This window comes from Nannobrachium achirus (genome assembly GCF_963921795.1).
Source record: "Nannobrachium achirus genome assembly, chromosome: 2".
In the NCBI taxonomy this organism is placed as follows: Eukaryota; Metazoa; Chordata; class Actinopteri; order Myctophiformes; family Myctophidae; genus Nannobrachium; species Nannobrachium achirus.
In genome coordinates, this window is record NC_137811.1 from 29,137,451 (window position 1) to 29,398,636 (window position 261,186).

Below are 261,186 nucleotides of genomic sequence, written 5' to 3' on the forward strand. Positions count from 1 at the left end.
GCTCACAATGTGTTGCGATGCGACATGCTGTGCGCTTGTTGATCAGCTATTTTTGGCCGAGGACACCATCGTACGAACATGTGTAAATCAGGCTTTTGTTAATTCACAGGCCGAATAACGGACGTGCAAATAGCAGTGCCTTCGAAACCTGCTATAGAAGGTCAGTCATATCAGCTGACATGTAATGTGACAGATGGATCTGTTGACATGTATGTTCACTGGAATAAGAACGATGAGAGGCTGCACGGGAACAACAGAACTGTCTTCTCTGTGGACAACAAGACAGTCACTCTCAACCCAGTTGAGAATAACGATAAGGGACAGTACGAGTGCGTTGCAGCCAATCCTGTGAGCAATATGACCAGCAATCCCTATTTCCTCATTGTTAACTGTGAGTATTGCAAAACATGGAACTGACCAAACCTTTATTCACCGAGTGCAGCAGGTGAACAGGAACCTGGCTTGATGGCAATGGCGCTGGGCATACTGTATCAACATTCATTCATTACTCACTCGTATTCTTATTGACATAAGTATATACAGTACAGTACTTCCAATAGGAACTCACGTTCAGTGGGAGGTCATATACTGCGTGTTGTGATGATGTGCATTAGATTTAAATGTTCCTGATGAACAGAGTCAAATTATTACACGGTGGAAAGATTAGTATTTGAGGCAACACCACTCATACACAGTAATGATGACATGATGAATGGCCGACTAGGTGGCAAATGTACCATGATATGTTGCGTTTAAAGGACAGCTTTGGTTTTTTACAACCTGGGTTAATATTTTAGATTGTAATTGGAGAAAAGAAAAAGTGAGTGTTAAAATGTTTTCATTTGCTTAGTTCTATTGTTTTATCGCATTTACTGTGCTAAAATGTGCGGCATGCGTACACATGGGGGCATGCGCACAAGTGGCTAAATATGTCTTTTAAGACACAATAAGCTAGCAGTTTCTTTATTGCTATTTACAGTAACACTTCTAGCCCCTATAAGTCACATCCAACCATGAAAGGTTGCGTTGTATCTTGGGAATGGGCTTATTCTGTGTAAAATGACATATTTAGCCACTTGTACGCATGCCCCCAACCACTGAAATAAGAATCTCTAAAACAATAGAAAGAAGTAAATGAAATAATTTTAACACTCATCTTTTATATTCTTTAATTGCAATCTAAAATATGAACCCTTGTTGTTAAAAACTAAAGTTGTCCTTTAAACTGATTTCCATGTACTGTATCCAGTTGGCCCGCGGAACACATCTATAATGGGACCAACAATAGCAGGCACAGGACAAAATATCATCTTTAAATGTGCGGCATCCTCATACCCTCCTAGCCATTTCAAATGGTTCTTCAATGATTCCCTGGTGGCCAATACGTCTGAGTATGTAATTGGACCTCTCACCCCAGACATGGGTGGGAAATACACCTGCACGGCTTACAACAACATTGCTGGCCAAAACAGCACAACCACGCTCACTGTAGTTGGTGTGTATACTGCATGACTCCTTTTGCCTGTTTCTGTGCATGCTTTAATTCTTTCCATTTTGTAAAGATACTGCATGCCAGGTCACCACCTGAGTCACTGTCAAGGGGTTACACCCCACCACTCCGACATGTCTCCTTTCCGACATGTCTCCATTCCGACACTAACCCTATCTCTAACCCTAACCCTAAACTTAACCTCTATGGAATTCACAGGCCGAATAACGGACGTGCAAATAGCAGTGCCTTCGAAACCTGCTATAGAAGGTCAGTCATATCAGCTGACATGTAATGTGACAGATGGATCTGTTGACATGTATGTTCACTGGAATAAGAACGATGAGAGGCTGCACGGGAACAACAGAACTGTCTTCTCTGTGGACAACAAGACAGTCACTCTCAACCCAGTTGAGAATAACGATAAGGGACATTACGAGTGCGTTGCAGCCAATCCTGCGAGCAATATGACCAGCAATTCCTATTTCCTCGTTGTTAACTGTGAGTATTGCATAACATGGAACTGACCAAACCTTTATTCACCGAGTGCAGCAGGTGAACAGGAACCTGGCTTGATGGCAATGGCGCTGGGCATACTGTATCAACATTCATTCATCACTCACTTGTATTCTTATTGACATAAGTATATATACAGTACAGTACTTACAATAGGACAATAGGACCTCACGTTCAGTGGGAGGTCATATACTATATACCGCTGGAAGGCCCGATTATGTCCCTATTCAATGGTGGCCCATTTGAAAGGAACAATGTCATGCATTTGTGGTAAGAGAAGCTCAGCATGAGTAGGCGGGGTTTTGTGGACCTTAAAATTTGACAAATCATTTTAAAACTGTTTATTCTGCATGTTCTTTCTGCAAGCTCCTGGGGTACCCTGATCATTAAGGGGCCATTCCACTCTCTCCTATCCTAGGGGCAGTCCTTCATTATCCCTGCTGGCCCAAGTCCCTCTGTTCTTATGGAGGGTTTGAGAGGCAGTGGTGCTAGGTACATTTACTGAAGTACAATGTTTTTTTTTGTTATCAATTATTTTTATTTTCCATAACATGAAATTAGAGACATACATATGAATAGAACAAGAAAAAGTAAAACATTAATCAAAAGAAAAATGCAATTAACAGACAAACACAAACAATAGCAAAACAAGAAAAGGAAAAGAAAACCCACCCACCCCCTTTCCCCGGACCAACACGGAATGTACAATAGTGCATGCCTGTGCTAGGCTGTTACCACTATATAGTGATTTCTTGAATCATAGCCTTAAGCTTATCTGCAATGTCCGACCACATATTAATGTTTTCTTCTTTTGCTCCGTGTAACCTTGCTATCGACTGCTCTAAATATACTATATCTAGAAAGGTTAAGGCCCACTGGCGAAACGTTAACGTATGAGGAGGTTTCCACCGCGTAGCTACCATCTTCTTCGCCGCCGTTAATCCAGCAAAGAAGATGCGCTTGCGTATATTGTTTAGTTGCAACTGTGAGACGTCATTTAATAAAAATAAAGAAGGAGAAGATATGATATTAATACTAAAAATAGTTGAAAGTTTTGAGGCAACCATATTCCAGAATGACGACACATTTGGGCATTCCCAAACCATGTGAAGGAAGGTACCAATACTATTTGAGGCGCAGAGAGTGCAGTTGGGATTATTCAAAATCCTCATAGCACATAGTCTGCGGGGAGTTAAATAAGTCCGATGAACAAAATTTAAATGAATTTGTTGATGGTCTGGATTTCTAGAAGATAGCCTAATGTTAGACCACACTGTGTCCCAACAAAAGTCAGGGTCCAAATTTGGTACATCATTCCTCCAAACAGTATCAACAGATAGGGGCCCATAACTACAGTCTAATAAAAAACCATAGAGGGTGGAAACCAAACCTCTTGTTCTGTTACCATCACAGATAAACTCATGGAAGGGGTGCAATCTAAGGGGAGCTTGCCATGGGACCCCATAGGTCCTCATGGACGTTCTCAGTTGGAAGTAGAAAAAAAGGGTATTTCCAGGCAGATTGAAGATGTCACACAAATCTCGAAAAGGTCGTAAACCATTTCTATCAAATAAGTCCCCTAATGTACGAATCCCCTTAGCCCTCCACCTTGGAAAGCGAATGGGGCGATCCTCGATTAAATGTCTTTGATTATTGAACACTGGGGAAAATAAGTTCCATTTACAATCAATCTTACACATCTTTTCAGCTGCTCTCCATACTGCCACTAAATGAGAAATGATAGGTCCAAAGCGAACTTTGCATTGATGTGTAGTTATGTTTGAATAGATAAGATCTCTCAATTCAACAGGCTGCACTAAACTCTCCTCAAGCTCTCTCCAAGAAACCTTATTTGCTGGGTTAAACCAATTTAAAAGGGGGCGGAGCGTGAAGGCCCAATAATAAAATTTAAAGTTGGGCAATGAAAGGCCGCCATCATCTCTAGCACGTTGTAATAGAGAAAGTTTAAGACGAGGGCGTTTCCCTTTCCACACAAACTTAGATATCGAAGAGTGAAGCTTATTCCAGTATTGCGGCGGTGGTGGCAAAGGGAGCATAGAGCTTACAAAGTTAACCCTAGGAAGAACATTCATCTTTATGATTGAAACTCGAGCTTGGAGAGAGTTGGGCAAAGATGACCATCTATCTAAATCAAGACAAATCTTATTTAGAGTGTCACCATAGTTGTTCTTAACAATAGCCTGAAGAGAGGGGAAAATATCTATGCCAAGATATTTGAATTGGCTTACTACTGGGATTATGGGCGGCAGGATAGCAGATCTCATCTGATCATTTAGAGGTAGAAGGGCTGACTTCGTCCAATTAATTTTGTAGCCGGAAATGGAACTGAACTGATCAAAGATTTGAAGGACGTGAGTAATTGACTGTGGTGCATTCTCAATGAACAGTAGAATATCGTCAGCATATAGGGAAATGCGATGCTGTGTGTTGTTAATCGAAACAGGAATAATATCTGCAGACTGACGCACTGTCTGAGCCAAGGGTTCGAGTGAAAGTGCGAAAAGGAGAGGACTAAGGGGACAACCCTGCCTCGAAGATCTGCCAATCGTGAATAGCGGCGAACAGATCTTACCGGTTAGGACCATCGCTGACGGATTAGAATAAAGTACTTTAACAAAATGTATGAATGAAGCACCAAATCCCATTTTATCTAGTACAGCCCACAGGTAAGACCATTCCAGACGATCAAATGCCTTCAACGCATCGAGCGACAACACTGCGGCGGGGGTCCTCAGCTCCTTAGCCCTATCGATGATATGCAATAGTCGTCTAGTATTATCAGAGGCTAGTCTAGTTCCTATGAAACCTGTCTGATCACAGTGTACTAAGGTGGTCATAAAACCCTGCAAGCGACGCGCAAGCACCTTAGCAAAAACTTTTAGATCAGAATTCAAAAGTGAAAGCGGTCTATAGCTTGCGCAATCTGTGGGATCCTTGTTCTTCTTCAACAATAATGATATAATAGCTACATTCACATCCCTGGAGAAAGAGCCACTTTCAATTGCATATCGAAACATGTCTAGCATCAGCTGACCTAGATCTTCCCAAAAGATGGCATAAAGTTCAGGGGGTATCCCATCCAAACCAGGCGACTTGCCCCTACGCATTGCGAGCACAGCTTCCTGTAATTCCGCCAGATGGAGCGGTTTATCTAAGGCTTCCGCATCCGCCTCGCTAAGGGTTGGTAACTGTATGTTGGATAAAAAATTATTGCATACTGCATCATCGTGAATGACCTCGGAGGTGTAGAGCTCATCATAAAAAGCACGAAACGTGGCATTGACCTCTTTGGGTTCTGTAACCATGGCTCCCGTTGTTGATTTGACACTAACAATATCAGCAAAATGCTCATTGGATCTAAGACGTAAAGCCAGTAAGTGACTGGGTCTTGCACTATTAAAATAGTAGTTTTGCCTTGTGCGTTTCATTTGAAATTCTGAGCGGCGCTTGAGAATGGAGTTAATTTCTTTCTTAACTAGCTCCCTCTGAGTTGCTGTACTAACATCAAAGTTATTTTGGAGAGAATTATCCAAAGTAGAAAACCGAGATTCCAATTCCACCAGTTTGGCTGACCTTAATTTTCTCTGAGTGGACGCATAGAGGGTTGTATTACTCCTGATAAAGCCTTTAATTGCATCCCAAAGAATTCTGGGATCCTCAACTGAGCCTGTATTGATATTTATAAATTCACGCAAACCAGTTTGAAACTGAGCTACAAATGCCGCATCGCGCAGCAGTGTGGTGTTAAACCGCCATCTAGGAGCTCTATCTATAACCTGTTTCAGTGAAGCAACACACAGCACCGCCTTGTGATCCGAGAGTGACATTGGGAGCAACTCTACCTTGGCAATTTTATGAAACAAGCTAACAGGGGCAAAAACGTAATCGATCCTAGAGAATGAAGCATGCCTACCCGACAGAAAAGAAAAATCTCTAACCGTTGGGTTCATTAAACGCCAGATGTCGAGTAAGCCAGTTGAGTTTGCCCAAGCACGTAGTTCTGCAGACGCTAGTGCTTGTTCTCTGCTTTCTACCCCAGTGGATCTATCTAGGTTATGTTGCCATGTTGCATTGAAGTCAGCACCAACAATGATTTTGAAATCCGTCAGTTCCAATAAGGTTTTAGTTAGTAATTTGTAAAACTCTTTGTCTAAAACATTTGGAGCATACACAGAGACTAGTGCTAGCATTTTACCCTCCAAGCGGATTTTAGCAACAGCTATCCTCCCGTCACTGTCAGACCAATCACCCAAAAAATCCAACCTAAGGTTACGTCTAGCCAATATGGCTACTCCCTTGGTTTTGGAAGAAGCAGCTGAAAAGGCTAAAACACGATAATGTTTATTAGCCAATCGGTTGGAATGCTCTTTTAAAAGATGAGACTCCTGTATAAATGCAAAGTCAATTGATTTAGATCGCAAAACCCCCAAAATGCTGGTTCGCTTATGCGGTATATTCGCTCCCCTTACATTGAAACTTAGAAATTTATATTCTGTCATAATTGTGGTTCAAACCATACGCACAGCAAGCACAGTAGAACATTTTAGAATTTCCTAGTTGGTCCCTCACAACAAACCTTCCCAACAGAAAAACAAAACAACCCCAAAAGGAACAGAAAGGAAAAAGCAACATCAAACGAACATAAAAAAACACATAACATTGAAGCTTGAGGGGGAAAACCCCATTAGCACTGAAGTACAATGTTGAGGTATTTGTATACCTCAGATCCAAACATTGTACTTTTACTCCATTACAATTATATGAAAGCTTGAGTTACTAGTTACTTTGTAGATTTTGATTATTATTACAAAACAAACATTAAATCAGCCCTATATATATTTTAAAATAGCCGATATACAAGCTCTCAATGCGTCGCAAGTAACTTAGCGTTCCACCACTGAAGAGAGAGAAGAGGGGAACAACATATTTGGTAATTGGCCTAGGAAACTAAGAAAAGGCAATGTGTGATGCTTAATTGTGTTTTTATGATTAATAAACAGTGAGAGACAGAGCCTACTGTAGCCTCTGTCTCTCCCATAGGATCCCACTCTAACAGACCGGGGGACCCCAGGTACCATGGTGTAGGAAGCAGAATAAGCTGTATGGCATTGGTAGAGAGGATTTGTCAAATTGTTCATGGACAGGACCGACATACTCAGCTGTGGTGCTTATGCCCTTGTGCCCGTATGTGCCCTTAGTTATGCATGTTCCTTACTAATGGGGCACCATTTAAAAGGCCAATAAACAGGCTTTCCAGCGGTGTAAAGGTTGCCGACAACAGTGAAATAATCTACCAAACACACATTTCTGAACTGTTTGTTTTATGCGTATATATACACGTTGTATACTGTATACACAGTGTGTGTGTGTGTGTGTGTGTGTGTGTGTGTGTGTGTGTGTGTGTGTGTGTGTGTGTGTGTGTGTGTGTGTGTGTGTGTGTGTGTGTGTGTGTGTGAGAGAGAGAGTGTGTGTGTAAGTGAGTGTGTGCGTGCGTGCGTGCGTGCATGTGTGTTTTCCATCTTGCATTTAATAGTGGCTTACATCGCCACCCAATTACAATAGCCATTAGCCATCCCTGTAATGACTGTGTATTAGTGGTGTTTCCTCAAATGCTATGTACTTTCCACTATTTGATATCTGACTCAGTTCATCATGAACACGGACATGTAATCTCATGTAACACATCATCACAGCACAACTGTTTTCTCCAATGAGAGAAAAGAGCACTAACAGATTCATTTCTGCTTTTAAAGGTCAAAGATCATAAGTAGAATTCACTAAAGTCACTAAATGTTCATAATCTTAAATGCAACGTTTCAAGTTGTGTGTAGATGTACAGTATGTGCATGATTAATTAGCCTTGTAAAAATTGTGATAGATGATGCTTCACTTTTTTTATCTATTCATTTCATCTATATGGATGGTCGTTTGATGAATTATAAGTAAGTAGCCCTTGATAAGTTCTCACATGCACTAAGCAGCATGCACCCACAATCCTGTGTTCTTTCAGTTGGACCAGACAAGCCTGTCATCTCTGGACCATCTCTTGCTGAGACGGGTCAGGAAGTGGTTCTCCTCTGTTCTGCCAAGTCAGAACCTCCCAGCCAGTTCAGCTGGTATTTCAATGGTTCCCTTAAGGCCAACACCTCCATGTTTACCATCCCCTATATGACTTTGAACATGAGCGGCGAATACCTCTGCATGGCCCACAACAATGTGACGGGGAAAAACAGCACTACCACAAAAATGATCAAGGTCGTTGGTAAGTTAGCACTTCACATTATTACAGCTGGAAACAGCTGTCTAATTACATTTGAGCGGAGGCAAAACTACAATACCATTAGACCATTATAGGTAATACAGATACATCATTTGGTCATAATATATATAGATTTTTTAATAACTTTTATCTCACAATTTTGTAACCCATTTAGGCCAATTGCCTAAACTGTAATCCTGGCCTTTGCTCTCCCTCTGCCACGCCTGTTGAGGGCCCCGGCTGGCCAAGGAGAGGCAGTATAGAGACCAGGATTACTGCATGTTTTTGTGAGGGTATCTACCCTAGGAGACACGCGGAGAACATGCAAACTCCACACAGGAAGGCCCATTTGGTCATAATATTGAATGAACTTTGGTGTGTCAGATGCGAGCGTGTCATAGATGTATTGTGTATGCCCTGGGCTCTCCTCCCTGGTTTTGTGATTTGTGTGTATTGCCTCTGCTGTGTGTATTGATCACCGCCTCTCCAATCCCCATAACAATTGCATAAAGAACTGGAAGGCTACAGGAGGCGGGGCATAAACATCCCACCGAGATACAGTAAGCACCTTAAAGTGCTCAGGTAACTCCCCCCCATTATGTTTGCGTGTGTGTGTGTGTGTGTGTGTGTGTGTGTGTGTGTGTGTGTGTGTGTGTGTGTGTGTGTGTGTGTGTGTGTGTGTGTGTGTGTGTGTGTGTGTGCGCGTGCATGTGTGCGTGCATGTGTGCGTGCGTGCATGCAAGCCCAATTCACGCAATGGAGAGAGTTACTTGAGCACTATAAGGTGCTTATCTCTGTACAAATTAGTTTCTGCTCTGTCCCCGACTCCTGTTGCCTCCCCTTTCTTTCAACAATTGTCATGGGGATTGGAAGGGATCAATTAAGCTTGTGAGGTTCTAAAATTGAACCCCAGGTCTCATCTTACCTCCGCCCACTTCAGTAGCCTGGGATGGCTAAGAGTGGAGGAGAGAGTATCTCAGTGCTTTGTGCCTGGTCTTCAGGATCTTACCTGCCCAGAGTGAGGGATGCTCACAGGTACTAAACCAGGGGAAGTTGATATGATCTTGTTCCCCCTGGTTTCGGGACGCTTATTGACGCAGTCGCTAGTACTCAGTGGAACACCCTCCCTTCAGCCCTGAAGTCCCAAAATCCCCTAGCAAGATTTAAGAATGACCTCAAACAATGGCTCCTTCTTAACACTAATAGTTAGTTACCCCAGATAGCCCACTCTGCATTGGATTCTTATCTTGGGGTACCTCTTGTCCTATATGTATTGCTCCCAACTTTATATATAAGGATTTATTTGTATTTGTTTCATGCTTGTTTATAGCTTGTTGTGTGCTGTTCTGTCTCAGGTGGACCACATTGGAAAGCTTTGGCTTTTTTGTGTATAATCCACGTTGGCGTGTTTCTAAATAGTGACATTGTTGTGATTTAGTTTTTAAACTGGGAATTAAGTGTTGTATCTACAATTAAACTGACGCGATATACACCCACATCGCAAAACCGAGGACATGCGAGCCCAGGACATGCATGCACCTGATACATCCATGACAAACACACCGACGCATGTGTTGCACTTGATGCACGTGACACACCATAACTCATTCATTATTTCAATCAAATGTTTATATTATGTTACTTATAGGCTAATGGTCTAATGGTGCCTATTGTAGGTGTGTTCCAGTTTAAATTTCAATACTTCAGCTTCATCATTTATGATTATTATTATTATGAATGATGATTGGCTAAGTGCATTTTGGTGCCCCTTCTGGGGACGTGATGATCTATGGCCTACACACCCACAGTAATGCACATGTGTGTGTGTGGGTGTGTGTGTAGCGGTGATGATACTGGCAGACAATGTCAAATGATTTGAAGAAGAGGGCACACCGGCTTGGACACCAGATGCGGTGCCATCTTTAATGTAGTTTGGACATTGTTTTTATTTACCTCTGGATAGTAGCTTCAACAAGGTGCTGCGCTGTGGTCATATTCAAATTGATGATGCTCTTAACCTGACTAATAGCATTTCTTTCCATCTCTAGAGGGTATAACGTCTGTGATGGTTAAAGCAGACACAATACCAATAGCTTCCCACAACCTAACTCTGACCTGTGAGGTAACTGAGGTTACTGGGCTCTATGACTCTCTTTCTATCTACTGGATGAAGAATGGCACACGTCTTGACAACAACTGCTCCTCCGTCGACTCAAACATGTCTTACTGCATCATGAACGACTCACTGCACTTCAATCCGGTCACCGTATCCGAAGATGGGAACTATGCCTGTGTTGCTACCAATACCATCCGCCCACATGTGAGCCCTGAATACATGCTGCTCGTGAACTGTGAGTAAATATGTGCTGTGTTGATGCTACTGTATATGTGAATGAGAATGAATGACATTGATTTGATATAGGCCTATAGCCTACTTAGGAATGGGTGTATGTAATTATCCAAGGGACGTTTTCACAGTGATCTAAAGTCATTAGATATGTTCTAATTATGTAAAGCAGCTGCATGATTGCAACCTCTATGTTACCGTCTATGTCTCTCAGTGATTGAATATTCTATTAAATGTTTATAGGAGAATTGCCCAGTTTGTGATTGCAACTTTACAATGCAATATTTGACTGAAGTGTGTCTCTACAGATGGCCCTCTAAATGTGACAATCACAGGACCAGATTCTGCGGAACAGGGCAAAGTGGCCTCTGTGTACCTGAATTGCCATGCTGACTCTCGTCCAGATTGCGATTACCAGTGGTTCTTCAACAGCCAACAATCAGTGCTTGATATTACCGCGACTATAAAAATAATGGCCACAAAACCGAATGAAGGGAACTACATATGCAAGGCAAAGAACCCCGTGACCAACATCACAATGTCCCAGACAAAACAATTGCTTATCAGTAAGTGACCAGCCCTTGGGCCTTTTTTCCCCCATGTTGCTTGTTAACACATTGAAATAGGAGGTAAAACATTACGAATGCCATTCCAGTTATTCCTCACCTTTTGCTCTCTCTCTCTGACTCTCTTAGATCACGCATCTGCCCGACCGCTCCAGTCCCTAGGTGGTGTGATGTTGGTGGCCCTGCTTGCTCTGTCTCTGCCTGTCATCAGTGAGCGACTGACCCACTGAGTTTTCTACACAGTGAAATCCACAGAGGATTTTACTGTGTGCAGAGAATTCCTATAGGTTTGCAAGTCAATATGATCCCTCTGTCTTTATTACTATTAGCCTTCAACAAACTTGAACATGACCGAAGGCATTTGAGATTATGTTCTCAAGTGATGCCATATTTTCAAATCATGTCAATTAAGGGCTTGCCAAACATTATGTTTTCATATTTTGTCATAGTAATCGTTTTCAACTGTACTTGTGTCAACATGTTTTTACTGTTCTTAATATACAACACAAAATATTATTTAATATATTGAGTGAAAGGGTCATGTCCCTTCTACTATTGCACTGCCCACGTCTTATCATTCTTTTGTAGTGTAATGTTTGTATTGGTATAGTTTTCAGATTTGATGCCTGTTTAAACCAGATGTATGCCTCATAATCTCATATTATGTAAATTATCTTTGTAATAGGATGTGTCATGTCATTTCTAGTAATTATTTTCATAAATCAAATGTTAAAAAAGCTATTTTTCATTGAGACTTTATTGTGGTAATACATCACTCTCTACTAATCAAATCATGCACTCTATATTATGCAAATCATGGTTATAGAATGTTGGATACTGAGTAATATGAAGTTCTTTTACTGTTACAACAAAAATGCATTTGTGAAAACAAGTGATAATCATCTTTGGAAAAGGTAGTTATACAAACAGAGTTTTTGTCACACAATTGCAATCACCATGACTAATGTTAAGAGCAATGTAGAACATTAATATTGGACTGTAGAAATGTTAGGTATCACATATCTGAGGAGACATGTATCCTCTATGCATGAAAGGCACTACGCTTGCAGTTCAGATGGGGACGCTGGGAGTGTTTCTCTGGTTAACGCCCCTCTTCATTCCTGAGAACCTGCGGCATATCCTCTTGTTCTCATATTTCCTTGTCAGACACTTTTTTGCCCCTTCACGGGTGTGTCGGTAGTGAATGGTACCATGGGATAAGAGAAAAAGCACACTAATGAATACTTAAGGTTAATAATTCGATTTTGTGTTATCAAGATGTTCACATTATCAAGGATGGAGGTACTTCACATACACAATCCCTATATGGAGATTTATTGACATTTATTACATAAAGCACTATGCTTCTTCTCATTATTATCTTTGTTTCAATGCCTATTGGTAACTCACATTTGCGGGAACGTTTGCCATTTTGGTGACATCTGCAGTTGGCATTCATCCCCTCTCTTCTCTGCCCTGAATTGGACAAAGATAAGCATAGTCAGTGATAAACCTGTATGCAGATATTGATTGAATATTTGAAGCTAGTATATTGAATTGAATTATACTCAGTCACTAAGTCAAACCTGGACCGTATTTATTCTGGTGTCACTAACCTTTACAGACACACAGTCTGCTCTGCTCTCTGGGGGCGCCGGGCTGATCCTCAGTTCCACGAGTCACTTCAGTGTTCAAACCTGGAACATTGCTCACTAAACATATTGAAAAAGGTCAAGCACACTGAACTGGCACAGTTCTGAATACTTAAGTTATAATTACCATTAGTTTAGTTGGCCTCATGGGATTGTACTTGATCGGACTATGTATATTATTATTTTAATAGTTGTATTTAGCAGACGTAAAAACACACATCTCACAACAACATCAACCCAGTCAGTTTGCCAGACAAATTATTGTTGCACTTTACTCTTACAAAGAATTGTTTACAGATACAATTACCATGTAAGCCTCCCATGACTTTCTGAGGTTGCCCTCTTTGAAGCCATCAAATGTTACAAGGTGTCGTCCCAGCAAATGTTTGCTTGACTCCAGAGGTTTGTCGATTTGTGGCTGTTGTGGTGGCTCAGCCCAAAGCATAAGCACAGAACCATCCGCACCATATTTGTAACCTTTGTTGCATGCACTTTAAAAGTACTAAAGGGAGGGCAATGCAAGAGGAACGAAAGATTACATGGTACATACCATCTGTCACAGTGGTGACACTCATGGCCTGTTCATCGTTTTTAGGAATTCCTATGGAGAAAAGCAATTAATTTAATTCAGATATAACTATATGAATATGTACAGGTATACATATTTCCATTTCAAATCTCATGCAAAATCTCATGCCACCTAAATAAAATGTATAAATAAATACCTTGGCCTTCATCAATGAGTGGTACCAGTATCAAAACTAGAAGCAAAACCTTTGATTCCATGCTGTGTCTTGTCACAAAGTGGCCTCCAATAACATGGGGTCCTACTGAAGAAATGAAACATTTGCTTGTTGGGGGCCTTTTTAAAGCTTTGTTTTGAATTTGCTCAGAATGATGTCTCATTCAATGACTGTCATATTTTCACGAAGCATGTCTCTACTCCACCCATACCTGTCATGGGGGTTTGTTAGGACTCAGTGGAAAGAGTATATTTTTGCCAAAAGAAAATATTGTTGAGTCAAGGCTGTTGAATAATGGCTCAAAGGCATGTGGGACCCACATGATACTGACCTACAGTATAGCAGCAGACAATACAAACTAAACAGGGAAAAATGGGCTCTCATTTTCTGTCTGAACAGTAAAATGAACAATATGTGAATAATGCTTCAGGTATGGTTTTGTCAATTCAGTCTATTATGTTTTGAAATGTGATTATTTAACAATAACACTAATCTCTCAACCACCAAATGTGATGAGATATCATATTCTAGTGATAGGACATACTGTAGCTGTCCTCTTTACTTACCAAGCACTTAGTGCAAGGGGAGAATGGTGTGGTTGTGTAATATGTATTGTGAAATTGGACATTTGAGTATCAAAGATTAATGTTCAGCAGCATAAATACTTCATGCAAGACAGATATTCCTGCAATCAGTCACAGCTGAGTACTTATTCTTACGGCGCTGTCATAACTGGCACACTGAATACCCAAAAGTCACTCTCCCGCATGTAAATACACACCTAAAAGGAAATTTGATCTGGGCAGAGAAGAAATCTCTTCATCTAGCCCTTTTAATGCCTTGACGAGAACTTGGGAGTTTCCATTTATGGACCGATACTATATGGAAGAGGTTTGGGAAAGTGCACTCAATCACAATTATCAGCCAATTGTTCAAACTATTTTCTTATATAATACCCAAAACCAGTCACCCAAAGGCAATAACTCACTTGTACTGTACATGCACTACACGTGGGATTGTCAGCAATCAATGAAGAACGCCCAAAATGTGCCTTGGTTTTGCATTTAATGCATTCTGACATCACAGAATCAGCCATCCCTGAAACATCATTCAAGTTCAGTAACAGTCCTTGTCCAAATATCTTCATGAGCCGTAGTGAAGCGGTAACGTGAAACCTTGCAAAGGGAGTCAAATAGGCCTTTATTTCTTAAGGGCACGGTAACACAGCACTTTTATTCTACCTATGAGGGCGGATTCTGACAATGCACTTCAATTGGGAATGGAGGGGTTTGCTGCCATTTACTGACCATTTCCATTGAAATGCATTGGCAGAATCCACCCTCATAGGTAGAATAAAAGTGCAGTGTGACCGTGGCCTTAGAGGAGATTGAAGCACAAGCATGTACGCATATATACCCATACAACAGCTTAACAATCTACTCAAATACATACAATATCTCTGCAGCCAAGCAAAACCTGTGATAAACATTGCTTTAAACATGTGTGACAAATTGTAAACAGGGGCCAATGGTGGAATGGCAATTATAATATTACAACATATAGCATAACGATCAAATAGTAGAGTGGATAGATGTATTTTGCCATTGATTGATTACAGTTACAAAAAAAGAAGAAAAAAACAAATCTTGTCACCTGAATGCATACATACAAATGAAGCCACATCAAAGAGAAAAGATGAGAAAAACATATATTGAGCCTGACAAACTAAATACATTATTCAAAGCAAATTTTCATTACTTAAGAAGTGAGGGCAGTTCTAATCTTTATTTACTCCGTTTTCACCAGATATCCTGGCATATTGCAGCACATTTAACTTGCAAATGCAGCATAAACACAAAGGAGTTTATGGTCCCATTAATAGTGACAGTGGTCACCAACCCTGGCCATGGAGAGAACTTACACAAACTACTCTTCTATCTTAAACGTGCCACTATTTGATCCGCACATTGATTAAGGTATTAATAAGGTAACAACAGTGTGAAGCCTGATTTATGCTTATGCGACATGTCGCACGGCAGAAATAATATTTCTGTTTCTGCGTTATTTTTGTCGAGTGACACGTCACTATACTTTGTCGCCAAGGCATAAATTGGGCTTGGTGCTCTCCATAAACAGAGACAGGGAACACTGCGGTAGTGTCGGTCTGTGATCCAGTCAGTGTTGTGGGTAACTGGTTGGCTCCTCATTGTTCGGCTGGCTTCTCTAGCATGGACTTAAGGTGGGCGTGTATGGGTTGGCACACGGCCTGGTAGGCCTGTGGAGTCAGATGGAGGTAGTCATACATGTCCTGGTGATTGATGGCGCCATCGGAGTGGACAAAGCCAGGGTCCACATCCAGGAGGGAGGCGTGGGGGAGAGAGGACACAGCCTCCTTGACCAGCCGGTTAACCTGAGCGTTACGTTCCCGTAGCGGGTTGGGCATCCTACCCCTGGGCAATACCCCCTGGAAAACAGCAAAGATTATGTGTAACTGAGAGCTCTAACACCTATAAAGGCCATTTATTTTGTATTATCTTATTATACTAGAGGTGTCAGTATGTACACTGGTTTGTAAATAAGGGTGCAAGTATATTTTTGGTAAAGCAAAACAGAAGGAAATTGGCAGTAATGTAGCCAACCTCTTTGGAACAATGCAGACACAGTCTTAATTTTGTTAAACCATGACTTTCTCTAATTTTACTGAAGGTCATCAGGAAACCATACCATATTGTCCCCAAACAATGGATTTACTGCATCTTCTATCTCAGTCTTCTTGTGTGTATTATTTACCAAGCTGGGCAAAGTTGTATCTTGCTATGACAGAGGTTGGGTAAATGGGCTGAGATACCAGCACATGGCACTTTCTAAGGGAAATGTCCTCTAGTGGAACTCAAAGGTCCAATTGCACCAAGAGAGATTAAATAAATCTTAGTTTAGGCTTAATCAAGGGTTTGTTGATCTAGGATTTATTTTAAATCGAGGTGCGTTGCACCACTTAAATTTAAGCATTGCTTAACAAATCTGTGATTAAACCCTTAACCTGTGATTAAAACTATAACCTGTGATTAAAACTATAACCTGCGATTAATTCATGGATTAAATGCCCCCCATCTTGGATTTGCGATGTAAACACACTGGAATAAACTATTCTCTTGAGCCTAATATCATTAACGTTACTTTTATATTTACTTCGGGGGGAATGTGGGCATGCCTATCACCTTCTATGTTAACTCTTTGCGTGCCAGCGCCCTCTAGGGGCCAAAGAATGCCAGCGCATCTCTCATAGGCGAGCGCTTTAGCTTCCAGGACTTCAGCTTCCAGGACCTGACGTGCTCACGTTGATGCACGGCATGGGAATGTCCCGGATGAAGATGCTAACAGAATGGCTATTCCCATTTTGTCATCTAAAAGATCATTTTTGGGCGATTTCGCCGTAAATAAACCTCGCGCCGCTTTCCTAAAACACAAAAAAGAGATATAAGCCTTTAAAGATGCGGTCTTTCATTGGATTAGGCGGAGATTGGCGATTGCGTTAGCAAATTACGGCCGGCTGGGACGTTGTTAGCTTTCGGCTAGTAGCTACAAAAATCAAGCCAGGCTTCAGAAGGCCTCTTATCATTTTATTCATTTAATTAAATAAAGCCGAACTACTTCGGGATCGGCACACTCGTGTACTCATCGGAAGCGGCGCCGAACATCGGGTGAACATTGGGGAGCTCAAAAATCTATTTTAAACCATTTTTAATGGAATATATCGTCGGACAGAGTAGAACGGCTAGCTGGCTAGCGGCTAGCGAGCCAGGACCACCCACGACTCTACAAGCAGCTCGGGGTAAGTGAATTAATAAAAAAAAGATTGTATTGGATTGAAATAAAGCCGAACTAGTTCGGGATCGGCACCAGATGAGTTAACTCATTAAAAGCCAACCCTGCGATGTCGCGGGAAAAGTAATAGAGTATCTATAGTGCCATCCACGCGATGTCGCGGGAAAAGTAATATATTACTGTAACGGCGAGTAAAAATACCTAGTACAATGGCCGACGCTCCGGAGACGAAATCCGCGCTGATTTGTCATCATCACGGCTCCACGAGCACACAATAGTCATCCCATAACATTGAGGTGGACGGGCCGCCTCATCTTTAATGTCCATTATCTCAAAACTACACTTTAGAAGCGAAGATGGAGGCAGATGCTCGCTTATAAAACACATGTATAAACGCTACGAGCCGATCCAGCATGGCTCCACATAAACAATGATCGGTTCAGTCGAAGGATCCGATGACGTCAGACCGGAAGTACTTCCGGTGGCCTTCAAAATAAGACAAAATAAGAGAACGGCCGTGAATGGGGGGGGGTGGGAGGCACTCTGGATATTATAATCCGTTAATGTCTGAGGCTTTTAATGAGTTAAGAAGAGCGCCTGCAGCCAAAAAATATTTAATTTTATAACGCTCCGTCATACTACGGTGACGCTCGCTACAGCGCGGCGATGCGCGGCTATAGGAAGCAAAGAAAGACACCACCGTTTGATAGTTTTGTCAATTATGAAGCGATTTCAAAAATTAAAACTCCATATTGGTTGGGAAGTCCACTTCCATGACAACTGACTGTATTATATCCCTGTAAACATTTAAATGTTCGCTATTTTAAAATAGCCGATGTACAAGGATGTATTGAAGACAACAATATGATGAGATTTTTGTTTTCAGCTGTGAAACGCTGTCCGCAGCTTTCAGTTGCAAGCCTGCAGGGCTTGCTGTGAGGCTTCCCTCACAGGAGGGGGACCCCCATTCATGTCAATGGCATGTTTGCATTTAAACCACCTCTACAGCAAGTTTAAAATTAATCCCTTATTGATGTTAAATCGAAGTTTAAAGTAGTGGTGCAACAGGATTAACATTAATCCAGGTTTAGAATGAAAAGTAAAACCAAGATTAAAAGGATGGTTTAAAACTAAACCTGATTAATGAAAACTAGGTTTAAAGTTTGGTGCAACTGGATTAAAAGATAAACCTTGATTTAAACCAGGTTAAGGCTTAATCTGTGTTGGTGCAAGCCGCCCTTTAGTTCTAATTGTAAGATTGCATGCAAGACTGCGTTTGTTCGGTTCATAGTGTTCCTCATGGGACAAGCATTTACAAAACAGCTCTGCGTGAAAGCATATAGGGTTACAACACATTGTTGACGTTTTACTGAATACAGTACATGAGCATAGGACAAGATCAAGTAGTCTACTACTAGCTGCGTGAAAATCTGCTGCAGGTTATATCATACCTCATGGATGGTCATGAGACAAGTAAGGGCTGATTCATACTCCACTTTTAGAGACAAATTTATTTCGGTTTGGTTCGGGGAGTCACAAAATATGGGTGGCACCGAACAGCCACATTAATGATGGTACCCCCCTGAACCTCTGAATGACGTCATATTGTAGTTTGGACAGAGCCCAACTGAAATAAGTTTGGCTCTAAAAGTGGAGTATGAATCGGCCCTAACAGCCACATACGCTTGGGAATTTCAACTATTTTCAATAGCAATCTAAAATCTATAAAAAGATAAGGAACAGACAAGTTCAGAAACACCTACAAGTACAAGGGTATGGGCATGGCGGAGCTTGTTCTTGATGACTTGGACAATGGCCATGATGCCGCCACAGATCTGTTCTGCTGTTTGACCGTGATTATTGGTGCCCACCCACAGCACAACAACCTGGACAGAGACAAGAATATACGTAAATAATTAAGACAACTTGATTAACATATTTAGTTAGAGATCTTGACTCTCAGAGTCATCTTGTGTGTGTTTTATGTTATGTAGCAGTAAGATAGAAGCTTTCAAGTGTGTTGTTCCATCTGATGGCTATGATAACATTTGTAAAAAGTTAAATGAACAACAGTATTTTATCCTATACACAGTATATGGGATACTGTTGCTGTGTAGCATCTTTGTGAAGACAAGAACTGCACTGATTTTAACATAATACCTTTGGGCTGATGTGATCCAATTCTCCATTGCTCAGTCTCCATAGTACATGCTGTGTTGCATCGCCACCTACTCCAAAGTTGAGGGCATGGAGGGGAGAAAAGAGCTCTCGCCAAACCTGCACACAAAACCATAACATAACATAGCCTACACTGCAGTATGTGCGATCCCTTGTTGAGCTGTATGCTCACAGAGTTACAAGCAAGTCATCCCGTCAAAAGCAATGTCATGCTATAAAGACAAATGCAATCATGCATATTATGTAGCGCTAAGCGCGCACGCACACACACACACACACACACACACACACACACACACACACACACACACACACACACACACACACACACACACACACACATCTCTGAACAAGGCTTACCGCAAATTGGTGCATGAGCTGAACAAGAGAGTCTCCAACAAAGAGGACATCTGGTTCCTTGTCTTTGCTGTCAGACACAAAGCGGTTGTGCTATATAGAAAGATAAAGCAAAAACATATAGATAGGCATTACCTTATTATACAAGAAGCATATGGCAAAATATGATGTACTGTACTGTATACTACTCTGCTGATATCAAGCATACAGTAGGAGTAAGCAACAGCACCCTAAATAGGCCTAAATGTTAAATAAGCAACTGTGAACTGGAATTAAGGCCAAGTGAAATGATTTAAGCACTGTAATGTGTAGGCATCAAACAGCTGGACCAACTGAGAACAATGAATTATGTCTCTCGCACAACATCCATCTTGGTTTTGAAAACTTGTCTTTAGGGGACATTGCACTGGCTTACATTAATTCTATTTCCAATTAGCCAAACCTTTAGCCATACCCAATCCAAACCTATCCATGACCTCACCCAAACAGATACCTAGCTTAGGCTAAATGAACATGCAGTACATTGGGAACAATTTGACATGACATCCCGGCCTGTACAAGTAGTCTGATGTCCAAAATGTGGACATCAAAATCAGAACATCACACATACACAACGCACGCACGCACGCACGCACGCACGCGCGCACACACACACACACACACACACACACACACACCAAAGACATCCATCGTCCGTCTCCTTGGCTGTCCTCACAAGGAGTGGGTGTGGCGGCGGGGTTTGAGTCTTCTGCACTCATTACTTCTCTATCTGCGATTGGAAAACACAGTCACAATCACGTTATCGATTTCGCAACCAATGCAAATCAGATCAATGTGAGATTAATCCGCAAACGTTCCTCTGTGCTGAATCATGACTGAGGAGCGGTCAGTAAAATGCTTGCAGAACAATAACGTAAAAGATAGTTGTGTCACGCACGGAAAAGGCAACAACCAGCATGCAATTCTATGACACAGTTGCTCGTTGTGGACGTTAAAACGTCGTAGTTTTAATCACGCACGAACAAATCATAACAAAAACAAAAAACAGGGAAAATACCGTTTTGTATATGCTTTCCTAATTCAGTTCCTGGAAGTAAAAAATGCACTCCATCCGAACCTACCATTGCGCACCACGGTGGGTGAACATAGCTGGTCCATAGCGTTAGAAGGAGTTCTCCTTAACGCTATGTCACCGATGGTCCCTTGAGCTCACAACCGCGGTAGCCCAGGCTGCTCAGCCTCTCGTCTGTAGTAAAAATATAAAATGCACTTTTGCCACTCACCAAACAAAGACGGTTATAAGACGCTGAAATCCCACTTTCCTTAGTGGGAAGACCCGGAGTCCCCCACCTCACGTCTAAAATACACTTTTTGTCCAGAAAAGAAAATATTTTACCGGAAGTTTTGGCTACTCCACACCGCCCTCTACAGATCTTGTCAATAGAAATGTCCATTGAACAGATTTTGCCTTCCGGTGAAATGTTTTATTTTCTGGCAGAAAAAGGTGTATTTTAGACGTGAGGTGGGGTGCTCATAGTGTTCCCACTAAGGAAAGTAGGCTTTCAACTCCTTAAAACCGCCTTTGTTTTGGTGAGTAGCAAAACTATATATTTTATTTTTAATACAGACGAGAGGTTGCGCAGGCGTTCCTGTGGCGCAAGGGCTCATTGGTGACATAGAGTTATGGACCAGAGCTAGGGTGAACATAGCGTCGTGTGTTCGTTCGTTTCAGATGTGGTCTCTGACTGGCGTTAGCATTAATTAACGCCACTCGATAACCTTACAGTAAGGACTGACTACGGTCGGAAATCACGTTGAATGAAAAGCAAAGTGTGTTATTTTAGACGCAGACAGTACAAAGCAGTAGAGCCCACTCCCCCCTTCTGGGATGAAAGTGGACTCGTCCAACGGTGTGCGTTCGTGAGGGTCGAAGCTGCGTGGAGAGAGAGCAGAGACACCGGCACGTTGCCCCAGCAACGTCCTTTCAAACGTGAACTGTCTGATATTTGGGCAAGTAATCCGTTTTATAAGTGCTTTGTAAGTATTGTGTTTACCGTTGGTGATTTATGCTACTTTTTAAGATGGCTGTGTCATGCTGGAGGACTTTTAACTGCATTTAAATCTGCACTGAATGAATGTTGCTTCGGGGTCGAGGTGCACCTGGTGGTCAACGTTACCTGGCTGTAACGTTCATCTTTTAGATGCTTTAATTAAGACCCGAGGCCGATTCTAAAATGTCTTCTAAATCGTTCTATGGTTTTTGAATGGTTTCACTGATCAGTGGTTTTCTAACTTTTTCATGTCAAGGACAAGGACCCCCAAAATAGTATGTATTTGGCCGTGGACCCCATCTCAAAATATGTTGTTCCAGGCCTCAGGGACCCTCGATCAGAAGCAAAGATTTGTGTTACAAATATATATAGTCTACATTCAAAGATTTGTGCAAAGATTTCCAAAATAGCAGATCTACAAGCTCATAGTGCGGCTATGAGCTTGTATATCTGGTAGTTTCTAATAGCTAAGTATTAAAATAATGGTGGTTAAAATCTAAGTGACACAGATGCGTTCCAGGTCTAAATTAGCTCAATTGCTAGCTACTGAGCTCACCATTAACTAGCATAAGTTGCATAATCATATGCTTCTTGACCACTTTAACCGTATCATTGCATCATTAATTTCAAGACCGAGATCTGTAATATATATTATAGGACAACATTGATCTACAAGCTCAGGAGTCTCAGTGATGCAACCCACTATGAGCTTGTAGATCAGCTATTTTAGGAAAAAGACAGTCGCCTCAGAGAAGTATTTCTTGTGTTGGATTTTCCACTGTAAATAAATTATTGTTATCTCTTCATAGCCACCTACTTCAGCATGAGCCATTCATCAGGCAGAGCCTTGCCAGGGGGGAAACATAACCAACACCTTAAGATAACTGAAGAAAGCTGGAACCCAGTAAACCCAACCTCTACAAACTGCAAGTCTTTTAGCCATTGTGATAACACTGATGGATACAACAGCTATGAACATAAAATGAAACGACTGAAGACACGCAAGCAGAGAAGCAAAGAAAGGAGACATGTGCAAGGAGGTCATGGGATAGGTGCTCCAGCACCAAGGAGCAAATCATATCACCACAAAATTAAAGATATGACACATTTCAATAACTGCTGCCAACATAGACCCCACTGTCCTCCAAAACGAGATGCAGTGTTTGCGCAAGTCTTTCCTGCAGCCCAGGAGCCCAGCATCATCACAGATTGTCGTCTGATAGGGCATCGAGGTCTTTTCAACCATGAGGTGAAATCCATTGATATTGAGCGCCTGCTAAGTGAACAGAGGAAAAAAGAAAAGGTCACACTGAAACAGAAAACGAACATGACAACTTTACATTTTCCAACATCTTGCCTTACTTCTCCTGGCTCAAGTAATGATGTTGATGCCATTCTCTCTGTTGAGGGAGTTGAGAATGAGGAAGTCTCTGCTGTATGTAGAGATAGCCTTCAGAATGAAAAAAATACCTGTCACTCCAACAGCCAGGGATCTGACATCACACCAGGACAGAGAGTGTCACACCAATTTGACCCTTCTTTTGAAAGTGAAAACCCCATCTTCTCCTTTGCAAATAGTTCAACAAATGCTTTGCCAACTAACATCAAAAAGTCCAAGACAATTTTGCCTGAGTCGGCAAGAAAGCCGCTGCTGACTCCTAGTGGAGACAAAGAGAATATTGGGTCCTTGAAAAAAAAGTCAAAGAGAACTTCAAACTCAAGTGCACTTGATGCCCCCAATAATCAAGAACCCCAGCATTACCAAGTACAGCTTTGTGTATCTAGCCCAATCCCTGTTGAGCTCTCCAGCTCACCTGCAGCTGGAACCAGTGATACATTTGACCCCCAGCAGCAGCAGCAGCAGGGAAGTGGTCCCGATAGCATGTCGACCTCTATTAGCACAATGGCAGCACGTTTGTGCGATTCTCTACAGTTGCCAATTCTGAAGAGAAGAAACTTGTTGGCAGAGAGCAGGGAGATGCTGTTGCAGACTCTGCATGAAAGACATGGACCCCAGTTGCAGGAGAACCTCCTCAGGGTGAAGCAGTGCCTCAGCTTCACCACCAGTCCCAGCAGTGTAGACAAGGTAGAGGATAAGGTACCATCCACTACTGACACAGATGCGGCCTGGCCTACAGGTAAGCAAGGCCTATAGGATACTTTAATGTATACATCCCGGTGGTTTGATTAACCACATGTGCACTAGCAGGCACCCCTTCTCTTTTTACTTCTTAAAGTGGTTAAATACAACGCACAAGTACTCTTAGTATCGGTACATTATATTATTTGCATTGCAAAACGATTCGATAAAAATGTTTTCATTGCAAAATGATTCGTTACAATACAAAGTCAAACAATATATTTGAGTGTTTACATAATGGATAGCAGATTGTTACAAATTAAAATCGATGCAATTACTGTATTGTTACAGTTAAAGTGTTTAAAGGTTATAGTTATTAAACAACATATTAATGGTTGGATAGGATGATGTAAAGCAATATCAATAGATAATGTCCTTTTAAGGGAATGCTTCATTGTGTGATATTACAGCATTCCTTTTAGTAATTCTCTCCATGAGATCTTATTGTAGCTATTGACCATTTGAAGATAAAAGGTAAAAGAGATTATGTCTCAATGTGTTTTTATCTGGTTAAATAAAGGTTAAAAAATAAAATAATAATAAATACATATTCTATTGATTTTAGGCCAACAAAGCTGATTAGTATCAATGTATAAATGCTTTATGTTCTTGTCTCTTTAATTTAATAATTATTTTTGCAGAGTATTGCAGTTGAAGTACATATCTCAGGTTTATTCTTATAACTGTCACCTAACAGATACAGCGTTTCGAGTAAGCTGTGTTAAAGAGTCACATTTAGACACCCAGAGAACATCACTCAAAGGGAGGAGGAAGCAGCGATGTTCCAACTGGAGGTCTCCACCACAGCCACAGAAGAGACGGGAACAGGTGAGACATTAACATTTAGAAATGAAGTTGGCAAATGTAGCAATTTAGTATCTAGTACACAAACATAAGAAAGCAATTGTAATTATTATAGTGGTCACTTCAGAATTGGTTATTCTAAAGGTTAAGAAAAATACAATAAAAAAATACTAGGGCTGACCCAAAAAATTCGAATATTCGAAGCTTCGTTCGAAGGCACGGTATTCGAATTTGAAAAATAAATTCGAATAATCGGCCGCGGCCGTTTGTCCTTTGGGGGGGCCGCGTGCCTTAGCTTGCATGCGCCTCGCTCCACTCTAGCATGATAGCGTCACCCCCTTCTCACACACGTGTTAAAGAAAAAAAAGAAAAAACAGCGCGCTGTCACATATACACCGACATCCGTTTGGCACCGAAATGTGTAACACCAATGTCTGAGTAACATCATCACCCAATGCAACTATGCGATGCAGTCACACATTTCGTTACCAAACCATTGTCGGTGTAACATCCATGCACACTTCCACACGCTGACAGACACACAACTCAACGCATGGAAACAAACAGCGACAATTGGATTTTACAAATCGGACCCCGTCAGCGTCGATCCCGTTTTAAAGAGGACAAAAGAGCTTAAAAACAACTTGCTATAGGGTTACATTGTCGTGGTGTTGATGATTACAAGTTTATATCGGATCTGCAAGCTCACTAGTTGCGCCCGCATAGAGAACTACGTTGTCTGAGCCTGACCGTCAGCTTTCGGCTGATGAGTGGAACGCTAAATCAGACACACTGCAGTGCAATTATTTACTATAAAATATACTATTACATTTGCGTGTACAGTACACCTTGGGACTTGGGAGTTAATCTGTTTGTTATATAGGGCTCTTGAGTCGCGCTGCTGCTGTTTGCTGTTGCAGCCACGGTGTGTTACATTACAGACGTGATGTGATTATGTCAATCCTACTGTAGTGCAAAAACACTTTTCTTTAATATAGAAAACATTCGTATCTTCTTCTTCCTCGTTGTATTGTCGTACTATTTAATGAAAATAAGGAGCTTTATTACGAGGAAAAAACTGGTGTGTTTTCCCTTTTAAAATTGTGTAAATCGCGCATTTTTAAACACATTTCCTTAACGGTTATCACTTATGTAACCGATAAACTTTTGCTTCCCCCCCCCCCCCCGTCGCCGTCATCGAAGCTTCGAAGTTCGAAAGAAAGCTTCGAAGGAGCTTCGATTATGAAAAAAGTATTCGAAGGTCAGCCCTAAAAAATACACATTTACACATTTTCAAAAAATGCACTACATCTAAGAGCATATTCTTGACGCTTATGTTCATCCATTAACTTGTATTAATTTAAATTATGTTAGTGATTTTTCTTTTCTCCCTCTGTTATAAATAGCTCTATATTCCAATAGCAATTATTGCTATAGTATAGAGTGGTGCCAGCAGACCTGGCAACACACTGGCACACAGAGAAAAACTATGTTCTTTCAGCCAACTAGAGTTTGTGCTTGGTCTGTACCAACTAAATGCCACAGACTGCCAGTCTGAACGATTTGGAAAGAGTATCATGTAGTGGTGTAGAGCCATCTTTAGTAATCAGCAAATACATTTTCAAGTAGGGTTTCTTTAAATAAGGTGAGATGACTAATACAGGCCAAGGCACAAGATAAACAAGGGAAATAGGCAGTGATGAAGCAAATAAATCATCAGACAAAATTAGAACTGGAACACAAGCTGACAAATAATATTTGTGGGGTTCTCTCTCTTGACTATGAGAATATAGAGCTTTTAACCTTTTAACAATACACTGTTTATTTTGAGTATGAACAAACAGAACAAAATATGTGGTTTCTATCTTTGAAGGCAGCAGAATGCGTGGCCAGGCCCAGTGTGGAGAAGGTCGGGAATCTTTTTGATGAGCTGCTGAAACCTTGTTCCTCCTCTTCGTTCAGCATTGATTTCCTTCCCTTTGAGACGTCATCACCCCATCCCACATTTGATATTCCAACTGTGTCCAACTGGGAAGTTCAAGTGTCACCTCCTCAGCTTTGGGATAATAGAGTAAATAATGTAAGAAAGAGAGAGTCTGCTAAGGAAGGTTGTTTTAAAAACTCCTTTCTGAATGACGCCAGAGAAATGAGAGAAATGAGTTGTGGTCCTCAACAAAGTGTTAGCAGCAGGCACTCCTCCCTGCATTATTCAGAAGGACGGTCAGATAGACCCCCATCCACCTTCAGGCACCTACCACAGCCACAAGATCCGTTTGAATATGACAGGTACTCTCTTGCTACTTGCCCTCAAGTATGCTATCCTCAGGAGACGAACCATCTACATTCTTTCTATAATTTCAATCACCCCCAAACCAGCTCGTTCCTCCGCTCCAATTACAGTAATGTGACGCATTACCCTCCATCTCACATGCTTGATAAACCCATGCTTCCTTCCCTCCCAAGTCCTGAGCACTGTTTCTTTCCACCAATGAGACTTTACTAATGCACATTGAGGCCCTGCATAGATACAGTATAGATTTGTTGGAACTAATCATCTCAGTTCAATCTATCAAAGTGGCAAATGTAACATTTCTGTCCTCATGTTTTTATTTTGTAACATTTGAACCAGTGTTATATGACAAAGAATACACAATTATGTATTGTCTTGCATCAGCACTTTTTTATATTGATGCCATCAGGAAATGCTGTTGCACATTGGTTTTTGCAGTTTTGTTTTGTGAGCTTATACAGTGAAATGCATAGCAAATGCTCAACACTGAATAAAACTGAGTACAGGAACATTGTCTCTTTGTTATCTTTTGTTAATGTGTTACTGCTATGTGCTACTACAAAGTTGACTTGGAGCCAAAACCAAGGCATTGTACAGTCATGTATTTAAAAAGAAACCACAAGAAAGAAACCACAAGAAAAGTAATTATACTGCAACTAATAACTATTATCTTATTGTATTAATAGTGTCCAAATAACTAGATACTGTATAGTATTTCTGACTTAGCATATGTTTCGCACTCTAAAGTGATCTCTTGTGTCCTTTATTAGAGCAGTGGTTCTCAAAGTGGGGTCTGGTGACCCCTGGGGGTAGCTAAATTAGTTAATATAGTGTCAAAATCAGTTTAACCACTTTAACCCTATCTGAATTTTTGGAAAATAGCTGATCTACGAGCTTGCATGATGACGCGGTGTGGACTTCTGCAATTTTAAAAAGATCTTGGGGAAAAAAAGTTAAACATTTGGAATATTTCTGTAACATTTTAACAACACATCTTGTATGGGGTCCCTGGCACAAAATATTATCACATGGGGGTCCATGGCCAAGTACATTATCAATTTGGGGGTCCTTGACATAGAACAAGTTTGAGAACCGCTGCTCTAATGATTGCTCAATTTTATAATTCAATGGACCCTTTTCATGGACGTGACAGGCTAACAGGTTGTTCAATATATTTGTTCAAAGGTCCTTGCATTGGCTTAATTGTTTAAATACATTTTCAGTTCAGGCAGAAGGTTGGTGTACAGATCTACCTAGGCTATAGACTACAGAAAGAGGATATAGGTGGAGAACGGAAATCACAAGGTGTTCCATATATAAGACAGTAATACATGAGACCAGAACATGGGTATACCAAAAGGGGTTTATTGAAATAATGTTGTTCGTATGATTAATCAAATTAAAATATATTAAATACTCATATAGAAATAACAAATATTATTAACCAAAATAAATAAAAAAATCCTAAAATACACAGACAACAAAGTTAATGTTACTGATATCTACTGTATATCTGTTGGCATTTCCTTCGCCATGGCAATGCGATGCCTCAATTTCACTTTTATTAAACATAGTTGTTGATTTGTTACTGATTTGTTTCATATGTTCCAGCCAACTAGACAAAATGAATATATAGGATATATGTATTAGGACTATATATGTATAGGACTGATTAACGTTGAATTCCCCACAAAGGAATTGATCAAAATCAATAACTGACCCACTTCCTTGACAGTAGGAAGTGGGAAATACTGAGTTCCAACGCAGGATAACTCCTCCCTTTGATTGATCATCCCCTACTCTTCTGCTCTCGTGCCAGCTGACACAATCCACACAATGGCAGGCAGGCCATGACCACCCAGTCATCACACACAGAACCCTGAGGAGAAGCAGAAATATTTTCACTGGTGAGCAAGCCTGTCAATTTGGCACAATATGGGGTAATGCAAAACAAAATGATGAAAGCACAGAGAGATTTGATTCAATGTATAGCAATATTATAGTATGATTTAATTTAATTGTAATGCTATGGATAGTTCACCACAAAATGACCTTTTCTATCGATTACTCATCCCATGGAAACTTGAATTTACAGATATTCTTTTGTTTTTGTTGTTCCTAAGCCAATAATGTGTGGAGATTCTTTATGTCTCCATAGGGAACCACTGCTGGTCATCAAATGATTGGCTTGGGAATGTGAAAAAAAAAACTAAAAGGTATCCATGAATTCAAGTCTCCATGGGGTGAGTAATCGATAAAAAAAAAGTCTTTCTATGGGTGAACTATCCCTTTAAGTAATGTATATAAAAAAGTGAAATAGAAATCAAAGGCATTTTACAAAGATCCTAGCTCCCAAGGGGGAAAAAAAGAATCACAATCGTACAAGAATATGTAATGGCATCAAAATAATTATCACTGCCAAAACCTGTCATACATTAATTCAAACTGGTTAATTGGCAATCAGTCATCTTTCATTGATGCCCATATAAGGAAAAGCCTAAAGTGTGCATACAGGGTGGGGTTTCCTATTCTGGAGTATGAAGTAAAAAAGCTAAGTGGCTTCTATATGAATGTGGTCTATTGCGTTTGTTGGAGCGCCCGCCCAAACTAGAGGCCTCTGCGTCAGTGAGTGATTGATAGACCTGTATGCCAGAGATAAACAAACTATTTCAGCAATGACTCAGAAATGCAGGAGGGAGAAATCAGCCCTCAGGAATATAGATCCATGATTAACCAAGTGTAGTATTCATTCATGAATGGGCAATTACTTGTTTGGCAACTGATAATGCAAACAACATGCTTTGGGCAGAAAAATGTTTAAAAGTGAACATTTACTTGGCTCAGACACTGTACATATCTCCCACACGGCCACAACCCAAGTATGGGTTCCAACCCATTGTTTGCTCTTTGACACGCCACATTTCAGTAAATATTGATTAAGGATTATTGGGCATGTGTATTATTTTATTTATACACATTTATCCCAAACTGAATATTATTTCATGGCATTCAAATCTTCATAATCTGCATCAGTGTCATTATAGTCACCTTTAGCTATTACATTTCATTAATGGAGGAGCTCACTCACGTTGATTCGGTATCTATGGCGGATGCTTGTCCTCAGAGCAATCATGGCCCCAGGAAGGAAGGGAACACAGCAGCTGTCGCCATTGTCCTGAGCCACTTTGCAGGCCAGGATACAGGGAACAAATGATGCACAGAGACCTGGGCAGGAGAGGCAAAAAGTTATTTCATTGGATTCAAGACACAGGGTTATTGCTTACCCACACACACTTGTGTCATGTGTAAATGGGCTCACACATCATACTTCATAGTTCATACACAAATTATTGAACACATACAGATGCCGCAGTCTTCACAGCAGTCGCACACATTCGAACTCCAGTCTGATGAGCCAGATGATACACTGTAGCTTGTGACAGAGACCTGAGGCTGTGAGTTGATCGCGTTTGCCTGGAATGCCATGGCTATGAACAGATGAGGATGGAGGAACAAACATAAAAGTGTTTATGAATGAAGCATGAGTGAGAGAAAGGAGATTTGATGACGAGGTACAAGGATTAGGCTTTTAGTTAAAAAATACACAACCCACTACACACAAGTTGAGTTAAGTTATTGTTAGAGATTAACATTATTGTTTTCCCCAGATTTCTTACCTGCGGACGTTAGACTTTTGGTTCCAAAAGCTGGTAAGATGTTTTCTGAAAATCTGCAAATGGGAGTGCACGGCCCCAGTGTTCCGCTCTTATACCCAGTGTGACATCATAGGGATACTGGTGCATTGTTTTCCTCTGCTGTTATGGTGCGCCGAGCATTTTCAATATCCGCCTGTCCATTTGGGGCCATATGAATGCCTTGTACTGGCAAAAGTCAAATGTTTGAGTTTGGGGCGTACTAGGCGTAGGGGCCTTTTCAGATCTTTCAAAAGAGTGCACACCTACCATGACGTGGTGCTGTTATCGCCAGAGTGGACAAGAACAAAGTCGGCATGTTGTGCATTATTTGTGCAACCTTGTGCTTATTAGGCTTCACCCTTAGGTGTAGGGTGGGTGTGTGTGTAATGTGTATGCAGACCTAATGTATGGAAGTAGGCAAATAAGTATTATGTGCAAGGAGCATAAAGCATGTGAACTGCCTAATAGGGATCGGAACCCTCTTATAACCCTCTATATGAGTATGTCATTGTACTCAACCTCGTAGGTGGATCCCTTACTGGTTTTACGAGCATCTATGAATTTATTTGCTTTAAGAATGTTTACAACATTTACCACATCACAAAATGAACTGTCCCTTATAGTGTGTATAGTTTTACAGAATAAACAAAAGCTACCCAGTGGAAGTATAGGCTGGTCTTTTTGAAACACAAACATTGTATTATGACAAGAAAGGATTCTTACATTTATGTTCACATACTGAGACCCAGATTCTTTAAAATGTCACTATATGACACAGGTGAGGGCCGCCGAACCTCTGGTATATTTGAAAGTGCTGTAAGTCAAAGTATTTTGTTAAAAGGTTAAAGCTCTAGGTATTCTAATAGTAGCCTAATCATGAAGTGTTTGTTCAGTAAAAAGAAAGTCATTTTATCCCTTCAAAGCCTATGTTCCAGTTCCAATTTTGTCTGCTCATTAATTTGTTTAATCACTTCCAGTTTCACTTGTATCGTACTGCATACTGTATACTGACTTCTCTCTCCTCATTGGATAAAGTTGGTATCCTGACCTGAAAATGTATTTTTTCCTAAAGATCTGGAGAGGCGGGGAGACACTGTTACTGAACAAACACTCCATGGCAATTATTACTAGTAAGACGCCTCAGGACTCAGGGCGACAAGCGACCTCGCTCTGTCTTGGCCATCTGGCCAGTGATGTACTGTATATCGGACCAGTTACCCATATATGGAGATCTGTGTACCGTATATGGAGATATGCTGTAAGAGCCCAAACATGCTTACTCAGTTATTCGTTGTATGAAAATCCTATGACGTCTATGACATCTGACATCACATACAATCCCTTTTATGCCCATACATGGAGATGTCTGTAGAACCAGGCACACAGATATGGGCTGTCTTGGCCATATACCGGTATGTATTCTGTTAGTGTGGTATGTGGCCGATGTGGCCTCCATATATGGGCATTCCCATATGAAGTCCTGTTAGATGGTCTTAATATTGATGACATTAGGGAACTCCATATATGGGCATAAATAATAAAAGGGATTATGTTAGTGTGGTTCCCCTGACATCACGGTGAAGTCAGAGCGTGATGTCAGAGCGGCAAACCCATTCTGTTAGAGTGGTTCTCCTGACATCACAGTGACGTCAGAGCATGATGTCAGAGCGGAAAACCCATAGACCTTACAAAAGTGTGCATGTCCGGACGGACATATGGACAAGCTGTGACGGTTCTGATAGTAAACTTCGACCTACGGTCGCAACTATGGGAAAATATAGCTATTTAACATTTATTTTAACAAGAATGGCGAAAATATCACTGCACCTTTAACAGGGAGATTGCAGGATGAACCCAGCTGATTATGGTGAGATTGTGGGTCTCAAAGGATAATGCCTTGGTCTGTCTGGGTGTAAGGCGTAGCACAGCCTCTAGGGGCTGTTAGTGGGCCATGTAGTCACATTTGACCATACATTTGACCACTGTAGAAATAAACAAAACTACAACTTAAATTGTGCAAAAGAAAAAAAAAATCTTCTGACATCTTAATCAACTGAGAGCAGATGATTCTTCCAAATAAATTATACTTGCACAATATAAGAAACCAACTAGAGTTGTGTACTGGACATGGTGCTTATTGTTTTTGCACGCTCCCCTAGGTGTGTCCTCTTAATGGTTTCTATTCATACTCTCTCCAATTCCATATCCTTCCCTTTCTACAAATCCTGCATGTTAATTTAACTCAGATGGTAAACACAGATAGCCTGACACTCAGCCTGAATTGACATTTCGTTTCACTCCATTATTCAAAACAAAAATGTAAAGGGGTGTGGCTAGCGATTCAGGGTCTGGAACTAGGCTAAAACACAGATCCAAAATGGACCCATTTGGGTCCATCTTTACACACCAGTAACAATCAGGATTTATTGTGTACATACATTCCCTAGTCCAACACAAGCTAAGAAAACACAGGGCCAACATGAATGGGATGAATGATTAATGAATGGTATTATTTGCATGTAATTCATGTGCCTGACAGTCATTCACGCATGGGTCGTAAGCACTCAATTCAATTCAATTTCAATTCAAAGGAGCTTTATTGGCATGAGAAAACCGTACATACATTACATTGCCAAAGCAAGTGTCACAAATAAAATAAAAACTATTGAAAATGGGGGACTTAAAGAGTTGGAGGGGGTACAGCATTGTGTGAACAGAGCTATGTCACATTGTGACATTTTATATATCAAAGCACTCAAAGCCACAGCTCAACGTCTCTTCCTTTCAGAAACTAATTTCCCAACAAGACAGCATAATTATTATTATTATTATTATTACCCCTAGTAGTAGTAGTAGTAGTAGTAGTAGTTATTTGTTTATATCTTTCATTTTATTGGTTTTGGGCACTAGGGGCACACCTCACAGAGATATAATCCATAATTTAAAGTTTAATTCATGCCTCTGTCTTGCTCTGTTGCATTACAATACCATAAAGAAAGAGAGAGGCACAGATTGAACTATGTTAGTTTAATTATGGGATTCGGGACAATGAACTTTCTTCTGCCTGCAATTTTTTTTTTACAAAGTTGAAATTTGATTCTTGACACAAAATGCCTACACTTTTAGAGCACAAATATGTTCAGAAATAAAAGTGTTTTGTTAAAGGGAAGTCATCTATATCAGTCTGCCGGTACTTAACCCTTAAGTTCTGTTCAGGTCATTTTGACCCGTTTTAAATTTTCATTTTAAAGGAAAGGTAGAAGTTTAAATGTTTCCACCAGAAACTCACTGGCCTTAAAGATTCCTCTGTGATTAACATGTAATAAAAATATTGTTGCACTACACCAATGCTACACAAAAAAACAATACTAATATACATTTTTACTTAACAAATCATCATCATACATTGTCTTGTCTAAATTCCAAACAATTCATATGATATATACAGTATTATGGTCAAATAAACAGTGAACTGAGTGAGTTAAGCATCTGGCAAGATCGAAAGCACTTTCAGTGAAGACAGGAAGACACAGACTGCTTGCAGGAGGTGCAAGAAGCTCATATGTGCCACATGCAGTCCGTGTTTGTGAAGCATGCGCTTCCTAGTGTATACTTGAGACAAAGTAAATGTACATTTTTGTGTGAGGGCATAGGCCCTCACACAAAAACATGCAGTAGTCCTGGTTTCTATACTACCTCCCCCTAGCCAGCCGGGTGCTCCCCAATGTCCCCTGGCGCGGCAGGGGGAGAGCGGAAACCAGGACTACAGGTTAGGTAATCACCGGGTGAGAAAAATGGGTTGCAAAAACCGTGGGATAAAAAATATTAAAAAAAAAAACAAGTGTAACTTCATATGTCAGCTATCAAGAAACGCCTTGCTCTTTCAGTGTTTAATGTGATATACAGTAGCAAAGTATAAATGCAAACATTTACCATATATATCATATGAATTGTTTGGAATTGAGACAAAGTAAATGTATGATGATGATTTGTTAGGTTAAAATCTATATTAGTATTGTTTTTTTTTAAACCAAATATCCCACGGGTCAAAATGACCTGCGAACAGTACCAAGGTGAAGTGAATCCGAACAGAACTTAAGGGTTAAAGAAATACTTCTTTCTTGTAATCTTTTATAAACATGGCAGTAATACTGATAAGGAGACAAATTAAATGGAGACATGGGAGAAAAGGTTCCTGCAAGATGCAAATCCTTATACAAATACGACTGGCCATCACAAGAAGAGATTTTCTCATGATGTGACTTTTTCTTTTACCAACATTATACCGGTGTGGTTTATGCACGTACAGATCAATGGTTTTCAACCCTTTTATCAAGATCCATTATTTATTTGAGCCATTAACCACCATTTGATGAGATTTAGCTTCTCAGACCCAAAACTTTGAATATTTCATTATCGTTGGATATGATTCTGTCCACAATTCCATGCTGTATTGATGTGGTGCCATAGGAGAGATAACAGGCAAACATTGACCATATTAACAATTGTACTACATTCTCTAATTGTGTAGACTTCTTATAAAATTAAGTAATGCAGATGTTTAACAGTAATTTAACTCTTGAGAGTGCAAAATGAAACCACATTGACCCTTAAGGGTCCACTCCATATGGTTTCATTTTAAACTCTCAAGGGTTAAAGATATGTAAGAGTCCATTTGGTTACCAACTCTCCATCATTTAGCTGAGGACCTTCAAGGACCACTGGTGTTCCTCGAACCACTGCTTGAAAACAACAGTACAGACAATGAAACCAAAGTGGACCAGCAGAAGGAAGTGCAGCGTTCCAGTTTCACAATAACAGAATTTTCAAGACCCTCAGCGCCAAACCACAAGAACAAGAAGTTCCTCTGCACAAATCATAATGCAGACAATTCTCACATCTTTTTTTTAAAGGAAATAGTACACTTGTTTTGTGTCTGATCCCAATAAACATAGGTAGGCAGACTCATTTAAAGCTATAAATGTTTCAAGAGTTTGACCCATATACCGTAGCTGTTTTAAGAGCCTGAATTTACAGAGAAAATCTTATGTTTTGAGAGAATTTGTCATTATATCAGAGCAGTTATTCTTACTTGCCATCAAAATATCTGCACAGGAAATGTGATAAAAGTAAGAAATAGGACTGTAAGGAATATAATCCATTTGCGCAATGTGTATATTCTGCCCTAAATTAATTCATGTCATCATTATTTATCTAGCACATTTATGCAAAGAGAGATAGAAAAACAATATGTTTTTAATACTTTTTATTACTTTTACTTATACTTATTGCTTAATCTATTACTGACCTACTTTATTTACCTTAACTGTGTCCATTTTGTTTTTTAAATAGAAAGAAATGTAATCAAAATTGAAAAAGAAAGAACACGCTTAAAACACAACACAGCTTAAATAATTTATTCTACCACAGCAACAACAGTTTCCCAATCTTCCAGGATGTTTACTTTACGCAGTAACATCTGAGAGTGTACAAACATACATGAAACTATCCCCAGCACTCACTGAAAGTATAGGCTCTTTGGCAATGCAGCTCATCCTCATGCGTAATGAATGTAACCAAATGGACCCTTAAGGGTCCATTTGGTTACATCTGTACACTATCAGTGAGAGAGGGCGAGATCATTTAGCGACCTACAACTGGGTTGCAACCTGGTCGTAGTTCGCTAAATGATCTCGCCCCTACTGGTATCAGTTACAAATGAAAGTCCTTTATAGACTCTTTGGTGCTGCAGCAAAGGTACAGTACGTTTTGGCTGGAGCCTTCCTCAGCGTAATGAATGCAACCAAATGGACCCTTAAGGGTCCATCTGGTTACATCTGTCTACACTCAGTTGCAAATGCATGAACTAACACTGAGGATTTTACTGTGTGCAAGCGTCTAGGGCAGGGGTGTCGAACTCATTTTGGGGTGAGGGCCGCATTGGATGAAAGGCGACTTGATGAGGGCCGCAAGTTGCGCAACCAGTCGCGGATCGGATGGCATGCACACTCGCGCACATGTTCGCTCTGTTTTTCTACCTGTCGTCTCAGCCACTGCTATATATCTAGCAGTATAACAGTATATCATTTTACAAATTGTGTTCATTATTAAGTAAAATAGCTACTTTCATTATTGGTATTACAGTTGCAGTTAGGTACGAGAGATGCTATTTGTTTAAAGGAGTAGTTCATCCCCAAAATGACTTTTTTTTTCTTTGATTACTCACGCCATGGAAACTTGAGTTCAATAATATATATATATATATATATATATATATATATATTCTTTTTTTTTTTTCTTTTTTTTTTTTTTCGCATTACTAAGACAAAAGTTTGATAATAGTACACTTCCCCCCATTGATTCCGGTTGGGTCCCCATCCGGAATCAATAGGCATGCATTTATTGTAATCAAATTACTGTTTTAAGAATGAGTCTACATTGGCTCCATGGCATTTTGGGGGTGAACTACTCCTTTAAGAAGTGCAAATAAGAATAAACCATTTGATAATAGAATAATTCAATTCCTGATAGACTCTGCTATAATTTGTAAATGGCTAAAAAAATATATATTATTGATGCAGGACAATAATTATTTTTATTGTATTTTATAATAAAAAGATTAAAAGTAATGAACAATAATGGCATATTCTGAAAATATCTCAATAATAAAACTTTTACATTTTATTATTATTATATTTTTTAAATAAGTTATTTTCTTAACAACATTAATTTCCATGTCTAATATGTGTAATCTTTGAGTACAGTTCGAATATTGTAGGTATGTTCAGGTATTATTCATAGCCAGAGTATTCATAGCCCCATTCCTAGCAATGCTGTCATCTTCAGAGAGAGAGAGCTGACCACTTAACATTCCAATCAATCAATTCAATTGCCGGCACCTGGTGGCTGATTGAGGGGAGAGAAACCTACTGCAGAGAGCATTAGTATGTTACTTCTTTTAAAAAAATCATAACTCTTGACAGGAATGGGCTAGAGACTTACTTTTTTTCCTAAATGCTCAGAAATGTATGCTCTACAAGCCTGGGGCCGGATTGAATCATCTCGCGGGCCGGATCTGGCCCGCGGGCCGTATGTTTGACATCCCTGGTCTAGGGCCTGCATAAGGAAACAAGGTTTGAGATAATTTTCACACCTACAGTATACCCCCACACTACTAACGGCCACAGCACCTTATGGAAACCGTGGCGTAATTTCCTTTATTGTTCTTGATACATGTAGACCTTTCGTTTCGGTCCTAATTTGCTGATAGTTTACTTTGGTTGAAACCAGCTCTTACCACCACTCACCAGAGACTGCAGAGAGCTGGTTCAAAAGACAGAAGGTAGGTCTCACTGTATTTTACATACCGTGTGTGTATATATATATATATATATATATATATATATACATATATATATTAAGGCTGGGACTTTAACTGATTAATTGCGATTAATTAATAACAGAAAATTAACGCGATTAAAAGAATTAACGCATTCTAATCGCACTTAGTTTTTGCACCACAGAACCTTCAGTTTCGGGCATACCGATCATAGTGATGCACCAACCAAGAAGAGACAACAAACGCAAAGGGAGAAGTAGCCGATCAGAACGCTTTGCTTGGCCCAGTGGATGCGAAATTTTGATTTAAAAAACTCACTTGTTGATTCACTCGTACAACAAAATGTGTCTTACTTGAAAAAAAATGCTTCTCAGGTCAAATATCGACGTGTGATTAAAATGCGATTAATTGCGATTAATTAATCACAGAGCCTGTAATTAATTAGATTAAAGGTTTTAATCGCATCCCAGCCCTAATATATATATATATATATATATATATATATATATATATATATATATATTTTTTTTTTTTGGGGGGACTTTTCCATGGAGATAGAGATAGAGACATTTAAAGAGAAAGAGCAGGTGAGTGACATGCAGCTGTCTCCAGCCAGAACCCTCACACTACATTTTTCTAGGTTTGCTGACCAAAATATCTAACTGCTGCAAAACAAGCACTTTCACTTCTCTACCATAAAACAAAGCAAAGAGAGAGATAGAAAACATTGTCTGGGGCGCCTGCTGGCCTTACGGTCCACAGGTCCAATACCACATAGGCTCTAATGCCTGGCAGCGCGTTGTTGGTTCGGGTCCCATTCCCGACGACCTTTGCTGCGTGTCTCTCCATGTGTGTCTCTCTCTCTCTCTTTCCTCTATCTTCACTTGATCTATCAATAAAGGCAGAAAGGCTAAATACATGACATAGGATATTCATTCAAAAGAATAGGCTAATTCATAGGACTGGCCTAATATCATAATCATCATAAGGCTGTTAGGTCACAAGCGCCAAGTACAGTTACTTAGGTACACCTTTGAGGTGTTTGTACTTTACTTGAGTATTTCCAATTTCTTAAATCCAAATTGTTTCCATATTTTTACTCCACTACATTTATTTGAAAATATTAGTTACTAGTTACTTTGCAGATATACAGTAAATTAGGCTTTAATTTTATAAAATATACATAAACCACTTTAAGCCTATTTTATACCGTGGCTATTTGAAGTACATTTTGATGGCAAAACGTTCATACTTTTACTCACACACCCACAGACACCTGACTGTGGAATATTAGTTATTTTTTAACTGCTGAAAAGTGTGACACTGAGGTATTCACAATCCCTCTCTTAATTTAATAGATGGGTCTGTGAGAGACGGAGCAGAATTGATGTGTGCCAGAATAGGGGAAGATGAGAGCTTGTTCAAGTTTAAAATCGATTCTAAACTAAACTGAGACCATAATATGTGTAAAGAACCATGCATAATTCTCCATCTTCAACTTACTTAAGGGTCATGGGACAAAAATGAAAGAGCAAAGTAACACTGGGTTACTCGAAGTATACATTCCTCTGGTAAATAAAATACCCAAAACATCAGCTTAATTGGGATGGCCTATACTATAGGTCACTTTTTAAGCTGTTGTTTGGCCGGATGTGTCCATGTTTGTATTATTAACAAGAATTAGGCAAATTTGTCAGATGATGGGTGTTGATATATGGTGCAGGGCTGCTCCCTTATTGCTAACCACAATGAGCCAGCTGGAGTTTAACTACGTATTAAACAGGTTGCAGAAACAGAGGAGAGAGACACACAAAAACCAGGGTGTTTTTAATGTAGAATATTGGTGAGACAAACAAGCTTTTAAAGAAAACTAATCTGACCCTATTTGTATTTGTGCTCTACTGATAATGAATCTGTGGGTAAATTACCATATTGTTATAACTTCAGGATTTTTACATGCAATATGAACTCCACAAATAAGTCTAGCACCTCGTTTTTAAAACCAAAAAGGCTGAATTAGTTTTCCCCTAATTCGAGGTCAAAGACGGCCCTGGTGCTTCTCAATCTTTGTGTCTGGGCCGAGTCCAGAGTAGGAGGGCAGGATCACATTTTATGAGTCAAACCTGACAAATAGTGTACAGTGCCTGAAAGGAATTCTATAGGAGGAAGCCATTAAGGAGGAGCACACTTTTCTAGTTTTGTTTTCCACTCCTGATAAGTGATTGATTGATTGATTGATTGATTGATTGATTGATTGATTGATTGATTGAAGACTTTATTAGAAGTTTGCGTAGAAAAAGGTACAGTTTCATGACGGTACAGTTCACTGGTACACGGTCAACTAAAAGGAGATCCTAGAAAGCACTTGCTTATTTACACAGGAAACCACTTAAGCATCTCATATAACATTGAATGACAGACGGATAGAACACAGTACTATAAAAATAAAAAAAATAAAAACAGTGCAGAAAAATATATACAGTAGATATTTACAATAGAAGGGTCAGGGGGAGGGTAAGGCTGGGATAGCTTTGTTTTTACCAGTTACGAGTGGCTGCCGCCTGTAAGTGGTTTTTCAGGGCGATCCTCTGTAGGAAGCGAGTTCGTTGGTAGATGTTTTTAATTACCTTTGAAGTCATCTTTTCGCTGGAAAGATTAGCTTCAAGGATACATCCTAATTAGGAAATTTCGTTTTTTCGTGTTATAACCTTGTCACCCACTTTGATTGTGAAGTTATCAACCTTTTTGAGGTTATGATTTGATGGATTCAGTTTTGCCCAGGTGAATTGATAATTTATTGTCATAAAGCCATGTGCAGATCTTACTTAGTTCAGGGTTAAGGGTCTTTTCAACCTGCAAGTGGTCCTTGCCCGAGACTAGGAGAGCAGAGTCATCTGTGAACAGGAACAGGTTGCAGTCGCAGGGAGATGCTATGTCGTTTACATATGAACAACAGAGGTCAAAACATCACTTACACAATAAAATCCTCATGGTTAATTTAACTATAGAAAAATGTACCCTTAAATTAACCTTTTGCAAAGTAATAACAAGGGAGCTTTGCAACCTGCTAACTCCCTGTTTTCACACACTCCAAGAGATATATGAGACACATTTAGGTTGTATTCATCAGTCATGTGATGTCTGTCTGTGTGTGTGTCTGTCTTTCTGTTTGAGAAGTTACGCATCTGGCCACAGACATTTTTTATAGTATTTCACAATTTCCATCAGTCATACATAATGTTTGTTAGCTGTATGTTCCAAAAAAATACGAGAAGTTTCAGTTCCTGACACACAACTTCTCCTTTCCTTGTCTGAATGGTCAAACGTGATTGGGATTGATAGAAGAGGTGCTGAGAGTGTGTATGAACAGGGTGTGCACTCTGAATTTCTGAGGATTGCAGGTGTTTCATCATGCCCTTGACTACTATGGACCCGGTCATGTCGACTACCAGTATGGACCCAGTCATGTCGACCACAGCAGACTACTGGGACATTGACTACCTGGTGAGTGGCCTTTTCTTTTTCACCGTCTTACATGTGAATCTCTGCACACAAGCAAAAACATGTATGGAGGTCCTGCAACTAAAACAATACAAACAACCTGGTTACCTGCCTATTTATTTGGAACAAGGACGATAGTTAAATAATAGTCTACATTATTTGATTGCTCACGTCCATAGAAAAGATGTCTTAATTTGCCGGATTGGGCAAAAACCAGTGGGTAGATAGATTAGTCTGCATCATTGTTCAAATGCACAGGATACAATTATTAATCTTGGCAAAGGCCCATGTGATTGAAACTTAAATTATGTAAAGTGATTTGGGCTTTATAAACATTTGAGCAAGTGTGTGGCCTTTTTTTTTTTACAGCATGGCTCTGCAAGGGCCTAGCTTTCTATACAAGGATTGTGTGTGCGTGCGTGCGTGCGTGCGTGCGTGCGTGCGTGCGTGCGTGCGTGCAACGTGCGTACGTGTGTCTTTGTTTGTTTGCGTGTCCAGAGATAGTGTCACAACAATCCGGTGCCACATTTCTTGTACAAAGTGCCAGTTAGGCCAAAGCCAAAGCACCTCCACATTGTTTTAACGCTACATGCTTTATACTTGCCACATGAGATACTTTATGTATTGTTTAATTTATATTATAATGTATTAGTGAATTAATTTTCTCCATTGACTTGAATGGGAAAATGCAAACATTTAACATTTCCCAAATATGGAGATGACTGACATCATAGATATCTGTCGTCATAGACCACACGAGACTGACACAGTATGTCCATATATGAGCATTCCAAGATATGGGCTTAATATTGATGACATCAGGGATCTCCATTTATGGGCATAAAGGGACAAGGACGGAATGTTTAACACCGCTCAAATAGGGACAAGGACTGACAGATACAGAGATATCCATATATGGGCATGAAAGGGACAAATGGTAAGATGGAATACATTTCCCAACGGATTCCTCGTGACTCGCATCAGGGCAACCACACTTGTAATCTCCCAGAAGAATTGCATCTTTCGAGATAGTGTGGTTGCCAGTAGGGCAACCAGACTATTGTTCCACTCCGGAACAAACATAGCGTAAACATAGCCAATCAGGAAGCAGCAAAAAAACAAACATAGCGTAAACATAGCCAATCAGGAAGCAGAAAAAAAAACATAGCGTAAACATAGCCAATCAGGAAGCAGCATTCTCGGTGACTTGACCATTATATAGAGTAAGTCTGATTGGTGTGGTTAGTGTTGAGTTCTATGGGGGTGCTATGGGGAGTGGTGACGTTCTGGCTACACAGGCAATAAATATGCAATAATGCAACCACACTTGTAATTTCCAATTGCATCTTTTCTAGTTAAGTAATGTTATTGTACTGTATAAAGGCAAAGACATCAATTAAATAACAATTTCTCTATATCTTGACAGTTTGACTACGAAGACAATGGCACAAGTGTCCACGCGTCTCCATGCCCCCAGGAGGACATCTATGGCTTTACTCGTAGCTACTCTCCCGTGGTGTACAGCCTGGTGTTTGTCCTGGCCATGGTGGGAAACGTAATGGTGCTCTGCGTAATTCGCCGCTACCGAAGCTCCAAGAGCGGTGGAGCCTGTACCTTCTCCTTGACTGACACGTTCCTCCTCCACCTCGCCATCTCTGACCTGTTGCTGGCCCTCACCTTGCCCCTGTTCGCCGTCCAGTGGGCGGACCAGTGGGTGTTTGGCCTGGCCGTCTGCAAGATCTCTGGTGCCCTCTTCTCCCTGAACCGCTACAGTGGAATTCTCTTCTTGGCTTGCATTAGTTTCGACCGCTATCTGGCAGTCGTCCATGCTGTCAGCTCTGGGTGGAAGCGGAACTCCTGCCATGCCCAAGTTGCCAGCGGCATCATCTGGACGGTGTGCTTGGGGCTGAGCAGTGTGGACATGGTCTTCAAGCAGGTAAGCAGTCTGGATCAGGATCAGGGCCGGCTGGTGTGCCAGGCCTCGTTCACCGAGCACTCCAAGCATTGGCAGGTTGGTCTGCAGTTAGTCAACTTTGTTCTGGGCTTTGGGATCCCCCTGCTGATCATGCTCTATTGCTACATCCGGATCTTCAGGTCCCTGTGCAACGCCACGCGCCGGCAGAAACGCAAGTCCCTCCGCCTCATCATCTCCCTGGTGTCTGTCTTCATTCTCTGCTGGGCACCCTACAACTGCTTCCAGCTGGCTGACAGTCTGCACAAACTGGGTGTGATCAGTGGGGGGTGCCAGTTTGGCAGCACAGTGGACATTGGGACCTTGATCTCAGAGAGCATGGGGCTGTCTCACTGTGCACTCAACCCCCTGCTGTATGGCTTTGTAGGGGTGAAGTTCAGGAGGGAGCTGGTCAGGATGTGTAAAGGGCTGCTGGGCCGGAGGGGATGGGTGGGGATGGAGGGATGGGGACCGATGAGGTCAAGGAGATCCGTGGCATCATGCAGCTCAGCGGAGAGCGAGAACACTTCATTCTCCGTCATGGTGTGAGCCCTCAAATGAAGACAAAAGCATTCAAAAGTGTCTATGTGTGTGAATGCACAAATCCATTTGTGTGTAGCTTTATGAAAGATGGTGTGAGGGAGAAGGAGAAAGACAAAGAAATCCAATCCTTTAACACAGGGGTCTTCAACAGGGTGTCCGGGACCCCTAAGGGGTCCTCAGAGTTACTACAGGGGGTCCTCCAAACGCCTCGCAGGGGGCGAGGCGTTTGGAGCTTGTAGATCAGCTATTTTCGGCAAAGAGCAGACTAAGTACAGAGTGAAAGGTCAAGTTTATTAAGTATTGACATTTCAAGAGGTTAATTATCTGAAATCACAAATCGACAGGAATCCAAAATGCACTGATGATCGTGCTGTCAAACTGGAATGGAATCTATGAAAAAGTTGTGGGGGGTCCCTGCTTCATCTCTCTCTCAACTAAGGGGTCCTTGGCCTAAAAACATTGAAGACCCCTGCTTTAACATGAAATATGATCCGGGTGTAGCAGACCTAACCTGGTATATAATGCAGCTCATTTCATGTTGTCCATTTTGTGTAATCTATGCTTTTGTGATTTATACAAAATGCTAACCTATTGATTCATGTTGTATGTCCTATAAATACTACTAATATTAAAGTATTTACAGTAAATTAAAATGAGTGGCATTAGGTTTTGATGTTAACAAACAGATGGTCTTTCAAATCTGCAAAGTAAGCAACTTTCATTTCTCTAAAACATATTTTGTGATGTGCCATAATTTCAACACTTCTATACAATATTGCAGGGGTTTGGCAGGGGTTTAGTGGTTTGATTCATTCTTCATCAATTGCCTCTTTGTTTTTCCTTGCGTTTTCTCTTTATGTGTATACAATTTGCAGCTCACTGAATTTGGATGTTTATTTTGTAAGAAGAGGTTAGTGTGAAGTCCGATAGGCCCTACATTCTAGTGCCTATATGTTATAGTATATCTGTGTATAAAAGTTTGAATATATATCCTCTTGTGTCATCATTATTGATTGATTGTTTGGTGTATTGGATTGATTGATTGATTGATTGATTGATTGATTGATTGAATACTAAAAGGCTAACACAAAGGGCTCTGGGGACTTGTTTCCATTGTGCTCCTATGTATTCAATTCATCAAGATATATAAAGACATACAATTCTGTACAAGAAATAACCAATACAAGTATATTTACAGAAAAACAGTGTGTGTGTGTGTGTGTGTGTGTGTGTGTGTGTGTGTGTGTGTGTGTGTGTGTGTGTGTGTGTGTGTGTGTGTGTGTGTGTGTGTGTGTGTGTGTGTGTGTGTGTGTGTGTGTGTGTGTGTGTAACCCTAACTCTAAACTGTCTAGGTTAGAGTTCTCAAATTCTGCCCGAACCCTGCCCAGTTAGGGCCGGGCCTTAATTTTCAGGCTGGTTGATAACTCTAGTCTAGGTCCAGTTGAAAACTACAGACGATTCTCACCCTAGTCAAGTGAAGTAGTTTGACAGGTACATGAGCACTGGTCCCTTATATTAGCCATAATACACAGCAAGTTTATTTATACCACATTTCAAGTGCATTACAAAACACATTAAGACTGTAGTGATATAACAACAAATAAAACACTTCACACCTCTCACACCCACACACATGACTCAAAAATAATTTGGGGAATCTGCTTCTGTGCATTATGTTAAGTGTTACTTACTCACTCTGAAGATGTTTGAGTTTAGCATGTCAGTTCCTTGTTTCTTGTCCAAGGTCGAACCAGACGTATCAGGAGGGGAAACTAATTTGAAAGACAGGAGGGTGGACAGCAACTGTGATTCAGCAATGTATAAAGGGTTAGGCAGGTGCTTTGACTCTATAATGGCTCCTATATGTGCACGTGCAGAACAGTCTGTGTGGACTGTCTGAACAACATGATACTGAACACTTGTGCCTGACAGTCACATATGCAAAAGACACTGACAAACACAAACACACATGTTGAAAGATCAGCATCTCATCCAATACAAAAATCTGTGTAAAATTACATAGAGGCTATAGTCTGGCTGCCAACAGGCCTTTAGTGTGACAATAGGTTTTTTTTATTATTATTATTATTATTGGCCTAAAATGTATATTGGCCTAAAATGTTAAAAGTTTGGGCCCACTCACTTACTATACAATCTGCTTTAAGTAGCATGTGAGGGGTCAAACTAGGGGGTTTTAATTCTTCTGAATCCATTGCAAGCATTGGTTTTGCATGAAAAACATTCCTTGGGCTAAAAATGCACCCCACAACATTGTGAAAAGTGATGAATCATCACTAATCCATAGTTTTCTGGGGCTGGTGAGGGGTATGATGTTGCGAGACCCGAAACCCGATGAGCTTGGGCTACATCACTGAGGATACGTCCCAGGTGCATCCATGCGATGTTTTTTCGTTATATATATATATATATATATATACCAGATTTCATACCCCACCGCAGGGGCAGCCGGACTACTAGGCTGGCCCAAAATATAAGTCTTCTTATCATCATAATTATTTTAGTAATACATTACTAGTGACATATACTGAATTTTTCATACTCTGCAATTAATGTACTGTAATATAATAGTATAAGTATAATATAATAGCTATCGAGTAATAACCTATAGGCCTACTACCTCTCTAGTCCAGACTATTAATAATAAGGTAACTGGAATGAATAATATACTGGATTTAGAGTTATTTCATTCCTTGACAGAGGGGTTGGTTGTGTTTTTCATCAATACTTCTTTAGGGTAGGGTTGGGTAGGGTAGGGGCCAAAGAGCTCAGGGGGGGCCTATAAGCCAGAGCCTCTGCATGAAGTTGCTCCTCTTAACTTTGGCCAGGGTGTATTTTGGGCTGCTACACCTGGACCCAAACATACAGAAATAGGCCTACATTTACAGTCTTTAAAAGCCAATCTAAAAGTTGCAATGCAATGCATTGTGAGCTTGTAGATCTTGTACATCTGTTTTTCCACAAAAAAATGACTTTTTACCTACAGTCTATGCTTTTTACACACAGCAAATCAATATCAATCATGATTGCTCAACCGTTTTGCTTTGGCACAAACATCATCATACTGCCATCTAGTGGACAATGGCCGTCTGTGCTCGCTATTGTTCCTACTCGGCTGCTTTTTGTGTCACTTTGTGTGCAGCTGAGCGTGTGGAGGAGACAGCGGCGGCCGCTCATTTGTTATTCTAATGAAGTGATGTATTGAGTCCATAGGGTTGAGTCACATTGACATGTGATCTTGTAGCGAAAGAATCCAGCTGGTTGCCCGACACACACATGGGCCATGACAACATGTGTTGTGTTGTATTGCAGCATGTAGTGAAGGCGGAGCGAATGTTACACCTGAATGTATTAACTAGAGATTTGTGCAACTCTAGGGGTCGTTGTTTTTCAATTAACGACCTACACCTTCATGTTTACACCTTCATGTTTACGCAGCCTTCAAATCCCGTCCGCTCTGATCAGAGCAATGAACCGAGTTATGTCCATTTGAAATGTAAATGCTGCTGCAGACAGTGGCCCATCATGTGTGTGTGCAATTTAGTTTTATTTTTTGTTACTGCGACTATTGTTTGTCATCAACCATGGGCTTGCAAAGTGCAGACCCCAGCCCAGAACAGCATTTGTGCCATGTTTGGTGAAAATTGGAGCAGCAACTACTTCAAATGAGCTTTATTGGCATGAGAAACAAACATACGTTTACACATTGCCAAAGCAAGTGTCAAAATAAATAAAAACATGGGTGAAACGAGAGAGACCGCCAGACAGCGACACGTGGAGTCACACAATTCGATAGGTCACCGCTCTCAGCGCACCACCTCGGACCGTGGAGTTGGCAGCGAAAACTCATCCCACATCCCAGTTGGTCCTGACCTGGGACAAGACTCTGCTTGTTGTGGTGGTGGCGTGGTGATCATCTTGAAACCTGTGACCACTGACGCGGGCTTGCTCTGCTCTGCGGTGTGGTTTTGGTTTCATGGCTTCATGGGTGTGTGCGGCTGTGAGTGTGCACACAAGGAGAGGAAGCTTCTCTGAGGAGCGATTTCTTTTGTGTGAAAGACAGTAGAGTCGACAGAACCGACCTGACCTGACTCTGCTTACAGAATCTAGAAGCAGCTGCGGAAAGACCTCAACAAGTGGACGTTCTTCTTCCCACGAACGTCCCATTGGGTGAAAGTCGGTTTGGTTTTCCATCTCTATAAATAGTGTGTCAGCACAGCAGCAGGCAGCGATCACACGCTCTGGCTATTTAGAAGTACAAGAAGGAGGACAACATGACTAACATCAACATTGTAAGTGACTGTCTTATTCATTCCAGTAGCAGCTAGCCTACCATCTGTAGAAAACAGTATGAAACTTTTAATAATCTCTGTTGTTGTCGGTGTGTGTGTGTGTGTGTGTGTGTGTGTGTGTGTGTGTGTGTGTGTGTGTGTGTGTGTGTGTGTGTGCGTGTGTGTGCGTGTGCGCGCTCGCGGGATATCATTGCCTATGCTTGCTTATCATTGCCATATACGGGTCTTCATCTTGTATCCTACCGTTTCTGGTATTAGTTTAAAAGTAGCCTATTATTATTAGGGTTAGGGTTACATTTATTATTATTTTTTTATTTTTTATTTTTTTTGTTATTGAATACACAAGGCACCAATGGAGCAAGTTAAACAAAGTTGTGGTGGGGAACTTGGCTGTCACATGATGACAGCCAATGATATTAAATTAAAGTGTCATTTCATGGGTCATCAACTGACATGATGACATCTGTTAATAAATGAACTGTAGGCCAGGGACCTCTACTCCAGAATTGCTTCATCTGTTGACATCAGCAGCACCATGTGAGATATGTGGGGGGTTCTCTCTCTGTGTTTATAAAAGCCTGATAGAGTAAAGATTCTCAGTGCAGCATACTTAACAGAGCTCAACAACAGGCTCAGTTTTAGAACTGAAAGCACCACACAATGACAAGACAGGGCCTTATCTGTATATGAGCTGCTACTATTGGCATTAGTATTTATTATAGCCATAGATAGAGAGAAATCATCAGAAGCACTATATAGCATTTTTAATTTTAAACATAACCTTTATTGCAGACCAAGATGGATCTGGACCGCCGAGGGATATTTGAAAACAACGACACTTATGATTATAGCGACTACATTTATGACGATGAGTGCAAGCCAAAGGAGTATCGTTTCGAGGACATTTTCATTCCGTTTCTGTACACTCTGGCCATGATAGTTGGTCTGCTGGGGAACGGGCTGCTGTTGGCGGTACTGTTTCACAAGAGACGGGCCTGGAGTGTGACAGACACCTTCGTGCTCCACCTGGGTATAGCAGATAGCCTGCTGCTGGTGACACTGCCCCTCTGGGCAGATCAGGCCACAAAGAGTCAGGGATGGAGCTTTGGGACCCCCCTGTGTAAGATCAGCGGAGCCATCTTCACGGTAATGACTCAACCACATACTGTCTGATATGATAATTAAGACAAGACTGCCTTACTAAATCTCTCTGTTTACAAGTCGTACCAGTGGTATGCAGTATTGGTCTTTTTTATTTTCTTCCTTTTTTCTTTTTTCTTTTTGTTGGTATTAAAACATATTGAAATTCCTTAAATTGTTAACTGTTAAAATCATTATACCCACAGGTTGAGAACCACAGGTATAATGAATATGAAACCTGCTCCCTTTTGCAAACTAATGCAAACTCACAGGAGCCACATTTATTCAAACCCATTTAGACCTGTTATTAGTATTACCATATACCTTTCAAGCTGGGAACGCCTGTGTCCATTTAAATTGTTGCTATATAATAATATAAAAAATTGTCGGTCAGAAATCTCCATATTCTAACTTGTGTTTTTCTTTTTACTTAAATCAACGCCATACTTGATCAGACTACAGCGTCACACAACAACATCAAAAGTTGTGGATCTGCTTCTTTTATTTTTATTTTTATTCGAATCCTGAAAAGTAACAGTTTTGGACATAATTAGGATTTTTTTGGGGGGGAATGGTTTGAATACTGGATGGTGAATTGAGCATGCAGGGTGTGGGAAAGGAAACGGCTGTCAAGTTACTTTCACTTCAGCATTAAGGGAGGAAAGTGCTGGAGCGGTAAGCTATCACTTCCTGTCAAATCAAGACACGTTAAGGCAGTAATGCTCATGTACCATAATTACCTCAAACCTAAATAGACGATGAGAAGCACTGTCTTTGGTGATAATAATAACGTGTCTCACTCTCACTTTCTCTTTTCATTTTTTTGTATTACTTTGTCTCATCTATTACTTATGGTAACTCTTTTTGTAACCTCCCCCTCCCCAAACATTTCTTACCTTGTTATTGTTAGCACAGTCTGTGGAGCATGTTCTGCACATACCTGTATGAGTGTATGACAAATACCCTTGTCTCTCCCCAGATCAACTTCTACTGTGGGATCTTCCTGCTGGTCTGTATCAGCGTGGACCGCTACCTGTCCATCGTCCACGCTGCCCAGATGTTCTCCCGCAGGAGGGCCTTGTTCGTTCGTTACGGCTGCCTGTCAGTCTGGCTCCTCTCCCTGCTCCTCAGCATCCCTGACTGGGTCTTCCTGGAGGCTGTGAAACGCGATGAACAAGAAAAGACGGAGTGCTTTCACAGCTACCCGCTCTTCTCTCAGCGTCTGGGCTCCCGTCTGCTCTACCACATCGTGGGCTTCCTGCTACCATCTGCCGTCCTGATCTTCTGCTACACCAGAATCCTGCTCCAGAAGCAGAGGGCTATCAGGGTCATCCTTGCTCTGGTAGTGGTCTTCTTTCTTTGCTGGTCGCCGTACAACATCACCCTCATGGTGGATACTATCTTTAGCGTACCAAACATACCGCAAGAACCTGCCCCTGAAGCTGGCGGTTGTCAGAAGACGAGGAGCTGCTTGGAGACGGGTCTGTTGGTCACATATGCTCTGGCCTGCTTCCACAGCTGCCTGAACCCTCTGCTCTATTTCGGCTTGTGCAGGAACTTCAGGGAACGCGCAATTGAGATGCTGAGGTGCGCAGCTGGGCAGGAGGTTGCCTCCAGCCTGTCTCTGTGGGAGCTAGGTCTGGGTGAGGAACTTCTGCCTTGCCAGCCTTCAGAGAAGGTTGTATTAAATGAGAAAAACACTCAGGAACAGACGCAGTCAACTCAGAGTTGAGAAGGGGACAGATTCTCTCAAGTGGCCTGTCTGCCACTCTGTTTGTCCCAAAGAGAGAAGTTAATGTGTGGGTCATGAGGTTGGAAGAGTGGCGGTCCACTCATTGTGTCATAACGGAATATGGAAACTGTGAAGAAAGATCCCAGCATTTGCTTTTTCAACAGAGTTTCCCTTGCAATGCACCTCAAAGACCCTAGATCATAAAACTCTATGTTTCTGTTATGTTATTTCTTATTTATTGCGCATTACGTGACATAATATGTCACCAAAAAAAAGGTAGTCATGGTATATACGTATATATAGAACTCTGGATGAATTAATGTTCAGGGCATACTTTTAATTTGTGGTCCAGTTGAATTATTGTATTGCGTTTTTATGTCCCACACCTATTTACATAAAATATAACTGCAGGGATGTGTCTAAGGTTTCTAAAGAGGAAGGTTTTAGTGCAAAGTCATGATGAGCTAGTAGGTATTTTTCACAGCAGCTATATTGACACGGTGACAAAAATACGCTAAAAGAGTGGGTGCCAAATTATATTTATAATTATTATTTTTGTAAGTAGTTGGAAGTAATGTTACTTTTACTCCTTCACAATTATTACAAATTATACTAATTTAGGTTGCTATCTATTTAGGTCAAATGGGAGTGAGGGTGCTGCTATTGGGCATGTTGGCTCACTGGAATGATTCTGCTACACTAAATGGTACAGATTCAGAGCCTTAATTAGTATCACCTAGTGACTGAGGAAGTAAAATTACAACTATATTATGTCAATATCTCTCAAAAAGGTCACCTTTCACCTTGACACAACTTAAACGGATTAATCTGCCATATATAATTTACCCCATTGTAAATATATTTGCGGATGACATGAATCATTGTGTTTGCAATTGACATATATTTTATATACTGCCTAAATAATGTGTTAAGAAATAGTTTAATGAATTATGGAATGAACTCATCCACTGTAAGGCAAGGGAAGGACTGTTTGGATGAGTGTCAGTTGGTATATCATGTTCATTGTTTGTCATAAAACTAACTGCTGTCGTTACATTTGGAATGGTCAGGAATATAAGCTGGTACTTGTCAGTGAGTGTGTTACTGTGACTTTAATTAATGTGCAGTCTTGGTGTTCTCAAATGTGTTACTGATAATGGCTGGATGTCTTTCACTTTTCATTCACCATATTGACATAGCTTTACTTTCCTGGATGTTGGAGCTTTAGGAAACACTGGGGGAAATCCCATTCCCCTTTATACATGACACCATTGTGTACTGTAGCTGGCAGGGAATGATAGCTAAACAGAGTGAGTTGTTTTTAGTTTTTAGTTTTTTTACTTCATTACTTCACAACATCGTGCTTGTCCCATGGCAGGCAGGATGACTCCAACAGGCAAAAAAAACAGGGGGTGATGACATCAGTCAGGTGACTTTCTTCATATTTGTGCAGTGCCCTTTTAAGAGCTTTGTGTTTGTGTGTATTCACGGTGTCTGGTGTCTGCACAGTGAACACTCCTCTGTTGTGTAGACACAGAGACTGTGGTGTGCTTTGTGCACCAGGCCCTGCGGTGGGAGCTGCAGACGGCAGAGGGTGCAGAAGAAAAGGAGAAGGGGGCGGAGGTGAAGAAATGACAGAGGGGAAAGACGCAGATCGTGGCGTAACAATATCTGAAGATCACGTGGTGCACTTGCCACTAATCGCTTTGTTTTCATTCACATGTCGCCAGTGACATCTGACATGATGACATCTTTTTCCTTTCTATTTTTTTTTTCTTTTTTACCTTTGAAAAGCAATCATGTGAGTGGGAGGAAATGTCTTTTAAACATGTAGTTTTACCTTTTTTTTTATTTTTATATTTTTTTATATTTTTTAGGAGTTTAGGCGCGCACACACACACACACACACATGTAGGCACATAACAAGCTTATTCAGCAATACATGGAGTGACAACCTTCCATCATCAATATCAATATAGGATACAGTTTTCTTGCACTACTTAACACATCCAAGTTTTTGTTTCCTTCCTCTTTGACGATAACTACTTTCAGTGTTTGTTGCATCTTGAGTACGCTTCCTGTTGCTCCTACGTTAGTATGATTAGCATCAAGTCAGTGGTTACTTTGTATCTGTAAGAGTTTAAATATAGCCTACAGATACAGGCTGGTACGCAAGTCAGTGTTGTCTGTGGAGAGGCAAATCTATGTGAATAAGATTGCCACGAATCTCATTTGTTAATCAAATTATCAAAGGACCCCCTGAAGAGATGTGTGTAAAACGAAAATAAAAAATATTCAACATTTTCCAATACTTTCAAGATTTTAAAAACAATGTTAAAAAATAGATGTACAAGCTTGCAGTGCGCTGTGAGATGCTAATGTTGCTGGGGACCCACTGGGGGTCCCCATACCACACTTTGAGAACCACTGGCTCAGTGTTAAGAAATGCAATTATCTTTACTTGCATCTTGGGAAAGAAAATGCAATGTGCTAAAAAAGCATAGAAATTACACTGTACAGGTGTGGGTAAATAATGCTTTTTGTCTTCACTGATGCTGTGGTATAATTAAAAACAACATGTTATAATTCAAACGTCAGTGGAGTCACAAAGTGTTATGAGTGCATAATTCAGTTCATGCAGGAAGAGATGTTTGAAAATCTCAGGTCAATAAATATCTTTCCATTATGTGATGAAAGACATACTATAGATAGAGGTTTATTGTGATCATGTACAGATAAATTACCATTATTAGCACTAGACCTCGATTCCGGTATTGCAGTATTACAATATGACTATCACTATGTTGCCTGTTTCAGAGTTTCACTGAAACAACTGTAGGCGTGTGCATATTTAAAAGTGGGGCTAATTTGTGCTCTCTGAGCTATTCTGTAGTTAGATGGTTTCAGTTCAGGTAATGCATTCCTTTAAATACAAATGAGAAGAAAGTGTGGATCTTTGCACCTGAAATTGTGGTTATTTTCCTTACACTGACTGAACTGCAAATGATGTGTGTAAATATATTTTGTATTGAATAGCAGAAACAACCCTGAGAATAAAAACATGTTTCATAAATAAAGTGAATGGTCCGTTTGATATTCCTTCAGAACAATGAATAATAATAACAATAATAATGGATAATGAATGAGCCACACCTCCTCTTAACCACTGGAACTGACTTTAAATGTTTTGTGTAAAGCACCTAGAAGTCATTGTTCAAATAAACTTCTGATCACAATTGATCAAAGGAAACAAAACATTTTATTGAACCATTTGAAAATGTATGTTCTGATAGTTCAGATAAACAACTCAATAACAATCAAATGATGAACTCTACCTCTAAGCCATAAAGACTGGTAAAAGTCTTTGATATCAAACTTTGATATCAATCCCCTGTTTGATAATCAAACGGGACTGATTAAACGTAGCCTTTACGATATATATGGCTCTTGCATAATTTTCAGTTGTACATGATTTCAAAGAAAATGAAAGCCGATCAAATGAAAGACCTCCGATAACTAAGATATGCAATGCATGCATCTCACTATTGAAGCAATAAAGATTTGGCTGCAGATGCTTGTTTAAAACAGTCTACATACTGGTCAGACATGTCAGGACTCTGAACAGATTTGCATGTTGCTGCAGGTTTGACTGTTGTGTTGTCCAGTGAGGAACCCTGCCCAGCCTCCGTCCTTGTGTGCAGGCCTGCAGGGCCTTTCACAGTGCCAAGTCACTTGAGCCTTTAGGAATGGCAGATGTGACTCAGGGGGTGGGGGTTGTCCAAACCATTAAGAATGCTCTCAGGTATGGTTATAGACTTATAGTGCCTTTTTATTAGCCTTGTAAACCGCCTCCTCCTGCAGCTACATTCTAATTTGCTCACTAGCAATCGAATCAGAATCGCAGGAAGAGGCAGGTTTACGAGGCTACCTTTTTATACCCAGTACTTACCATGAACAAACATTGCTCCAAAGTCACACTCCAGTCCCGCCTCCTCTGAACCAGAACCCCCAGGAGCAGTCTGTTCCCCAGCATACCAACTACCAGAGCTATTGAGGGCAGAACTGGGATGAACACTGCCACAAGATGGTCTCATTACTTTCACTTATTGGGCCCCTCATTGATTACGGAATCCTGGTATTGCCATGCCCCAATTGCCTTAAAGTTAAAGCTCCAAACAGCGCAGAACAAACTGATTAGGTTCGTGCTTGGTCTTCCTCCTGTGGCCCACCTTACCGATTATCACCAAAAAAGCATGGGGTGGCTCAAAGTAGCTGACAGAGTACAGCATCTTGCAATGGGCCTGGCGTACAAGATATACTACACCTCTACACAAGATATACTACACCTACTACACAAGATACCCAGGTACCCACCTACTTCCTAAAGGTCAAGGATGTCCACGATCACAACACCAGAGGCAGCTCCACTAATCATGTTCAACCTAGATTTAACTTCCAATCGAGAAGAAAAGAAAGCTGCATATGCCTACATTTTCAGGCACTGTTTGCTAACTATTGACAAAGATATAAGCTCTGTGACCTCTAACCTTACAGTAAAGGAATATGATACAAAATAAGATTCTCCTTGCAGCCTATTCCAAGACTTCACAGGGTTAGTAATTGATAGAAAAAATGTTATATGAAACATTCTTTTAGTTTTCCATCAGCCACATGGTGGCACTGTATGCTCACTGTTGACAAAATATCCTGAGGCTGTGAGGATAAAAAGTAAAAGAAAAGTAAAGCTATCTGAAAATCTACTAAAATAGATGTCATTGGTCATGTTTTGTAGTAGGTGGTTTGTTTTCCTTCACATACATCACTCACATTTAACAAGAAATTCTTGAACACAAACTATGGTAGATGCACAAACTTGGGAAGCTCAACAACAATATTTCATGGTATAGATCATGGGTACAGGAAGCATCACCTCCTCCATATATGGCGACTGCCAATTATCACAGACACTGAAGAGAACTTTGCCAATGCCTTAGATTTTGGCTTGGGCATTCCGCAATCTGCAGGCCTCTCACAACAACTGATTTATGGACATTACCGAAGCTTCTAAATATGAACACAGGCAGTTTACATTTGTAACCAAGCTGTATAATAGCATCCTTAAGATGTTGGTACTTAAGCACCTTGGTAAGGAATGCCTCGCCCTCTTCCAGACTGTGGTCAAATGTACATGCCTCTTCCAAAATGGTCACTTCTCTACTGTCCTCATCAACAACAACAAGGCAAGGCATCATTTTCATAATTGTGCATGTGCATTTCCTTATATAGCTACATAGCAGCCATTCAGAATATGTGACAGACTTTCAGTAACTGGATTGTGGTCATGGTGCAGACCATGTTTACCAGGCTAGACCATGACCACAACTGTCTGCACCACACGCGCACATGTGCACGCACGTTGCACGCACGCGCGCACACACACACACACACACACACACACACACACACACACACACACGCACACACAAAACTGAAACCAGACTTCACCGTGACAAGTGTCTGGGATGTATTCTGCTGCTGTGCATTATCTAAAATATTGCATAATAGGGCGATTGGATGCATATTTGCATAATACTGTAGTTCTAAACACAGCAATGCATAAAACAAAGGCAAAAAGCAGATGACACTCAACTGTTTTTGTCCTTCCCCCCCTTTACTTCTTCCCCCCTTCTGCCATCCAGGTGGAAGAGTGCATTGCTGCATGTCTGGCTGACATCTCAGCCCACCACCTCAAACCCAGACAAGACAGAGCTTCTCTTCTTCCTAGCTTAGCCGTGCCCCATGTGGGATCTCACTATTTCCATAGACAACACCCTGGTGACTTCGGTTCCAACTGCTAAGAACCTTGGTGTCGTCCTGGACAGCCAGCTCTTATTCAAGGCACAAATTGCATCAGTCACTCGATCCTTTAGGTTCACACTCTATAACATCCATAGGATCAGGCCCTTCCTTACCCAGGAGTCAGCCCAGCTTCTCATCCAGACATCAGTCATATCAATACTCGACTACTGCAACTCTCTCCTCACTGGCCTCCTGGCATGTGCACTTAACCACCCTTTTAACTGTGTTATAATACAATATAAATTTGTATTACAACTATCCTAATTATAATACACTACAATGGATTATAACTGTGATTAAAATACTCTTTAAATGTATTACTATGATAACTACAGTATATTAATACTGGTTATAACACAATAGATTCTATTATCGGCCTAGCTCAGACCTACTCTGGAGTGGATACTTTTTAGTACCACATTTAGTACCACTTTCACACCACTCTACCCAACTCCTTGTAGTGGAAAACCTGGCACAAGTGGGCGGTGTACTGTGGAGTGGTGGTGTTGGGCCATGTCAGTGGAAAAGGGGCTTTAGACCCTCTATAAAACAAACCTGATTTGCTCTGTACTCTACAAGCTCACAACACGTCACAACGTGACACGTTGTGAGCTTGTAGATCGGCAATTTTTGGTGAACCTTCCCCACAGAATAGGGATGCTGGGGATCAAGTGGTTTAAGCCGACATCATAGTCGCCTGGGCGGTGGAAGGCTTTACACCGCGGTGTAGTCTTTTCGAGTCTTTTTGAGTCATGAAACTACAACGTTACGTCATTCCTCGCGGTGGAGAGCTTTACACCGCAAGTCCCAACACATCTCTCTGTTTTTACTATCAGACAGACAGGCTCTACACCTCGTTCACTGATTGGTCGACCTGGTCGGAGTTTGCGTCTGAACCAGAGGGAGGCGGGGGAGGACTTCACCGTGGGCCCCGTGACTATGATGTCCTGCACTTATTTTCTGACTTGCGGTGGAAAGCTCTCCACCGGTGGATAGCTCTCCACCGTACACTCTGATACGGCCTTAAGCCTCTCCAAAATGCCGCAGCATGATTGGTCTTCAACCAGCCAAAAGGGTGAGATACAGTGAGATACTTGTTGCACTAACTAGCATTGACTGCTATGGTCACTTTTGATTTGGACACTGTACTATTTTGATAGTTGTGCTTAAGGACACTTTATGTATATATATATTTATATTATTTGTTCCCTCTCTTGATGTACCTTGCTCTTTACTGTACTCTGTTCTAGTTTTTTTTACTTCTCTGTAACTTTGTAAATAAACTTACTGCTGTGCTGCCTCTGGGCAACTGATTTTCCCCTTGGGATAATAAAGGTATCTATCAATCTATCTATCTAAGGGACATTGCGACCGTCAGGTGGCATTTACTATCAAAACCTCGACCAGCTGTCCGTCCGTCCGTCAGTCAGTCAGTCAGTCAGTCAGTCAGTCAGTCAGTCAGTCAGTCAGTCAGTCTGTCTGTCTGTCTGTAACACCTCACATGTCACACTTTTCCCCTGCTCATATCTCCGCAACCGTTGCCCCGATCCATGCCAAATTTTGCACACACTCTCCTTGCCTCAATTCTCACATGACCCTCTTCTAGCGCCACCATGAGGTCCACATTTATGGACACAGCTCCTACAATTTTTGGCCAGAAATCACGCAAATCGGTACACAGTATGTCTACACTCATGTCATCAACATGGATCTGTCCCATTTAGCGCCACCTTCAGGTCGATTTAAAAAAAAGAATTGGACACTACTCCTACAGATTTTGCCCTAAAATCACGCAAATCGCTACACAGTAGAGGGACAGCGAATGCATTTTCCGGCATGTCTACACTCATGTCATCAACATGGATCTGTCCCATATAGCGCCACCATCAGGCCGATTTTTTCAAACACATTTTTGGACACTGCTCCTACACATTTTGCCCTAAAATCACGCTGCGACCTGATGGTCGCTTATCTCCCGATTAGGGAGTCTTACTGGTATTTCCCCCCTTCTCCGCTCCTTCCACTGGCTCCCGGTTGCTGCCCGCACAGAATTAGAGTTCTCAACGGGCCTGAAAATTAAGGCCCGGCCCTAACTGGGCCCTAACTGGGCCGGCCCGAGGCCCTACCCGGCCCGACTAGTTGGCATACATTTTAGGCCCTACCCTACCCTAAATGTCGGGTCGGGTTCGGGTATGGTCGGGTTTTCATTACTCTATCACAGAGTAATAGTAATAAAATAAAATAAAATATATATGTTATTTTTTCATTGAGCCCGAGGCCCTACCTGGCCCAACTAATTAGCATACATTTTAGGCCCTACCCTACCCTAAATGTCGGGTCGGGTTCAGGTATGGTCGGGTTCGGAAGAATTTGAGAACTCTACACAGAATACAAAACACTGATGCTGGCCTTCAAAGCCACTAAAGGTATGGCACCTCCATACCTTCAAAGCCTGATTGAACCCTACAACCCCACCCGTGGCGTGCATTTAGATCAGCCAACACAGGGATGCTGACAAAACCTTTGCTAAAAAAAACTCAGGACATCGATCCACTCGCCTTAGACTCTTCGCCCTCCTGGCCCCCAAACTGTGGAATAAACTCCCAGTTGCACTTAGAAGTTAGAACTGCAGACTCACACTCCCTAGCTTCTGCCGTGGTCTGAAGACTCACCTCTTCAGACTCCACCTTAGCCCATAGCACTTACCGTAGCACTTGCCTACCCTCAAATGACCATTCATGTAATTTAGATAGCATTCTTGATTTGTTATGTTATAATTTGTTATGACATCTTTACTTAATAGGTGCTTGGTCTACCTGTTTTTCTTAGATTTGCCTACTATTTATTTCCATTTGATGTATTGATGTTGATGTACAGTACTGATGTATTACCTTGCTTATTGTAAATTGCTCTGGATTAAGAGCATCTGCTAAATGCTTAAATTGTAAAGGGGCCAAAAGAGGAAGGCTAGGCCTGGTGTATAATTGGCTGCACTGATTAACTAATACTTCTTTGTCAGGCAAAATATCTATAATTTTACACAACAAACTAAATAGTTTTAGCCATTGCTTGTACAATCTTGCAACACATAGGAGGAGTGGGCCACTAACTCTGTTTCAATATAAAACCAATTGCAAAGACGGCTACAATGAAATTAAGGAAGTGAAGACTGTGTTTCTTGAGTAGAGACTCCAAAACGAGCAGGCTTTTGCAACCAAAAAATGTTGTAAACAAAAAGAGGAACAGGCCAGCAGTAATATTCTTTCCATTCTCGGTTTTGTCTCACCGAGTGAGGCAGACAAAACCGAGAATGGAAATGAGCACTGGCCTGTTTCCCTTTTCTTGAAAAGGGGTGTACGTACCTCCATTGGACCGCACACATGACCACCTGCCTCTCAATATTCTCCAGGCACATAGCCTATAGCATCAATCAACCAGTTTGAGAGACAGAGGAGATTGAGGAAGATCCTGAACCAGGTGCAAGTATATTGAAAATATACAATATAAATAAACTGGTAACATTTAGAGATGGCAACCATCCGCAGTGTGACAAATCTCTATGCAGCATCACTGTCTGCACAAAGCCACAGTCACATGGGCTCAGTACTGAAGAGCATACATATATCAAATGCCACAAACATCCACTTAATCTCAGATGGGGCAGCATCTCAATATGGTAATAAAATCAGCTTTTACCTAACCCCAACTGTTTGCACAAGGATTCATTGCATGGAATTTCACAGAAGTGTCCCATGGAAAGGGTGGTTCTGAAGGAGTGGGAGTGGGTGATGCCCAGAAAAAGCTAGCTGTGGGACCATCATATGCTGAAACTCTCTGTGAGCATGCAGCTTCATTTGTTAGGCTCTTCAAAACTTAAAGACTTTACTTTTTTTGATGTTTGATCATTTAACATTGCCTATAATGACATGCCCACACTAGGTTGAAAGTGCCTATCTTGTCAGAGGCAGAGAGCCGAGGCCCAGACATCACACCTGCTATCTCGCCCAGCTCAGACCTACTCTGTATTGGATACTTTTTAGTACCACGTTTAGTACCACTTTTACAACACTCTACCCAGGTCCTTGTAGTGGAAAACCTGGCACAAGTGGGCAGTGTTGAGTGGTGTGGTGTTGGGCCATGTCAGTGGAAAAGGGTCTTTTGTTTGATATTTGCTTAATTGTGTTCTTTGCACATGCTTCTCTCTGTGCAAATTCTACATACAGAATATGATGTTCTTGTTACTAGCACTTACTGTAGGACTTTGTTTCCTTCCTCTTTAATGATAACATCAGTGTTTCCTACTACTGGCGCTTGTACCGCTTCCTCTCTGCGTTAGTATATGATTAAAGGTTACTTTACTTTGTATCTGTCAGAGTTGCTATATAGCCTACATGTTTGACATTTTACATTTGTTAACAAAATGCATATAAGCATATATTTGTACATATCTGTCAAAAGGACAAAAAACAATACCTAAAGCTTGAGAGCTTATTTCCACTGCGGTCCTTTGAGTGTAATAATTACACAATTATGTTTGAGTGGCTGGCGCCTCTGCCTGAAGACCTAAAGCTTAATAACTATATTGAAAATGAAAGAGGTAGTTGGTGTATAATTTCTGCTATTACAGTTTCCCAAACACTGCCTAATTATGTTTGAGGCATTCACAGATTTTATCTTGATTTCATGGAAGTTATACTGTAGTTCATGCACTGACACTACTGTAGGCGTGTGCATATTTAAAATTATATTCTATAATCAGATGTTTTCATTTCAGATGCCCGGCAAATGCATTCCTTTAACCCATTAAAACCGGGAAAGCATCTGTGTCATTTTATACGTTTGCGTTGGCAAGACCTATTAAAAAATTGCAGACATACAAGCTCACAGTGCGTCACTCCGTGCTGCGCTGCAAGCTTGTACATCTGCAATTAGGATCAGTTGATAGGCAAGGAATAATGACAATTATCCTGTATATTCATGACGATAATCAGATTTGCTGTCACACCACAGGCTTAGGTATAAAGAAGGTGAAAATCTTTAATTTATTTCCAACCAATCTCCATCATCAGGGAAGAATAGGGAAAGAAAAGAATAGTACAGTACAGTGTTTTTTATTTTTATTTTTTTGTTGTTGCTGTTTTTTACATAAATGCATAACATAAAAATGATAATAATAAAAATAAAACAGCAGTAGTACATGTAAATAAACAATGGCAGGTGCAGATATATACAACTTTTAATAAAGAAATCAACAGTTTGACAAAAGTGTAACAACAAAGAAGGTTTTATGTATTTTAAAAGGTTTTAATCTCTTCCACTAAAGAAAATAGTCCACATTCTACAGTTGTCACTATAGCAATGAGCCACAGTGTAGTAATGAGGTAATACCTCCTTGAATAATATCAAGTAATATGAAAAAGAACAGTCTGCTGGGTATCTAGAAATAACAGCCCACAGAATATTGTGACTGAGAACAGAAATAGACGAACAGAATCGAACATAGACATATGGTTCTCAACTCTGTCCTGGGATCAGAGTAGGCTAGGCTACTAGTAGTTTGCATTTAAAGGAGTAGTTCACCCCAAAATGACTTTTTTCTATTGATTACTCACACCATGGAGACTTGAGTTCATTTGGAAATGAAACTACCTGGTATGGTAACAGAACTATAGCTGCTGTCAGGATCCCTGGAGTCAATTCAATTCAATTTTTCAATTCAATTTTATTAAAGTGTCAAATCATAACAAGTTATCTCAAGACACTTTACAAAGGCTAAAGAGCGCTGTGAGAGAGAGAGAGGGGAGGGGGAGGTAGAAGGGGAGAGAGGGAGAGACAAGGGAAATGGGGGAGGGAGGGAGAGACAAGGGAAGGTAGGGGAGGCAGGAGGGGGGTAATACATTTTATTTGTAGCGCACTTTATGTTTGTGACAAATCTCAAAGTGCTACATTCAAAAGGTCAGAGAAACAAAGCTAAACATCAAGAGTTGAGAACCAATGTGTGTATAGAACCTCCCAAACATTCTCTTGTTCTATATATACTCACAACCCTCCTAGCCCTGTGACAATCTGGAGTCATATTAGATCATTTACCATTGACAAGGCTCACGCCATGAGAACAAAAACATTGCCTGCTTCATTTAGAAGATTTCAGTGCCTGGGATGTGCTCTTGCATGAGAACACTGGAGGGGCAGGTGCTCAATGTTCACAAAGGGCACATCGAACAATATTTTATAACACCATACACCATAACCTGTTGAATTATAGCGCACGTGGTGTGTGTGACCGGGTTTGTTTCGATGTGTCATTAGTCCGAGTGCGTTGGTCCTACTCTCCCCATTGACTAACACTGTCTCTAACCCTAACCCTAACCCTAAGGTTGTCTCATTTGCTTGGATAAGCAGACCCTTGTTGTCCCTGTCTTTCTTTCTGTGTGCACATCTGTTTGTCTCCGTCTTGCTGTCTGTCCATGTGTCAACAGCTGCCTGTCCCTCCACAGTTTCAGATAGCGATGGAGTTGGAGGTGTCCCCAGACTCAGACCAGACAGAGCTTTTCCTCCTTCCGGCAGTAGACTGGAATGTGACACTACTCTTCAGCCTGCAGCCCAGGGACCTCAGGATGCCCAGTAGCTGACGACGGAACTTCACGCCCACAAAGGCGTAGAGCACGGGGTTGAGGCTGCAGTGGATGTAACCCAGGGTGGAGGTGACAGTCATGGCTTTCTCCAGAGACGTCCTGCTGCTGCAGGTCAAGTTGCTGTCACCGGACAAGGAGATGTTGGACTGAATCGTGTCCACCATGAGGGTGATGTTGTATGGTGTCCAGCAGATGAAGAAGACCACCACCAGGGCCAGGATGACCCTGACAGCCCTCTGCTTCTGGAGGCCCTGGGAGCCTCGCTGCAGTTGCAGAATAATGCTGGAGTAGCAGAAGATCAGGACAGCTGATGGCAACAGGAAGCCCACAATGTGATAGAGCAGACGAGAGCCCAGACGCCATTCAGTCATTGACTGGGAGAAGAGTAGGTAGTCGCGAATGCACTCCGTCTTGCCATCTCGTCTCTCATCTTTCACGGCCTGCAGGAAGATCCAGTCAGGGATGCTGAGGAGCAGGGAGAGGAGCCAGACTGACAGGCAGCTGGAATGAACCAACCAGGCCTTCTTGCGGGAGAACATCTGGGCAGCGTGGACGATGGACAGGTAGCGGTCCAGACTGATACAGGCCAGAAGGAAGATCCCACAGTAGAAGTTGACCTGGGGAGAGACAACGTGAAAAAGAGAAAGACCAGAGGAACAAATACATTATGGAGTGTTTCCAAACCAGAGCGCATGTAGGCTCAAGTCATCTGCAAGCCTTTTGTTTTTCTCAGAAATGTGCACAGCAGGAAATATTGGTGCGCACTTAACAGGTTACAGTCAGTTGTAAATGGTGCATTTATATAGCTCCTTTATCCAAGGCGCCTTATGATGATTGTGCATTACATTCACCCTACTCACACAAACACAGACAGAGGAAATCATGCAAGGCACCGACGTTAGCAATTGGATGTTCGGTGTCTCGCTCAAGGACACTTTGACAGTAACTCTGCGGGAGCCTGGGAATGTTCCCAAGCCGTCGCTCTACTTCCTGAGCAACCAGTACAAAGTGCATCGACCTTGATCTACTTTCTTTTGATTTGACAAGAAATAATAACAACTCTCCCAAATAGCTAAACAAAAATGAGACCGATATACTTTCAAGGGTGATGCCGTGCCTGTTTCCCGATATTTTAAACAAAGTGAAAAAAGCTTTAACCGTGCTCTCAGGTCTGTCCTTGACTAGTACCTCATTCCTGTCATATACAGCAATCATTACCGTGAATATTGCTCCGATGATCTTGCACAGGGGGGTCCCAAAGCTCCACCCCTGTTTCTGAGCTGACTGTGCAGCCCAGAAGGGAAGGGTCACCAGCAGCAGGGTATCAGCCACACCCAGGTGGAGGATGAAGGTGTCCGTCACACTCCAGTCCCGCCTCTTCTGAACCAGAACCCACAGGAGCAGTCCGTTCCCCAGCAGACCGACTACCAGAGCCAGGGAGTACAGGACTGGGATGAACACCGCCTCGAAATCCATGGTCTCATAACTGTCACATACCAACCCACAGTCTTGGGGATCACATGTCACCATATAATCAGTGCTGTTCTCGTCATATTCTTCAAGTCCCTCAAAGAAGCCCTCGACAACTTCCTACAAAAACAAATCCAAAAGGAAACAAAGCAGCAGGTTAATTTTCCCTGTGTGAAATCTGTGTGTTTTCGTTCAGCCAGATGTTAGCACAGTTTGCCCCCCGTTGACAAGATAGCCTGGCCCTGGCCCTGTGGCCTCTAACCTCTAACAGGTCCCCAGGACTTTTTTTGTGTTGTCCTATTAGTCTTAATGTCTTACTGTACCACGTGCTGTTTACACATTTTCTATCTAAGTAATCAATCAATCAATCAATCAATCAATCAATCAACCAATCAATCAATCAATCAATCAATCAATCAATCAATCAATCAATCAATCAATCAGTCAATCAACCAACCAATCAATCAATCAATCAATCCCAGCCAACTGTAATATAAAGGAATCTGATACAAAAGAAAAGGATCCTTATATTTAAGCCATCATGGGGTAAATAATGGATAGAAAATATGATGAAACATATTGTTCCTTTAATCTGCCTTAAGCCACATGGTGGCACTGTAGGCTCACAGTTGACAAGATAGGGTAAAGATTGATTGATTGATTGATTGATTGATTGATTGAAGAGTTTATTAGCAGTTTGCAATATAAAAAAGTACAGTTTCATGACAGCACAAATCACTGGTACAAGGTCAACTAAAAGGAGATCCTATAAGCTTTATGGCTTATTTACACAGGAACCACTTCATGTATCTCATATAACATTGAAAGAAAGACGGATAGAACATACTGACGTACAGAGACAGTGCCAAACCAATAAATAAAAATAACCAAAACATGTGTGCAGTATGTGGAAAGATATGTGTATGCCTATGATGCACAATATCCTAACAATACATAGGATAACATCAATTACAAAAGCAGAGAAATGGGGAGAAAAAAGGGGGGGGGGGGGGGGGCAAAAGAACCAACAAAAAGAGAAAAGCTCAAGTTCATCTGGACATCCACTAAAATATAGCTATCAGTGATGAGGGGGCTATTTTAGAATTAATACAGTAGTAGTGTTTTAAACAGCGTATGAATCGATTGCATGGGGTTATTGGGGTAAGTACTAGAAAATCTACTTCTCCATCTTAATTACCACTGGTAAAGGTACCACTGGTACCATTAAAGGTTTTACACATAGTTATACTTTAATTAAATTAAATATAAAATAACATTTTGCATATTCATTCACTATTTTAGGCATTTTATCATGTTATAAACTGTGTGATATGTTGTTACGTATCACACAAATGTGGCTCATTTCACAACTGTTAACTTAATAAATGTACATTGCTTCGATCTTCATCATAGCTTTAAAATTATAGTATTGAACAAGGTTTCCCTAATGTATACCTTTATACTGGTTTAACTGAAAACCCCATGTGCACATTTTTCTTTACATTTATTTTCAGCATGTATATATACACATATTAAGTATTAATTTATATTGTTGTAACTAGATAGGCCTATATATGTTGACATCAACTAGCAGTTTCACCAACTAGTCGACACCATTGGCAGGATAGTCAACTAGGACGTGTTTTTTTTTTTTAGATGTTCAAGGTCAAAATATCATTAATATAGGCCTATTAAATTACAGTCACCACTGTGCATCTTCCCTTTTAAAATCTATTACAAACAGAACATGCATATCTTCATGAAAAGTGCTTATTTTGTTCTTCAATAACCAAACTATCTATTTTCTTTTTAAATGTTATATGTCTGTAAACGGCCCTATAGTGAGACAAAAAAACAATTGTTAGTGTGAGGTCACTTTAGCTATTTTGTAAAAGTTGCACAACTTTAAAAAAACCTGTAGTTGTGAAACCACTACCACCAACATGTTATGGGAAATTGCATAGAAAAAAAAACATACAGAGAAAAACATAAATTAAAATGTCAAAATGCATGACCAAATTCTATTGATAACATTGTAATGGACAGTATATGACAGTTTCAGTTACCGTAGCCATGGTGTAGAGATCAACAGCGAAGCAAAGCCCTAAGAGGAAATGAGCTTTAAGATGCTTTCACACATATGACACTTATGGAACATTTGTATGTGCTTTTGTGGTGGAGCGAACAGGGTAGATCCATAAGGCAGGAAATTGGCTAAGGGGATTATTTGGTGTTTTCGTTTTTTGTTGTTGTTCTTTTAAGTGCAACTGTTCGTTCATTCAATACAATGTATACAATATACAAAGATTATATATGCACATGTACATTCTTTTCTTTTTTTTTCTTTTGCAGTCTCTTTCTTTTCTTTAAATTTAGTTTTTGCTTTCTGAAGGAAGCCAAACAAATGTAACCAGAAAGTAGGCCTACAACCTTAAACCTCAAACCTCAATGTTAATTGAACCATTACTGTCTCTATTTTGTGTGTACTAGTGTTGGGTGTGTGTACTAATAGTGTTGGGTGTGAATTGTTCTGCAGCCTATAGCAGTGGTTCCCTAACTGATTGAGGAGGTCCCCAAAGGATTTTGAGGGGTCAACCAGCTTAAAGTGCAACATTGTTTTCTCACTCAACAGTAGAGGAAGAAGGGATGATGGTGAATGGTTTGGGGATGACTTGGGCAGCCTGTGAAGAGATGATAACCAGGATATCAGAGAAAACAGCACAGGTGTTCATGGAAGCAGGCATGCCCATGCAGGGGATGAGAGACAGGTCTTGTCAGTGTTTGTCGGGTGCGGACGTAGCCTGGCAGTGGGGACTAATCACTATGTTGGCGTGCAGGCACTTACCTATGCACTTCTTTTCCCATTCACATTCATGTTGATTGTTGCACTATAATTGTATTAATTTGTGGCAGCCGGTATGTCTAAGACAAATATTGCTAAGGGACAAATAAAATAACCTTGAAACTTGAACCTTAAGATTGTGGTTGGTGCATGTCTATGTTCCAAGGGTCCTACATTTAAAAGGTCCTATCATGTTTCCAGGGTCCACAGTTGGGTTCAATTTGTTGTTATGAAAAACTGTAACCAGCGCCATCTGGGGGCCTTCTGGGGTCCTCAAAAGTTGATTGTTGATTGATTTTTTTTAACCTTTATTTAACCAGCACACTGAGACACAGTCTCTTTTACAAGTGTGAACTGGCCAAGAGGCAGAAATAAAATTACACAATCTATGCTATACATACAATACAAACAGCAAACAACAAAATAGGACATCCATGATACACCACAGATTATTGATTGATTGATTGATTGATTGATTGATTGAACAACTTCATTAACATGTAGGACAGAGTATGGTACTGCCAAGGTGGTCAAAGGTGTAAAAATGTAACATTTATACATAGATACATAAATATAGACAGAATAAATAGGTTGAGAGACTGAACTTTGCATCCCTAAAATATATTGCACACCTTCCATCCCTTGAATCCTGTGCCTCCCTTCTGTTAGTAGTCAGTACCTGCACCTTGGATTCAATGAGGATTTGATAGGCTAATATGTATTATTTCCAATTTTCAATACTTTTACCTCTACTCCACTATAATCTCAGGATTCATATAGGCCTATATTGTACTTTCACTTTACTACAATTACCGGTATTTGAAAACTTTATTAACTAGTTACTTTGTAGATCTTGATTATTATTACAAAACATTGATTGATTGATTGAAGACTTTATTAGAAGAAGTTTGCATAGGAAAAAGTACAGTTTCATGACGGTACAGTTCACTGGTACAAGGTCTACTAAAAGGAGATCCTAGAAAAGACTACGCTTATTTCCATAGGAAACCATTTAAGTATCTCGTATAACATTGAATGACAGACGGATAGAACACAGTACTATGCAGTAGATATAGTCAGGAAAAAAGGGGGAAACAATTTAAAAATAAAAAACATCATACAGTAGGTAAATACAAAGAGGGGTCACGGGAGGGTAGGGCTGGGCTATGTTTGTTTTTACCAGTTGCGAACTGCTGCTGCCTGTAAGTGTTTTTTCAGGTTTTTCAGGCGATTTTAAAGGATGCTAGTCATCCAGACTCCTTTAATGCCTTCGGTAAGGCGTTCCACATTTTTGTGGTATAGCAGAAGAACGAGTTTGACCCTTTCTTTGAGGTGACTGAGTTGAACGTGATCTGTGGCGCTGCCTCTGGTGTTGTAATTATGGACATCCTTACCTTTATAAAGTATTTTGCCAGGTACATGGGTATCTTAGTGGTGTAGTGTATCTTGTACACCAGGCCCATTGCAAGTTGCTGTACTCTGTCATCTATTCTGAGCCACCCCACTCTTAACTGGTGAGTAGCGGTGAGGTGAGTCTGGTAGGGAAGGTTAAGCAGGACCCTAATTAGTTTGTTTTGGGCTGTTTGGAGCTTAGTTTTTAGGGCTTGTGGGGCATCCCGATACCATACGTGGACTCCGTTGTCAAAGAGGGGCTGGACTATTGCACCTGCTGGTCTTCAGTGTGTTGAAATTGACCATCGGGGCGATCCTCTGTAGGAAACAAGTTTGTTGGTTGATTTTACTTTAGAAGTCATCTTTTCGCTGGAAAGATTAGCTTTAAGGATACATCCTAAGTAGGAGATTTCGTTTTTACGTGTTATGACCTTGTCACCCACTTTGATTGTGAAGTTATCGGCTTTTTTGAGGTTATGATTTGATCCAAAGAGGATGGATTCGGTTTTTCCCAGGTGAATTGATAATTTGTTGTCGTTAAGCCATGTGCAGATCTTACTTAGTTCAGAGTTAAGTGTCATTTCAACCTGCAAGTGGTCCTTGCCCGAGACTAGGAGAGCTGAGTCATCCACGAACAGGAACAGGTTGCAGTCGCAAGCAGAGGCCATGTCATATATTAGGAACAACAGAGGCCCCAGTATGCTACCTTGAGGAACACCACAGTCTACTGGGAGGGGGGGACAGGATACCGTTCACCTCCACCACCTGTTCCCTCCCCACCAGGTAAGACTGCATCCAACTAACTGCTGCGCAGTCAAGACCGATAGCTTTTAGTTTCTCAATCAGAATAGAGTGATTTACGGTACACACATTAACCACTTCAACCCTATGTACATTTCGGCCATTTGAAAATAGCCAATCTACAAGCTCACAATGCGTTCTATTTTAAAAGGATTTGTATACATTTTATACATTGAAACACCTGTGAGATGTGACATTCTATTATGAGTACTTCCTACTTTTGGTACTTTAGTTACTTATTGGTACTTTGTAGGCCTATATTTTGATTCCAATACTTTTGTAACAAAGTATTTCTACATTGAAGTATTTATACTAACAGTAATATATATATATATATTTATGTGTGTGTATATTGTATATATATATATACTTTTCCCACTACTGCTTACTGGCTTCAGTGTGCAGAAAGAGATCAGAGATGAGATCTTTGATCATCTTGCTATGCTTGAGACCAAAGAGGGAACAAGACCTGCATTGTCATTGTTTCTACAATGACAATGTCGTATTTCAACTTCTTAACCTCTTGAACCCCATTGGGGGCAAAGGGTGTTGACCTCTGAACAGCTATCAATAAATGTCAATAAATCTATATAGACCAAATCTTTGTTGATTATTGTTACAGTGGGCCTATACAGCATAGTAATCAGCTGCCATTGTACTTTTCATCCATACATTACTCATATTACAGTATTATTACAACTTATTGTGACTTGTTTTTATCATTTTTCACCCTATACTTTAAAGTGATCCCTGGCTAATACGACAAATATGCCTTAATACATTATAATTGTCCTCTATAACTACAATGTAAAATTAAAAACATCTCAAATATTTTATTTCTTCTAGAAATAGCTAATCTTTCAGTCAATAGGGGAAATGCCTGTCGCAAGTTGATGATGTCATAAATGTTATGCGTGGTCTAATTTATGGCATGCATGTGCAAAATAAACCACAAACACATTTGAAATATTGATTTGATGCTCATATTAACCATAGGAAGTATTACATTTGTTTTTATTTGCACATGCATTCCATAAATTCCATAGGGATAGATCACAAATTACCTTTATGACATCATCAACTTGCGACAGGCATTTCCCCTATAGAGTGAAAGATAAGCTACCGGTATTTCTAGAAGAAATAAAATATTTAAGGTGTTTTTAATTTTACATTGTAATTATAGAGGACAATTATAATGTATTAAGGCATATTTGTCGTATTAGTCAGGGATCACTTTAACATTACTAATATTACAGCACTACTCTCACTAAAACCTCTGTAGAGTTTACATAGTTTGGAATTTTTTCATACAATTTTGCCTATCAATTGATGACACCTTGGTGAACAATTTCTCTATTCACTATATATGTTTTCAATTAGGTCTTGAGGCTCATTCTCTATTCAGAAGGCAAAATGTCCATAGGCGGAGGTCTTTTTCAATCATCTTTTCCTAGGTAAATGATCACACCAGGACAATTTGGTAAGAGAAATGTGATGTTTTACACTGCATTTGTGAATTTTCAGGATCTGTCCCATATAGCGCCACCATCAGGCCGATTTTTTCAAACACATTTTTGGACACTGCTCCTACCGATTTTTCCCTAAAATCACGCAAATCGGTACACAGTATGTCTATACACTCATGTCATCAACATGGATCTGTCCCATATAGCGCCACCATCTGGCCGATTTTTTCAAACACATTTTTAGACACTGCTCCTACAGATTTTGCCCTAAAATCACGCAAATCGGTACACAGTATGTCTACACTCATGTCATCAACATAGATCTGTCCCATATAGCGCAACCATCTGGCCGATTTTTTAAAACACATTTTTGGACACTGCTCCTACACATTTTGCCCTAAAATCACGCTGCGACCTGACGGTCGCTTATCTCCCGATTAGGGAGTCTTACTGGTATTATACTTTTCCCACGCTGCTTACTGGCTTCAGTGTGCAGAGAGATATCATCGTGCTATGCTTAAGACTAGAGGGAACTCGACCTGCATTGTCATTGTTTCTACATACAGGGGAAACGCATGTTTCTTTACCAATTTTAAGAGATGAAGATGAATTTAGTAAATTGTTTTGGTAGTTTTTCACATGTTTACTGCACACGTTTGTCTCTGCACAAATTAATCTATATAGTTAACAATCGATGTTCAGAATTAAGGCACTTTAAGCCTTAAAGACTTTTTCGTGTTATCCTTTAATTTAAGCCCATATGTCTGAGTGACTGTACATTTCTCTCTAATAAAGTATCAATAAAATAGACAGCTTTTTTTCAACAACACTACAACACATCTCACATTTTGTTTCCTTCCTTTAATGATACCATCAGTGTTTGTATTACCACCTCCTCTAGCTACTTACCACTTCCTCTCACTGCATTAGTTGACATTTGACATAATTATTAACTCAATGCATGTAAACATATATTTGTATATATCTGTAAAAAGGATAAAACATTCCTTAAGTGTACATGTGAACTCCTCCGGTCAGTAATTCAATAATACAATCCCATATCGATGAAAGAGGTAATTGGAGTTTTATTGCAATCATGTGCAGACATGTTACTATTGTTAGCAGTTAACCTGGATCCGGTATTATTACAAAACCTAACACTATTTTGCCTAGGCCCTTTAAAACATGGGTTTGAGGCATAGAAAGATTTTATCTTAATTTCCTGCCAGAATGACATGGTGGAAAATATAGTTCCACAGAAACCACCGTAGGCGTGTGCATATTCTAAAATAGAGTTGATTTTTGCTGTAATTTAACACTTGAATGAAAGGTGTGCGCAAGTAAACATATTATGTATTATTGCAGCAATTAAACATCTTTAAAATAATAAGATAACATGTTTCATGAATAAATGGTCGGGTAGGCTACGGACTGTGAGCTCCACCTGCTCCTCATGGACCCCTCTTATATGCCTGTGTGTACCGGTATATCAGTAGAAAGGCCTACTGTAGAAGTGTGCATAGATTATAGACCGGCGGTTCTCAACTCTGGGCCTGGAATCACAGGATACAACTGGTTTGCGAACCAGCGGAAATTGCTGTAGGTGTGGGGGGAAAATAACTTAAACAATACTTTGTACTTAACTAAAATAAAACAAAAATATCCATTTAGTTTTTGTCATCAATTTGGTCAAAATTGTCAACACAACAAGTATGAGGAGGCATTATTACCCATTGTAGCGTATTTCTATTGAGACTGGGATTATACATGACTGAGATCTGCCTTCAAAGTGTATTTTTATTTTATTAACTTCTGAACTTCTTACATTTTGCCCCTGACACATAGGCCTACTACCTCACATAAAAATAACTAAAACTAATACCGAAACCAATCTAAACTGAAATGAGAACGCCTACTCTGGAAACGAACTAATACAGTACTAGACTGAACTGAACAAAAACTATAATACCCTAACTCTGCTCCACTCAAGCGAGGATAACGTTTCGCCTGGAAATGCAAATAACTACAGAAACCTAGTAGCAGTCTGGATCTGTGGAGTCAGAGTTGAGAACCACAGCATGCGGAAATACCAATCATAGCTTAAAAAACTCAGAAACAATCTCTTCAAACAACCATCCTCTATAATATCTTTTTATTTCAGAAAACAAATTACAGTAGTCAGTAATCAGTAATAAAATGCACATTCCTTACACTACTTAACAATGTTCTTATCGCCATTCACAGGTAAATACATAAAAATCAGCCAGCCAGCTAGCCCCATCTCTTCCATCCACCCTATACACATATGTAAATAAATGAAAAATAAAAAAAACATATAACAAAATAAAACAGACAACTTGAGAACTGTTTGTATTCCCTACAGCTACACCTTCACAGATATCTCTCACATACCAAAAAGGCATGCCAACCCCTTTCAAATTGTATTCAGGGTACCGTAGCATTCAGGATTTTCTTTAAATTGATGTAATGAAGATTAAAGGGACCTGAACCCAAATCCCACTGCTCCACTGTGTGGAGACCACTCATCCAGTGCGAAAAGAGACACTTTATGCACCCCACGCAGTTCTCTGCAAGATGCGGAAACGCCCACAGGATAGATAGATGAATAGAATAGAATAGAATAGAATAGAATAGAATAGAATAGATACCTTTATTATCCTGTGGGGGAAATTCAGTCGCACAGAGGTGGCACAACACTCAAGGTTACTAGCCTGGTTCCAGACCCTGAATCGCTAGCCACGCCCCTTTAAAAAATTTTGTCAGGCTATAAGGTTACAGGTAAAGAGTAAAATTCCCTGAGTAAAATTAAAAAGTACCTTACTGTACAATACAAGGCAAAAACACAAACAAAAACAAGAAGCATCAACAATACAGAGGTAAAAACAAATACAGCATCCATTGCAGTCAGTGCTTCATAAGACCGAATTATCAGTGCAATGCCATTCAAAAAAAGTGTCCATACGGTCAGTTCAAAAGCGTGAGAAGTAAAAGTGCTCAATGAAGCCAAGTGCATCGACCCACACCCCTGCACTATGTGTGTGATGATGACACAAAGTGCAGTGCAGTGATATCCCTGCACCCCTCAGAAACACATGAAAGACACATGGCTCCCTTCGCCACACCATTTACATTATCCCCCCACACCAACAATGGTGAGTTGTGGTCTAATCAGATAGCGATGGAGTTGGAGGTGTCCCCAGACTCAGACCAGACAGAGCTTCTCCTCCTTCCGGCAGTAGACTGGAACGTGACACCCCCCTGCAGCTTGCATCCCAGGGACTTCAGGATGCCCAGCAGCTGACGACGGAACTTCACACCCACAAAGGCGTAGAGCACGGGGTTGAGGCTGCAGTGGATGTAACCCAGGGTGGAGGTGACAGTCATGGTTTTCTCCAGAGACATCCTGCTGCTGCAGGTCAATGTGTTGACACTGGACAAGGCCATCTCGGACTGAAGAGTGTCCACCATGAGGGTGATGTTGTACGGTGTCCAGCAGATGAAGAAGACCACCACCAGGGCCAGGATGACCCTGACAGCCCTCTGCTTCTGGAGGCCCTGGGAGCCTCGCTGCAGTTGCAGCAGGATTCTGGAGTAGCAGAAGATCAGGACAGCTGATGGCAACAGGAAGCCCACGATGTGGTAGAGCAGACGGGAGCCCAGACGCCATCCAGTCGTTGACTGGGAGAAGAGCAGGTAGTTGCGAATGCACTCCGCCTTGCCTCCTCGTCTCTCATCTTTCACGGCCTGCAGGAAGATCCAGTCAGGGATGCTGAGGAGCAGGGAGAGGAGCCAGACCGACAGGCAGCTGGAATGAACCAACCAGGCCTTCTTGCGGGAGAACATCTGGGCAGCGTGGACGATGGACAGGTAGCGGTCCAGACTGATGCAGGCCAGAAGGAAGATCCCACAGTAGAAGTTGATCTGGGGAGAGACAAGTGAAGAAGAGAAAGTGAAATTATATAAAGAGACATATATTTCTGAATTCCTTCTCCTTTTTGTCGAAATGTTGAAATGTCAGGAAAGATATTCATCTTTGCAGTGGTCTACACTGTATGGAGTGCATTGACCCTGGGCTGGTCTACTGTTTGTCTTGTGATTTGACAGGAAATAATAGCAAGTTTGGAAACTGAGGCCGTCGGGGGTTTGGGGCGCATTGGATGATTATCTATTCTAAACCGTTGAACAATGCTCTCAAGCAGTCTGTCATATAGTGCCATAGTCATTCCTGTCATATACAGCAGTCATTACCGTGAACATTGCTCCGATGATCTTGCACAGGGGGGTCCCAAAGCTCCACCCCTGTTCCTGAGCTGACTGTGCAGCCCAGAAGGGAAGGGTCACCAGCAGCAGGGTATCAGCCACACCCAGGTGGAGGATGAAGGTGTCCGTCACACTCCAGTCCCTCCTCCTCTGAGCCAACACACCCAGGAGCAGTCCGTTCCCCAGCAGACCGACTACCAGAGCCAGGGAGTACAGGACTGGGATGAACACCGCCTCGAAATCCATGGTCTCATTACTGTCACATGCCATCCCAAGGTCGCCATAATTTTGCGTCGTTGTGTCATTATAATTAAAAGTACTGCTCCCAATATAATCTTCCCAATCGGCCAAGAAGTCCTCGTCCACTGTATGCTTTCCATCACTCTACAAAAACAAATCCAAAAGAAAACAAAGCTGCAAATTAATGTTCCCTCTTGTTTCCCTCTTCCCTCCGCATGTTTTTGTTCAGCCACATGTTGAACGAATTCCGCCCACTTCAAACCTGTGATGTGACAATAAAGCTGATTCTGATGATGGTAAAGTCTACTTTAAGTAATAATTATAAAAGGCACTTTTTTTTGTTGTTCTTGCATTTATAGTCACTTAAAATCACACTACATTGCATTGTAACAGTGATTATAATGCATTTTAAATGTATTGTGGCCTGGGCAGAAAGTATTAACTATGAGAATTATACTACTGTAATACACTGACTATGATCCTCATTATATAAGTAAATATAATGATGTGTTATTATTCTTGTTATAAAGCTTTATGAATATTTGCTAAAAGCATATAAGCATTTCTTCATTCCATTTCATTTATACTTTTATACTATACATCATATATTAGGCTAAAGTTACTTATTATCCTGCCAAATCAAATAGCATACTGCAAAAATAACAAATACAAATATCATCAACAACAACAAAAAGGCCACATTTCTGACCAAATGCTACTACTCAAACTAATGGATGATAAGGCCGCCAGCCAATCAAAGTTTTAAAAGTGTTGATTTACCATGGTGTTGCAGGTGTTCTCTTCGCAGATGATTTGAGGCTGGGAATGAGGCTAAGCTGCACAGCACTGAAGTTCATGACAGATGTAAATAGCAGAACGAAACCCCAAAAGGAAATGCGTGTGAGCTTCACACACAACAACTCTCAACTAATAAATCCCCTTCCCTGCTTGAAATGCCCCCCCCCCCCAGCTATTAATCTAATGTACACTTGAAACAACGGGCACGACACTACTACATTTTCACAAACAACCACATATTATCTACATTGCAAAGCAGAATACTTTTCAAGTAGAATGCTTTTCATTTCTGTTCAACAAGTTGACAACTGTAAACATGCTTTCTTGTTTAAAACCTAGTGCTACTAGGTGCTACATCACACTAGTGATGGCCAACCTGGCTTTGATGCTATCGTTAGAGTAGATGTCGACCTTATTGACAGTGCACACACAATTGCCTTCTTTGATGCTTTAACGATGCTCAACGAGGATCAGGTGGGTCGCAGACACACACACTCCACTCTGCTGCAGTGCTCTGGCTGGAGTCACTTCACTTGAATATGATGGATTACTGTGATTATGGTAAGATGATGCTCACGTTTCATATCGCGCAAACTATACCTATAACGTTCATTAGCCTCCACAAAAAACGATTTGGGATTTTTTTTTTTTTTAATTGCTCCAGGGGCCACAAGGAAGGTCCCCGTGGGCCGCATTTGGCCCGCGGGCCGCCAGTTGAATACCCATGTTATAGACCCTGGTGGCTCTATAATAGGCAAATGTGAAAAGGGTGGCATTTGTTCCTTGACCTATCGGGAATGTGCATGCATAATTGCATGGAAATCGCAAGCTGCGCTTATGATTTGCGGCAATTTGTTCAAAACGGACCAATCCTGCATACTTTGGAAGCCAATGTAAGCCAATTATGAAATATCGGACAGATCAGTCTTGATCACATGACTAGAGATACTGTGTACTGATTTGCGTGATTTTTCAAACTAATCTGAAGGAGTAGGCTGATATTAAAAAAAAATGTTTTACATAAGTCGGCCTCTGGTGGCACTATAAAAAGCAGATCTGAAAAATGCAGGGCAAAGGATTTTCCTTGTCCTCATGGGAGTGCACATAAAAAGTTTTACACTGATCAGTGGAGTTATTGGTAAAAACACAAATCGGCCTGTTATAGTGCCACCATGAGGCCAATTTGAATATTTTGGAGTGTCATTTATTTATTTCCTTCTTGATGCTCTGACATCACGCTCTGTAATCACTGATGTCATGGGAACCCAATCCCTTTTATGCCCATATATGGAGATCCCTGATGTCATCAATATTCAGCCCATAATTATCTGTGAATGCCAATATATAATCACTGTGATGTCAGGGGAACCAAATCCCTTTGGCCAGATGGCCAAGACATGGGGCGACAATCGCCCAAGGTTTGTCGAGGTCGCTTTTCGCCCTTAGGCGTCTTACTGGTCATAATAGTGGAGTTTCCCCATCTCAGCACATCTGGATATCACTCTCACCCATAGGGGGTGAAACAATTGCTTCAAATGTCTCTGTTTGTTGTAGAAACCTGATTTTGTGAATGATATTAAGCATAAATAGACTCATGAGTCTATTGTGACAATGATGACAAACAGGGTAAACAGACTAAACTAAAGATCATGGTTTCGGTAGCAAACCTTTACGTTTGTGCAGTGTAAGTGACATTTCTTTCGGCTCTTTGTTTTTAGATGCCCCTCGATGTGGGACCCAAATTTGTGATAGATTAGACATTGTGTTCATTTGTGGCATTTTATTGTAGAACCTCAGATCACTTTCTCTGTCTTTTCTTCCGCATCAGAGCCTGTGTGGTATGTACCTGGCAGGCTGGCACGCTAGGGCAGCGGGCACCCCCGATCACTTTCTCTGACTCAACCACACACACGCACACACACACACACACACACACACACACACACACACATGCACATGCACACCAAAACTTCACACCTGCTTGTTTTTAACACTGTTTTTCAAACATCTGTTTATAACTATTATGTCTTCACACCTTTTTTTTTCTGTCTCTGCAGCGTCCGGTGCAGATGCAGTCTGTGGCGAGGGCGAGAACCCACTGATGCACATGATGTTCTTATAGACTGTAACCTGCAAAAAACCACGGCACGCAAGCAAAACAATGTTTTTCAAGCAATGTAAAGCTGATTTGATTTCATGATTTTATAGGTGCAGTAGGTGTGGAGGAACTCCCCAATGAGGTGCTTAAATCTTAAATATGTTGACTGTATTGCACTCTCTTTGTCAAACTTGTTTAAATTCTGGCATTACACATGTTCGCTTTTTATGTAAATGATTTAGCTCAGAAAACCAAACAGGCCAATTTGGGTTTATCAATTGAAAATATAAATTTTAGTTTTCTTTTATATGCTGATGATATTGCTCTGATGGCCGAAAATGAGTCAAATCTTCAAAAGATGTTGAATACAATTGTGTGCTTGTGGTGCAGTAAATGGAGACTTGCCATCAACAGAGAGAAAACACAGATTATACACTTCAGAAGGAAAGCTGAACAGCAGAGTAACCACAATTTTGTGTTTGGGTCAATGTCTTTGAGTTATGTCCCCTCATATAAATATTTGGGTTTTGTTTTTCATGAATTTATGAGTTTTTCTGCGGGGAGGAAGGTATTGGCTGACTCAGCTGGAAGAGCATTAGGTGCCATACCCAATGCCAAGTGCCAAAATGGCTCCAAGGTAGATGTGCCACGATTTTGTATGTTTTTCTTTACTATGCAATGAAAAAAAATGTTTTTTTTTTTATATTTTTTTCCCCCCACAGAAACAGACACAGTTGTTGTGATTTAGTGGCAAAAAGAATTTTGTCAATCAGACAAATGGTTCCAGAGATAGAGCTGTTTGAATGAAAAAAAGTGTCCATCCACTAGAATGGACACACATTTTCTCAATCAGCTAAACGAGGGAGCCAACACACAAACAGAGAAAACCATCTCTCTGATCTCAGGTCATTTTGACATCTTTTTTTTTTTTTTTAAATGAAAAAAAAAAAAAAAAAAATCTATACAAAAAACACAAAAGACGTCAAAGACGTAATTGGCACCCAAGACCTTTGAAAAAAAGACGTCAAGAGAACTGTGCCCTGATTTAGGTTTTGCTACATTTACCAAGCTTTATGATTCTATGGTTTCTTCTATTTTATTTTATGCAGCAGGTGTATGGGGCTTTGAGGAGGCCACCAAATGTAAAAACAGTCAGAGTAGATCATTGAGGTGTTTTCTCGAGGTGCATAAGTATACCACTAAGTTGGCCATTGAAGGTGACACAGGTTGGGAAAGCTGCCTTACAAAGCAAAGGTGTGAAATGGTTAGACTGTGGAACCGCCTTACCCAACTGCCAGAAGGGAGGCTTCCAAACATTATATTTAATTGGAATAGAACAGGTAACTATCCATGGATAAGAGAAGTTTCTTTATTTTTTTCAATTTCTGACTTAAATTTATATTTCATGAATATCTCCAATGTAATATAAATACGGTTAAATATAAATTGTCAATACTACACCAGGAGCAATGGAGGGTGGACAAGCAAAGTTAAGAAATTATATCCAATTTAAAGATGATTATATAACGGAATCTTATGTTTTATTTAACTTAAAGAGAGGACAGAGGTCCCTCTGTGCCCAGTTAAGAACTGGCGCATTACCTCTGGCAGTTGAGGTGGGGAGATATACTGGTATTCCTGAGGAGCAGCGTTTGTCTGTTCTTTGTGATTTAGGAGTTGTGGAGGATGAGTTTCATTTTGTTTTTCACTGTCCACTGTATCATGACCTAAGAAATTCCTTATTCGAATGGCCAATAAAGCTCATTTGGATTGAATTGAACTCAAGAAATACAACAATACAAATACAAAATACAAGAAAGCCATCATTGTGCGCAGGGGCGTCACAAGGAGTGGGGAAGTGGGAATGAGTTACCAGGGCCCAAGGTGGAGGGGGCCCCCTCACCCATATGAAGAACATTCACTGGGGGCTCACAGTGAATCCTTGTCCCTAGGGCCTAGAATTTTTTGTGACACCCCTGATTGTGCGAATACAAAGTAGTAGAAAAGACACTCACAGAACACGCACGCACGCACGCACACACGCACACGCGCACACACACACACACACCTACCGGTATGTTCATACACGGCACACATTTCCTGAACATTGTTTGCAATATCATGCACGAAGTGTTAAAACCACAAGCAGCCTTCATACGCCTCCACCTAGATGTCAGCCCACTGAGTGAAACTCTTTTTTTTTCAACTGTGTTAAGACATACTTTTGATCTTCCTGCTATTTTCCATTAACAATGTGTGATTGGGCGTATATATACGTATGAACAAAGGTGTGTGTGTGCGTGCATGCATGCGTGCGTGAGCGTGTGTTGCATGTACCTGTATGTGCCCAGCTGCTTGCATGTGAGCCACTTCCTTGTCGATTCCCCTCACATACCTATACTTTTACTGGTAGTTGGCAATGACCTCACAATGGACTTCCGTTCACATTGTAAATATCTTCTCTACACATTTCCCCTGTCTGAATAGTTATTCACATATAATTCCTCATCCATCTTTCTGCCTTTTTTTTTATTAATGCATATGTAGCACCCAGCCATGAACCAGCGACAACAGCCCTGCTAATCGGGCTCAGCCCTATTAGCACGACTGGTTGTGCGTTGGACTGGCGAGTGGGAGTCCCGGGTTCAATCCCCGCTTCCGCGTATCACTACATCTGCCGTTGTCGGCAGGATGAGGAGCGTGATGTCCTCGCGTGAGGGAACAGTGCCACGTCGTGTGCGGCGGTCCGCGGCGTGATGTGTGAAGCGCGAGGGCGCGCTCCAAAAGACCAGGGGGGTGAATGTAGCACCCAACCATGAACCAGCGACAACAGCCCTGCTAATCGGGCTCAGCCCCATTAGCACGACTGGTTGTGCGTTGGACTGGCGAGTGGGAGTCCCGGGTTCAATCCCCGCTTCTGCGTATCACTACACATACATGGCCAAGGCACCAACGTAGATGTGCCATTCTATATAGATGTAATCCTGGTCTAATCTTTTAATTCAAAATAAAAATGAAATAATTGTATATTTTAATTTGAGTCTTTCACTGTCATCTTCAGAAGTAATTCTTTGTTCTGGTGTATTAATACAAAATGTACATACCGTAATTAGTAAGCTTTGGCAGTGTGAAAAACCTAAGTTGGCATTAGTCATCTGCTGCTGCTGCTGTGGTTTTCAGAGGTTTAGAAAGTTTTGGAAAGTGAAGGCAGCCATGATGCTCTAGGATACTCTGTGTATTCATGTTTGATTCGACAAAAGAACAATGGAAATTAAGATTTTATGCTCTTCCATGGTCAGGTATAGGACTATTATAGGCTATTGTTATTCTTTCCCTCATTTATTTTCTTTTTTTTAACAGCAGCAACATTATGTCATACTGTAGGTCACGTGTTTTATGTCACCATAGCTACTACGGCGTTTCACACAAGCCAATTATACTTTTTGGGAACCTCTTGTTCTCCAATTTTCATGGTGAAGTGAAACAACCAAACATCCTATTCTAATCAGTAATGATTGTGATTCACAGAAGAAGTCATGGCAACAAATTTCTTTGGACCACTCCTTTGGGCTATTTTAGTTTGCAGCACAAAGCAAAAGCACACAAAGGGAGTGGTGTGCTCTAGTTACGCCACAGTAACCCCTCTCACTTGAATTGTTTGGTGAAAACACGTATCTAAATAGTAACATAGGGTTAGGGTTATAGGGTTAGGGTTAGGGTTAGCCTTTAGCGGTGCGTTTTAAAAGCGTACAACAGCAGGCGACGGTCCGACGGACGCAATAAATAGTGTCTGTCCGTAGGAGATCTGTGGTTTGCCGTGGCTTGTGATTGGCTGAACCGGATGTGGAGGTGTTGTATACCAGGGTTTTGGTACCATTTCTGTTGTTTCTGGGGAATAGCTCCTATTAGACTTCTTGATTAGACTGAATTAGACTGAAATACCTAAAGGTCCAGGAGGGACTTGAGAGGAAAGATGAATGAAAGCAGCAGAGTTGTTCAGTTGTTCCTGGTCCATTTATTGACAGAGTATTGGTAATGCATTTCTGCTGAAGCCAGAGCTACCAGCCTTTCCGACAGTCCTCCGCCGTTCGCGGGCCTCTCTCCTCTACTAACTAAGATACATTTTGCAGTCCCATTTTATACATCTTACACAAGCATTGGGGGAAAAGCAGAGGAGGGGTCAAAGACTCCTATGTCACAGGTCATCAGCTAATCTGAAACACACACAGACAACTGTCTCCGTCTCTCTCCCTGCTTACGAATAGAATCGGGTGTCGGTGCCCTGTAGTTTTCCGCTGCCTGTGGGCATGGGGGGCAGGCACAGTTTATGACCTATTCCTTGGTTCACTATTTTTAACTCCAAGCAAATGTAATGTAAATGTCTCTTAACATAATGTCTACTTTAATATTCAATGTGTATATGTCTCACGTATATAAACCAAAACCCTTAAACATGTGTTTGCATCTGACAATGTAAAGAGTGTAAACCTTAAATGCTAAAGGTACTACAGTTTAAGAATTACTGTATGTCAAGAAGACAAGATCAGCATGTAGTCTCTTCTTGAATGTCACAGAATCAGCACAGATAGGATATGATTAACTCAACTATGTGTTTAACCACATTTCACCAACTTATCGATTATTTAACTAGTATAAGGTTACCCTGTATTTTAAAATGTTTTCCCAGATAAGACAAGAAAAGCTTTTAACAGCTGCTCTGTTGACGCCCTTATCAACATATATCCTGGGGTCTCACTGTCTTTTATGACTTTAGGGTCCACAGGTGGCCATTTAAACAAAGAGCAGGATTTAAATAGAGTGAAACACAAATACCCTTAAAGTTTGAGGGGCGGCAGCCAGCCCTGTGTTGGTCTGACTGGTCAACTTACGCTTAGATTGTAATAATTGATATTATTATGAATTATCATGCATTATTGTCTGATCAGATATACTTCACATCCCCTCTTCATAATATGACTACATATTATGACAACCAACTGATCAGACATACATGGTAACTACACGGGTCAACATACACATTACAGCTTAAAGTTACATTGTTCCAAAAAAACGATTCCCTCCATCCATCCGTGTTAAACTCCAGATTAATCTGATTGTAACACAATTCACTGTCTCTGTGAGCAGTAACAAACTGTAGAACAATTAGACTATCATGATTACTTAACTAAACCCAAACAAAATATTGAATAAAAACATGATCATCATCTCAAGTATCATCTTAATAATACCTAATAGGATAGTCAAATTGTATCCTAGTTGACTGTCCCCTCTGGGCAGTGAAACAACTACAACACAATTTAGAACATCAAACGTATTCGGACAACCTAAATAAAACCAACTGATACAATCAACTATATTGGCCTAATGTATTGGAACTATGGGAGTCCATAAATTAACAGAAACATAATAATCCAATGTAGTTTGGATCATCGCCTGTAGTAGGATGCCGATGAATAATACGTTCATGAATGCAAAAGTAAGCCAGACATGGTAAAATTCATACACACCGAACTAGAAACAAGTATTCCTATCCACCTTTTTTTGGGCATGGCCAAAATGTTATCTGCCATGATTGTAGGGGATTTACGGAATTGTATCTGTAAAATCATAGACACACACTTCATAAGTTTCTTTTCCTGAGACTCAACGCAACATGAATGTCTTTTCTTAAACTTAAAAAAAGGAAAAACGCGAAAAATGTAGATCTTCTTCTTTGTCTTCATGTACAAAATGCACACAAAAAATATGCGCTTTACTTTGGCCATACTGACTGAGCAAAAGATAGAAAGAAAGAGTTAGAAATTAGATAGAGCATAGGGATAGAGTGTGAAGGACACACGTGCCACAGGATAGCACTGAAAGGGGGTTATAGTTGTGTCAAAAGTGACACTGGGGGCGGGGCAAGGGAACTGTCATCTTTCTTCTTTCAGGAAAAAGGGGGTGTGGCACTTCTTCTGACAGGGGCATAGAGTGCTCCTCTCATCTTCACTTGTCCCAGGGATAATAGTCATCCTCTCCATAATCAACTTCCCTCCAGTTGTTTGAATTCTGTCGGTAAAATAAACCCATTTGATGATGGCCAGCTGTTGGCTCCATCCTCTCCTGCTGGTGGCTCGTGCGTCTCCAAGATAGATGCTGTGGTCCCTCTCTTTGGTTGCACTGTCTCCAAAAATGCGTTCTCTTTTGACAGATATAACAGGGTGCTTTCAATTTCCCTCGTCGTCTCTGCTGCTGTGGGAATGAGGGACTTGCAGCTACACAATCTCTTGTGAAATGGGTCATCGCTCCACAAGTGTAGCATCCGGCATAATACGATGGGATCTGTTGTAGCCTCTGGAACTGGTTTGTTCGATAAGCATCATACTCCGGAACTGGTGCATACTGCGGCACCACTTGTTCTGTGTGCTGGTAGCTGACAGTCGGCTCAGCACATTGCAATGGCTGACTTCCTTCTTGTAGTCGTCGTTTCTCCATGATCTCTGCCAGTTGGGCCTCGTTCAACTTCCTTTTTATGGCTAAAGCCTGCGACTTCTCGTCGGCCTCTCTCTTACGGACTAAATTCACAACGTGTGTCACTCGTTTCGTGTAGGACTTAATGTTCATTGCAGAAAGTTCCGGTACAAGCTCAAGCTCAGATGTCATCGCTTCTGGTAGTCCCTGCATGATTTTTGATCTAACCAGGGCTTCATCAATGTCACTCCGGGTAGCATTTCTTCCTGTCAAATCTGCCCACTGCTCGTACACTCTGGAAATGTAGTTATTTGGGTCTTCCTCCTCTCGTAGTGGGTCAATAACTACAGAATCAAATGTTTTATTCCAAGGGTAATGGACACTAAGAGCGCGGCCCAGCACACCCCTGTGCTCGGCGAAAGGGACTGCGTCGTACTCTCCATTTTCAATAAATTGAGTAAGTCCTGCTTCGGTCAAGATGTCAGTCAACACCTGTTCTCCAGTGGGTCCAGTAGCACGTGTAACTAGCCTCTTAAAATCACCCATCGCTAATGGAATATCCAAGACAAGCTTCTCCAACTTGTTAAGCCATCCGCAAGCTCCTTCTTCAAGATTTGGCAAATGACGCTCAAGGTGTAGAACCTCCATGCTTGACAATGGCTTATAGTCCAGAATCTGGTCTCTGAGGAACACTGGTGCTTGTTTCACAGCGTATTGAGACCTCCTTTCATCCTCCTGTCTCGGTTCAGGACTCCTGCTCTGTGGTGTGCTGGCTCTTCTGATGACACGCTTGGTAGTTTGACAGTGGTCGTCATCTGTTCTTCTGCGCTTCCTCGTCTCCTGAGGGTTCATTAGGTTTTGACTCTGCTCAGCCATACTTCTTCGGTGAACACCTGACTTCTTAATCTTCCTCAAAATGTCATCAAAAGTCATTGTTAGCTCAGCTTCTGTCGCTGAAAGCTGCCTCAATTGCTTAGTCAAGCGGGCACAAGCTTTCTGGTGTCTCTTCAACTTTTTGCCAATGGCGATCAAAGTCTCAAAAAGGTTTCTCTTCTCCTCATCATTGCTGTCACTGTCACTGTCCACTCTAGACTCCGTAGAATCTTCCTCTGCTGGGCTGGTGTCGTCCGGCAGACAGGAACGTTCTGTGCACTTCCTGCCAACATGGCGGGCACGCCAATGTCCTCTGTCGCATTCACGGCGGTGAGCGCTCTCCTCACTGTGGCGTCTGCTGTCTTCACTGTGTCGGCTGTCCTTGCTGCGGCGGTCAGCAGCTCCTCTCGCTGTAGTCATCATCACCTTTCTCTTGTGCAGGCTGCGGCCTGTTCTGCTTGGTTCCGGTAGATCTGCTGGTGTCATCGCTGACTCCTTCTCTCCATGATTCGTCCTGGTGCTCAGTCCAAAAGGTACTGCTGCAGCTGCTGTGGTCGTAGCTGGCTGCTTCTCCTCTCCTAATGGAGACTCTTCTCGTGCTGCCAGTGTCAATGTCTCTATACAGGGAGGCGGCCTGCTCTCTGCCCTCTGTGGCTGTGATAAGCATGGCAGAGGCTTCGGTTGAAAAAAGTAAGGATGCATGGGTGGAAAAGGTGGTGGCTCTTCACATGCTGACAGATGTGATGTCACATGTTGTTGAGCTGGTTCGCATACTGTAGCAGAGCTAATCAGCCGCTTTGCCTCTCTAAAAAACAGATCCAGCACGGCAAGTTCCAGCTGTCTTTTCTTCTTTCTTTTCTCTGTTTTTTGTTCTGCTCTAAATGTACAGACTAATACCTGCATCGTCTTAATAAGTTTCATATCAAAACTCCCTTGCTCTGGCCATGCAGGTTCTATGTCACTCCACCTTATTGACCACTTTCTTGTGACATCAAATATACCTAATGGACTGGATTCTTGTATGACCTCTGCCGGCGTCATAACTTTCTCAGAATCCATCTTAAAAACTAAATGATTAAAAATAAACAAAGACAAAAAAAGTGATGGTGTCTTGTTTACAAAAGTAATAAAAGTAGAGAAAGTGAAAGATAAAGAGAGAGAGAGAATCAATCACACTCATTCAAATCTCACTCACACCCAGCTGTCACCCACAGGTCGGGGGTCAGCAGTCACTCACAGTATGTCCCCTGCAGGCACACACTCACTCACACTCATTTGCATTGGGGGCCAATGTCTTCAACCACACACACACTCATTTGCATACAGGCCTAATGTAACAGGCTGTCTCTTACTGCTTAACTTCTTACAAGACTTTCACACAAAGAAGAAAATGAAGGAAGAGATTACAGAACAGCCTAGTCTCAAAGATTAAAAGGACCCTAACATTACTCACTTCACACTCAACTCATTCACTAACCCTCTCACTCATACAACATATTGACCATTTGTCCCCAATGTAATTACTCCTACTTTTAATCTGAAAGTTAACCCTTTAAATTTGAAATCCCAATAAAATTATCAAACTAGATATCCTAGTCTACTGTCTGTTACTTTTAGTTACCTACTGAATAATTACTTCTGTTAAAGTGTAACCTTTGTCTTCAAAATGTTTATCCCACATTAAAACCCCATTACATTAATTATGTTACGTCCATTACAACCCCAATAAATGAATGATATTGTTATGATATTAGTCTATGCCTATACCCTCCCCTCTTCGAGATATCAACCAATATATCTCGACAACTTAAATCAATACTCCAAATAAACCATAATTCACCCCAAAATGTAGCCTATAGCCAAGCCCAAAGATAAGGCTGACCTGCAGAAACCCCTGATTACTGTACGCAGCCATGTTCGCTGTGGCCCTTTGTTCCTTCTCACACACACATTCCTACAAAGAGAATACCCCTCTTCATCCTCTTCATACTAGACATAAAGAATAAACCCCCATCATACATACCAAGCCCAATAACAGACAACCGACACACACACAAGAAAAAGAAGGGAAAAGGATTGTTCAATGAAAAAGTTTCAAATTATTCTAGCCGAAACGGAACTGCTGAAAATAGGTAAATTCACAGAAAAGACAACCAAAATTGCCTCACTGATAAATTAGGAGTTAGCAGGCCTCAGTCCCGCTTAACAAAAATCAGAAACTAAAACATTGAACAAAGAGAATGAATGAAAAAGGAGAATAAAGGAGAAAAATGGAAAATACCCTCCAAAACCCCCAATTAAAAAAATGGCTAAACCCTACGCTAACAACTGGCTAACACAGGAGTGACTAGACAAAACGTAGGTCTAATACAGAGTAACTAGAACAATTATCACCAGAGTGACCAAGAAAACATCTCGACAAAAAATGACCGAGGCCTCTCCAACACTGACTGTCCTCTGCTCACGCCAATATACTCACAGCCAAAAAAGGTCCAAAAGGAACAAAACAACCGAACGCCATCACATCAAAGTCCTCCTCGCGTCCTCCCGAAGTTCTTTTGTGTGGAGTCCCAAAAAAACCCCATCAATAAGGGTTTCGGCATCATTCTGTTGTATACCAGGGTTTTGGTACCATTTCTGTTGTTTCTGGGGAATAGCTCCTATTAGACTTCTTGATTAGACTGAATTAGACTGAAATACCTAAAGGTCCAGGAGGGACTTGAGAGGAAAGATGAATGAAAGCAGCAGAGTTGTTCAGTTGTTCCTGGTCCATTTATTGACAGAGTATTGGTAATGCATTTCTGCTGAAGCCAGAGCTACCAGCCTTTCCGACAGTCCTCCGCCGTTCGCGGGCCTCTCTCCTCTACTAACTAAGATACATTTTGCAGTCCCATTTTATACATCTTACACAAGCATTGGGGGAAAAGCAGAGGAGGGGTCAAAGACTCCTATGTCACAGGTCATCAGCTAATCTGAAACACACACAGACAACTGTCTCCGTCTCTCTCCCTGCTTACGAATAGAATCGGGTGTCGGTGCCCTGTAGTTTTCCGCTGCCTGTGGGCATGGGGGGCAGGCACAGTTTATGACCTATTCCTTGGTTCACTATTTTTAACTCCAAGCAAATGTAATGTAAATGTCTCTTAACATAATGTCTACTTTAATATTCAATGTGTATATGTCTCACGTATATAAACCAAAACCCTTAAACATGTGTTTGCATCTGACAATGTAAAGAGTGTAAACCTTAAATGCTAAAGGTACTACAGTTTAAGAATTACTGTATGTCAAGAAGACAAGATCAGCATGTAGTCTCTTCTTGAATGTCACAGAATCAGCACAGATAGGATATGATTAACTCAACTATGTGTTTAACCACATTTCACCAACTTATCGATTATTTAACTAGTATAAGGTTACCCTGTATTTTAAAATGTTTTCCCAGATAAGACAAGAAAAGCTTTTAACAGCTGCTCTGTTGACGCCCTTATCAACATATATCCTGGGGTCTCACTGTCTTTTATGACTTTAGGGTCCACAGGTGGCCATTTAAACAAAGAGCAGGATTTAAATAGAGTGAAACACAAATACCCTTAAAGTTTGAGGGGCGGCAGCCAGCCCTGTGTTGGTCTGACTGGTCAACTTACGCTTAGATTGTAATAATTGATATTATTATGAATTATCATGCATTATTGTCTGATCAGATATACTTCAGAGGTGCCAAAAGTCGGGGGGGGGGGGGGGGGGGGGCGAAGATTTACTATTCTGGCCCCCTGGCTTACAACTTCTAACGCCGCTGAGTCGGCTCAAGCGGACTTCACAATGTTCGACACGGCGACTCGCTAGCTTTAGGATCAAGTCCGCTTGAGACGGCGGGCCTCCGTCATCATCACCAAAAACAAGCGTGCATTATTTGTCAATGGGACCAGGCAACTACTGGCGATAGTGGAAAACGTCACCCAAAAACATGAAAATATTATCTTTTGGACAACATCTCCATGCAGAGTCGCCGGCTGTTGCCCGCTGTTAAAACGGTGCCAGGACTCAATGGCTAATGGGGCCGTCCGTAAGCTTAAGGTTGCGATCACTATGCGAATTGTGTTTTTCCTTTGTTTTCGAGTATTTGCCGGTTTCACTGATGGGTCCAGGAGGTTTGTGTGATGGTTCTGGGCCCCAGCTGCACCCCCCCCCCCGTAGATGGTCGACCAATGCTGAACAGGCAGAGAGGCTGTCAGGTAATCAGAAGGTTGCCGATTCATCCCCCAGTCCATCCAATCTATGGGACAAATTGTCCCAGACACTTGGCTGCCGTATTCACTACTGTAAGACTGGGATTATCCTTTGATCTTTCAAGATCGGATGTGTGAACATGAGCAAATACACAGCTTAAAACAACCTTCAAACCAGTGCATTCTTGGTATGTTTTGTTCTGACTGCAGAATGCGTGGCATTACACCACACACCACACCATGGAGGTGATGGGGTTATAAACCCAAGCACTGGGTTCAGCATGACACACTGACACAATTGTTCACAGCTGAAATCAAACACATGCACAACTCAATGTAGAGATTAAGAGGTATGTCATCATTATCTCACTGGAATGTGTACGTGCATGAGTAAGAGACTCATTCTGATTCTCTTGTGTTGGTGTGGATTATAAACAATGAAACTGTGAAGAACACATTTCTAATCACAGCAAACCTCAAGTACGAATGTCATATTCTTCCCCAATATTTTGAAAATACAGATAATAATCCACTTACCTGCTACTTGTATTAGAATAAACCTCTTGAACCCCAGCACCCATATTCTGGGGGGAACGTGCCAAAAATAGTAGAACTTCATACTCACATGTCACAATGTTGTGCGCTGTGAGCTTGTAGATTGGCTAGTTTGGCTTTATGACTTTATTTTAATGCCAACAATTCTTTTGCACATGAGGTGCAACTCAAAATCATGTTATTTTGGAGTGCAACACTACTGTCATATCATATGTCTGATTTGTACAATTCTCTTTAAACTATGAATGAGCAGTTGTTTTATACACATCTCAAAATTAGAAAGAGAAACGTTCAAAGATTCATTAGCAGTCAAATGATTTGAAAATACAGTATGAATCATAATCATGCAACTAAGTTGCATTTGGTAAGTCAAGTTGAACTTGGCACACCAATGCCTGTAAAAGGGATCAATGTACAACCCCCCCCCCCCCCACCACCACCACCTTGCACCTTTGTGGGTTTCCTGTCTGTTTTTCCTGTCACATTTTCACATCACCATTAACCATTTGCACCTTAGCAGCATGCAACATTTAAAAGTTTATTTCACCTCAGAACATCAGTGTCATAGCACGAAACGTTTGCTACTATTTGGCACCCCTCACTATGAGAACAGAGCTCTTTATGAGTATGTTAAAATAAAATAAATACAATATTCTTAGTCTCTATCTAAGGAGTCTTAATGCAGAGTCTTTTTCTGCCAGTTCACCTCAGAACAGACAGTACTACAAATTTAAATGTGCTACAGATGTACATGAAAATTATATTAAAAAAATATATAATTGCGCCCTGCTCACCTTATAATGAGAACTGTATGTGATTTTTGTTTTGTTTTAATGAATGCCATGACAGTACATCTTCAGGATGCACTTGGTACAGTGCATCCACAATGTGAATGATTATACAAAATAACCGTCCTTTTTGCTCAGCTATGGAGAAAAAGAGAAAAAGAACCACACTGAAAGTGCTACCCACTATGAGGTTTCGGTTATGTTTTTAAAATGAATCACATAAGCATAACTGAGACTCTTAAGATCCCAGTCAAGAAGTGCATTTTATATTGGCCAGACACATTGGGGCATCTATAATATAAGGGATTGAACATTTAAAATGCCACGGACAGGGAGGAGACATTATGATCCCTTATTCTGGGGCACATATTCAGCAAAGATAGCAGATACTGTATACAGGCTCACAAAGTGCCGTGCTGTGACGCCTTTTAAGCTTGTGGATCTTTTTAGTATGTGTGGGTTCTATGGTTTCCTTTTGATCATATACACCTTGATAAGTGATCTGCATATCTTTTATTTTTGTGAATGGAAATTCATTTTCATGTTTTACAACACTAATAGATGTTCATAGTCATTAATAGACTATAGGCCTACATACATTCATTGCGACCGAAGGTCGCAGTTTACCATGAGAAACGTCACAGCTTGTCCGCGTGTAGACGTCCGTCGTCCGTGTACACATTTTTACGCTCGCTTGTTGCCCTGAGGAGTCTTACTAGTTCATGTACCTCTCCTGTGTTTCATTCTACTGCGTGTTGCTCATATGACCTCCTATGCTTTGCATGCACGAATGGATTTTGTTTTGCTCTTCCTTGGCCTAGCACCAATTTCTTCAAAAATGTTTCCGTCTTAGGGGTGGTTAGTATGTTTAACCCTTCATTCTTTGTCGCTGCACTGACAACTGACTACCCTATATGATGGTCAGGGCTCCTGTTTAATAGGGTGTGTAACTAGGAGGAGTAATATGTTTCGCTGCATGCGTTATATTCTCCTGGTGAAAATTAATCCTCACAGTCAGTTGAAAGATAATTCCATCCAACTCTGTAGTCTTACTCTTTTTCTCCGTACCCCTATTGATTCCATTTGGGTCCCCATCCGGAATCAATGGGGGTAAATGTACTATAATCAGTTTTTTTGTCTTAGGAATGCGACAAAAAACAAAAACTATTATAGAACTGAAGTCTCCATGGCGTGAGTAATCAATAGAAAGAAAGTCATTTTGGGGTTGAACTACTCCTTTAAGGTGACAGTGTGGGTACACATTGTCGCAAACAGTGAATTTTCCCCTAGGTAAAAGGTCACAAATTCATTTCTTTCCATTGGTACAACCACACATTTCTCTAGAATTTGTTTCATCTTGAACAGCAAAAACCTCACATACAAGATTGACATCACAGTACACTCTTGGGCAGGGACGTGCAGAGAAAGTTAGAGAGGCAGGGACTGAAATTTCTAAAAGGACCTTTTGGTGAAAATATCGAAAATAGCAGCTTGGAGGTCCACTATTCTCAGTGCTTGATACTGACTTAACTAAGCATAATCAAGTCAATACTGGAGATGCGGCTTAAGGCATGGATTTCTACACAGAGAGTGCACTTCTTTCGTGCAAAATTTGGCGCTTTTAGACTGATTTGCAAAAAAATACAATTTTCTCCCCTTAACACATGGGAAGCCAAGGTTTCTAACATTTCTAGCTGTTGCTGCTGCCGCCGTTCACTCACGCTTTATTTTGAAGAGCCTCGGAAGCTTCGTGCGTGTGCACGTGAGTGTCCACTGACGCTCGCAAAACTAAAATCCAAACCGGGGCCGACCATCGCGGTAAAGTGTCGCCGTGAAAACAATCAGATCTCTGCTTCCCTGGCGTTCTTTGCACCTCATTCATAGATAAAGCCCTTTTTATGTTTCAGCCTAGAATGGAAATCAATGCAGCCTAGTCGCGCCATTTTCTCTCTCTACGAACCACGGTGTGACGTATGGACTAGGGTCATTCACAGGGAACACAACAAGCGCGCAGCACGCTGCATGGACAGTTAACCCTTTGTTGTCTCGTTGAGGAACGAGACAACTCCTTTTGGCAGAGCGACCCCTAGTGGCCTTATCTCGTTACTGAACGAGTTTGGCCCCTTGGGTGTTAAGGCCCCCGACTAGTGACTAGTGAAAACTGCATTCATGGTCTGAAGAGGGCACTTTTTAACAGACAGTTAAAAGGGCAGGGGCTCCTGCCCCTTTGATGTCTATGTGTGCATGTACCTGCTCTTGGGGAACATGACATGTGATGTCTACCAGTAGTCTGGTTATACTGTACTGTAAGTCTCCACCCAGTCCTGTTCCTGGAGGTGGGGATGGTGTGGTGGGTTCCTGGAAGGCCTCACGCCACACTGGCCCAGAACGCTGCTCTGGCTCCCTCTGCTGTCCGAATCAATGTGTGGCATCTGGATGGTTATGTGCTGCTATAATCTTGTAGAGCAGGTGTCTGTGACCCCTAGGGGTCCCTCTGAGTTACTACAGGGGGGCCACCAAAATTGTGTGTAACACAATTGAACCCTTGAACCACTTGAACCCTACCATCCCTAAATATAGCCAAAAATACCAGATCTACAAGCTAGACATTGTGAGCTTGTAGATCATCTTGTCGAGGTTTGGAATGCCTTACCAAAGGCTTTAAAGGAGTGCCAATCCCTAACATCCTTTAAAACCGCCCTGAAAAACCACTTACAGGCGGAAGCGGCTCGAAACTGGTCAAAATAAACCTAGCCTAGCCTTACCCTCCAATGGACCCTTCCATGGTAAACATCTCACATCTTTGCACTGTTTCTTTTTCTGACGATATAGCCTACTACTGCATAGTACTGTGTTCTATCCGTCTGTCATTGAATGCTATATAAGATACATAAAGGTTTCCTGTGTAAATAAGCCGAAAAGCTTACTAGGATCTCCTTTTAGTTGACCTTGTACCAGTGAACTGTACTGTCATGAAACTGTATTATGCAAACTTCTAATAAAGTCTTCAATCAATCAATCAATGGTGTAAGGAAAAAGGAGAAAACCAAGTACAGAGCCAAATGTAAAGTTTACTAACTATTGAGGGTTAGGGTTAGGGTTAGGGGGGGGGGGGGGGAAAGTACACACAATGTAGTGGGGATCCCTGCTTCATCTGACTCAGCTGTGGCGTGACTGTTGTAGAAGGAAGCTGTGCGGTTGTAGCATGGATAATGCATTAATTATTTCAGTATTCAGTATTTTTTGTGTTGACACATTAGTTCCTACCTGCCTAGGTGCATAGTGGGACAGGTAAAGGGGTCACCGGTCACGCAGTTCCGTGTTGTTGGTTAACCCACATGTGTTCAAATACTGCTGCTGTGTTGGTTTGAGATGAATAAAGAAGATATTATTGTTCCTACAAAAAAAACTTGTGTTGCTTAGTTATGTTGATTGTTATTGTTAACTGTTGTTTATTGATGCTATGGTGTTATTGATTGCATCATGTACTTTCTCAGGAAATGTTGGTTGAAATGAGGAGATTTCTACTTGTAGTAGGGGAAGACTGTAGTGTAGCATGGATAATGCATTCATTATTTCAGTATTCAGTATTTTTTGTGTTGACACATTAGTTCCTACCTGCCTAGGTGCATAGTGGGACAGGTAAAGGGGTTACACAGGGGTTCCGTGTTGTTGGTTAACCCACATGTGTTCAAGTACTGCTGCTGTGTTGGTTCGAGCTGAATAAAGAAGATATTATTGTTCCTACAATTGTAGCCCGTTCATTCCCACCAACCTAGAAGGACTGGAGAACGCTAGCTATTTGTTAAAAATAAGGGTTACACGGTTGGTGAAAAGGGCCTTTCTGTGTGGAGTTTGCATGTTCTCCCCGTATCTCCTAGGGTAGATATACCCTCACAAAAACATGCATCCTGCATCCTGGTCTCTATAATGCCTCCCCCTGGCCAGCCGGGGCGCCTATTGGAGGGGAAAGGAACTGGTTGGAATAACGTGTTCCTTCCACACGCTACGTCCAAACCAGGGAAATCCCCCCTGTCAGGTGAAAAGAAGCAACTTGGACTCCTCATGCATAGAAGGAAGCATGAGGTCAGTCCGTTGTCTCCCCAGGCTTGGAGGAGAGCAGAGCAGAGCCCATGAGCAATGGGTTACAGAATCGTGGGATAAAAATTAGAAAAAAATGAAATAAAAAATGAAAAAGAAGGAAGCTGTTAATTCAGAGCCTGCTTTGATTGACAGAATTGTTTATCCTAACCTAACCAGGCTTTCCGTGCAGGTTTTGACCAAGGATGACGTCACAGCTATAGGCTTGCGATGCAGAAGGTAGGCGAAGGGAGACATCTTGTGTAAAATAAAATAATAACACTTCTTTGTTATTATGAAAATGTTGCTTCACTAAAAACGCAATTAATACAATGATAACGAAGCCTATCCTTACCAAATATAATTATTTTTGCAGTGTTTTTTACGAGATTAATTTATTTTGCATTGTGTTTTACGACTACGAGTTTGTCTTCTTTTTCTGCATAGTACTGTTATGAAAATAGTGTTAATTTTTTTTTAATGTATTTATTTACGTGTTGCCCGCTTCTATACAAAACACAGTACTATACAGAAAAAGAAGACAAACTCATCTCTGGTGACCGGTTTGGTCACCAGAGATCTAAAACGATTTAAGGGTACAGGGAACAAGGGACTGGTTCCAGATCAGTCTTTTGACCACCGGCCGGCCGATCTCCTCAAGGACATTTCCGTGAAGTTGGCAGGCACCCCATATGATGAAAGCAATATAGGTATAATAAGTTATAGGCCTACCTATATCTTTTCATCATATGGGGTGCCACTGCCAACTTCACGGAGGTCTCACTCTCAAGGACCCCTGGGGCCTGGGGGTCTTTGCTATGGGCCCGGACCACACTTTGAGAACCACTGGGATTCGTTAAAATAACACAAAACAATCACAAAAATAACACCTTTAACATTCTCCCAATACATTTCCTGTGGGCTGGCAAACAAATAACAATAACACAAAATATCATATTATTATCATATCTTCCTGTACATCACCATAGGTAATCACGCGTGGGACCGGTCTGACCAATAGCAGCGCACAGAAGCGGAGAGATCGCGAGATTGCTCAGCTCACTTTTTGACTTGAGACGGTTTGGAGTTTAAGGAACTCGGACTGAGCCGCGGTTCAACTTCGTGCGCCTCGCCCCTGCGTCTACTCTTAAAAAGAGGGTTTGTTTGTAGAAAACCCGTTTAGATTTGGCGAGCACAAGCTGAAGAACATCGATCTCCGTGACATTCTGAAGGAAACCAAGGTCCTCGGGCTCGTTTGCCATTCATTCAATTTCTTGCTTTGTCAAAAGCGAAAGTAAAAACACGCACTTCCTGGAAGAACCAAGAAGGGCCCGCCGCGCACAGTCATGGCCGGGAGCAAGATGGACACGACTCCGGTGTTCCTGGAGGACAGCGTGAGTCTCCTGCAGGAGGACCTGACCTGTCCCATCTGCCAGGGGATCTTTCGGGGTCCCGTGCTGCTGTCGTGCACCCACAGCTTCTGCCGAGACTGCCTGCTCAAGTGCTGGGAGCAGAACAAGCGGTGCCCCGTGTGCAGGAAGGAGGGCGGGGACGAGCCGCTCATCCCCAACCGGGCGCTCAACAGCGCCTGCGAGACCTTCCTGAAGGAGCGCGGCTGGCGGCCGCCCAACACCCCGCTGACGGAGAACCACTGTCCCCTGCACCGCCTGGAGCTCAACCTCTTCTGCCTGAAGGACGAGGCGCCGATCTGCGTCGAGTGTGTGACTCTCCACCGCGGACACGGGCTGCTGACGATCGGCGAGGGGTCGCCCTACTGCAAGGTGAGGATTTGGTTCAATGTATACACTGTCAAAAGTTACAGGCTTGTAAGGGTCAATTTAGACCCATATAAGGGACCCAAAGAGTCCCTGAAATCCACTTTGAGAAACCACTGAATTAGAGGAAAAACCCTAAACCTATGTGTGTAATGTTTTGCTTTGTAATACTGTTTGTTCTCCCCACCCTCACTCTGTGTTTTCATTTACACTGCAGAATGAGTTGGAGTTTAAAGTCGAGATCTTCGAAGCCAAAGTGAAGTCCTTCTTGAACACGAAAAAACACTTCACCAACACAGTGGAGTTCATAAAGGTAAGTAATATCGTATGTTGATGGGTTGTCTTGTAAACCAGTAAACTTCCTTCCTGTAGGCTAGCTCAACCTCATGCCTCCAGGCTTTACCCAGCAGGCTGTGTGCAAAGCCAGATCTAGTTACTGCTCAGTGCTCAGAGCTCACCTACTGTATCCGGTAATTTGCACACACAAACTGTGCATGCATGCACCATCTCTGTATCCGCTCTCGTCAGAGACCCAGACTGGAACAGCAAGCTGCAAAGCGAATTGATCCCACTCTACTCACCGTGTAGAGCCTACAGGGAGGAAGGACTAAGTGGTTTGCCGCCCACACAGTCATGTCTATGTCAGGAATGTATTTGAAATGTGTGCTGGAGAAACAAGGTGGTGCACACACGGATGAATGTGTGTGTCATAATCTTAGCCTCGGGATCCAGGCATTTCAAAGAGAAAAGCCTGGGCTAGCGCCCCTGTAACTGTGGCTCACATCATTTTAATTGTATATAAAATATATGTAGCCGTTCAGATATCTTATTTTACATCAGTATTGTTCATGTGAACTGGTTTGTTTAGGCTTATCCATTATAATTATAAAATCGCTATGATTTATCAGTCGTTTTCCACCGTGGATCACTTCCTCATTTACTGAAAGCGGACAGCAGCAGGAGTCATGTCCCCCTCTGCGTCATTTCGAGACGCCGGAGGAGCCGGTGAGATCTGCCGGGGGCATAGAATGTCCGTGTTAGGTTAGACTATCATAATCTGAATCCTTGGTTTATTCACTCACTTTGTCTGCATCCCTGTCATTCTCTCTATCCTCCTATGGCAGCACCAGGCCAGCCAGGCAGAGAAGATGATTAAGGCAGAGTTCGAGAGACTCCACAAGGTGCTCGTCACAGAGGAGGTCCTCCGTCTCAGGGTCCTGGCTGACGAGGAGCAGGAGAAGCTCTCCACCATGGAGCGCATGATAAACCACTTAAGTGCTGACATCAACTTTCTGTCTGAGGAAATCATCACATTCAAGAGGCAAATGGGAGACGAGGATCTGTCCTTCTTGAAAGTAAATTCAGTTTGCATTCCAGATTTGTATTTCCCATATACAAGCTTAATAGTTAATAGAAACTAGAAAGGACGTATTACGGAGTAATCCACTGTGAAATGAATTCCGTCTTACCATTTATATTATACAGTATATTGTGATGTCAAGTGAAGCATGACCAATCCTGTCTGATTGGACATTATATTGTCCAAGATATCCAGCCTTACAAGCTGGATAACATCAGTCAAAAGGCTAACAAAAAGCAGGTTCACTTGCTTTTTGGCAATTTTAATAATCAAGATAATAATAACAAAGGTTTTAGAATGTTTACAACATTGAAGAAAAATGTACAATAAGCTGTGGTGGTCATTATAAACTAAAGGAACAACTAACGGTTAACTAATTAAGTAGCAGCAGCTTTTAAAAGGTAGCTTCATACAATTATCAACACAATTATTAGAAGCAACTTTATCCAGATCTCTATGTTTGAGAACCATTGTTCTATCACATACCTGGTCTGGTGTATAGTCAACTGACTACACATACCTACACAAATACTCTACCTACACTTTCATTTTCACATTCTGTTCAATACCTTTTTGCTTCCTAAATTTATTTATTTCCAGAAATTGACATGTAAAACTCGTTTTCTATTCTGCTACCCTACAGTAACTTTTAATTATGTTTGTTTTTTCAGAAATTTCGAGATTTAAAAAGAAGGTAAGTTCAAGCACAACGCATTACGATGTGAAACATTGTGAGCATGCAGATCTGCTATTGTAAATGTCTGTACAATTTAAATATTCACTGTGCTTCAGTTTCAATTGCAGAGTGGTGTTAAATAAAAATGCCACAATGGTGGTAACGTCCTCCTAGTGCACGTCTAAAGACATTGGCCGGGTTTCCTAAAGCGATTTTAGCCCTTCGTAGCTCACACATGGTCGTAGAAACGGAGCCCTGACCGTCATGTTCCTGGGTTTATGCGGGTTCGGGCAGAGCGACTCATTTAGCCCCTTACAACTACACCAACATTCAGATTTCACTTGTGTGAAGTGCTTAATAAAGTCTCACACCTCTCTAAATACGGTAAGGCATTCTAAAATTACCCGTATCCTCGTTCTTTAATAAGAAGCCTTTTTACACATCGTTCTGTGTTTCCTTGTATTTCCTGGTCTTCCCCATGCGCACCAACTCCCATCTATGGACACTGAGATGTGGGTGTGGCCTTGCAAAAATGGGTCCGGAAATACATGGGAAAACAGAAAACGATAGGATAAAAAGGCTTCTTATTAAAGAACACAGAGGATATGGGTAATTATAGAATGCTGTACTGTATTTATACAGGTGTGAGACTTTATTAAGCACTTTGTTTGTGAAATCTGAATGTTGGTGTAGTTGTAGGGGGCTAAATAAGTCGCTCTGCCCGAACCCATGTAAACCCGGGAAGATGGGGCGGTCAGGCCTCGGTCTCTACGACCATGCGTGAGCTACGAAGGGCTAAAATTGCATTGGGAAACCCGGCCAATATTACTGACTGCAAAATAAAGAAGTTGTCATAAAAGCTGACAATTATGAATACAGTAATTGCATTTAGTGTATGCACTGTAGCATCCAGAAGGCATTCTTTAAACTGTCATCCATTGGCATTCATCTTTCTCACTATGCCTAGCATTCCTATTCTGGGCATGTCATAATCGAACATTCTGCAAAAATGGCTGATCTACAAGCTTGCTGCACCGTGCAGGATGTTGGCTCGTAAATCAGCATTTCGTGCCTGGCTTACACTAGTAATCTTATATCTCCCCAACTTGACTGCAGTTTGTTTTGTTGCCACTTTTCATTAGGGCCCAGTGGACAGCGGATGACCCAGAACTCCCCAACGGCATTCTCCTGAACATGGGAAAACATGTTGGCTCTCTGGGCTTCAAGATATGGACGAAAATGCAGAAGGATATCAAATATAGTGAGTGTGTAATCCCTTGTCATTTAGTACGTGGTTGAAGTGAACCTTATAAATAATGTGCACCTTTTTAATACACGGTTCTCTTCCCCTCTACCCATTCGTCTCTTCGTCTCTCTTCCTATTTCTCCAATAAACTTTGACTCCAGACCCAGTGATATTCGACCCCAACTCGGCTTCTCCCTGGTTGTCTCTGTCCCAAGACCTGACTAGCATCAAAGAAAGCCAGGAGAGGCAGGTGGCACCTGGTAACCCTGAGCGATTTGATCCCTGCGTCTTCATCCTGGGTCACGAGGGTTACACTACTGGCAGGCACAAATGGGATATAATTGTCGGTGACAATCCCAAGTGGATCCTGGGCGTGTGCGAAGAGTCACTGATCAGAAAGAAGAAGTTTACCGTTTCCACAAAGCGTGGCGTTTGGGCGATCAGCCTGAGCAAGGGGGTCTACAACGTCATGACCCCGGAGCGTATGGAACTAAAGCCAGAGAGGCGTCCAGAGCGCATCAGGATCAAGCTAGATATGGATAAGGGAGAGGTGTCATTTTGGGACGGTGGGACGGCAAAGCATCTGTGTTCCTTGACTAGCTTGACCAATCGCTTTGATGACAAAATATTCCCACTGTTTGGCCCAGGGCTCCATAGCACACCCATGGTTCTGGCACCAGGAAAGATGCATGTCCACACCTCAGGTGTCGGAAAAGGAAGCGATTGAGCCAGAGATAAGATAAATTAAGATGAAAAGATGTAAATATTCTTGGTGCTATAGAATTTATTGTGGAAAGAGACCGGTTTCTTTGACTCTCTTAGGCTATGTGTATGTACACGTAGAGCGAGAGAGTCAAATGTTTTTGTGAAATAATAAATCTATTTCCAAAAGCATAGGTTTAAAATCATAGGCTTCCCTATGTTTCTCCTAAATGGGGGGGGGGGGCATATTCATTTTGTTTGTTTTCAAGATCAACAGCATTGTTGATTTGACCTAGTATCAGGAAAGGTTATAACCCCAAACATGCAGTACATATAGATATCAACATACTGTATAACCTTGAACACAAGTTCTGCTTGATTTATGAAAAGAAAACAGCTGGTCACTCAAAAACTAAATGCTGAGGATATCGAGGGTCTTGAAATGTTCTAGATTAAATAATCCCTTAAAAGTATGCTCTGATATCATCAAACAAGAAATCACTCAATGCCGTCAAACTTGCGAGAGGTACAAGTAGCCTAGCTGCATCATGTAAGAGGCTACAAATAAACAATGCCAACAATTATGTTGCTTTTCTTTAGATAAATAAAATGCTAAATACCTTTTTGAACAAATCTTTATATAAGTCTGGCATAAAGGGAAACCACTTTAAACTTTAGGTATACATATAAGGTCATTGTTTAGACTTTTCTTTTCTCACTTTGATGATTTTGACTTTTCAAAAAAGAAATGGTCCTCTGAAATGTTTAATTTCTGGAAGATTGTCTTATATGTGTTTTGAAATAAAGCTCAATGAGTTATATATGGCATTGACTGGTGTTTTGGTATATTTATTTATATTCCTTGTTTGGTGAACTTTCTACCATAACCCAAATATTAGTACCAGCATTTTTAAATGGTGTGTTTATATAGCACCTTTATCCAAGGCGCTTTACAACGATTATTACATTTTCCCATTCATACACAGATGGTGGAGGAAACCATGCAAGGCACCAACCTGCTCAACCTGCTCATCAGGAAAAATTAGGGGTTCAGTGTCATGCTCAAGGACACTTCAACAGTAACTCTGAGGGCACCTGGGATGGAATTGGGAACCTTCCGGTTGCCAAGCAACCACTGCTGCCCTGCCACTTTCTATTAAAACCCAAATATTAGTATTGTGACAGCAAGTCTTTGTCCTCTTCCCAGCAATAACCATGGTTATCATTAACCACGGTCTGCTTTAGATAGGAAACCGGTCAGGATTTTATAGGCTACTAAACACTTAGGATTGTAGCAGGACAGGTTCAAAATCTTTGATGGAGGGATATCCTATATTGTTTTACCATTGCAACCACTGGTAGGTACATGTTTGAACTTGACTTTGCATGCCATGGCTGCCGTGCAAAGTTTAAGGTGACATTTCATACTTCGCTGCAATCCATAACTTTCATGCCACTTTCTGCCGCTTGTCCAAGGGGATATACTGTATTATCGAGCTAAGCACTCCAAGGCATCATGTCCAAACCATTGGTTCCCAAAAACATGTGGGTTTAGGCAATTTTTATGGGTCACGACTTGAGATTTTTTATATAGGATATACATTTTTAAAAATGTATAAATAAAAAATAATAATGAATAAGTAGTGAAAATTGCTTTGTGTCTGACATTGATTGGACCCTCTCTGAGAGATGTATGGGGAGGCGGGACTTTGACTTCCCCTAAACCAATCACTAGAGATCAGCGGATCAGCCTACATGTGACGTCTTTTTCATGCGACACTGTGCTTGTCAACAAGAGCAGATTTGGAGGGATTTTTGAGAGGAGCGAGTCTAAACAATAAATATAGGCCTATAAGTTAAGTTTATCAAACAATACGATGTCTACTGACTCCACTAGTATAGACACGACTTGCCGTCTTTGCAAAGACAGTTTGTTAACTGAAAAGAATCACATACATCATTCAAAAGTGTTGTTTTGTGCGAAAGAACCGAGACCTTTAAGTGAACGTTTCAGAAATATCGGCGTCACTGTCCCGTGTAAACCCGGTGTATATTCCGGGAGGATTTGCCTGAAATGTTTCAGACAACTTGAAAATGTAGAAAAATGGCAAGCTATCGTAAAGAAGTGGCAGTCTGACCTACTCAATGAGTCTGACTCTCATGTGAAGGAGGAAGCAGACGACGGAGGCTCGATGAGAGAGAAGAGGGAACGTTCTCCTCCACCCACAGAGACACCTCCGAAAAAGAAGCTTCTTCAGCGTGTTAACCCAGGATCCCGTGTCAGTTTGACTGAGGTAAACGACATAAGAACACACTGTTACGTTGAAACGTGTCTACAAGGCAACAAAATATTATACTGTTGTTATGGTAGCATTTATTAGCACCCATCCTCCCACCCATGTCCTTCAAGGGTGTGTGTGTGTGTGTGTGTGTGTGTGTGTGTGTGTGTGTGTGTGTGTGTGTGTGTGTGTGTGTGTGTGTCTGTGTCTGTGTCTGTGTCTGTAGGTCTATTAGTTATTCTATCTATCTATCTATCTATCTATATTTCAATCATAGATAGAATAACTACATTTAAATCATGTCTGCCATGACCCTTGAATATGTATTTGTGTGTATATTACTAAAATTGTTATTCCTCTGAATGCTTTTAAGAGCCAGTGAGATTTTTTGTTTGATAATTAAAAATAGATAAGATGGTTAAGCTGAGTTTCCACTTAAAGGGCCTCACAGATGAGAGGCCGATGTTGGGTCAGATCAGATCTCGTGCCCGGGGTTTATCGGTGTTCATTTCAAACGACAGCGATCCTCTGTCTTGCGACCGGGCCCGGTATATCCCGCTGTGCCAAGTGAAATATCTCAGACCATTACAAATGAGACCGACGTCTCGCGATTCTAGCCACCCACGATCTCGGGGGGGTGGTGCCATGAGAAACGTGACTAGATGAAGATTCCGCCCCCTCAAGAGGGATAAAATCAAGAGTGTTTTTCTCTCTCTCTCTTCACGTCAGTTTAATTGCCATTTGTTTAATGTTTTGACAATGAGGGTGTTCCAGGTGATCCCCAGCTTAATGATGGAGACCAAATGGTAACCAAAAGGACTATTATTTATACTAAAGGGAATCTTTCTCCAAAATAATCAATTAGGCCTACCGCATGCCAGCAAAGTCAACGAGCCAACGACCCAATTAGCGCAGAAGTCCTGCAGCTGCGGTGTTCTGACTCGCTATGCTCCAAAATCCATTTTATTACCTAATTAAATATTAAAACAGCGAAATTAAACAAATATATTCGCTATAGTCTATAACAAAGAGTCTCTCTCTCTCTCTCTCTCTGTCTGTGCCATATTTGTAGCTAATAATGCAGTATACTTTTTTTACTTAAGTAAAGAATGGGAGTATACTTTTTCCATCACTGCGCAAATTAGACTACAGAGGCGCACATGGGTATGGTATAACGTACCTTGATTACAGGAGAAAATAATAAAATGTAGGCCTACTTCTTAAAATGAATTCATCATGCTTGTGCTTGTTGCTAAAAAGTAGGTATTGGCAACATGACTAGTGTATTGCATGCATGCCTTCACACAACAGCCAAGACAACAGACAACAGCCATGTTACCATACCTTAGCATTTGCAGAACTGACGCTGCTGGCAGCCGGAGGAGGAGGACATTATGAGCGAGTGTGCAGGCCTATTCGTGGACTCTTTTTATTCTGACTTTGGTTGGTGTTATTACTGTTATGTTGATATGATTGATCTGAACCAAGCTGGACCCAGTGGATTATGTAGTCTACAAGGAAGCACGTTGGCTGTCTCACCCTGTCTGTCTGTCACAGCAATGGATTAATTGGTAGAAGTTGGTGTTACATTCTTCTTTCGTGTATCATCGTCCTTTGCACACAAGTGATAACTGCGCCATCATGACAAAACATTATAAAAACAAAGGTAGGTTGGTAGTCTTCTAGGTAGGCTACTGTGCGCACACTGGCCGCTGCTCACTTTATAGATATTATAATTATATATTCAGTTATGTTTTTGGCAAGCGAGACGCGAGATGTGATGCGCATCCAGCAAGACACGGCTGAGAGTGTCGCATCTCCAATATCATTGATTGACCAGTGTCCACTCCTAAAAAGCATCAACCAGCATTTTAACGGCAACCAGCCAGACATTAAACAGACATGAGCTTAATCAGCTAATAGCAATTATGAATGTCCAAACCTCGCCGTTTTGGGCGTGCAGTCGCAGGAAAAAAAAAAAGTTTAACCTCTCGCTTTTTTTTTTTTTTACTGTCCCACCAACATCCAAGCATATAGAATAGGGACAGGCCTAGGTTCCTCAATATCATTTAGCTGGGGACCCCCTGGAACTCCCCAAGGACTGGCGGTCCTCTTTGAGGACCAATGAACAAACTGACAGAACGAGAGGCGCAATGATGCATGCCTGCAGCCCGCGCGTAAAAGTAAAAAATGCAATGGAATGTCTCTGACTTTGAGTATTACATTATATGAATAGGATATTATATATAGGGTGTCTGTCTGTCAAGTTGCACAAGGTCAATTTAGAGCCCTTATAATATACACGGATAGAACAGCACTGCCCTAGCCAAATCTGCGCAGCAAAAAAAAAGACACTGCCTTGTTGCCAAATGACTGCGCAGAAGAAGAAAAAAGAAGAAAGAACGCTATAGGCTATAACGTTTTTGAACAAGTGATTACAACAAGGGAGAGAGTAGGCTAAAGTAAAAAGTAAGTAGGCTAATAATAATAATAAAAGTGTAGGCTGTGACAGAATAGCCTACACTCTGCGCAGCCTAAAAAAAGGAGGAGCTGGCTTCATATAATCTGATGCAATCCCGTGAGCTCATTCAGACGACAATAATTGTAAAGGATTCCTACCCGATGACCCGAAAATATCAAGCTTTTTTGATATTATCGTGAGTGCTCCCGACGAGTCCCGAGGTCATAAAAAAGCTAATTAACATAATCCGATCGTGTCGGGGTACTGTTCAAGCCCAAAACCGATTCCGGGGCCGACCAAACGATTTTCCCGGGGGGTCCTCCCGAAATCTGGTCGGGGATCCTCGGCCCCGGGATCGGCTCAATGTGAACGGGCCCTAAGTTGAAAGAACACACACACACACACACACACACACACACACACACACACACACATATATATACTAGAAAAAAGCCCCCTGCGGGGCCTGGTCCCTTTCCTATGTTAAAGTCCCCTGTACCCGGAGATGTCTACAGTCCAGTGGGCAGCTAAGCAATACAAATTTAGGATAGCTCAATATTAAATATGCATTTTCTTTCCAAAATGCAAAATAGTGTGAAATGGGGGGGTTAAAATAAAAAATAAATACATTTCTGTAACTGTGGAGAACAAACAGCATATTTGGTGTAGGCAATTTTATTTCAGTTCTAAAAAGGTGTAATAGTTGTGAGTGACATGGACATGAACAGTGATATAAGTAGCATCAGTAATTAGGCACGCACACACACACACACACACGCTTTTCCTTACTTACGTGCCGTCCGCGGGACTGGGAGAGAGACAGTAAGCTTTCCCCATTGAGTACAATTATAAGCAGTGCACGCGTGCGCGCGCGCACACACACACACACACACACACACACACGCTCTCTAAAGGCACAAATGCAACACTTACACGAATGACACACACACACACAGAGTAAAAGTAACAGCACGCCACGCTCACACGTGCGTGCACATTGTTTCTCGTTGTCTCACTGTTTCTGCCAAGCAGGATTTAGAAGCACGACACAGTATACACACGTGTGGTCGGCGCGCGTGCGTGCGTGCACAGTCATACAAATGAGTGAATAAAGCAAAAATAAACATCACAATCTGTCAGCAAGTATTGAAAGAAAGTGAACAAAATTAAGTAAATAATCACCTGTTGTTGATGCTGCTGCTGTTGCTGCTGCTGCTGCTGCTGCTTTAACCACGCGTAAATAGTGTTTGCGTTTATGACGGCCAAGGGATGTCTTTTTTTTCGTCCCATGTTTTTACACGGGAGGTGTAAAAGGAAGATCTGTCCCTATAAAGGCGATGTCGTTTCTTGAATTTGACTTCGAGAGATTGCATCGCCGACGCTGAACTGAGCGAACAGTGTGTTTACTTTTAAATGTATGTCGTGCACTTCAGGCCTTACGGCCTGGGCATAAATAGAACGGTTTCCATCCATCTTTCCCAGTGGGATCCATAATCAGGCGAGCAGTAGTGCTATGAGTACGTGACGCGAAGAGTACAACAGCTGTTGGCACATGCGCAGTTGGGTGGGCCTAGCGGGCATTGGGCAAAATAGCTGGCTAAAAAGCGCCTGAATAATTTCGTTTTATATTAACTGTACGCCAATGTAAGTACATTGATGGTGGCAAATGTGCCTATAACGTTGGCAGAGTACTGATCAGTACATATGCCAAGTGTGGAACCTCTAGGATTAGTGGTTTGCTGGGAATAGTCAGCATACGCCATTTGGCACTCCATGTACTATTTGGGGGCACTCCATGGACCCGTTCTCCAATTACTATATGTAAGATATATATATATATATATATCTTACATATAGTAATTGGAGAACGGGTCCCTGACACCGCAGTAGGCCGCGGTATACCGCGATACGGCGGTACGGCGGTTACCGAACCCAGCCCTAGTGGTCAAGGTGCTCCACTAATAATCTCCCATTCATTTTCCCCATAGACTTTTACAAAAAATTATCCAGGATTTCAGTGAATCACGACCACAAAACCTTTGATCCTAATATAAAAACACATTTTAAAATTTAATTATTTGATATACTACATTTAATGAATACCCTTTTTTAAGTGATTTTTAAAATGTTCTTTTCATAGAAACAAATGTTTCGTGTTTGTGATTCACTGTCATCCTGGATGGCTTGGTTCTAGGCTTAACATAATTGTTATAAATATTTTCGTGAAAGTCTGAGGAAATGAACGGGAGATTTTTTTAGTGGAACCAGTAAACCACACCCACTGCGATGCTCTATAATGTTTCTGTTAATGACAATTCTGTGTTATGTCATCCTTTTTAGGTGTACATCACTTACCCCAGTAAACCCAAACCAGAGAGGTATAGATGTAACGCTGGCATCAGTGGAGTCATTAACAATCTGGCAAAAGGCAATTTCACAACAGCAGCCAGACTGATGGTGCAGCATGATGATCTAATGGCGGATCTCAAACCTGTCATAGAAGCAGTTATTGACGAGGAGTGCCAACATCTGTGTCGTCGAAGGGAGGGCTTCATGTTGTGGAAGAGTTCCCCCGAAGAGTTAAAGAATTTCTCCTTGGACAACCTCAGGAAGGATTTGGAGAGAATGGCGCCATTCATGTTCTCTTTGTTCTGCACCATATCTGGAATGAAAACCAATCATGCCTGTGCAGCAGCTGCCATTGCCCTTCGAGGAAGAGAAAGCCATCTTTCAGCATTTGCATACTACGTCAACACTGTACTGAAGTACGGTGGTGCTAAGAAAGCAGCCTTCGAATGTCTGAGCAAGCTGGGAATCACCACCACACATGGAAATTGTGTCCTCAAGCAACATGCCCTGTCAGAACTCTGTGGAGCACAGGTCCATAAGCTAAACGCTCACATAGAAAATGGCTGCACTTTAGAGGAGAGCATAGGAGAGCCGTCTACTCCACATGCCAGTATTGAGATTGAGGTAGACATCTCTGAATCCGAGGAGTCAGACCTGGGTTTAGATTAGCTAGAAATCAGGTCACCAACCCTCCCATTGTCTCCTCTAACGGGCCATTTATATTTACGTATGGTTGATTTTGTGTACGTTTGGGGGTGAGAGAGAACGTACGGTAATTGCGTCAATATGCATTGTTCCTTACGGTCTCTGTGTTACAGTACATACGGTTCAATAAAGCCTATGTACATATTGTATCCACTAGATGGCCCCCAAATGCATCTTCCCAAAGAGCAAATGCTACATAGCGCCTACATTGTTGACAGAGAGGTTTATAGGCACCCTTGGATACACTCGGATTGAACGACCTGCAGAAAACACTCTCCCATCGGCGCTAGTCACTGTGCTGTCTGGGTTAGAGGTCTTCGGACCTGCCCGAGATCCGAAATTACCCGGGGTCCGACCCGCCCCAAGCCGGGTAACGGGGACATTTATGCGCGTTGAGGTCGGGGCCGGTTCGGAGCCGCCGCCGTATGTCCCGGGTCCTGGGTATTTGATAGTGAAATCGTCGGTTCCTGATACCCGAGTCAGCCGAGATTGAAAAAAGATGCACTACAACGATTTCGCCACAAGATGGCCCTAAATGATACAGCATGTAATCTTAAGCCTAGATAGTGAAATAAAGTTGTTTAGAACTCAGCCTCAGGAGGAGGACACTGTCTGCTGTGTCTGGGGCAGTTATATTATTTATTATTATCAAAGATTTGATATTAACGTAACGTGTTGGTTAGTGGTTCACAATGGAGTTGTCATCGCGTTTTGTCATGCTCTGCAAAGCATAATGGAAACGTCAAAGCAGACTATAATCAACAACATGTGACAGAAAATGATAGCATTAGCCTTGGCCGCATTGGCTAGCCAAAGAAGAAGGAATAAAAAAAACATGGATTTATTTGTATTTACAAACTGTCCGCATTGATTGACTTACTGGTCTGGGAAAAGATCATGTTGTGACGAGAGACGCAGCGCCGCTGACAGCAGCAGCAGCTGCAACCATGGCGACGTTAGGTAAGAAAGAAGTCTCATAATACTCTTAATAATAACTTTGGCATTCCGTCATTTCGGGGCCACAGGTTCGGGTCTCGGACCTCTAGTTCTGCGCGGGTATCGGATCTAATTTGCCTAATAACAGTACGGGGCCGTCGGATCGGGTCCGTCACGTTTCGGGGCTCTCCGGGTAACGGTTCTGAAATTCCAAATTATAGACGGGGCCAAATGGGTCCGGCTCCATTTCCCCCGGGTCCCTTTGGGTTCGGGTAGTTAAAATTGGACCCGTGAAGACCTCTAGTCTGGGTATAATAATAATAATAAAAAGACTGGAGAATGGATGAGCGTGGACACGCAGTGCCGTTGCTTTAAGGTATAAGCGGTATAAGCGAACGCCTAGAGCGCAATCTCAAAGGGGGGCGCCGCCGACAGTTAATGAGCCACCCAAACCGACCCAATACCGACTAAAAACACCCCTAAACCCGCAAAAAAACGCATGCGCAGGAGTGGAGAGAGAACGCATTCGAGAGAGCTGGCAGAGAGCATTCGAGAGAGCTGGCAGAGAGCGCTGATTAGGCTGGCAACGGGTCTGCGTCCTGGCCTGTTCACTGTTCAGCGTGTTGGTTACTTTGTGATGTATTTCTTTCTTTCTTCCCACTCCCACTCCACCTGCTGTCTGTGTAGAGGGCAACACAGCTACACCAACCCTTCCATCGTCTATCCACCTGTATCCGTGGGAATGTACTGTAGAATTATGTGTGGGACACATTCGGATATTCTGGGACCGTCAATGATGGTCAGGATTACGTTCACGTCACATTCGGCTGGGCTCGGCTCGACGACGCAGCTGCAAGCCGGAAATGCTGCCCACCTTCTGCGCAATGCACAAGGGGATGCTGGAAACTTGTAAAAAACTGATTAAAGGGTACCGTGTACCAAACCTTTCTCAGTTGATTCCTATATATTTCTTCCTGTAGAATCCACTTTATGCAATGTACATTTTTGTGCATAATTAATGAGATAATTAGCTCATTAACTCAAGTAATGGAGAAATAACTAAGTATTATTTTACCCTGACCCATCTCCTCTAGTACCAGAGGCACAAGTTGGTAAATTAGACTTCCCAAATCCAGTGGGGTGAACGCAAAATATGTCTAATCTTTTGAATACAGGCGAGTGTTATTCGGATTTCAAAGTTATTTTGACTTTTAACGATTTTGAACAGCATCGATAGCAGCATCTATATCTGTTGTGGCAGCCGTTGTTGTTTCTCCTCTACTCTCCTCGTGAGAACCTGTCGCACTGAGGATGACGCTTGAAAACGGGCCACCGGCACGGATTGGTTATTCGTTAGACCCACCCCCACCCCCTGCGCTCATTGGAGCAATGCCATTTTTACGGAATAAACTGCAGATTTTGAACACAACGACAGACCAGAGAAGCAGTCTGCTCAAAGAGTGGGCTGGAGCCAGGCTATCATTACGCATTACTGACAACATTGTTTATAGGGGGCAGAGGATGCGGCCGGTGTGGGTTAGTTCATTGAAATTAATGGGTCTGTATGTTTTGACGTGTCGCCTCCACGTCCCGTGTGTGTTTCCCTTTTATTAGCCAAAGATAAACAGCCTTTTTTACATTAAAAATGTTACTCTGCTGTTACCACTGCTATAGACACTTTGCAGACTATGATACTATTGTGCCTACCTCACACACTTTGCATTTGCTACTACTGGATGCATAGCCTACTGACAAATGACATTCGTTCTTCAATAGATCTTTGCTATTTCCCCCCTGAAACAACATCTAATTACTGCTTCATTGTTAACACATGGGATGCCCAACACGTCCACACACGACTCTCCCTGTGGAGAGCCACGGCCGTTATCACGTTCAGACGTGTTAACTGGTTACCATGGTAACTGGCGAAAGCCCCCTGGATTGAGCGAAAAAAACTCGGTTTCCCATGATTCCTCCAAAACTATGGGGGTGCAAGGCTCAGCAAACCTATAACTTAAAATATCTCAAAAATGATACCAGCACTGTGCAGCACAATTCATCGCAAATCCAGCAGTAAAGAATGAGACAATCTTTATTCATGTTTTCATCATATGGGGTGCCAACTTCACAGGTTTTTTTATTTGACTATTCGAAAATCTGTGCTACAAAACATGTATCACCGTTTTTCCACTGTAAATATCTCCCTTTTAATTTTTTGTTTTCCCTTTTGTTTATTGATGATCTCCTATGCAAAGTATTGTGTTCTATCCGTCTGTCTTTCAATGTTACGAGATAGATAAAGTGGTTCCTGTGTAAATAAGCAGAAAAGCTTACTAGGATCTCCTTTTAGTACACGTGATTTGTCTTGAAACTACTTTTTCCTATGCAACCTTCTATAAATTCTTCAATCAATCAAACAAACCATTACAACACGTTAGATGTTGTAGCTACTATTTTCAATACAATTTGAAAATGTAAAAAAAGAAGACACAAATCTTGTCACACGTTTTCGGAGGGCTTTGACATGAAAAAGTTTGAGAACAGAGCCTTATATGGAAGTCCAACCCAGAGCCTCTGGACTGGTGTTTTTGGTGTTTCTCGTTTGTCTCGATTTTCAAAACTCTTCCGGGAACCGCCTCACGTGACTTGTTTCCCCTTCCTAAGTTCCTATATGCGTTCCTGTGCGAGTGTAGTAGTAGTGACTAGTGAGTGCTAGCAACGTAGCTCCAAAACAAAACGTTGAACAATAGTTTCCATTTTGCAATAAGAAAAACAAAAACACATTTAGGTTGGTTGTCCTGACAAGGAGCAGAGAGGCAAGGAAAGCGCCGACAAATCGACAGAGACCGGGGGTGCGTATGTTTGCCACAGTTTTTGTGAAATAATAAATTATTTCCAAAAGCATAGGTTTAAAATCATAGGCTTCCCTATGTTTCTCCTAAATAAGATAGGAAAAAGGCATATTAATTTTGTTTGTTTTCAAGATCAACAGCATTGTTGATTTGACCTAGTATCAGGTTGTAACCCCAAACATGCAGTACATTTAGATATCAACATACTGTATAACCTTGAACACAAATTCTGCTTGATTTATGAAAAGAAAACATCTGGTCACTCAAAAACTAAATGCTGAGGATATCGAGGGTCTTGAAATGTTCTAGATTAAATAATCCCATAAAGGTATGCTCTGATGTCATCAAACAAGAAATCACTCGATGCCGTCAAACTTGCGAGAGGTACAAGTAGCCTAGCTGCATGCTAAAAACCCTTTTGAACAAATCTTTATATAAGTCTGGCATAAAGGGAAACCACTTTAAACTTTAGGTATACATATAAGGTGATTGTTTAGACTTTTCTTTTCTCACTTTGATGATTTTGACTTTTCAAAAAAAATGGTTCTCTGAAATGTTTAATTTCTGGAAGATTGTCTTATATGTGTTTTGAAATAAAGCTCAATGAGTTATATATGGCATTGACTGGTGTTTTGGTATATGTATTTCAATTCCTTGTTTGGTGAACTTTCTACCAAAACCCAAATATTAGTACCAGCATTTTTTAATTATCCAAGGCGCTTTACAACGATTATTACATTTGCCCATTCATACACAGATGGTGGAGGAAACCACGCAAGGCACCAACCTGCTCAACCTGCTCATCAGGAACAATTAGGGGTTCAGTGTCATGGACACTTCAACAGTAACTCTGAGGGCACCTGGGATCGAATTGGGAAATGGGAACCTTCCGGTTGCCAAGCAACCACTGCTGCCCTGCCACTTTCTATTAAAACCCAAATATTAGTATTGTGACAGCAAGTCTTTGTCCTCTTCCCAGCAATAACCATGGTTATCATTAACCACGGTCTGATTTAGATAGGAAACCGGTCAAGATTGTAAATGGTAAAAATGGTAAATGGTGCATTTATATAGCGCTTTTGATCCAAAGCGCTTTACAGAGATTGTGCATTACATTCACCCATTCACACACACATTCATACACCGGTGGCGGAGGAAACCATGCAAGGCACCAACCAGCTCACCGGGAGCAATGTGGGGTTCAGAGTCTTGCCCAAGGACCCTTCGACATTAACTCAGGGGGAGCCCGGATTCGAACTGGGAACCCTTCGTGCTCTAATAACGGTTTCTCTACCCCGGGCCCTGAGCTATGCCGCCCCGTGTATAGGCTACTTAACACTTAGGATTGTAGCAGGTTCAAAATCTTTGATGGAGGGATATCCTACCTATATATTGTTTTACCATTGCAACCACTGGTAGGTACATGTTTGAACTTGACTTTGCATGCCATGGCTGCGGTGCAAAGTTTAAGGTGACATTTCATTGTTACTTAGCTGCAATCCATAACTTTCATGCCACTACATTTCTGCCGCTTGTCCAATACAGTATGTATTATCGAGCTATAAGCACTCCAAGGCATCATGTCCAAACCATTGGTTCCCAAACATGTGGGTTAGACAATTTTTATGGGTCACGACTTGAGTAAAATCCAGATTTGTTATATAGGCTATACATTTTTAAAAATGTATAAATAAAAAATAATGAATAAGTAGTGAAAATTGCTTTGTGTCTGACATTGATTGGACCCTCTCTGAGAGATTTATGGGGAGGGGGGAGGGACTTTGACTTCCCCTAAACCAGAGTTGTAGAAGAGAGAGTTACGTCACTTACGTCGACTCCCATAGTAAGCGTGGAAAGCCTATTTACTCTATGGTGGGAAGCTAACTTAGCCTAGCTTACTTGGAGCCTGTTCTCATTCTTAGTGAGCCTCTGCCCCGTCCGCCCCCATTCATTTTTCACTCGCTGGTAAGTAGACTAAATCACGTCTTTTTCACTCTTTTAATAATGTTATCTACCTTAGAGAGGCCCGTGAATGCGTTACAATGGTGAAAAAGACGTGATTTGGTCTACTTCCAGCGAGTTTTAATGCCTCGGCTAGAATGGGGGCGGAAGGGGCAGAGGCTCGCTAGGAATGAGAACGGCTCCATGCGAAGCCACTTCCGGTCTGCGGCGAGTTCAAAGCGTGACGCCACTCTCTTATATATCGCTCTGCCCTAAACCAATCACTATAAATGATGTATTTTCTAAGCTACCAGCAGATATTGGCAGGTCACTGTTTGCAGACGATGGGGCATTGTGGAAAAGAGGAAGGAATATTAATCATATAATAGGTAAAGTACAGAAAGCAATTGATGAAGTGACAGAATGGGGGTATGACTGGGGATGTAGATTTTCTGTGGAAAAGACGCAAACAGTATTTTTCACCAGGAAAAGAATTGAGGAAGGGATGCAATTAAGGATGTATGGGAAAGGTTTGGAAAGAGTGGGTACTTTTAAATATTTGGGGGTGCATTTTGACTCTAGATTAACATGGGCAGACCATATTAAGAAAGTTGAAGATAAGTGCAAGAAAGTTATTAATGTGATGAGATGTCTGAGTGGTAGGGAATGGGGGGCAAGTTGCTCTGCATTAAAGACCATTTATGTGGCAATGATCAAAGCCATAATAGATTATGGTAGTATAGTATATGGGTCAGCAGCTGTTTCTTTGTTAAAGAAGCTGGATGTGATTCAGGCTAAGGCGTTAAGGGTATGTAGTGGGGCTTTTAAATCATCTCCAGTGTCTGCTGTACAAGTGGAATTGGGAGAGATGCCTCTGTTAATGAGAAGAAAACAGCTACAGGCAAATTATTGGGCTAACTTGCAAGGTCATAGTGATTCCCATCCTACAAAAATAGTATTGCAGGAATGCTGGGATTATGGAAAGTTCAAACGGGACCATTTTGGTAGGGTGGGAAATGATATAGCAAAAGAGTTTGGAGTGTTTGGAAGGAAAGTGAGCCCAACAGTGGCGTACCCGGCGATGCCGCCTTGGAGGATGGTGTGGCCAGAGGTGGATTGGTACTTGATGGAACTTAAAAGGAGTGAGGGGGTAGACCTGGTTTGTGCTTGTAGTAATCATTTAAGTAATGAGTATAGTGAGTGTGTACAAATATATACAGATGGTGCAAAACAACCCGAGACAGGAGTGACAGGATTTGGGGTGGTAGTTCCTGATAAAAGAATTTGTATTAATAGGCGAACATCGGATAATTTAGGGGTGTACACTGTGGAGATGCTGGGGGTGCTGGTAGCATTAAAGTGGGTGGAGAGAGAAAGAGTTGAGAAGGTAGTGGTATGTTCAGATTCAGCTTCAGTCCTGGCTAGTCTAAGGTCATTCCATTCAAGCAGTCGTCAAGGGCTGCTTTATGAAGTTCTGCAGTCGATCACAAGAATAGAAAAGCAGGGTGGCAAGACCAAATTTCTTTGGGTGCCAGCACATGTAGGGGTGAAGGGGAATGAGGAAGCAGATGAGATGGCTAAGAAAGCGTTAGTGAAGGAGTCAATAGAAATGCATGTTAGTATAAGTAAAGCAGAGGTTAAGAGTGTAGTGTGGGAGAGGATAAATCAATTGTGGCAAGAAAGGTGGGATAGTGAGGAGAAAGGGAGACATTTGTATGATGTCCAAAAGTGTGTTAAAGTAAATAGGGTTGGAAGTGGACAAAGAAGAGAGGAAATTATATTGACGAGATTAAGATTAGGGCATAGTGGATTAAATAAAACATTGAAAATAATAGGGAAGCATCCGACAGGATTATGTGAGGTTTGTCAGGAAGAGGAGTCAGTGGAACATGTTATAATGGATTGTAGGGGGTATGGGAGAGAGAGGGAGACAATGAGGAATCAGCTGAGGGAATTAGGGGTGAAGGAATTTACACTAAAGGTTATGTTAAATATGGGGAAAAGAGCACATGTTAGGGTATTGTTAGGTTTTTTGAGGGAAACAGGAGTCTATGATAGGATATAGATATAGTGTGAATGAGTGAGTGAATGTGAATAGGATTTAGGTGTCGATCCACACGCCGGATCAAAAGGAGGCGGTAATGCACCATAAAATTGGTTGCCAACCGCCGTAAAACAAGAGAAAGAAGAAGAAGAAGAAACCAATCACTAGAGATCAGCGGATCAGCCTACATGTGACGTCTTTTTCATCCGACACTGTGCTTGTCAACAAGAGCAGATTTGGAGGGATTTTTGAGAGGAGCGAGTCTAAACAATAAATATAGGCCTATAAGTTAAGTTTATCAAACAATACGATGTGTGCTGACTCTACTAGTATAGACAAAACCTGTCGTTTCTGTAAAGAAAACGTTTTTGTGAATGGGCGATTTTGCAACGTACGGTCTATTTTTGGACGGCCAGCAACAGCCTCTGAAAAGAGTTTGTCGGAACGTTTTCTGGATGTTGGCATAACCCTTGCACAAATTCCCGGTTACTCTGGAAGAATCTGTGGCAAATGTTTTCGGAAATTTAGAGGGGTGGAGGATGCTTTGGCTCTGTTGAACACATGGAAAGAAGACCACCACAACCACACATCTGATCCATCAACTAATGACGGAAAGAAGAGACTGCGGGATACGCCAGTCAAACCAAGAACTCCTCCACCCATAGAGACTCCTCCGAAAAAGAAGCTTCTTTGTCAGCGTGTTAACCCAGGATCCCGTGTCAGTTTGACAGAGGTAAACATAACACACTGTCACGTTGAAACGTGTTGACAAGCCAACAAAGTATTACTGTTGTTAGCAGCATTTAGCACCCATCCTCCCACCCATGTATTTGATTAAAGGCGGTGTGTGTGTGTGTGTGTGTTTGTGTGTGTGTGTGTGTGTGTCTCTAGTTATACTACCAGATCTGTCTGTCGATCTAATAGTTATTCTATCTACATTTCAATCATAGATAGAATAACTACATTTAAATCATGTCTGCCATGCCCCTTGATTATGTATTTGTGTGTATACTAGTAAGACACCTCAGGGTGACATGCGGGGGCGAGGTTGCGCCAATGCTGGGAATGACCATATGGACTTTTTTATTTTATTTATCCTGTATTAATAATAACTAGCCCTTACCCGTTCAAAGATATGAGCTCCGAAATGATGTGCAGTGTGTGGATTATGGGATGTGCACTGTGCACACAGTATATGAGGGATGGAAAGTAACTTTAACTGGTGCTTGCATGCTAATATGTAGGAGCATCAATGTAAGAAATACCTGTTCCATTTAACGGCTACAGAGATACTGTGTACCGATCTGCATGATTTTGGACAACATCTGTAACAGGGCCAGAACCACCCCCCCCCCCGCCCGCCCGCCTGCCTGCCCGCCTGCACACACACACCCCCCCCCCCCCCCCCCCCCCCCCCGTGTGTGTGTGTGGGTTTGTGTGTGATTGTGCATGGCCTGAACAACAGCGCCCCTCCCTTAACATGTGTGGTCACAAAAGGTACTGTAGGCTAAATAGATATAGATACACCATAAAAATGCAATTATACAGCATACGATTTGTGAAAGTGACAAACGGGCTTCACAGTTATGTCAGGTGTGTTCATATGCTGATGGTGATGCGATTTCAGATCAATTGCTCCAGCCACTGAGGAGAAACGCGGTTTCAGACAGACAATCCATATACATACAATATACTATATAGCCTATGCCCATACATGGAGATGGGCATAAAAGAAAACGTACGTTAATTAGTAATGCCAAGCAGGGCCTTGGTGAGTTAGGGCCTTGGTTTGATGCCTGTGGATCTCCATATATGGGCCATAATAATGTTCTTAATATTGACAATATAGGAATCTCCATATATGGGCATAAAACGTAGGGCCTTGGTTTGATGCCTGTGGATCTCCATATATGGGCATAAGGCGGTACCCTAACATTCTCATTTACGGCCTCCATTTTCTGTACAATGTCACGTGACATCCCTTTATGCCCATATATGAGTAATTCTGTAGCACATCACTGTGATCAACTTTCGCTTTGCCATGCAATCAACTTCAGAGCAGTGATGTCGCACAGAGTGACAGTGAGTCACAGTGATGTGGTACAGAATGACTCATATATGGGCATAAAAGTGATGTCACGTGACCTCACTTCCTGTACTGAAAAACACGTGATATCACACTGACCTCACTTCCTGTACGGACGGACAGAAGGTCAGACAAGCGACAAGGGTTTTCGCAATTATTACTAAAATGGTTATTCCTCTGAATGCTTTTAAGAGCCAGTGAGATTTTTTGTTTAATAATTGAAAATAGATAAGATAGTTAAAGGAGCTATAGTCAACTTTTTCATTGTAGGGCCGACACTTTGTTTACATCCTAGTCTATAGACTAGAATGTAAACAAAGTGTCGGTCTGACAATGGCCAACATTATTATTTTACGCTTTTTGTGGTCATTTTTGAATAGAAACACATGTATGAAGCTTATTTTTTTATAAAATATTTTCGAAACATTATTTTTATTTTAGCATCCGTTTTTCAAGAAAAAGTTGACTATAGCTCCTTTAAGCTGAGTTTCCACTTAATGAAGTTGAAAGAAAAACACACACACACACACACACACACACACACACACACATATATATATATATATATATATATATATATATATATATATATATATATATATATATATATATATAATATTATTATATTATTATTATAATTTTTTTTGTGTGGAATTAGCTGCCTCCCTCCCTCTATATCCAGACAGTGCCTTATATATAATATGTACTTATCCTCTAGCCTTACATTAAGACGCATTCTGCCGAGACTTTAGCATTGTGACGTTGGGGCGACGGCAGAAGCGTCTTACCAACTTGTCAGACAGGTCGGGGGCATGGTCGGGAAAACTGCAATTGAGGCTCTACACATGCACAAATGCGAAATATAGCTTCCGGAGAAGTTCTGCAGGATGTATGCGACTTGTCCGGAAGCCTTGTTGATGTATTAGTCCGTATTTTTAAATAAAATTCGTTTTTACCAAGTGTACTGCTTTTCCTCGTTTGCTACAATGTTAGCTGCAACAGCGCCCGTTGGTGGCTGGAAGCATTATTGTGCATTCTTCCGTACTCCGTACACATACGTCATGTCCTTGTATGAGCGAATGGGGGAATGGATGAACGTCACGTTCATCCATTCTTATATGAGATACTTAAATGGTTTCCTGTGGAAATAAGCTTAGTCTTTTCATGGATCTCCTTTTAGTAGACCTTGTACCAGTGAACTGTACCGTCATGAAACTGTACCTTTTCCTATGCAAACTTCTAATAAAGTCTTCAATCAATCAATCAAACGTGATAAGTGCAGCCATGTTTAACCAAACCAGTGATGCTCGATTTGGAATTGACACACACTTGGTAAAAACTCATTTTATTTAAAAATACGGACTAAAACATCAAACAAGGCTTCCTGACAAGTCGCATACATCTCGCAGAACTTGTCCGGTGTGCTATATTTCGCATTTGTGCATGTGTAGAGCCGCAATAGCAGTTTTGCAGACCATGCCCCCGACCTGTTCTGCCGTCGCCCCAACGTCACAATGCCAAAGTCTTGGCAGAAAGCGTCTTAATGTAAGGTTACTTATCCTCCAGCCCTCTCCAATTCTGTTATAACTATTATACAAAACCTGTAACTGCACTATAGTCATTATTGTCATTAGTATTGGGCCAGGCTGACTTAATTGATAGACAATCGATGAGTAATCTGTAAGCTTCATCAAGGTGTGTGGTCAAGGTGCTCCACTAATAATCTCCCATTCATTTTCCCCATAGACTTTTACAAAAATGATTTATAACAATTAATTTAAGCCATCCAGGATTTCAGTGAATCACGACCATAAAACCTTTGATCCTATAAACATATTTTAATATTGAATTATTTGATATACTACATTTAATAAATACCCTTTGTTTAGTGATTGTTAAAATGTTCTTTTCATAGAAACAAAGGTTTCATGTTTGTGATTCACTGTCATCCTGGATGGCTTGGTTCTAGGCTTAACATAATTGTTATAAATATTTTCGCGAAAGTCTGAGGAAATGAACGGGAGATTTTTTTTAGTGGAACCAGTAAACCACACCCACTGCGATGCTCTATAATGTTTCTGTTAATGACAATTCTGTGTTATGTCATCCTTTTTAGGTGTATATCACTTACCCCAGTAAACCCAAACCAGAGAGGTATAGATGTGACGCTGGCATCAGTGGAGTCATTAACCATCTGGCAAAAGGCAATTTCACAACAGCAGCCAGACTGATGGTGCAGCATGATGATCTAATGGCGGATCTCAAACATGTCATAGAAGCAGTTATTGACGAGGAGTGCCAACATCTGTGTCGTCGAAGGGAGGGCTTCATGTTGTGGAAGAGTTCCCCTGAAGAGTTAAAGAATTTCTCCTTGGACAACCTCAGGGAGGATTTGGAGAGAATGGCGCCATTCATGTTCTCTTTGTTCTGCACCATATCTGGAATGAAAACCAATCACGCCTGTGCAGCAGCTGCCATTGCCCTTCGAGGAAGAGAAAACCATCTTTCAGCATTTGCATACTACGTCAACACTGTACTGAAGTACGGTGGTGCTAAGAAAGCAGCCTTCGAATGTCTGAGCAAGCTGGGAATCACCACCACACATGGAAATAGTGTCCTCAAGCAACATGCTCTGTCAGAACTCTGTGGAGCACAGGTCCATAAGCTAAACGCTCACATAGAAAATGGCTGCACTTTAGAGGAGAGCATAGGAGAGCCGTCTACTCCATATGCCAGTATTGAGATTGAGGTAGACATCTCTGAATCCGAGGAGTCAGACCTGGGTTTAGATTAGCTAGAAATCAGGTCACCAACCCTCCCTGCTGTCTGTGTGGAGGGCAACACAGCAGCACCGACCCTACTGTCCACTCCTCCACATCCCACTCCACCTGCTGTCTGTGTAGAGGGCAACACAACTACACCAACCCTTCCATCGTCTATCCACCTGTTTCCACGGGAATGTACTGTAGAATTATGTGTGGGACACATTCGGATATTCTGGGACCGTCAATGATGGTCAGGATTACGTTCACGTCACATTCGGCTCGGCTCGACTACGACGCAGCTGCAAGCCGGAAATGCCGCCCACCTTCTGCGCAATGCACAATGGGATGCTGGAAACTTGTAAAAAACTGATTAAAGGGTACCGTGTACCAAACCTTTCTCAGTTGATTCCTATGTATTTATTCCTGTAGAATCCACTTTATGCAATGTACATTTTTGTGTTAATTAATGAGATAATTAGCTCATTAACTCAAGTAATGGAGAAATAACTATAAGTATTATTTCACCCTGACCCATCTCCTCTAGTACCAGAGGCACAAGTTGAGAACTTAGTTAAATGACTGAAATAATATATATATATATATATTCAACAGATGGTTCCGGTCATTTCTTCTTGTTTTAATTGTTGGCCATGGCCAGTTGCTCCATCGCCTCCTTCTTCCTGATGGCGAAGTATTGGTTTGAACCCTGAAGACAGAAAACATCCACTTTAGTATTTATATTAACCCTGCAATAGCCAGTGATGCTTTTTGGCAACATTTATATTTTATCAAAAAAAGAGTTTAAATAATTTGTTTTCCTGTTCTGTTTTCACCTAAACATCACCATTGGATCCTATTGTTCAGTATTTACAATGCCATTGTCCACAATATTTGCAAAAGAAAAAGAATAAACATTACATTTTCCTCTCCAAAGTACTCCTACAACACCCTCTGAATTCTGAAAGGTTGAAAAATGAAAGTAGAAATTAATTTGGGTCTTGAAGAGTTGTTGAACTAAAAATACTTTCTTTAAATTCTTAATCATATATGATATTATAAAAGAACATGGCCTGCTGTTACTAAATGTATCCGGGCATCGTAGATCAGCTCATCAGCCATACACTCTGCAATGGCCTTGGATGTTTCTGAATGCAGCCTCCCTTACTCCTGTACAGAGCAGATAGAGGGCCTGAGAAACAGAATAACAGAATTAGATGGTGGAATCAAAGCTATAGATGAAATAAAATGTTTCTGAGTTTGTTTTGTTTCAGTAATTTAGCCAAATGAATAAACAAAGAGCTTTTCTCTGTGAGCACTAGGGCTGACCCCAAAAAAATTACATAAGCATAAAAAAATGTTATGCTTATGTAACCGACAAGCGCTTGCTCCCGACAACATATATATTTAAACATTTTGACTGGGTTAAATACCCTGGGGGGGGGGGGGGGTACATCCACAGCCTGGATCCTGACTGTTCCGGCATGACGGATCCTGGTCACGTCCGCACGTGGGGCACTCTTTATGATGGCATCGGCAGAGGGAGCAATAGGAAATACATCAGATGGTCATCAATTTCAATTTACAATTTAGGCACCCCACTGGATTTGGGACTTCCAAAATCCAGTGGGGTGAACGCAAATACGTCTAATCTTTTTAATAAAGGCCTTCAAAGCAGAGTGTTATTCGGATTTCAAAGTTACAGCATCGATAGCAGCATCTATATCTGTTGTGGTAGCCGTTGTTGTTTCTCCTCTATTCAATTCAATTTTCAATTTTATTAAAGTGTCAAATCATAACAAGTTATCTCAAGACACTTTACAAAGGCTAAAGAGCCGTGGGAGAGAGGGAGGAGGAGAGAGGAACTCTCCTCGTGAGAACCAGTCGCACTGAGGATGACGCTTGAAAACGGGCCGCCAGCACGGATTGGTTATTCGTTAGACCCACCCCCACCCCCTGCGCTCATTGGAGCAATGCCATTTCTTACGGGATAAACTGCAGATTTTGAACAAAACACCAAACCAGAGAAGCAATCTGCTCAGAGAGTGGGCTGGAGCCAGGCTATCATTACGCATTACTGACAACATTGTTTATAGGGGGCAGAGGATGCGGCCGTTGTGGGTTAGTTAGTACATTGAAAATAATGGGTCTGTATGTTTTGACGTGCCGCCTCCGCGTCTGCGCTGCCTCCACGTCCGGTGTGTCGTGTGTGTTTCCCTTTTATTAGCCAAAGATAAACAGCCTTTTTTTACATTAAAAATGTTACTCTGCTGTTACTACTGCTATAGACACTTTGCAGACTATGATACTATTGTGCCTACCAAAACATGTACCACTGTTCCACTGTAAATATTTCCCTTTTCATTTTTTTGTTTTCCCTTTTGTTTATTGATGATATCCTATGCAAAGTATTGTGTTCTATCTGTCTGTCTTTCAATGTTATGAGACAGATAAAGTGGTTCCTGTGTAAACTAGAAGCAGGTCTCCACCAGGCCAGGCGTCCTGGTGGCGCTATAGTAGGCCAATGTATAAAGGGTGGCATGTGTTCTTCGCCAATCTTCGACCTTTCATGGCAATCGGACGCTGCATATATGATTTAAGGCATTGTGTTCCAAAAATGTGTTTTGCTAAAGTCTACCTGCTGGTGGCGCTATAACAGTCCAATGTGAAAAGGGTAGCATTTGTTCCTTGACCTAGTGGGAATATATGTGGCAAATTTCACGGTAATCGCAAACTGTGTTGATTTGACACATTTTGTTCAAAAACTGAGCAATCCTGCAAACTTTACAAGCCAATATTAGCCAATTAGGATGGAATATGAAATATCAGACGGATCGCTCTTGATCACTATCCACAACTTTCCAACATCCCATCGTGCATTGCGCAGAAGTTGCACGGAGCTTCCGGCGCCGCAGCCGAGTGTGATCTACAAGCTCACAACGGTTGCATCTGCGACGCAACGTTAGCTTGTATGTCTGCTGTTAACCGGAAGTGTGGTGCAAAAGATTCTCCAGTAAATTCGCGCGGAAAGAGGTGGATAGAGATACTGTGTACTGATTTGCGTGATTGTTGGAGAAAATCTGATGGAGTAATAGCAAAGAATGTGTTTTACATAAGTTGTCCTCCTGGTGGCGCTATAACATGCAAATGTGAAAAATGCAGGGCAAAGGTTTATCCTTAGCCTCTAGGGAGCGTGCATACAAAGTTTTCCACTTATCTGTGGAGTTAAAAGTAAAAACACAAATTGGCCTGTTATAGCGCCACCATGAGGCTGATTTGAGAAATTTGAAGTGGCATTTCTTCCTCTGCCTAGTGGGAATGTGTGAGCCCAATTTCACCTAGATTGCACGGTGTGTTCATGATTTGAGTAATTTTGTTTGAAACAGAGCAATCTTGCAAACTGGGAGCCAACTCCTAGAGCCAAAATCTCTAGGAGTAGTGTACAGAAATGTGTTTTGTAAACATCTGCCTCATGGTGGCGCTAGAACCTCAACCTGGCCATGTGAAAAATGTGGGGCAGAGGTTCTGAATTGGCATCCAGGGAGTGTGTGTGCTCAGTTTGGGAGTGACCGGGGCAACGGCGTCGGAGATTAGCTGGTAACACACTGACTGGAGGGACGCACGGACGGAGGGGAAAACATACTCTCTGGAGAGAGTCTGGAGACAATAAAAGCTTCTTTTAGTACACGTGATTTGTCATGAAACTACTTTTTCCTATGCAACCTATAAATTATTCACTCAATCAAACAAACCATTACAACAAACAACACGTTAGATATTGTAGCTTGTAGATCTGCTATTTTCAAAACAATTTGAAAATGTAAAAAAAGAAGAGAAGATACAAATCTTGTCAAGTTTTCGGAGGGGTTTCTTTGACATGAAAATGTTTGAGAACTGAGAACAGAGCCTTATATGGAAGTCCAACCCAGAGCCTCTCTGAGTCTGGACCCTTATATTCTATGGTCTGGAGGACTGATGTTTCTCGGTGTTTCCTGTGTGTTTCTCGTTTGTCTCGATTTTCAAAACTCTTCCGGGAACCGCCTCACGTGACTTGTTTCCCCTTCCTAAGTTCCTATGCGTTCATGTTTGAGTGTGGAGTGGAGTGTAGTGTAGTAGTAGTGACTAGTGAGTGCTAGCAACGTAGCTCTCCAAAACAAAACGTTGAACAATAGTTTCCATTTTGCAATAAGAAAAACAAAAACACATTTAGGTTGGTTGTCCTGACAAGGAGCAGAGAGGCAAGGAAAGCGCCGACAAATCGACAGAGACCGGGGGTGCGTATGTTTGCCGCAGTTTGCTGTTCGAAAACGAGAAGTTAGCCATCTTGCTAAGAGAGAGCGAAAGTAAACAGGCAGTATCTGACGCTAGATCAGAGCCATCATGGCTCAGATGGACACTTCTGATTTCGACGAGGAGGAATCCTTTCCGCTCCAGGAGGACTTGACTTGTCCCATATGCACGGGGATCTTTACGGATCCGGTGCTGCTGCCTTGCAGTCACAGCTTCTGCCGAGGATGTCTGTTGAGATGCCTGGCGGAGACCAAGAGGTGTCCCGTATGCAGGGTGGAGTGCAGAGAAGAGCAACAGATCACCAACAGGTAGGGGTGGGCGATATGGTGATTAATATCGTTGAGGTGATACAACATCTCTAGCCATAAATTATAACTCCTGTAGAGAACTAGACATAATCTACAGTAGGCCTATACTGTGTTCTATCTGTCTGTCATTCAATGTTATATGACTAGATAATGGTTTCCTGTGGAAATAAGCTCAGTCTTTTCTAGGATCTCTTAGTAGACATTGTACCAGTGAACTGTACCGTCATGAAACTTTACCCTAAACTTATGATAAAGTCTTCAATTAATCATAAAATTGCCCTGAAAAACCACTTGCAGGCAGCAGCCGTTCGCAACTGGTAAAAAAAAAATCACACTTGTGTGAACTGAGCGGTGGTGTGTGTGTGTGTGTGTGTGTGTGTGTGTGTGTGTGTGCGCGCGCAACAGCGCCCCTCCCAGAATTCATTAACCACTTAAACCCCAGCATTCGTATTCTGAGGAAAACCTTTGCAGGAAATAGCAGATCCACAAGCTTACAATGCCTCACGTTGCATTGCAATGTAAGCTTGTAGACTGTAGATGGATTATTTTCTGCAAAGGTTTTCAGCTATATTCACTCTGTAATGCAGAGTGAAAACAACCCGAAGTAGCCTACTCTGCCTACAGAGTATTTTGGTTTAAAAATGGTCTATTACTGTACGTTTCTTCTAGTTTTTGTTACCTTGTAGTTGGTTGTACTCACTGTTAAGTAACTTGAAAAATAGCCATACAAAGCTACATAAAAAAGCTGTGATACTGCTTGAAAAGGTGATATTATGATATGATGTATTTTTCATATCACCCACTCTACCAACAGGGCGCTCAACTATGCCTGTGAGTCCTTTGTGAAGGAGAAGGAGGTCTTGAGACCAGCCAAACCAGTCAAACCGCCTCCGGTCGACCAGTGTCCCCAGCACCACCTGGAGCTCACACTCTTCTGTAATAATGACGAGAATCCCATCTGTGTGGAATGCGTGCCGCAGCATGTCTCACACGATCTGCTGCCGATCACTAGGGCCGCGTCCCACTGTAAGGTGAGACATGTTATTATGATACAGTGGTTCTCAAACTTTCATTTCAAGGAGGACCCCCAAATTAGTATTTGGCCTGTGAGGCATGGAGTGGACCCCCATCTGAAATTAGTTTGTGCCAGCCAGGGCCTCCCATACAAAATGTGTGTTGTTTTCCATGGAACCCGGACCCCACTTTGAGAACCACTAGGTTTATGAACTTTATGTTACTAATAGAAATGATTTTAACGTTTGTTTTGCGCAATTTATTTTGCAATCCTTTTTGATTACTGTTTTATTCTACTTTCCAGGAGGAGCTGGGATATAATGTCCAGGTTTCTGAAAGCAAAATGGACACTTTTGTGAAAACCAGAAATAACTTCTGTAAAACAATAGAATGCATCAAGGTAATGTTGTCTTGTCAAATTTTGTATTTATTTAATGTATTTAATTAGCAGGCTCTACAGGTAATGCTATTTTGGCTCACTGTAAGCCATTTTAAAGGAGCTATAGTCAACCTTTTGTAGAAGATCCGCTGCTAAAATAAATGTTAAGAAAATATTTTATAAAAAAGATTAAGCTTCATATACTTATGTGTTTCTATTTAAAAATGACCACAAAAAGTGTAAAATTATGATAAAATAGTCGTTTTGGCCATTGTCAGGCCGACTTTGTTTATATCCCTCTTCTATTCTTTTATATGGATTGATTGGAAGAGATGTAAACAAAGTCGGCCTGACAATAGAAAGACATATATAAAATACTTTCGTAACATTATTTTTATTTTAGCGTCAGTCTTTCAAGAAAAAGTGACTACAGCACCTTTAATGTAGCAGATAAGTTATAAGAAGGCAGTGAAGAATGAAACAAATGCCAAGTCTCAATTCTATTGGCATTGTTTTAATGGCAGGTTCAGTAATTGTACAGAGATAAGTTTTGCAGATGCCTGTACAGACAACAGCTTGCTGCTGTGGAAAGCACAAGCAAACAACATCTCGACATTGCATGATAACAACACGCAGGGTCAAAATGTTATTTGCTTTTTGTTTGATTTTTGCTGCTGCACTTTTTTAATGAATGAAAAAATCAAATGTCACCAAATGTATGTACAGTAATTGCTGTATTTTATACAAATACAACATTTGCTCTTATGTATTCATTCTTTTCTTGTCTTTCTCTCTACCCCCCCCTACAGCACCAGACCATGGAGGCAGAAAAGATGATCAAGGCAGAGTTTGAGAGACTCCATAAAGTCCTTGAGACAGCAGAGGCCGCCCGTCTAAAGGTCCTGGCTGACGAGGAGAGGCAGAAGATCTTGGCCATGGATAATATGATAGCAAAAATAAGCAATGACATCCAGGCTATGTCAGATAACATCGACACCATCAAGAAGGAAATGGAGGATAAGGACGTACCGTTCTTAATGGTAAATTTCATGAAAATGGCAAGAATAAGACAGTGTGCAGTTCTGCATACTTATTCTAGACTTGAGAGAGACTATCGATCTTTATTTGTTAGAGAACATTTTCCATACATAAAATAAATACTTGTAGTAGTGGCCTTACATGCCCAAACATTCAATGGGCACGGAATTCGCACTATTAGTATTATCCATTTAATACACACCAAACTTAAGCGTGATTTATGATGTCAAAGAAAATGGGACTCTCCTGCTTGCAGGGGCAGTTGGACAATGTAACAGTGACATAGTGAACTTGTAACATTTAAACTAAATCACTCCCCCAAAATGCAATACCTTTATTTATTATGAAGCAGCAAGAGCCATTAGATGCGTATATATTATTAATAACTGAATAATTAGTGGCATACAATGTTACTCAAACAGAATACGAGAGGATTGTTTTGGTTTATCATTTCAATGTAAAACATTCTTTGTTTTCTTCTTCTACCTTATACTAACTTAAATTGTGTGTCTGTATTTCAGAAATTTTCGGATTTAACTATGAGGTAAGCAGTTAGAAAAATGTACAATTTAACTCCAAAAGGCCCTGTACAGTTGTGCAGTTGGTATAGACTAGAGACCTCAGAAATACAAACCTTTATACTACTGGATGGGCATGAGAAACATTAGCCCCATTTGGAACCTCTCCCTCTGCTACACAGCTCAGAGCTGAAGTTACACTCAGAATCATGCATTGTGGCCAATATTCTCATGTATAAATCATGAATAAAAGCCTGCAACCCTGCTATGGTGGCAAATAAAAGACATATTACAAATACTACAAATGTAACAAGACATAGGAGCCAGAAGGACAGAGACACACTTTGCACACAGGCGCGTTTATCCGCACGGATAAAACGGACAATTTAATTTTTTTAAAAGAAAACAATGATTCTCTACGACCTCATGCACACCGGATCGGAATTAGCTGTGCGACGAGTGGCTGCGGCCGTGCGTTTCTTTCTCGGTCGAACGCAGTTCGATTTGTGCGTCTTGTCGCATGCGGTAAAAAACTCATCACTCCTTTTATGACTCCTTTTGGGATCCGCAGCGCCGATTCCGCACAGCATTGCACACCAAATCCAATGCGTTTTATTCATACAGCAAACGGAAGAAACGCAACTGTCCTGTGTGCAAAGGGCTTTACTGTAGATACTTTATTGACACAGAAGGAAATTCCAGAAACATTGCACTTTGTGAGTTATAAAATAAAATACAATAGTGTGTGCATTAAAAGGAATGTGTGCATGCATTTGCATACTCTCCCCATCTTTGCTAAAAGTTTCACTGTTTACATCTTGCATTAGGGTCCGCTTAATGTGGGAAAACCCACAGCACCCTAAGGACGCTCTCCTGGACATGGCAAAACATGTTGGCTCTCTGGGCTTCAAGATCTGGAAGGACATGCAGGCCGATATCAATTATAGTGAGTATAGTCCTTTGTTTTGAGTTTGTTTCCCCAAAACATAAGGCTAATTTGACCTTTGACCCCAAACATAACTCTTCATCCAAAAATGTAGTTACTGTCTTTACTTGGGAATCTCAGTGGACAAGGATAGTTCCTTTACTGGCACCTGCGTGGAATTTAAAGATTACCCTGTACTGGGCATAGTTCTTGTCGAGTGTCCCAAGTTTACCATTTTTATCTAGGGGGTGTTGGGTATTTCTCTTCCTCTCTTGGTAAATGGTGCATTCATGCCTTTTTATACAAAGTCCATTACATTCACCCATTCACACTCATGTCATGAAACCATGCAAGGTACCAACATGTAGGGCTGTCACGATTATGACATTTTACATGATGATTAATTGTCACTCAAATAAAGCGATTAACGATTTAAAGGAGTCATCCAGACCAAAACACATATAGGGTTAAATCTGTCTTTTATCATACCCCTTTATACCTGCTTTAGTCAATTTTTTTCATAGCTGCCCCTGTTGCTAGATTTCGGCTGCCCCTGTTGCTAGATTTTGCGGGCCCTCTCATAACTAACAGAGTAGATAGACTTTATACTAGTGCGGTTATTTCTTCAGCTTCAAAGTTAGTATTTTTTTATTGGATTGTGTTTACACAACGTCCTGAGACCAACCAAACCGCTGTTTTGACCTCACAGGCACCCTTACTTGTCAAACGGCTTCTGCTCTGCACCAGAGCAGGGAGAGGAGAGGCTAGAAAGGGAGGGGAGGGAGGGGTTGGTTTGACAAGTAAGGGTGCCTGTGAGGTCAAAACAGCGGTGTGGTTGGTCTCAGGTCGTTGTGTAAACACAATCCAATAAAAAAATACTAACTTTGAAGCTGAAGAAATAACCGCACTAGTATAAAGTCTATCTACTCTGTTAGTTATAAGAGGGCCTGCGAAATCTAGCAACAGGGTAGCCGAAATCTAGCAACAGGGGCAGCTATGAAAAAAATGGACTAAAGCAGGTATAAAGGGGTATGATAAAAGGCAGATTTAACCCTATATGTGTTTTGGTCTGGATGACTCCTTTAATTGTGTTTCTGTTATTGACAATGACTAAAAGTAAAAATACAAAGTAATTACTTACATATTTGACAACTTTATACTTGAAAAAGAACATTGATAGTGGAAATAGCTGATCTACAAGCTGTGAGCTTGTAGATCTTCTATTTCCACTATTTTTGAAAATATGAACACTTTTCAACATGCAAACGATTCTGACAAAATAATTGCGATTATGTAAAATAATTGCGATTAGACGATTATGTAATAATTGTGACAGCCCTACCAACATGCTCATCATACCTTTTTTCTTTCTTTATAGACCCAGTGGTGTTCGACCCTAACACAACTTCTGCCTGGTTGGCTTTGGACCCTACCCTGACTAGCCTCAAAGGAATCCAGGAGAAAGAGATGGCAGTGGCACCCGCCAACCCTGAACGCTTTGATCCCACAGTGTTTGTCATGGGTAGCGAGGGCTTCACTGTCGGCAGCGGCAGGCACAAATGGGATGTGATTGTGGGCGACATTCCCAAGTGGATCTTGGGTGTGTGCAATGAGTCTGTGATCAGAAAGAAGACCTTCACAGTGTCCACAAAGCGTGGCGTGTGGGCCATCAGCCACAGCGAGGGGGTTTACACCGTCATGACCCCAGAGCGCAAGGAACTGAAGCTAGAGAAGCCGCCAGCGCGCATCCGGATCAGTTTGAACATGGATAAGAACGAGGTGTCATTTTGGGACGGTGAAGTGTCGAAGCATCTGTGCACCTTGACGTGTCAGTTCAAAGAAAAAATATTCCCTCTGTTTGGCCCTGGGATCCATAGCACACCTATGGTTCTGGCACCAGGAAAGATATCTATCCATACCTCATGAGGAGGAAACTTCATGTTTAGTGTTTGTTGGGCCTGAGCCAGATATTGATGTGAGCATTATGAATATACTGTATACTAACTATTACATAATGCTCTTGTCGCTATGTAATATTATTGCAGTAGATTGTTTTATCTCATCTCTTGGCATTGAACATATTCATAAATATTAGATTTCTGGGTACCTTTTAGGCTTTGGAAACTAAAATTGCAGTGGGCAAATATGACAAACAACTTAAAATATACAAACGCCTATGAAATGACTTGCAATGACTATAGGAAAAAATAGTACTATGGCCATAACAGGTATATTGTATACTTTAATAAAAAGCTGATATAGAAGCTCACAACAGACCATGATAGCCAATGACGTGAAAATAACGAAGAAAATATTACATTTCTGTTCTTTCAATCCAACTGTCTAGGCTATAAAGATAAATGGAAATCGATTGTAAAGATTACGCAAAATAATTGCAATTAGCTCAATTCCAATCAGGCAATTACTGCATGTAATAATTGTGACAGGCCTGTGTACGTTTTTTGTAACAACCAGACTTGACTTGTGCCTTTCTTTAGTGCCTATGAATTGACAATGCTCTGTTTTCAACATTTTGAGTGTTTGGGTTATATTTGTGGTAGCCGGGGAGCCACTGTGCCAAAATGAGAGAAGACCTGTGATGTCATGACATACTCCAAATTTTAGTTTTTCCTATTAATTTGGTCAATACAGAATGAGAGGCCTGCTCTGTCGGAAACACTGCAAAAAAAGGTTTCCCATTGACTTCATTGAAACACACCAAAAAAAGTAGCATGTGAGGGGTCAAACTAAGGGTTCTTCATGATTCTGAATCCAATGCAAGCATTTGTTTTGCATGAAAAACATTCCTTGGGCTAGATTTCAGCCTCTCAAACCTGTGAAAAGTGATGAGTCATCACTGTTATTTTGGTCCGTTTTCTAGCCCTCGGAATGTTTTTCATGCAAAACAAATACTTGCAATGGATTCAGAATCATGAAGAACCCCTAGTTTGACCCCTCACATGCTACTTAAAGCATATTTATTTTGGTGTGTTTTTCCTGTATATTGAAGTCGATGGAGTGAATATACAAATGGCCATAACTTATTTTCGCAGAGTTTCCGGCAGAGCAGGCCTCTCATTCTGTGTACCTTAATGACCAAATGAATAGAAAAAACAAAAATAAAAAGTATGTCATGACGTCACAGGTAAAACCCTATTCTTTGAGCTTTTGGGCCTGTGGCTCCCCGGCTATGGGGTACTTTTATTTTTTATAATTGGACCATGTTTGTATAATTCTGCAAATGTTTTATTGTTTGTGCTACTTTATTATTAATTTTGACTATTTCTTGAGGACTAGCCATGTGTAGTGATTCGGTGAACATACATACACATACCTTTTACTTTCTTTTGGAAATTCTGAGACTGCATTATATGGCAAACTACGCTATACAACCTATCTCAGGACATTAAACCATGTTAGGATGACTGACCAGGACGATATTAACAATTGGGATAACTGACATCTGATTGTATCCAGACATCAAATCTAAGCTTTGATCTGTATTTAATCTTCAAAACACAACATGATAGAATTAGAATCAGTTTCTATTACCTTTGCTGTATCTTTTTGTTGACTGGTGATTTTGCCTCTGATTGCTGTGATTATTTTGTGCACATTAATATATGCATATGGTGACCCTTTATTTTTTTAAATAAAAGTTATTAAATTATTTTGTTATCACAGAGCTCTAATCTTTTTGGTAGTGCCAGACAATCAGCAAACATGGCACTATAAAGCTCTATTACGGCCTTTAACTTTATAGGCCTAGTGAATAAACTGTTATACAATATAACTTATACTGTCTCCCTGCTATTTGAGACATTTGGATCCTGTGCCTAGGTTGGACAGAACCTTAGACGAAACAATCCTGTTTATGTTTTTGTTCAGCGCTTGCACAGACCTGGGCTCAAAGCAGTAAAGTTGCATCTTTAAATTAGTTTTAAAACTATATTTTGTTTCCAGTAGCCACTACACATGATAGGTCAACTCGGGACACAACAGTGCTGCCTGAGATCTAAACACATTTCCACATCACTACTGTTCCAGCAGCACACTATGCAGGCCTAAAACCTGTCTTTGGAGACATTTCTCTCTCCCAGACCCTCAAAAAGAGACTCCTGTCTGAGACCAGTGCACCTGGCCGTTGTTTGTTCTCTAATTACCGGCAATATATAAAAATAAACCTAGCTCATTACTCATCAGATGGAGATGTATTCCTGGCATTCCTGGTTAATTCAGCAAACATGAGTGTACTCATGTAGGCTCAAAGGTTATCAGTACAGGCTGGACTATTTGAATGTGTGTAGGTGTTATCTGTTGTGATCAGGGCCAGTATAGCCTGATTTCAGACTCATTTGAAGCTTGAGTCCTTTCTCTGTCTGTTCCCTGTCTGAACGATTTACAGGTGGAAGGACTTTGACTTCCCCTAAACCAGCGCTATTCAAGCTGCGGCATGTCTATGCGGCCCGTCATGGTAATACCAATATAAATATATTTGTCTACTTTCAGTGTGGACAAATCATTTCTGATGGAATTTTTCATTTTCTCTCCAAAACCACTAGGAACTGATTTGTCTTGTTTTATACAATACATTTTTTGTTTGTTGCTTATTTTGCTTATTCCAAAAGAAGAAACTTCATCATTTCATCATTCCATGCCAATCTTTTTGTTCATTGAGGATTGGCCTTATAGATGGAGATATGGCTGTTTTCTGTGTGTTTCCTTAACTTTTAGACTACGCATGTAGTGTGTTACAAAATCATTGTCTTAACGTCCAAAATAGGAGCCTGTCATTTTTAGCTTGTGGCCCTTGGACTTTTGGTGTTTTGCAGTTGAGTAGCCCTGCCCTAAAACAATCACTAGAGATCAGTGGATCTGCCTACTTGTAAACAGTCCGCTCAGAGAGTGGGCGGGTCTATGGGCTGGAACCAGGCTAGGGCCAGTACATAAAGGTTTTTGGAACTGTCATCTGGCCAGTGTCTCCCTGGGGCCATAGTGTGGACACTGACACGGAAAATAACGTGACCAATATGGAAAATTGCAGCCGTAACACACTTTGTTTGCTGTATTTTGCTTTCTTTCCTTCGCTCTCTTTCTGTCTCTCATATCCTGTCCCATGTTCAGACTGGACCACGGGCCCCCACTGTGAGCACTGTCGTCCTGGTAGTTTTGGTTCGGCTCTGGCTGGCGGTGGCGGCTGTGTGCCCTGTGAGTGTAACGGCCACGGTGACCCACTGCAGGGCTACTGCCACAACCAGACGGGCCAGTGCTACTGCACACACAACACCCAGGGAACTCACTGCGAGTCCTGCCTGCCTGGATACTACGGAGACCCCAGGTGAGAAAAAACACCTTACAGATACTGTTTGATTGTCAGTGCGATTTTGTATTCGTTTTGAAGATATTCAAATAAAAATACAATCTCGAAATCTTTCAGTGTTTTACGATATTATCACGGTTTGTCTCATAGCGCCCCTGTGCTTTATCGTTGTAAAGTAAAAACCTAACAACACAAGTCTAAGGATATAGCTCTCTCCATCAAAGCTGACACGCAGTATCTTATCTCCTCTCTGTCCTTCTCTCTCTGTCTCCTTCAGCAACAACGGCACATGCTTCCGCCAGTGTCAAGGACGGTCCATACTGCTCTCCACCACCTCCAGCTCCCCCCTGCCTCTGTCCTCTTCCCTGGGGTGGCGAGGAGGCATCGGGGGAAAGGGAGGCCTGTCCCACTGCCTGTGGGTTCTGTCTGTGACCGAGAACCTGGCTCCATGTCTCCCTGGTCAGCTGTGTCCCCCTGTGGCCCTGACGCTGCACCCAGACTCCCACACACAGTGTGCTGTGAGTACTGACTGGACGTGGGCTGGAATTTCACTCCCAACATTAATATTGATACCAGCTTCTACAAAATGATTGCTTGACATCAAAGCACATTCATTGAGCCATATCAACTAAGACCTCTTATCTGTCTTTTGAATTGTCTCTCTCTCTCTCTCTCTCTCTCTCTCTCTCTCTCTCTCTCTCTCTCTCTCACACACACACACACACACACACACACACACACACACACACACACACACACACACACACACACACACACACACACTCAATGTAATGTAATGATTGTAATCTATCAGAATTCCAACAACACATTGCCATACATTTCCTGTTTGTCTCTCAGAGCTCCTACATCTATGTTTTTGATGGCCTTCCTCGCTTCCTGGGCAACGGAGTGGTGCATTCAGACCACAATCTGATTGGGGCGTTTTGTGGGACCACCAGGACCCAGCCAATCACAGTGGAGGCCACCTCGGGTAACAACTGCTACCTGCTGCTTGTATTTATTGCACAGGTTTGTTCATTTTATAGTTTTAATTGGAAAAGGTAATGGTAACTAAACGTTATTTATTTTACCCCCAGGTGTGATCTCGGTCTACTTTGAGGCCAACGTGTCCTCAGACAGACCCCAGGGCTTCAACGCTTCCTACTGGGTGCGGCGCTGTTGCCAGAGTGCCGACGGCGGTGAGGACGGCTCACCGGTGTGCCAGGGAGACGCTCAGTGCCAAGGAGGCCTCTGCCAGTGTCCCCAGGGTCACGGTGGGCCGCACTGCGACCGGACAGTCTGCCCCCAGGAATGTGGACTCGCAGAGGGAAGAGGATCTTGCAATATAGTAAGCGCTGTGAGGCTTTTTGAGACTGCTGATTTGCATTTAGTCAGTATCAATATGTATACCCAAGTTCCTTGTGAAGAGCTAATTGATTGCTAATTGATATCTTTGCCCGTGTCAGTCGCTGGGAGTGTGTGTGTGCTCCGATGGATGGGGTGGCTCCGATTGCTCTGTTCCCGTGGACTCCAGTAGCTTGGTGTGGGAAACACTATTGAACACACAATTCACAGTAAGGCTTAATAAGGCTACACTGTCTACACACTGTCATGCACTCAATTTACACAAGTCATTGAATCTCCCTTGCTCAGTAGGTCGCAAGACATTGTAAACAATCCCTATATTCTCCTATAATGGCATAACAACAATATTGAAATGTTATCACATGTTGTGTGTGTGAATAGTATTAATGCGGGAATGTTTAATTTGAACAGATACTGGCAGTAAATGAAAATTGCCTAAATATTAGTTTAATAAAAACAAATATATATATATAGTTTTCTCCAACATATTATCTAAAATATATAGCAAGCGTGTTGTAATCACAACTGCATTTTAAACTCTCTAAACTGACATTCCAGTTGTTTGTTTGACTCTTCTTGCCCCACAGAACCAAGCTCACAGGTTCCTCCAGAGGATGGGTCACTCTCTGCTCTCTGGACCCCAGGGGAACCTCTGGATGTACGGGGGGCTCTCTCTCTCAGAGGGCATCCTGGGAAACGTCTACAGGTGAACAATGATCATCTTATTTTGACAAAGATCCCTTATTTAAAAATGGACTATCCAGTGTTATTGATTTGCCATATTAAAGCCAGTTTGAGGTTGTAAATTCAAACTTTGTATATCCATCACTGAATGAATGAGTGACATGCATGTTTGCTGCCTGTTTCAGATATTCAGTGTCGGAGCACCGTTGGACTCAGATGCTGACCAGCTCGGCAGATGAAGGCTCCACCCCCATCCCTCGCTACCACCACGCCTCTGCCATGTTGACCAATCATGAGCCTCTCCCTGGCAGCAAGGGAGCCAATCACAACTTCATGTTGGTGGTGGGTGGGGTCACCGAGAAGGGTGTTGTCATGGACACCTGGAGTCTCAACCTCAGTAGTTTAGTGTGGAGAGAGTACAAGGTGAGAACTATCTCATCTCATAGTGATAGAAAATGGAGTTTCATTCAGAAATGGGATACACACATACAGTACATGTCTTATACTACATTTCTTTTATTCTTATATTTGTATCCCACGGTTCTGCAACCCATTTTCTCACCCAGTGCCAACTACCTAACCTGTAGTCCTGGTTTCCGCTCTCCCCCTGCCGCGCCAGGGGAATTGGGGAGCACCTGGTTGGCTAGGGGGAGGTAGTATAGAAACCAGGACTACTGCATGTTTTTGTGAGGGCATCTACCCTTGGAGACACTGGGGGAACATGCAAACTCCACACAGAAAGGCTCTATCGCCAACCCCACCTAGGGTGTGGGCGCCGATGACGCGGAGGGAGGAACACGCCCCCAGCGTCTTATACTACATTATTGCTAAAATGATATAGAACATTTTTAAATGAAACTATTTCTGGATGGGAATATAGAGACTGACCTTGATCTCCTCTCCCACCCCTTAGAGCTCAGTGCTGCCCCCAGTGTCTGGCCACACTCTAACGGTGCGCAGAGACACCTCAGCGCTGCTGATTGGAGGTTACTCTCCTGAGAACGGCTTCAACCACCACCTGCTGGAGTTCAGTCTCCTGTCTGGGAACTGGACCATCGCCCCTCACACTGGGACACCTCCTACTGGTCTGGAGGAGCTCTAACAGTCTGCTGTCTATAATAGGCTGCTGCCTTTTAATCACTTGATATGATATCATATGATATAATACTTAATTGTCCGTTCACTCAGAATTTTGTCTTGTCACACAGCAGCCAAGTATGCAAAACATATAGGCCTATACTATAGGCTACACTCATAACACAAGGAACAAAACAGGATTACATGCATAAGGACATAACATAAGCATTGTCCACTGCCTAGCCTACCACTGGCCAAACTCCTCATTAAGCCTTAAAGTCCACTGTACATGACAGTGCTTTATGATAATAAAGTCTCATACAGATACTCATTAGGATTCACTCTGACTGACCACTGAACTGTCTTTGAATCTTCCTTCAGGTCTGTATGGCCATTCAGCAGTGTACCACGAGCAGACCGATGCCGTCTATGTGTTTGGAGGCTACCGCTTCCATGTGGAGACCGTGGAGCCTTCTGGAGAACTGTACAGCCTGTACTACCCCAACCTCACCTGGTCTCTGCTGGTCCCCTCACAGGGAAACAAGGTACTGTAGTGTAGTGTAGTGTAGGTAGTGTGGTACAGTAGTACCTGCATGGTAGGGAAATACCTGGCGTATCAGTGATATCACAGTACACTTTGTACACACGTGAAATGTGTGCTCTGCATTGAACCCATTCAAACTGTTTGGAGCAGTGGGAAATATTAATACAGAGCCCATAGAGGAGGTAGGGGTTAAGTGTCATGCTTATGGACTCCTCCATTAACCTCGCGTCACCACTCACCAGGCTTTCTCGGGGGAAAGCCTGGTGCTCGTTTACTAAACAGATAGTTTGATCCAGTCTAGACCGGATGGCATCCTAGTTTGTCCGTTCTGACTACAAAATGACGTAGGACGCCATCCGCTCCCGACCGGATCAAAAGCCCGAAATTGGAAGCGATCCCAGGCTATCGACACATAGACCGAGGCCGGAGGGTGAACTGGGGACCTTCTGATTCTTTTCATATACAGCAGGAGTTGAATAAATATCCATCATTTATGTTTTAAATGTTTTCAAATAGAATCTTTAATGAAATCTCAGTTTTTCAGATATTGAATATTCTTTTTAAAAATGTAAGATTTAGCCGATTTGTCTTTACAAAATAACAGTTAAAAGATCAGTTATTATCGCCCTTTCGTGGAAAAAGACAGGGAAACCTAGCATCGCTCAGTGTTTTAAGGAACTATCTTTATGCCTTCCTTTAGAAAGAATTACGTACACTCTCAAAAACAAACAAGAGCTATTTGAGAAAATATGGGGACGTTTTATTCAGTATGTTAAGGGAAACGACCTTTCCTATCTGATGGAGGAACCAGGAGTGGGGTAGTTGTTTCTTTGTTTTGTTTTCTCTCTACGGTCATTTGTCTGGCCTTGTGGCTTATGAATCGAGATGTTCATGTGATGTGCGTGCTCTTTGTGTCATGATTATTTTGTATTTTTTGTATTTTGTGGGGTTTTTTGTTTGTTTATTTTGTCTGATCTATGCTTTTGTTGTGTTGCTTTGTATTTAAAAAAAAAAAGGAAAATAAACATATTGTTAAAAAAAAAAAAAGATCAGTTATTGGTGGTCCAGGACTTGGATACAAAAATCGGCTCTATCCTTTACATTTTAATGTGAGCAGGTGTTGTTTTATGAGACAATGTAGAGAAGAGTCTTACGTGTGATATGTGCTTCCCTATACAGCTCGTGCCTCGTTTCTTCCATGCGGCGGCCCTGATCAAAGACACCATGGTCATTGTTGGAGGGAGGACAGAAGCAGAGGACTATAGTAACTCGGTGTCTCTACCAGATCAACTGTAACACCTGGATACAGCCAGGTAATTCACTTGACTTTGTTTACTTATTATTGTAAATTATAAACAAAGTGAGTAAAATCATTTTTTAAATCATTGTAAAATAGTAACTCATTTGGTACAGGTCAGATCGGTAGACTTAATTAAAAAAAAGACATCTCACCAAACTAAGAGTGCTATTCTGTGGCCTCCATTACAGCCAGGGCAGGTCTATCAAATGTTCGCAACATGCTATGCAGGTGTAGTGATACGCGGAAGCGGGGATTGAACCCGGGACTCCCACTCGCCAGTCCAACGCACAACCAGTCGTGCTAATAGGGCTGAGCCCGATTAGCAGGGCTGTTGTCGCTGGTTCATGGCTGATACTAACTGTGGGGTGCTACATTCACCCCCCAGGTCTTTTGGAGCGCGCCCTCGCGCTTCACACATCACGCCGCGGACCACCGCACACGATGTGGCACTGTTCCTCCTCACGAGGGCATACGCTCCTCATCCTGCCGACAACGCCAGATGTAGCGATACGCGGAAGCGGGGATTGGGACTCCCACTCGCCAGTCCAACGCACAACCAGTCGTGCTAATAGGGCTGAGCCCGATTAGCAGGGCTGTTGTCGCTGGTTCATGGCTGATACTAACTGTGGGGTGCTACACAGGCATTGATGACACTAAGGCTTGCCCACCTGCCCCCGGCAGGTAAATAAAACTTTGGGGCAGGTAAAGTTTGCTTTCAGGTTGCCCGACCAGGCAAGTGCTCATTTGAGAGGGAACGCAAACGTCTATAAATACAACACCAGATATCTGTCTAAACACCTGACGTGGCCAGAGCGCTCTGTCTTCTGGTCTGTGGAATGTAAAATAAGGCACTGTTTACCTATAATGTGCTGCTTTCACTGTTGCAACACTTAAACATGTAAAATTACAAAACCATAGACATATTCAGTCATAGCTATTTAGGAATTTGGATTTAGAATTATTGAGGTACATTTTGTATCGCACAGCCCCAGAAAGTAAAGAAATAAGTGTTACATTGAGCAGTATTTAAAATCTTACCTATCATTTTATAATGTATGATTTACTTTTCGGGCAAGTGGGCATGACCTTTGGGCAAGTAGAAGATGGCCTGTACTTGCCCGACGGGCAAGTGCCTCTGAGACCTTAGTGCCAATCCCTGTGCTATGGCAATCTTAATCCCCTTTACTCTCTGTGGCTGCGTTTTAGGATCAAGCCATTCTTGATCTCCTTTATTTTTACCTTCTCCCCTCTCTCCCTCTGTCAGCCTCAGCAGTGGGTGAGCCAGTCAACCGGTCAGTGTCTCTGGCCATGACCAGCTGGGACGGACGACTCATCCTGTCGGGAGGTTTCAACGGGGTCACGCTGGGACGCCTGCTCACGCTGACCGTGCCCTCTGATCCCTGTGCCCTGCTGCCCACGCCAGAGACCTGTAACTCCACCACAGGCAGCTGTATCTGGTGTAGGGGTGTGTGTGCCTCATCAGATACTGCTGAAAGGTACGACATACATGCAAACAATATGAATAACTGCGTAGCATGGTACTGAGACAGAGGAATTACATTGGTCATATTATTCCACTCACAGTGAACATTGGTCAATTTTACTTATATGCGCCTGCAGGACTTTTAGATTGCTCTGTTGTGGAGCTAGCAAGATCCTAACTGGTGTGTATACATACACACCAGCAGCAATACACTAAACGTGTCTGGAGTCTTTTATTACCAGTGAGACGAGGAGAGACAGTAGGAAAAATAACAACCACATACAATGATCAAGTCCCTGCCAGTGTAAGCCTAGCATAATGCTCCTAACATAAACAGGAGGAGACACAGAGATAATTCATTTACATCTCACTGATAAAGCTCAATAAGGCTTTCTGTCCTCAGAGTGCACAGAGCTGTGGAGAATAGTCTAAACAGAGCCTTTCTATCTTTCATTTTCTCCTTCTAGGAAACAGAGCAGCTCACAGCCCAGCTGTGCTCCAAACTAGTTGCCATGCTTTTTGTGGGCTCTTTCTGACAGATTGGCTTAAATTAGATTTTCAATACACTCTGAAAGTGTCCGACAATTAACAGTAAAGAAAGTGTATATATATATACTAGCCCTTACCCGTTCAAATATATGAGCTCCGAAATGATGTGCAGTGTGTGGGTTATGGGATGTGTGCACCCGTTTCGTTTAATGGCTACAGAGATACTGTGTTCCCCGCCCGCCCGCCCGCCCGCCCACCCGCCTGCACACACCCGCCTGCCTGCACACACACACACACACACACACACACACACACACACACACACACACAGAGCTGGTTAAACATGTTGCCTCATGCTAGATGCAGAATAGATATGCCTCATGCTAGATGCAGAATAGATAGTAGATACACCATAAAATGCTAATATACAGCATATGATTTGTGAAAGTGACAAACGGGCTTCACAGTTATGTTAGGTGTGTTCATATGCTAATGGTGATGCGATTTCAGATCAATTGCTCCAGCCACTGAGGAGAAACGTTGTTTCAGACAGACAGACAGACAGACAGACAGACACTCACTCAGACATTCGGAAAATTATGTTTGATATATATATATATATATATATATATATATATATATATATATATATATATATATATATATATATAGTATATACTGTGCACTTAATTTCAAAAGGGGAGGCACAAATAACTTTCCATCTTTTTTTCTTTAACATTACATTTTTCACAATGAAATATCATTTGATTGTGAAATATCAGGTCATTTGTTGAGCTATCACAGAGGGCACATGGTCTAACAAGCCAAACAAACTATCTCTTCCACATCTCTGAATGCTACTGCTACACAGCCTGTAATTCTTCACCGTATAAATATGTAGAACGGGAAGCTCTTCAGGTATTCAACCAATCACAATGTGTGAACGAAAATGTATTTTAAAATTTCGTATTCGTTGCTGGTCATCTTGTACTATTTTCCAGTTTTGCATAAGATTGGGATGTCTGTTTAGTTTTGTTATTTGCAATTAATTTGAGTCCATACAGTATTTGGTGAATCTACAGTATTAACAGCATACTGTTGTCCTTGATTAATAAAGAGAATAAGACCGTTTTCTAAAATCTTCCCTTCCTTCTCTGACAGAATGGGTTGTTCCACTGGTCTCTCTCCATGCTCCCCCACACCTCGACAACCAGACCAGTGTCGCAGACTGAAAACCTGCAGTGAATGTCTGGCCAGACACCCCAGAACCTTCTCCAGTCCAGCTCAGGTAGCACAGTCAGTCACACCACAGTATAGCCCTTTATTTATAACGTAACTTCTAAAATGTTACAGGGGAAAGCCAATGCTTTAAATGTGTTTGTTGTATGAAATGTTAATTCTTACTTGCAAACTGGGTTGTCATATTTTGCACCGTTGGTGGTAGTCAAGCATTAATAGCTTGTAGATCAGCTATTTTTGCTATTTTAAAATGAAAGTTAAAATGGTTAAGGGTTAGTCTAGTGTTTCTGTATTTTCTTTTTATTTAAATAAATATCTAACCAATGAAAAGTATTAACACAAGCTTGTGACTAAATAATAACTACATTGGATCCATTGGAACACAGGTTCCATCTTACAGCTATGATATTTCTGATGAAACTGAATAAAGTGTTGCTGTTTGTTGTGGTTGTTCTTTACTGTCTTGGATCTCCCAGCCTGCCTTGCAGTGCAAGTGGTGCACCAACTGTCCAGAGGGGGCCTGTATCAGCAGCTCAGTCAGCTGTACGTCAGAACACGACTGTCGCATGAACCAGAGAGAGATCTTCCTGTCCAGCAACTGTACTGAGACCAGCTGTGAAGCCTCAGACTGCCCCAAATGCACCGCCTCAGGAAAATGCATGTGGACTCGCCAGTTCAAACGCACAGGTACATCAAGTGTTGCAGAGACACTTATGAATTAAAACTATCTGGCTAGTGATGTATATCAGACCAGTTACCATAATGGAGACCCCTGGTACCCAAATATGGAGATCCATGTACTGTATATGGAGATATGCTGTGAGAGCCCAAACATGCTTACTCAGTATTCGTTATGTGAAAGTCCTGTGATGTCTATGACATCATACATACAATCCCTTTTATGCCCAGACATGGAGTTCCCTATCTGTAGAACCAGCCACACAGATAGGGGCTGTCTTGACAATATATGGATTCTGTTAGTGTGGTATGTATCCAATGTGGCCTCCATATATGGGCATTCCCATATGAAGTCCTGTTAGATATGGGCTTAATATTGATGACATCAGGGATCTCCATTAGTATGGGCATAACAGGGACTCTGTTAGTGTGGTTCTGACATCACATGAAGTCAGAGTGTGATGTCAGAGCGGCAAACCCATTCTGTTAAGAGTGGTTCCCCTGACATCACTGTAGGCCATCACTGTAGGCCATTCGCTTGTTTTGTCTCATGGGAAGCTAATGAAGGTCCAGATGTGGAATGTTTGTTGTTGTTCACTGTAGTTCAAACTGACAGTGATGGAGGAAGTACTCACATGTTTTACTTAAATAAAAGTATCAAAAATGCAATGTAGGAAAAGTACATTTCCAATGTTTCTGAGTTTTATGGCTACGTCAGGGGTAGAAGGACCCATCCTTTCTCTTCATCACTCTAGTGTGATTTGCCTTTCATGGTAATGTGAACTAGAAGTTCCCAGCACTTGGGGCCGCTCACATCTAGACATATGGCCATATATGGATATCTGTATCTGTATCTGATCGGACCCTCTCTGATTAATGCAGGACATCCGTTTCATGGGCAGGATTTATGTTGGTTGAAATCAGGTGATATTCTGGCCAGATCTGACTAGTCATGGTTTGACTTGAACTGGCCCCAATCGAGACATCACTGATTGGTCCAGGTCCTGGCTGTGCTTTCTGGGTAGTTGCTTGCCAGAGTTCTGAGAAGTAAATTTGCCAAGCGGGGAACCGGTAGGTGTACTGATCTGCTTTGAATAGCGGTACGAAGGCGGGTGGCACTTCATGGACCCCTTCACTAATTACATGATAGGATATGTATTTATTTATTACTAGAGCAGTGGTTCTCAACCTTTTTAATTTCAAGGACCCCCATAGAGTTGTGTAAGGGTCCATTTGGAAACCGGCAACCACACTTGTCACATATCTTTCTAGTTACACACTGGTATTGGATGGGTTCTCAGTACCAATACGCTAATTTTAGGTGTCGGTAAAGGGAAGGAAAACATTGTATGTAGTACATCTCTATTTATGTCCAGAGTAGCTTACAATGACTCTCAGCTGTTAACTCCTTGACTGTACATCCTGCTTACATCCAGGTGAGACCAGGCGCATCCTGCATGTGAACCCCATCTACGACTGGACGTGTTTCAGCTACGCCTTGCTCAACGTATCCCCAATGCAGGTGGAATCATCCCCACCTCTGCCGTGCCCTCCCCCCTGCCACAGCCTCCACAACTGCAGCCTCTGCCTGGGCTCCCGAGGCTCTGATGGGGGCTGGCAGCATTGTGTGTGGAGCATGGCTTTGCAGCAGGTATGACTGGCTATTTTGTACACATCTCTTTAACAGATCATTTCCTTTTCTATTTAATAATGCTATTAATTTGACCCGAGCCATCCTTTGGGGTATTTGTCACTGTGTATTTCCACACACGGTGAAATAGGCGCTCTGCATTTAACCCATCCTAAGTATCAAGAAAGAGCATTTGGGGTGTTCAGTGGGTGCGGTTGTAGGGTTTGATAATGAGTGCAACAGAAAATCCATATGTTGAATTGATAATAGAAGGTTTAGTTATGTAAGATTAGGTTCAATTACAGTACATGGTGTTTGGATGAAGAGGGTAGTGCACACACTTCCGTGGCCTGTGTGCAAGACAAGCAAAGATATCTTGAAAAGGAATAGTCTGCACACTGGTGATGCTGAAGAAGCTCTGCTGTGTTTTTATTGCATCGTCACCGTTTGATGATGCGAAACGTTGACAATGCAATAAAAACACAGCAGAGCTTTTTCAGCATCACCAGTGTGCAGACTCGATTCCTTTTCACGTTTGGATAATTCATCTCTCCTGGATCTCTCCTGTGTGTTCTAGTGTATGAGTCCGTCCTTCGTGCCGCTGCGTTGTGAGGCAGGCCAGTGTGGGCGCTTGCTCTCTGGCGGCGACTCCTGCTCCCCACAGTGCTCCCAGCTCACCCAGTGCTCCCAGTGCATCGGCAGGCCCCAGTGCGGCTGGTGCGCCGCCCGCGGAGGCAACGGGGCCGGGCGCTGCCTGCAGGGAGGACTCGACGGTGGGTAAAAAATAAGCCAAAAGTCCCGAGATTTGATCTGACTGAAGTACGGGTTGAGGAATAGAGCAGTGGTCCTCAACCTGTGGGTTGGGAAACATGATTTTGGAGGGGACCCCAGATGATAGTAACGTGACAATTTAAGGACTTTTAAGTGCTAAATGAAAAAAGACCATGCATCAAAAGTAATCAACAAACAACAAAAAAATTCAAATAATATAAGAAAGAAAAATAATAATAAAAGAAAAGAACTGATCTCGCATTGCGAGGATTTGTGAGCTTGTAGATCATCTATTTTCATAATATTTATCTGTGGAACGGAGTCAAGCTAAGCTCAAATATGATCATTTTGGGGACTCGCGGCCTGAAAAGGTTGAGAACCACTGGAATAGAGGACACTGTAATTGAAGTTGTTCTCATTTCCAGGCGTGAGTGATGGAGTGTGTCCTCTGAGGAACAGCAGCTGGTCTTTCCTCCACTGTCCAGAGGAAGACGAGTGTGCCAACGGCCACCACCACTGCAACAGCACCCAGGACTGTCATGACCTGCCCCAGGGCTACCACTGTACCTGCAAACAGGGCTACATACTCAGCATGTAAAGCTCAGCGCCTCAAAGTCACAATCGCTTTATTCACCAAGTGCAATGAATTCTTTCTGTATTGGGACTCGTCATCCTTACACATGATGATCGTGACATGCTAAATCTGGCCCATCTTCCCGTGACTTTCTGCAGGTTCTATTCTTATTACAAGGCTTTGTATTGATGGCGACAGAGGATTTCCTGTGCTCTCCCTAAGACCACATTTTAGGTGCTGGAAGTGACAAGGGACTAGAATACACAGGTGGTCAGGAATTGGCAAAGCAATTAAATTGAGCAAAGGACAAAAATAAATGTTAAAAAAAAAAAAAGGTTTTAATCATAGTACCCCCAATCGTCTGGCATGAGACTAGAAACTAACATACCATTATTTTTGCAGAAGCTTGTAAGCTATTAAATATTTTTTTTAAATCAATATCTGTAGTACTGCATGTGTATCATAAGCCGGTTGAAATGCCACTCATCATGACAAAATAAAGTGTAACAGGTGATGCACGTTAGCGTCTGGCATCACTCCTATTATGTTATGCTGCGTTCACACTGATGGATACCAGTAAGACGCCCTAAGGGCGAGAAGAATATGGGTGCGAGCACATGGGCGCTTAGGCATGTACTGTAGACTGTGTACTCTTCTGCTGAGCTGGTCGAGTCATCACTGTGATGTCAGAACAGGTCAGCTATAGACATTGAGGCGTTACGGACGGATTGACGGACACACTATTCATTTTCAATGAAAGCGAGCGATATGAAGATACAAATGTACCTTACATCCAGCGTGTGTAGTTGCTACAAAAGCTACAATGGCTACAAAGCTACAAAAATGTTGAGTTCGGCTACAAAGATAGAAACTGCTACAAATATGCTGTGTAGCTTTGTATCTTTTGTATCTGCCAATGTGAACGTACGTAGCATTAGGCTTTATTTTGCGATGATGATCTACTTGTCACAATACCTGGACAATATTTTCCACCTCACTTCCCTCCGTCCAGTACGTCGGGACAGTGTGAGCCGGTGTGTGCTCAGGGCTGTGTGAACGGCACGTGCGTCTCCCCGGGGGTGTGTCAGTGTCACTTTGGCTTCGTCGGGGAGAACTGTTCTTCTCAGTGCAGCTGCAACAAACACAGCAACTGTGCCGGGGTCAACAAGCCAGACGTCTGCCTGGAGTGTCACAACAACACTATTGTGAGTAGAGGGATCTATTGATTACACACGGCAACAGTGTGTTTGTTATGGAATTATGTATCGGCTCGATTTTCACTATCAGTCATTTGGTATTAATTTCAAGCATATCATGGTGTGTTATTGCTTTTGTACTTGGCTGTCAGCCCTGTTTTTGTTAGTCTTTCCTGCCTTCCCTTTTAGTTTGTTTTGAAATTAAATGTCTTCATGTCGTTTCTTGTCCCTCTTAACTTTTCTTTAAATGTTGTTATTACTTAGTTGGAATCTGGGTTTATCATTAAGGGAATACGTGAACTATGCACACACACACACAAACACCTAGACCATATATTAACAGACCCCTAGTCTGACTCATGCTGTCCTTCCCTCTCTGTTCCAGGGTAAACACTGTGAGAAATGTAAGCCTCTGTTTGTGGGCTCTGCCAAGGGCGGGGGCACATGTCGTCCCTGTCGGGAGTTTTGCAGAGGGAACAGTGGCATATGTCTGTCCCGGGACGAGCATAAGAAAGCCTTGGATAAACTAAACCTCTACCCCCTGGACCCCATAAGTGTCAGTGTCTTGCCTCTTCATATTTACCATGTCTACCCTCTGTCTCTGGGACCAAGTTTGACACACACACACAAGAACCTCCTGCTTTTAATATTCTTATCTGCTAATAACTCATCTAGACATCCCTGTGCTTGTTCTGGCTCCGCTCGGCTTGATATCATATGCACAGCACGGAGTAAACCTCCACTTGTGAATATTGGATATTAATCTCTCAAGACAGATTCAGAGCTCCGCAGCTGAATCTGTCGTGTAGAGCAGTGGTTCTCAACCTTTTCAGGCTGCGACCCCCAAAATAATCACATTTTAACTGGGGACCCCCCACCCTGACGAGCATTAAGAGTTGAGGCTTTACATTTTGTATATCACGGTTCTATTGTGAAAATAGCAGATCTACATGCTCACAATTTCTGCCTCTAAGATTTGACAATTTGGCCAATGTTTAATTTGCCATTTTAGAGGTATTAAAAAGTCCTCAAATTGTCACTTTAGAAATGTGCAGATACCCGCTACACACTTAAACCTTATGTCGGTTTGTTTACTGTTGAGTGAAAAAACAACATTGCACATTAAGTTAATCATCTGGGGTCCCCCCAAAATAATTTGGGGACCCAGGTTGAGAACCACTGGTGTAGAGTTAGGAATGTAAACAAAGAGACGAGAGAGCGGAAGTGGAGCGCTAACGGAGAGTGAACGGCTGACATCCGGTCTCTCCAAGTGGAAGCAGGCGGTGCCCCAGAGGCAAATTTAAAGGGGGAAATATTTTTTTTTTTTCTTTTTGCCGATGGGTTCCCAGATTGATTGATTGCTGACTTATGGTTTTGGTTATGATTGTACGTTTCTCATATATTTTTCTAAGATCCAAAACTGGGTGTCGGAGGGTCCCACAGAAGAAAACGCTGTGTGTGTGAGTTGCCAGAACAACAGTGTAGGAGACAAGTGTGAGAGCTGCCTCAGCGGCTACTTCCTGCTGCAGGGGAAATGTGACAAGTGAGTGTTGCTTTCTGCTTGGGAAGAAAGAGACATTAGAGATAGCTTTGTTGAAAAACTAAAAGAGGTGAATGGCTGCCGCCAAGACTGCTACTCCCCCCACTCAGTAAACAAAGACTCAACAGTCGCTTAATTAAAAGGAAAACGATTGTTGTAATCATTATTAGCCAGTAATTCCAAATCTGTATCCACGTTAACCTTTTATTTCAGGACAATACTGGTTCTCAACAATAGAGTTTTATGAAGTTTCAGTGAAGTACAGAGGAAGTGAAAATTGAGGGAAATGTAAATAGAATAGAATTAGCGGGGGCTCTTGTTCAATGCAATTTTGATTATGCCCAAAAATCCTATATAAGTCACACACACACACACACACACACACACACACACACACACACACACACACACACACCTCAATTGGCACAATTCAATTCAAAGGAGCTTTATTGGTATGAGAAAACCTACGTTCACATTGCCAAAGCAAGTTTCATAATCGTAAAAACAGTTGAAAAAAGGGGAACACATATACAGTTGGAGGGGGTACAACATTGTGTAAACAGTGCTATGTCACATTTCGTTGTTATATACTACTAGCCCTTACCCGTTATATGAGCTCCGAAATGATGTGCAGTGTGTGGGTTATGGGGTGTGCACTGTGCACACAGTATATGAGGGATAGAAAGTAACTTTAACTGGTGCTTGCATGATAATATGTAGGAGCATCAATGTAAGAAATACCCGTTTCATTTAATGGCTACAGACATACTGTGTACCGATCTGCATGATTTTTGGACAACATCTGTAACAGGGCCAGACAACAACACACACACACACACACACACACACACACACACACACACACATACACATAAGCTCTCCAGCTTTTATCCTTTTGACAGATATGCAAAAATACATGGTCATGTTTATGAATTTTTGTCAGTAAAAACATCAATCTAAAGCCTCTTTGTTCCCCCTGCCTCCAGGTGTCAGTGTAACGGCCATGCGGACACATGTAATGAATATGACGGTACTGGCTGTCCCTGCCAGAACAACACAGAGACGTCCTCCTTCTGTAGGAAGTACAGGAAGGACTGCTACAGACAACAGGTATCCACTTAAAACAAACATCCGTACATGCACTGTTTCTGTCCTAAAACAAAATTAACAATGAAATTAAGTAAAGCTAAATATGTTTTATAAGGTATGGGCCATCCTCACTTTGACGGTAATCCTTGTTTATTTTACTGGTTTCTTGAATGAAAATAGTCTTTCAACCTTAAAGGTCATATGACATCAATATTATTATTGTTGTTATTTTAATTTTAGCATCATCGTCCAGGGGAGGGTGTGGTTGTATCACCTTTGCTGTATCACCGGAGCTTTTTAACATCACATCACTGCACCATACATACAATGAGGGGAGGTGAGGGGTGAACAGAAAGTGTTAAAATTATGTTTTTATGTGGCAACACCCACCAGTTCATTAAGTATGCCTGGTTGTCAGGTGGGTGGTGACCCGGCTGAAGTTAGCCAGTAGCCACACCCACAGTTTAGGGTGTATGGTTTTCAACTTTCAGGAAGTAACCAAAAATAGACACACAATAGGCAACAAAGGGAAGGTAAATTTGCACATTATAACCCCACCCGGTGGTCTATTAAAGTAATGTTAACTCCATAGACACATACAAAAAAGAAAAAGTACAAAACTATGGCACCACCTCTTTAAATTGGGAGCATGTCATTTCCTTTTCTTTTTTTAACTAACAACAATCATATATTACATACTTTGCTCCATCTCGTTCTCAAATTCCCAAATCTAGTGTGCCAAGTGCAAAGACTCCTTCAACGGCACACCTGTTAACGGGTGTCAGTGCCACCGCCAGTTCAACGTAGACAACGAATGCTGCTTCGACCCGACGTCCCAAACCAACTGCTTCCACAACCCGACCATCCGCAATCTGCCCAAGGGACGCACCGTCTTCTTCTCCGCCCATCCCAAGTTCACCAACGTGGACACCCGCATCACCATCAACGTGACCTTCGGGGAAGTGGAGGTGTACGTGTCGAACTCTCATGACACCTTCATCGTGGACGTCGACCGCCAGTCGGGCGTTCACACCATCAAGATCGAAGACGAGTCACAGGAGGTGCGGGAGGAGCGAGCTGAGGGTCTCATCTCCTACATCACGGTGTGGAAACCCCAAACAGTGCTCATTGTCCGTGGCGTCAGGGACCGCGTGGTCATCACCTTTCCCCATGAGGTCCACTCGCTGAAGTCCAGTCGCTTCTACATCGCCTTGAGAGGGGTGGGCACCGTCGAGGCACAGGGGGAGTCCCAGGGTCTGCTGTTCCTGCGCCAGGACCCGGGCTACAATATCAGTATGACAGGCTTCCTAAATGAGATCGTGTTTCTCCTAAATAAGATACGAAACTTATTTTTTTTTAATCTACTCAATTGGTCTTATAAAATATTTAATTTCTGGAAGATTAATGTCTTATTTGTGTTTTGAAATAAAACGCAATGAGTTATATATGGCATTGACTGGTGTTTTGGTATATTTCCATTTCTTGTTTGGCAAAACATTCTGTCAAAACCCATATATTAGTACTGTAAATGGTGTGTTTATATAGCGCCTTTATCAATTATTGTGCATTACATTCGCCCATTCACACACATTAATATGTCTGACTCTCGTCACCGATGGGCATGGCTGCCCAAAGCCAAAGCTGTTAAGTGTGCGAGCTCTCTGTGCATGTGTCTGTTTGTATATCTGTATGCATGTATTTATGTACATACGCATGTAACTGTATGCGGTGGTCGAGCACTGGGCTTTGATTATAACAGCAGCTAAATTACCATTCTGTTTTGAAACATGTCTGTGTTTGGTGTGTATGTTTGTTTGTTTGTTTTGACTGACAGCCTCACAGGTTTTGTGAGTGGTACATCAGGGAGGGGGGAGGGGAGCGTGTCGCTGTTACTACATGTCATCTTTTCGACACCCGACTCTAACCCTCACCCTAACCTTAACCTCCGTGGAGTGAGTCGCTAACCCTCCGGTCGAAATGATCGATGGGCGTTCGCAAAAGAGAGATTTCCCCGGGGGGAGGGTGAAACCATGTTTAAACCGTGTTTCTGGTGCTCTTCCACTATTTTGTTCTGTCACTCAGAAATGGCCGGGCAATCTCCCAAGCGCTCCCTCGCTGCTGTCTTTTATTTTCAAACTCTCCTCAGTGTCACTCTCTTTTAGGCTTTTGTATTTATTTTTGCATCGCCTCAATCTGGCTGCCCGACCTTCCTCTCCCACTCTTTCCATCTCTTCTCCCCTCAGATGAAGAGTGGCAGTCATCCAACACAACCCTCTGCCCCCTAAGTCTAAGCCCTGATAACGCCAACGTCTCTGTTATTTTGGGCCGCGGCCACACTAACCAGCCCGTCCCCGTCTGTGACATCGGTCCCCCCGGCCACAGGTGGCTCTTCCTCTGCGATGTCCATGGTGAACAGGGAGGCGTTCTCCGCCGAGGTGGTGGCCCCGCCGCCAGTGCGCTCCAGCTTGCACGGCTCAGAGGGCGGCGTGGCGTCGTCCTGGGTGAAGACGGCGCGGATGCGGCCCACGCAGACGTCAGCCGCCTCCCGCGCCTCCTTGGAGAGCTGCGACAGACAGAGGAAGCCGTGCGGAAGGTCGTCCACCACGCACAGCGTGACGGGCTGCCCGGTGCCCCGCAGGCGCTTGGCGAACATGACGGAGTCGTCCAGCATGGGGTCCAGTGCGCATGCCTGAGGGAGGAGGAGGGAGAGAACAAAAAGGAGGAATGAGCGAATTAGAGCTCCGCCAAGTCGCGGCGAGAATCTACACTACAGCCCCCACCCTCCTCTCCCATGCATCTCTATAACTCTCAACAGTTTTCCGAACCCCAATGTTTCTCCCCTTCTTTATCTCCTATTTCTATTTCCTTTTTCTTTTAAAGAGGACTAAACAACCCACTTTGAAAAATATGCATGTGATGTGAATATGCCCGCACTCACATTGGGTGAGCTGGACACCCGGTACTGTCACTTGATGTGTGCAGAACAGCAAAGGCAGAGTATTGCAACAATGAAGCATAAATCATGCAAGTACTTCCTCCATCACTTCCATCACCTTCTACTGCCTCCTTCCCTCCCATCCTCCTTACCACTATGTGTACAGGTGGCAGGCCTTTCAGCATGCTATCCTTACCACTATGTGTACAGGTGGCAGGCCTTTCAGCATGCTATCCTTACCACTATGTGTACAGGTGGCAGGCCTTTCAGCATGCTATCCTTACCACTATGTGTAAAGGTGGCAGGCCTTTCAGCATGCTATCCTTACCACTATGTGTACAGGTGAATGCTATCCTTACCACTATGTGTACAGGTGAATGCTATCCTTACCACTATGTGTACAGGTGAATGCTATCCTTACCACTATGTGTACAGGTGGCAGGCCTTTCAGCATGCTATCCTTACCACTATGTGTACAGGTGAATGCTATCCTTACCACTATGTGTAAAGGTGGCAGGCCTTTAAGCATGCTATCCTTACCACTATGTGTACAGGTGAATGCTATCCTTACCACTATGTGTAAAGGTGGCAGGCCTTTAAGCATGCTATCCTTACCACTATGTGTACAGGTGAATGCTATCCTTACCACTATGTGTACAGGTGGCAGGCCTTTCAGCATGCTATCGGGGGCCAGCAGTGGGGAGCAGTAGGGGTCCTTGACCACCGGTGAGGTCTGCATCGTCATGTCAGCCAGCTGCTTGCTGCGCAGTGGCTCAAAGCCCAGGGGAAACTCCCTGGGCCGCTCTGACCCCTCATCGCCTGCAGGGGGTGGTATGGCCACTGAAGACATCGCGCTGGACACCATGGGGCCCTCTTCTTCGTTGGAGATGAAGAAATTCACCTCTGCTGGCGGCTACATACAGGAAGACAGAATTAAATGGTTTCACTGTAAAATTATACGAGTCTCTGTTGATAAGCCAAGGTGTAAAAAGGATGCTTAACTTTCACATCAACCCTAAAGTGGTTATTTTCACACCAACCATCATTATGAATTAGGTGTTCTTTTGTGATTCATGTGAGGATTCATGTGAGGATTTTGCCAGGGACAAAGAGGCTCTGAATGAAAGTAATGAGAGGTCCAGCTTATACAAACAAGGTTGGTCATGTACATAACACTATGACCTTTGGAAAATCTCACTTCCTCTGAAAATCTTAGGCTGAACGATCCACATTTTGAAAGCAGTTGAGAGAGAGATACACAAAGACAAAGAGAACAGCAGTGCTTCACTAATCCAGTCGGGCCTGTGTGAAATCACACGGCGGGGATAATCTCTGGCACCTTGCTGCTACGCACTGAACCAGAAGGTTATGTATTCAGTCAGCATCCTTTAACTGAGGCTCTTTACGAAGCAAGGGTGTCATGAAGCTCCATGGTGTTTGGTGAGGTGAAACGTTGTGCAAGTTGGAGTTTTGACACATGTGCATACCAGAATTACAATGAGCTAATTCTAGTACTTTTTTTTGATGGATCTGTACAGTATAGGCCTGGCCTATATGTTCTTATGCTGCATTATGCATTCAGCCCATCACATTACAAGCTAATGACCAGAACTAAGTCTGTACCTACAATAAGTCTTTCTGTCCTTATGACAAGTGATGATAATTGGAATCAAGATAAGAGGTAATTCTCGCTGGAACTTGTGCTATGATGGTATGGTGCTGTACTCATAAAATTGTACTGCTATGGTTGCGCTACCCTCACTTTGAAGTGGGCATTAGAACATAAAGGTACCTAAGTTTGCTTAGATGAAGGTTAGTTATTATGGTATGCTCATACTGTAAGGAAACACTGCCCCTTGCTGGACAGGGTAGTTAATAAAAAGGCAGCATCTTATATTTACAATTGAGTAAAAGCCGCATCCCACTTCAACTCAACGGTAGGGAGAACGTACAGAATAATACCGCCCATAACTCTATGCCGTCCGCTCATTCGCTAGAGAGCAAGAGAGAGAGAGAGAGTCTCAGGTTACAAGAGGGAAGGGGGGGGGGTCAGCTGCACAGGGGGAGAGAGAGAGAGAGAGAGAGAGTGAGTCTCAGGTTACAAGAGGGAAGGGGGGGGGTCAGCTGCACAGGGGGAGAGAGAGAGAGAGAGAGGGGTCAGCTGCACAGGGGGAGAGAGAGAGAGAGAGATAGAGGTACTGTACAGTAAGGTACAGTAGAGTACATCTATACATACATTTTAGAACTGCAGCCAGCGGTATTTAATCGGTAGACACGACCAAATGCAGCACTCCAATTGGCTAGGACTGATCACGTGGCACACGGAGTTCTTAACCGGAAGTGCGTCCGGCGGTCAAATATGTCCGACCGGAAACGTGCTGCGGCACAATAGTTCCGCCACAATAGTTCCCCCCCAAAAAAACTTTTTTTTTTTAAAATTTCTTTTTTTTTTTTTTTTTTTTTAAACCTTTTTTTTTTTTTGAAAAAAAAAGTTTTTTAGTAAAGAAGCGGGCGTGGACTCTAGATGTGAGCGGCCCGAAGGGCCGCGTACCTCTAGTATTAGTACACTGCTTCTGCCCTGGATACTATTTGCTTGTACTGTAAGTGTAATTTTCATGTGTGGTCAATGAAGTACTAGAGAAAACTGCAAGTGCTGCTGTCAGTTGTGCAGAGAACCCATATTGCTTTGTTACACGGGCCATGGGATTATTCCAAGATCAGGTTTTTAGGTACGCGTCGAGCATTGGAGAAAAAAAAGTGCAAATGTCATAATAAGAATAGTAGCCGTAAGATGGCCTTCTGTACATGTGTGTTTGTCCCTCTGCAAAATTAAACATAGTGTCCATCAATGTGTGTCAGTATGGTCCTGTCAGTATCTTCTTGGAGGCACAAAGTCTAGCGAAGTCGCCCCAGGAAATGACAAGAAGCGTCAGTACAAAACGATTGAAAAAATTTAAATGTTACATGTGAAAATGTAAATGAAGTATATAATCAATAATAGTAAATAAATACATGTAAAGTTGGCACGTTTGAAAAATGCAGAGCAAACGCTGCCGCTCATGTTACCTACAGTATGTGGCAGATCGTTGGCGCAGGAGGGGTTGGAGGTGGGGTGGAGAGCTCCGCCCACTACCCCCAGGTCCTGGCTCTTTAGGGACTCTCTCCTGGTGGAGAACTGGCTGGGCTCCTGGGCCACAGGAGGGTCTGAGTGAGGAGAGGTGAAGGATGCCTCTGAAATGCTCTTCCTTACCGCGTCTGAGAGGGCAGGAGGTAGGAGGAGGAGAGGGGAGGGAGGGGAGTGGATCGACAGAGGGGGAAAGAGAGGGGAGGGTCAGATAGATACAGCAGGCCTTCTCAAAGTGGGTGCACTGACTGTCCAGGGCTGCCACAGAATACTTCGCTTCAGTTTAACCACAATCTGCACCAGGGAGGGTTCCCCAATTAGATTACCCCAAGGGCCAAATTATGTCTAGGGTACCAAGCCGAGGGCCACAACATTGAAAAGTATGTATCTGTAGAACACCAGCCAGTGAAAAAAAAAGCTTTGGAGCGCCCGCTGGCCTACTGGTCCAGGCGAATACCACTACCAATACTCGCTTATCCTAGTCCTATTACACACACACACACACACACACACACACGTGTGCACTTACAGTACATACACCATCACCCACACATATCCATTATCCACCCATAACCACACAGACACAAAAATACACCACTCCACCTAAATGCTTACCATGCCCCTTAAAAACCCCATCTGCATCCGCCCGCATGCACACACACACACACACACACACACACAAACGTACCGGCAGCAGCTCCAGCCGGGAGGGGCTCTGCAGTGGCGGTGTCGTCGTTGCTGTTGGAGGAGGAAGAGGGTGGTGTTGATGATGAAGCTTGTTTGGAGTCCAGTAGGGAATGGATCCAGTTGGAGGCTCCCTGTCTGAAGTCTTTCAGCATCAGGGCGGTGTCTCTCCTCACCGGGCTCATCGTGCTCGTCTTCTCCACCTGCTTCTCCACCTGAGGTGAGCCTGAAGAGGAGGGTGGAGGGATGCAGGTAGAAGACAATGGAAATATCAATGTGGTGAAAGTAGGTGAAGGTGGCGAAAATATATTCAACTAGAAAAGGGTGCTCCTTGGAGCACAGGTCTCCACCAGGCTAGGCTGCCTACCCCAGAGCCCGCAAGCTTTGATCATAGCCACTTGGAATGGGATCGGAAATATCTAACTTATACATCTTGATCTCATGACATTGGATAAAATCTGTAGGAGTAATATAAAAAATGTGTGTAACAAAATGTTCCGTCAATGTGAAAGATTTGGGGCAGAGGTTCTGCTCTGGCCTCCAGGGAGAGTGAGTTTTACAGCAAACAGTCCAACAGTGCCGGAGACAGACGGATGGACGAACACACACACACACACACACAGGGGCGAAAACATAGTCTCGGCCACGCCCAATCATATTTTTATGTATCAAATACATAAAAAAATATAGGATACAACACACTCCTTCATGCTGACATTTACAGCTAAAGAGAACCGCCTTCACATTACATAAAAGTACATTAAATAAAACTTCAGATCCCATCCTTGAGAGGAGACCCGGTTGTTACGGCAACCAGTGGCACCGTAAAGATAGCAGATTGCCCGAAAAAAAGAAGGGACATTGTCCCCCTAATAAAAGTAAACAAATACTCTCCAAAGGAGGAGTGGGAACAAAGGAGAAGGACAGGGGGCAGACAGAGAAAAGAAATACTACAAAAAGAGAGTGAGGAGCATACCGGTATCTGCCCTGTGCAACTTATTTGTTTACAAAGCCAAAAAGCCACACAATTAAATTGTTAATCGCAATTATCTGTATGACAATTAATCGTCATAATCATGACAACCTTACACATACCTGCGTAGGCGCTGAGACACCTGGTCGCAACGCTCAGGGGGACCAGGGGGTCCATGAGTGTCAGCAGGCGGGAGGGCGAGGCGGAGGCGGTGAGCAGGGTGGGCGGGTAGACCGCCACGATGCCGTCCGGCTTGCGCACGCCGTGGGCCACCGCTCGCATGGACGTGGTCACTGATAGGTTGCCCCCGGCGCTGTCACCGGCCAGACACACACACTCCCCTGTCCAGCCTGGAGGAGGAGGGGTGGACAGCGAGAGGAAGACCAGACGGAGACAAGGAGACGAGAGAGAGACGTGGGGAGAATGAAGAGGACGAGAAAGGTGACAAGAAGAACGGCAGAGGGATGGACAGAATAAAGAGTTGAAAGAGTCGAGGAGAAGAGAAGAGAAGAGAAGAGAAGAGAAGAGAAGAGAAGAGAAGAGAAGAGAAGAGAAGAGAAGAGGGGAGAGGAGGGGAGGGGAGGGGGGGGAGGTATGGAGGTGTTGCTTGCTACACAGTAAAATCAATGTTAATTTGAAAAATGTAATAACAAAATATATATTTTGAAGTACTGTATTTGATTAACATTTTTTTCTTTTTACCCCTAATGATTTTTCCATTTATACACTCTGAGCTGAATTAATGCTAAGGATTTTTACTGTGTGTGCCAAATTCACCAGGGGGACAAAACACAGCAGTGGGTGGTGACTCATTCTGCCACCAACAAACATATACAGTACAGCTCACATGTGGGTACTGTGAGGGGGGCGCTTATCCGTTCTGTGTGGCTCATACCCACTCTGCCATCTTGTTCCATACCACCGGCACCACTGCACTACACTAGAGATACTGCTCAACTGACACAGTGGGCTTCAGTGGAGAGACTTACACAAGAGTAAGCAGCTGTCTCGTGTTTATCGCCAAAACATTGGATGAAATGACGCCAAAGGAGTCTGCATCTACGGCAATGTTGCAGAACAATGACCACACTGTGGGACAATGTGTTGCACTCTATCAGGGAAGATTACTTTCAAAGTGATGAATGAATCCTCTCTAAGCGGACTAGGACCCGGAGTGGATTTGCAGAAATAGTCTACTACACAATTTTGCCTCGAGAAAAGTGCATTTTTCTTCTTTTGCTGTGGGCTACACTCTGGCGTCAGCAAATTTGGCCTTTGTTGCAAGACTGTGTTGTATGACAAAAATGCTGTTATTTTCAACTGAAAAGTGAATGCGTATTTATGACTTTCTCTTAAACCACCTAACGCAAGTGGCCCCTCTACTTATTGTACATTCCCATGATCTTAAGACAACAGAATGCACACAGTGGTGATCGTAAACAACAATGCAGTATGAAGACAGGATGCTATTAGCCCGTACTATGACTAACAGCTCACTGGCGCTGTGCATTCTGTGCAACACAGTCTAAGTTTGCCAGACTAATTGCCCCCCAAACTCTCCAAAACAAAAAGACCATGACAAGTGTAATGCTAAACAAAGCAACATCAATACATTATTGTGGTGAGTGTGTACCTAGTAAACGATGGTTCTTGAGGGCCCAGCAGTAGGCATAGAAGCACTCCTCCAGGGCCCTGGGGAATGGGGCCTCAGGGGCCAGAGAGTAGTCCACTGACAGGATGGGGACCCCAAGGTCCTGAGACCAACTCTTCAGGTAAGGCTGGACAACAACAAAAAAAATATGCTTTTTAGCTCAAATCTAAAATTACAGAGTTGGTGGCACTACAATATGCAAATGAGTGTCTAGTGAGATATGCCATAGATGTGTGTGTGCCCCCACATGTGTGAAATTCAGGTGGGATAATACGAGGGAGACTGCATGTTCGCCTCTTTGCATATCATTGCTGTTGGGCAACCATCTATACTACAAGCTCAATGTGTCACACAGCAACGTCCTGCGAGCTTGCAGATCAGCTATTTTCACTATTACACTGATTATGTTTTCCATAGCCCTAAAAAGTAACTGTTTTGGATATACAAGTATCCACCTGACAGCAACAATATTATATTAAAGATGATATGCATACGTCTTATGTATGTACTGTATGTGTTTTTTCTGTGTATCCATGCCACTGTTGAGAGTTTGTCAGATACAGTGTCAGTGCTAAGGACCAACTATGACAGTTACATATAACATAACATATATCATCGTCTTGCACAGAGAAAGCGAGAGCTAAGGAATGGGAGATAGAAAAACACACTCTAAATTAAAAATATTTCCTGCCACTTTATTATAGCACATTTAATAAACTAAATGTATAATTATAAATTCGTTTTAGTCATCGTAGCTAAGTTTTTATTTTATTTTTGTCAGTGAAAAAATGTAATCGGTGAACATTCTTTGTCATAGTTTTAGTCAACAAAATGATCACTGACGCTGAAGCCCAGCAATCCACACTCTCCTCTCCTCAACTCTCCATCAGGAGAACTGCTGTTCGGTGCTGCAGAGAACCGAAATAAATTCAACTCTAAAAGTGGAGTATGCATCGGCCCTAAGCCGTTCCCTTTTTGGGGAATCCAGTTGTTTTGATTATATATTTCCAACTACCTGGAAATATTTGAAGCATTTCCATACCAAGTTGTCATTCTTTCTATTAGTAGATTTTAAGAATGAGAGCCTTTTTCAGCTTTTCCAAAGGAGAAGAAATGTGCTGCAGTTTAAACAAAGCTCTTGTTCTTTCAGGTTGTTGGAAATATAATGCAAATATTGGATTGAGATATTATATACGCTAATTTAGGGCATGTAGATGTGCTATTTTACCTTTTTTAATGCAAATATTTAGATGTTATTAAGTCAGGGGAGTGTCAAGGAGGGGTACAAAAAAGGCAGGGCATTACAGTTGGACTGTGCAAAAACATGACAGCAGGAGCAAGCAAAGGTGAACAGAGGACATGAAGTGCAAAGAAAAGGAAATTGTCGTGTTAATAGAAAGAGGAAAAAGGAGAGAAAAAAAACTATGGACAATGTGCACGAGGATGGACAGAGGAAGAGAGGGAGAGAGAGAGAAACACTAAGGCAAGGGCCTTCAACATGGACCCCTAGGGGTCCTCAGAGTTACTACAGGGAGTCCTCCAAATCTTTGTAATAGAAGCTTTTTTTTCCTCCTTTTTTATATTAACCACTTGAACCCTAGCGTCCATATTCTGAGAACTTTAGCCAAAAATAGCAGAGCTACAAGCTCGTAGAGGGGAAAAAGAGCAAAACACCACTTACTGTATATACTCTATGGTCTTACCTCATGAGACTTCGAGGACATGGCTATAAAGCCTCCACCATGGAAATGGACCACGAGGTAGGGAGATGGGGGGCTGCGCTTGGTCTTCATTCCCAGAGACAGGGAGAGAGAGCCCCCCTCAGCACGGGTCAGAGACAGCAGAGCTTCACTGTCCTGGAGACAGACAGAGAGAGAGAGACAAAAGAGAGAAAGAACAGATGCCATGACTTTGTGGACAAAGTTATTTCTACCATTTTAAACTTCCTACGGGCTCAGAGGACCAGCAAACACTGAATCACAGTGTTTGTTTGCTAAACTCTATTGAATGTCTGCAGTCTGTGCACACACTGCGAACAAAGGCCCTGTTTTCAATGTCCAACTAACTGTCTGACAGTGTGTTCTTGCTTTAGCAATGCGGCTCCCTTCGAGAGTGGGGAGAAAAGCTAAGCTACACTGCACTGCAGCAACTTGCTACTAGCCTAGGGTGACCATATTTTCAGCCGCTCAAACCGGGACGCGAACCCTGTTGCCTAAAACCGGGACCCTCAAAGCAATGCGCATGTTACAGGCAGTGAGTGATTGACAAACAGACTCAGCGCTGACTTCAGACACGCAATGAATTTGCTCATGTTTTCTGATTGTTTAGGTTAGCATGTTTACATGAAAAGAATATGTTAAATACTTATGCAAGTGCTGAAAACAGCTACTACTACTATTATTTTAATTCTGGCGAAAACCGGGACAATTTTGTAGTGATTGTTGAAAACCGGGACATGTTTTAGAGATATTTGTCGGGACACCAGGACACACAGCTTGAAAACGGGACAGTCCCGGCCAAACCGGGACGTCTGGTCACCCTATACTAGCCATCACCACAGAGAATCACTAATATCCATTTATGAACAAAAACAAGGTGGGATGGAGGGAGAGGAAGAGAAGAAGAGAAGAGGAGAAGAAGGACGGGAGGGAGAGGTAAGTAAGAATGTTTAGGAATCAAATGATATTTAGATGGAGAGCAAGGGAGAGAAGGAAAAGGGAATGAAGAAGAGTGGGAGGGATTTTGAGGAAGGTACGTGTGAGGTGAGAGGGGGCAGCAAGGGGAGGCCAGAATGGAGGGATGGAGGGAGAGATAAGGGTGTCTGGGGAAATGCAGGCTTGTATTTTGAAACAATAAAAAGGATGCCGTTGTTTAGTTGGAGCGAGATCAGTGACTCAAAGTTTTTGCTGATAGTATATCTGGTTCGGTGCCAGGATACAGAGCAAGAGGGAGGACATGGAGAGAGAGACAAAAGAGGAGGAAGGCATAAAGAGAGATCTCCCTCCCTATAGGGAATGGTGTTATAGATGCTTACCTGAGAGTTAGAAAGAGAGAGAGACACACTCACAGAGAAAGACAGAGAGTTGATAGAGAAGCAGAGGCACATAAAGACAGCGAGTAGATTAAATGTAAAATGGATGAGGAGGGTTTGTCATTGATAAGCAGACAGAGGCAGTCGGACAGGGAAAACCTTAAGATTATTAATTAGGGAAACAATTATCCTTAAGAGGACATCAGTCTTTGTGACGGCTATGTGTGGTGGGTCGTAAAGAGACTAATGAGGAAAGCTGTCGTAAACTTAGGGCAGGTCAGACGCCAGGCATTTAAACACAAACTACAAAAAGGACTCAAGCTGACCTTGGCTCAAGTCCCATCAGTATCTTCCCCATGGGAGCAGGATACGGAATAGACGCATACTAGCTGAGCTCCCAGAACTTTTCGATAAAAACGTTCCTAAATAAGGCAAATCCGTCTAATTCCACTCTAAATTGATGTTATGAGCATCATTATTCGTCTGAGAAAAATCACACCCGTGTGAACTGAGCGGTGGTTTACCCCCCCCCCCCCTTCCCCCCTGTGTGTGTGTGTGTGTGTGTGTGTGTGTGTGTGCGTGTGTGTGTGTGTGTGTGCCTGGTCTGGCCTGGCCTGAACAACAGCGCCCCTCCCTTAACATGTGTGGTCATAAAAGGTACTGCAGGCCTGCAGGCTACATTACAGACACACACACACGGACGGACGGACGCATACACACACGGCCACGTATAGGAGACGGTGTAACCACCGCTCAAAAACTAGCCTGGTGAATATAGCCTACATGATGCAGAGAGGGAAGGGACCCAGAACACGCTTGCATTATACAATGGGGAATAGTATGGCATTTAAACGTGTGATTTCACTGTAGTGTGAACTGGATTAAACAGATTCCAGGTTTACCTGTCCTTCGCGCAAGTCATAGGAGATGAGCCTCATCTGGACGGGGGCGGGGCCGATGTGTGCCGACGGTGCTGGTATGGTTACGTACACGGTGGGGTTGGACACCGTTGGCAGGTCAAAGGGCATTGAGGGGACGGAGAGCGCACGGTTCACTTTGACCTGGGTGGACGTCATACTGACCAGACCCTGGAGAGAGACAGAGAGAGAGGAGGAGGGAGAGACAGAAAGCGAGAGATAGATTAAACTAAGGATAAAGTTATAGAATGCATAGCCAAGAGACACAATTGTGTGTGTGTGTGTGTGTGTGTGTGTGTGTGTGTGTGTGTGTGTGTGTGTGTGCGTGTGCGTGCGTGCGTGCGTGTGTGCGTGTGTGTGTGTGTCAGGCCCAGACTAACCATTGGACTAACCTGTGCTTAAGCGCCAGGGCCCGCCGCCTGGAAGGCCCGGTGTAAATCAAATAAAACATATTTTTTCGCATCGTTATTTCTATGAAGACGTCTATGAAGACGTGGTGAATCACAGTGAGCGTTATGCACCACACACTCTCTCTCTCATTATGGTTCATGCTCTCTCTCTCCCTTTCTCTCTCCCCGATGCGGGGGGTTGCGGTCGGTCGGGTCGGGTCGGGTCGGGTCGGGCGGCGGTGGCGGGGGCGCCCTTTGATTTGGAGTGCATTCTTAAATCGTCACTGGTGTCTGTGTGTGTGTGTGTGTGCGTGCGTGCGTGCGTGCGTGCATGCGTGCGTGCGTCACTCAAGTCCGACTCAGTGGCGACTCACCGACAGGACCTCGGTCTCTGTGATGTTCCAGAAAGTCTTCCAGAAATGCACGTCCAGGTTCTGTGTGACGCGTTCGTACTCTGCGCCCCTCAGCTCAGGGTCGATGGCGTACTTCCCAGAGTTGAAGAGGGAATTCGCCGCTACGCCTGAGAGAGGAGTGAGAGGGCAGGGGACAGACGGAGGAGGGACGGTGGGTCAGAAGGCGAGTAGATGAGCGGGAATGAGTGGAAGCAGAGTTGAGGAGAAGAGCAGAGTTTGTAAAAAGGGAAAGTGAAACCACGCGCGGGGAGTAGTGATGAGGAAAAGAGATTGCAAGGTCAAATTAGCAGAGGGGATTAGATAAAACGGGAGGATAGAGTAATGAATTGTCAAAGACAAGGGACAAGACAGAAGGAAAAAAGCGGACATTGGAAGGTGGAATTAGAGGGAGAATTAGAGAAAGTTGGGAGTGAATGACAGAAGTGCTGGCACATTCAAATTAAAACATCACAACACATCAACTCACTGAGACAGGAATGGAAAGAGGGAAAAGAACAGAGAGATGAAGAGAGAGTTTATAAGGAGTGATTAAAAGTGACCACCTTTGGTTTATTTAATGTCTGAGAGCATGTTAGCTCATTGGCTTTTAAGTTTAATTCACAGCAACTTTATGTTTTGTTTCAAAGATGAGGTCAGCAAGCGGCCAGCTATGTCGAATAGTGCCACAATAACAGAGAATTTTGCCCGCTCACTGTATACAGATTAGGCAATTTCCACTAGGCCATCTGGTAAACAACACACATTTTCAAAAATTGATTCTTCCATCAAAAGAGTAAAGAAATGCCGACCTATTTGCCCATAAGATAAGCTCTACGTTAAACAGGAATTAAACGTCCAAATCTACAGTGGTAGGTGCCGTGTTGAAACAAAAAAGCTTTTGTAAGATATATGCAGACACACACACACGACCAGCAGGAATGTGGATGAGTGAGATGAGATGAGGGAGAACTGTCTATAACTCGGTGCCATAGCTACCAGGCGGTCACTATACCGGTATCTCCGCCCATGAATGTGTGTGTGTGTGTGTGTGTGTGTGTGTGTGTGTGTGTGTGTGTGTGTGTGTGTGTGTGTGTGTGTGTGTGTGTGTTGTTGACCAGACACAAACCTATTCCTGACTCGTGGCGTTTGTAGTTGTCTCCGAAGGCCACCAGGCCAATGGCAATAGTCTGCAGACAGGGCCGAATGCCTGGGGTGAACTAGAGCAGAGGAGAAAACAAAAAGAAAAAAAGGATTGGGATTACAGAGAATATGAGAATGGGGTCGTAGGGAGGAGAGATGAATGGATGGTTGGGGGAGTGTGTGTGTGCGTGTGTGGGGGGGGGGCTGTTACCTGGGTACAGTAGATGATGGGAGCCCTGTACTCCCCCTTCTTCACCCCTTTTTACGCAATATGCAAATTCCCCTTAGGTTTGGCCTTGACTAGGGAGGGTGTAGAGTAGACAACCATGTGTCCTCCAATATATCTGATGCCTTCATCAGGGCAAAGAATTAGGTACAAAGTGCTTGTACAATAAAAAGAACAACATGCTCATTTTAGACAGAAGTAGATGCACTACTAAACATGCTGCTGACTTAGGGAGATAGGGGCTTTTATCACCATGTTCCAGATGTACTTGGCGTTCCAACTGTGCATGAAAAACATAACGCTTAGAATGATGCAAAAATATATAATCCGGCATGCACTTAAGCTTCAAAGTTCAGTGTTTGTGAGGTTTGAAGCCGTGCCACCTCTGGGCAACTGAATTTCCCCGCAGGATAATAAAGGTAGGTAGGTATCTATCTCTCTATCTATCTATCTATCTATCTATCTATCTATCTATCTATCTATCTATCTCTCTATCTATCTATCTATCTATCTATCTATCTATCTATCTATCTATGGTAGGTATCTATCCATCCATCCATCCATCCATCCATCCATCCCCAAGTTGTGTTAAGTATCCACCTGTTTCCGTGGGAGTTTACTGGAGATTATTTGGACCACACTTCCGGTTTAACAGCAGACATACAAGCTCACATCGCGCCGCAGATGCAACACGTTGTGAGCTTGTAAATCACACTCGGCTGCGGCGCCGGAAGCTCGGTACAACGTCTGCGCAATGCACTATGGGGCGTTGGAAACCCGTGGATAGACAATCGTCAAAGCCAGGATTCGAACCCCCAGTCTCCTCTGTGGTGGGCAGCTGCCTTTACCACTGCACCCAGGAGTGCCACACAGTACCTCCAATTCCCTTCCCATCCCATCTCTCCATCCCCACCCTCCTCACCTGGAAGCCGAGGCAGTGGCCATAGAAGCAGCCCTTGTACATGGAGCAGTATTCGCGGGCTAAGCTCTGGCTGAGGCCGCTCTCCTCTTGGAGGAAGAGGTTCCCGTGGCTATTGTCGTGCAGGAGGCCCTGGGCCACGTAGAGGAGGGCACGGAGCTGGCACAGCGCACTGCAGTACGCCTCCATCTCCTCGGCATTGTGCGCCGCCCAGAAGAAGATGCTGTGGCGGTTGGCGGTGATATAGCGCCCCTTGTGGATGATGTGGAGGATGCAGCATCGTACCACCTGGGGAGACATGCCAAACAATGATTAAAGATGTTTTTTTTACGCCATGGGTATCTTCTATGCCATGGGGCCCATGTGTGTGTCTGTCTGGTTGCGAATCAAAGGCTAATCTCACAAACTACTGGATCGATCGGTGATTTCCTTGTCCTAAAAGCAGTGAGTACCCAACCTACTCAGATTGGTCTGTTGGCTGGGCAATAAGGATTACCTCAATATCAATAAGACATACCGGTCGCCAATACCGACCGCTATGCCCATATATGGGCATGCCATACATATACCGAGGACGCCTGGCCTAATCTCAACAGGCCAGGCGGGGAATGTCGTTTGGTTGAGTGGTTGAGTGGTATAGACATTTAGTCTCATGGACTCTCTTGTAATCCCTTTACTGTATGTAAAGCACTTTTACGAGCATTTCTACAAACGTAGTCTCATTCACGATTGTTGTTATGAATTTGTTCCTTGGTATGAACATACTGTATCTCCAGTATATGCTTTTAGACTTTGCTTTTTAGAAACAGCAAAGACAGCACTTAGAATGCTTATTATTCTAAGAGAATAAGAAAAGGGCCTGTTCAACTAATTGCTTGGTTTTGAAGTAAGGACGTATAACTGGGTGTAAAGAGGCAAATGCAACCAAATTTAAGTTTTTTAGTTGAAAGTTCATTCAGAACTTAACATAATGATGTCCCTTGGTGCATTTAAATGCAGGACAGCGGCAGACACTGCCTCTCCCCATGGTGGATAGATTAGTGGGCAAGATATCCCTCTTTTAATTGCAGTCCTTGAAGCAGGACTCAGGAGGCTCTCCTGGACCGTTTGACTCATTTAAGATTAGTGTGGTAGGCTCTCAGAAGGAAAGGGTTAAGTTAAGAGAGGGGCATGTTTTAATCACTTTCTGGACATGAGCAGTACGTGGAAATCTCACCACTTCACTCAGGCAGGGTGTTAACGCATTAGACCAACCATGGGGACAAAAAGGGATTAAAAGGGGAGGGGGGAGAGCGGGGAAAAGGGACAAGAAGAGGGGAAACAGACGAGTACTCATTTTCTTTGTCTGCTTGATTTGTTCGATAGCAGTGGGCGGCAGCAAGGAAGGGAAGTATAGTGATGTTTCATCAATAACAGTGGGGAGAGAAAGAACAGTACAGTACGTACAGTGGCGGTGAGGGGTGATACTGCGCAGCAGAAGGAATTTATCTATCCTGATTCCCTGACATAAAATCAATCTGTAAAACAACTGGGCTGACCTTGAGACAAAGAGAGATATCAAGGCAGAGAATGGATGGTTGGGCAGCTCCTCGTGGGAAGGAGAGAATACCAATAAGATTAACGTATCTTGCGGGCTTGATCAGTCTTCAGGAAGGTGGTGATGGTGGAAGGTTCACTCCCACAGACATAATCTGAGAAGCGATTGCTAAAACGCTGCACCTCCTCCACATGCAACAGATGAACAAAATAGCTTGATGCCTGTCCACCTTCCAAAAAGTGAGTGTAGACATTCCAGGAAATGAGTGTAGGAAACGCATGCACACATACCGTGACTGTCCACACATGTAAGGAGGACTAAGTCAAGTGCTGGTTGAAAGACGTATAGCATACAGACAACCCTAACACAGTAGTACCTTAAAGGAGCGAGAAACCCTGCCTCTTTATTTGTTTTATCAGAATTCAGAATATGAAAAGAAATCTAAAATGTAGGAGTGGTTTCTATAATGTAGGAGTGGTTGCTCCTGCAGTTGTATATATAAAAGAAACATTAATATTCATTAGATAAGCCACGTCACGCCGAACTAATGGTACGCCCAGAGCAAATATGTAATGAGTGGCACCAATATTTATTTTCTACCAACTGGAACACAGAAATAGCTACTAGACAGCAGAAAGCTCTGACTCCACAAGACTATGGGCAAATTGAACCATATCATTGCTCCCTATCACAAGTGACTCATTTATATAATATATATTTATAGAAAAAGTGATTTTGGTTTTCATGACTCTTTAACCTTGGCAAGTAAGATGTTGTTGTGGAGTGTGGGCAGGTATAATATACTGTATGTGGGTTAAAGTTATAGTTCATGGGTTAGGGTTTTGTTCAATAGTTTAATCACAGTTATTAATCACTATTGGTAATGATGATTTTTGGAGGAAGAATGTGTTTTTTATCATTTTCTAAGTGCCTTTTTTGGATAATCGTGCTCATCAGTGCCATATCTTTGATGAAATGCTCTGTAATGACCTCTTTGACTACACTGCTCTTCTGTCAGCATGATGGATGTGGAGATGGGATGTACAAGGTTCTTCTTATTAAACCCTGTGTAATCATCACCCTGTGTAATCATCAGCCGTTGGTTTCACAATGCATTCATAATTGTGAAACATAAAATCAATATTTTAGATTATTAGCAATTATTTTTCAGCCCTAAGTCGAATGTACACCGATAGGATTTCCAATGTTAGTGGTCACATAAAGTCATCAATATCAGTAGTTATTTAACGACAAGATATTAAGTTTGAACTAGGGCAGTCACAATTTGTTCATTAACTTGGGACAATTAACTTATGTAATTAATGCAATGAAATGTTGTACATTATTTTAATCAACTTCTCGTGTCAGGTACGACTCTTCTAGCATTTGAGTGTACTGATAACAGAGCAGCTGCCTTACTATAACTGCAGACAATGAGACACACACATACTCAGCATCCACTGCTCTCTTCCATTCACACTACTGTGAGCAGGTTTCTTACTAAACCTCACCATTATCCCCCTTTCATTCAGTAGCACAACCAAGGGTGCACACTTAGTTTTTATTTGTCATAATAAACACATGTAATATGTTCCATTTGTCATGATAAACAAATGTAATATGTATTTATCATAACAAATAAGGCTTACTAAAATAGTATAAATCCGCCGCAATTTATCTTTACATTCCCACAACAATGAATATACAGAGAAAATATTGCATATTTTGGGCAAATTTACAAATGGTGATGAATCATATTTAATCACAGCTAAACTGTGATGTTAGAAAATGTAAAGCTATTCTAACGACGACATTTTTAATTTTTGTCCCCTTCCATCCATTGGTTTGGACTTGCACACTTTGATATTAAGCCCCCCACCCCCGTAAAAGTCAGCGACAGACGTCATACCTTGACCAGGGAACGGTAGCCATTGGCAGGTATGTGCGGATCGAAGTCGAAGTGGTGGTAGATGGCGGCGAAACCAGTGACGACCGGCTCCAAGCTATGTCCATGCTCCTGGATCAACGTCATGCACTCCACCAGACGTCTAGCCGGTTCCCCCTGGGAGTCCTTGGCACCCCCCGAGAAGAACGCCACATTCTCCTCGCACACACCGTAGAGGGCCGCAAACACCGCCTTGGTGTCCATCACTAGGAAAGAGGGAGAGGGGAAGGGGGGGGGGGGGGGGTTGGGGAGAGGTTGTTGTGAGAGACAAAAATTAGTTATTGGTCTGTGCGAGCCCAAGAAAAAGATTAAAAGGACAATGTCAATTTTGAACGTAAATCACATTTTTCTACAGATCATACAGGTGTGTCAAACAACAACCTTAGAAATTAGTTTTTAGAGATTCCAAAATGTGGACATATCCGTGCGACGATGTCATAATGCATACAGTATATCATAATGGATATCATCTTGTTCTTTTTGTTTTGTTTGTTTTTTGCAACACCACACACACAATTTCCTCCCATCATACCAATGGGAGTTCGGTACAAAACCGGCAACGTGTCCATGGGTAGACTAGAAAGATGTGCATCCAGGTCATTGTTCTTAGGGGAGAGCGGGATAAACTGAGACACCAGGTAAACTGAGACACCCCCTGTATCTAGGTATTGGAACACATTTGTGGTCATGTGACCATTATATTTTCAAGACCTTTGAATTCCCACCTTGCCATGAAGGAGAGGACCTGATAGTGCTGTTGAAAACATGCTTTTTTCACAAAAATATGTTTTTTGCATGTAAAAGTAAATGTTCTTGCTGTCAACATAATCAGCTGTTGTGTCAAAGCAAATTGAATCGTGGAGAACATTTTACATCATACATGTTGATGAACTACCAACTTATAAATCCATGTGATAGATGCTAGCTAAAGATTACCCTGAATTGATAAGAGATGTCCTTTTCCCCAAAATGTGGCTGTGGGGTAAAGTGAGACAATTGCTTCGGAGTAAAGTGAGACACTATCTCAAATTACCCCAACATGATAGACCGGGAGAAAGCTGTACAAACCTGATTAAAGGATGTACCAAACTTTTCTCAATTAATTCCTATGTATTTTCCCCTGTAGAATCCGTTTCTGCAAAGTGTATTGTTGTATTGTGCATAATTAATTAGACAATTAGCATATTTGACTAAATCAGAGCCTCTGTTCACCTCTTCATCCAGGACTTTGTGTCAGGTGAGTGGGTTTTACTGTGGGCAGTAGAACCCCTCAGGTGGAGGCTGGTAGCATTCTGGACACTTAGTGGCTTCTGAGACTTCCCAGCACAACACATACGCACACACGCACAGGCAGGCAGGCAGGCAGGCAGGCACGTGGCAGTGACAGTATAGACTAGAGACTGCTGGTTTTGAAGAGAGTGTTGAGGACAGGAGGAGATCAGATTCAACCAGCTAAACTAGTTTTCTTTTTGGCAAGGAAGCTAATAGTTGTGAGACAGGTATTCTGTTGATGAGGAAGTCTTGGAACATTATTGTGATTCCATTCTAGTTAAGTAATGGAACATCGGAGGAAGAAACTTGAACACTGATTAAAATGACTGTCGTGTCATGGCATGTAATGCAATGTCACAACTACTTTCATGTTTATCCTGATGCAACACAACAGTATCATGCTACAAAAAGAAATCATTCAAAAAAGAAAAGAATAAAGAAATATAACGCACTCACATTACCCCAACATTATAGACAGGGAGAAAGCTGTAAAACCTGATTAAAGGGTGTACCAAACTTTTCTCAATTGACTGCAACCTGTTCCTGTTCGCGGATGACTCGGCTCTCCTAGTCTCGGGCAAGGACCACTTGCAGGTTGAAAAGACACTTAACTCTGAACTGAGTAAGATCTGCACATGGCTTAACGACAACAAATTATCAATTCACCTGGGCAAAACCGAGTCCATCCTCTTTGGATCAAATCATAACCTAAAAAAGGTAGAGAACTTCACAATCAAAGTGGGTGACAAGGTCATAACACGAAAAAACGAAATCTCCTACTTAGGATGTATCCTTGAAGCTAATCTTTCCAGCGAAAAGATGACTTCAAAAGTAATACAAAAAATCAACCAACGAACTCGTTTCCTACAGAGGATCGCCCCAATGGTCAACTTCAACACACTGAAGACCATAGCTGGTGCAATAATCCAGCCCCTCTTTGACTATGGAGTCCACGTATGGTATCGTGACGCCCCACAAGCCCTAAAAACTAAACTCCAAACAGCCCAAAATAAACTAATTAGGGTCCTGCTTAACCTTCCCAATCAGACTCACCTCACCGCTACTCACCAGTTAAGAGTGGGGTGGCTCAGAGTAGATGACAGAGTACAGCAACTTGCAATGGGCCTGGTGTACAAGATACACTACACCACTATGATACCCAAGTACCTGTCAAAATACTTTATAAACGTTAAGGATGTCCATAATTACAACACCAGAGGCAGTGCCACAGATCACGTTCAACCCAGAGTCAACTCAAAGAAAGGGTCGAACTCGTTCTTCTGCTACACCACAAAAATGTGGAATGCCTTACCGAAGGCCATAAAGGAGTGTGGATCACTAGCATCCTTTAAAATTGCCCTAAAAAACCACTTACAGGCAGCAGCCGTTCACAACTGGTAAAAACCTAGCCCAACCCTACCCTCCCTGCCCCTTCCTTGTATATACTGTACATACTGATTGTTTAGACTTACTGTTACCTGCCCCTTCCTTGTATATATTGTATATACTGTACTTACTGATTGTATAGACCTACTGTTTTCTTTTTTTCTTTACATATCTACTGCATAGTACTGTGTTCTATTTGTCTGTCATTCAATGTTATATGAGATACTTTAATGGTTTCCTGTTGAAATAAGCTTAGTCTTTTCATGGATCTCCTTTTAGTAGACCTTGTACCAGTGAACTGTACCGTCATGAATCTGTACATTTTCCTATGCAAACTTCTAATAAAGCCTTCAATCAATCAATCAATTCCTATGTATTTTTCCCTGTGGAATCTGCAAAGTATAATGTTGTATTGTTCAGAGATAATTAGCATATTTATATATTATGCCCCCTGATGCATACCACATTCTGCAAATGAGAACAGTTGGGCAAAATGCTCATCGAATGATTACAGGCACACATGGCACAACGACCGTCAACCCTGCATGTCGCACCGTTTAGGCTCCAACAAACCACTTCAGGGCTTTTAAGACAAATGTAAATGACTCAAAATAGCCGTTCTACAAGTTCACAACAGATCTATTCTCAAAGTTTCTGCACAACACTGTTGTGTTGTGTGTGTTACAAAACTCTTCAGTGGTTAATCGATTTGTTGATATACTGTACAGTGAGTGTATAATAATCAATATTTTCAGTCCTAAACCATTTGGTAACGACTGTGCCACACTGAGCAGAGAGAGGCTAGCCTAGAAGGCACTGTGGGCTGTGGCTGGGATGTCACACATATTAGGACCACAATTTAAGTCCACATGTTCAAACTGTGATTAGGGCCTCCTCTCAAAAGTGCCAACAGTTACTGTACACTAAGCAAGTTTATTTAAAGCATCATGGCATCTGTAGGCCCAAAAATGGCCCACAACAGAGTCCAGACGACACAAACCTTAACCTACAGTAGTCTCTCTCTGTACATTAAACATAGATGAAGGCGGCTACTAGCCTAGTTCCAGACCCTGAATCGCTAGCCACACCCCTTTAATTTTTTTGTTTGGCGATTGAAACTAAATGTTAATTCAGGCTGAGTGTCAGGCTAGGCGGCTACATCAATAAATCCACAACTACATGCCACACATACCACTACAACTGTCACTGGCAGCACGACAGACATAATGACTCCTGCCTTGACACATGACATTGTGTGTGTGTGTGTGTGTGTGTGTGTGTGTGTGTGTGTGTGTGTGTGTGTGTGTGTGTGTGTGTGTGTGTGTGTGTGTGTGTGTGTGTGTGTGTGTGTGTGTGTTTCTACAAGAACTGTGTTGGCAAGAAACTGGTGATGTGATTCATATCCCGATGCACAGGTTACAACTCAATAATATAGCAATACTGAAAGCATAGGCGATATGAATATATTGTGATTTATTTTAAATCAGGGCCCAATTTTAGGTAAACATGTCAGTATACACAACACACATAAATTCAGAACAGTGGGATCAGCATGTTTTCGTATTCATCACAGTCCCTGTGAGATCCATCATCATAGTACTACATTTTGTTGAATCTGATTCTTAACAAAAAGTATTAACATTTGCTTAAAAGAAAAATATCAATACAGTATCACAAAACAATTGCGATACACAAGTTTTACACTCTAAATGCCCATCCCCACTGGGCCAGATAACAGATACAAAAATCTTTCTCCAGATATTTTTCCATTCAAGTGGATGGTAAGATACAGATAAAAAAAATATCTGTCTCAGATTAAAAAAAAATATCTGTGACAGATATTTTTTTTATCTGTATCTACCATCCACTTGAATGGAAAAAATATCTGTTAATTTATCTGTTATCTGGCCCAGTGGGAATGGGCCTTACAGTCTACAAACTAAAAGAATGCAGAAAATTTGCATTTTACCAGCATCTGAGTTCATGTCTCTGTCCTCGTCTGTCTCCTCACTTCCCAGACAGCAATGAAAGCATGGAGAAAAAGAGACACAGAATGAGAGAGAGAGAGAGCGGGGAAGATGGGGAGGGAGGGAGGAGGAGGAGAGCGGGACGGGGTCAGGTGTTGCACATGTGTCCTCTAGCTTGCTATGGCTCCCTCGTCTTTCACATGGAAACTCCACCGTTGTGTGTTGCGGCTTTGGGTCGGCCTTGTTGTCACACCATGTCCCACTCAGAGGCAACGTGTTCCCCTCTACTCTTCCTTTATAAAGGCCACTGGAGCCTTTGGGCCACACACCATCTACTCTGAATACTGGTCGACTCGCCAAATCAACTTGCAAGGACACCTCGCCAATGAGATTGAGCGTGGACTGTCGCCCAAGGGGTTAAGACGCCTCGCCAAATGCTCCAAAGTCATGTCGCCAACCAGCGTGGAGCCGTGGACTACCCGCCCCTAAACCGTGGACTGGAGTTTAGAATAGATGTAATTAGTGAAGGCTGTTAGTTCAGAAGATGTAATAATCCTTTGTCTCCCTCTAGCGAGCAATTGAAATGCAACTTCCAAAAATGTCCAAGTAAATTAAATTAAACTGAAAATGTCCAAAAATAGAGATTCAATAAATAATAGGGGAGAGCGGGGTAAACTGAGACACTTTTTACATTTGCTCCCCTCTAGGCGAACTAAAAGATATATCAGTAAAAATTGACACATTTCCCAGTAATTTGGGATGTTTCCTATCATCAATGGAAGGTATCAGAATGAATTCAAGACAAAAGGCAGTGAAAATATGATTGTTTAAAAAAAAAAAAAAAGTGGTCTTCTCAGTTTACCCCTGCACCGGGGTAAACTGAGACAGACCAGAGAAATCTGATTGATTGATTGATTGAAGAATTTATTAGAAGTTTGCAATAGAAAAAAGTACAGTTTCATGACAGTACAAATCACTGGTACAAGGTCAACTAAAAGGAGATCCTAGAAAGCCGAGGCTTATTTCCACAGACCACAGGAACCACACTTTAAAGGCCCACTTCACCTCTGGGACAACCCTATCTTATTTTATTGTTGTTTTGGACACGATCAACACAATCCTGAGTTATTTTTTGTGTTAAATCTGTGTTTTTAGATATTTTGGTATTTCAGCATGTACTTGTGATGCATTTTGCATCATCAGTGATGCGTTTTGCATCATATGATGCAAAATACATCACTAGTAGACTACATGCTGAAATACTAAAATATCTAAAAAAAAAACAGATTGAACACAACAAATAACTCAGGATTGTGTTGATCGTGTCCCAAACAACAATAAAATAAGATTGGGTTGTCCCAGAGGTGAAGTGGCCCTTTAAGTATCTCATATAGACAGACGGATAGAACATAGTACTTTATCTAGGATAATATCAGTTTCAAAAGCATAACATCAAATACAAAGGCAGAAAAAAGAAAAGGGGGGGAGCATGGGGGCTTAGTCTATTTACAAGTCACGGGTAGCAGCTGTCTGAAGGTGACTTTTCATACCAATCAACGGGGTAAAGTGATCCACTCACTTTTTTCACTTAAAAACTACCATAAAAACACAAAAACCTGGTTAACCAGGTTAAATATGCACAATACAAAAATGTACATAGCAGACATTCTTTTAATAGGGGTTGTCCTGTCATTTCCAGCCATGTGTCAAATAATGTGACACATGGGCAGAAAGAAAAAACTAAAAACCCTATAAAAGAATTGATAGAAGGGTTTACCAAACTTTCCTCAGTTGATACCTAGTAATTTTTTCCTGTAGAATGTATTTCTGCAAAGTATATTGATGTATTGTGCATAACTAATGAGATAATTATCATATTATGTCAAATTTTGTCAAATATGCTAATTATCTCATTAATTATGATTATCTCATTAATTAAATACAAAAAATATATATCAGAAATGCACATATTTTAAATAGTGAATAAAATGTTCATCTATCTTTTGTTTCCAGTAGCCACTTCTGAGACCACCTGTTTGTTCTCTAATTAATATACCGGTAATAAACCTAGCTGATTACTCATCAGATGGAGACCTATTCTTGGCCCTGTTAATTCAGCAAACATGAGTGTAGTGGTTCAGTGTAGTGGTTCAGTGGTTCCCAAACGTTTTAGTTCGAGACCCAAACGAGTAATGAGAAATGTAGAGGTTTGCCCGGGACCCAAACTAGTGAAAACAGCAGATCTATCGACTATTTTCACTAATTATGAAACATGTTTTGTTTGTTTGTTTTTACTTTATTAATTAAATTACTTAGAAAAATAATTGCATTTTCTGGGGGGGGGGGGTGTTTTGAAATAATAATTAAAAACAAAATGTAGAAAACAGAAAAATAAGGGACCCATGAAAATGTGGGGGGGCAGACCAAAAATGTGTCCTATCCACTGTGCCATAAGGCTGTAGGCTGTAGGCCTACCACCGCATAATAAACGGTGCACTACACAGAGCTGCGACCAGATGTGGGAAAACATGGTTACTAGAGAAGTCCGGTAGGTGGCGGTGTGGAACCACAATAGTTAAAGGTCTGCCTTTTGTGTGTGTTAGCAACGACTGGACGACCGCATCACCAAAACAACAGAACACACAAGCATCTATTATGATCCCCAGAGATGGATGGACCGCAGGGGTTGTGTTGCTGCTACTGTACTGTTACTGATCGCATAGCATAGTGCACAATGTCGTGGCACATAACTGAACCCTCACAACATTAAGAATTACCCTTTTATCAACGAGAAGACTTAAATAATAACACTATGGCGTTTCCTGCACCGGTTTAACGTTGCTGCCTTTTGCGCATCTGGATCTAGCAAAGCTGGCTAACGACGGTGGCTAACTGGCTAGCAAAACAGGCTGCTGCTGCTGCTGCTGCTGCTGTGAACCCAAATTGACTCCCAACAGACAACCCGTCACCGCCAGCTAGTAGCAGCATTAGCTGCTAACCTGCAGAACGGACTTGTTGTTGGCTTCGGCGGCGTGAAGCTCCTCGTAGAAAATGTAAATCTACAAAACAATGAGCCCGAAGAGACGGGGACTGGTGAGTAATGTTGTGGCTATAGCAGTCCGTTGATTAGTAGCGACCGTTAGTTAGCTAATAGCCTCTCAAGAGGAGTCCCTGTTGTTGTGATATCCTGCGGGCCATCTGTTTTTAGCTGGCTCGCTGTAGCCACAACATGCAAATTGCAATCATCTTAAACCCTATGTCTATTTATGCGTATAGCCTTGTTTGCAGTGATTGCGTAGTAAATGGACTGTTTAAGTTGTCTAGAAAGCTACCCATGCATGATGTGCTGCAAGTCTATATGCAGTGGATGAGGTTTACTACTATTACTACTACTATACTAACCAGGTGAATAGACAACAGTCAAGGGGTGTAAATGGTGGCATTTACTACTAGTATATTACAGCGCGTATCTCTAGTAGCAACCGCATAGCTTTTCACCCTCCTGGCTGTAGTCAGTGCAAGAGACAGCAGCCTGCAGGCATCCATTTTTCTCCAACGTTACACATCATTTATTACATGATTATTGTACGTTCCTGCAAGAGCAGCATCCCTGCATGCATGTTCAGTTGTTCATGCTGTACTTGCTTTAAATGCATTTCTATGAGAGACTGAGGACTGTTAACCTGTGAAATGTCAGAATGTTCCATTTTAGTTCCATTAAGCTTGTATCAGCCTTCCTGGCAGCCAGGCCTGTAGTGTAATAAACCCTGCTGTTAGCTGTGGTCGGATCACATTTGCTCTTGGATCAGTATGAAACATGAGAGTCACTGTCACGGGTCCAAAACAAAGTCATCCCAGATCCCACTCTACTGGTGCTGATAAGATAATTAGATACTGTATATAATCGGATTCGGACCTGCCATACCATACCCTCTGATGGCTTTATTGCACACCAGGCCCCATTATTCAACCTGTAAACATGTCATTTTGTTTACTGAGGTCTACATTTTTGCTGCATGTTATTACTGCCTTGTACTTGCTGAACAGAACATTTGATTTGAATACTCTGAATATTTATTATTGCAATATTGGTATTTGGCTGCCATCACGTCATGCAACTGCAAACTCATCTAGTTGATAATAATTGTAGACTGATGCTAGCTAGGTTATTGGTTTACTCGTGATCCCGGTTTACTAAGCCACTACACTGTCTCTCTCTGCATTTGATGTATGTGTGTACCATGCTTGTTGTAAGTGGCCCTGTTTAAGAGCGTCTGCTAAATGCCTAAATTGTAAATTGTAGTTATTGCTTGCTTCCAAAAGGTGGTGGTGAGGATGGCCTCCCTCCTTCCTGTGTCCCTGCTGCCACTGGTCCTGCTGCTAGCGGGGGCCCCTGGGTGCTGGGCAGGGGACTGTAAGGGCCACCGGCAGGTGCTGAGGGGACCCCCAGGCTACGTCACAGATGGGCCAGGGAACTACTCTGTCAATGGGAACTGCGAGTGGCTCATCAAAGGTAAATTGATAAGCAACTCATTTCATATAAGGCAGTGGTTCTCAAAGTTGAGGGGTTTCCAGTGGGTCCCCAGCAAAAAAAATATTAGTATAACATCAAAACCAGTTTAACCACTTTAAGCATATTTGAAGCTTTGACTATTCAGAAATGGCATTTTGATCTAAATGTTACCGCAAAATGTTCTTTTAACTGTCATAACATGTCAGTGCTCATTTGAAACTGCCTGTTGGCTAATGTTACACAATTAATATAACACTTCTAGCTTATAGATGTGTAATAGAACGCTAGTGTGAGACAAAGAGCACTGACATTTCCCTGCCATTCTTCGTATCTCTATTCTCTAGCTCCAACCAACAATCACCGCATCGTCCTGAACTTCACCTTCATGGACACAGAGTGTACCTATGACTACCTATTTGTGTACGATGGAGACTCATACCAAAGCCCTCTCCTGGCCAGCCTGAGTGGCAACACTCTGCCGCAGCCCATGGAAGCCAAGTCTGGCAAGGTGATAATAACAACCATTTTAAATCTTTCCTTCGAATGGTCTAGACTAGACGCGACCGAGTATTTCCCGGTGAATCTGTGCGCAACGGTGGGGGCTTGGGAGTGTGGGGGACACGCACCACTGACTATTGCTGATGATGGAGAGGTGATAGCTTAGCTTTTATGTATCATGTTATGTAATGTAATCTTGCCGACGTTATTTGGGGCCATGATGATATCCTTTTCTTCCCACAACTAGACTAAGGATTTATATTGTCTGTGTTATTGTTTACAACCACAATTATTCACGTGATCGCGGTTCACTAGTTTTTAGTAGGCTATTAGTGTAGGCTTAAAAGCCTTTATCCTCATCTAATCTTGCGCTAATGCACACAACTGTTTTTGCCATGTTTTAAGGCCGTGTAGGCTTTTCAGAAGTTAATTTAATGTTTTCCATTAAATGATTTCCTTTATCGTCATCTTCCGCTAATGCACGCAACTGTTTTCGCCAGGTTTTAAGGTCTTATTTTAGTTGTTTCTCATAAGCTCGCAACCCTCCTTGCCCATCGGCCCCCACCTTTGCGCACAGATTCACCGGGAAATACTCGGTCGCAGACTAGACTAGAGACTATACAGTAGTATTATAGACCACTTGACATGATTTAGAATACGATTGTGCAACAATGGTTTCCTTGTGAATGTCACATTTTCTCTCTGGCCAGCAGATACCGGTATATAGGGTGAGACTGAAAATACATACAATGGTTGTATAGATTGTTGTGGTTTGATTCTTTGAGTTATAAAAGAACGTGTGTAAATAATGTTGATTTTGTCCTCATGAATGAATGTTGAACAATACTATTCCCTTTCTCTCTCCTTATCAGATGCTACTCCACCTCTTCAGCGATGCTAATTACAACCTCTTGGGCTTCAATGCCACCTACACCTTCTCTTTGTGTCCCGGAGCCTGTGGGGGCCATGGCCGCTGCGATTCAGCCACTTCCCAGTGCCAGTGCCACCAGGGCTGGGGAGGTGTGGACTGTACCAGCCCTCTCTGTTCCCCCCAGGCTTGCGCCCAGCACGGCCAGTGTGACAAGGTCAGAGAAGATAAAAGTACAGAAATGTACATCAAGCTCATTTCTGTAATAAGCTATTATTACAGAAATGTGCTTATTATATTTTTAATGTTATTTTGTGATGCATAATGTATTAAGCTTATTGGTTTTAAATACTGCTTTATAATTTTTATTATTATTATTATAGCAATGCCATTATGAAATGGACTCTTGGAAGAATTGCCTAAATGGGCAAAAAAATATACTATTTTAGGCTTATTTAATTTCCAACGGTTATATGTGGACATAATGGACACCACAGTCTGTAGAGATGTCTCTGAATGAGGTTCCTGTGAGCCTCTTTAATTGGGCATTAGATTTGTTTGAAGAACTCGTCTTTTGCTTCTGTAAAATTGCTTTTGACATTGGCTTGGTTTTTGCCACTCGGCTGTACTCTCTCGCTCTCTTTCAGAAAGGAGAGCGCTGTCTGTGTAGCTCGGGCTTCCTGGGTCAGAGCTGCCAACTGGGCCTCCGTGACGACAGCGGAGGGGGGCAGTGGTGGAGCGTGAGTGAAGGTGACCCCTACATGCCCCCAAGGACAGGATCTGCTGGAGTCTACCTTTCCTCTACTGGAGCAATGTATATGTTTGGAGGTGAGACGCCTACTGTACAGTACTTACTTGAGGAAAACATTTAATTTAATTTGTTTAATTTATGATTTTGTGATGAACAAGTGACCTGTCTTTTTACACAGTCAGAGCCGCAATGTATTCGCTTAACATCATTTTCTTATGTGATATGTTTCAGGCTTTGATCTGAACAGAGCTCTAGGCGACCTGGTCAAATACAACTTCACTTCCAACCAGTGGGAGAACAGGTCCTACGGTCACTCTCCTGTAAGTACATGTTGCATGCTGAAAATACATTTTCATTCAACCTTTTATTGAAAACTTTGCGGAGAGATCATTGAGGGAGACCCTCATTTACAATGATGCAGAGATTACAAATATATACAGTAAATAACATAAGAACAACAAAGGCAATATGTTGACAATTATCAGGTAAAACAGTTGCATGTTGACAGCAATCAGTGAAACGGTTTGCATAGGTAGTGAACGGTTATTGAGTAAATTCTAAAAATGGCCAATAGATACTAGAGTATTTAGTTTTAGATCTTATTTCAACGTGTTCCAAAAACCAAGTGCACCAATACATTGGTCTTTCCCAGTTCAGATTTGGCAAAAGATCCACTACAGGATCTTCCATAAAAGCCCAATAAAGGACTATTTCATGAAGGCAAAGATAAAAACATGAGTTTGATACTACAATAATAATACAACAATAAAACAAAAACATAATTTTACATATTGTAATAACGGTTTAGGAAAACGAGCGCTAGTGTTACACGGGCTCCTTTCATGCTGTTTTCACAAATTGCAGATTAGGACTGCCTAACAAAACGTTTCAGTCCGTGAGACTTGTTTTGCTTTAATCCCTGCACTCTGAACACAATTGCACTCATTCATGATGATCACCATAATGTACTTCTTCTCATTCTCCTCCTGGCTCTCTGCCCGCCCCTCCTCTGGCCCAGGCTGCCCGTCACTCCCACACAGCAGTGGAGTGGAAGGGGAATATGGTTATCTTCGGAGGCGAGCTAGCCGACGGCACTCTAGCCAGCGATGTCTGGATGTACCGCCCTGCCCAGGATGACTGGCAGCAGCTTGGCCTATCAAATTCGCCCGGAGCTCCTAAGCTGGCCAATCACGCGGCAGCTGTGGTGGACTACCATCTCTATGTATTTGGAGGTATAGTCACCGACCTGTGTGTGTGTGTGTGTGTGTGTGTGTGTGTGTGTGTGTGTGTGTGTGTGTGTGTGTGTGTGTGTGTGTGTGTGTGTGTGTGTGTGTGTGTGTGTGTGTGTGTGTGTGTGTGTGTGTGTGTGTGTGTGAGAGTGTGAGTGAGTGAACACTTGTTGGGAGACATGGAGTATGTACACCTGAGATACATGGCTTAAAGTTCTAAATCACCACGACTGATTTCTGTCATTTGGATTCCATAGAAGCCAGCATGTTGCTCTCAAGCTCTTGTAGATTGGCTAGATCTTATAAAATGCTCAGTTATTATTTTAAGATTAGAGCATTTGAAGTGGTCAAACTAACAATATGTTCAGAAACATCGTCTAGTCTCAGGATATTCCATGCAAAAGCAAAGGTGTGATTTCATAAATGTATATATTGTGTTAATTGTTAAGGCAACAGCGGTAGTGCTCCTTTCACACTGATTAACAAATAGCACATAATGACTCGGTCATGAGATTTTATTTTTGCTTTAAACCATCCATGGGGAGAATAAAGATCAACTTGGAGTTTGTACTTTTCACAGGGCGCACTGAGGAGGATATGTTCTCGTCGTCTCTGTACCGGTTCAATCTGTTGGGCATGGGGCTGTGGGAGACCGTTCAGTCCACAGGGGGGAAGCCCCCCGCCACCGCCGGACACTCCATGGTGTTCCACAGCCCCTCCAGAACTCTGCTGGTCTATGGGGGCCACAGGCCCACCACTGCCAGGTACACATACACACACACACACACACACACACACACACACACACACACACACACACACACACACACACACACACACACACACACACACACACACACACACATACACACCAAAGGCACCTAGTTAAAGTGGCAGATGGTGAGATCTGTTTACATAAGTACACAGGGGGGTGTTTTTCTTACTGGTTGTTAATGATGTAGACAACAGGTTGCTGTGTAATTATGGGATGTGTGTGTGGGCGAAACACATGCACTGTTGGCTGTGTATCACAGTGTATGTGTATAGCTAAGAATGAAAGTAATCGTGAACAAGGGTATATCACAGTTTGTTTTCCATAATGAGTTGGCATATTGTTAATATGAAATCTTTTTCATATAAAAAAGAGTGCAATAAAATAAGTAAGCTCCTACAGTCACTGATACTCGTAAATATTTATCATTGTCACAGTTTCTAGGGTTAAGGTTTTTTCTATTTGGGTCCCCATTTTGGGTCCCCATCCGGAATCTGTAAATTTACTATAATATTTTTTCTTTTGTCTTAGCAATGCAACAAATACAAAAAAATATTATTGAACTCAAGTCTCCATGGTGTGAGTAATCAATAGGAAAAAAAAACATTTTGGTGGTGAACTACTCCTTTAAAGTTACAAAAAACAATTTAGGGGGTGAACTACTACTTTAAAGTTGCCTGAGACATGTGAAAACCTCCTGTTCTCCCTCTGCCCTATCCAAGGTTCAGCGTGAGGGTGAACAACACTGACGCGTTCCACGTTGACCAGCGCTTCTGGACAGCATTTCGTTCCCGTTTCCCGGCCACAGGTCCCAGAGAGAGGGCCTTCCACTCGGCCGTCGTCATCGGCAACTACATGGTGGTCTACGGTGAGTGTGGTGACAGAGAGTCAGGGGTGCAGGCTGGCAGACAGACTGATATCTAATATCTTGTGGTTAGATCCAGTGTGTCGACGACAGGGCAGGATTTCCCTGTTTTGACTGCAGGGTGGGTGCCTGGTAAACCACCCTGGTCAGGGGTGGTTTACCAGGCTGGTGGTTTACCAGGCTAGGTGATGTTGCATGCACAGCATCCACAGCAATTAAATGCATCACTCTATATTGGTAATGTTAGTAATTATTTAACTGTTTAACCATTACCCAGCAATAAGAATCGTGACCCATTAATTACCTATCCACTTCATGCCTTGTAAGGCCTTCATGGAGCGCTTTCACTTGTCCCGGTCAGCTGCTGCAGTCCTCACTTCAGAGTTCAGACCATGATGTCCATCTTGCCTCTCGACAGTACGCCTTCAGGTGGACTTTGGTCTTCCTTTTCTTCTTCTCCCTTCTGGTGCCCATGTCATTGCTATGTTGCAGTCGCTGTTGTGGTCCTGCCGTAGTATGTGTCCTATGTATCATCTTCCATCTGCGTAGCTTCACTTCTTCACTCAGCGGCTTCATCTCAGCTCTTTCTAGCAGGTTTTCAGTTCTGACGTGATCTTGCCAATGTATACGGAGTATCCGACGTAGGCATCTATTATGGAATACATCAACTGCTTTGTTGTCTCCTTTGTTCATTTTCCATGTTTCACATCCGTAGCAAGACTGGCACCACTAGTGTCTTGTACAGTCTTAGTTTTGTACTTCTTGTGATGCTGTTGGAGCTCTAAGATGAATGCACCTTTTGCTGGGGGGAGGGGTGGGGTTGGGGGGTTTCATTTTTAACCTTTCTTTCCCAAACCTGATACATTGAGGCAGCCAGCCTTTGACCGTACTACCTGTATTGTTAACGATCCTGCTAATAAAGTATTCAATCAATCGTTTAACGGTTAATGACTGTCAAAGTTGGTCGGTTATCGATCACAGTTTAATTATTATTATTTTATTGGCATATTATGTATACATTTACACCCACGACACGTGAGTAGATATCGGACAGTAGGGTTCTTCTGCTGACTGATCTTAATCTTTCCTTGTTTATCCATTTCTTTCCATGCAACCTGTTATTCTCAGGGGGGAATGTGCATATCCATTACCAAGAGGAGAAGTGCTACGATGAGGAAATCTTCTTTTACCACCTAGGATGTCACCAGTGGGTTTCTGCTGGGGAGAGTCTGCTACACAGTGAGTCCCAGTAGACAAAGTCTCAATGTACCTTACACTCTCTCACTTGCACACATTAACATGTACAATCACAAACGCTGCACATCGTGTACAGTTTTTAACCACATTCAACCTGGCATCCCTATTATCATCTTAAACATTTCCCAAAAACCATAGATCGGCTATTTTCACTATCACTACGATATCTTCTCGACGTCAAGTATCAATAATGGCTTAAAAGACAACTTTGATGACCATTGACTGGAACGCTACACAGTATACTGTGTAGGGCTCGAGCCTATTGTCAGGTCACCTCCCGCTTTCCCAAGATGCCTCACAGACATTCGTGGAATATTGTGACTTATTGGGAGCTAGTAAGCCTACAGTAAATATTAATAAAGAAATCGACGGCTTATTGTGTTTAAAAATACAGAATTAGTCAGTTGTATGCATGCACACTCAAATATAAATAGCTAAAATCTCTAAAACGATAGAAAGAACAAAGAAGTAAAAAAACAAGTTTAAAAAACGTAAGTTGTCCCTTAAATGGTCAACACCACATACTGTATAAATGCGAGTGTCTTGCTTTCTCATAGGAGGTGGGGCCGTGAGAGGGCGGTACTCTCACGTCGCTGCGGTGATGGAGGGCCAGGTACTGCTGGTTGCCGGGGGTTACAGCGGCGTCGCCCGTGGAGACCTTGTGGCTTACAAAGTTCCGCTGTTCATCAGCAGTGATCCACGACGCAGGGTGAGTGAATGCACTGGAAGTTGGGTCATGAAGGAGACTGGCCAACTGGTTGTGTAAGAAGTCAAGGCTGAAGGGGATGTGGCAGTGATGAAGATTACATCAGATGAAGTGTTTGTTAGTGCACTTTGTGATGCTTGCTGTGCCTTGTACATTCTTCAGGATGCTGTGTGTGCTGAGGCGCCTGACGAGAGCATGTGTTTGAAGAATCCAGAATGCAGCTGGTGTGAAGGTCGCTGTCGGGAGTACCAGCCCGCCAACCCAGTAAGTCCCACCACCCCATTGCACCCCGTCTTCAATGTGGAATGAACCTTTTTTCTAATATGTGCAAGCTGTAAATCAATGCATTGCGTTGACTATAGACAGAAGCTCTAAACTCTAATCAAATTGTTCTACTGTAATATATAGCAATTAATCCCATATGATTGTATATCCCATAGCTCCAATAAAACAACTACCCCTATTCTCCAGTTAACCTCAACATTTGTACTGTGCTACAGTTACTGAGGTTATCGTGAATTTAGCAGCATTAACATCTGTCATGCTTGGTTGTCTTTGTCATGGGTAACCTAACCGACCACCACTTGTGTCGTCCACAGTGTGGCAGCACCGGTTGCCTGGGTCTCGCCCGCTTCCTGTCCGACTGCCAGTCCTGCCTGGTGTTCAGTGGCACCCCGCCCTCCCTGGCTCACGCCCCTGGAGACTTCGGCTGGTGTGTCCAGAACGAGTCTTGCCTACCGGTGTCAGGTGAGATGCAGGGAGGGAGGAAGGAGGGAAGAAAAGGAAAGAGGGGAGGGGTTTGTTCTGTTGTGCTCTGACGAAAAGGTTGGGAGGTGACATGGGAGATGATTCCCACTGAGACTCTTTTTTTGGGGGGGGGCACGCGTCAATAGATGAAGCGAGATGACCCGACTGCGCTCGCTTGACAAGCAATGGGCAACTCCGACAGCAATCCGAGTTGCCTCTCCTGCTGCAAACGTGCTTGGGCACAGTCAGGTCACCTCGTTTCTCACCCTTTTTTTGTGAACGCACCACCCAAACGAGATGCATTGACAGCACTGGTTTCAGTCCATTTGACAGTACTGGTTTCAGTCCAGTAAATGCATCGTATGAAAACTGTCTTTTTTCTTTTAAAACAAAATACATGATATAATCTCATAAAGAGGTCAAGTGTGTCTTCTGTTGTGTGCTGACCTCTCCCTCTCGGTCTCGCAGAGCGAAGTGCGTGCCGCGTGGACCAGATCTCTGGGGCGTACGGCTGGTGGGGGGAGCGTACCCGTTTCTTAACCTCCCTCCACTCCTGTCGCACCGAGAACTATGTCCCGGGACTGCACCTGCTCACCTTCCAGCACCCCCGCAACGACTCCCAGCCTGACAAGGTACGGAGTCCCAAATCTTAAATCCTGTTGCTATGTAACTACTACAGCACTAACCCCCCTACTCCTCCTCTTCCTCTGCTTCTACTTAACCCTCCAAGTCTGCTTTGACACTGCAACCCCCTAATTTAACCACATGAGCCTTTAGCATCCCTATTCTGGGCATGTTATAGGTGAACATTCAGAGAAAATAGCAGATCTACAAGCTCACAACGTGTCACGCTGTGATGTGCTGTGAGCTTGTAGATATGCTATTTTCACTATATTTTTTGTAATATACAGTATATGCATTTTTTAATCTTGTAAAATGGCTATTTTCGCTATTTGAGATATATGGTGGTTAAACTTAAATGTCACAATGTCTTTTATTGTTCTAATTCTCTTTTATTTCCATTCTCCCCTGCTGCTTTTTGCCACATGCTCATAGAGAGGCGTACTCTATGTCATAAGTAGACTGTGTGCAGCAGCCAGTAGACAATAGTGCCTCTGTTGATGGGTGTCCACATCCTCCTCCATCTATCCATCCATCCATCCTCCACCTTCCTCCATCCATTCTCACCCCACCTCCCCCAGGTATCCATCCTCCGAAGCACCAACATCATCCTGAGCCCCACCACGGAGATGGACGTGGCTCTGCAGTTCCGCGGCTTCATCCACCCTCTGTGGGGAGCGCCTCCGCCCGTCCCCCCACCCAGCGAGACCGTCTCCATGTGGGCTCGCATCCAGAGGCTCCACTTTGAGGCCCGCATGGCCCCGGGCTCCAACTCCAACCAACTGGTGAGAGGCATCCGTTCCCAAATGACACTATAGGGTGCTGTTTCCCAAACACTGGGTCGGGAACCATTTGTGGGTCACAGACAGATTGTTGTGGGTCCCTTAGTGTTTTGTTTCCTACAGTTAGTTTTTAATTATTATCCAAAATATTTCATGAATTAAAAACAAAATTCAATGATTGTTTTTCAGTAATTACATGAAGAAATCAATGAAAAATCGAAGAAATTCCAAAAATTAGAAGACAAATGTTTAAGAAGTCGTGAAAATAGCCAATCTACAAGCTCACAACGCTGCTCGAAGCGACGCATTGTGAGCTTGTAGATTGGCTTTTTTCACTACTGTGGGGGACCCGGGGCAAACGTCTAATTTCTCTTTTGGGTTTAGAGCTTAAAAGTTTGGGAACCGCTGCACTAGGGAATCTTAAAGTTGCAATGCGGGAACTTATTTTAATGAATACTTTATTTTAATCTTTGTCATTACAACAAAATAATCGTTATGGTATAACTAGACATCTGCAGTGGTCTAGGTGGTCTCTCCCTACATTGATACATTTAAACCTGGGTGTTGGTACGACACCTAGTGGTTGATATCGGCACATCCTGAAGCTCCTAATGCCTTATTGGCAGAGTGGTAGAAAGTTGGTCTCTCATGCAGGGAGAGCTGGACTTTAATACCATTAGAACATGGAAGTTATGGATTACAGCTTTCACTTCTGTTCTGACAAATAGACAAAAGAAGGCTGGATGTTGGTAAGGTTCATTGAACATCTGCTGGTTTTATTTTGTATTCATTTTTTCAAATGATATTGTTAATGGATACTGAGAGCTGGTTTTGTCAGTACAAATGTCAAATAATGACACATTACGGTGAAAGAGCTACATTTTGTAATTGCTATTTTATTATGCCCTTCTCCAACCTTCTTTACCTCTGTCCTACTCCTAACCTCCCCGCCCTCCCTTCTCCTTCTCCTCCTCTCCCTGGGTTGCGGTGAGAAGGAGGTGGTCGGTCGCTGGGCAGCTCAGCAGGAGAAGGAGCTGAAGCTGCTGACCCGTCCGGACGGCAGTCGTCTTTTCCCCAACCTCACCCGGGGGAACCGCTACCTGGTGCAGGCCGAGGGCTACCTCAACAACTCTGGCTCTGGACAAACCAGCGAGATGGCCCTCATCTGGAACAGGACGGCACTGCCGGGAGGAAGTGTGAGTGCCAAGTCCGAATTACATATCGTCGTTGTCGGGTGGAAACCTCGTATCTCCAAGTTTCAAATGTGTACGTTCTTTCGCAAAGTAATGCCCTGCTTCATCATACAAGGCCGTCGCGCCAAAGTAGTGAAAACAGCAGATCTACAAGCACACAACGCCTCGCACCGCGAGGCGTTGTGTGATTGTAGATCGGCTGTTTTCACTAGTTTAAATCATTTTTAAAATGATAAATGCAAAACGAACGGTTTTGGACATACAAGGTTTCCACCTGACAGCGACGATATGTATATAGCAGGAAGTTGTCGTGGTGACAAAAATTAAGCGTCGCATTTGCGATGTGGTGTGAGCTTGTAGATGGGCTGTTTATGCTTTAAGTACATTGGGTTGGATGTAGGGCAGAAAACAAAAACAAGCACTCTCAGTCTGTATATAACGCTGTCTGTATATAAAGCAGTTTTGTACACAGCTCACAAAGATTCACTGTGAGAAAGAAATGTAGCCAGCACACCGAACTTTTAATTCATCTGGGCATGGACAGTCACGGCATGGACAGTCACGGCATACACAAACGCGTTTCGGTGTCAAGCCTTCCTCAGCGCGTATCAAACACTCTCTAAGTATGTAGGGCTTCAGCTGATAGCCATAGGGCCTGACTTCTAGCACAGTGGAACAGTGTAGTGTATGGAATATTGAATCATTGTGCAGCTGCACACGAGAGGGGTCCAGTAATATGAGTGAAACAGAAGTATGTATTTTAACCACTTTAACCATCATTCTATTCTTTAGCTATTCAAAGATGGCAGATATACAAGCACTCTGTGCCGCGCTATGAGCTTTTAGATCTGCTATTTTTGAAAAAGTGTGTTTTAAGCAAACATTTTAACTCAAATCTTTTCTTCTGGGGTGTCCCTGCTACATAATATTTTGAGACGGGGTCCGCGGCCAGATACATACGAAAGATCTTCTTCCTGCTTCCCTAGTCGCTTAGTCTTGTTTAATTTCTTTCTAGGAGATCTCCTTCCTGTTCTTGGAGCCGTACCGCTCGGGGTTCTGTTCGGGGTACATGTCCTGCCTGGCCTGTCTGTCGGACCAGTCGTGCGGCTGGTGTCCGTCCCTGGCCCGCTGCCTCCTGCGGGCCAACCAGGAGGAGGAGCCCTGCCCCGAGGAGCACGGAGCCACCCAGCGCCATCTGCTGTTGGCTCCGCAGCACTGCACGCTGTGCGAGGAATACAGGGACTGCTCAGCATGCACTCAGGTGACCGTGTTCAGTTTTGCGATGGGAAATATACAGTACAGTATATCAGTGGTTCTCAACCTTTTCAGGCTGCGACCCCCAAAATAATCTTATTTTAACCGGGACCCCTCCTCCACCCCACCCTGACGAGCACTAAGAATTGAGCCATTGCATTTTTTATAATATGGTTCTAACGCGAGGCGTTGTGAGCATGTAGATCGGCTGTTTTCAAAATTTCTGTCTCTAATATTTGACAATTTGGCCAATGTTTAATTTCTCGTTTTAGAGGTATTATTTAAAAGTCCTTAAATTGTCACTTTAGAAATGCGCTGATACCCTCTATACACTTAAACTTTATGTTGGTTTCTTTACTGTTGAGTGAGAAAACAAAGTTGCACATTAAGTTAATCATCTGGGGACCCCCCCAAAATTATTTGGGGACCTGCCTGGGGGTCCCGACCCACAGGTTGAGAACCACTGCTGTATATGATGGACGTTTGTTTGTCACTGTGCTGCTGTTGCCATTCTATGATGGGTTCCAGTGCAAAATGACATATCGGATGTTGATGCGATGGGTTAAACTCACAATGTTATGTTATTAGTTATTTTATCTAGTTGACTGAATGTTGTTGAGGGCAATGATTGAAAATGAAGTCTAACCTGCAGGACCCATACTGCGAGTGGCAAATCAACTTCAGTAAGAAAGGCGACTACCAGTGCAGCCGGCGGGGAAGACTAGAGGGTTCCATCCGTGACCCAGTGGGGTGTCCTAAAGTCTGCAATCAGTGAGTACTATCTCTGCATCCTCTGACTCAGTTGGCTCAAAACAAACTCACATGGCAATGACATTTTGCCCCAAGGGAAAGGGTAGAGATAATGCATTGGCTGGGAATTGAACCCAGGTCAGCTGCATGGCAAGCAGCTATGCTACCACTATACCACCAATGCTTGAATCGCACCTCAGGGTGAAATGTTACACACTTTCACTTACAATGGTCAGTCAATCATTACAGGTGCGAGTTCCAAACCAAACAGACATTGAAAGTGGAAATTATACTCAGCGAGTCAGCTACTTGTTTATTTTTCACAATATTAACACATAAACAAAATATTAATTGCAGACAGTTGTAAAATGGTAAAAGCAAACAATAAAACAGTGTACGGAATTAATTTGTCCCGTTGAAATCAAATAAATCCTCAAAAGCAAAAAGGAGATTATATGACAAGGCTTTTTCCTCTGTTCATCTACCTTAGGAGGAAGACATGCGGGGAGTGTCTGTCTAACTCAAGCCAGTGTGCGTGGTGTGAGTCTGCCCAGGCCTGCTTCTACTTCGCTGCCTACCTCACCAAGTATCCTTACGGAGAATGCAGAGACTGGTATGACAGGTAAGCGCTGCAACGAGGTCCATGTTTGAGTTTTCCTTGTTTTAACACTTGAGTCACCACTGTTAAAAAAAAAAAAAAAAAAAAAAAAAAAAACATTTTTTTGTTGCTTAAATTTTGTTTGTTAAACTCAAATTACCTTCACAGCATAAAAAAGCACAATATTGTTATAGCTATGCCTTATTCTGTATAGCAGTGGTTCTCAACCTTTTCAGGCCCGGACCCCCCAAAATGATCATATTTGAACTGGGGACCCCCACCCTGACAAGCACTAGGAATGTAGGAATTGAGGCATTATGTTATTTTATATAATGTTAAAATAGCATATCAGCTATTTTCAAAATGTTTGCCTCTTACTTACATTATTTGACAACTTGGCCAATGCTTGAACCAGTTTTTGTAGTATAGTTTGTTGATTACTTTTGATGCAGTAATGCTTTTTTGTTGTTGTGGTATTAAATAAGTCTTAAGAGTCCTTCAATTGTCACATTAATGTCATCTGGGGACCCCCCATAAATCATGTGGGAACCCCCCTGGGGGTCCTGAATCACTAGAGTAGAAAATGGCATTCTATGTACATTTCAGTCAGTGTTGTATAATTCACTGTTTGTATTTCCTCTACGTCCCAGCGTCCACTCGGTGCCCCAGTGTAAGCAGTGCTCAGCTTTGAGTACTTGCACAGACTGCCTGCGAACATTCCAGTGTGGCTGGTGTGGTGACTACAACAACCCTACGATTGGAAAGTAAGAATTGGCAAACATGGGATTTAATGTGCAGAGACCCGACACAGATAAAACTGGCTTCCAAAATGTCAGAATTGCATTATAGGCAGAAATTCTAAAAAAAGAAAAATAATAGTGTATATTATATTCTTAATTTATGATGTGGTACGGAGGTGAAGAACGGCAACAATAGCCAATCTACAAGATTGTAGATCGTCTATTTTGACCGCACAACAACGTCATGCGATGTAGTATACATCAGGCTTAAGAGGCTGAATACCAGCAGGGTGTTTTTATCTCCCCTTTCCCATGTCTGCTCTACTTTATTGTTATATTCAGCATTGTTGGCACCTAACTCCCATTCTTTCACAAAGGGCAATTACTGAGTACGAATGAGTGCCCTTGATTGTCGCTGTGTTTTTCTTTACCATTCCTTACCTGTCTGTACGCAGATGTCTGAGAGGAGACTGGGCAGGGATGGATGACCCCTCTGTCTACAACTGCAGTGTGGCTGTGGCTGAAGCCAGGGCTGCCAAGTAAGAAACCTGAAACCCTATTACATTGTGCACAAGGTTTCCTACTACTGTATACTACTGTCACACTGTGAAAGTGTTAGCAATCAATGTCAGTTTACATTCTCAGGCAGTCAGTGCAATATAATGATTTCAATATTGTGAATCATGATACACAATTGTCTTCTAAATGGACATTTCTAAGCCATTACTAAGTCAGGTGATTGGACTTTCTAGTACCATGCAGTCTAATTTCATGAACACCAACTAGACTTTTTCATGTGATTTTCCATATACTGTAGATTTTACATCGGAAGCAGTCTGTTTTATTGTTTTCCCTCATATTACCCATCTCTTCAGTGGCATACTGACTTACAGTATCAGTACAATAGGAATGCAGTGACAATGGCTACTGTTGTTAGACTTGATACTGCTGTTATTGTACGATGACTTTAAACAACCAAAAACGGATTAACTCCTTGCTAATTTTGCAAGCGCAAGGAAAAAGAAAAGACTGCAGCAGAAAGGGTTGTATGCTGTTAGCTCTTTATTGCAAACACAGACAAATGCAATGCAGTCTAATCTCACAGACTTCTAACACCAGCAATTAGGCTACACAGGGGAGACATCCTCACAAAGAGATGCTACAAAATGCATATATAAAACTGTAAACGTTCAGCCCGTTTCACACTTAATCTTGTCTCTTGTCCTTCAGCCCAGACCCCCAGACGTTGGCCCCGCCGCGGCCCATTGAAATGGACATGGACATCGAACTGGAACGCCTGGAGCTCCTGGATGAGGGAGACTGGGATGCAGTCTGGTCCTATCCTTCCTGTCCCGACGTGGAGGAGTGCAGGCTGGGGCTCCACAATTGCCACCCCTTTGCCACATGCGTCAACACCCCCACCTCCTACGAGTGCCACTGTGAGAGGGGATACACGGGGGACGGCACTCTGCACTGCAACCAGACGTAGGGAGCCACCATTTTACTTACTTATGCTATTCACTCCCTGTGGTGCACAAGGCATCGATAATGTTTCTCCACCAAAGACCGTGCCACCATCTTACCTTGTGTTAACACCTGTCCTGTTTGAGTCACTTCCCCTGCCTGTCAGACTTGTAAATACATGTTAAATGTGACATTACATTTTGAACTAGCATGATTTAATTCTGACACTTTTCACTCCTTTATTGTATCCTTTATTGTATTTATTGTATCATTAATGTTCATGTGTATAGTGGTGTTAAGTTTGTCTACTATAGTGATTATTGTTTATTGTCATACCTCCAGACAAGGTCCCCCATTGGGATATCAGCGCCATCTGGCGCTGCAACAGAGTAAAACTCATAAGCTCCCGTACGAGAAATATCATTTGTCGGTAGGGCTGTCAATCACAAACGAGGGCACCGCCCCCGAGTGTATATAAGCCCTGCGGGCTATCATAACTTCCTCTTCCGCACCTCTGCTTACCTGCAACTAGTGTCGCGAACTCAGCCATATAAGTATAATTTTCTTTAAAGTTTAGCCTAAGCGTTGACTAGGAAAGTCGGCCACTGGCCTTTAGAGATTATTCTCCTGTACGTTCTAATTCTATTCTTCCTAACAGTTCGGTCTCTTTTCTTCACTTTCGCTTTGAGTCTTTACTTCTTCTCTGTACGTTCTGCCACGTGTCTCCCTGCCTTAGCTTAGCTTCGCTTAGCTTCGGTTAGCTCACGATGGCAGCTCGTCGACCTACAGTTAGCAGCCTGCTAGCTAGGGTACCGAAGAAGTGCGGCCTTCCCAGCTGCAAAGGCCTCATCGCCAATGAAGATACACATCTGTTCTGCATTGTCTGCATGGGGGTAGGACACGCCTTGGCCTCTCTGTCCCCTCCGGCCCCGGCCACGGGGGTGAACTGTGCTGAATGCCTCCAGTACGATGTTCCAGCCCTCGAGGCACGATGCGAGATCGCTGCCGCAGGCTACGGCCTTCACACCACGGTCTCCGCCGGAACCCTCCCAGACACCTCTCCTCGTGTGCCGGACAGCGCTGAACGCCACAGCGCTGCTTCTCGCCACGTGGTTAGGCCTCCAGCGGCCTCGCCCTCTGCTAGCTTCGGTAGCCCCGTTGCTAGCGGGTCTGCGGCCCCTGTTTCCACTGCTGTTTCTCCGACGGGCTCGACTGGTGCCGTGCCCAAGAAGAGAACATGCAAGACCGCCCACGTTGTTTCTCCGCCAGCTACAACGTGGATCGTCCCCCCCAAGGAATTCCACCCTCTAGTCGTCGGGGACATTCCTCTCTCCTTCTCCGTCCCCCAGCTACGGGCTATGCGGCCACCTAGCCCCGTCTCCTGGCATGCTAGCGACGGAGACGAACCGGAGCTAGAGGACTACGACATGGAGGAGGTGGACACGGAGGGTGAGTACTCGGAGGAGGACGAGTCCTCTTTCCCCTCCGGACAGGGCGGAGGCGCGGCCAGGGTGGTTCCTCATGCCGAGGCTTCCATCTCCGCCGCGTCCTCCCAAGCCCCTTCTGCCTCTCTCCCCCCTTCCATGCCGGCTGGGGCGAGAGGGGCAGCGGCGCAAGACCCAGACTCCATCCCCATGGACGAGCTCTCGGTGCTGGAACGCGCCGCCATCCGGTGTGGCCTGGAGCTGCCACTCGGAGATGCGCCACTCGGACCACGGGCTAGGATTCCTCTCCTGGGCCAGGATTTGGAGTCCTCCCCCCCGCGTCGGATGGAAAAGCTACCACTAGTCCCAGGCTTTGCAGAGGCCCTGCATTCAACCTGGACTACACACAAGGACCCCCCCAAGCTCCCCTTCCTGGTCGATTACCGCGACTCAGAGAAGGCGGGAATCCCCTTGTGCCCTCCCATGGACAAGCTGATGGCCCAGTCCCTGATAGGGAGCATCAAGCCCAACCATGAGCGGACCGGTCCTGGAGGCCGGCCTCCCCTCAATCTGGCCGTGGGTAAGAAGCCTCCTGGGTTTGCCATCCCCTTTGACGACAAGCAGTCTTCAAGGGTGAGGAACTCTTACAGATCGTCCGCGCTGGCAGCCAGGACGATGAACGCCACCCAGCTGCTGCTTTCCTCCACCAGGCGCCTCCTCAGCGAGATGCGGGAGGTGCCTGACGTGCTGGTGGTGGAAATGGACAAGTCGCTGCGCATGCTGATGGACTTGAATGTCCACGCGATCGAGTGGCTTGGACATGGCATGGATTATTGCATCCAGGCGGAACGTGCCAGGTGGCTAGACAAGGTACAGTGTCCTGGCAGTTCTGGAGAGGAGACCGGGAAGATCCTGCAAGACCTTCCCGGCCACCCTACCTTCCTCATGGGCGGTGGACTGGAGCTTCTCCGCCAGGAGGTGGCGGATAAGAAGATCACTCTGGAGCTCCTGGGAGCCACGACGGACCCCCAGGTACCCAGAAAGGAAAAGAGACAGGGACGGAGCAAGGCCCCTGGTCAGGCTGACAGGGGGCGCTCTTCCTCCAAGCAGGGGAAACAGAACAATCCCCCTAGGACCCCCTCTTCTTCCTCCGCGGGACCCCCTCGCACTGCAGCGGGGGCTCAAGCCCGCTCTCAATCCCGCCACCCTCCCAGGCACGGGATACCGGCCAGCTCCCACAAAGCCCGTGGGAAGCCGCCGCGAAAGTGACACTGGACTCTGGCGGGGTCCCCCTGAAAATTCAGGGGACCCCCCCTTGCAAGCGCAGACGTTTGGACAATATGAACAATTTTTCTTATGCAAAGAATTCAATGTTTATTCCTCCTCTGTGCTCTCCTCCAGTGCCTGTAATAAAAAGTGTGTTGATGAAACAATGCCTGTTTATTTCAAACCCACCTGCTTTACTACAGACGACCCCATTTTGCATGAATTTAACCAGTGTAGAGAAGTCCAGGCTGGAATTTCTTTCCACTCAGATAATATCGCTTCCTCCAGTCATGCAGACAGGTTACAAGCAGAATATTTCTCTTTGCAAAATGTTCCCAGACAAGCTAATTCCTATTCACAGTGGTATAGTCTCTCTAGTGTGCAATACCCCTCTGTCTCCACCGAGCGGCACTGTTATGCCGACTCTAGTTCAGGACAGGAGTTTGGTCTTAGCGTCAGGGAAGAAGCCAACACATATCACCCAGGGTCGGCCTCGTCTTCCCGCAAGGAAGCATATAAAGGCCTTAGCACAGGTTATAAACGTAAATACAATTCCCCGAGCCGGGGATTATGTTACTTATGCGATGAACCCTGTCCCCCGGGCTCCACGTTGTGTGTCGCATGTATTATTAACAAGCGAGGCTTCTTGGAGGTCACGTGTTCGTCCCCCACCGGATACGGAAATAAGCGTACCGGAAACGGAAACGCTCTTTCCGCCGGTGACTCCGCGCCTTCCGGCCCGGAGGTCACGTGTTCGTTCCCCACCGGATACGGAAACAAGCGTACCGGAAACGGAAACGCTCTTTCCGCCGGTGACTCCGCGCCTTCCGGCTCGGCGTCTAGCGGATACGGATACGTGCCCGGATATGGAACCTTTCCCTCCCGGCCCAGTAGTTCCGCTCAGGCGGTACAACCCCAAGGCTTCTCCGTTGCTCAGCAACACGTTAGCACAGTGTGCAGAGCAATGGAAACGTTGCAATCCGAATCACTGGGTGTTTCGGACGGTGACGCGGGGTTACAGACTACAGTTCGCGAAAAAACCCTCCCTATCCAGCAAGGTTATTTATACTCGAGCCCGCGGCTTGAAGGCCGATGCCTTGAGGGAGGAGATAAGCTCACTATTGCGCAAGGGCGCTATAGTGGAGTTATCACGTGACCAGAGCCGTTTAGGCTTCTGGAGCCGTTATTTTCTGGTTCAGAAAAAAGGAGGGGGGCTGCGTCCGATTATGGACTTACGTGCTCTGAACAAGCACTTGAAAAAGTTCAAATTCAGGATGTTGACGTCAGAGTCACTGATGAAATCAGTGAGACAGGGGGATTTCCACTGTTCAGTGGACCTGAAGGACGCTTATCAGCACATCCTCATTTATCCCCCACACAGGAAGTTCCTGCGGTTCGCCTTCGAGGGGCGCCTGTACGAGTACACGGTCCTCCCTTTCGGTCTTTCTCTGAGCCCTCGGGTTTTCGTGAAAGTGACCGAGGCAGCCATTGCTCCACTGAGGCATCAGGGAGTCAGGCTGGCGAACTACATAGACGATTGGATGATTTCCGCCGCCTCCTGCTCAGAAGCGGCGCGCCATACCAATCTGGTGTTGTCACACCTGAAGGCCTTGGGTTTCAACGTCAACTTTGGCAAAAGTATGTTGTTACCCTCCCAGCAGATTTCCTTTATAGGAATATCTCTGGACTCGGCCACCATGTCCGCTCGCCTCTCCCCGGAGAGGGTGGACAGGTTTCTGGCTTGTCTGGGCTCCTTCCGACTGAACCAGGTGGTCAGGTACAAGGAGTGCATGAAGTTGACTGGGCTGATGGCTTCAGCAGTGCAACTTCTGCGTCTGGGCAGGTTTCATATGAGACCTTTCCAGCGGTGGTCACTGGCGCTCAGGATTCCTTCCCTGCAAGGGTACAGGAAGGTGTCAGTCAGCCAGGTCTGCATGGACGCTCTGGTCCCATGGAGGGACCAGGCGTTGTTGACAAGTGGGGTCTCCATGGGCGAAGTGGTGTCACGCAAGGTGATCACCACAGACGCCAGCCGCTCGGGGTGGGGCGCCACCCACGAGGGGCGCTCAGCCAGGGGTCTTTGGACCCAGGCCATGTTGGAGTACCACATCAACTATCTGGAATTAATGGCGATCTACTTGGCGCTCAAGCATTTCGAACCATTTCTCCGGGGTTGCCATGTCCTGGTCAGGACGGACAACACGGCGGCCCTGTATTATCTCAACAAACAGGGCGGCCTCTCCTCGCGGACGCTGGATCAGCTGGCGCGCGAGATGACCCTCTGGTGCTTGCCTCGGTTGAGGTCCATCAGAGCCTCCCATGTCCCGGGCCTTCAGAACGGCGGCGCCGATCTGTTGTCCAGGGGGGAGCCTCGTTACGAGGATTGGTCTCTCCACCCTGCGGTGGTGAGGCAGATTTTCTCCAGGTTCGGTCGACCGCGAGTCGATCTCTTTGCCTCCCAGGAGAACGCGAAGTGCCCCCTTTACTTTTCAGTGAGGGGACCTTCTCCTCTGGGGATGGACGCGTTTGCTTACGAATGGCCACAAGGTCTTCTCTACGCGTTTCCACCCCTGGAACTGATTCTTCCCACTCTGGAGAGGATCAGATGTTCCAACCAGGAGGTTCTTCTGGTGACACCATCCAGGGGAGTGTGGAGGTCTCTGATCACCCCACTGCTCTCTCAACCCCCTTGGCGGCTTCCCTTGCTCAGGGATCTGCTGCGCCAGGCAGGGGACGAGATCTTCCATCCAGACCCACGGGGCCTAGACCTGTGGGTTTGGCCCGTGAGAGGGAGAACCTGCTTGCAGCAGGCTTCTCACCGATGGTTGTAGCCACTATTCAGAGTGCTAGAGCCCCCTCTACTAGGGCTGTGTATGATGGAAGATGGAATGCCTTTTTGGACTGGTGTGAGCTACAGGAGCCACCTGTGGTGGCTCATATAGCTTCGGCCCAGAAGGTGTTAGATTTCCTGCAGGACCGCCTGGACCTTGGTCTGGCGTTCTCTACACTGAGGGGTTATTTAGCGGCTATTGATGCCTGCCACCTGGGGGTGGCAGGCAAAGGCCTTTCTAAAATCCCTGAGGTGGTCCAGTTCATGCATGGTGTGGACCATTTGAGACCTGTGACCAGAGCCTTGTTTCCTGTTTGGGATCTACAAGTGGTTCTTGTGGGCCTTTGCAAGGCACCTTTTGAACCGATTGGGAGGACCTCTTTGAAACATTTAAGTTTCAAAACAGCTCTTTTGCTTGCCTTGTCTACGGCTAAGCGGGTGAGCGACCTTCATGCGCTCTCTGTGAGCCCTGATTGTATGAGGTTTCTCAATAATGACTCCAAGGTTCTTCTTAAACCTCATTTGAGTTTTATTCCTAAGAACCGAGTGGTCCCGAAGGAACCTGTTGTTTTGACGGCTTTCCATCCTCCTCCGTTTGCATCAGAGGAGGATAGGCGTCTTCATTGTCTTTGTCCAGTTAGGGCCCTGAAGGCCTACTGTGATAGGACGGTGGACAGCAGGTCTACTTCTCAGCTTTTCGTGGTCATGAATGCCCGTCAACGGAAAGCGGTGTCCAAACCCACTCTGTCGAGATGGCTTGTGGATGCTATTAGGTTGGCTTACACCCGGTCTGGGTCTGAAGTGCCGGAAGCACTTAAGGCCCACAGTACTAGGGGTGTGTCTACCTCTTGGGCTTTGTCCAAAGGTGTCTCCATTGAGGAGATTTGTGCAGCGGCGAATTGGTCTTCGCCGTCCACCTTTGCGACCTACTATCACCTGGACGTTGCGCCTTCTGCGATGGCGCATACGGTTCTGGGTGCTGCTGCCCTTCCTACTATGTAGTGGGGCGGCTCTCTCCCCTTCCTGAGATAGCATGTTGCTGTCTCTAGAATACGTGGGGGGACCCTGAGTTTTTCCCTTATATGATTGCAATTTTATAAGGTGAACCTGTGTCTGCCCTTAGTGCATAAGGCAGGCCTCGGTCTGTCAGGGTCTTTTTCTGTCTGAACACGCCCAGGCCCTGTGGGTCTGGGTTGGATCAGTCCTGAAAGGGGTCACGTCGGTTGACAGGACCTCCTTTCCGGGTGTGGTCGGTGTGCACGACAGTCTTGTCGGTTCATGACTTCTCGGGGAGTATATGAGTCCCAATGGGGGACCTTGTCTGGAGGTATGACAATAAACGTATAGGTTCCGAACGGAACCATGTTTATTTAATACCGGAGGACAAGGTCCCCCAGAATAAAGCCCCTCGGTTCGCTAGTTGCGGGCGCAGAGGTGCGGCTTTAGAGGAAGTTATGATAGCCCGCAGGGCTTATATACACTCGGGGGCGGTGCCCTCGTTTGTGATTGACAGCCCTACCGACAAATGATATTTCTCGTACGGGAGCTTATGAGTTTTACTCTGTTGCAGCGCCAGATGGCGCTGATATCCCAATGGGGGACCTTGTCCTCCGGTATTAAATAAACATGGTTCCGTTCGGAACCTATACGTTCTATTGCATTCAATTGATTTATACATTTCTCATGTTTATCAACATTAATACTTTCTGAACCCTGCTGCCAAGGACTTGGTAAAATTAAGTGCATATAAATTCTGACATTTTATTCTCTCCCCCCAGTTGTTACAATGAGTGTCGCAAGGGCCAGTGCAGCGGCAGCCCACGGTTCGAGTGTGAATGCTCCCTTGGCTGGACATCCGACCCTGCTACCCTGGTGCTAAGCGGGGTAGAATGTGACGTCGACTGTGGCTGCAACTTCCACTCCACTTGCATCACTGCCCCAGGGATCTGCGACCAGTGCCAGGGTGAGACATGACAGATGGCTGGGCCTAGCTAACCTTTAGTGGTGTCTGTCCTGTTTGTGTACATAGACAATACTATATAAATGTCTTTGATTTGATTGGTCTCTTGTTCAGCCTATCTTCCTTTGGCTTGCTTTTTAGTCAGTTTATATTTAGTTCGTTTTTGTCTTTTCTTTCCTTCGCTCTTTTTCTGTGTTTCTCTTTCTGTCTCTCATATCCTGTCTTCTCTGCCACCCACGTTCAGACTGGACCACGGGCCCCAACTGTGAGCACTGTCGTCCCGGGAGTTTTGGTTCGGCTCTGGCTGGCGGTGGCGGCTGTGTGCCCTGTGAGTGTAACGGCCACGGTGACCCACTGCAGGGCTACTGCCACAACCAGACGGGCCAGTGCTACTGCACACACAACACCCAGGGAACACACTGCGAGTCCTGCCTGCCTGGATACTACGGAGACCCCAGGTGAGAAAACACCTTACAGATTCCTACATCGGTTCTGTTTTTGATTGCCAGTGTGAATATATTCTTTTTATTACATTTTGTATTCGTTTTGAAGCAAGATATTAAAATGAAAAACAATCTCTTAAACTCTGTGTTTTCCACATCACTGTCTGTCTCATAATCGCCCTGTGCAAGTAAAAACCTAACAACACAAGTCTAAGGCTTAGCTCTCTCCATCAAAGCTGACACGCAGTATCTTATCTCCTCTCTGTCCTTCTCTCTCTCTCTCCTTCAGCAACAACGGCACATGCTTCCGCCAGTGTCAAGGACGGTCCATACTGCTCTCCACCACCTCCAGCTCCCCCCTGCCTCTGTCCTCTTCCCTGGGGTGGCGAGGAGGCATCGGGGGAAAGGGAGGCCTGTCCCACTGCCTGTGGGTTCTGTCTGTGACCGAGAACCTGGCTCCATGTCTCCCTGGTCAGCTGTGTCCCCCTGTGGCCCTGACGCTGCACCCCGACTCCCACACACAGTGTGCTGTGAGTACTGACTGGACGTGGTGCAAAGAATTTCACTCCCAATTAATATTGATACCAGCTTCTATAAAATGATTGCTTGACATCAAAGCACATTGTGGACGAGTCATTGAGCCATATCAACTAAAGAGACACACACACCGGGTGTACCCCTTTAGTTGTTGCGGAAGCAGCAACTAAAGCCTTAAATCTCCTGTTTGCAGGGTTCCCACGGTCATGACATTCCTGGAAATATTTTGAAATTAGAAAAATATTTTTCCAGTTTTGGAATTGATCAAGGGTCCTGGAAGGTCCTGGAAAAAATAGCTATGCATTGTCTTTGGTTATTGATTTTGTTAATACCTCTGAAATGACAAATTAAACATTGGTCAAATTGTCAAATATTAGAGGCAGAAATTGTGAAAATTGCAGATCTACAATGCTCACAACGCCTCGTGTTGCGAGGCGTTGTGAGCATGTAGATCGGCTATTTTCACAATAAAACCGTGTTATACAAAATTACTCTACTCTTAGTGCTCGTCAGCGTGGGGGGTCACCAGTTCAAATATGATTATTTTGGGGATCACAGCCTGAAAAGGTTGAGAACCACTGGCATACTGAGTGTTATTGAGCTGAATTATTGTTATATAGTCCTGGAAATCGGGTTAAATATTCTGGAAAGGTTTTGGAAATGAATTGGTAAAGATGTGTGGGAACCCTGTGTTTGTCTCTCAGAGCTCCTACATCTATGTTTTTGATGGCCTTCCTCGCTTCCTGGGCAACGGAGTGGTGCATTCAGACCACAATCTGATTGGGGCGTTTTGTGGGACCACCAGGACCCAGCCAATCACAGTGGAGGCCACCTCGGGTAACAACAGCTACATGCTGCTTGTATTTATTGCACAGATGTGTTCATTCTATAGTTTTAATTGGAAAATGTAATGGTTACTTAACTCATAACTAATCTTTATTTCTTTTACCCTCAGGTGTGATCTCGGTCTACTTTGAGGCCAACGTGTCCTCAGACAGACCCCAGGGCTTCAACGCTTCCTACTGGGTGCGGCGCTGTCGCCAGAGTGCCGACGGCGGTGAGGACGGCTCACCGGTGTGCCAGGGAGACGCTCAGTGCCAAGGAGGCCTCTGCCAGTGTCCCCAGGGCCACGGCGGGCCACACTGTGACCGGCCAATCTGCCCACAGGAATGTGGACTCGGAGAGGGAAGAGGATCTTGTAATATAGTAAGCACTGTGATGCTGCTTTGCAATTAGTCTACTAATATATATATATATATATATACCTAAGTTCCTTGTGAAGAGCTAATTGATTGCTAATTGATATCTTTGCCTGTGTCAGTCTCTGGGAGTGTGTGTGTGCTCCGATGGATGGGGTGGCTCTGATTGCTCTGTTCCCGTGGACTCCAGTAGCTTGGTGTGGGAAACACTATTGAACACACAGTTCACAGTGGTGAGTGACCTAAAATGGCTACACATGCACTCAAACTACACATGTACAGTAATTAAAGCTTCTCTCTTTTGCATTCACCTTTCTAGTCTAGTTTTCTTAATCTCCGGTGCTTTCTTTCCCTATTAGCCTTTATGTATGGTAGGTGCAAGACAAGGTCACGTAGTAAATTATTCCCTAGAATCTTCCTTTAATGGCATAACACCAATATTGAAACCTGTTAGCACATCTATAATACAATACAACACATTATTGATTTCCATAATGAAAATGGTCTAAATATTAGTTTAATAAATACATTGTTTTCCAATGTATTATATCATCTAAAATATATAGCAAGTAAGCACGTTGTTATTACAACTGCATTTTAAGCTCTCTAAACTGACATGGATAACATTCCAGTTGTTTGTTTGACTCTTCTTGCCCCACAGAACCAAGCTCACAGGTTCCTCCAGAGGATGGGTCACTCTCTGCTCTCTGGACCCCAGGGGAACCTCTGGATGTACGGGGGGCTCTCTCTCTCAGAGGGCATCCTGGGAAATGTCTACAGGTGAACAATCATCATCTTATTTGACAAAGATCCCTTATTTAAAAAAGGGAGTCTCCAGTATTATTGATTTGCCATATTAACCCATTAAAACAAGGAAAGCATGTATAGGATTTGAGATTTGAGATAGAAAAGCATTATTGTATACTTTGGCTTTTCAAAAATAGCAGATATACAAGTTCACTTCGTGCCTTTTTTTATCTTGAAAAGTTGTGCAAATCTTTGAATACATACCGGTATATATAAAAAACATTGCCTCTGAGGGTCCCTGGAACAACATATTTTTGATAGGGGTCGGCGGCCAAATACATATAAATTTTGAGGATCCTTGACATGAAAAAGTTTGAACGCCAGTGATATAGAAACATACATTTTTCCAAAAAACTGTTAGGATTTGGAAGGCATTTGTAGAATCTACCTTCGGTCTTGGATTAAAGCCACAGTTTGAGGTTGTAAATTCAAACTTTGTATGTCCATCACTGAATGAATGAGTGACATACATGTTTGCTGCTTGGTTCAGATATTCAGTGTCGGAGCACCGTTGGACTCAGATGCTGACCAGCTCGGCAGATGAAGGCTCCACCCCCATCCCTCGCTACCACCACGCCTCTGCCCTGTTGACCAATCATGAGCCTCTCCCTGGCGGCAAGGGAGCCAATCACAACTTCATGTTGGTGGTGGGCGGGGTCACCGAGAAGGGTGTTGCCATGGACACCTGGAGTCTCAACCTCAGTAGTTTAGTGTGGAGAGAGTACAAGGTGAGTACTATGTCAGGGATTGACATTAACTTTTTGAGGCAGTTGTCCTTTGGACAAGTACATTTCCCATTCACTTGTCCGGGCACAATAGTCACTTGTCTGGATAAAAATGTGACATTTCACATCCATTTCTTCCTTAAATGCATGCATAGGAGTCAGACATTGAAATAGAATAACAAAAGAAAAAATAGTAACGACCCCCTTGCTCCCTCCACCCTCCACTCCATAGTATGGGCAGTCTGCATACAGCGCAAAGCTGTCCAACAGACAAGTACATTTTTAATGAACTTGTCCAGAAGGATTTATTACTTGTCCTGGACAACAGGACAAGACTTAATGTTGAGCATTTTGAAATTAAACTAAGACTGACCTCGATCTCCTCTCCCACCCCTTAGAGCTCAGTGCTGCCCCCGTTGGCTGGCCACACGCTAACGGTGCGCAGAGACACCTCAGCGCTGCTGATTGGAGGTTACTCTCCTGAGAACGGCTTCAACCACCACCTGCTGGAGTTCAGTCTCCTGTCTGGGAACTGGACCATCGCCCCTCACACTGGGACACCTCCTACTGGTCTGGATAGTCTGCTGTCTCCTGTTTTTTAATAATTGTCCCATAGTTCTGAGTCTGACTTGACCTATCCTGTAACTGGTATATTAAACCAAACGTGCGATATGTTTGACATCACTCTTGTGCGGGCACACAGCTCTTTTTGTGTTGAAAGCTGTAATATAGTGTTTTACCTAGCTTGTAATTAACTGGCATATATTCATGATAATAAAGTCTCATACAGAGACTCATTAGGATTCACTCTGACTGACCACTGAACTGTCTTTGAATCTTCCTTCAGGTCTGTATGGCCATTCAGCAGTGTACCACGAGCAGACCGATGCCGTCTATGTGTTTGGAGGCTACCGCTTCCATGTGGAGACCGTGGAGCCTTCTGGAGAACTGTACAGCCTGTACTACCCCAACCTCACCTGGTCTCTGCTGGTCCCCTCACAGGGAAACAAGGTACTGTAGTGTAGGTAGTGTGGTACAGTAGTACCTGGCAATGTAGCGAAAGAGGGGGTTTCTATCACCGTATACTTGTACACATGTGAAATGTGGGCTCTGCATTTAACCCATCCAAACTGTTAGGAGCAGGGGGTGTTATTAATAAAGTGCCCAGGGAGGATGTAGTTAAGAGCCATGCTTATGGACTCCTCGACACATATACCGAGGCCAGGGTGAACCAGGGACCTTCTGATTTCCCAGATGGCCTCACTACCGATTCAGCTATGTATAGCTCAATGGATAGTATGGTTGACCAACCTCATGCTGGTGGCTGTTGAATAAAGAAACAAGTAATACTATAGTATCAAATATTTACATATAAATGTTACATGTCAATATTTCAAAGCAAACATTTTTTACTCAAATCTTACTTAAACAAAATATTTTGAGATGGGGGTCTGAGGTCAAATAAATATCATTTTCGGGGTCCTTGACATGAAAAGGTTTGAGCAGGTTCTCAGAAAACTATAGGCTTAAGAAGACATTTTGTAGAATCGGGTCCTCAAGTCTTAATGGGTTAAATGTAATATGTGCTTCCCTACACAGCCCCTGTCTCGTTTCTTCCATGCGGCGGCCCTGATCAAAGATACCATGGTCATTGTTGGAGGGAGGACAGAAGCAGAGGACTATAGTAACTCGGTGTCTCTCTACCAGATCAACTGTAACACTTGGATACAGCCAGGTAAATTCACTTGACTATAATGTAAATTATAAACAAAGTGAGTAAAACTAAAATAGTAACTCATTTGGTACAGGTCAGATATGACTTTTAAGAACATCTCCGCAAACTTCATTGGCAAGAGTGCTATTCTTATCATCTTCCCTCCCTCTATCAGCTTCAGCTGTGGGTGAGCCAGTCAACCGGTCAGTGTCTCTGGCCATGACCAGCTGGGACGGACGTCTCTTCCTGTCGGGAGGTTTCAACGGGGTCACGCTGGGACGCCTGCTCACGCTGACCGTGCCCTCTGATCCCTGTGCCCTGCTGCCCACGCCAGAGACCTGTAACTCCACCACAGGCAGCTGTATCTGGTGTAGGGGTGTGTGTGCCTCATCAGACACTGCTGAAAGGTACAACATACATGCAAACAATCTGAATAACTGCGTAGCATGGTCCTGAGTTAGAGGTCTCATTCCACTCACAGTGGGGCTGTGAACATTGGCCAATTTTACTTATATGCGCATGCAGGACTTTTTAGATTGCTCTTTTGTGGAGCTGCTGTGTATGCATACACACCAGCAGCAATACACTAAAAGTGTCTGGAGTCTTTTATTTCCAGTGAGTTCTGAGACGAGGAGAGACAGTGGGCAAAATAACAACCACATACAATGATCAAGTCCCTGCCAGTGTAAGCCTAGCATAATGCTCCTAACATAAACAGGAGGAGACACAGAGAGAATTCATTTACATCTCACTGATGAAGCTCAATAAGGCGTTCTGTCCTCAGTGTGCACAGAGCTGTGGAGAATAGTCTAAACAGAGCCTTTCATTTTCTTCTAGGAAACAGAGCAGCCCATCTGCCCTCCAAACTAGTTGCCATGCTTTTGTTTGATTGTTGTCTCTTTTCAGCTGGACGAATTGGCTTGAATTAGATTTTCAATACACTATGAAAGTGTACTGAAAAATGTAATTTTTCCCTTTTTACATTTTGAATATGAAGCCAAACTATCTCTTCCACATCTCTAAATGCTACAGCTACACAGTCTGCAATTCTGCACTGTAAAAATGTAGAGCAGGAAACTATCATCCACTCTTCAGACTGGAAGGGTATTCATTTCAACCAAACACAATGCGGTGTCCACAAAAATGTATTTTTGTATTGGGAGGTCTGTTCAGTTTTGTTATTTGCAATTAATTTGTCTGAGTCCATGTACAGTATATAGTCAATCTAGTTATTAACATCATACTGTTGGCCTTTCTAAAATCTTACTCATCTTCTCTGACAGAATGGGTTGTTCCACTGGTCTCTCTCCATGCTCCCCCACACCTCGACAACCAGACCAGTGTCGCAGACTGAAAACCTGCAGTGAATGTCTGGCCAGACACCCCAGGACCTTTTCCAGTCCAGCTCAGGTAGCACAGTCAGTCACAACGCTGTATATCCTTTTTTCATAACATATCTTCTAAAAGGTTACAGGGGAAAGCCAATGCTTTAGATTTGTTTGTTGTATGAAATGTTAATTCTTACTTGGAAATTGGCTTGTCATATTTTTGCACCGTTGGTGGTAGTCAGGAATTAGCCAATAGACTCTATTGGATCCATTGGGAGCCACAGACTACTTAAGGACAGGCAGCTATAAACTGAAAACTGAATAGATGTTGCTGTTTGTCTTGGATCTCCCAGCCTGCCTTGCAGTGCAAGTGGTGCACCAATTGTCCAGAGGGGGCCTGTATCAGCAGCTCAGTCAGCTGTACGTCAGAACACGACTGTCGCATCAACCAGAGAGAGATCTTCCTGTCCAGCAACTGTACTGAGACCAGCTGTGAAGCCTCAGACTGCCCCAAATGCACCGCCTCAGGAAAATGCATGTGGACTCGCCAGTTCAAACGCACAGGTACATCAAGTGTTGAAGAGACACTTATTAACTGTTCTGCTGCCGTTGACAGTCCTCACCGTCATTGAAAGGGTTAATACCATGGCGCCGTTGACGGTGAGGACTGTGAATCTTACTGTATATACAGTAAAGATATTATTACTTACTTAATGTCGCTCCGGTCCCGCCCGCATCGGTAATGTCGGCGATTTGTTTACAACGCACGTTGGGCGTGCACGCGAAGTGAAGCTCCTCAATGTTAAGTCAATGGAGAGGCCCATAAAGAAACTTCATTTAAACAAAATAGCCATTTTGAGACATTTTGCAGCAGATCTAAATGTAAACAAGGCACAAGGCAGGGCGCAGCCATCTTCCTCTTCTTGTCCCACACTGTCATGTGACTAGATGACGTAATCGTTGCCGTCAAGTGATAATCCAAAAAAACAAAAACAACCCCCTTCCAGCCCTTCAAAATAATAGCGGCGGCCTATGGAGGAAACTGCGTGGCACCGAGGCACCAAGCAACCTTCAGATTAAGAGGCACTAATTGTGTTAATTAAAACTAATCTGGAATGAATGTAAATAAAATAAGTTACAACTAAGATCAAATGTACCCGTAACAGAACATTCTTTGAGTGCATCAACTCTTTCTTATGCCAAAAGTTGTTCTAATACCGATAACAGTATCGGAAAAACTGCAGATAAAATGCTGTTATCTGCAAGTATGCCAGTCTGTGCCATTCGTTTTATCACATGAAATTTCATTTACAGTAATATTTTGAATGCTTCAGTTCATCTTGCACAACTGTTTTATTCTTTTACTGTACTATAATAATCTATGTATTTATTACTAGAACAGTGGTTCTCAAACTTTTTAATTTCAAGGGCCCCCATAGAGTCACAGGCCTGCAAGGGTCCATTTGGAACCCCTTCAGCACCTGGACCCCATTTTGAGAACCACTGTTGTAGATTTTTTTTTTGAATTACACACTGGTATCGGATCAGTTTTCAATATTAACCAATACGCTAGTTGTAGTTATGATTTTGTATGTAGTACATCTCTATTTATGGCCAGAGCAGCTTACAATGACTCTCAGCTGACTCTCAACTCTCCTTGACTGTATTTGCTTACATCCAGGTGAGACCAGGCGCATCCTGAGTGTGAACCCCACCTACGACTGGACGTGTTTCAGCTACGCCTTGCTCAACGTCTCCCCGATGCAGGTGGAATCATCCCCACCTCTGCCTTGCCCTCCGCCCTGCCACAGCCTCCACAACTGCAGCCTCTGCCTGGGCTCCCGAGGCTCTGATGGGGGCTGGCAGCACTGTGTGTGGAGCATGGCTTTGCAGCAGGTATGACTGGCTATTTTGTACAGTACACATTTACAGATCATTTCCTTTTCTATTTAATAATACAAATAATTTGGCCCCCTCTCCTTTTGGGGTATTTGTCTCTGTGTATTTTCACAGTGAAATGTGTTGTATCAAGAGCATTTGAGGTATTCAGTCTGTGCCGTTGTAGGGCTTGAGTGCAACAGCAAAATAACTATATGTCAAATTGATAATGGAAGATTCGGTTGAATTACGTAAATGATATGTTTGAAGAATGACCTTGTATCTCTCCTGTGTGTTCTAGTGTATGAGTCCGTCCTTCGTGCCGCTGCGTTGTGAGGCAGGCCAGTGTGGGCGCTTGCTCTCTGGCGGCGACTCCTGCTCACCACAGTGCTCCCAGCTCACCCAGTGCTCCCAGTGCATCGGCAGGCCCCAGTGCGGCTGGTGCGCCGCCCGCGGAGGCAACGGGGCCGGGCGCTGCCTGCAGGGAGGACTCGACGGTGGGTAGAAATATGCCACAAGTCCTGAAATTTTACTTATGGGTTGATGAATAGAACAGGAACACTGTATTTGAAGTTGTTCTCATTTCCAGGCGTGAGTGATGGAGTGTGTCCTCTGAGGAACAGCAGCTGGTCTTTCCTCCACTGTCCAGAGGAAGACGAGTGTGCCAACGGCCACCACCACTGCAACAGCACCCAGGACTGTCATGACCTGCCCCAGGGCTACCACTGTACCTGCAAACAGGGCTACATACTCAGCAGGTAGTTCACGCCTCAGCGCCTTGTAGTCACACAATCACTTTATTCACCAAGTACAATGGAATCCCCAGCTCTCTTGTCATTAATCAGTGAACATTCTTTCTATAAAGAGAATAATTCAGATAAAAAAAGAGACTATAATTAATAGAATCTAACATATCTTTTCCACCCCACTTCCCTCCGTCCACAGTACGTCGGGACAGTGTGAGCCCGTGTGTGCTCAGGGCTGTGTGAACGGCACGTGCGTCTCTCCGGGCGTGTGTCAGTGTCACTTTGGCTTCGTCGGGGAGAACTGTTCCTCTCAGTGCAGCTGCAACAAACACAGCAACTGTGCCGGGGTCAACAAGCCAGACGTCTGCCTGGAGTGTCACAACAACACTATTGTGAGTAGACAAGAGGGATCTATTGATTACACACAGCACAGTGTGTTTGTTGTGGAATTATGTATCGGCTCTATTTTCTCTATCAGTCATTTGGTATTATTTTCAAGCATATCATGATGCTTTTGCACTTGGTTGTCAACCCTGTTTTTGTTAGTCTTTCATGCGTTCCTTTTTAGTTTGTTTTGAAATTAAATATCTTCATGTCGTTTCTTGTCCTTGCCTTTTCTTTAAATGTTGTTATTACTTTGAATCTGAGAATACATGAACTAACTTAGATTAATATGCACACACACATAAACACCTAGACCATATATTAACAGACCCCTAGTCTGACTCATGCCGTCCTTACCTCTCTGTTCCAGGGTAAACACTGTGAGAAATGTAAGCCTCTGTTTGTGGGCTCTGCCAAGGGCGGGGGCACATGTCGTCCCTGTCGGGAGTTTTGCAGAGGGAACAGTGGCATATGTCTGTCCCGGGATGAGCATAAGAAAGCCCTGGATAACCTACACCTCTACCCCCTGGACCCCATAAGTGTGAGTGTCTTGCATCTTGGTGGTCACCAAGTCTACCCTCTGTCTCTTGGATCAAAGTTTGACACACACAAGAACCTCCTGTAAACACAGACTTCCATTTTTTTGCTGATGGGTTCCCAGATTGATTGAATGTTGACAGCTTATGGTTGTACATTTCTCTATATTTTTCTAAGATCCAAAACTGGGTGTCGGAGGGGCCCACGGAAGAAAACGCTGTATGTGTGAGTTGCCAGAACAACAGTGTAGGAGACAAGTGTGAGAGCTGCCTCAGCGGCTACTTCCTGCTGCAGGGGAAATGTGACAAGTGAGTGTTGCTTTCTGCTTGGGAAGAATGAGACATTAGAGATAGCTTTGTTATGGAAAAACTAAAAGAGGTGAATGGCTGCCACCAAGACTGCTACTCCCCCACACTCAACACTAGCTTCATTAAAAGGAAAGCAATTGTTGTAATAATTATATTGCCTGTGTATCCCTGTTAACTCTATCCGTGACAGAAGCCAAAATGGCTCCCAAGGTAGATTTTTTTTTTTTATATAAAAATGTGTTCCCACATACACAGACACAGTTGTTGTGATTCAGTGGCAAAACGAATTTTGTCAATCAGACAAATGGTTCCAGAGATAGAGCTGTTTGAATCAAAAAAAGTGTCCATCCACTAGAATGAACACACATTTTCTCAATCAGCTAAACGAGGGAGCCAACACACAAACAGAGAAAAGCATCTCTCTGATCTCAGGTCATTTTGACTTCTTAAAAAAAAAAAAAGAAAGAAATGTTTATACAAAAAACACAAAAGACGTCAGACGTCATTGGCACCCAGGGCTTTTGAAAAAAGACGTCATTGAGACGTCATTGGCATTGAATGAGTTAAAAAGTGTTTTTAAGCTGAACTTTTTATTTCACAACAATATTGGGTCACAACAATAGAGTTTATGCATTTGTGTCAGTATAAAAGTCAATCAAATATCAAAGCGAATGCTTCTTTGGCCCCCCTGCCTCCAGGTGTCAGTGTAATGGCCATGCAGACACATGTAACGAGCATGACGGTACTGGCTGTCCCTGCCAGAACAACACAGAGACGTCCTCCTGCCTCAGTAGCCCTCAGAGTGACAGGAAGGACTGCTACAGACAACAGGTAGGCAATTCCTGTCATCCACTTAAAACAAACATCAGTACATGCACTTTTTCTGTCCTCAAAAATGTAAAACAATTAAATTAAGTAAAGCTAAATATGTTATATAAGTTATGGACCATTTTTTACTAACTACAATCATATACGTAAATACTTTGCTCCATCTTGTTCTCAAATTCCCAAATCTAGTGTGCCAAGTGCAAAGACTCCTTCAACGGCACACCGGTTAACGGGCGCCAGTGCTACCGCCAGTTCAACGTAGACAACGAATGCTGCTTCGACCCGACATCCCAAACCAACTGCTTCCACGACCCGACCATCCGCAATCTGCCCAAGGGACGCACCGTCTTCTTCTCCGCCCAGCCCAAGTTCACCAACGTGGACATCCGTGTCACCATCGACGTGACCTTCGGGGAAGTGGAGGTGTATGTGTCCAACTCACACGACACCTTCATCGTGGAAGTCGGCCGCCAGTCGGGCGTTCACACCATCAAGATCGAAGACGAGTCCGCGGCTCGGGGAGCGGCGAGCGGGGCGGACAAGGAAACGCCCCCGTCGCCCATGAAGGTGTTCGCCAATGCCTCGACCTCCAACCTCGGGAGTCCCATGCTCACCAGCAACTCCATGCTGCTGGCCAAGCCTCCAGGCGTGGAGAGGAAGGTGCGGGAGGAGCGAGCTGAGGGTCTCATCTCCTACATCACGGTGTGGAAACCCCAAACAGTGCTGATTGTCCGTGGCGTCAGGGACCGCGTGGTCATCACCTTTCCCCATGAGGTCCACTCGCTGAAGTCCAGTCGCTTCTACATCGCCTTGAGAGGGGTGGGCACCGTCGAGGCACAGGGGGAGTCCCAGGGTCTGCTGTTCCTGCGCCAGGACCAAGCCCACATCGACCTCTTTGTCTTCTTCTCTGTCTTTTTCTCCTGTTTCTTTCTCTTCCTCTCGGTCTGCGTCCTCCTCTGGAAGGTCAAGCAGTTCCTGGACTTCCGCCGGGAGCAGCGGCGGCACATCCAGGAGATGACCAAGATGGCTTCCCGGCCCTTCGCCAAGCTCACCGTCTACCTGGAGCCCGAGGAGCTGCAGCTCATCTACCTGCCCTCGACAGGTGGAGGGGTGGGGGGCAGCACCGTGTCACTCGCCCACGCCCGCACCGGCAAGCTGGGGGGCATGGTGGTGGGCCAGAGGGGCAGGGCGGGCCAGGTCTCCTACAAACACGACCCGGGCTCCGGCCCCAACGCCGGCCACCACCTCCACCACCTCACGCTGGGCAGCGGAGGCAACAGCGGGCAGCACCTTCCTCTGCACTACCTGAACACCCACCACTACGCCAGCACTGCCACCGGAGCCCCAGCCTCACACCACCACCATCCGTCCACACACAGCGGCTACCAGCACTTCTGCCGCTCCGACCCTTTCCTCTCTCAGCTCATGGGCTTCTCCTACTCCACCTTCAAGGTGGGGCCCATCACTCTCGAGCCCACAGACGACGGCATGGCCGGGGTAGCTACCGTCCTAATCCAGCTACCTGGAGGCATTCTGGCACCAAACCGGGCCTGTCTGGGCTCTGCGCTGGTCACCTTACGACAGAATCTGCAGGAATACTGCGGTCACGGGAGCGGAGGAGGGCATCCGGGGGCAGGGGCTGGGCGTAAGGGCCTGATGGGCCACCAACACCTCACCACTATGGCCATGTAGGGGGACAAAGGAGGGACATGAAGAGAATAACAGAAAGTATCAACACTACACAAGTGGTAAAGGAATGACAGAACAAGTTTGAAAGAAGCACTGGTGCACGTCACAGAAAAAAAAAGGCCAAAAGAATAAAGTAATTTAAGAGCCAGTTACGGTCAGCATCCTGAACATACCTGTACATACACTGTATAATTAATTGCTGAGTGTCTTTTATTGTATTATGTATTGCTATTGTTTCAACGCTTCACATGACCAAGCCAGCTAATCACTAGAATGCACTACAACTGCTATACGTATCAACATTGCGACCTGTCTGTGTTCACTAAGAGGTATAAGCGCACTCGACAGCCGGCCACACAGAAAGACTTGTGCTGGACTGTCGATATTTAGTTTTTTTCTTTTGCAATGACCAATGGAGGTGGTGAGGAAAACACCTGCTTACTTTGGAACCAACATGTGCTTTATACCCCCCAGAAGTGACAATCAAAATTGCCATTGAGAACAAGAACGGTTCTGCCTCATGTGCAACAGTTGATTGTGTAGAAGGAAAGAAATGTCAAACTTGTTTGTCAGGTGGTTTTTATATCGTAGACATGAGTGATTCTAATTGTAACTTAATATATGGCAGGCTTCTAGGCTACGTGTCTAATGTTATGCTGGCCGAGTATATTTTTGCATATTCCTCCACATGCCGTGTTACATGTTTGATGTTGCATTTGTTTCTTCTGCCCATCTGCCTTCACTTTCTTCTTGCCTTGTCTGTGAGTCAACTTGCTTACACTTAACACTTTGTGTTTTTATTGTGCAGTGCAGCTTAGAGGGACTTAACACTCATTTAGGCCTTTTTTGTAACCATTGAAGGATAAGTTCTTTGGTATGCATAATTTATACTTGTACAGTGGTGAAACACACCAAAAATAGCAGATCTCCAAACTCACAACGTGTTGTGATGTGACACATGATGTGACACGTTGTGTGCTTGTAGCTCGGCATACAACACCGCAGTTGGACAAAGTATAAATTAAGCTTTACCAGTCTTCAGTTCCTGCTACTATTATGAGTTGACAAGATGACTGGCTTACTGCTTTCCCATGGAACCCATCATTGGAATGAAGGACTAATATGTAATTATGGAATATTTTAATTACCTTTTCATGGTATGAAACGTATGGCGAGCTAATGTTGCTGGTCTGTTTTAATTGCTGTCATTTAGGCAACTCCCCTGCTTGGATGATTGTATCAGCCAATCAGAGCTAGAGTTTGAAAAAAAGAAAAGTATATATTTTTAATCGGTCATGACATAGCAAAAGTAAACGGGACAAATAAACAATATAGAAATGTATATTGTGGGTAGAATGATAATGGAAAGGGACAGCTGATGTGGAAGAGGTCACATTCTCCTGGTGAGAGATGTATGAAAGAAAATTTACATTTCACAAGACTTATCAGTATTTCTTTTTTCTTTTTTAATATAATTTTCAAGGCGACTGTTACTTTAAATCTGTTGCGTGTTATGTGGATAGTGTTTTCCCCTTTCTTATTGCACTGCATGGAGGTAATGGACTCCATTAATTCATGTGAAACACTAGGAGAGGGCTCCCCTCAGTGGATGGATGGCATACAATGTCACACAGAAAGGTGCTACTGGATTCCTTATCATGACAAATGTTCTCTTGAACCCGAATTCTCAGCCACAGCTACAGCTTTGTTGTCAAGCAACATGAAAGCTCAAATCGATACTGTAACTCTCACACTATTTATACCAGTTCTCCACCATTAAGCATTAATACTGTTTTGTCCTGTATGATTGTCTTTTGTTTTGTTTTGTTTTTAACACTATTATTTTTGTACATAATTTTCTGTTTGCCATTTATTTTTTTGAGCGGTGGTAGCCGCTCCTGTGATTCGCTTTCAAGATGTTACTGGCCGTGTATGTCTGTCGCCTGCCGTGTATGTCTGTCGCCGGCCATACCTCTCCTGACCACAGACCACACACACACACACACGTTAAAGGAGGGGCGCTATTGAGCAGGGCAGGCAGACAACACACTCTCTCTCTCTCTCTCCCTCGCTCTCTCTCTCTCACACACACACACACACAGCGCAACGGTGGGGGCTTGAGTGTGGGGAACACGCACCACTGAGGCAGACAACACACTCTCTCTCTCTCTCTCTCTCTCTCTCACGCGTTGGTCAGGGACCGCGTTGGTCAGGGACGTGCAGAGAATGTTAAGAGAGGCAGGGGCTGACATTTCTAAAAGGGCCCTTTGGTGGACAATTCTCTCTTAAAAGGGCAGGGGCTCAAGCCCCGTTTGATGTCTGTGTGCACGTGCCTGACGACTGGCGTTGGTAAAAGCAAGAGCAGTATCATCGCATCGTCTATGCGAAGCGTGGAACAACCACGATGTGAAACGAGCAATTATAATCACACCAATGGATTATGTTTTCGTTTGAACCAAATTAGGTAGTCTACAGAGGGACGGAGGGAGTTTTACCGTGAACGTGGCTGCGTGCAGGCAGACTCGTGAGAGAAGAAATCCATGCTTTACACAGTGTCTTCGGTGGAGAAGTCTCGTAAACAGTCTGCCTTCCCGTCCCTACCAAATGAGTCGCCCGTTTCAGCTTGACTCGTTATCATTCTGAATCAATTAAAGTTACATTGTGTGAAACGTGAGCACGTTTAACTCAAGAGGCAAAGCACTGTCTGCTAGGCGGAGGACGGTCAGTGTAGGGAAAGTTCAGTAGCTGGAGGTTTATTCTTCGCTGTATGTCGGTGTCGCTAAACAAGCACCCTTTTAATTAATCTACAAGCCCACAACCTATTGGATCAGTGACGCATTGTGGACTTGTAGATAAGCCCACTTTTGCAGCGGCGAATGGAGACTTCTGCCTCGCGAGACCAGCCACATTTTAACGTTACACGCGAGAAGTGCTGCAGATTTGTTGTTTTAATTAAATATAACTTAATTCGAAGCTCTAGGGGTTGGTGGGTAAACCACCGCTCAGTTCACACGGGTGTGATTTTTGTTTTCAAAGAAGGGAACAGTGCTGTACAGACAAGTGGTTGTGTATGCCTGAAGATTCTCTGTCCTGGTGATGAGTCGGCGACAATAAAGTCTGTGAAAGATTTCTTGTGTTTTGAACAGATGAATAATCTGAAGTAATTTAATGTATTAAATGTATACAACAATGTACTGTACCATCCATTGATAACATGCCTAGTAGCTTCTGTATCAGTATACTTAACCACTTACCCCAGCATCCGTATTCTGGGAAAACCCGTGCACAGACAATTGCAGATCTACAAGCTTACAACTATTTTCAGCAAAGATATTTAATGTAGAGTGAAAACATAAAAGACTAGTATAGAGCCCTGAGGGACTCTGCTCAACAACATGTGGGTTACTTTCAATTGGTTAACAAGCAGGAAGTTTGCTGCAATCAAAACAAACTGTTAAGCAGGGGTCATCAACAAGTCTGTACATGGACAATGTAAATGTGTCACTTTTTTTCTCTTTTCTTTTACAAAAATAGTGTCAATCTTTTATTTATTTTATATATGTGTATGTATATGTGTGTGTGTATATATATATATATATATATATATATACATACATACACACACACACACACACACACACACACACACACATTCACTATATAATCTTAAAAATGTGGTTGAATAATTTTGGTGACTCAAAGTGGCGGGATGACATGCTCATTGATATGTTGCAGGAGATTTGTGGTGGTTTTTGTAATACCTGTACCACCTACGCTGTGTGATACCTGTACCACCTACGCTGTGTGATACCTGTACCACCTACGCTGTGTCAGTCAACTCAACAGTATGACCACAGTGGAAAAGAGCAAAAACATGGTATTTCATCTGTTGAGAGGTGGCACCAAGTAGGCCAGAAATATTCGTCCGTTGAGAGAAAGTGAAATTATAATAACACCCAACAAGCATAATCCATGGAAACCCTTGGTCCACAGCCTCACCATCTCACCTCTGATTGAAGGCACCTTTACATCAAACTATTGTGACACTACATTCCTTTCAATCAGGGGTCATCACCATGCTTCTGATGGACATTTTCATTAATATTTCATTTTTGCCACGGACATGCAAAATAAGCATTTTACGAAACAAAAAACATTGGCCTGGCCCTAAATGTATACTAATGCACTCTTAATGTGTCATAGGGTATATTCCAATGTGCTGCACATTTTAAAACAATACAGTATGTCTGCATGAACTATTGAGCCACTTAACCACCAAAAGAAAACCCAATTCTTTTTTTTCTTTTTCTTTTTCTTTTCTATAATTGACTCTCATGAGTACAGACATCCCTTTTGCTTCTATTGCAAAGGGGACACTTAGCTGCAAAGGTGAGTGGGTAAGTATTACCGGTAGACTATATCATAATATGTCCACTATAGAGATTGCTTTCCAAAGAACATTGTTACTTGAGGACACAAGGAGATCAAAACAAGTTCAACCAGCTAAACCATTGTTCATTCCATAAGGTGATCAGGTATTCTCTGTTGATGAGAAAGTCCATGTCATGATAATGTAACAATGGAAAAAAGACACACACTAGCCTACATGCTACACTTGATTTGATTATAATAATTACATGTTAGCTTCTCACAGAAGCATTCAAAATGCCAATGGAACACTGGAATGAGGAAACCTGAGAGACGAAAAATGATGAGTGATTAATGAAGCCAAGCCATGTCAGCTCAGTGGCCTTGTGGTTAGAGTATCCGCCCTGCAGTGGTGGAAAAGGTACTCACTTATTTTACTTAAGTAAAAGTATCGATACTGCAATCTAGAAATACTCTGTTACAAGTAGAATTCTAGAATTAAAAATTGACTTGAGTAAAAGTACAAAAGTATTGGCATCAAAATGTACTTAAGTACTAGAGGAAGGTTGTGGGTTCGAATCCCCTGTGGTGCAACCGGCTATGTCGGGCGTCTGTGCGAACACAATTGGTCCGTGTTCGGGGGAGGGAAGCCGGATGAGGGGCTGGGCGGCACCTGTCAGCAGGGAGTGTTGGGCGGTGTGGTGGAAAAATCCATATAACAATCATTGTGGTATTAATTTATTAAATGTATATGCATAGAGCCTATTTAAACCCTCTGCAGGGTTGACATCATTCCCTGTTCCTCCCTGACAAACCCCTTACAAACAGCCGACTCACACAATCCTATTTCAAATATGCCGACTGTGTGTGTGTGTGTGTAACTATAGAATAGAGACCATGTAAGGAGTCACCATCTGTTGTTACCTTTCTGTACATCTCCTGGCTATGTATAAATGTGTGTGGGACATGGGTGTTTGGGGGCTGATGGGGGAAGCTCTAAAGGGAGACGCAAGTCTCTCTCTCTCTGCTGTGATGAGATCTACAATAAAGTATGAAGTCTGATTCCTGACAACGCAGTCCTGCATCTTCCTGATTTGTTTGACTTACTTATAGTACAGTTATAGTTAACTTCAAAAACTTCCGTTACAGCGGGAGGAGTAGGACGAAGGCTCTACGGCCTAAATACTAAGGTAAAAGTACAACATGTTTGAAAATAGCAGATCTACAAGCTCTCAACTCAGCTTGTAGATCGTCTATTTTCAAATAGCCAAGCCAAAGTATAAAATAGGACTAAAGTGGTTTATGTTTAAATTATAATAATATAATACCTGCAAAGTAACTAGTAACTAAATAAATAAACGTAGTGGAGTAAAAGTACAATATTTGGATCTGAGATGTAGTGGAGTAGAAGTAAAATTATTGAAAATGAATAGGCTACTCAAGTAAAGTAAAAATAGTTCAAAAGTGTACTTAAGTACATTACTTAAGTAAATCGAATTAGTTACTTTACACAACAAGACTGTAAAGATGGGACCATAGCCTATGCCTCCCTGCTTGGCACTCAGCATCAAGGGATGGATTGGGGGGTTGATCACCACTACCGATTCCCGAGCACAGCATGGCTGCAGCTCACTGCTCCAAAAGATGGGTCAAAAGGCAGAGAACAAATTTCAAATTACATCATAGTTTAATGCGAACTTTGATTAACTTTGATGTGAGCTAACTTGTGGATGGATTATGATTGTTGAGGGTTATTATAGTTGTTATTGTCATTAATGGATTAATGGACACGTTTGTCTGTGTACGGACATGGTGATGACCTCTGAAAGTCAGGTGTTATTCAATATTCAGAGTCACATTTTCCAAGATAATTGTGTCTTTTTCTTTAGCTGATGTGTAGGATTCACTTTCACATATCATAGTTTGGCAGGATCTCAGGTGCAAATAACAAACTGGTGAAGTCAGGCAAACAAAACAAACTGATGAAGTCAGGCAGTTAATTACAGTAATGTTGCTGTTATGCAACTATTACAACAACTACAGTAACTATGTGCTGTTATACACAATGCTATCTATTGATCAGGCACTGCGGAGAGAGCAGGACAAACATCTTCCACAGCATAGTCCTTGAGGTGTAAAGTATAGGCATAAAGATTGTGTATCAATTTGGTAGAAAGAAATTCAGGCATTGTTGATATTTGCTGCTTCAACTTTACTCCACACTGACATACAGTACGTTTTTTATGGTAAGTGGATAAACCTTTTTCACTCTACACCCTTTTGTGAGTTTGAATAGAATGATTTTTTTTTCTTCTTTCTTTCTTTCTTTCTTTCTTTCTTTCTTACTTATTATTATTATTTGCATTTACGGTAGTCATTTATCTGAATAATTCGTTAAATGTGTTGTTTCTTCCTGCAAGCATGTATGATATTGATTCCTACTGTACATACTGTAGTAGTGGATTGAAACTTTATATAGCACAAGCACTAGTAACCTTAGCTTGGTTTTGTTACATCAAAACAGATTCACCATGTCAGACGAGGCTATTTATGAAAATATGGACATCCTCAAAGAATTGGATGACTGCGTGAAAATCTACCAAAATCAGCCATCCTAATCAAACCAGGCACATGATGAGTTGGAGAATGTAACTCTGAACATTGCTGTGACTGGAGAGAGCGGGTGGGAAAGTCCACCTTTGTCAACGCCATACGAGGTCTTAGAGAAGGAGATGACGGGGCAGCAGAGACCGGAGTGACTCAGACCACTCTGAAAGCCATTCGACACAGTCACCCCACCATGCCAAACGTTTACATCTGGGACCTGCCGGGAATTGGTACCCCCAACTTCAAAGCTAAAAAGTATCTCAAAGAGGTCCAGTTCGACACCTATGATTTCTTTATCATCATTGGCACTATCCGGTTCAAGGAAAATGACATCATGCTCGGAAAAGAGATCATGAAGCAGAAGAAAATGTTCTATTTTGTTCGATCAAAGAATGACAACGACATCCGTGCCGAATCTCGAAAGAAGAACTTCAATGAGGAGCAGGTTCTCGTCAAGATCAGGCAGAGTTGTGAGGAAAACCTTGGGGCTCTTGGAAACTGCAAAGTCTTCCTCATTTCCACCTTTGACCTGGGGAAGTATGATTTCCAAAACCTGATTTAGTCTTTGGAGAATAACCTGTCAGAGCACAAGCGGTCAGCTCTGATTCGTTCTCTGCCTGTCTGCTCCTTGACCATGATAGAAAAGAAAAGGAAGGCCTTTAACAGAAGTGCTGTAGCTGCTGCCGCTGCTGCCTGTACCACTGCTGCAGTTCCCCTTCCAGGCTTCTCTGTAGGATGTGAGATTGGGATCATTCAAGGCTTTCTGCAAAATGCCCTCATTTCCTTTGGGCTAAACGAGAGATCTCTCAGAGGGCTCTCAGAGAGGGTCAACAAGCCAGAAGAGGAGCTCAAGTCAGTGCTGAAGTCCCATTTCGCTGAGGGGGTCGATGAGAAAGTGGTGGCCAAAATGTTAAATACAACCGCCATGGTGGCAGCAAAGAGCATTGAGGTTATTCTGACCTGTATTCCTGCCTTTGGTGATATTGGGGCAATGGGGCTTGCATTTGCCACAACACTGCATCTGCTCCATGAGGGGATTAAGGAGATGACAGAAGATTCCAAAGCTGTGCTTCTACAATGGGAAGTTCCAGACCAGAAATCGGAGTGATCAAAGATGCCTTCAAAATTAAATTGTAGGGCTACATTGGATTCCAGTAAAATTGGGACATCCTTATGAAAACCCGTGAACTGGGAGTTACTGACGTAGTAATATTTCTCACATTTAGGCCCACCTATTTTCAGCATTTTCTATTGATATACAATTTTTGATCGTTTAAAAATAAATCATCAATTAACACACGCATTGAAATGTAAGCTGCATTAATTATACAAGCCACCCTGGATAACAGCTATTGCATATATTTCCATAAAAATAATTAGTTTATAAAGCTGCTGAAGAGTCCTGGAATTTACAGCCTACATTGTGAATCACTTAGATTAGAATTTAAGTCACATAATTAGACATAATATTGAAACACAAATGTGTCAGTTGGTTGATGTTTTTTAACATGCAGGTTACAACTGATAGCTGAACAAGAACTAATGGCAAGCACTGGTCTGCAGGGGACAGTGTTGTTCTACTTTTCACCATAAGGCCTGGAGAGAGTCATACTTGTTATTTGTGCTTTGGCAACAATATATATAAAAGGCTATATATATAATATATGAATAAATAAACAAATTAAGTGCTACAATGTAACTAGGGGACAGTGTAAAGTAACCAAAGTATATTTACCCAAGACCCAAGTACTGTACTTATAGGTACAAGTTCAAAGTACTTTCACTTTTACATTTTTTGATACATCAAACTTCTACTCCACTGCATCTCAGAGGCAAATATTGTACTTTTTACTCCACTACAATTATTTGACATTAGTAACTAGTTACTTTGCAGCTTTAGACTAATAGAAATGCTTATTTTTTTCCCACCCAAAATAGCACATCTACCAATGTGTCACATTGTGATCCATTGTGAGCTTGTATTTTTAAAGATCTGAAGTATGAAATAGGGCTTGTGTGATCAATAATTAGACTCCATTTACAATATGCTGTATATGATTCTGAAAAGGGCATTCTTAGTATATTTGTACCTAACGCTTTTTGTACTTTTACTTAATTAAGATTTGATAATGTTTAAATTGTATTTTTATAGTGTGGTATTGCTACTTTGACTCATTTAAAATATCTGAGTAGGCCTGTTCTTCTACCACTTCTAGGATAGCATGATGTCACCAAACATAGCATCTGTCTGAACAACATAACTGCAGCCTGTTAGCGGCTGTGGAGGGACTTCCCACAGTATTCCTCAGGGTGCACCTATGTGTTATTGTTATATTAATCGCTATGGGAATTTGTGAGGGGAGTTTATGTAGCAGTACCCCTCCCTTCTGTGCTCTGTGGAGTTGTTGGTTTGGTGTGGTGTATTGGAATTACAAATAAAAGAGTGTTCCAAAAGAAAGTCATTGTCTTGATTGGTACTTGTGATCTGAAACTGATCATTACATTAGTGTTAGAAGTGTGATGTGATGACCAAGCTATAAGAGATCCAGTTTCTCCAGGAGACGACTGGAAAGGCGCAAAAGAGATGCTACTCACTGCTGCACTGCTGGGTAGAGGTGACAGATTGCCCTCGAAGAGGACACACAGCACACAGAAGCACACTAGTACCAGAATATACAGCGGCTGCCCAAGTCACTGACCTCATCCACTGGCAGCGCATCCCAGGTCACCAGCAAGAGCAGCTGTAAGAGTCGGCCTATCACTATCCACCAAAGAAGCCAGAGAACAACATACTGACAAGGAGAGGGAGCCTCAGAACTTATGCCACTGTACTGACCTGTCACCTGTGCCCATACACGGTTAGTGTCGTTGTGCAACAAGAACAAGAGGAAGTGGTTTAAACATTAAGAATATTAACAGCCCCAGAATGCTTCCCTGTGGGACCCCACAGTTCACTGGTAGGGACAAAGACATGGTTCTATTGTCTGAGGATACTAGTGTTCTTGACTTCGCCTAGAGGTCAAAAGGTCAACACAAGGACTTGGTGTGCTTTGCCTTTGATATCAACTACATATCTACATATTTTTAAAAGGCAAACGTATTAAACTGTGTGTGTGTGTGTGTGTGTGTGTGTGTGTGTGTGTGTGTGTGTGTGTGTGTGTGTGTGTGTGTGCGTGCGTGCATGCGTGCTTGCGTGCGTTGCGTGTGTGTGACTGTGTGTGGCTGTGTGCATATTTAAATTTTCCCCCATTTCGCTAATATAAATGGCAAAACATGCTAAACAGTGACCTCTGGAGTCACAAGATTCGATATGTCACCAACGTCGGTGTAGCACCGCAGCACCAGTATTATTATTGTTGTCGGAGCAACCTAATTAGTTAGCTTCCAGCTACAGCGAAATAGCCACTTTAGCACAGTAATCGCTTCAAATACATACAAAGGTAGGACTTTTCCTCACTATCACTCTCAAGCTGATCTAGTTTGAATGAGCGACAATGACAACTGTTTGCAAGAAGAAGAAAAATATCCACCATCCATGATGATACAACAGCACTGCTGCTACTGCTAGTTAGCGATAGCTAACCACTGTACTGCGTATTTATGTTGTTATGTATTCAATTATTAAGGAAATAATTAATATTCGAGTCGTTGCCCAGATGATTTTTGCACGTTGGTATATGCTACGTATAGTTTTCGTAGTTAATATCCTGCTATATATTTTAAGATAGCCTACTGTGGGCTATATTTAAAGAAGGACAATTTCCAGATACATTAACAAAACAAGTCACTCACATAACAGACTGTTTGTATAATTTCCTTTAACTTATGGTCACGCAATTATTATAAATCTAACTGACAGATTTGGCGCAGAAAGGGAACCAATCCCCCATTCCCCCTTTTGGGGGGCACTTACTTTCTGTGCCACGTAGGTGCGTGGTGGGACACAGAAACCCATGTTTTTTTGTGTGTTGTGTGCAGGAAAATGTAATGCCCTGTAATGCATGATAAAAACAAGGTTTTATCATGTCAAATTGTCAATGCCCAGAAAGGTTATACTTCCCCATGACAAATATTAATGGTTGCAATCTAAGATCTTTATTTTTTATTTTATTTTTTATTTCTTTAAATCAAATGTTTATTGATATAAACACTATGGAAACATGTAAATCACAAGCATACATGGCACCACACTCAGCGATCGATAGTAAAGAATTATACACACACGTAAACAAAAAAATACTGTGGCATAGTAGTCATATTGGACAAAAGGCGTTCAACACTGTTAATCATTCTATCCTGGTGAATAAGCTGAGGGCAATTGGGTTTGATAGCACATCTGCGAACTGAGTGAAATCCTATCTGGAGGGAAGAGAACAGGTGGTTGATGTGAATGTAACCCTGTCCTCATCCCTCCATGTGTGAACTGTGGAGTCCCACAGGGAAGCGTTCTGTAGTATCCCACTCATCTGTTCATTACTCTGGTTCACAGCATACGAACAGGAGGAACGTGTAATGTCGACAACATGAAGATCAAACCCTCTGAAAAGAAGGCTTCGCTCAACAAGACTAAGAGAGCTGAAGAATGTGAACAGGTCGTAAGTCAACCGGACTCTGAAGAAGAGGACGCCGCCGATGAAGCTCACGCAAATGGACCGGAATGTCTCGACATTCAAATCAAGGAGGAACCAGACGTTCTCGAACTTAGTGGAGGCGCGTCCAACTACTTGGACGCCGATAGTGACTCCGGAACCGCTGAATGCAAGTCAGAATCTAGCCATGCTGACGGTGGCCGAGGAAACAGAAACATTAAGGATGAGCTTGATTCTGCACCAGAGTCAGAGTATGACTTTGACAGTGCAGATGTTAAAGATGAGCTGGAGATGGATGTTAAGGAGGAGAGCGACGATGAAGAGGAAGGTCAAGAGGAGGCCAGCTGGAGGGATGCCACCGAACAGGGAGGAGAGGAGAAAGGTAATGTGTCACCTGATGCAGGGTTTCCCAACTGATGGATTGATTGATTTGGTTATGTTTAAAAGAGAGAAGTACACGTAAATACAATGCAAATAACACATCAAGGATAAAAAAACAAACACACACAAAGTCAAAGACTTATTTCCATTGTGGCCCTTGGTCTTGTAAAATATACAGGGCAGTGTTTCCCTTACATGCATTTAACCATGGTGCACCACATTTAAATTCTTCTGTATTTTATTATTATTTGTTTGTATATTTATTTCTACAATGGAAGATGGTTCCATCTTATATGTCTTTAATATTTGTGACATAATATTATAATAAATCTTGAGACGTATTGGTGTGAAATGACCTGGGGAAATTGTTGATCGGAGTATGTCTGTGTGAGTCATTTGCCAATTCTAATGTTCTCTGATGTCTTTTTGTTTCTTTGTCTCTGTCTTTTTGAAGACTCGGAAGAGTTCTTTCCTTGTCCACACTGTACTGTCTCCTTCACCAGCTGGGATTTCCTGGAGAAGCACGTCAAATGGGTCCACCAGAAGCAGTATCGCGCCATGCTGGACAAATGCTACTCGAGTCCCAAACCGAGCGCCGGCGCCGTGCACCCCTGTAGCGACTGCAGCTCCACCTTCAGCTCTCCAGCACTGCTTCGGGAGCATGTACGCGAAGCCCACCCCTCTCCACCTGCCCGGAGGCTCCACCCGTGCCCCGTCTGCCCCCGCAGTTTCCAGTACTTGAAGAACGTGAAGAATCACTGCCAGCGGTGGCACCTTATGTCTGTGACCACCAAGGGTGGGCACCTCAGCTGTGCCACCTGTGGGAAGAATTTCGAGGCGACGTGGGGCCAAGGGCCTCACTTGTGTCACGAGCCCGAGGACACAAAACCTCAGGACATGCCTATTTGTATGGACACCGCCGTGGAGTGTTTGATATGCGGCAAGAAGGTCAGCACCCCGCAAAGCTTGGAGCAGCACATGCGTATCCACACGGGGGACAAGCCGTACGCCTGCCAGGACTGTGGCAAGCGGTTTGTGGATCGCAGCAGTTGTAGGATTCATATGAAAATACACAAGGGAGAAAAGCACTTCAAATGTGAGGTATGCGGCAAGGCATTTTTACGTTCGTGCCACCTGAAGAGCCACATGACGACTCACTCCGGCAAGAAGGAGTACTCCTGCCCTGAATGCGGGAAACAGTTTGGGCTCAAGTCCAGCCTGAACCTCCACATTGGGAGCCACTCTAGTGAGAAGCCGTTTCAGTGCACCGTGTGCGGGAAAAACTTCAAGATGTGGAGGAACCTGAGGGTTCACAAAAAGATCCACTCGGCCGAGAAGGCCCACCAGTGCGGCGACTGTGGGCTGCAAATTGGAGACCCCGGCGCTTTGAAAACCCACCTGCGGACTCACACGGGCGAGCGGCCGTACCATTGTACTGTGTGTGATAGCAAGTTCATTCGCCTCTCACACCTGAAAAACCACCAGCGCACTCACACCGGGGAAAAGCCGTACAAATGCACTGAATGCAGCAAGAGCTTCACGCAGTCCGGAGACCTGGCCAAGCACAAGCGCATTCACTCCGGCGAGAAGCCCTTCGAGTGCCCGGACTGCCACCGCCGTTACATTTCCTCCGGAGATCTCGGGAAACACATGAGGAGTCACACGAACCTGCGCCCGTACACCTGTGAGGAATGTGGGAAGAGCTTCCGCTTGTCGGGACATTTAAAGACCCATATGTTAACTCACACGGGAGAGAAGCCGTACTCCTGTCCCATATGCCTTCGCAGGTTTGCCCGCTCCCACCACCTCTCCGGTCACATGGCCAGATGTCGCTGAGTTAACTGCAGGACGATAGAGTTATACATGATGTATGTGGGAGCTAATGTGCAGCAGACATTAGTCAATGACTTTCCCATATTCTATTGACTGACATGAATTTGGATGAAAGTTGCGCTTGGCACTGGAAATTATGGTTCACATAATGACAACAAAGACTTTCTTAAGCTGTAATACTCTACGGAATGAATGAAAAAGAAATTATTGAATTACCTCTTAGTTATGCATGGCCATTTGTGTCAACCACTATCCCATGGCCTTTACAGTATTCGTATTCTGGATGGCGGTGAGGCCCTGAGGTAGAATTTGATTGGGACTTGAGGAGATGGTATACTGTAATAGGAAAATGCCAAATATATTTGGTGGGCTGGCGCCCCAGAGTAGATGCTCACATTTCAACACTATAATATGTTGTTTCTATACTGTATTTAAAAGTATATAACATTATTTGATTAATGCATGGAACTGAATGCACTGTGTAGTGTTATGTGTGACATTATTCCGCTTATTAAAGTCATCACTATAGATGCAAAAAGTGAATTTGTGCATATAATTAACATTGCAAATCTTCATTACAGTCTGACTGTATCTATGATAAATGGTAAGAAATGGTAATAACAGGTATTACAGTAGTTTCAATATCACTGCAGATGAATCTTGTGTCCAATTTGTCTTGAAAAAGGTGAAATAGTATTGAAAGACAAGGTATACATTCAGTGAGCAGTGTTTTATGTCCACAACAGTAAATAAAAATGTATGAAGGCTGTATCTTTATTGATGAATTTGAATTCGTCCTACACAACTTATTAATAATGAGATAATGTCTACATTACATTTTAGGGATGAGATTACATTCGGTTCCCTTCCCACTCATTGAAGATCCATCAAGTTGGATTTGGTTATTCATACAAAATAAATTGTATGATCATTTACTGTATAGCCTGTTGCATGCCGAACAAGCGGATCGATATTTCCACTGCCAAAGTTTCAACCGTTAAAACTCTGCTCACTGTGGACAGAAGGGGACTGAAGAGTGCTTTTCAACATAACTACATAAGCTCACAGCGTGTCACATTGCGATGCTTTGTGAGCTTGTAGATTATGTTAAAAGTGTCCCATTATATTCTTAGTGGATCAAGGTGAATTCAGGGGGTTCACGTTTGTGTCCCTTCACTTACTATACAGGAAAAAAAGACCCCCCAAAAAATGTTTCTTTAAGTAGCATGTGAGGGGTATTATATAACAATTGTGACAGCCCTAGTATTCTGACATGTTAACTGTGGCCTGGGACCTGATAGAGAGACGTGTGTGCCTTTCTAAATGAACTCAAATCAATTAAATTGCACCTCAGCTCAATTTTGAGTGTCATAGCAAAAGGTGTGAATACTTATGCACGTGATTTGGTATTTGCCAGACCCAGGGGGTCGGCCTACAAAAGGCTTTGTCGGTCTGTCGGTCTGTCGGTCGGTCGGTCGGTCGGTCCCTCTTTTCCTCAGTGTGCCTGTGTTTGCCTCTGACTGCTCATCTGCCCCTCCCTTCCCTTGCTCGGCTGATTGCCTTGAGTGCCGTCACCTGTACAGGACCAGCTGAGTTGAGTTGGCTGACGAGCTGCTGACACTATAAATTCCTCAGCCCATCTACAAGCTCAGAAACATTTCCAGCTGCTCAGCCTATACAATCCTGTGTGTTCATGTGTTAGTTCAGTGCCATACTAGTGAAAACAGCCGATCTACAAGCTCTTGCTATTAAGTGTTGAAAATGTTCCGCCCCAACTCTGTCAGAGTTCCCCTTAAATTTGTTAACAATACAGGCTCTCCTGATGAGCGCAACCTTTGTGATTGATCCACCCCCCCCCCCCCCCTTCCTTGCATTCTGATTTTCATTGCGGGTCTGGCAGAACCAGGTGACCTGGTCTAGTTTTTAATACATTTGCAATAATATCTAAAACAATGTTTTCATTTTGTCATACATTTTTGAATAAGGCTGTAACACAATTTCAAAAAAGTGAAGGGGGTGAATACTTTTCCAAGCCGTGTGTGTGTGACGTGTGTGTGTGTGTGTGTGTGTGTGTGTGTGTATTTTTTTCCCTTCAAAGATCCGGTCTAGAGCGGATACGGAATCTTTGCGTGCATTTGCAAAGGACCGGATATACAGTGGGAGGGCTTTTAACTAGAAACCTAACCTTTTTTCAGAGGCGCGAGGTTTGTCCGTCCTATCGCTCGGGTAAGCAACACTGACTTTTTCTTATCGCTCGGTAAGCAACACTGACTTTTTCTTTATTCATAAAAGGTTTGCAAAGTTTGCATGATGAAATAATGTTTGGTAAACAGGACACGGGTCGACACATGAACTATCCAGGCCGGCTGAGCATAGCCAGGTACTTCTCACTGAAGAGCGAAAAGCTAAGCTATGTAGCCTGTTTTGTTTGTATACAAAACGTCCGTCGCTGCAGTGCTGTTGTGCTCGTATGCAGCGAAGGGTGAGATTCTAAGGGGCAAAACGTAGGCCTACTGTTCATACAACTGGCGCTGGTTTAGCAATGCCAACGCAACTCCTATCACGTGAAGCACGAAAACGTGTTGAGTCTCTTGCTCTCTCTCTTCAGCAAATTATTATTCACCACCAGGTGATTATTTGAACAATGCATCTTGTGTGGTGGTCCCTGGGCCCTGGCACAACATATTTTCAAATGGGGGTCCTTGTCCAAATTAATATGGGTGTTCTTGACATAAAAAAAAACGTGAATATAAAAAATGAAATAGCTTGAGTATTGGCACATTTTAATCCACTTGTGATTTTCTTGTCTTGTCTGTAGAACCATGAAATGATGTACATTTGAGGAATCAGTCACCCCAAAGGAGACACCTGCAGTACCAACATTAAAGACTGTTCCTCAAGGGAGATATATTTAATCTGGTTAAGATCACAATTATGAGGGTATCATAAACAACTACACAAGCAGGGTAGTGACATCTCACTACAAGATGGTAAACTCTACGAAGATAGGACCTGGACGCCCTAAAAAGGCTGTGGATGTGGAACCAAGCGATAATCAGGAGGATGGGGATGGACTGATGATCAAATCTACAAAGAGAGGACCAGGGCGACCTAAAAAGACTATTGTACATCTTCAGGGGGTTGAATTGAGCAATAATCAGGATGCTGGGGATGGGCAGATGATCAGGTCTTCAAAGAGAGGACCTGGGCGCGCTAAAAAGACTATAGCACAACAAGGGGTTGAACTGAGCAATAATCAAGAGATTGCTAATAGGCTGATGATTCAATCTCCAAAGAGAGGACCCGGGCGCCCTAAAAAGACTGTTCTACATAAGGGGGTTGAACTTGGCGATAATGGTAATGGGCTGATGATCACATCTACAAAGAGCGGACCTGGGCGCCCTAAAAAGACAGTTCTACATAGTGGTGTGGAACCAAGCAATAATGTGAATGGGCTGGAGATGAATGCTCCAAAGAGAGGACCTGGCCGCCCTAAAAAGGCTATAGCACGACATGGGGTTAAACTGAGCAATAATCAAGTGATCGGTAATGGGATGATGATCAAATCTACACAGAAAGGACCTGGGAGACCTAAAAAGCCCATTGTGGTTAAGCTGAGAAATAATCAGGAAAATGAGATGAATTTCAAGCAAGTGAAGGAGGAGCCAATAGATCATGAGTTATCCAAATTATTTCCTGTAATACAGAATATTAAATTGGAATTTGTTAAGAGAGAAAGTGAGCCACTTTTAAACGAGGACCATGGGGAAGAAGAGGCATCAACAAATGATGAAAGTAAGACGCCACACATTTTGTTCCCTCTTGTATTACTGTCTTTTACATTCCTTCATTAATTGTCTGATCTTCCCCCTCTAGCTGTGCCTGTGCAAATTACTCCAGGTGCCCACCTGTGTCCGTACTGCACTGTCTCCTTCAAGGACCCCAACTTCCTACAGCAGCATGTCAAATACCATCACCGCGATGAGCACAATGATACGGTCAGACGAAAGTCTTCAAGGAATCCCAAGACATTTAAGAGAGAAAGTGAGCCATGTTTAAATGAAGACTATGAAGAAGAGGAGGCACCAGTGAACAATGAAAGTAAGAGATCTCACTCTTAATTATTTGATAAGTGAAGTTGTTGATGACACTAGTTTATTTGAAGTATAACTAAATGCTAAATGTCTGAGTAGATTTCACTAGGTTGTGAATATTTTGCACTATATTATTTTTCTCCAGAGTGAGTCCACTGAAAACAGTAATTGACATTGACATATACATAGTAAAAGCTTATGTTCCAAAGTGAACAAGTAGGTTTAAGTAACTTAGTTGAATCCCATTTATCAGTTTCAATATTATGGTGTTCCGATACTAACAATTCACTTGTTTATCCTCTATGACTTCTCTCTTCTGATTGGATAGAATTGGTATCCAGAATTGGAAATGCATTTCCTTAATACACACACAAACATAGAAATAGTGCAAACATGGCCCTATAGTTTTCTATTTTATTTCTCTTTTGTCACTTTATTAATGTCTTATGTCAATAATGAATTGTCTTCTCTTCCCTCTCTAGCTGTGCCTGTGCAAATGACAGCAGATTCTCACCCATGTCCATACTGCACCCTCGGCTTCACAGACCCCACCTTCCTAAAGCTGCATGTAAAGTACCATCACCCTGATGAGTTCATTGATGCAGTCAGACAGCTGTCTTCAAAGGTCCAGCTACAAAACCGAGCCATGTACAGTTGTCCTCAGTGTGATTGTACATTTCACACTCCAAACCAGCTAAGTCTTCATAAAAACAAGGCTCATCCCACTGCTCCTCCTAAGAAAAAACACACATGTCCAGTCTGTGCTCGCAGTTTTGATTACCTGAGGAACCTGAGGAATCACTGCAAAAGCTGGCATGACATGACTGTCCACATGCACAATGGACATCTCCGTTGCTCCAACTGCAGGAGGAGTTTCAAGAAGTCCTGGGGCCAGGGCCCTCACCAATGTGTTGGTAGGAAAACCAAAATAATATCCGTTCATCCTGAATTTACAAAGCCAGTATCCCTCGTTATAGGCGTGAATTGTCAAGTCTGTGGCAAGACGTTGAGAAACCCCCGAAGTCTTGAGAAGCATATGCTCCTGCACACCAATGATAAGCCTTATGCCTGCAAAGAGTGCGGCACGGCCTTCAGAGATACTAGTACGCTCCGTAAGCACATGTTTATACACACAGGGATCAAAAACTATGAATGTGAAGTGTGTAAGAAAAGGTTTTCACAGGCAGTGATTCTACGTACACACATGGTCATGCACACAGGTGAAAAGCCTTTTTCCTGCCCCGAATGTGGAAAGGCTTTCGGCTACAGGAGTGCTCTAACCGAACACAGAAAGAAGATACATTTCCCGTCAGAGGAAACATTTGATTGTTCTGAGTGTGGAAAATGCTTCAGTAGCAAAGGCAATTTGAAAAATCACATGAAGATCCATTTTAAGATAATTCAGTGCGGCGATTGTGGACTAAAAGTTGCCAGTTTGGCGATCCTGAAGATCCATATGCGCAAACACACAGGAGAACGGCCCTACCAATGTAAGGACTGTGGCAAGAACTTCAAACAAATAAAACACTTGGTGAACCACCAACGGACTCATACGGGTGAGAAACCCTTTAAATGTGACCAGTGCGAGTCAAGCTTCGCACAGTCAGGAGACCTTACCAAACATAAAAGAAGACACACAGGGGAAAAGCCCTATGTGTGTACCATTTGTTATCGCGGGTTCATTGTCAAAGCGTCACTGGACCTACACAGCGCAATTCACTCAGATGAACGTCCGTATGAATGCGATGAGTGTGAGAAAACCTTTCGCTTGAAATGCCACCTGAAGACACACAAGAAGCAAGTCCATATGTGTAAGAGACCTTATCCGTGCCTTTATTGTAACCGTTGGTTCAAACGCCCCGAACATCTGAAGAAACATCAGGGCGGATTGAATTGTGTAAAAAGGAAAATGATGAGTGAATGAAGGGAGTCGCTGTTTGACAAAAGTTAGATTTTTGATTGCTAAACAAACAATATGGAAACGAAGCCAACCACAGTTCCCTGTCCACTCCCCATTTTATTTGTATAGCTCATTTCAACAACAAGGCAATTCAGTGGGCTTTACACATAACAAAGTAAAGGAAGCACAATTATAAAATGTAAAATTAGGATGCATAAAACAAAAGAAAAATACCTCAAAGACAGTGGAAAACAGAAAGGTCTTTAGTTGTGTTTTAAAAGAAATAAGAGTGGCAGCAAACCTACAGTTTTCTGGGAGTTTGTACCTGCCTAAAATGTCTGTACCTGTGTTTCCTTTCATTCTGAGCGGAATTACTATGCAACAAGTTACACATTATCAATATGGTAAACGACGGTCTAATTATCCTCTTTCTAAGTTATTTGTTTCATCATAAAAATCCTCTGTATGCATGTTATGAAATAGCTCAACATTTATACTGTAGATTTTTATGAAACAAAGTATAAATGGCAATACATTCCATGCAAGTGATTATTTTTGTATTTGTTGGAGTTTGGAAGCTCTGTTTCAATAACGCAACGTCCTGCTGCCTCCTGCACCATTTCAAAACGGGGGGGAATGTGGGACCATTGAGTGGTTTCCAACGAGCACTTCCAAACACGAGCACTTACAGTATCACCATCGCAGAATTTCTTGACAAAAAGTAGCTCATAACATGTCTATAGTGCATTTTTATGAAACAAAAACTTTGCAGATAAAGGATAATTCAAGCTTTCAGAAAGACAGAAAGCAGACTTTCTCAGATTACCTTAGAGGTCTGGGTGGTCAGAAATGTATTTTGGCCATAAACCATTTAAAGCTTTATAGACCAACGGTAGTATTTTGAAATCAAAATTCTTTGACCCAAAGGGAACTACTAATACTGTAGTTGTAGATGTCTCCATTCAGAACTGTGTTTTTATATACTTTTATGTTTTGACATGAAAATGTTAGTGTGTGTTGTGTTATAGTATACTTACACCTGTACACAGATGGGTATAAACACAGACAATAATAAAATATGTTTCTCTCAATGTGTTGAGATGTGTCCATAATTTAAATGTGAAACTTTCTTTTGGAAGGCAGCTATATAGTTGAATTTTTATTTTTCTCACCACAAACCTCAGCATTTAGAATAGTTTTGTGGAAAAGAGGACAGCATGTTCAACTTTTGCAACATTGTATTTGTATTGTATAAGTAGAACTACAGTAGAATAGCCAATGTATCCTGATGGAATAAGCTTGTGTGAGGTGTTATCTGACCTATTTTCCTTGTGCATTCCATCTCTATCCTCCTAAACGTGTGATGTGTCAAAGAAGTTGAAAAGTTGAAGTATAAAAAGGTAATTATATTCATTAATTAAAACCTATCATTGCTTTTCTTGATGTGCCTGTTGTGCGCTGGTTCTCAACCAGTGGTCTGGTGACCACCTGTGGTAGGGGGTTGGTGGATAAATAATTGACTTTGATATGAAAAGGGTTGAAAACCACTGCTCTACCTCATTGTGTAGATTTACTTCATATCAAACTGTAGCCTATAGCCTACAGAAACACAGGATGGCTATTGAGCATAATATGTATTATATTTAAAAAAATATAGTCAATAAAAAGTGATGCAAACTGGAATGTAAGGTTTGTCCAAAATATAGGCTAAATCGATTTGCCTGACGTGACATTATTTGTCTGACTTGACACTGAAGTCATGAACGTTTTAGTCCTTGCTGAAAGTTATAGTCCTTTCTTATAGTCCTTATTTAATTGATATCCTATGCAAAGTACTGTGTGCGATCTATGAAACTACTTTTTCCTATGTAATCTTCTAATACATCGATCAATCTGATCCTGTCTCGAGCGGATACGGAAACGCTGTGTTTCAGCATGTATTGATGTAAAGCCTGGTAGGCGAGGTTAGTATTGATGTGCAAATGACCGGATATAAAGTAGGCGGGTTTTCAACAAAAACAAGTCCCAGAAACCAGTCTTTTTCCTTAGGCGCGAGGTTTGAGGTCCGCACTGCACTATCGCACGGTAAGCCACAGTTTGTCTTTGACTTTATTCATAAAAGGTTTACATGGTGAAATAATGGCTGGTAAACAGGACACTGACTGCACACAGGTCGATACAAAAACTATCCAGGCCGGCTGAGCTATTTAGACGTGGGTGGGTCAGCCAGGTAATGTTAGACAGTTAAGCCTCTATTAGACATCACAATAGCGAAAAGCTAAGCTACGTAGCATGTTTGTATGCAAAACGTAATGGCCTACAGTAGGCTAACCTCGCGTCACCAGGCTTTAACAGTAGGCTACTGTAGGCTACATAAACTGCTACACCAATGCCAGCGCTAAAGTCCTATTTACATCAAGCATGATGACGTGTTCTTCTCTTCAGCAAATTATGATTCACCACCAGGTGATAATTTGATGTTTAGCAAGAGTTACTTACCAGTTAACCTCGCCCACCAGGCTTTCACTTACTGCATGAGGGAGCTGATCTGTTACATCAGTGGTTCTCAAAGTTAAAGTGGGGTCAGGGACTCGGGGAACTCCCAAGGGTCCCCAGCTAAAAGTTAATATACCATAAAAGATCAGTTTAACCACGAACTCTATATAGGCTTTATACAATAAAATAAAACATCATTCAATCTAGACATTGTTTTTTTAAGAACTTTGAATATTTTTGAAACTTAACAATGCATCTTGAATGGTGGCCACTGGTCCCTGGTACAAAATCTTTTCAGTTGGGGGTCCGCGTCTAAATGCATGTTAATTTGGAGGTCCTTCACATGAAAACTTCACATGAACATGAACCACTGTGTTAAATAGCCTGGTGTTGGCAAGATTTATCCACTAATGATTTATTGTCTTGTCTTGTCTTGTCTTGTCTTGTCTTGTCTTGTCTGTAGAACAATGAAATGATGTACATTTGGAGTTCAGTCACCCCAAAGGAGACACCTGCAGTGAGAACATTAAAGACTGTTCCTACGGAAGGGAGATATATTTAATCAGGTTAAGAACACGTGGTGAGGGTATCATATTAAACAACTAGCTTACTCAAGCAGAGTAGTGACATCCCACTACAAGATGGTCACCTCTACAAAGAAAGGACCTGGCCGCCCTAAAAAGTCTGTTCTACATAGTGGGGTGGGACCAAGCAATGGGAATGAGCTGATCATAAAATCTACAAAGAGAGGACCAGGACGACCTAAAAAGATTATTGTACAACTTAAGGGTGTTGAATTGAGCAATAATCAGGATGCTGGGGATGGGCTGATGATCACATCTACAAAGAGAGGACCTGGTTGCCCTAAAAAGATGATTGTACAACATATTGGAGTTGAACTGAGCAATAATGAGGATGATGGGGATGGGCTGATGGTTAAATCTCCAAAGAGAGGACCTGGCTGCCCTAGGAAGACTGTTCTACATAGTGGGATGAAACCAAGCCATAGTCATGAGGATGGGAATGGGCTGATGATCAAATCTACCAAGAGAGGACCCGGGCGCCCTAAGAAGACCATTGAACAACATAGTGGAGTTGAATTGAGTGATAATCAAGACGATGAGAATGGGCTGATGAATGCTTCAAAGAGAGGACCTGGCCGCCCTAAAAAGACCATAGCACGACAAGCGGTTGAAGTGAGCAATAATCAAGTGATTGGTAATGGACTGATGATCAAATCTATAAAGAAAGGACCCGGGAGACCTAAAAAGTCTATTCTACAACCCAGTGGGGTTAAGCAAGTCAAAGAGGAGCCAATAGACCATGAGTTATCTAAATTACTTCCTGTAATACAGAATAGTAAATTGGAATATGTTAAGAGAGAAAGTGAGCCACTCTTAAATGAGGACCATGTTAAGAGAGAAAGTGAGCCACTTTTAAACGAGGACCATGAGGAAGAGGAGGCATCAACAAATGATGAAAGTAAGACGCCACACATATTTTGTTCCCTCTTTTATTTCTGTCTTTTACATTCCTTCATTAATTGTCTGATCTTCCTCCTCTAGCTGTGCCTGTGCAAATTACTCCAGGTGCCCACCTGTGTCCGTACTGCGCTGTCTCCTTCAAGGACCCCACCTTCCTACAGCAGCATGTCAAATACCATCACCGTGATGAGCACAATGATACTGTCAGACGAAAGTCTTCAAGGAATACCAAGAAATTTAAGAGAGAAAGTGAGCCATGTTTAAATGAAGACTATGAAGAAGAGGAGGCACCAGTGAACAATGAACGTAAGAGACCTCATTGTTAATTATTTGATAAGTGAAGTTGAGGGCTTTTAAAAGGAAACGCACCGGACACGGAGGCGACGCGGTGCGTCAAAACATACAGCCCTATTCTCTTGCAATACACCGTGTTTTTCCAGCCCGGCAAAAATAGAAGAGGCACTTCACGCATGTCAATACTGTGATAGTCTCTACAGCTGTTTAGCCACCGAAGCCCTCTTTACTGCAGGGCTGGCTCTGTATTTGGTCACTCTTTTTTTCCCTCTACTTGGGAAATGCAAACCTTTGTGTGAGTTTGTTCCCCTCATAATAGAGATACTAATGGTTATATAGGCTAGAAAACACATTTTCAGACGGTTCACAAATACTTTTTTCTTTTTTTATGGGTCACCAATTTGATCCCATCAGCAGAGCGAACCCATTTATCGGCTTCAATATTATAGTGTTCCGATTCCAATTTTATCTACCACCAAAAATAAATAGTTTTATCTTTTGTCTCCCTTTTGTCACTTTATTAATGTCTTTGACATTCCATAATGAATTGTCTTCTCTTCCCTCTCTAGCTGTGCCTGTGCAAATGACAGCAGATTCCCACCCATGCCCATACTGCACCCTCGGCTTCACAGACCCCTCCTTCCTAAAGCTGCATGTAAAGTACCAACACCCTGATGAGTTCATTGATGCAGTCAGACAACTGTCTTCAAAGGTCCAGCTACAAAACCGAGCCATGTACAGTTGTCCTCAGTGTGATTGTACATTTCACACTCCAAACCAGCTAAGTCTTCATAAAAACAAGGCACATCCCACTGCTCCTCCTAAGAAAAAACACACATGTCCAGTCTGTGCTCGCAGTTTTGATTACCTGAGGAACCTGAGGAATCACTGCAAAAGCTGGCATGACATGACTGTCCACATGCACAATGGACATCTCCGTTGCTCCAACTGCAGGAGGAGCTTCAAGAAGTCCTGGGGCCAGGGCCCTCACCAATGTGTTGGTAGGAAAACCAAAATAATATCCGTTCATCCTGAATTTACAAAGCCAGTATCCCTCGTTATAGGCGTGAATTGTCAAGTGTGTGGCAAGACGTTGAAAACCCCCCGAAGTCTTGAGAGGCACATGCTCCTGCACACCAATGATAAGCCTTATGCCTGCAAAGAGTGCGGCACAGCCTTCAGAGATGCTAGTACACTCCGTAAGCACATGTTTATACACACAGGGATCAAAAAGTATGAATGTGAAGTGTGTAAGAAAAGGTTTTCACAGGCAGTGATTCTACGTACACACATGGTCATGCACACAGGTGAAAAGCCATTTTCCTGCCGCGAATGTGGAAAGGCTTTCGGCTACAGGAGTGATCTATCCAAACACAGAAAGAAGATACATTTCCCGTCAGGGGAATCATTTAATTGTTCTGAGTGTGGAAAATGCTTCAGTAGCAAAGAAAATTTGAAATGTCACATGAGGATCCATTTTAAGATACATCAGTGCGGCGATTGTGGACTAAAAGTTGCCAGTTTGTCGATTCTGAAGATCCATATGCGCAAACACACAGGAGAACGGCCCTACCAATGTAAGGACTGTGGCAAGAACTTCAAACGCATATATCATCTGGTGAACCACCAACGGACCCACACAGGTGAAAAACCCTTTAAATGTGACCAGTGCGAGTGGAGCTTTGCTCAGTCAGGAGACCTTACCAAACATAAAAGAAGACACACAGGGGAAAAGCCCTATGTGTGTACCATTTGTTATCGCGGGTTCATTGTCAAAGCGTCACTGGTCCTACACAGCGCAATTCACTCAGATGAACGTCCATATGAATGTGATGAGTGTGAGAAAACCTTTCGCTTGAAATGCCACCTGAAGACACACAAGAAGCAGGTCCATATGTGTAAGAGACCATATCCGTGCCTTTATTGTAACCGTTGGTTCAAACGCCCCGAACATCTGAAGAAACATCAAGGCGGATGTATAAAAAGGAAAATGTTGTCAGAAAACGAGTGAATGAAGTAGCCGGGGACCCAGTCACCAAAATGGGAGGGGACCTGTAATTTTCTGCCGTACTTTTTATTTCTGTTGTATCTATTAGTTTGGTGATTAAGGTCCACAGAATGAGAGGCCTCCTCTGCCAGAAACATCGCGAAAAAATGTTATGGCCATTTGTATATTCACTGTCCCATTGACTCCACTAGAAATATTTTAAAAAATAAATAACGTCGGCTTTAATTAGCATGTGAGGGGTCGAATTAGGGGTTCTTCGTGATTCTGAATCCATTGCAAGCATTTGTTTTGCATGAAAAACACTCCTTGGGCTAGATATCGGCCCCCCAAAACAGTCAAAAGTGGTGAGTCATCACTTTGTTTTCCACTTTTCACAGTTTTGGGCTGCCGAAAGTTAACCCAAGCAATGTTTTTAATGCAAAGCAAATGCTTGCAATGGATTCAGAATCATGAAGAACCCCTAGTTTGACCCCTCACATGCTAATGAAAGCAGATGTTTTTCCTTTTTTTAATATTTCTAGTGGAGTCAATGGGACAGTGAATATACAAATGTCCATAACTTTTCTTCGCGATGTTTCCAGCAGAGCAGGCCTCTCACTCTGTGGACCTTAATGACAAAACTACTAGATAAAACAGAAATAAAAAGTACGGCAGAAAATCACAGGTCCTATACCCCATTCCTTGAGCTTTTGGGCTTGTGGGTCCCCGGCTAAAGGGAGTCGCTCTTTAAGTTATTTTATTCAGTCCAGACTGACGGAAAGGAGGCCATTTAGGAGGCGGTCTAGCCACACCGGTGCCATACAAAAAGGGTGTTATGCATTTAGAAAATAAAATTGAGGTATTTCAAATGGCCACTATTATGCTGCTGCATTCAGTTGTTGTACACAGGCTAAAAAACAGCCACAGCTAAGTATTTTTCTATTAACTTCATGATGAACACTATTAGATGATTTTCTTTGGAGTTTTCTTTTGTCTACTGGGATTCATGAGACATCCTGGCATTTTTAATACTATAGTATATAGATAGATAGATAGATACCTTTATTATCCCAAGGGGGAAATTCAGTGTAGTATTAGAGAGGGGGTTTCTTGCTTCTTTTCTATGCTGATATTTGTTCTATGCTGATATTTGTTCTTCTGTCATTTGTTACATTTGTGAAATTATGTTAACATGTTGGTGTATTCCCCACTACACAGATGGGGATGATCAGAGGCAATATGTTTTCATAGTGCTCTTAAGGTATCTGAAAATGCATTAGCCTGATGTGGCCCAAACTTTGGATATGCAACTGAGCTTGCATGTCTTGAATGCCAATATTTCTTGTTTTTAACAACAGTCCTCAGTATTGTAGAATAGGATTGTTTAAAGAGGAGTATAAAATGTGGAAAAGCTGAAACATATTTTATTTTTCACTTTGTAGGAAAGACAAGTATAACAGTAATATACAGTATGGAATGTAAAGTTTGTGTTCAAGTGAGGTTTACAGTTTTACTCGAAGAATTGTAATTGTGTAAGTTGTTTTGGGCTCAACTGTCAAGTCAACTCAACTGACAATTTCCAATCATGATTGTAGGAAATATTTAAAATATAGAGATATGAGCAAGGTGATTTGGTTGAACTATTTTCTTTACTTATGTATTCTTTTTTTTTTTTACAGTATTTACAGTATTTTTTTTAATACTGTATTTTATTAATCTCTCCATTTTAAACCTTACTGCTTGTTGGTATAATCATTATGGGAAAGTAGGCATGGTTATTGCTTTTAAAAGTTAAAAAAGGTCAACCAAGGCTACTATTTGTACCTTGTAAACCTTTTTGCTTATCTTTATGTACCTGTTTCCTCTACCTCATCTTATACCGTATCTAATAACAAACTACATATTGAAACACTACTGAAATTTTCTTTCTTTATTTTTTTTAATTAAAATGACATAACATAATCTGCACTCTGTTTTTTTTATAAATATAATGCATACAAATGCATACATTATGACTATTTCTAGGTCTGGCTTCATGGCACAAAATGAGCTTTGTGTTTCTGCTCTGTAGTGTCCCTGCCTTTCCTAGTGATCCCTATGTCGATAAATGTTATTTCACAATTTCAGATTGCCTTCTAAAACAAACTACTGTAACAAGTTCTCACCAAATTTGTTCTATTGCTTTTAGTTGGGCTTCTTTTCACACCACAAGGGCATATTTAGGCCTACCCCTGATGCTAAGGTGTAGTCATCTGTGTAGAGAACTCGTGCTCACATTCATTTACACCCTGGATATGCATCACTAGGACAACAGGCCTGTCTGGGTCAATTCAGAGGGAATTGGCCTATTATTTTTATGTCTGCGATTACGAGGACACCGCAGTAACTGCAACTCAGGCACAGATAACAAAGATGTATTTAGGGCCAAATAATATTGAGTGTACCTTTGTTTAAAGCGGGAATCAATACTTCTTAAAGCGTGTCCATTTTTCATTTAGCCGCGTCATGTCTGTTGCAAAGGAGGGGCAGAGAGATGAATGGGGTGGATCTTCTAATTCCCCCCCTCTGTTGCAGTTATCATAATTGTTGAACAACCACGGTTTTTAAAGATCGGGGCTTCTGGAGAGGCAGGCCACACAAAGAAAAGTTAATAGATTTAGAAAATTGAGATGGATTGTGCGGCAGACGTTTTTGGAATGTTCCATCGGCTTAGCAGGCAGATGGACAGATATGATGTAGGACCTGTGTGTGTGTGTTGTGGGGGAGTCCATTGATAGAAGTGATACACACACAGCACAGAAAGCATCCTAAGAGATAAAGGTATTATTGTTGAGCCTTTGTATTTCTTTTATTGTTTATTGGGGTGATAGCCGGATATGTCACTGTTTGAGTCCTAGATCAGCCATAATGCAGATGAGTTGACTGCTGAATTGGCCCTGAAAGGCCAGCAAATGAAGCAGTGGCAGTTCCTCTCTCAAGGCACCAGGGGGAAACCAATAGCTGTAGAAAGCATGCTTAAGGAAGGATCAGGAAATCTGTCTACTTTAATTCAGATTCAAGAAGTAGAACTTCTTTTTGTATATGTAATGTGTCTGCATAATGAGTGGAAAATAGTCAGTCATGTTAAGAATGTAGACCATGTCACACAGGCATCCTGTGCACTGCAGCTACTATAGGCTTACTTACTAGTTACTGTGATTCTTCTGATATGGAATAAGGAACCTGGTGTGTGTGACCCGTAAACTGAAATCACAGGACTGCCTTTTATTTTCACACTATAGGGACATCATACATTTCCATCAGAAATGTCCAGTGCTACTCCAGCTGATAATGCTCCCTGTATATCACCCCCTGACCCTATCATTTGTTGTGTTGAAGGGAGCTTTTAGAACCTCTAGAGGGTATTTACAGCGGCACAGTGTCTCTGGTCCACACAGACCTATATGTGTTCATCCGTTTTTGATATTTGGTCATTGTATTCACATTTTGACTCATTCAGACCTTTCAAAGCTCCCCAAAAGACTTTCAGATGTCCAATTTTCCCCCTCTCCGTGTCCAATTTTCCACAATATTCAGATCATTATGGTGTAATGCTTTACTTCCCTGCACTCAGTATTTTTCCTCCTCTGTTCTTCTATTTTCCTCGGATTCCCTTCTGTCTATACATATACGTGTGTGTGTGTGCGTGCGCGTGCGTGTGTGTGCGTGTGTGTGTGTGTGTGTGTGCGCGTGCGTGCACAGGCTCTTACATATATCAGATGTATTTGCAATGCTCTACTACACTCTATGCATGTCTACAATAACGTTATGTTTCATTGGTGCAGATATTGTTGGACTAAGATGTCTGTGAGTACTGCAAATCATCAACAAATCGAAACATAAAACCTAACACTTATTTATCCTTCTCCTCATCCCAATGCCAAATGGCAAAGGCATTTTCAATCTGTCCGCTTCGCTGACAGGCAGTTGGTAGTCTTTTAGGATATAGTCTGGGGAAAAAATTGAATTACCCCCCATATTGGATCTTATAAAGTCCAGTTGTGTCCAGTGTCGTGTGTGTGGGTCTGTGTGTGCAGTGGGTGGGGGGTTGATGTAATTCGAGCTATCCAATTTTCCTCGTATTTACTGTCTATATTTTTGTCAATTTGGCAGAGGAACACGCCGCGTGCGTTGGCGCGGCGGTGTCACCGGTGTCGTCACACTGCGGTGGTTTTGGCGTTTGGCTTGGCCTCTGAGGTCAGTGTGTGGGAAGAGACGGTGGCTCTGCGGGGCTCTCTGCCCATCCCTGTGGGCTGCGGCAGGGCCCCGCATCCACTCCTCTCATTCATGAAGGGGTCAACGCACAGGTCAAAACACCCCGTTTGACTCCCCCCCCTCCTCCTTGTAACAGTCGTGCGTGGGCGTAGATGAAACCGGGTACTTTGTGGACCCTTTGGTAAGACACAGCTGGCAACGGCTCCTCTCTCTTCTCTTGCAAGTCCACAAACGTGCCTAAAAGCACGGCTTGCTCAAAGGAAGGACAAAGAGAAGGCAACAATTAAATTGTGTTGTAGTGCAGAGAGAGTAGACCGGTGAGCGCAGGTGGAAGGTGAGCCGAGCTGCGTGTACTAGTGGGATGAATAAGACCCTGTTTATTCCCCATTAGCGTCACTGCATTGACAGCTGGCTCTGAAGAGCTCTGTGCCTTACTCTCTCGTTGCCTCTGCTGATGCCTCTATCTGGTGTTGTACCACCGTGCTGAAACTGTGTGGTATATGAGCGTGGAGTAGCGGTGCCTAAAAGCCACCCAGTGTGGCTTAGGCAGTGGGTAACTGCTGTAGTGGATCTGTTGACCGTGGCCACCCTCCCCTCCCTCTCATCCCAGCGTAACCTTTTGCTCTCTCTGTCTGTTTAGCAGAGGGATAGAGATGTGGAGGGCGAGGGAGACTGACAGTGTGCGCTCCCTTGCTCAGTAAATATGAACTGCACCCAGCCGACAGACTCATTCATCACAGGGGAAAGAGGGGGAAGCGCCAGGGAGGGTGTGAGAGAGAGAGAGAGAGGGAGGAAAGAGAGGCATGGTGGGAGGGTAAGAGGGAGAGGAAAAAGCGAGAGAGAGAGAGAAGACGAGGAGCAGAAAAGGTCCAGAAGGACAGAGGGAGGAGGAGAAAAAGAGTGAGAGAGGTGGGACGAAGAGGAAGCAGATGGGGAGAGGATGAAAGAGAGGAAAGTGTTCTGGGTGAAATGGGTGGGAGAAAGGAATAACAGGCTGAAGAGGTGAAGAGAGACGGAGATGATTGAAGGATAAATAAAGGATGGTGGATGGGTATAAGGGGGTGCGAGAAAGAAATGCCCCAGCATTCAGGGAAAGCTGATGAAATATATAGGAAGACATTTTCTTTTTCATCACTGTCCTTTTGTCCTTTGTTATCCCATATTATAGATGTGCTGCCATGATTGCTGGTGTCTTTGAGCATCACTGCTCATGAGCGCAATCCTGTTGTAGTTGCCTTACAGTCAGCAGGCCTGCATGGACCTCGCTCTTTGACTTGTTGCGCTCCTTTTGGATGGATTGTTGACCTTGAAAATATACAATTCCAGCTGGACGTCGGCACTGATGTTGGGAAGGTCAGGCTATATAGCATCATTGCAACAAGTAGCTTTTCTTGTATATTATCAAGAGCCCAAGTACTGATCTAGTCTGATCGTCCCAAGGCCTAAGGAAGGATTTGGTCAAAGGGGAGCTGGCCTGTGTTCCTCTTCATCACTACTTCACGTTGTAAAGAGCTGTCATATATTGTCTCATTCACATAATGTATGTCTGTCTGTGTAGGTAGGAACACACATAGAACGTGTGTGTGTGTGTGTGTGTGTGTGTGTGTGTGTGTGTGTGTGTGTGTGTGTGTGTGTGTGTGTGTGTGTGTGTGTGTGTGTGTGTGTGTGTGTGTGTGTGTGTGTGTGTGTGTGTGTGTGTGTGTGTGTGTGTGTGTGTGTGTGTGTGTGCGTGTCACTCTACAAAATCTACAGTATATGCTGTACACACCAATGCAAGCACTTGCCACAACAAGTACCTTATTTAGGCCTAAGTATACTGTATACGTTTTGCTTGACTTTAGCTTGTTGTGTAATGAGTGATTTAGTAATACACAAAATAATAAATACATCCTTTCGGCTCACAAATTCTGTATTTATTATAAATGTGCCTATGGTATACAGTATAGCCTACTCTGTGTATAAGTCCTTTGCCCTTCCCCATTCATATCCTCAATTTCCAACAACTTCCCTTTTCTTTTTTACTCTTCTCCGTCTTCTCTCTCTCCCTCTTTGTCTCTCCCCATCTCCACTCGAAAGAAAGACAGGAGAGAGGGAAGATGATGTGTGACAGATGCCATATTTCGACTTTCTGTCAGGGAGATTAATATTGACACAGTGTGTTTCTTACCAGGGGCTTGTATGTTGACTGTGTGTGTGTTGGCCTTTGGTTTCATTATTCTCCACGCTCAGCCACTTTTTTCTTAAGAATCAGACAATAACAGATGTGGTGACTGAAATAGAGACACTGGTATTGGTGGGGGCTGACTGAACAAGTCATATTGCTGGATGGACTTGGTCATCACTCCTGCTTGCCACGGTGGTATATACAGTATACCCCTCAAGGGTGCCCGACGTACAGGGGTCTATCAATTTTCTGCCCCCCTCCTTATTTCTACAATATCGTAGGGAGTGGATGAGAGTATACGTGGCATTGTCGTTATTGATTCATAATCCTGATTAAGTATTGGTGCAAATGAGTACTGAAGGTCTCTCTTTCAGTCATAGGACCTCTCCCACACATGCCTGTGTCACTCACGACTCCTCCTACTGCAGGCCAAGTCTTAAACACTCAAACCCATATGGTTAGGCGGAGTTCCTCAGAGCTCTGTACTAGTGTATTTTCTGTTTTCTCGACAAGCTCGCAAAGCTTGTGAATCTGCTATTTTCAGCAAAAGCTTTCCCCACAATACGGATGTTAGGGTTTAAGTGATTAAGCCTAATTTATACTGTGTCATATGACAGTGTCGCTCACCAACAACAACGCAATGCATCAGTCTTTCGTCTGCATCGTGATGCATTTCATTAGAGACCAACCAGTAATGGGAATATCAAAGTTTTAATCCCAGCAACCACCAGTCAATGTCTATCAACACTGTGCAGTTGAAGTGTCTGCCGTTGATATACTGACAGTTATAAATGAATTTCAACACAATCTCGTGAAGGGATTGGCCACTTCCTGTGACATGACACAAAAGTAAAACCTCAATCATTGATTAAAATGTAACATGGATTGAAATTCAGAAGTGTGCCAAGACCAAAAGACTGCATGGTCTATGTTCAACTCGTGAACTTGTAGAGCAGCACTAATATCGAAAACTTTCTTTCCGATGGCTATAGAGAAATATTTCTGGAGCAGCTACAAGTAGATGGATTTTACAGCTTCCTGATTTTGTAATTTCAAAGCATAGGCTCACTGTTAGTGGGAGAATAAAATCAATAGGGCTCTCTGGAGAGAAAGCTCGTGCCTGTAAAACCTATGATATGAGAGAGGGGGGCTCAGAAAACAGGAAATACAACCAAAAGAGAAGGAAACGAGGAGGAGCAAAGCAACTTTAGCGAATAAACAAATAGAAAAGCAGAGCAGTGAGGGAAGATAATGCCACTGAGACAAGAGGCCAACGGGGGAAACAGTTGTCGCTGGAGACTTTTATTGACTTTTTTCCCCCTCCTCTATCGCACGTGACTGAGCGGGGGCTAACAGATAAATTCACAGAGAGAGAGAAGGAGAGAGAGAGAGAGATGGAGAGAGAGGGACTGAGGGGCCGAGAGAAATGAGAAAATAAATTACACTGGAAAGATATGACGATAGGCTACACGCGGCTTTAAATCTAAAAGGGAATTCGCGACACACTCGACCAATTTGTCACCGCACATTTTTGTGTGTGTGTGTGCGCGCGCGTGTGCCTCTTTTCATTTCTTTTTGGTACTTTTCTCCCTATTATTTTTCACCCTTTCAATACCCCGATGCCCCTAATTTACCCCACTTTTCTCATGTAGGCTTGTTCAATTCTTCTTCACTTTCCAATCTTTCTTTTCCATCCATTCTCTTTAGCCTACAGGATCATTGTTTGGAAGCCCATCTTTGTTTTGTTTTTATTATCATCTTTCTTTCTTTCTTTCTTTCTTTCTTTCTTATAGCTGCAGCCTGCAGGTGCACGATCCCACCATGTCCAACTCAAATGTCTTTATTTGTGTCTGTTTATAATTTATTACAAATCCATAAATCTATCCACCTTAGCAGCTTATCTTTCAATAGGTCTTCCTTCATCTGTAACTACACCCTGGCTGTGTGATTCCTCCTCACCCCCCCCCCCCCCTCCACACATGGGCCTATCAAAATCTCAGAGAAAGGAGGAAATGAGATGCATCGAAAAAAAGAACGAGGGGGGCCCACAAGTAAAGGATGGCTGGAAAAGAGGTGGAAGAATGGAATGGAAAAGAGAAAAGAAAGAAAACGCAGACTTAAAGTATACCCCCCTTCTTTTATTTAATTTAGACGCCAGGCGAAAATCGATCCTGCCATTCGATACGCAATCCGAATCAAGGCGAATTAAGCGGGCGGAAATTAACTCTGAAAATATTTTTGATGGAGTGGCTTGTAGTCTCTCGGCCAAATGGACTGCAAAGTGGAACAAATGACAGGGGCCTAGTGGTGGAGACAGCGCCGCTCCATCTTCCATTAGTCCGTAATGGGATAGGTCCAGCCCCCTAGCTCCACTCGGCTGCATTAATCAAAACAGCCGCTATATGAAGATTTATGGTTCTCCCCGCGTCGCCGCTCCACTCCAGCGCCGCTGGAGCTAGTTCTGTTCTGTGTGTATGTTTGAAGGAGGGGGGTTGAAACAGTCTCTCTCTCTCTCTCTCTCTCTCTCTCTCTCTCTCTCTCTCTCTCTCTCTCTCTCTCTCTCGCTCTCTCTCCCTCGCTCACTCCATCCCATAGACTTTAACGTTGCCTACCTGTGGGCCTATAGCAGCCTATACAAACACGCGCGCGTCGCGCCTTTACGCACACACGCCTTTAATCCAGGGACTGTGTAATCGCATTTTGTCATTTTTGTCTACATGCTTGTCAAGCCCTGGCCCCTCAGTTGACTTATTCAATGGATATGTACTGTATGTATTGGACTGTAGACAGTCCTTTTATTTAAAAGGACATCTTGTTTGGAAGACCCGCCTTTATTTTCCTTTTTTTAGCATAAACCTATTTATCTTTTTAGATTTCACAGGTCTCAAAGACTCCTTGACAGGTATAGGTGTCCTGTTTCTATTATGGATAAAGAGTAGCATCTCTAGATTCTACCTATACATACCTGCCTGCCTGCCTCAGTGCCTTGGCTGTATGTCTGTATTTATAACGTTTTTTTTCTTTGTGATATTTTTGGGGTCTTTTCTGCCTTTATTCATTGTACAGTAGGTAGACAGGATACAGGTGCGGAGTGACAGATGCAGCAAAGGTCATCGAGATCGGGATTCGAACCTGCAACACGCTGGCATGTTGTATGCGCCTGGTACCGCTAGGCCAGCAGGCGCCCCTGCATGTGACATGTCTTAAATATTTCCTCTTTGTCCAATTCCCCACCCTCACCCCCTCAAATATTCTGATTTCATTCAATCACATTTTTAAATCAGATTTATTGTTATGCTACTGTATATTAGGAAGGGAAGGCAGGCTATTCTCCAGTGAGGAGGCCATTGGTGTGACGAGCCAAAGGGACAGACAGGGGGAGACAGTGTGACAGAGAAGAGACCATGGCACTGACTGGAAGCTGGGAGGGAGTCATTAAAAAAGAAGAAAGAAAAGAAAAACTTGGGCCAAGTTTTTGATGACATGATCAGACCCACCACCCACTTTCTTTTCTTTCCTTTCTTTTATTTTCTTTTCTTTCTATTTTGCAGTCTTTCTTGTTTTCATTCTATGTGTGTGTGTGTGTGTGTGTGTGTGTGTGTGTGTGTGTGCGTGTGTGTGTGTGTGTGCGTGTGCGTGTGCGTGTGCGTGTGCGCAAAAGACGGATGAGGGTTTCCAAATGAGTAACCCCTCCACACATTCACACACACACACACACACACACACACACACACACACACACACACACTTACAAACTTCTCCATTATCCAACTTTGACTCTTTCCTATTCTCTCCTCCTCCGTTAAACCCAATGTCTTCATGTCAGTGTTTTTTTCTCTCCCCATTATTTTGGTCCCTACTCCTCCTGCTCCTCCATCAAGCTCCTCTATATCTTAAACCATTTCAGTCCCATTCCCCCTGTTCCCCATCCCCGTGGCCCCCTGACTCTCCCAGTCGGATAACCATACCAAACAATGGAGACGTCTCTATAGCCATCCATCCATCTACCGTATCTATTTATCTATCGCTCCTTTCCTTTTTTGCCCTCACCCCTCCCACCCCTGCACTCTCTCTTCCTTCTCTTTCCTCTCTTCTCCTTTCCTGGTGAACGGAAGGGAAACTCACTGCCAGTTTCAGTCTGCCGAAGGGTTTATTTAAATTAGAAACGCTTCAATCTCCTCGTCCCACACCACCCTCCCTCCACGCGCGCGTCCCCCCAACCAACCCTCACTCACATACACCTCTTTCTATCTCCTTCATTCACCCCTCTCTCTCTCTCTCTCTCTCTCTCTCTCTCTCTCTCTCTCCTCTCTCTCTCTTTCCGGGCCGGGGCGGCTATAGCCACCTTCCTGCTGACAACAGCCTCTGGGGTCCAGTCGGCGGCAGGCAGGCAACTTTGCTTAGCAGATGGAGGTGGTGACAGAGCGAGAGAGATGGGGTGAGGCGTACGGCGAGGAAGAGAGGAAACGAGGGAGGGAAAGTGGAGGTGCGCGAGAGAGGGACTTTGGAGAGACGGGTCAGGGGAGACCTGTTAGTGGGTTTGTTCTTTAGTTCCTCTGTGCTCTCATGGCTCATTCCATCCAGATTAGGACCGTGTGAATGTCTACAGGCCTCTACCTTTTGTTGACTTTTGGAGCTCCCTGCAAGCCTCTCAGGGAGCTCCAGGTTTCATTCTAGTGCACTTTTAACAGTCAGCTCATCCATAAGTTTCTCTCTGTCTGTCTGTCTGTCTCTCTCTCTCTCTCTGTCTTCCTGTTTTCAGTCGTACAGCTTTTTAGTCCCCTCTGTTATAGACTGTAAACTATAGCCTAGAGTCAAATCGCTACTGACTGACCAGAACTAGTGTCCGTCTCTATGCAGTGCATATTGAATTGAACAAATGCTACTTCCTCAATATCCTTGTGAATATATAAGGCAAAGAGTATACGATCAACAAATCATCGCCCGGAATTCATTGTTGCCTTCATTATCCAACCTCGGGCAATGACGAATGCCCGAGGTGAAAATCTCTATATACCTGTATAGATTCAACTGAGGCAGCCTTATTTATTCACAAAGAAAATAAGAAAATAGCATTTGAGCAACACTTGAACTCTCAGTTCAATGGGGTTCATTGCTCACATGCATGGTGTAATTTTCTCTTGTGTGTGTGGCAGGAACCCAGCTCAATAGCAAGCATTTCAGATTTTCAATCTGATGACTGCACACACACTACCCAAAAACACAGTGTGGTGTGCCTCACCTTTGCTGGTACACAGCCATTCCGTGAACTGTTGAAGGACACTGTTTTTTTCCGCTCCATTGTCTCCTCAACTGATAATTCTACCAAACCATTCACAGCACCATGTTTTATTTATGTTGGGTTCTCTGAAGGCATACTAAATACCATTCTGCCACTTGTTGCTTGTAGACACAAGTCACACAACTCATGAGAAAGAAAATTGTACACCAACAATACTGGGTTTTTCACACAGTGATCACATACAGTGTTGTGTGCCAGATGTGCATTCTCATCAGCTCGCATTGAGTCTTCTTGTCAAGTGAAGCTAAGCTACACTAGCCCTAACCAAAATTACATTTCATATCAATATTCAATTACTATGCAATGTCAAAATTGATTACTGATTGTGTCCAATGCAACTTGGACACCATGCTTGTCAACACACAAGGCCTTGAGGCCTGTGGAGGCGCACTTGTGGGCACCTCCCTTGATCAAAAGCTTGCACTGCCACTTGCTGCTAAACCCCACCCATCTGGGTGAAAAACATTTTGTTTGTGTTTGTCCCAACAGAAAATAGTCTGAATCAGGCTATTCTTCATTCCCATTTTATCCTTCAATTCTTGCCAACTGGGCAAAGGCAACCCCCAAACATCTTGTCTGTTTCGCTCCCATATCTTGAGGAGATTGTCACATCAGCTGTTTCAATCCCATACCCTGGAGGGACGATTGCGTTGCATTGTACGCCAGAGAGGTTGCTTGCAGTGCTGGGTGATTCCCCATTGCCACTTAAGCTGTGCCAATTGTCCAGTTGTCCAGTACCTTTATAACCCCTTTGGAAGATACAGCTTTAGCTTGCATTGATTGTCAGCTGCCTATAGGAGTTATAGAGCAGCTGATCAGTCAGTGCAAACCTATAACCATCTCTGTCCTTGTATCACTCCTCTTACCCAGGTTAAATACAGGCTAGGCTTGTGGTATATACTGTGAGTGCGTGCGTGTGTGTATGTGTTATTTTCTCTGTCTTTCTTAACTTCATCTTCCTATACTTTTTGCACCTTCAGCAGGGCCTCCGTGGTTGAGAGCACCTGACAGATGGTGTTGATTGCATTGTGTGACTGCTGGCTTTGACAAATAAACTTGAAACTGAGTTTCTAAAAGTGTTGACAAATATTAACAATATTTGTAGCCTTTTGGTTTTGATTTGAAAAGCAAAAAAAAAAGAAGAAGAAAAAAAAGCCTATAGTAAACATATATGGTAGACTCTTCATGTATTTAAGACTCTCCAGAGTGTCTGTTTTACTGACGTTATCACAGGGAGGACTAAAGAGAGTCTAGATTATTAACTTTAGCTAACTGTCAAGACAGATGGGTCAAGCCAAGATGATTTATTGTTCCTGGGGATTCATGTGAGACAAGCCAAATCGGCTGGGGGGATTATTCTCCTTTTATGACTTGTGCTCATGGTGACAAATGCCATCACATTTTCAAAAGGCCTTTTTTGGCGGGATGAGGAAACCTCTATCCAGTGACCTACGGTATCTCTGTGACAATCGCTCTATCCCCTTATCAAAAAAACCACCCCCCACACTTAAGCTCTCATCCCCCACCAAACCCCTGTCTCACCCATTAACACGCAATTATTTCTGTTGGGGGGTGGTGGTGGGTGGAGGAGGCGGCGGTGCCGTCACGGCCGAGGGGAGCAAAAGAGGTGTGGAGAGCTCAACGATAGAGAGGGAGGCCTTTCCGTCTGTCTCTATAATGGCTGAGTGACAAGCAGACAAGCTCATAGATCATGGAGATTATTAATTACTGGTTAAGAAATGGCCCAGTCAGGACCACCAGCGTCATCAACACACAACTCACGAAACTCACTGCACAGCGCACACGTATAACAAGTGCACAAGCGCCACTACCTAGAACATGCAATGTCACACAGGCATCATGCACGCATGCATGCGCGCAGAGCTGAAAAGAAAATTAGTTTTTAGAACAACAGTCAACACAATACTGCCTCAGCAAATTTGGTACGGTGACTTTATACATTTGTCAGATACTTGAATTATCATATTACAACTTACTTATGTCTGACAGTATAGGCCATTGCATTATCGTCACTTAACCCAAATACAGGTCAAGAGGAGTTTGACCATTAATGTGGAGATACTGGTAGGGGTTTCTAATCAATGATGGATAAACCACCTATCTCCACAAGTCGAAGTTGGGTGGTTTGAACGACAATTTGAGGATCCAATGGAGTTAGGAGGTTTAGTTTAGTCAGAAGTGCTTTTTAATACTTTTCATTGGTTCAGTATTTGTAAAAACCCACACACCAACGTATGCGCCTGACACATGCACATCCATCCATACTGTGCAACACACACAAATAACACATGTACACATGCACACATTCTTAAGCCACCCATGTCACAACCCATTAACTCCCAACACACATCTCTATGAGCTTGTCATTCATGCACAGCGAATCGGCATCAATTTCATTTGATTCATTCTGGACGGGGTTCTCATCATTACAGCATGCGGTTGGTGTTTGGGGGTAGGGAGGGTATAGATGGCGAGTGTGTGTGTGTGTGTGTGTGTGTGTGTGTGTGTGTGTGTGTGTGTGTGGGGGGGGGGGGGGGGGGGGGTAATTTACAATTACAACAACTCACATTGGTAGCATATTATTCAACAAGGTCATTTCCTTATGATCCCCCACCCCCCCCTTCCCGCCTGGCCCCCGCCGGGCCCCTCTGTATTTCTAATGACGGTAATTCCAGGTTTGATCTGATTATCGTGTATACAGTGAAGTGAGAGATTCCCAGTGACTGGCTGGTAACGACCAGGGAAATGTGGCCTTTAAACCCCCCGCCCCCTCCCTCCCTGAAGAGATTGAAAGGCATTGGAAGTGGAAGTAGAAGAGGCGGTATGGGGTGGTTGGAGGGAGTGAATATGTGTGTGCGTGTGTGCTCGCATGTGTGCGTGTGCGTGTGAATGACCTGTCCGTTTAACCAGTGCGGTTCGGGGGGGGGGGGGGGGGGGGGTGGCAGGGGAGTGGGCGAGGGGGGGGGAGGAGGTGGTGTGCGTCTGTGTGTGTGTGTGTGTGGGGGGGGGGGTCTCCTGAGAGCAGGGTCTGGGGAAATCACACTCTCACTTCCACCGACTAAACAACCCAGGAGGCTGCATGGGAGCTGGCAGCAGCCAATACGCGGCGCACACACTCACTCTGCAAGTCTCCATATCCTAGTTTATATGCAAAGAGACTGCTAACCACCACACCGCTTCTCCTGTGTGATGTATGGCCCGTGTGGAAATGTGGCTCCGGCTCGGAATTCATGTCGCTAATTCGACTTCCTGTGTAATTCAGCAATGTTGTGCATGCGTGCACGGTGAAAGAATCTGGAGTGTTGATTTAACTCGAAAGAGTTGGAGTTGAATTAGCACTCTGGATTTTGTTTTGATTTTACTGTCAATGAATTTATTGTGTATAATCTGGACAAAGTAATACAAATCCATGGGAATCGACCTATAATGTTCCATTCATATTCAAATTACATTCTGGACGTTTAGAAGAAACTACACAAAGTAGAAATGCAAACTATTGTATCTCTGAGAATGAACAAATGTAACCAAATCTGTTGTCCGTTTGGACCATTTATCTTGTGTATATGGTATTGCTGATGTTGCACAGTCTTGCAGACCATGGCATTGTTTCACAGAGTTTAATACTCAGTGTTTTGTAATGTTTGTGGGTCAGTGTTAGTTCAATAGTTTCTAAAAACATGAGTTGGTATTGTACCGTAAATGACAGTCTACATGTACAGTATATCTGCACACTAAATAAAAATGGTGCTAGATAGCACTAAAAGTGGTTATTTGGCTTGTAATTTGAGGATGGGAAGGACCTCTTTTGGTGCTACAGTATGTACATCTTTTGTGAAATTGTGAAAAAATAAACTAAGCAGATGAACCAGATAACCTCTAAAGAACCAGACAGGGGCTAAAACTGGTTCTCCGTATGACTATACATATAGCACATCCATCTTCACAAAGAACCACTAAAGAAGCACTGTTTTGTTATCTTTGACACATTCATTCAAGAGAATTTGAAGCTTAGATCAGGTGGTTTACTCATGCGGGATGGAGGCTGTGCCAGGAGGATTTCCAGCAACAGCATAAGTCTTGGGCTTCCTTTTTAGTAACCCGTGGCGGAAGATGTAGCCTATTCACATTTTTTACTAAAGTAAAAGTATTGATACTGCAATGTAGAAATACTCTGTTACAAGTAAAAGTCTGGAATTCCAAATTTACTCGAGTAAAAGTATTAGTATCAAAATGTAAAGTACCAAATGTAGAAAGCACTCATTATGCAGAATGTCCCATTTTGCAAGTTTTCAAATGTATAAAAAATGTTTTGAAATAGCACTTTTACATCGCAACGCATTGTGAGCTTGTAGATCGGCTATTTTCCCCTAATGGCCGAAATGTATAAAGGGCTGAAGTGGGTAATGTATGTTTATTAATAATAATCCAAAACTACAAAGTAACAAAGTAGTAACTGTAGTGGAGTCAAAACAACCTTTGCCTCTGGGATGTAGTGGGTTAGAAGTAAAAGTATCGAAAATTTGAAATACTCCAGTAAAGTTAAAAAGAAATCCTCAAGTGTACTTAAGTACAGTACTTGAGTATGTACTTGTACTTGATTGCTTTACAGTACACCACTGTTAGTAACTTGTATATAAGTGCAGTTAGCGTGCTATTGCTCCCATTAGTTGATCCCGGGCCTTGCTGTATATGCTCTGCCAGTGCCAGCTCATTGATTCTTTAACTAATCACCCTAATTAAAATGCCTTTTATGCATTCAATGGTTTACACAGCAGCCTAACCAGCTTGCTTGCTGTTTAAAGGCCGCGCAAATGTACAGAAATTTCACTCAACGCCTTCACTGGGTCGGTTGCGCTCCGCTGACGCACGTTCGATAGCAGCTTGACCTTTGACCTTTGATTCAAATTACCCATCAGGAGGAAGTTTAACTGTCTCAAATCGGCCAATGATCATGCATCTTGTTTGATTAAATACGTGTTTTACTAAGTTTGAGACCCGGACTGGACATGCGGTTGATGCGCGTCCTGACAGTGAGCAGTGTTTCTCAACCAATCTTGCAGGGTCAGGAACCAAAAGGTGACTTCATGTGATTCAATGTATTCATGTGAGACCACAGACTGAGAACAACTTCAATAAGAGGGAGATTTGCATTAGTTTGGGTCCTGATAATAAGGTCATCATCAGTATTCATTCAAGTCAGAGTAAACATTTCCACAAATGGCCCCATATAAGGGGTCCTGTTGTGTATAACTTTACTCTGACTTAAAGGGATATCACTTTCAAAAACACCTTTGGTCTTGTTATCGTCTAATCAGGCTTTTATGAACACCCTGGACAGTTTTTAATTTGCTTCATTGTATGCTATCATTCCTCCTCCTCCAGGAGGAGGGCCCCATGCACACTCATTGTAACTTCAAACTCTGTTTTAATCATGATAGATTCATTAAAAACACCCATTATTTTTTCTGGTGACTCATAATACCCTCCTAATATGTGAGCAGGCCAGGTGATAACTTTTTTCATTTATTTTAATAAAACTTTGGGAAAATGGAAAAAGTTTAATACAATAAAAAAGTGTTACAAACAAATGAAAAAAGTTATCGAAAAAACATGGCCTGCTTACGTATTAGGAGGGTATTATGAGTAACCAGAAAAAAAATAATGGTGTTTTTGATTAATCTATCATGGTTAAATTGGAGTTTGAAGTTACAATGGATGGGTGTGTATGGGGAGGCATCCTGCAGGAGGAGGGCCTGGTAACATTTACAGAAAATATCTAAATATTGAATCAAGCGAATTAAAAACTGTTCAGGGTGTTCATAAAAGCCTGATTAGATGATAAAATTACCAAAAGTTTTTTTGAAAGTCAAATATCCCTTTAAATGAATACTTGAATGAATATTATAGGGCAGGGGTCTTCAACGTTTTCAGGCCAAGGACCCCTTAGTTGAGAGAGAGATGAAGCAGGGACCCCCACAACCATTTAACCACTTGAGCCGTCATTATAATACACTTGACATTTTACTCTGTACTTAGTCTGCTCTTTTTCCCCTCTACACCAAATCTCTTTGCTTAAAATAGCCGATCTACAAGCTCACAACGCCTCGCAGCGTGAGGCGTTGTGAGCTTGTAGATCTTCTATTTTGGGCTACAGTTCTCAGAATATGGACACTAAGGATTGGAAGATTTGGAGGACCCCCTGTAGTAACTCTGAGGACCCCTATAGGGTTTGACTCCCGATTTGACTCCCGATCTCAGCAATGTTTGACTTAAAATGAATAGGCTACTTGGCCTACTAGAGTTACATTGTGTAAAAGTATTACTTTGTCACTTGAGAAATTGATAGTGAGGCTCATAGATCCTATTACTCCACTCATAAGTCATGTGTGTTTTCTAATGTATATATAGGCTATCAGTACAGTATATATTAATGTATGAAGTATTATGATGGCAAATGAGTTTGCATCCTCATTGTTTGTTTGTTGAATTAGGATATTATAGACATGAAATAATTAAATAATACATAGCCTTCTCTGAGAATTGCACGTCGTCTCTGGCTGCCTTATTTTGATAGATGTCTGTTTATGACTCGTTCCGCCAAGAAATTCCTACAACATTTCTTTCCTGATAATATATCAATTTATCAGGCGAGATTCTTATGTTAATTTCCTCCCCTCCCCCTAAAATAAAGTGTCTCTTACTCCCAAACGATCTCGAACTAATTAAGCAGGCGTTAATTAAAAATTCAAGAGGAGGATAAA

At 42.8% G+C, this 261,186-nt stretch overlaps 13 protein-coding genes and 1 pseudogene across 15 annotated transcripts; 9 read left to right on the forward strand and 5 right to left on the reverse strand.

The window, feature by feature from the left end:
• Positions 1-14,639: 14,639 nt before the first annotated feature.
• On the reverse strand, positions 14,640-21,057 carry pafah1b3 (platelet-activating factor acetylhydrolase, isoform Ib, gamma subunit). Its single transcript, XM_080745862.1, has 6 exons — positions 21,011-21,057; positions 20,631-20,722; positions 19,957-20,046; positions 19,579-19,695; positions 19,182-19,304; positions 14,640-16,057 (listed from the first exon to the last, which is right to left on the reverse strand). The coding sequence occupies exons 2-6, from the start codon at positions 20,709-20,711 to the stop codon at positions 15,797-15,799; spliced, it is 672 nt and encodes a 223-aa protein (XP_080601988.1). The 5' UTR covers positions 20,712-20,722; positions 21,011-21,057; the 3' UTR covers positions 14,640-15,796.
• Positions 21,058-29,027: 7,970 nt separating this feature from the next.
• cnfn (cornifelin) lies at positions 29,028-30,724 on the reverse strand (the record flags this gene model as incomplete). The annotated part of the gene is made up of 3 exons (XM_080745780.1): positions 29,028-29,117; positions 30,327-30,463; positions 30,601-30,724. 3 exons carry the CDS (start codon positions 30,722-30,724, stop codon positions 29,028-29,030), a joined length of 351 nt encoding a protein of 116 aa, XP_080601906.1.
• Positions 30,725-41,636: 10,912 nt separating this feature from the next.
• cxcr3.2 (chemokine (C-X-C motif) receptor 3, tandem duplicate 2) lies at positions 41,637-44,273 on the forward strand (the record flags this gene model as incomplete). The annotated part of the gene is made up of 2 exons (XM_080749431.1): positions 41,637-41,776; positions 43,200-44,273. Exons 1-2 carry the CDS (start codon positions 41,684-41,686, stop codon positions 44,271-44,273), a joined length of 1,167 nt encoding a protein of 388 aa, XP_080605557.1. The 5' UTR covers positions 41,637-41,683.
• A 3,850-nt stretch (positions 44,274-48,123) lies between these two features.
• LOC308301575 (C-X-C chemokine receptor type 3-like) lies at positions 48,124-53,871 on the forward strand. The gene is made up of 3 exons (XM_080745602.1): positions 48,124-48,577; positions 49,370-49,723; positions 50,697-53,871. The coding sequence occupies exons 1-3, from the start codon at positions 48,560-48,562 to the stop codon at positions 51,447-51,449; spliced, it is 1,125 nt and encodes a 374-aa protein (XP_080601728.1). The 5' UTR covers positions 48,124-48,559; the 3' UTR covers positions 51,450-53,871.
• A 9,936-nt stretch (positions 53,872-63,807) lies between these two features.
• LOC308297519 (C-X-C chemokine receptor type 3-like) lies at positions 63,808-67,488 on the reverse strand (the record flags this gene model as incomplete). Its single annotated transcript, XM_080740946.1, has 3 exons — positions 63,808-64,560; positions 65,162-65,533; positions 67,480-67,488. 3 exons carry the CDS (start codon positions 67,486-67,488, stop codon positions 63,808-63,810), a joined length of 1,134 nt encoding a protein of 377 aa, XP_080597072.1.
• A 7,615-nt stretch (positions 67,489-75,103) lies between these two features.
• On the reverse strand, positions 75,104-76,441 carry LOC308304234 (C-X-C chemokine receptor type 3-like; the record flags this gene model as incomplete). The annotated part of the gene is made up of 2 exons (XM_080748799.1): positions 75,104-75,856; positions 76,184-76,441. 2 exons carry the CDS (start codon positions 76,439-76,441, stop codon positions 75,104-75,106), a joined length of 1,011 nt encoding a protein of 336 aa, XP_080604925.1.
• A 21,179-nt stretch (positions 76,442-97,620) lies between these two features.
• LOC308305223 (E3 ubiquitin-protein ligase TRIM35-like) lies at positions 97,621-102,369 on the forward strand. The gene is made up of 6 exons (XM_080749963.1): positions 97,621-98,108; positions 98,320-98,415; positions 99,227-99,457; positions 100,134-100,156; positions 101,281-101,399; positions 101,546-102,369. Exons 1-6 carry the CDS (start codon positions 97,674-97,676, stop codon positions 102,109-102,111), a joined length of 1,470 nt encoding a protein of 489 aa, XP_080606089.1. The 5' UTR covers positions 97,621-97,673; the 3' UTR covers positions 102,112-102,369.
• A 15,532-nt stretch (positions 102,370-117,901) lies between these two features.
• LOC308303783 (uncharacterized protein) lies at positions 117,902-122,932 on the forward strand. The gene is made up of 2 exons (XM_080748277.1): positions 117,902-118,386; positions 121,856-122,932. Exons 1-2 carry the CDS (start codon positions 117,964-117,966, stop codon positions 122,531-122,533), a joined length of 1,101 nt encoding a protein of 366 aa, XP_080604403.1. The 5' UTR covers positions 117,902-117,963; the 3' UTR covers positions 122,534-122,932.
• A 3,684-nt stretch (positions 122,933-126,616) lies between these two features.
• Positions 126,617-134,605, forward strand: LOC308301694 (zinc-binding protein A33-like). Its single transcript, XM_080745768.1, has 7 exons — positions 126,617-127,099; positions 127,914-128,130; positions 128,418-128,513; positions 129,302-129,532; positions 130,052-130,074; positions 130,876-130,994; positions 132,352-134,605. The coding sequence occupies exons 1-7, from the start codon at positions 126,882-126,884 to the stop codon at positions 132,897-132,899; spliced, it is 1,452 nt and encodes a 483-aa protein (XP_080601894.1). The 5' UTR covers positions 126,617-126,881; the 3' UTR covers positions 132,900-134,605.
• Positions 134,606-135,983: 1,378 nt separating this feature from the next.
• Positions 135,984-154,237, forward strand: LOC308297525 (multiple epidermal growth factor-like domains protein 8; the record flags this gene model as incomplete). Its single annotated transcript, XM_080740963.1, is given in 23 exon segments — positions 135,984-136,311; positions 136,571-136,811; positions 137,152-137,284; positions 137,391-137,641; positions 137,760-137,867; positions 138,246-138,364; positions 138,528-138,765; positions 139,256-139,427; positions 139,801-139,964; positions 141,143-141,237; positions 141,239-141,276; positions 142,528-142,759; positions 144,397-144,523; positions 144,951-145,161; positions 146,589-146,803; positions 147,360-147,555; positions 147,979-148,147; positions 149,140-149,332; positions 149,709-149,879; positions 150,736-150,866; positions 151,850-151,973; positions 152,687-153,358; positions 154,196-154,237. Coding segments are annotated over 23 exon segments (4,350 nt in total). The 5' UTR covers positions 135,984-136,003.
• A 2-nt stretch (positions 154,238-154,239) lies between these two features.
• On the reverse strand, positions 154,240-176,889 carry LOC308297529 (hormone-sensitive lipase-like; the record flags this gene model as incomplete). The annotated part of the gene is made up of 14 exons (XM_080740973.1): positions 154,240-154,641; positions 155,534-155,800; positions 157,958-158,142; positions 158,784-158,921; positions 159,785-160,018; positions 161,302-161,446; positions 163,023-163,175; positions 165,253-165,438; positions 166,031-166,176; positions 167,175-167,265; positions 168,337-168,621; positions 171,780-172,021; positions 176,443-176,483; positions 176,819-176,889. 14 exons carry the CDS (start codon positions 176,887-176,889, stop codon positions 154,240-154,242), a joined length of 2,586 nt encoding a protein of 861 aa, XP_080597099.1.
• A 2,228-nt stretch (positions 176,890-179,117) lies between these two features.
• Positions 179,118-219,752, forward strand: megf8 (multiple EGF-like-domains 8). Of its 2 annotated transcripts, none has more exons than XM_080750268.1 (44): positions 179,118-179,533; positions 180,764-180,953; positions 181,298-181,461; positions 182,324-182,536; positions 182,967-183,147; positions 183,302-183,390; positions 184,089-184,302; positions 184,880-185,063; positions 185,794-185,939; positions 187,065-187,175; positions 187,751-187,902; positions 188,062-188,163; positions 188,499-188,646; positions 189,115-189,278; positions 189,849-190,052; positions 191,045-191,245; positions 192,258-192,503; positions 193,149-193,267; positions 193,737-193,868; positions 194,495-194,608; positions 195,040-195,123; positions 195,815-196,069; positions 203,347-203,531; positions 203,773-203,986; positions 204,261-204,501; positions 205,213-205,345; positions 205,464-205,714; positions 205,830-205,940; positions 206,369-206,487; positions 207,005-207,242; positions 207,638-207,809; positions 208,087-208,250; positions 208,839-208,974; positions 209,129-209,360; positions 210,237-210,363; positions 210,635-210,845; positions 211,963-212,177; positions 212,461-212,656; positions 212,749-212,917; positions 213,105-213,297; positions 213,660-213,830; positions 214,004-214,134; positions 214,833-214,965; positions 215,152-219,752. In XM_080750268.1, the coding sequence occupies exons 1-44, from the start codon at positions 179,510-179,512 to the stop codon at positions 216,652-216,654; spliced, it is 8,682 nt and encodes a 2,893-aa protein (XP_080606394.1). In that variant the 5' UTR covers positions 179,118-179,509; the 3' UTR covers positions 216,655-219,752. The 2 variants fall into 2 exon arrangements, with proteins under 2 accessions (XP_080606394.1, XP_080606395.1); XM_080750269.1 differs by having other exon boundaries at positions 192,261-192,503.
• A 3,076-nt stretch (positions 219,753-222,828) lies between these two features.
• LOC308297536 (interferon-inducible GTPase 5-like) lies at positions 222,829-224,734 on the forward strand (annotated as a pseudogene). The gene is made up of 2 exons: positions 222,829-222,852; positions 223,647-224,734. The product of its transcript is annotated as an interferon-inducible GTPase 5-like (transcript).
• Positions 224,735-226,957: 2,223 nt separating this feature from the next.
• On the forward strand, positions 226,958-231,186 carry LOC308294545 (uncharacterized protein). Its single transcript, XM_080737276.1, has 3 exons — positions 226,958-227,066; positions 228,116-228,597; positions 229,051-231,186. The coding sequence occupies exons 2-3, from the start codon at positions 228,150-228,152 to the stop codon at positions 230,430-230,432; spliced, it is 1,830 nt and encodes a 609-aa protein (XP_080593402.1). The 5' UTR covers positions 226,958-227,066; positions 228,116-228,149; the 3' UTR covers positions 230,433-231,186.
• Positions 231,187-261,186: the final 30,000 nt, after the last annotated feature.

Bases quoted from the DNA above. Each gene is read 5' to 3' on its own strand.
- megf8 (XM_080750268.1), top strand. From the start codon at position 179,510: ATGAGCCCGAAGAGACGGGGACTG. The intron at 193,268-193,736 runs GTGAGTACTATC...CATCTACCTTAG, and splicing joins TGTCCTAAAGTCTGCAATCA to GAGGAAGACATGCGGGGAGT. The intron at 207,243-207,637 runs GTGAGTACTATG...CCCACCCCTTAG, and splicing joins TAGTGTGGAGAGAGTACAAG to AGCTCAGTGCTGCCCCCGTT.
- LOC308294545 (XM_080737276.1), top strand. From the start codon at position 228,150: ATGAAGATCAAACCCTCTGAAAAGAAGGCTTCGCTCAACAAGACTAAG. The intron at 228,598-229,050 runs GTAATGTGTCAC...GTCTTTTTGAAG, and splicing joins ACAGGGAGGAGAGGAGAAAG to ACTCGGAAGAGTTCTTTCCT.
- LOC308301694 (XM_080745768.1), top strand. From the start codon at position 126,882: ATGGCTCAGATGGACACTTCTGATTTCGACGAGGAGGAATCCTTTCCG. The intron at 130,075-130,875 runs GTAAGCAGTTAG...ATCTTGCATTAG, and splicing joins TTTTCGGATTTAACTATGAG to GGTCCGCTTAATGTGGGAAA. The intron at 130,995-132,351 runs GTGAGTATAGTC...CTTTCTTTATAG, and splicing joins GCAGGCCGATATCAATTATA to ACCCAGTGGTGTTCGACCCT.
- LOC308305223 (XM_080749963.1), top strand. From the start codon at position 97,674: ATGGCCGGGAGCAAGATGGACACGACTCCGGTGTTCCTGGAGGACAGC. The intron at 99,458-100,133 runs GTAAATTCAGTT...TTGTTTTTTCAG, and splicing joins AGGATCTGTCCTTCTTGAAA to AAATTTCGAGATTTAAAAAG. The intron at 100,157-101,280 runs GTAAGTTCAAGC...ACTTTTCATTAG, and splicing joins TTTCGAGATTTAAAAAGAAG to GGCCCAGTGGACAGCGGATG.
- LOC308303783 (XM_080748277.1), top strand. From the start codon at position 117,964: ATGTGTGCTGACTCTACTAGTATAGACAAAACCTGTCGTTTCTGTAAA. The intron at 118,387-121,855 runs GTAAACATAACA...CATCCTTTTTAG, and splicing joins CCCGTGTCAGTTTGACAGAG to GTGTATATCACTTACCCCAG.
- LOC308301575 (XM_080745602.1), top strand. The intron at 49,724-50,696 runs GTAATGACTCAA...GTCTCTCCCCAG, and splicing joins TCAGCGGAGCCATCTTCACG to ATCAACTTCTACTGTGGGAT.
- pafah1b3 (XM_080745862.1), bottom strand. From the start codon at position 20,711: ATGAGTGCAGAAGACTCAAACCCCGCCGCCACACCCACTCCTTGTGAG. The intron at 19,696-19,956 runs GTAAGCCTTGTT...TTTTGTGTGCAG, and splicing joins AGCTCATGCACCAATTTGCG to GTTTGGCGAGAGCTCTTTTC. The intron at 16,058-19,181 runs GTAGGTGTTTCT...GCTGTTTTCCAG, and splicing joins ATGCCCATACCCTTGTACTT to GGGGTATTGCCCAGGGGTAG.